General features: G+C 31.7%; 15 protein-coding genes across 24 annotated transcripts; 6 read left to right on the top strand and 9 right to left on the bottom strand.

Moving 5' to 3' along the window:
* Positions 1-838: 838 nt before the first annotated feature.
* On the bottom strand, positions 839-53281 carry LOC115882502 (sex peptide receptor-like). Its single transcript, XM_030900586.1, has 3 exons — positions 53027-53281; positions 6359-7351; positions 839-1293 (listed from the first exon to the last, which is right to left on the bottom strand). The coding sequence occupies exons 1-3, from the start codon at positions 53058-53060 to the stop codon at positions 1094-1096; spliced, it is 1227 nt and encodes a 408-aa protein (XP_030756446.1). The 5' UTR covers positions 53061-53281; the 3' UTR covers positions 839-1093.
* Positions 53282-61392: 8111 nt separating this feature from the next.
* LOC115882384 (lactosylceramide 1,3-N-acetyl-beta-D-glucosaminyltransferase A-like) lies at positions 61393-75343 on the bottom strand. Its single transcript, XM_030900434.1, has 2 exons — positions 75185-75343; positions 61393-63705 (listed from the first exon to the last, which is right to left on the bottom strand). Exon 2 carries the CDS (start codon positions 63691-63693, stop codon positions 62680-62682), a length of 1014 nt encoding a protein of 337 aa, XP_030756294.1. The 5' UTR covers positions 63694-63705; positions 75185-75343; the 3' UTR covers positions 61393-62679.
* A 7312-nt stretch (positions 75344-82655) lies between these two features.
* Positions 82656-143884, top strand: LOC115882567 (probable G-protein coupled receptor Mth-like 10). Of its 8 annotated transcripts, none has more exons than XM_030900751.1 (8): positions 121317-121932; positions 133901-134074; positions 135757-135835; positions 135974-136152; positions 136340-136508; positions 138149-138373; positions 141112-141235; positions 143085-143222. In XM_030900751.1, exons 1-7 carry the CDS (start codon positions 121371-121373, stop codon positions 141227-141229), a joined length of 1506 nt encoding a protein of 501 aa, XP_030756611.1. In that variant the 5' UTR covers positions 121317-121370; the 3' UTR covers positions 141230-141235; positions 143085-143222. The 8 variants fall into 8 exon arrangements, with proteins under 8 accessions (XP_030756609.1, XP_030756610.1, XP_030756607.1 ...); XM_030900748.1 differs by lacking the exons at positions 121317-121932; positions 141112-141235 and adding exons at positions 124349-124672; positions 126409-126735 and having other exon boundaries at positions 143085-143884; XM_030900749.1 differs by lacking the exons at positions 121317-121932; positions 141112-141235 and adding an exon at positions 82656-83218 and having other exon boundaries at positions 143085-143884.
* A 1936-nt stretch (positions 143885-145820) lies between these two features.
* On the bottom strand, positions 145821-165509 carry LOC115882504 (pre-mRNA-processing-splicing factor 8). The gene is made up of 32 exons (XM_030900588.1): positions 165380-165509; positions 164820-165199; positions 164604-164768; positions 163684-163888; positions 163400-163623; positions 163218-163343; positions 161145-161398; positions 160641-160815; positions 160376-160581; positions 159394-159620; positions 159005-159149; positions 158293-158474; positions 158027-158233; positions 157501-157791; positions 156954-157146; positions 156384-156810; positions 155742-155888; positions 155453-155677; positions 155245-155397; positions 154967-155164; positions 153576-154061; positions 152834-153110; positions 152591-152751; positions 151947-152138; positions 151493-151859; positions 150616-150903; positions 150055-150248; positions 149351-149620; positions 148471-148582; positions 147606-147897; positions 146701-146892; positions 145821-146216 (listed from the first exon to the last, which is right to left on the bottom strand). The coding sequence occupies exons 2-32, from the start codon at positions 165176-165178 to the stop codon at positions 146062-146064; spliced, it is 7095 nt and encodes a 2364-aa protein (XP_030756448.1). The 5' UTR covers positions 165179-165199; positions 165380-165509; the 3' UTR covers positions 145821-146061.
* A 331-nt stretch (positions 165510-165840) lies between these two features.
* LOC115882505 (heat shock protein 27-like) lies at positions 165841-166546 on the bottom strand. The gene has a single exon (XM_030900589.1). It carries the CDS (start codon positions 166422-166424, stop codon positions 165930-165932), a length of 495 nt encoding a protein of 164 aa, XP_030756449.1. The 5' UTR covers positions 166425-166546; the 3' UTR covers positions 165841-165929.
* Positions 166547-170864: 4318 nt separating this feature from the next.
* Positions 170865-171791, top strand: LOC115882527 (protein lethal(2)essential for life-like). The gene has a single exon (XM_030900644.1). It carries the CDS (start codon positions 171013-171015, stop codon positions 171562-171564), a length of 552 nt encoding a protein of 183 aa, XP_030756504.1. The 5' UTR covers positions 170865-171012; the 3' UTR covers positions 171565-171791.
* An 857-nt stretch (positions 171792-172648) lies between these two features.
* Positions 172649-173518, bottom strand: LOC115882528 (protein lethal(2)essential for life-like). Its single transcript, XM_030900645.1, has one exon. It carries the CDS (start codon positions 173378-173380, stop codon positions 172832-172834), a length of 549 nt encoding a protein of 182 aa, XP_030756505.1. The 5' UTR covers positions 173381-173518; the 3' UTR covers positions 172649-172831.
* Positions 173519-174342: 824 nt separating this feature from the next.
* Positions 174343-177568, bottom strand: LOC115882526 (GATA zinc finger domain-containing protein 14-like). The gene has a single exon (XM_030900643.1). The coding sequence runs from the start codon at positions 177441-177443 to the stop codon at positions 174468-174470; it is 2976 nt and encodes a 991-aa protein (XP_030756503.1). The 5' UTR covers positions 177444-177568; the 3' UTR covers positions 174343-174467.
* A 5617-nt stretch (positions 177569-183185) lies between these two features.
* On the top strand, positions 183186-183949 carry LOC115882529 (protein lethal(2)essential for life-like). The gene has a single exon (XM_030900646.1). The coding sequence runs from the start codon at positions 183260-183262 to the stop codon at positions 183800-183802; it is 543 nt and encodes a 180-aa protein (XP_030756506.1). The 5' UTR covers positions 183186-183259; the 3' UTR covers positions 183803-183949.
* A 929-nt stretch (positions 183950-184878) lies between these two features.
* Positions 184879-185688, bottom strand: LOC115882469 (protein lethal(2)essential for life-like). Its single transcript, XM_030900539.1, has one exon. The coding sequence runs from the start codon at positions 185555-185557 to the stop codon at positions 185009-185011; it is 549 nt and encodes a 182-aa protein (XP_030756399.1). The 5' UTR covers positions 185558-185688; the 3' UTR covers positions 184879-185008.
* A 2441-nt stretch (positions 185689-188129) lies between these two features.
* On the top strand, positions 188130-192186 carry LOC115882437. Its single transcript, XM_030900498.1, has 4 exons — positions 188130-188785; positions 191048-191195; positions 191257-191466; positions 191930-192186. The coding sequence occupies exons 1-4, from the start codon at positions 188290-188292 to the stop codon at positions 192159-192161; spliced, it is 1086 nt and encodes a 361-aa protein (XP_030756358.1). The 5' UTR covers positions 188130-188289; the 3' UTR covers positions 192162-192186.
* A 3075-nt stretch (positions 192187-195261) lies between these two features.
* LOC115882314 (protein lethal(2)essential for life-like) lies at positions 195262-196152 on the top strand. The gene has a single exon (XM_030900309.1). It carries the CDS (start codon positions 195358-195360, stop codon positions 195907-195909), a length of 552 nt encoding a protein of 183 aa, XP_030756169.1. The 5' UTR covers positions 195262-195357; the 3' UTR covers positions 195910-196152.
* Positions 196153-198440: 2288 nt separating this feature from the next.
* LOC115882313 (N(G),N(G)-dimethylarginine dimethylaminohydrolase 1) lies at positions 198441-206203 on the bottom strand. Its single transcript, XM_030900308.1, has 5 exons — positions 205763-206203; positions 203663-203765; positions 202688-202785; positions 200346-200570; positions 198441-199571 (listed from the first exon to the last, which is right to left on the bottom strand). Exons 1-5 carry the CDS (start codon positions 206018-206020, stop codon positions 199446-199448), a joined length of 810 nt encoding a protein of 269 aa, XP_030756168.1. The 5' UTR covers positions 206021-206203; the 3' UTR covers positions 198441-199445.
* Positions 206204-208448: 2245 nt separating this feature from the next.
* Positions 208449-215277, bottom strand: LOC115882265 (IWS1-like protein). Of its 2 annotated transcripts, none has more exons than XM_030900206.1 (10): positions 215079-215277; positions 214623-215010; positions 213408-213782; positions 211542-212108; positions 210977-211379; positions 210700-210912; positions 210318-210480; positions 209731-209854; positions 209474-209585; positions 208449-208938 (listed from the first exon to the last, which is right to left on the bottom strand). In XM_030900206.1, exons 1-10 carry the CDS (start codon positions 215092-215094, stop codon positions 208816-208818), a joined length of 2484 nt encoding a protein of 827 aa, XP_030756066.1. In that variant the 5' UTR covers positions 215095-215277; the 3' UTR covers positions 208449-208815. The 2 variants fall into 2 exon arrangements, with proteins under 2 accessions (XP_030756066.1, XP_030756068.1); XM_030900208.1 differs by having other exon boundaries at positions 213435-213782.
* Positions 215278-215600: 323 nt separating this feature from the next.
* On the top strand, positions 215601-221385 carry LOC115882424 (borealin-like). Of its 2 annotated transcripts, none has more exons than XM_030900486.1 (7): positions 215601-215715; positions 215801-215891; positions 215950-216074; positions 216131-216338; positions 220207-220352; positions 220918-220987; positions 221045-221385. In XM_030900486.1, the coding sequence occupies exons 2-7, from the start codon at positions 215801-215803 to the stop codon at positions 221245-221247; spliced, it is 843 nt and encodes a 280-aa protein (XP_030756346.1). In that variant the 5' UTR covers positions 215601-215715; the 3' UTR covers positions 221248-221385. The 2 variants fall into 2 exon arrangements, with proteins under 2 accessions (XP_030756346.1, XP_030756345.1); XM_030900485.1 differs by having other exon boundaries at positions 220168-220352.
* Positions 221386-221639: the final 254 nt, after the last annotated feature.

Here is a 221639-nt window from a genome sequence, read left to right as displayed (position 1 = left end):
ATGGGCACCTGCCCCAGTATCCTTTAGGCAGAAATTTACGCTATCGAAAGATGCGTACAATTTATCTTAGATAGGAATTATCGAAAACAGGAAATTGACATCCTATCCGATAGTCAAGCAGCACTTAACGCGATCAACTCAGTAACCATCAATTCGAAGTTGGTCAAAGAATGCCTAGAGAAGCTCAACAAATAAGGCAAAGAAAATAAAGTCCTCCTACTCTGGGTGCCTGCTCACCAAAGGATAGAAGGCAATGAAAAAGCAAATGATCTAGCTAGAAAAGGAGCGAACACTCCACTAACTGGACCAGAACCGTTCTGTTTTCCAAACGGGAACCAACTGAAAGCGGAACTGAAGAATCTGGAAGACTCCATCCGTAACTTGGAATGGGTGTCCTCCAACGGTCTAAGACACTCGAAAAAGTTCCTCAGAACTTACGACCGAGAAAAATCAAAGGTTTTCCTTGATTTAAGTAAAAACAATCTTCGGATTGTCACGGGGTTTCTAACAGGACACTGTCTCCTCAAAGAACACCTCAGTAGGCTAAAACTGAGAAACAACGGCGAATGCAGATTTTGTGAGGAAAATGGGGAAACACCAGAACACCTTATCACTGAGTGCGCCGAGACGACGACCATTCGTGCCATAAACCTTGGTACGTCTGATGTCGAGGATGCAGAGCTGGCCTCTGTGGAGCCGTCTCAGATACTGGCTTTACTTAAAGCCCTGAGACTGTATGATGAGTTATAACTCATTATAACTCAAGAAAGGGGAACACACAATAGATCTATAAGGTCGCGGTGATTAACTCCCCTACTAAACATTCTACATTCCCCAGTCGTCTTTGACGCCGTTTTCTTTTTATCATACGGTATTTTTGGTATGCCCTAAGTTAACTTAAATTTGTAGTGGGTCCCATTCCCAGAACCAAAAATATAGTACATCAAAATTATATGTGATTCGATATGAAATATTTTTTTTAGTTCTTTAGACTTTTTAATAAAGTTCACAGCACCGAAGTGTTCACATCCGAATAAGTGTTTATAGTGTTCAGTTCGTCATTCTTCTATAAAACACTAACCATCTGTAGCTGCTATACCAGCGAAGTCTTCGTCTCTACAGCGTGTTCCTCCTGCAGGTTCCTGTTGCTGGTACGTTTCATGTAGAACCAGTTGGTGATGGCTTTGATGCGAAACATCTCCTCGAATGTCACTCGGAACTGACGGGACATCGTGCAATACAGGATGAAGTTGATCGATGAATTTATCAAGGCCAAAATGTCCATGATTTCACCTACAAAATTAAGAAAAAAAAATATAAAATTATCTAAAATTAATTTATCTAAATCAATCTTATATAATACTAAATCTAAACTAAATACCGAACCAATGAGCACCTATCACAGCATCCTTCAGGCAGAAATCTACGCTATCAAAAGATGTATACAACTTATCTTAGATGGGAACTATCGAAAACAAGAAACAGCCATGAGATCCGATATCAGCAACATTAAAAACGATCAACTCAGTAGCCATCAATTCGAAGTTGGTGAAAGAATGTCTAGAGAACCTGAAAAAATTAGGCAAAGAAAATAAAGTCCTCCTACTCTGCAGTCCAGCCTACCGAGGGATAGAAGGCAATGAAAAAGCAAACTATCTAGCTAGAAAAGGAGAGAACACTCCACTAAATGGACCATAACCGTTCTGCTTCCCAAGTGTAAACCGCCTTTAAGCGGAACTCAAGAACCTGGAAGACTCCGTCCGTAACCAAGACGGTCTAAGACACTAGAAGAAATTACACAAGACTTGCGACCGAGAAAGATCAAAGATTTTATATGATTTAAGTAAGAATAATCTTCGGACTGTCACGGGGTTATAAACTGCTCAGTTCAGGAAAATAAGAGAATATCAGAACACCCAATCACTGAGTGTCCCGAGACGATAACCATGCACGCCATAAATTTTGGAACAACTGATCGGAGATGGAGAACTATACCAGTATAAATCCTTCTCAGCCACTATATGATGAGTTATAACTCAAGAAAGAGGGATACAATAGATCTATGAGATCGCGGTGATTAACTTCCCCCCTCCAATACAATCTGCCATCTACAAAGATGACGGTCAAAAAATTATAATCACTATTAATTTCTGACTTCTCCCTGTAGCCCTAAGAGCGAACATGGCTACCACCATGATTAGAATCTGCGCACGTTCATGCTCATTCTCTCCACATCTATATCTCTGGCACAATACAAAAATAATTAATGAGAATTTTAATTGTATAAAAATAGGCTTTATGCTACATTTTCATGTTTTATTAAAATAGAAAACGATACATATATGAGCAAGAACAAAAGAATTTCAAAAACTTCCGCATTTTTTACGTGGTTTAAAATTCAATTAAATTCTACGAGTCTCTCGGATAAAAATAAACGAAAATAAAAGTAGGTTCGCATTTTTCTTGTTTTATTATAGCTAATAACTTGTTCTCAGCCGGATTGTGCTTTATTAAATATTTTTATCGGAGAAACGAGATTCTGAAATAAAAACATTATAATTCCGTTCTGTTAATTTACTTATAGGATAAGATTAAAAAAAAAGAAAAACCCCGCAGAAAAGGGTAAAACAAAAGCTTTTTAAATAAAATTAGGTATATTAAAAATTATTCAATATTATTTTTAGAAATTGCAACGTGATTAAAATTAGTAGAAAATTGTTTTCGAATTGAAAAAAGTTATTTTTAACATCAAATTGATAAACAAAAATGGAATGTTACATTGTAAAAACAGTTCTAATTATTCATAAATTAAGGAACTGAAGTGAAAATAGAAACATGTCAGCTCTAACAGCGTTTTATAAATATTATTGATAGTGAAAAATTGGTTTTCTGATTACAGAGGAAGTTGAACACAAATTAATTTTGAATACTAAAATAGGAGAAATTTACAAAACTACCAACTTTAACAAGATACGATAACTTCAATTTAATAGTTTAATATTATCTAGATAGACATGTAAAAGATAGACTAAACAAATAGATTGTGATTTGTTTTGACCTAACATATACAAAGAAAATGTCAACAAATCGTTTCTTTATTTACAAATTGATTTGGACACAGACTTAATAACTTAAAATGTATTTTTCAAAGATTTAACAACGTGTTAAACCCTTGAAGTATGATGCGGTTTGACGCTGCGATGCCTCGATGCTGTTCCTTAATGTGATTCTTTAGTTCGTTTATTTCACCCTCGGTATTTTTTTACTTTATTCGATAGAAAATGACACTCTAAATCGAATGACATATCATATGTCAACTTTTGACATTTTCGCATATTATTATGATTTATTTCAAATTATAACATGCGGTTCATAACGACAATTTAACTCGAAATACCAAGTGTATGGTACCAAATTATTCGTAAAAAAATGGTTTTTCCAAATATACTAATGAGCCACCCTCGTTCCATTTGAAAAAATTGAAATATGATTAAAAAAACGATTTGGGCATCTTTGAACCGGCCAGGACAAGACACTAAAAAAACATTAGACTATCAAATCTATTTTACCAAGGCTCCTTGATTAAAAATTAGTGTTTTTAACACAGCCGTGAAACTCTAGATTGAAATTTAAAATACAATTTTGTTTTAAGCGAAAATGTCAAAAGTTGACATTTGGCACGTCATTCGATTCAGAGTATCATTTTCTATCGATAATATAATAATAAATAAAAAAATACCGAGTGTGCCATTTAAAAATCAAAAGTTGTAGTCATTTCCGGTGAAACAGGAAAACAAATGAATACGTCAATCAATCCTAATTTATGACATATACTAACATACCAAATCTCGTTTTTTCTCTGAAAAAATAAAAAAAGTTATTGGGGTGAGCCACTTTTGAGACGCACCCGGTATATATATTTTTGTATGTTTCTTTCTAATCAAAGACAGCAACATGTCTGTTCTGTTTTCTTTCCATTTAAATTAAATAATATAACAAGAGAATTGTTTTTTTTTTCTTCTCTGTAATATCTTATTGTTTACCGAATATATTTCCCATTTTCCAAATAAATTAAAGCTGAGAAACGCCTTCATTTTTTTACTGCCGAATATCTTGTATTTTATAACAACAGATATTGGGTTCCTGTGTTTACATTATTTTTTTTCAATTTATTTTATGATTTTTCTTGAGTTTATTAAGGGAGTTAAGTACATTTTAATTACATTGTTTTTAATTAAAAATAAATTATTATTCTTTTCTTATTTCTTACTTTTTTTCGTTAAATTTTTTAGTCATATGCAATTAATAAGTAATTAGAAGATAACTGTAATGATATGAAAGAATAAGTTAAATTCAGAATAACAGTGCATATAATTTAGGCAAAGAAACGTTGCTTACCCCAGGCAAAATCATAAAATCTCTCTCATTATAACTCATTACTCATCCGTATTAGTAATATTATAATTCCTCGACCTTTTTTCGATTCTTAGAATCGCCTGAAAACTACTCGTGAGGGCGTGGGGGATTTTTTGGGCATTTCTTGTTGCCTCGTTCAATTTTGTTTCGTTTTGAGCTATTTCCTAAATATGGCGGTATCTGTACCCAAGGCAAAGAACTTTTTTTTCATAAATCTCAGTGAAATAAGTAAACCTAAACGTTTCTGAAATAGCTGTAGTTACGATGATATTTCGTTAATTACATCTCGTTTTATGTTGATACATATTCCACAAAATTAATATTTGAACAGGCGTTTATAATATGTATAGTAGATATTTAAGAACAAAACTTTTCATTTAAACTTAAGAAATATAATTACAATATTTTTATGATTTAATTTTATTATAATGAATTAGTATATAAAATTGTATATATGTTTGTTTACGGGTTAATTGATTAATATAAGAGTAGTATTGCTTGATGAGTAATACTGGTAACATTATCAATATATCGAGCTGATTGGGAAAATTATTAATTGACCCGATGTCAACAAAAGTATGGTCCACGGACATTTTTTTAAAAGCGATGTTCCTTTACTGTTCTTAAGAGAAATCTGTAAACGATACTTTTAGTAGCACCCAGCATGGTTTGATATAAATCTATAATAGACGAACTACTCAGTATGCTATATTATACAGCGTGTCTTTACAATAAGAGTCAGTATTTTTACAGAAAGTATATTGGCACAGAATCACGCATGCAACGTTTTTTTTCGCCAAAAAAATTTAAATATTTATATTTTTTGACATTTCCTTGAAAATTAAAAAATATTTTTAGTGCCACAGATTCATTCTCTCTACTCTGGGTAAGTCAAATAAATATTTTAAGAAATAGTTTAGTATTATTACGATTTAGTTTAGTAAAAAAACAAAATGTCATCAAAATCAATATAGATTTTCCAGCTAATATAATGCAAGGTTGAGAAAAAAAAACATTTAGTGGCATCCTTAAAGTGCTATTGATTTATACCCCTGATGTTTTTCTAAAGAAAAGCCAATGCTAAAATAAACTGATGTTTCGGAAATTATTCTCACATGTCAAGGGAAGTATTTTTACATTAAAATACAAAGTGAAATAAAGATGAGAATATAAAACAACATATATACACATTCGTAAATCTTTAATGATGTTTGTGTTTGTTTACGAACCAGCATTTATGATTTTTTTTGTATGTGTCGTCGTTTGGGAAACGTTTAATATCGTTGTCTATTTTAAAAATCACAGAGAAAATGCTAGTTAAGTTATAGTTTAGTTAGAGATACTTAAAAAAGTGCACTACATCAATAATCATTTTTCGTATTATATTAATGCTTCTGAAATATAGCAAGATATTTTTATAAGACACGCATAATGGATGCTATACTCTATCAAATCTATAATTGTAGAGAGATGAATATAACATGAGACACAGGCGCCAAAGTAAATATTAACAATGTAAATATTATAATAATAAACAATAAAAGAAAAATGAAAAATGTTTTTCTAATCCAATCAAAGGAAAATTCCACTCCTCTAACTTCCAGTGGATGACCAAGCATGTACAATTTTGAGATCAAGACTACTTCTTAGACTGCAAGACCAAGAGAGACCAAGATAAGTTTTGGTCTTGCATTTGATCATCGCTAGAGCTCTCTCACATTGAAACTTCTTCAAAAATGTTTTAGTGCATTGTGGTAAATTTTGATTTGGTTTCGTTTGATTTGGTTAGGTTATTGTTTTTATTTTGCTGTTTTAAATACCAAAAGTTCCAACCTCAACTGTTTTTTTATTTAAAAAAACTTATGAGCTCCAACTATGATAACGTAGATGAAGCAAGCATAAAAAAAATAGTTTATTTAATTTAATCTACTGTCTTACTAACCTAGACTATTATAACATTCCTTCAAGAACACGTCCCCTTTCAATGCACTGATTTGTCCCAGTATTCCTTGAGGAAACTCAGTCACCAAGAACAAGATCAACACAGCCAGTAACATTTTCGTAGTCCTGTCCGACTGATTCTCCTTGTACAACTGAATGGTATGACTTTTCGTATTCTTCTCCATAGCTTCCATGTTACACCCCAACAGCTTCAATCTTCTTCTCCTTGTTTCAATCAGGGCAGATATGATTTTGTATGAAAGTACAGTCAGCAATGCACAAGGAACTAATTTGAGAAGTACACTGTAAACCCAGACGCTTAATTTTAAGGGATCATTAGGAGAAAGAAGATAAATTGTGTAGTTATAAAATTCTGAAGAGTTATATTTGTAACTGTCTTTGTTTTCTATTATAATACCCGTTCTATCACATCGTTGTTCGTAGGTTATGATTTTTAAGAAAGGAATCATCGGGCAGCAAACTAAAGAGCAGGCCAAGTAAGTCAGCATGATACAAATAACAGTTGTAGTTTCATCTGAGCAAATTTTGCTGGCCTGTAACCTTGATACAAACACGTACCTCCATATTGCCAGTAAAATAGTGAGACAGCAAGCTATGAAATGGAGAATCAAAGTAAATGAAGCATGGAACTTGTAATATATAGCCCAAGAATAACTAAAATGAGAATAATACAAGGGATTTGGAGGTAGATTTCGGTGAATAGTAAAAGGAATGTACTCCAACATTACTAGGAGGTCTGCTATGGCTAGACCAGTGAGGATATAGTTGGTAGGTGACCTCATATGTTTGGTTCTCAAGACGCAAATGTTGAAAATATTTGCTAGGGATCCGAAAATACAAACTGTGAGACTGAGGTAGCCGTGGATGTGCTTTTGGTAGTGAGTTCTGAAGTCTTCTAAGTCGCAGTAGCTGTAGTTGGTCATTTCGAATGTGGGTGGTAAGGTGTGGTTCATATCAGTATAATCTTCATAACCTGTGAAAGAAAAAATAATTTAAATAAAATGTTTTGCTCATCACTAACTAGCAAAAAATACAAAGAGTTTTGAAAGTTATTTTAGTTATTATATAAAAACTAGTATTACTATAGATAATGTTAAAAATTAGAAGATAATGTATAGGCTATTGCAGAGTCAGTTTCATTATTGAGTTATCAGATGCAGATGAACTTACATGTTAATTTTTTCAACAAATATGTCTAAAATGGAGATATTGCAACTGACTTCATACACTATTATTTATATCTTAGCGCGTCTCTATATTTACTTATCTCTCTGAGATGTATTCTGTGGTTCTTATTTATTTTCAAATGTGTATATCCAAGGGGCAAGTACTGTAAACAAACTTATGATAATGGCATTTTCTTAAATCGATATCCTGTACGAATATTTAGTAGTGTGTTCGAAATCTATACATATATGTATGTATACAGTGGCGTATCCAGGGGGGGGCAAAGGGGGCAATTGCCCCCTCCAGACACGACACGCGGCTGTCCAGTTTATATTTTGCCACTACAAATTCACAAAAACTATAATGCAATTTACCATTATAGATTTTTATTTTTATTTCTTTTTATATTGTTGTATAGGCGTATAATTATAATAGGGAATACTCCTACATCTCCGTATTCATTATATTCTTAATGTCTTAAACTTTATATCGCACTTTGGTATCGCATGATTCAGGCAACCCGCAAAACGGCCATGTGTGTTGTATTGCATACCCTCGGGAATAAGTGGACCAATTTAATTAGAAAAAACAATGCATTGTGCAACAGAGAGAACAAGACATATTTCAAGAAAAGGACAGCCAGGAAGCTTTGATTGCTTGACAGACGGCAAATTCCAGATCCAGCCGCATCCCGATTGCTTGTAATTTAATAGAATTTAGATACTTAGTTAAAATCGAAAATCGTTTTATCCTTTTTTTTTTGTTAAGATGAAAAGGACGGGGCAAAGTAATTTATTAAACTTTCTTAAAAAAGTAAAGGTACAAGATGAAAGTGATTGCATGCCTACTACATCGTCTGCAGCGAAATATGTACAATATGGAAGTGATCCCATGCCTTCTACATCGTCTGCAGCCAATGCTTCACTGGGCATAAACTTGGGCTTGCAGTTAGGGGAGGAACCATCTACATCTTCAACGGAGTCGGAGCTACGCTCAGAAATACAACATCGGTTTCCTGTTAATGACATTAGCAACATTTTATCAAGTAAATTACAACTATTACAAGATGATCAGTGCATAAAAATCATGGACGAGATATGGGTACCGCCGATAAATTTTGGGTTTCCATCGAAAAAAGAAGGTAAATACACGAGAAAATTTAACAGAAAATATTTATATCAGTATAAGTGGTTAGTATATTCTTTAAAAGAAGATGGAGTTTATTGTAAATTTTGTGCATTTTTTTGTAAAAAACAAGTTGGACATACTAGTGGTCAACAGGTAGGCATGCTTTGTTCTGAGCCTTATCGGAAATGGAAAAAATGTTCTGAAAAGTTAAGTCTTCATGACAAGGCTGAATACCACAAAAAATCGGTTTTAGATTATTTCAATCGAAAACAAATGTTAGAAAATAGGCAAAACTCAGTAGAACAATTAGTGTTTTCTAGTCGCCAAAAACAGGCGCAAGAAAATAGGTTAAAATTATCACCTATTATAAAAACTGTTATATTTTGCGGTCGAAATGGTCTTCCATTAAGAGGGCATCGAGATTCTGGACCATTAGACTTAGATGCATTATCTTCTTGCACGCCTGGTGAAGGTATATTTCGGGCATTGTTAAAATTTCGAATCGAGGCCGGGGATGAGGTATTAAAAAACCACTTGTTAAACTGTGCGAAGAACGCAACGTACTTGAGCAGCCTAATACAAAACGAAATAATAAATGCATGTAATTCTATTGTTCTACAAAAAATATTAGCTGAAGTTAAAACTGCAACATTTTTTTCGATTTTGGCTGATGAGACCACTGATGTGGCCAAAATTGAACAATTTTCTCTTTGCGTTCGTTACGTTAATTATAATAAGACCATTAAAGAGTCGTTTCTACAATTTATTCCAGTAACTTCAACTACCGGGAACAATTTAGCGAACATAATTATCGAAAATTTGACAAAGTGGGGCTTAGATTTAAATAATCTTAAAGGCCAAGGCTATGATGGGGCAGCGGCAATGAGTGGTCAATTTTCCGGGGTACAAGCTATTATTCGAAACCAGTATCCCACAGCTTTGTACGTACATTGTGTGTCACACTCACTTAACCTTGCTATATCTGATGCAAGCTCAGTTCCGGCCGTACGAAACTGCATGGGTGTTATTGAAAACGCGTACAATTTTTTTAATACTCCCAAACGTCAAAATGTTTTAACTATTAAGGTAAATGAGTTGCCGGATAATGAAAAATCAAGACGAGATAGACTGAAACAACTTTGTCCTACTAGATGGGTTCAAAGACAAGACTCCGTAACCATAATGAAAGAGCTTTTGAATCCCGTAGTATTGGCGCTAGAGGAAATAGCAGAGTGGCCAGAAAAAGAAACTTCGAGTGGGGCAAAGTTGTTGTTAAATACTTTAAGTACATCAGAATTTCTCATTGCGCTTTTTGTTACTGAATTTATTTTTGCCTTTACTACTCCTTTATCAAAAAAGCTGCAGTCAGTTAACATTGATTTATGTAAGGCAATATTACTGACCGAAAATTGTTTAAAAGAACTTAAAAATATACGAAACAATAATGTAAATACCAGCTTCGCAGATATTTTTACAGAAGCAAACAGAAACATGAACGAATTGTTTGGACAGGAAATTAAAAAACCCCGACAATAACTAGTAGACAAAAAAACAGGCCGAATATTAAAACTGAAACTGCTCAAGATTATTACAGATTATCAATCTTTATTCCTTTTTTAGATCACGTAGTATTACATTTGGAAGAACGATTTGTTAAACACAAAGACATACTACGGTCATTTAGCTCTCTTATTCCTTCCTTAAATAAAAAACCCGATTATGAAGTATCAAATCTAAAATATATGCTAGATTTTTTATAAAAACGACTTAGAAAACTCTTCATTTTCTGTATTTTCGGCTGAATTTAAGCTCTGGCATAGAATATTTGAAGACTATGCACCAGAAGACTACCCAAGTTCCGCAATTGATGCCCTGGTAATATGTGATCAAGAACTATTTCCTAACATATTTATTTTACTAAAAAAATTTTGCACTTTACCCGTTAGTACGGCAACACCTGAAAGGAAATTTTCAACCCTAAAATTGTTAAAGTCCTACCTACGTAACACTGTAAGTGAGGACAGACTAAATGGCTTGTCCCTTTTGTATATGTATCCAGAAATATCTGTTAGTACAGAAGAGGTACTTAATGAAATGCAGGCAAACCAGAAAGCTGGATATTGTTATTTAATTTTATTTGTATATGTGCTTTTTCTTTATTCACTTGGCCTTTTGTTTATTTCTTTAATTTTCGGTTAATTTTTGTGTTAATGATTATTTTTTGTTGTTTTGTGATGTAATGTTACTTATTAAACCATTTTCCTAAGAAAAATATATTTTTTATTTATTTATACCTACTATTTACCATAGTACCCAGCTGTAATTAGGTAGGTACTTACTTGTTAATGTAAAAAAAATATATATTTAGGTATAATATTAAAAATTTATTGCCCCCCCCAGGCATGAATCCTGGATACGCCACTGTATGTATACACACATTCAAGCTTTTATTATCAACGAGCAACGTCATTTGCCTTGTAGAGAAAATAAATAATAAAAAATCTATATACGAGCGAGTCGTTCACCGCTTAAAATAATTAAACAACTATTCACGACCTGGAAATTTATCTTTTAACAGTTCAAAAGAAAATTGTTATCTACGCTAGGCTTAAAGCGCGTGCTCACAAATCGGTTTTAGTTGATCAACTTAAGTTGATCAACTTATTAAAGACGATGATCGTTAAAAGTATCTACAGAAGTGTCTAGTCCTAGCAGTCAACTATTAAGCTTGACCAATCAGGTTGGTTAGCGTGGTTATTTGGAGTGTGTTAATTCATTTGCGTTTGTCAAAAACTCTAACGTGATTGGTTGGGCTTAACAGTTGCCTGCTAGGGCTAGACACAAGTAGCATGGTACAAAGAATACAAGGTATGATATTGCGCAGGTTGGTCGCTACGTCACAGGTGATAACAGGCGCTATTGGTCAGCACGCTCCGCGCGCCAGTTCAAATCGTCAAGATATTGTTATAAACCTGTTTTTTTGTTTATATACCGTCATTGAATTATCGCTAAGCAAGTTACTGTGGAGCAGTGCGTAAGGAGTTGGGCTAGGAAGCGAGAGACCGGAGTTCGAATCTCGGCCGGGACATAACTTTTTATTTATTTTTTTAAATACTGTTGTATTCTATAGTTTATTTTTGTAGTATAAAAAAAGAACTATTTATTCTGTTATTTTTTCATCTCCGGTATTAATATAAATTGACTGTTGGTACAATACCTCATTTAATATAAAATAATATTCTACTTTTTGAAATGTATCAGGCCCTAATTGTACCTAAAAGTAATATATTTTTAATGATATACCATATTGTAAACTATTTAATATTTCAGTCACTTAAAAAGTTAATTTGCATTGAATAATTGCCTACCATTAAAGGAAATTTGAGCTATATAATCCTTGATGGGCATATTCTGGGTATGCAAATACTTTCTCTAAATTTTGGGTTTCGTTCAACCGATTTATTCTCAAAACCTGAAACATCTACATATAAAAAGAAGCAGAGGTCACTAATTATAATAAACTTCACCCTTGGAATTACTTCCACTAATTATAATAAACTTCACCCTTGGAATTACTTCTATCACAATTACAATACATTTATCTGAATTGGCATTTTCTACTTTTCGATGGGAAACAATAAAATTCCCAACATTTTTTAAATGATGTAACAATTCCTCTTGTGGTTACTTTTCCATATATTATATCCTCATCTCTGTCCTTATGTGAAATCAGAGGCAATTAACATGAAAATTATTTACCATAAACATCGCAAACTAAAAACCTAATAAACAATTTTATAGGTACCGAATATAGAAATAAATTTAGTATTCTTACCTATTATGGCCCAAAGTCCAAATCCATGTTAATAGATAATTATTATTTTTAAATATATTTTTTTGGAACTGCTGGTTTTAGTAATTATTAAATTAAACGAACTTTTGTCTTAAAAATAAACAATTCTTAACCATAACCCCAAAAAATGCAGATCTCCTGTCAACTTTCTTTAATTTTTATTTATTCATTTTCCTAGTGACGTCACAGGTGGTATGCGCGAACTGAACGAAATTGGAGCCGCTATCGATCATACCTTGTATTCTTTGTACCATGACAAGTAGTATCTACTTTGATGGTTCAATTTTTCAAAATTACTTATAACAAGGTATGATATTGCGCAGGTTGGTCACTACGTCACAGGTGATAAAAGGCACCATTGGTCGGCAAGCTCTGCGCGCCAATTTCAAATTGTCAAACAGATTGTGTCATCCGTGAAATTTAATTGTGTCAAAATGTGAAAATAATTTTTCAAATGTCAAGCTCGATGATTTGACATAACTTTTGGGGTTATGTCCTAATTCTTCCCTCTTTTGGGTCTTTTTTTGTTAGTGGCAATTGAACAATATGGATATTTTTTTGTATGGCGTATGACGTCACAGGTGGTATGCGCAAACTGAACGAAATTGGACCCGCTATCGATCATACCTTGTTTTCTTTATACCATGCTTATAACAACCTTTTTTTCATTTTTTGCCGTTGCTTAGGTTTTCATTTACTAAGAAGTCGTTTTAATAAAAAATATCGAAATTTATTGAGCGCATCGAAGTATAAGAAACCGGAAATGACAGAACAGATTTAAGAAATTCTCTGGAGTTTAGAAGGAAACTTAAAGAAAAAGTCTAAATAGAAATTCAGAAAATAATATATTTTTTCTTCGATATTGATATCCGTAACCATGGTTACATACAAGTGCCTTCCAAGTTACAAAAAGTTAATTTACAGAGTGGTCCAGTACATTATAGATAGAATTTAATAGACAGAAAAAAAATATTTTGAAAAAAAATACCCATATAGTATTTTATAAACTCAGTAAAATAAATTAACGGCAGATAGGCTCTAAAATTCACAGGAATATCTCAAAAATATATTTCGATATGTCAAAAATAAGGAATAAACAAACAGTCTCTGAAAGATTGTAATGTAGGTAATTCTAGATATATCGGTTGAAGTTTTTGTGTATAAATGTGTATAAATGTTCTATTTAAGATTTACTTTTTTAAAATTTATTGTACCTACAATGACAGTGAATTATAATGAAAAGTAACAGTCTCTTAGTGAGACATAAACAACATTCCAAAAAATCCGCCTACATATTTTTCCACGCACTTTAAAAATCTAAAACGTTTTTCAGGAGAGGCTTTTAAAAATAATGGGCGAAATCGCCACATTGTCAGCTTAAAATCATTAATTTCACTTAGTTTCCTAGTTTTTTACTTCTTTTGTCGTAGAAAATTTAAAAGACTTTCCACTATCTGGAAAACTTTTAACTTAATGTTATTCTAGTTTTTTTCTCTTTAAATTCAATGTATTAAATTATTTTTATTTACAACTACATAAGTAATATTGATATTGCTGGCTTTTTTAAAAATTTTGAAAATTTCACATTAGCTTCCTTCATTTTTCCATAATTCATTTTTTTCACCAATTTTCTTCACTCGTTACCTACACTCACCTTCACAGCCACCCCATTCAGGGTTCTAAAATAAACAAGTATAGTTACCCCTTTATAAAACAATTCAACCCAGTTATCTCTTGATAATTTAGCCCGATGAAAAATAAGCTTGTGTCAACACTCTCTGTATCTGTCAACACTCTCTGTATCTGTACCAAACGCGGTTAAGAAAATCACTATAATAATCTTGATACTGTTCCAACCAGAGGTTCCAACCTTGACGTTGGAACAGTATCAAGTCCAGCACACAACAGTCCTCTGGTTGTGTGTTAGGAAGTAAATTTTCATGCATATTTTCATTTGGTTTGTACCTTCTGAATAACTGTCTATCAGTAAAAAATCTAGCTCATGAGCTGGCAACTCAGAATTAGAATTTAGAGTTAGTAACTCGTATTTTCATTGGAGGACACTGTCATATTTATTTCAAACCAATAATCAACCAGAATATACGTATAATTTAATAAAATTACTGTAAATCACTATAAATAATCAACAAAACATTTAAACTAAAACAGACCACAGACCACACAAATTGTTGGTTAGTAGTAGTCAGAGATATAGGAGTAGTAATATTTTAGTTTAATGGCCACAGCTGCCAGGGCTATCCGGCCGGTTGATATAATTATCGTTTTTTAATTAAAATTAAAAAAACATAAAATTATAAAGCTCGAAAAGTATACGGTTTTATATTAACTCTATTTTTTGAAGTTTATGAAAAGCATTCATAAAAAAATATATATCCTTCAAATCTTTCAATTTGATAGCTGTTAGTAAGAAGTTTCACTTCAAATATGCGCACATAGTGCACACACTAGTTTTTTTTATAATTTTTTATAATTCAGGCAAAAAAATGTTAAAAAAGTCTTCGTTGTTGTCTCTTTCTGACAACATTTTCGTTTTCTCTATTACACAAATTCAAAGAAACAACCGAAAAATTCACAATTAAGAAATAATTAATAATTGAGAATATATATAATATAAACGAGACATTACCGTTTTCAGATGCATTAACACTACAGATACCAAGCAATCGAAAAAAACGGTGTCAAAGACGGCTGGGGAAGGGCAATCGATGTTAATTTTGGCAAGTTCAGACCTTAGACGTCATGAATTTGCCCGTATAATATATTTAAATATACTTGTGTGATCTAGAAAGGTCCTACCCTTTTTTAATCTTTCTATAATTAGTGATACGTGTAGAGATTGACCTCGCCAAAATTATTATCAACTGTCATTCCCAGCCGTCTCCGACGCCGTTGTTTTCGATCATACGGTACTCCAATTGTATTTTTTTTTTAATAATCGCACGACAAAATAAAAATTACAAATTTGGGCATTTTTACTACATTATTTTCGTTATTATTGCTAAAATGCCAAATACACCTATGAATATTATTATCGACATTCCAAGACGTTGTCTAATAAAGCTCCCTTTATTAAAAAGTAACTTTGGTATCTATATTTCCAGCAAAAAACTCCAAGTCTATAACTTTCGCCCCAAAAGTTTCACGACGAAATAATAATCCTACAATTTCTTCCAAAAGGAAACTCCCGGATGGAAAACTCTGAACTAAAATTACAATTGAACGTTATCGGGCACTCGTCAGCCGCTGAAAAACTTCTGTTTCAGTATTCAGAGACTCCTCTCTTCGTTATTTTTTATTTGCTTTTCATTAGTTCTAGTTATTAACTTCAACGGTGAATTTGTTAGAGTATCTAATTGGTTCGGTGTCTCATTTTAAAAGATCTAGAATAGTTTCATTTAAAGATAACAATGTAATAATTAAGAAAAAAAATCAGATATTAAGCCTAAAAAAGGTTAATTAAGTTTGGCATTATACAAACCCATTTGATGTTAATAAATAAAATGGCCTTATACAAGGTGTCCCAAAAATAAGTGCAGATATTTTATATATATTATATATAAAACCATATGTGTTGACTGTTCTTTATGTCGTCCACTATCGTATGTTTAACTTCCATAATCTCTCTTATGCGTTCATTAGTTATTCGCTCGAGTCTTGATTTGCCTGCTGATCTTCTCCAAAAATCCATCTCTGTAGCTTCCAGCATTCGTTTTGTTGTTTCTTTACTTGGCCACACTTCACAGCTGTACGTGGTTATACTCTTGATGATGGTATTATATATTAGAGTTTTGTTCTTGTTTATGCTTCTGTCCCACAGTATCCCATTCAATACCGTGATAGCATTCCTTCCAAGCTGGTTTTGTTCTTTAATTGCTGTATCCAACAGTCCATCATTTGTGATTTGCATACCCAAATATTTGTATTTTGTGCAGCACTTAATTCTCTTCCCTTCTTCTAGTATTAGATCTTGTTCTCCTCCGATACACATATATTCTGTTTTGTTAGTATCAATACTAACAAAACAGAACGAGATAAATCTCGAGTCCCAATTTCTGATATTCTTCTATAAGCTTACGTGTCATATAATTTATGTCATCGTAATCTTGTGCTATGATCACCTGATCGTCCGCGAAGCAAAGTGTGTAGAGCATGTTATCCCCTATGGGTACTCCCATATTTCTACATTTTTGCTTCCAACCTTTGAGAACTTGTTCGAGATATATCTTGAACAGTGTTGGTGAAATACAGCACCCTTGTTTCAAAGTTCAAAGCAACCCTTGTTGCAGATATTTTAACTGGTAGTATATTTCGGCTCCAGAAACACGCCACAGAAACCACAAAAGATTGTAAGTAAAGATTTCAGTTAACGTCTCCTTTTCGCTGCCAGGGCTATTCTGGACAGGGCCTACTTTATTTACGCCGAATCCGAACCGCGGTCCTCGGCCATATCATGGTCAATGGCCTACCGACTTGGCAAGTGTCTAAATCGACTCTTACTCACGAGATATCCGATCTCATCCGGCCTCGAACCGGCGTGAATGAGCAGTGTGTGTCAATAGATTTTACACTTTTAGCTTTTTTTGAACAACAGCACGATACAGAGTTTCGAACCAGTCACCCGTCCATCCACTAATATCGCCTTACGTCGCTTAACTTCGGTGTTCTAATGGGAACCGGTGTTTGGACGTAGCTGAGCCGTTACCCTTTAAAAATTGTTTAAAATTTTTCATTTTTCTTGACATTTCCCGGAAAATTTTAAAAAACCTTTTAGTGCCACTTGTTTATTCACTTGAGATTTCTCTACGGTGTTTCTAAAATATACAAATAATATCATAATCTATACTGATTATTTTTCCTAACTTTATCTCACCCTGTGTATTCGATAAAAAATGTATATAGGGATAGTAGTATATAGGGTAAAACTAGTGTAAGAATAAATGCTATTCAAAAAATTAAACAATAAAATTAGAGATTTCCTGTTAAACACAGATAAATTCATTGGCATAAATTTTACAAGAAAATGTATAAGCGTTCTTCCTTGTCTCGTTCTCGAATTTTCCATTTTTCCAGAGCTATAAATTGGGAAATGGGTCTGGGAGCGTTCCAGTAAAAACATTGACCGAGTGACTCGAGGGGAAAACAATGGAAATTTGCCGACATCTTTACAGCTGCTGCAGATTTCGTTTGCCATGTCACTGATTCGATCCGTCCTTAGATCATCCATTATTCCTAGAAACTGCAACGCCATAAGATTTGTATAGTATCTACGTTGTCTAGTATATAGTTTTTTTAATTTTTTTATTCGAAAATTATCTATAGATTCTAATATACAGGGTGCTACAATTTCGGGGTACGATCATTGGTATCTCAATAACCGTAATAGATACGAACATGGTTAAATTGGGGCAAAGTTGCGCCTTGGGATGTTCACCAAGATACCATCAAAAAACTTTTAAAAATTTCAAGGATTGCTGAGTTATTTGGAAAAAACGGAAAAAAAATATTTTTTTTGAAAATAAATTTTATTTTTTCCGTGATTACTTTTGAGAATATCAAAAAACTAATTGCACTTTCTCATAGCCACTTTATCAGGGCTATCTGATTAGAGAATTTTCAAATCAAATATAAAAGTTGATATATTTATAATAACTACGATTAATATTATGCATATTATTAGATCGTACATTGAGATTTCAAATTCACAAAAAAGTTAAAAATAATATCTTTTAAATTGCTGACCTGGATGTTATTTATTTGAATCATACAATTGACTCAATTTTCCTTATTCAATGTTAATTAACGCTCATCAATATTGTTGCGATGAATATAATCAGGTTAAATAATTTAAAAATCCAGAGTTTCGGACTTGAAATTATTTTAAATAATAATTAAACAGTTTTGTTGTTGTCAAATTATCCAAAACAAAAAATATATAAAGTGTCGCATATCGTTGTACTCATGAGACTGAGTTCTTTCAAAATCTCAAATAAAAAATGCAGGTTCCTGTTTAAAAAAATTAAGTTGGCCTATGTATCTCACAAGTTATCAGCTAATTTGAAAATCTAAAAATACTATCTAATAGCCCTGATAAAGTGGCTATAAGAATGTGCAATTAGTTTTTTGATTTTCTAAAAAGTAACGACAGCAAAAAATAAAATTTATTTTGAAAAAAATCGGTTTTTCTCAAAAAACTCAGCAATCCTTGAAATTTTTGAAACTTGTTTGATAGCATGTTGGCGAATATCACAAGGTCCCAATTTAACCATCTTCGTATCTATTACGGTTTCCGAGATACCAATGCTCGTACCTCCAATTTGTAGCGCCCTGTATACCTAAATTCTTTTTTTTATGTCTAAAACAAAACTATACATTTGTAATCATTTGGGAAATGTTCTAGGTACAGTCGTGCTGTAGCACAGTACAGTAGTGATCTCCATAAAGTAACGATCTCCGTACCCTTAACAATCTATAACCGATTGGTCATCATAAAACTGGACCTAACCAACCCAACCCTAAGACTGTATCATGAGTTATAACTCATATCAAGAAAGGTGGGCACAATAGATCTATAAGAATTATTTTAGACTAAATTAATCCTATGTACTGCAAAAAAATGATTTTCTATTGCACATAGACTTCGAAAAGCAACAAAAAAAATTGATATTCCAAAAACGTAACAGGTTTGTAAAAAAAGGCACGAAAATTTGTATTATTACGTTACGTGCCCGGATTCTTTAAAATGTATCGAAAATTTATGGGAAAAACATTTTGTACTAAATATAAATCTATGTGATATATGTGTTATTTTAAAAACAAGGAAAATAACCAACTCTAATATTATTTACTAAACCATTAAATAATATACTGAGTGACAAAAGAAGTAGAACACCAAATTTTTGCTGGCTGCCTTAAGTGCCTTATCTGCCTTGAATAAAAAGTAATTAAATTTTCAGGCTTATCATATAGCCTGTATGAATCAGTACCAGATTAACCGTTTACAATGGCCGCCAAGCTCACCCAATCTGTCTCATATTGAACATGTCTGTCACATGATAACATGGTGATCGAAGTTATCGAGGTCAGAACTCCCCCTGCAGACTTTGCATGAAGTTGAAGTCTGGCTGAGAAATCTCTCGTCTCAAAGGTTGTGTTAGAAATCGGAGGTCAGATTAGGGCTGAAACCTAATCGATTGCTAAGTCATAAACTGCCTTCATGTACACAAAGAATGATTAAAATCTTAAGAATATAATATGCAGGGTGAGTTTTCCACGATGTTCTCTATGGGTATCTCGGAAACTACTGGAGATAGAGAGTCGGTTAAATGGGGAAAGAATTGCCGGTTTTGTGATGTCAAAAATATGTGCCTTTCAGATTTTTTAAAAAGTTCATGGCTTGCTAGATATATCGAAAATAAGTTCTGTTGTTACAGAACTACCGGTCGACTTAATTAAACTTCTCCCGTACCACCTCTTCGAGTGCCTCTCTTAATTCATAGTTCTTTTTTAAACCTTGTTATTACAGTTGGGGGTTCGAACCGTTGGTGTTACAACAGCAAAATAAAACACTAAATCACCACAATACACCAAATAAATTTTACTTAGTATCATCAGCAAATGATAAAACTGTATCTAAATTTAACTTTTCTAACATGTCTTGAAAACCGTTCTCTAAAAAACGTTAGTAACGTTCACCGGTCTACATATCCTGAGACTGTATGGCCAAGAAAAGTTAAACCAATAATCCTACAAGCTTTTCTTCATTTGGAAAATTGATATTTACAATTTTTGTTTATTTTAATTTTGTTTGGATGTGACAGTTTCACATTTCTGAGAGCAACGACACCGACGAACTTGTTTCCATGGCTAAGTGAAATTGTTTAAAAATGATAAAAATTCTCTCTAACTACTATATTACTCGGCTATAACTCAGTAATTTTTCTAAAAAAAATCATATAGCTTATATCGCTGAAAAGCTTAAAAAATAGCATTTTTTATGAAGTCATGACCAACTATGGTTTCCATTTAAAAAAACATATGTTTGTGTCATAAGTCAAAAAAGACAGGCTTTAGAAAAAAAACGAAGAACACAATCTCATTAAGGATGCGATTATCTGCAACTTTTATCTGAAAACTTTTTCTTTAAAATAGATTATAATGGAATTAGGGACAATTTTTAAAACAGTTGAAATTTGTTTTTTTCGAAATATCTATTAAGCCATGAACTTTTACAAAACTCTGAAAGGCGCATATTTATGTCCCCACAAAACTGCAATTATTTTCCCATTTAACCGACTCTCTATCTCCAGTAGTTTCCGAGATACCCACAGAGAACATCGTAGAAAACTCACCCGGTATATAGGTCTTCTCCTTTTTTTGTCACTCAGTATATATCCTTCTTCATAAATAATATACTTAGAAAATCACTGTAAAACACTTAATTTTCCTCAATCTATTAAGAGATAGACCATTTATTCGAGAAATACTATTAATATTAAACCGCTTGCCTAAGAAAATCTAAACATAAATCAGAAAGTCCGACAGCTACACAGGGCTCTATTTAACTTTCCAAAGTAAATTAAGGATAAACGAAGTTTTAGGGTCTCATATTCCCAGGCTTCGACCAAAAACAGTCAACGCCTAAATCTCCGGGGACACAAAAAGTGTCAATATTCCTTCCTTTCATCTAATTCCTTCTCTATTTGAAGTTCGGAGAAGGTTTCCAAGCCAGACTAATACTAATTTACGTTTATTTTTTCTCTGTTTTCGAATAAAGTGCGGATTGTGTTAGAGTTGAAAAGGATATAATATTGTGCTATAAAAAAGATAGTCGGTGCCCATATACAGAGTGTTCCATAAGTTAAATATCGTCCTTGTTGAAGATATGAAAAAAAGTTCTATATAAATGTGGTATGGTTTATAAGGGGTGCATATATTTTCTTTATACCAAAATATAGTTTTGATACATAAAAATTTATATACCAAAAATAGTAATTAAATAATAAATTTTCACTTGTGGAAGCAGTGAATAAAGAAAATGGAACAATATGATAAGCCCATGTAAAGGTATGTTTTGCCTTTTAAATTTATTTTGATATAATTCAAATAATTATTAATTATTATTAATATTCAAATATTCTTTTGATATAATTTTCAATTCAATTAAAAATTCATTCAAATTTCTTAAATTGATTACCAACCGAATGAACAAATTCAGAACAGTGAACTACTTCAATCATTTTGTGTCGCCTTATACAGGGTGGCGCCTCTCATACGCCGCGGAAGCTCTAAGTAGAACGGTAGTTTCTATCGAAATGAAATTTTGGCAGCATCTGTAGGTTAACTGAAAGCATTTTATAAACATATATAGAATTATACAGAGTTTCCCCAAAAAAAGTTACACATCAAAGTTGTGTTTTTTCTAATGGACCACCCTATATATTAATTGATTTTCTGGTTCTAGGAAAAAAATAAAGGTGAGTTTTATTAAAGAAGTATATACCTAAAATCTAAGGATTTTGACATATTTCACATTTTGTGAAAATCAAGAGTAAATTTTAAATTTCGATAACAGCTACCTAAATTTTAGTTGACCTTGTATAGCCTGATATTTAATTACAGTAACCATTATATTTTTTGTAACCTTGAAATTTGATCCGAAAAGTTATAGAGGCTGAGGCAAAATTAATATGGGACTCACTTTTAAATCACTTTTAAAAGCAAGTTACTCCTTTATTTTAAATGGAACACCCACACATATGGTTGCCTACCCCTCTGACAAAGATTTTCCTAGATATTTTAATTTTTATTAATTTGCGTCAGTAGATCTTTATTATTTGAAAAAATCTAGGGTGGCTGTGTTATATTTTTTGTTAATTTAACAAAAATTAAAGATTGTAGAGTAAAATACTCAACGGTAATAAAAAGATACACGTTTAAAACATAGTTTAATCATTACAAAATTAAAACTAGATATAAACCTATAATTATGTGACAAAAATTAGCTAGATGAAATCAAATGCTCAAAATGCTTCCTTTCCTGTCAACTGCACACAATGATTTTATGCAGTTTTATGAGTTCTACCTCGAAAAGCAGCTACAATAATTCCTCTCTTGTTGTCAACAATAGTTGGCCGAGTTTTTTAAACACTATCTTTTATCATATCGCCGTCAAAAAAACAGACTAGATAAAATCAGGAGCATTTAAGTATTCTATTAATTGGTGAATGCACCCTGCATTCACCAACTAATAGGATCATATCAATTCTCGCTGATGTAGGATAAGTTTGCATTTTCGGCAAATTTCTGAGATTTTTTTTTGTTTTAACTGATACAAAATGATAACTAGTTGTTAAAGTTGGACTAATTAGATAGCTATGTTGAAGTAACGTCAGACATATCACAGACCCACCACTAGATTTTATCAAAAAATAATAAAAATCTATTCAGATCAAATCAAAAAATACAAAAGTAAATGAAAATACCTAGAAAAATCTTTGTTTGAGTGGTAGGCAACCTTAATATTATTTTGAAGAGACATGAATTCTCCATTGAATATCGGAATAATATACTGGGTGTTCCATTTAAAATAAAAGAGTAACATTCTTTTAAAAGTGACCAATGTTCAATATTAATTTTGTCTCACCCTGTATAACTTTTTGGATCAAGTTTTAATTTGATTTAATGTACAATAGTATAATCATTATACAATATTCATCTACGATCTTCGTTTAATATTTTTTTAATAAATAAGCACTTTTTCTGTTTACACCTGTTTTGAATATCTTGGGTTCTTTTCTTTTTGTTCAATAAGTTTTATCTCTTTTTATTATTTGTCTGTTTCTATTAAGTTTAATCACAAGAAATCAGTTAATTTGTTTTACTGAATTATTCATTGCATCAAAAAGAAAACAGAAATAACTTACAAGCAAATCCTAGAAAAGGACATGAAGTTTGTTTTCTGATTTTCCTCCCACTCTTACTTGATACAAAATATATTTATGCAAAATCCCCGATCATTGCTACATACAAAAATTTTTCTCGGGGAGAACTTTTTAAATAAATACCTACTTCGAACGTTTTAAAAATGGTCTAGCGTGCGACGAATTTTTATTCCGGAATATACTAAAGACAAGAATGACGTCGTACAGTTTGCATATGTATAGCGACTCATTTCACAACTCAGGCAAAACGAGGTGTTTTGAAAAACGTTTTTATTCATATTTTGGTAGCGTAGGAAGTGTTATTTTTGTAAGAATATAAGTAAAGAATAAAGAGGTTGAAAAACTAGAGATATTTATTTTTTTATTTTGGTTTACGGTTTCTTTAGCTTTTCTCATAATATAGGTAACAAATTGTGGTGGTTAAAAATTGAAAAAAAAAATATATTCTAAGTTAACGTCTCCTTTTTGCTACTAAGGCTAATCTAGACAGGGTCTACTTTGTTTACGAGGATTCCGAACCACGATCCTCGGCCGTATCATTGTCAATAAACTAGAGCAACGTACAGCAAGGCAAAACCTCTGTAAGGTACAGAGACTGGCATGTATCTGCATCACAAGTGCCATGAGAACATGTCCAACAGCAGCAATGGAGGTCATTCTAGACCTAAAACCACTGCACATTGCCGTCTGTAGTTATGCCAATTCGACAATGATTAGAATGGTCATTGACGGAAACAGTACTGGGAGAATTTTCAGGTCAGAGGCTTGGAATACCCTCAAAAAGAAAATCCCGCTATCGAAAACAGGAAATTGCCATCGTATCCGATAGTCAAGCAGCACTAAACGCGATCAACTCAGTAACAATCAATTTGAAGTTGGGCAAAGAATGCCTAGAGAAGCTCAACAAATTAGGCAAAGAAGATAAAGTCCTCCTACTCTGGGTACCTGCTCACCAAGGTATAGAAGGCAATAAAAAAGCAAATGATCTAGATAGGAAAGGAGCGAGTACTCCACTAACTGGACCAGAACCGTCCTGTTTTCCAAACGGGAACCAACTGAAAGCGGAACTGAAGAATCTGGAAGACTCCGTAACTTGGAATGGGTGTCCTCCAACGGTCTAAGACACTCGAAAATGTTCCTCAGAACTTACGACCGAGAAAAATCAATAGTTTTCCTTGATTTAAGTAAAAACAATCTTCGGATTGTCACGGGGTTTCTAACAGGACACTGTCTCCTCAACGAACACCTCAGTAGGCTGAAGCTGAGAAACAACGGCGAATGCAGATTCTGTGGGGAAAATGGGGAAACACCAGAACACCTTATCACTGAGTGCGCCAAGACGACGACCATTCGTGCCATGAACATTGGTACGGACGATGTCGAGGATGGATAGCTGGCCTCTGTGGAGCCGTCTCAGATACTGGCTTTTGTTAAAGCCCTGAGACTGTATGATGTTATAACTCATTATAACTCAAGAAAGGGGAACACACAATAGATCTGTAAGGTCGCGGTGATTAAGTCCCCTCCTAAACATTCTACATTCATTCATTCTACATTGATCATTGTGAATGGCCTACCGACTTGACAATTTTTAATTGGGTTAAGTGGAAGCAGCTTCACCGGACGCTGCGCGCTGTTCGGTATGAGCTGAACTTCGCCCTTGTTCTACTTTTGAAATATTATGGAAAATTGTAATTTTGTTTATTTAGAACAATAAAGTCATTACTATTATTATTAATTGTCTACATCTACTCTTACTTGTTCAATGTATTAGTTATATGTCATGTTATGATTTAATAGACAATTACATCTTTAATTTAAAAATGTAGGGCTTTTTTCTCATATTTAGTTAAATTGGTTTATGTTGTTTGATGTAAATTTTAAGTTACCCACATATTTTTCTCTTCGCTTGTGTTCATGTTTATTTTCCTCATGGCTGATTGAAAATCATTGAAATTGATTGAAAACTATTCCTTGCTTTCTAATTGATGAACTAGCACCATCACTGAACACAAATTAGTTGGTACCGAAAGTACCGAAAAAAAAACGGGAAATCCCGGTTCCTAAGAGGCGCAGTACCGAAATTCCCTGTTCCGAAAAACAGCTCCGGTTCCGCAAACCCTAATGTCAACCGCTGTCCTGCGCGGTGATGTAAAATCTAAAAAAAAAATCCTCCAATTTAGAGTGAAAAATAATTATTATACTGATTACTTAATTCATTTCTTATGCTATTTATATTTTATTATTTTGCTAATGTTTGCCTGCCCTGTTGCGATTTGCACTGCACGTTACAGAATTACAACGGGTTGGTTAACTTATAGAATATTTACTATGTTAAACATCGATTTTTCTAAAAATATCGAGTAATAACCCACATGTGTTGAAACGTGTGGTACCAACTTTAAAACTCATCCAATATACACTCACCGGCACGAAAAACGGGCACCTTAAAATTTTCATGTATTTTAAAGTTTTATATATTGTATTCTAGTATGCCGATTTTGATGATTTTTTAGGAAATATTTAGTGCCTCTTTCTAAATTAAAAATGAAGTTTTCTTCTGTCAATTATACGAGGGAAAACAAAATATTAATATTTTGTTTTTGTGAATTTTTGTGACTTTGAAACACTCGAAAAAGTTAGCAATGCAAGGAATTTTAAAATCATTTTATCATCTAGGTACATCTTTTCTCGATAGTTTGTTTTTTGATTCATCTCAATATCTTTATTTTTGTTGGAGATATTGGCTTTTAAATAAGAACATAGTGGAGCGGCGAGGATAGCGGCGAGCAAGCAGCGCTACATCGCGTCCAAAACAATCCTCTGAAGACAAGTACTTGCAAACATAGTAAAGCGATCTGCTCGAGCGGTTAGATCGAGCGGCGAAGTCGGTTCAAATAATTTTGTTTTCGTCGCTCTGTCGCGCTGTAGAAAATGATATATTCTCAAAAATTAATAGATTTAGTATTTGTAATTTGAGATTTGTAAGAGATTTTATGCAATCAGAAAGATAGTAATCACCATAACCGGTACATTTTAGATAAGTTATGAGATGAAGTGGCAACAAATTTTCGTAAAGGTTATAAAACTTGCCATACTTTCTTGGGTTTTTGAAAATTTCATCTAACCAAATGTTTGCGACATTACTGCCTAGAATTTTAGCCACTGTTAACATTTTAAATTATCAATAAGTAAATGAAAATAATAAATTTGCACAAGTATCTCGCTATTCCTAGCCGCTCTACTATGTTTCAGCACCTCGAGGCTAGCTCGACGCTGTATCGCGCTGCTTGCTCGCCGCTATCCTCTTCGCTCTACTATGTTTTTAGCTTAATGCCGCGACCGCACATGCGGCATTTAGCGAACTACGAGCGCTCGTCAACTACCGAGCGTTCGTGGTCGGACTTCGCCTTTGCATCCACACATGCGGGCTCTGATAGCAACAACATAGGGCGCTCGTTCTCGTCGCCGATCGAGTCGCCGAACTCCGACTTCTCCATCCACACACATAGGAAATCGGCGAAGCCCTGATCGGAGATCCCCAAATGCCGCATGTGCGGTTCCGCCGCATGTCCGGACAGTAACGATCTACAACAATTATGGCAGTGATTTTGGGTCCTCAGCAACACAGTTATAAAATAATATTTACACTGTTTTTCTAATATCACTATCATTGAAAAGTCATGTAATTATTGTTTATTGACGTTTACTCTAACAGAGATAGTTTTAAGTAATGAAGTATATCGGCAATAGCTGCTTTAATTGATCATGGTAGAGATCAACTTTTGGACTTAAAACCATATCTGCTAGAGTAATTGTACAACAGATAATAATATGATTATCATAAACACTATTTTTATAGGTCTGTTGACTAGGACCAAAAGCAAAGGCATGGTTTTAATGTAAAAAATACGAAAAAATGTTAGTGTCGTCTTCAAAAGCGATTATCTCCATAAGAAATACATCTATTGAGAATTGAGATGGATCAAAAAACAATCTATCGAGAAAAGGTTCACCTAGATCATAAAATAATATCTACATTCCTTGCTTTGTTAACTTACTCCACAGGGTGTTTTACTGCTAAACTTTCACCAAAATATCAACTTTTGTTTTCCCTCGTATAATTGACAGATGGGAACTTTCATTTTTAATTTAGAAAGACATACTAAATAGTCAAATAATTTAGCTACAAATTTCTTAAAAAATCGTACAAATCAGTCCACTAGAACACAATATATAAAACTTTAAAATACATGAAAATTTTAAGATGCCCGTTTTACGTGCCGGTGAGTGTATTTCAAGATAGTAACAAAGTATTGCAACGACACGCAATATCTAATCTAATAAAAAATCTTTCAATCCTATTAACTAAACGGCTCTCAATTAGTTAATTAACTTTTTTCGTTGTTGACGCTAATTGGAAGAAAAAGGGTAATTTTTAAACGCCTTGTTTTTTGGCACTGTTTTTCATTATAATAGTGTCGCTAGGAGCGTCTGTAATTATTTAATTACATGGCCCAGGTAATGTTATTTATTAAATCATTTGGATGGTGATTAATTTTGGCTATTTTTGGACTAATTTGAATGTTTTCTACGTAAAATATTTTAATTTATTATTTTTTTTATTTATTTTTTGCTTATCTTCTAGGATTGATAATGTTACTTTTTCGTCGGTTTCGTGTGGATAGAAAGTCTAATTTATTTAAACACAATTTATTTTGCACTAAGTAACAAAACAATAACGATAAAACGACTTAAAGAACTATGTACAACTTATTTACTATGATCTCACTATCTATCTAAAAGGAATTTATTTTGAATTTAGCACGGTAACTGTACGCGTCCGATTGTTTCTGTCCCTCCCTTGCACAGGCCTCGGGTTATATACCCACAGCTAAACAGTTCTCGAATAGTCCATTAAATCATTAGGTGCATAGAGAAGGTTTAGAATGTTCTCGTATGTACGCCTCCAACTCGATTGTTCTCGAACGTTCTATGAATCGTTAAGCCTAGTTCATGCACTTGCGAATTGCGATTTACGAATCGCGAAATGCGTTAGTAGTCATTGGGGCACTTGAGCTAGACAGACAGCCAGATATCCGATATGGATAAATAGGAGTGTGACGTAAATCAGGTAAGAACAGTTAAAATACACTATTGAACAAGAATGAACAGGTTTGGACCAATTTGAATCGCTTTTGAACTGCTTTGAACCGCTTTTTAGCTTAAAACAACAGACCTGTTCATTTTTTGTTCAAACCTGTTTATTACTATTTTAAAGTGGTTTAAAGTGGTCCAAATCTGTTCATTATTGTTCATTAGTGTATTTTAACTGTTCTTACCTGATTTACATCACACTCCTATTTATCCATATCGGATATCTGGCTGTCTGTCTGGCTCAAGTGCCCCAATGACTACTTGCGTTCTATTTTCGTTCTGATTGGTCACCTTCAAGGAAGACCTTGAAAGTGACCAATTGCAAGGCAAAAAGAACGCATTTCGCAATTCGTAAATCGCATTTCGCAAATGCTTGAACTGGGCTTTACGGTGTCTTCTTTAATGCGATTTCAGGTCATATGGCGGCCGGACATATTAGTTAGGTTAGGCCGAGTCCACACAGGTCCCCAACAATAACTTACAGAACATTTCGGTCAGATGTATTACTGATTACTTATTACTTACTTAATTATCAATTTTATCCAGAACTGTAAATGTTTGTTTTATTATTTTCATATGTAATGAGAATCTGCTTTACCAACGACGAACCAAATGCATATTTGAGGTGAAATCGCATTGTTTTACCTGGTAGGGTCCCAGAAATATTCACTTGTACCCTTATTTCACTACTCCCACCCCAAAATAGTTTTAACATATTATATTTTACAGCGTGCGGTCGATATAAAAGCGTTAACCATCATTAAAACTTAAATATCTCCAAATCTATTTTAAAATAGATGGTAACGCCATCATAAAAATCATTTTCAAGCTGTTCCTTCTCACCCGAAATTACAATTAAATCTCGAACAAATATTTTCATTGAATGGACCCGGTGCTAAAAATAGATTTGAAGTTCACATCGCGCGGAATTCGACGAGTTTAAGTGTTTGTGTTGTTTCGGGGTGACATACTTTCTCTAAACACTCTCTAAACTTTCTAAATAATGGACTGTACTTGTGATTACTAAGTATTTAAAGGTTTGTTTACGGGAAATTTCCTAATGTCAACAGAGTACAGAGTTTAATTCAACAGTTATAGAGCATTTGAATGAATGCACCTGGTAAACCAATCGCTTTAGAGTTTGTCAACAAAAAACTAGGGAGTAGGAACTTTTGACGTTGTAGATTGTATAGAGGAAGTTAGGTTAGGTTAGTTTTATGTAAAACTGACTAGATATTTTTACACAAATGAAGAAGGAAATTAAAAATAAAGGATTATACTATATCCTTATAGTAGCACATTTTTAGAGACAACGTCTTTATTTTTAAGATTTTGATGGACAAACAACAACAAAATATTCCTTATGTTTGGACTAAATTTTCTCAAAAATAAAGACAGTTTAAAATTCCGTTACAATACGGAAATATATTGAAGTTTTGTGATTACAGTAATATATAACTTATGGTTTTGTAATAAAAAGCTCGCTATTTTATTACAAATGTTGAAGCTCCGCAAACCTTAATCAAAGCATGTATGTTTGCAATTTTGGCTGTGGCTTAAAGGTTCGTATTCATTATCCGAACGAACGAACGAACGAACGAACGAATGAAAGTGCAGTATATTTAGACGGGGACCGAACGCATGCGGCCGTTCGTTCGTTCGTTCGCTCGACCATCCGTTTCGAGTCGGTACATCAAAGGCGTTCGCCAACAAATGCCTCCGGTCTTCTCGTGCGGTCCTATCGTGCGGTCCCCGTCCATACCGCTAGCGAACATTCGTTCGTTCGTTCGTTCGTTCGTGCGGATAATGAATACGCACCTTAATACGACAAGCTCGAGCTAAGCCTTAGGCAGATTTCTGAAATATAATATACAGGGTGGTTTGAACTGTATTCCGGAAACTTCGGCAGCACATTCCTAAAATGCTTAGTTTCGGAGATACATGGTGTAGAAATTTCATTTTTATTTCGATTTTTTTCGAATAATTTCTGAAGTAACGTAAATATTTGGATGAAAATTGGTGTCTGGAAGTTCTTTGACATGAGAAATTTGATTTTAATGTCAATATGACTCCTACTAGTAGAGGGCGCCACCTACATATTTTTTAACTGGTTTGAAGAGTAATAACTTTTCGTCCGTACCTGTATAAAACTACTGAGTAAGAAAATATACATTTACGATGTTTTTTACGTGAAAAAGGTCTCTTGGTAAAAATCGCTATGAGTAATGGTTTTTGAGATATTTGGAATAGAAATTATCAATACCTGTCATCATTGACATAATTAAACATGTTGACTAAATACCTAGTTATTAGACTGAAATCATAAATTTGATATATTTTTGTGCCAAAAGTTCAACAGAAACTGTTTAATCACCATTTTTTGCAGAAAAATTTATGATTAATTTAAAAAAATAAAAATTTCCAAAATTTATTATTTCAGTGAAATATCTATCTACTCAACGTGTGTATTTTTCTTCAATAATGACATGTATTGACTATTTCCATTCTAAATATTTTAAGAACGGTTGCTCATATCGATTTTTACAAAGAGATATTTTTTACGTAAAAAATCATAGAGATGTATATTTTTTCGCTCGGTAGTTTTATACAGGTACGAACAAAAATTTATTACGCTTCAAAGCATTTAAAACACGTGTAGATGGCGCCCTCTACTAGTAGGAGTCATATTGACATCAAAATCAAATTTCTCATGTCAAAAAACTCCCAGACACCAATTTTCATCCAAATATTGACGTTACTTCAGAAATTATTTATAAAAAATCGAAATAAAAATAAAACTTCTACACCCTGTATCTCTGAAACTAAGCATTTTAGGGCATACATTTATACGAACTTTTTTACTTATTTTTATCTGCAGAATATGCTGCCGAAGTTTCCGGAATACAGTTCGGACCACCCTGTATATTTCCTTCGGCCACACACCCACTTTACCCGACCCCTAAGAGCGACCCGAAAGACTCTTAATCACCGTGACCTTATAAATCTAGCATGCCCCCCTTTCTTGAAATGGACCATGGACCATGAAACTGACACCAACTACGTGTAAAGTAGCCTTTACTTCGTAAAAATAAAAATTTACAAATTAAAAATCGTGTTAATGAACTTAATTTTACAAAAAAAGACAATTCCTAATTGGTTTTAACGTATTTAACTCGATACGTACGATTTTGACAAGTTTCTGATGATTTTATTAAAGTTTTAAACAAGGTTGGACAAGTTTGACCCAACTGAGTTATAGTATTAGTTTTAGTTGAACGAAGTTGTTAATATATATGGGCTGGAATATGTAATTATTTTAGGTAAACAAAACAAGAGGCAACATTCTAGATGTTATATAGGACATGAAATGGACTTTGATGTCTCAATACAGTCAAGCTAAACAACGAATCAATATTATGTTTATAATATTAATTAAACTACTAAGATGGATTAGATGGATTATGCTTAAGAGTCTATTACGCTGTACTTTCGGGTCGCTCTCAGGGATCGATCCTGATATTTAGTCCAAACATAAGGAATATTTTGTTGATGTTTGACCATCAAAATCTTAAAAATAAAGAAGTTGTCTAAAATTGGTGTAAAAATATCTAGTCACTTTTACATAAAACGTTAAATGTCGAACACTTACTTTGCTACTTTTTCGAACTAGTAAAATTGATTCTTAAGTATGAAAATTTGATTATCATTAAAATTAAAAAAAAACTCTGTTTTGTTATTTGTATGTACCGATAACTAAAGAATGTAAAGAATAATAACACCAGAACCTAAATTATTACTATTTGACACCAAAGCGAGTGCCTTGCCAGAGGATTAATATAACTCACAAAATTTGTTTGTAGGTGGAACCAGGTGTCGACTAAATTGGGGAAGTTACAAAATTTTATTTAGTACGTACTGTATAGTACATTATACTATTTAGTATAATGTTGCTAAATGTATTAGCTATAATGTATGACCGAAAAAAACGGCGTCAAAGACGGCTGGTGAATGACAATGGATGATAATTTTAGCGGGATCAATCTCAAGACGTCATTTACTAAAAATTGTTATAAATATTGTCAAAAATTAACACTATGTCTTATAATTATAGAAAGATTAACAAAGTATTTCCAGACACACAAATATATTGGTAAAAATTTTTTTTTTACGATTTTTAAGCTGCATCATTTAAAATCCATTTTTACTCAATACAAAAATAAATTACAACCTTCTTAAGGCTAACTGGCAGTAAGGATCCTACCGGGGTATATTGTACCATTCTCAATTCCGAAAATCAGCTTCGGTTTGGGAAACCCTAGTTAGTTATGTACGTCTTATTATTACGTCGAATAGTTTAAATATTTTATAAACAGTTCAGTTATTAATCATAATGTAAAATTTTAATAAAAGTACCTAGTTTGTATTTTGAAATATACTTTCATAAAAGTCTACTATTCTTAATCATTTTGTATTAAAATTTATCATTTTGTTATGAAATAAATCAGATTCACTTGCAAGGACACTGTAATAAATCATACGAGAAGGAAAATTCTTTATAGAAGAAACTAGACTTCAAAGTCCCATTCATTCTAAAATAACAGTCTTTTTGGGTTATTAAACAGGAAGAGGGCGATATTTTAAAAGAAGGGAGTTTAATATTTACGCCCATTCTTCCACCAATTTTAGTTCTCAAATAACAACTTTCAGAAGTTTTATGGCAAAAGTTGTGTGTTGTTCTGATTCTGATAGAAAGTCATTTGGTAAAGTGGAATTTAGAATTATAAACTGCCATGTAATGAATTTGTAATAAGTTTATTAATGAAGATCATGTTTATGATTAGTATAAAATGATTATAGTATTTCATTAAATTGTTAAGATTTTTTGCCATACTTTGTTTACTTCAAGATTTATTTTTTTTATTGATATATGTATGTGTGACACAGATATTGCAAAACCCCAGTAAATGTGAATATATTTTATTAATATCTCAGGAAGCATAAGGGATAAATATAAATAATAATAATCCATGACATTTTCAAACAAATTTATTAAATGGAATTCCCTTAACAATTCAATAGTGAGTTTCACCACATGTAATTTTTGACATTCTGTAACTCTCCGTGGCATGCTGTAAACCAAGTGACCGATTTCTTGCTCTGGTAGCATCTCCCAGGCTAATCTTACTTCGTGATGACGAAGTAAGATTAGCACTGACTTGTGCATCCACTATACGATTTGGCTTGGTAAATAAACTTGCCAAACCAAACCCAACCGACCTCAGACTTCTACCTTTCACATCTCAGGCATGTTCAAATCTGGTGACCTTGCAGGCCACGGAAGAAGGGTTACAACAGCTTGTCAAAAGAAGTTGCTAGTAAATGCAGATGTAAGTGGTCTTGTTGGAAAATAGAATGTTGCAATTGCTGAAGGTATGCCACCGCGACATGTTGTTACACGTTATTAATGTAGAATTGAACGTTCATGTTTCTGTCCAAAAAAAACTAGAGACGATCTGCTGCTAACGATTTGGTGTTGTACAACTTGTATCACGATAAATCGTATATTGTGTAGCTCTCTATGTCCATTATATAGTGTACAAGATATGTTAAATTTTTCAATAAAAATAAAAAAAAATACAGATGAAACAGGTCAGTATTTTTATAAACATGTTTCTTTATGAAGTAATATAATTACAGTTGAGGGTTGGAATCTTTGGTGTTACACAGCAAAATAAAAAACACTAAATCACCACAATACACCAAAACACTTTTACTTTTACACTGGACGCGCGTTTCGCTAACCATGTTAGCATCATCAGCAAATGATTATAAACTGAACTGGCTAACTTATATATTCAGTTTATAATCATTTGCTGATGATGCTAACATGGTTAGCGAAACGCGCGTCCAGTGTAAAAGTAAAAGTGTTTTGGTGAATTGTGGTGATTTAGTGTTTTTTATTTTGAAGTAATATACTGTTTGATACTATATAAAGCAGTCTACCTTAACAGACAGGGCTCCATAAACCCTGTATATACATACATATAAAATCATAGAATGTCTGCTCTTGACGTTTAATTAAAGAATCAATTAACAGGGTAACTATTTATGTAGCTTAGACTAAAGTTATACCTAAGAGTTTGATGTCAAGCGACTTGAATGTCTTTGACTATTTTTTATGAATTATTAATATTTAGGAATATTTTACTTACAAACTAATTACCTGTAATTAATAATGAACATCAAAAGAGATATCCTTAAATAAATTAATATAAAAAAGTTCGTAGAATATTCTGATAATTAGATATAAGAAAATTTTATTTATTAAAATTTTATAGAAGTCAAATTTTCTTATAAATTAAGAATAAATTGTTAAGTGTCTTGTACATACAGGGGTAGCCTAGTGTTTATACTCTGATCAAAAGTTTAGAATAAAAATTGAAATGGAAAAGGTAATATAAAGTTTTCTGTGATATGTTACTCTGTATATAATTATAGTAGAAAGTCTAAAGTCATTATGATATTGCTGTTTTATTTTTATCTCTGTGGTTTTGTGTCCATGGAAGCGGTAACATACTCATGTTGACTATTAACCTAATTTTTTTAGATAGCGCGAGACAAAAAAAACAGCGACTGGAAGAATGAACATAATATAATTAAAGTACACAAGGACAGCTGTGTTGGTTTTTGCTATTCCCTTTAGGATGTTCCGCCTGTTCCAGGAATACCATTTTTACCATAATATTTCATTTAAATGAGGAGAATCTTTTGATGGACATCCAAGGGTTGGATTTAATTTATCATTTATATTTTATACTCATCTTATTTAAATTACGTACAACTAGGTACAACACTCAAATTGGCAGATTTTTTTAATGTATAGTGCTTTTATTTTATCTTGTCCCACTTTTGACTGACCCCCTTTGTCTGAACCCCTTTGACTGACCCCCTAGTGTCCCCTTTCTTGAGTTATAACTCACAATACAGTCTCAGCGCTTTGACAAACCACTATCTGAGACGGTTTTACAGAGGTTAGTTCTCCATTTCCGATATCAGCCCTACCAAAGGCGCACTCAGTAATGAGGTGTTCTGGTGTTTCCTCATTTTCTCCACAGAATCTGCATTTGCCGTTGATAAGATTGTTCTTACTTACATTAAGGAAAACCTTTGATTTTTCTCGGTTGTAAGTCCTGAAAAATTTCTTTGAGTGTCTTAGACCTTTGTAGAATTCCAATTATAGGTTACAGATGGAGATTTCCCGTTTCTTGAGTTCTGGTTTAAGTTGGTTTGGAGTGTTCGCTCCTTTTCTAACTAGATTGTTTGCTTTCTTATTACCTTCTATCCATACATACATACATACATACAGCCATTACTCGCTGACGAGTATTCGACACACATAAAGAAAATGGTCACGCAAGGCGTTTTCTTTCATGAGCTTTTCTGTGACTGAAAAGCCCGATACGTGATGTTATCTGTCTACCGCACTCCGGACATTCAAAAATCTCATTGCTTTGTTGCCTCTCTACTTTTTCTCTACTTTTTTACCTTCTATCCCTTGCTGGGCTGGCAACCAAACTAAGAGGACATTGTTTCTTTGCCTAATTTGTGCAGCTTCTCTACGCATTATTTGACCAAGTTCGGAGATGAAACTTTAATGAAAAAAATATTAGGCTTTTTTTGAAATCGAAAATAAATGTGATAAAAGTTTTATAAAATCGGGCCCATATTAAATCAGTTTAAACAAATTTCACCATTTTCAGCCTAAGCTGTCACCTGTCAATCGGGATCGATTGATGGAGTAAAGCAACAACATTCGCGAGTGAATGAAGCTTTGTCATTTGGAGATAAATATTAATTAGGACGGAATTATCTGATAACGGAAATTTATTCGCACGATAGATTTGTTTTGCAAACTTGCAGTCGATGGGAAATTTGATTTTTTTTCGTATTTGTTTTGCTCTCGTTTATTAAGAGGCGGAAATATGTTATTATGATTAGTATCTTGTTAATAAATAATTGACTTATCGGTTTTCCATGTTGTTATTGAAATCTTGGGGTAAAAAATTATATCCAGCTAGCAGAATTGCCGTTTTCATACCACTCACTCTGCCTCTGGGACCCTATCCGTAGGGATGGTACAATTGCATTGTAAAAGTGTTTAAAACCATTTGGTGGCTTTCAGGAAACGGATGACTTCCGTTATGCTCTTCCTGGCAAGATGTTCAAGATCTACGAATCTGTAATCTCCGAGGAAACGATTCCGCATCCCATACAAAGCAACCGGAAAGTGGCATAAGAAATGTTAGGACCATTTCCCCTTCTTGCCGGCTGTTCTCCTGGCTGTTCTGCAGGTTCTTAAAGCTTTCGTAAGCGGAAGGTGGAGGTAAATATCTTTTTTGGTATCGAGGGGAGTAAAATCTTCTTCTGATATATGTAAAGGCACGATCCTTGCCTTGTAAGTTCACTGCTGCCAAAGCAAAGCTATGTTTTATCTACTTGCTTCGTAGGCAATTTCGTAGGCGTATTTACTTGTCGTGTTTTTTTTTACTATTTTGGAGCACATGGCTGTAATAGCTATGAGTGATTATTGCAGAATGTGTCTGCTCGCTCGGCCATTCGAAGGCCTTCTTAATGGCAAGTATCTCTGCTTGGAAAAGACTTGATCTGTCCGGAAGCCAATAAGGCCTTGCAATGTCAAGACCCTCCGAGAAAATTACCGTACCTACGTCTGAATCCCATGTTAAATCCATCAGTAAATAAAAAAAATTATGTTGGTGTTTTTTTGTCGGTGAGTCTGTTATAGTACAAATGGTCGTAAAATATTTCAGTTTAAATAAAACGTTAGTTAATCTTCAACTAATTATTCCATTTGACTTCTAGTTTTATTGGCATAATCTTAAATCTAATCTCTAACAAATTTACTGCCATCTGTAAATGTAAATCTTCTATCACTTCGTTGTCTTGCAATCAATATTTATTCGAGTTAGTAAACAGTGTCCCCAGAAATATGCAAATGAAACGTTTAATGCTTCCTAATTCCCATATTATTGCCTTGGCAGCCAATTACGATGGAGATTGTACAAAGCTATTGTAACACTGATAACAACTTCAACCTGATTAACATAAGCTAAGAAGATACAGGATGTTTTTTTAAGTAAATCAAAATGATTTAATAGTAATTACTTACAGACTTAGGGTGACTGTAACGACGTCCCATGCGTACAATTTATCTTAGATAGGAACTATCGAAAACAGGAAATTGCCATCCTATCCGATAGTCAAGCAGCACTTAACGCGATCAACTCAGTAACCATCAATTGGAAGTTGGTCAAAGAATGCCTAGAGAAGCTCAACAAATTAGGCAAAGAAAATAAAGTCCTCCTACTCTGGGTGCCTGCTCACCAAGGGATAGAAGGCAATGAAAAAGCAAATGATCTAGCTAGAAAAGAAGCGAACACTCCACTAACTGGACCAGAACCGTTCTGTTCTCCAAACGGGAACCAACTGAAAGCGGAACTGAAGAATCTGGAAGACTCCATCCGTAACTTGGAATGGAAATCTTGCAATGGTCTAAGACACTCGAAAAAGTTTCTCAGAACTTATGACCGAGAAAAATCAAAGGTTTTCCTTGATTTAAGAAAAAACAATCTTCGGATTGTCACGGGGTTTCTAACAGGACACTGGCTCCTCAACGAACACCTCAGTAGGCTGAAACTGAGAAACAACGGCGAATGCAGATTTTGTGGGGAAAATGGGGAAACACCAGAACACCTTATCACTGAGTGCGCCGAGACGACGACCATTCGTGCCATGAACCTTGGTACGTCTGATGTCGAGGATGGAGAGCTGGCCTCTGTGGAGCCGTCTCAGATACTGGCTTTTCTTAAAGCCCTGAGACTGTATGATGAGTTATAACTCGTTATAACTCAAGAAAGGGGAACACACAATAGATCTATAAGGTCGCGGTGATTAACTCCCCTCCTAAACATTCTACATTCTACAACGACGTCCCGTAATTCTGCTGTTAAAACATAACAGCTGGTTTTTATATATGCTACGGCTAAATTGGATACTTGACTACTTTGTAAACTAGCCAGCTATTTTGCAAAAAGGGCTGCTATTTTGTGGGTTCGGTGTTAGTTTTTGGCGGTGGTGTCTTTTCTTTGCCAAAATAGCTGGCTAATTTGAAAACTAGCTAAGTATTCATTTTAACCGTAACATAAGTATATAAAAACCAATTGTTATGTTTTAACAGCAGGATTACGGGACGTCGTTCAGCCACCCTTAACAGGAAAATATATAGGTATATTTAAGAAAACTAATACACAGCTCGAAATCTCTACTACCAGTTATTAACAGAATTAAATTAGAAAAGTGTACATACATAATTATGGAAGAGATTCAATCATATTTAAATATAGATGCCACTTTATCGAAAGAAGAAAACATTCGATCAATCTGCACTACTAGATTATCTAAATATGTAAAGGAGTAATAGATTATAATAATTAGAAATGGTTGAATAAGCCTTAAATGATGATGATGATGATGAATGACTTACATAAGAATTTATCAAACTTATAGTTCCCTAGGTAGTTCTGTTATAACTCCCTGTATAGAAGTTTATTATCCACAACATCTCATTATAGTTATTTTTATTTCCATTAAAAAATCTCATACCATGTGCAAAAAAAGTATTTTCTTTCCAGTGGCTGCGGGTAGCTAAATACTTGGGGGTGCAAAACTAACCAAAACAAAAAAAATTGTCAACCAAACAAAAAGAAACTTTTTTTGGGTTATCAAATCGTCAATATAACTTAAATTTGATCATAATACATCCCCTCAATAGCATAAAAAACAAGCAGCCAACCAAATGTCAAACTTTGATAGAATTTTAGCTACAACATTCGTAAATATTGAAATAGAGACAATTGCATGAAAAAGTAAACTTATATGGGCGTATTATACGTCATATTTAAGAGTGTTATTATTTTCCCTTTTTTTATTAATCGATATGAACATATAGACATAAACAAATAAGTGTTTTGAGATTAACATTGAAGCTGATAAAAAGAGGTTATTATTGTCAACCGAATTACAATATATACGTCATAAATATCTACGTTAGTACATTTATTTAAATTCCAAACATATATTTACGGTCAACTGGATACTGTCACATAAATATACCTATATATATTTGATATCAATTAAACTTTAAATTTTTAGTTACGTAATCGAGGGCGCGATTTTTAAATTCATTGTTGCCAACCATGGACATATTGGGCGCTGGGCTGACCAACTGGAATTTAATGCGCTGGTGCTAATTGGTTTTGCGCTGGGAATTCAGGTGGTACCTCTGCTGTAAAATGTACCAAGTTGCCGTATTTATTTATTTATTTCCTGACATTGTCATTTGTTTCGACACTTTTTTTTTGTATTATGCGTTTTTAGTTTAAATAAATAGTCTTGTGATACTTTTAGCTTAAAAATGTTTACTAACAGACCTTGCAGTCAAACATTGTTCTTTTTAAAACCTTTCTTTTAGTGCAAAGTGTACAAGATGGCTTAATAGTCGTAAAAAACTCATCGCAACTTTATTAGAATATTTTGAACGGGAAAGCGGTAGTAATGGCACTTTATGCCCCTTAAGTGCTGTTAAGAAGGTGAGTTTTGTTGATGTAAATAGTAACTGTTAGATTCCTAAAATATTCTGATTAAAAATATATAAAAGTGGGCAATCAAACACTGTGCCGGTCAAGCTTAATCACGTGTATTATGTATATGTTACGGTTAAGGTCCGATGTCCGGTTAATGTCGACATTACCCGGTTAATCTGGAGAATAACACACAACAAAACAACCAAAAACAAACCTAACCCAAACATTAACATGTTAATGTCGACATTAACCGGACATCGGACTTTATTCGTAACATATATACATTGAATTGCCAGTGTATGTTTAGATGCAATAGATAATTTGATTGATATGTTATGATAAAAACAATGATAGAATGGATGTTGATTATCAAAATTATAAAATAATTTGACCGGTCTAAATATCTCTTGCTAATTTTTTATCGGTAAATTACCTGGCTTAATTAAAACAAAACAATAATGTCTGGATTCTGTATAAACATTTATAATTGAATGAATATGATTCTGTGCACGTAAAACCGAAACACATGTACACGAAACAATGAGTACATCTATTCAAATTTATTAAAATATAGTTCTGTGCTCGCACCAGTAAATTATCCAGCAATATATTCAGTTTTTATTGCTAGCATCCGGCCAAAATTTATTACAACAGGGGTTATTCATATATTTTTAATTTTCCTATTGTTTTCCAAAAACATAGAGAGAGACCTCGACTTACCATACAGATTTTCGTATGTATACAGGGTGGTTCAATAATATTGAACCTCGAATAAAGGAGTTTCTTTTTTTTGTTAAATACCGGCGAAAGTATTTTGTGGATTTTTTTCGCGTTAATCTAAACAAATGAAACAAAATCCAGTTAATTACACTAGTTATAACTCAAGAAGAGCTGGACCGATTTTAATGATCTCTGATTTATAGGCTTTCTCTCCTGTCCCGAATAGCAGAATAACTATTAAAATATCGGAATAATTTTTAAATAAATTAGGTTTGGAACATCTTAGGCCATCTTCCGCAATTATTGATAACTCGCGTTATGTACGCTTATAGCTTATTGGTAATAATTATTGATGTTCACTGCAAATCAGTCACATGCTAGACATTATACAGTGTGTTTCAGAAAACTTGTGCCATCTCTCGTGAGGAGATTTCTCACTCATTTATTTTTTATATAAAGATAGGTCCGACTCTGCTTTGTTTTATTGCTAGAGGTTTTCAAAGTTTTATTTTGTTTTCTATTTATTATAATTTTCTTCCAAGTACTTTTAGCGATTCGAATGAACTTTTGAGGGTAAAAGTTACTATAATAATATTTTAATTATGAAAAAGTCGACAAATTCACCAGGGACGTGCTGGAGTTTCGCTAGAATATTGTTCTAATAAAGACATGGGCAACACTGAGTTTCTTTTCTCTTGTTAGCAAAATTGTGTAGGCCATTTGATGCTGTTTAATTAAAAGTTGTCTATTGATATTTTGTCGATTTCGGTCTTCTTGATGACATAACCGCAATTTTATTAATTTGCCTTAATCCAAGTCTATTAGCAACCTTTAAAAAAATTTAATCTCATTAACTGGTCAAAGTGTTAAATAACTAATCCATCGAATCCTCATAAAAAAATATGAAATAAAAATTCCTATAAACATGGTACAGGATGTTAAAACTTTTAAAAATAGGGCTGTAGATAGCACTACTAACGGTTGACCCGGCCTAGGTCAACCAGGTGGGCTAGACGATCCTCTGAGAGTAGGTCTTAGCGGAGCAGAAGCACGGAGATACCTCCGACTGCTCCACGAAGGACTTACTCCAGAGGAAGCAAAAGCGAAAACACTCCTCCGAAAAGGGGAGAGTAAAGAAATCAAGAAACAACCTGACTCATCTCCATCAAAGGGCAAGAGACGGAGCGAGAACCTCTCACCTCTTCTCCGGCAGGGAGAGAAAAAAGCCAGGATGGAAAGCCGTCCAACACCGGGAGGCAAACAGGGACGTATCACCAGCTTTGCCGCTATTGCTGGACAAGTGAAAATGGCGGTGCTGCCAAAAGATTTCCCAGAGGTTGCTCTGACCACCGACCAGCAAAGGTCTCTAGAAGAGGTTATACTGGACGAAAGAGGGGCGATCGGATCGCAACACAACGATCTACAAAATGTGGGTCAGCTGCGTTTTGCGGGGATACACTTTCGGGTGGGCATGAACCTCATAGATTGTGTATCTCAAGAATTGGCGAATTGGTTGGTGGAAATCGCACCTAAGCTTAAAAATTGGCAAGGGCCGGAACTGGTTGCAGTGAAGGGAGAAAACATCTCTAAAGGGACGGCCATAACGGTCTTTCTGCCTAGGAGCAAGGGGAAAGACACCACCTACCTGCTGAGCCTTATCCAAGGTCAGAACTTCAATGTAAGGACATCGAGTTGGCGAGTCATCAACTCGATGGAGGAAGGTCACGGTCCTCACAATTGGAATTGACCTCAAATCCAAGAAGGCAGTAGAGAAAAAGGGACATATCCTTTATTATAGATACGGGACAACACCGGTATCAGGTCTAAGGAGAGACCAAGTTAAAGAAGTGGAGAAAATGGAGACAGATCCTCCAGCCTCCACCTCACGGGTTCCTCAGCCGGAGGCAAGCTCCTCGACTGTGGAGGGCGACACGGAGGGCCAAACTCCAACCGTTATATATACAATAACTCTATCCTCGGAGGAAGAACTGTTGTCACAGGAGGATGGGAAATACCCTGTCCCCTCTACAACAGAGGTATGATGGGTTATAGATTGTGTGATGACTCAAGAAAGGGGGGCACAATAGATCTTTAAGGTCGCAGTGATTAACACCCCCCCCCCTTACTCATTCTACATTCTAGCACTACTGAACATTAGTGTTATAAAATTTAATAATATTTAATAATAAATTAGAATAAAAATAATTCATTAATTTTATTTTTATTTTAATTGTGATCAATAAAAAACTCATGGAGATCGAAATCGACAAAATATCAAGATACAATTTTTCATCGGCATTAAACGGCCTACACAATTTTGCTAACAAAAGAAAAAGGACATTGGCGCACATGCTATTTTTCAGAAAAATATTCCACATAACGTCCCTGGCAAATCCGCCTTTTTTAGCATTAAAATATCTCGCATTTATAGAAACTTTTACCTTCAAAATTTCATTCGAATCACTAAAAGCACTTGGAAGAAAATTCGAAAAATATTAAATCGAGAAAAAAAAATTGAAAACTTAAACCACCTGTAGCTACGAAACAAAGCAGAATCGGACCTATGTTGATATGGAAAATAAATTTTATTTTTACAAGAGGAATCTCCCCACGAGAGAAGACACATGTTTTTTGAGACACCCATATTGAATAAGAATTCAACAAAAAGTGGGAAAATAACATATTCAAATTGGCAACCATATTGAAATATATAGAAAATAGCTGAATCGAAAAGCAACAAAAATGTCGGAAAAAATTGACAACTGTTAAATGTCTTGGTCTCAATAATTCCAGATTATTTAGTTAATAATATTATTTCCATACTCAGAACGTTTTTTTAAAAAAAAGGTTTTAGAAAAACCTAGAAATAGTTTTTTTTTGTTGCCCTATATAGTACAGGTTTTTACTGAAAAAAATATATGTATTTTATTTAATATTCCTACCAGTAAATATGTCAACGACGATCATATTTGTATCGCTCGGACATGCGATTCAATAAATTTGTTTTAATTTATATGGTAAATGGGCATAAATAAAAAATAACGTGCACAGTAATAACGTGTTTATATGCATGGTGTCGGCCTTGACCCCGACCAGCTACAACTTAAATTAAAATTATGATACCTGCATAAATAATTTAATTGTTTAAAAGCTTTGGCGCACGAAGTTTTCGAAAAAAAAAGGAATGTTTGTATTGGCATTGATATGGACTTGTTCGCTGTTTGTAAACGAAACGAATGAAAGCATTAAAATGATCAATTATGGAGAGACTTATAATATTTGCAAATATGTACGATAAAGTGCATTAAAAATAGCATATCAAGAAGGATAGGAATATTTCGGCCGAAAAATAAATACTCCCAACCAATGGGCACTTAATCCAGCATCCTTCAGGTAGAGATCTATGCTATCACACATTTTGACTCGAAATACTAAGTATACAGGGTGCTACAAATTCGAGGTACGAGCATTGGTATCTCCGTAACGGTAATAGATACGAACATAGTTCACCAAGATGCCATCAAAAAAGTTTTAAAAATTTCGAGGATTGCTGAGTTTTTTTGGAAAAAACAGATTTTTTTCAATAAATTTTATTTTTTCCTGTCGTTAGTTTTTAGAAAATCAAAAAACTCATTACACATTCTCATAGCCACTTTATTAGGGCTATCTCCATGGAATTCGATATTTAAAAAATTGCAATACATTAACGTACATTTGCTCACAAAATTTAATTTCAATATAAACTGTTGTTCTCCTTGAAGCCTCCGCGTCGTATGAGAGGCGCCACCCTGTATCAGTAGATAAGAATCTCTAAATATTTAAATAAAAAAAAGTGTGGTCGATCTTTGTTAATTAATTTTTTTAATAAATAATTAGTGTCATTCTGTTTACATTGTGTTTCTTTTTACACCTCGTTTGGTACAGTGAGGTTTTTCTATTTTTATTATTTTTCTGACATTATTGCCATATCTTCAACGACATTTTCTAAACGTGGCACCACTGTATTAATTCTTACCCTATGATCAAAAGCTTTCCAAGCGCATAGGTAATCCATGTTTTAATACTTACGGAAGTCGATTTCCATTTATAAAATCGATAATATTAAAATATGCTTTACTGCATCTCTCGAAGCCTCCATTTAATATAAAACGATTTATTAAAGTACTTAGATCGCTGAAACGGATGTTAAAGTTCTTTGCATAGCTGACCTCAAAACTAATGTCACCATCAATATTATTCTTCTACTCAATGCAAATGAGATTTTTTAAAAGCTTTTAAAGCTTTTTATAGAATGGAAACTATGCTTAATAATTGAAAAAATAATATTAAATTAGAATTATTACTGTATTCTCTCATTGTTTCATTATACTTAAATTTAAATTAAAATAAATTTAAAATTTAAATGTGTTTCCACTATATTTAATGGGAATTTATAGAACTCTCCATTTATCTAAAATTATATTAATAATAATGTTTTAAATGGTTTTACAGGGGCATTTGTAGATATTTTGGATTGGTATTATTTCTTCAAAAAATTACATTTCAAACCCAAAACAAAATTATATTTTGGCGAAAGTTTAAAACACCCTGTGGAATTTAAAAACCACTGTCATAGTGGGTAATAATTCGACTTCCACAATGTCTAGGGTTCGTCTCTATGATCACCTCTCTCGAATTGGTGATGGGAACGATCACAATTCGCCTATAAAAGGTTTTTAAACCACCCCCTCGCAAAAAAAAGTGAGTTTTACAGTCATTTTAGGAATGAAAAACATGCCTTTGCTTTTTGTCCTCATTAACAAACTTGAAATAGTGTTTCTCATTGGTAATGTCACTGTCATTGTAAAGTCGTATTATTATTATTTGTTGGCAATTACTCTATCCGAAATAGTTTAATGGAGTACTTTTAAGATGAACGAAGCTTGTAAAGAAGACATAAATTTCTAAAAAATTAAAAGAACTTGGCAGATGTATGTAGTATATATTGTGTATGTAATGACAACATATACATAGATATATCAGCATCTCAGCAGAAAAAATACATTTTTACTTTGATTTTTTATTAGTTCTGATGACAGGTTATATGAACCTTTCTTGAAGCTGTAAAAAACTGTTTACTTTAATTTCTACTGAAGTAAAAGCCAAACGTATTTCTTTTAAGCTTTAATATTTCGAGTATATCCAGCTGGAATGAAGTGCTGAGATATCTTTTAACTATAGTCCATTACTATCCTTCAAAATCCACTTTATGAAAAAAAAATATCTTTGAACAATATCTTTCATTTCTACCTAACTTCATTTTTTTCAACATACGGCTTTTTATAACTGAAGATTTCGCTTTAGTTGTTTTATACAAAAATTTAGCAAACCAATATACAGGGTGGTCCGAACTGTATTCCGGAAATTTCGGCAGCACATTCTGCAAATAACAATAAGTAAAAAAGTTCATATAAATGATAGTCCCAAAATGCTTAATTTCGGAAATAGAGGGTGTAGAAGTTTCTTTTTTATTTGGATTTTTTCCAATAAATTTATGAAGTAACGTCAATATCTGGATGAAAATTGGTGTCTGGGAGTTTTTTTTTCCTGAGAAATATGATTTTGATGTCAATATGACTCATTTTAGTAGCGGGCGCCACCTACATGTGTTTTAGCTGTTTTGAAGAGTATTAACTTTTCGTCCGTACCCGTATAAAACTACTGAGTGAAAAAATGTACATTTCCGCGATTTTTTACGTAAAAACGTCTTTTGGTAAAAAAACGCCACGAGCAACCATAGGTGCACCCCCGAGAGAACCACCCTGTATTTCTCCTCTATTTTATTCATTTTTCACTCAATTTTCAAAAGTCTTGATCAGCAAATTCGTACAATTCTTTTGCCTCACTTGACAAAAAATTTGCAGATATTTTCTTTTGGAACTCCTTCGATATGTAAGGGTGTTTAATTTAGATAATGCCCCATATTTTAGAATTTCTATTTGTATAACAAAACAGCAAATTTCAAAAATATGAATTTTGCGTTGTAGAATTTTGAGAAATGATTCTTTTACATATAAACAAAGGGGCGAAACAATGAAGTATAGCACTTTTTGAACATTTATTTATATAAACTTTTTTATATTTATCCGAAATAATAAAAAAAAAATATTCACAGAAAATACAAAGTAACTTTGAAAAAAATTACAAAACCTCTGACGAGGGGTAGGGGACTCAAAACCTCACAATCTTTTCAAATAAAGATTGATTAAATAAAGATTGTAATGTTCTGATCTCCTACCCCTCGTTAGAGATTTAGCCATTGAGATGTACTCACATTGGGTTGGAGAACGTTTAGTTTTTAAAAAAAAACTCTTTCGAAAATATGTCAAAGTACAGAAACATAACACTTGTTAAGCTTCACGTACATGAAATTAAATTCATTGAAAGAAATTATTAAATTGCTGAACTAAAAATATTATTTTTATAATTAAACATAAATTAAAAAAAACAAGAGAATATCCCTTGCAAAGCTTCATGTATACCAAATTAAATTTATTATTAAATTCGCTTTGAATCTACTGTATAAAATATTATGTTTTTCGCGTATTAGGTTAAACAAAAGAGAAATTTGACAGGGTTCTAAACAAAACCCACAAATTAAATCCAACTCAGCTTACCGTAAACAAATCATTTTAATTTTGGTTTAATATTTCATTATCCCTATTTTATTTTTGGGAGAAGTTGTAAACAGATATAGATAGGTATGTTGTAGGAGTTTGTATATAGGGCACGTGTACCAGTGGCGGATCCACAGAGGGGGTTTCGGGGGCTAGTCCCCCTTTGGTTCAGCCAAGTAATGCGATGTTATTAATCTCTTTAGTCACAAACGACTCCGGAGTATGTACTTAAATTTAAAAAAAAATTGTGTCTAGGTTCAAAAACATTTTACGAGAGAAAAGATCACAAAACATACAATTTGGTATTAACAGAGATATTTTTTCGAATAAAATTTTTGAATTTTAAAGAGCTTTTACAGGAGATTTTTTAGTTTTTTTCTACTGGCGCTCTCTTTTCTGTTAATAAAATGTATTTTATTAGTTTTTTTTGAGTACCTTAGTTAAGTTATTTATTGTAAGTCTGTGATAAATGTACGGTGTTTTTAGTTAATAAAGGGTTTAAAAAAAACCATCGATGTTTTGCTAACGGAATATCGATGTTTCAGAAACATCGCTGTACCGTTTACATCCCTACTTCTGTAGTCAAAGATATATTTTGAATATGTTACTAAATCTTCCCTATCATCAAATTTCTCTATATTATCCCATCTAATGCCTTTGAATTCTCTCTGAACACACACATATTTCGAATATCAAAGTGTTATCTTATCGTTTTAGCGCTCTCCCACATTCTGTAGGGATATCATTTACATTTCACCAAAATTTATTTATGTTCTCGTATTTAACACTAATAACAATTAATTAAGCTTAAATTTTCACATATTCTAAATATCATCCAAAATAGTGTCTAATATCAAATGGTTTGTGTTGTTTATGTATAGAGTAATTCTTTAATACCTACTTGAAATGTATACATTTAGAGAAAATAATTTATTTATATAATAAAAAACAGAACAAATGCGAGCCGGACTCGCCCACCGAGAGACCCATATAAAGACTATATTTTCATAATGCAATTACAAATGTATAGTTTTCAGATTTTTCCTAAAGGCTTCTGTGCGTAACTAGGCAACACGCCACCCCACGCCATCCCACGCTATCACACGTATGTCGTCTATCCCAGATCTTATCTGTACACTCTTTTCCACGTCGCAACACGTGGGCTCACGTGGGCTCACGTGGGCCCACGTGGGATAGCGTGGCGTGTGGCCTAATGGGGTGCCGGCTTAAGGGTTCTGCTTTTTCCTTTTGAGCTACGGAACCCTAAAAAGACTATTTCTATATATTGTTGATATTCTTGCAATATTAAAGAACCACGCTGTATATTGAACTGCATACAAACTCCATAGCGAAACAAAATAAAAGAGAAATATTATACCTGGAAAATATAGTATTCTTCGGTCATATTTTTTAGTTATGGTACATAAAAAAGAACTCTGACTTTATAAATATTTTATTTGGCTGTAATTTGTTATTATTTGATTTATAGGAGCTGTCAAAAGGCGGACGACCAACACATGAAATATTAATGGAAAATATGAGTTAGAAAGATTACTGGGACTTTAAGTGTTTTTTTTTCGTATAAATATCAATATGTCGCAATCTTTTATAAATTTTTAAAAAATCTACTTTACTTTAAGAGATATATATTTTTTAATGCAAATAGCAACTAATATCGATTTAATTTTTACCTACATAAAAAAATATTTAAACAAAAAAATAGGAATTTATTATTACTTTATAACATGATCTAATTTATTTAAAAATTTATAAAATAACTAGTTTGAATTTTTTAATCTAAAAAGAATGAGCTTGAAGTTTATAATGCCATTAAAAAGACTTTAGAAACTCGCGAAAGTTTTAAGCTATGGCAATGTATGCCACTTTTATATTTTGTAGTTTAAAGAAGTTTTGTAGTTTAAAGAAGAACAGTTACTTATACCCCTTATACATATACACCTATCTAGGTTCCTTGAGTTATACCGGATGCGTCTCAAAGGTGGCTCACCACTATAGCTTTTTTTTATTTTTTCGGATAAAAAAAGGAGATTTGGTATGTATATGATCTTGATATTCATTTGTTTTTGGTCACTTCCTGTTTCACCAGAAATGACTACAACTTTTGATTTTTAAATGGCACCCTCGGTATATTTCTATGTTATTCGATAGAAGATGACACATTGAATAGAATGACACACATTTTTGTCATATACTAACATACCAAATCTCGTTTTTTTATCTGAAAAAGTAAAAAAGTTATAAAGGTGAGCCACTTTTGAACACCTTATATTATGATTCTTTTTTCAGATAGAGAATTAAACAATTATTTTTTTTGAATATAGGTAATGTATTTCAAAATTTTTAACGGTTTTACAGATATTCGCGGTTTTATATTTCATATAACATTTTCCAAAGCAAATTTTTATCAAAGCGACTAATGATTTTTCTCTCGTATTTTACCGTTGAAAAAGCCATATGAAATAATACTGTGTGTATCAGCGAAACCATTTAAAATTTTGGAATACTTTAAATACAAAAAATGTTCCTCCCAATACAAAAAATGTTTTAACTCCCCATCTAATATAAAAATAATACACAGGGTGTTCTGTTGAAAAAAAAACAAAGAGAAATTATTTTATATTTTGAAAGTTTGGCATAGAATTTTAAACACCCCGTACGATTTAAGATTACCATATTTATAGCAAAGTAAGTATAGACCATCTAAAGTAAATACCTATCATAGTTTTGATCTCAGGACAGATCTTGTATTTGTAATAATTTTTAAAGAAGGTTGAAAAATATATTATATTTTATTTATTTATTAATATTTCTGAAATTACCGAAATATATTTACTAATATCTTAGGATTATATAAAGTGATCTAAAAAGAAATCAAAAATACAATAATCTACACGGTGTTCTATTTAAAAACATCATCCCAATCCACTAACACTTTTTTAAGCCACCCTATAGAAGTTAAAATATTTTCCTAAAATACATTCTCGTACATACTTTAGGTTTGCACTTAAACAAAATTCCCATTTTTTTATTCTAGGAGCTACAGATACCCGATTGCCCTTTCTAATTGTCTGAAGGTTTAATATATCAAGTTGTCAAAAACTGTCTTTTTTTTCAAATAATATTATGTTTTGATATACAATGTATTTCCAAAAAATATGTATTTCTATCAACCCTTAAAACCTTCTACAAATTTCTAGACCATCCTGTATTTAATCACCTAAAAATAAATAAATACCACAAAAAAATCAATATTGTTTTTCCGTTAAATTCCATCGAATATAAATTATATTTTCGGTTGATTTTAATGAAACCATGCTTAAGAGTTATTGGATTCCCTTTACTCTATCGAGGCAAGCCAATATTTGATCTTTGGAGAGCACCTCCTAAAGGTGAAGTGTAATAGGACTCTTAATTTGATTTGTCAAAAGGAACGAGAAGAGATATGATAGACCATTAAAATCTTGTTTCTTTTTCTCCATGTTATTCCATATTTTTTATATAAAACTAAGACATAATGATGTAAAGATGTATGAAATACTTGTTTATCGCAGAAACACACGAAATAATGAATGACCTCTTTGTATACAGAAATAAATCAGTATATAAAAGAAAATATTAATAAAAGTCATTATTACAGTTGAGGGTTGGAACCTTTGGTGTTGCAACAGTAAAATAAAACACTAATCCATGGCAATACACCAAAACACTTTTGCACTGGACGCGCGTTTTGCTTACCATGTTAGCATCATGATGATTTGATAATCAGTGCAAAAGTAAAGTGTTTTGGTGTATTGTGGTGAACTATTGTTTTACTTTGCTCCAGAAATTATTATATTTTAGTTAAAGAAATACAAAAAATGGTATATTTAAATAATTAAATTGATTATTGTATCAAAATGTTGATTTTATACATCAATATTAATTTCTTGAAAAATATGAGATAACACAACGTCAGAAATCATCTTATCCGATAGTCAAGAACCATCTTATCCGATAGTCAAGAACGATCAACTCAGTACCCACAAACAATTCGAAATTAGTCAAAAAATATCTAGAAAAGCTCAACAAATTAGGCAAAGAAAATAAAATCCTTCTACTCTGGATACCATGTTTATCACCAAGGATTAGAAGGTAATGACAAAGCAAATGGTCTAGCTAGACAAGGAGCTAGAACACTAGCAGATTGAGATGGCCCATTCTACGCCAGGAGGAGCAAGGAGCAGGAGCAGGAGCAGGAGCAGGAGCAGGAGTAAATCAGTTAAGAACGGTTAAAATAGGCTAATAAACAAGTTTGAACCGCTTTGAACCGCTTTTGAACTGCTTTGAACCGCTTTTTAGCTTAAAACAACAGGCCTGTTCATTTTTTGTTCAAACCCGTTTATTTCTGTTTAAAGCGGTTCAAACCTGTTTATTCTTGTTTATTAGCCTATTTTAACCGTTCTTAGCTGATTTACTCCTGCTCCTGCTCCTTGCTCCTCCTCCTCCTGGCGTAGAATCGGCCATCTCCATCTACTAACACTCCACTAACTCGATAAGAATGGTTCTGCTTCCCAAGTGGAAACCAATTTAAAACAGAACTCAAAAACCTGAAGATTCCATCCGTAACCTGGAATGGGCATCCTCCAACGGTGTAAGACACTCGAATCTTAACGGGATCAACGTCCCCTCAGTGAACACCTCAGTAGATTGAATCTAAGATTGAAGCTAAGAAGCAATGGCAAATGCAGATTCTGTAGGGAAAATAGAGAAACACCCGAACACCTCATCACCAAGTGCGCCAAAATGACAACCATTCATGTCATAAACTTTGGTAGGACTTCTCAGGCCGTCTCAGATACTGGCTTTTGACAAAGCCCTGAGACTGTATGATGAGTTATAACTTAAGAAAGGGGGACACAATAATTTATAAGGTCCCGGTGATCAACTTCCCCCTCCCAAACAATCTACGGTGAAACCTTACGAGTCCTACATTTAAAGTTTTCACTACCTTCTCTTTGACATAAACAAAAAATTTTAAACTGTGCCTAAACGATTAATTTGTTTTGTCATCAAGAAGATGTGATGAAAATGATATAAACGTATTGTAATAAGTATTTAAAATTCAATAATTAATTGTCAATCGATAATTAATATTTATTTTTTTATCAAAAGGTATTACAAAAAAAACTCAGAGAGAGAGATTAAAAGGATATATTAGTTTCTCGGACTTTTAAATTTTATATGATTAATTAGATGTTATGATTTTTTTTCTCGCATTATGATACCCATCTAGCATAAAAAATTTGCTTATAACTCAAAAAGTATAGATATTTTCTTCGGACTTACCAGAAGTTCTGTAACCAAACCTGTCTGTTACCATCGATGACGCGCCATCGAGAATCAAAGAAAACAAGGTAAAGTCTATGAAACAACCGACTCGGCTCTGAAAGCTAAGGAAAACTTTTTCCGGAGCGCGGCGGGAAACTTCGACAGTTTTCCGACTCGTGGTATAAGGGAAAATCCGCTCTCTGGCTGAATCCCCGTCGTTTGACGATGTTCGCTCGGGGCAGCGAGTTGAACTACGTTTGCGGGCGACGAACCTCGTGCTGGGTTTCCGCGAAAAACAAAGATACGCACGCATGGCACTGTTATGTAGCGTTGTTGTAGACTCTGTAGAGTCAATAAGATGTATTCTACCATATTGTAGATTGTAGATTTTATGGGAGGGGGAAATTAATCACCGCGACCATATAACTTTCTCGAGTTGCAGTCTCTTGATCAATTAATCTCAGGGCGTTGAAAAAAAAAACAATATCTGAGAATGTTTTACAGAGGTTTTATAGTTTCAGCTTGAGAAGTCCTACCAAAGTTTATCACACGAATGGTTATCATTTTGGCGCACTCATTGATGAGGTATTCTGGTGGTTCGCCATTTTCCCCACAGAATCTGCATTCGCCGTTCATTGAGAAGTCAATGTCCTGTTAAAAAACCCGTGACAATCCGAAGATTGTTCTTACTTAAATCAAGGAAAATCATCTCGGTTGTAAGTTCTGATAAATTTCTTCGAGTGTCTTAGACCTTTGGAGGATTCCCATTCCAGGTTACCAAAGGAGTCTTCCAGGTTCTTGAGTTCCGCTTTAAGTTGGTTTGCAGTTGAGAAGCAAAACAGTTCTGCTCCAGTTAGTTCAGTGTTCTCTTCTTTTCTAGCTTGATCGTTTGCTTTTTCATTATCTTCTATCCCTTCGTGGGCTGGCCCCCAGAGTAGGAGTATTTTCTTTGCCTAATTTGTTTAATATCTATTCTACTAAGTTATAGGCAAAACAGATTCATTACACAGCAATGAATATGTTTAAGGAATCAAAATCTCCTGTATACCGGATGTTTAAAAAAAAGTACGAAAATTTTTCATGAGTTACTACTTGGTTAAATGAAAACGTTGAGTCAAATATCAACTATAAAGGAAATAATGTAGTCCAAAGGAAGCGCTCTTTTATTTTAATATATAGTACAAATACAAAGAGTGTTCCAAATTGCAAAATTTTCAAAAAAAACTATGTAGCTCAGAAAAGAAGAGGGCTACGAAATTTTTATTTGTAGCATCTTTCGGTTGATAAAAAAGTGGGGCAGGTTTGTGCAAACCGGATCCTTCTATCTTCACTAATAACGGAGATATAGTATGATTTTAATCAAAATAGGACACCCTGTACACAACCGGCCTAAAATCACTCCACAAGTGACAGTTACCCACGACAATATCTACTGAATAAGTTAACTTTTTTATAAAATATAACAATCTACACTTTCTTTCAAACAAGAAATTAGCCGTTACTTAAACAAGAGTTCACATTTATTTTAAAACATTCTGTAGAAACATAAATTAGTGTACAAATTTTGTTTTTATTATCTACTTCATAGCGACGAAATCACAAATTTTCAAGTTTTAATTTTCTTTCAAATCGCATTTTATTATACACTGTACAGGGTGTTCCAAATTCATTGGACTCTCAAAAACTAGAAGAGATTACCTTATAGAAGCTCTTCTACCTTATAGAAGAAAAAATCCAGAGTTGTATTTAAAAAAAGAAACTTGAAGATGGCAGCTGAAAGGCAAAACGTCGGTTTGAAAATCTGGTAACACCTTGTTGTAAAACAAGAAAAAAGTAGCAATGAGAATGTGAAATTTATTTTCTTAGATCTATTCTAATAAAGTCACAAAAAAAATAAAAGTGTAATCGCGAATATTAGGAATTTTTAAACTTTTAAGGCATTTTGATAAGCATCAAATAGCTTCTAATATCCGAGATCCCAATAACGTGTTAGTTAGTTGTGTTTAGTTAACGTTTAACCCAGTTTGGGACACCCTGTACATTAAATTAAATAAAAAATTAAATAATTTAAAAAATTATCCACTTTACCAAAACGAAACAAAATAACAAAACTTGTTGCGCACAATTTGGCAATTTTGATGCAAGTTTAAATGATGAAATAAATATTCGGCAGGTCTGATGCAGCAGGAAAACAACATACAAATTACTATTTAACTAGAACCATCAAAAACAGATGTCTACCAGTGGCGGACCTTCAATAAGTGCACCGTGTGCACGTAAACCCTTAAGTTTACTGCCTCTTCTTGAGAAAAATATTTGAAGGCACCAAATAGGAGTAATTATGAATAGAATAATTATGATTTTCAACATTGCCGAAAGAGTTAACATGATTAAATAGCATTTTGCTGTAAATAGTCTCCGCGCTGTCGGATATGTATGAGTCATATTTTTGTTGTTTTTTACTCTGTGCCCTGTGTCCCATGAATGCTGACAAATCTTAGATTTGTGAAAGTCGCCTTTTCTTAAATAATCTTTATGTTCTTTAAAGGGTCTAGATGTTTTACCAGTATAAAATTTGTCTCATTCATATGGTATTTGGTTAGGTTGGTTACGAACAAAAAATGTAACATACACATTTTTTGTTTGTTGTCTAGTGTTCATTAGTTTAGTGTGTGTTTTGGTTTGGAAGTTGTTTGTGTTAAAATGGATCTAAGTGTATTTTCTGTTTTGAAAGATGTTCGTATGTTATATTGTTTTCTTATTCTTCTTATTTTTTGCGAAATACCTCGTATGTATGGAATTGTAAGTTGTATATATTGTATATTGTTATCATTGCGTGTATTCTGTCTATGATTTGGGGTTTGCATTTCGTTTAATATTAGTGATTATTGTTAGTGGATAGTCGTTTTTTATTAATGTATTTTTTATGTGGTTTACAACCTTAGGATCTTTTAATTTGCAGCCATAAGATTGACGATTTAATAACCCAAAAAAATATTTATAGCCATGGTTACGAGACAATTTGTTTTCTCAAAATGTCACCGCTCGCCGCCACTGCTGTCTAGTGTTTAAATCCAACAAATTCGATATTTTCCACAAAAAAAAGCAAAAAGAGGCCACAAAATATATTTCAAATTGAACATCTATCAAGAACAAACCACGAGCATTGATTGAAATAACCAAATATGCTACGTTCTACCTGAATTCAAATATCTAAAATATTTTAGTATCATAACTTTCCTGGCCATTTTCAATGAAAAATTCCTCTAAAAATAATTATTTATATTATATTTCCCATATAAATGTAAAACCATAAAATTCATTTATAGCACAAATTACTTCTAAATTGTCACAAGTAATATAATTGATTACTCAGTTAAATGGTATTATTGTTGATTTTTATTACACAAGCAAATGTAATTAAATTTCCTTTGGGGCGATGATTTATCAAAACACCCTCTGAAATTTTCGGCAGGCCTAAATTTATTGTTTTAATTTTCTTTGAACTGTTTTTTATTGCTCAAAAACATCCAATAAGTATTTTTTAATTATTGTTTTTACGTTGTTTATTACTAAAAAGTAATTTCAAATGATAAAAATATAATAAATAATTATGGATAATGTATAGTTTATTATATATTTTTAAAAAATAACCTTCACCATTTTATCAAGAAAACAATAGTTTTAAAAATAATGAACATCATGTGAACATCATTACAGTATGTTTTTGTATATAATAAAGAGAAATTTTAAAACAAATAATTGTAAAACAATAAAATATTATTTAACATACTTAATGCCTGATTTACTTATAAGACAAAAATTGAAATTATATTACCTTCCTCATTCTGTCAATAATGCAAAAAAATATAATTTGATGATTTTTGGAAATTCATCAAATGTATGATGTATTACATGTATATGTATAAAGACCTATACCTAAGTTTAGCAGTTTTTGAAATATTTTCTATTTTATATCAAAAATTTCATTTGTATAGAGCAAAAAATAATTCTCCTTGCCTCTTTACAAAAAATAAACCCAGAAATTACATTTTTTATAGCGTTTAAAATTATTTCCTCTGTACAAACAGACTTTACCTTTATGAACTTGTTTAAAATATTTTATCTATATTATTTTAATATCTAACTTTCAAAAACAAACTCAAAATTAATTACACCATATCTAAAACAAGTTTTTTGAAAGTACGATGGCATTTTTCTTTAATTTCAGTAAACAGCTTAAAGAATCATTAAATTTATTCACATTCAAGGAAAAACTAATTAGTACATTAATATACAGATTATATTTTAGTATAAAAAGAGAAAAAATTATATTCTTTGTTAGACGATAGATATACTTCAAACAAAAAGCTCTTTAAAATGAAAATTTTCAGTGTTTTAATTTTCGTTGCATTGGCAGCCTTGGCAGTGGCAGGTAAATCCCATACTGTTTTTTAAAATCATATTTTACCAAATGTTTTTAATCAAATGAATATTGCTCATATCATATTGTTACTCAAATACTATCTCATTTTTTGGCAAAAGCGTATAGAATTTGATAGATTATTTATTTTATTAATTATTTATGCTGCAACAGAAATTTCGAAATAATGTAGGATAAATTAAAACATATTAAAAATAAAAGAGGCTAAATATTATTACCTCTGTTTCATAAAATTTTGTATTTAATTAAGAATTACCTATTATTACAATATTTCAATTAAATTTAATTTATCTTTCGAAAATTCTAGAACTTATTTTATAAATTATACGTATTTAGAAATAATGTGGAGAAATATTAAAATCATTTAAAAATATTTTTTTGCTGTTTGTTTGTACTTATATCAATTTATTTATTATTTTCAGCACCCCAGTATTATGGCGGGTAAGTACCTGTATACAGGGTGTTTCAAACATGTGCCATCTGTCGTGGGGAGATAGATTCCTCTCGTAAAAATAAGATTTATTTCTTATATTAATATACCATTATTATTATACATACCAAAGTATCATTATTTTTTGAGAGAATTTACTGTAGATAGCACTGTACATCAGTGTTATAAATTTTTTAAAAATTTAGTAATAAATTATATTAAATAAATATTCTATTAATTTTATTTTAATTTTATTAATTGTCATTAATAAAATTGCGTTTATCAAAGATTATATATCAGAAAAAATATCAAGATTCAACTTATAATCGGCCGACACACTTTTACTAATAAGAGAAAAAGTCAGTGACGCACGTGTTTTTTTAGAAAAATATTCCAGTGATAACCCATATGCTCATCCCTAGTGAATCTTTCGACACTATTTTTAGCATTAAAATATATGTAGCACTCATAGTAACCAAAGTTCATTCGAATCACTAAAAGAACTTGGAAGAAAATTATGATAAATCGAAAAATAAAATAATAAAGACTTTAACCTCCTGTCCTATTTTCATGTGAGGAATCTCCCCACGAGATATGGCACATGTTTTTTGAAATACCCTGTATAAATAATGTAGATTTTACAAAATTTATTTCTATACAGAATGTTCCCCGATCATATTTAAAAGAGGTGTTTTTAATCATTAACTTTTTAAGTAAAATGCATTCTTCATAAAAGTTTTGGGTTGTTCATATTTTCAATTTTCTCTAAACCTGCATAGAAAAGAATAAACAAAATTAATCATTTCAGAACAAGTAATTTTCTTTAACAATACATTTTTCTAAAAATGATAATAATATAAAAAAATATCCTCTTGTAAAGACAATCCGGGAACATACTGTATAATTTTTTTATATTTAACTAAAGAAAATGTATCTTACCCAAAAAACATATTTGATCTGAATTAAAATGGACTAGAAGTAAATAATTTAAAATCTAAATAAATAAAACAAAAATCAGGTTGGTTACACATGTTACACAATTTACAACTCAAGATCGTCTGAAATGATTTTAATGATCTCTGATTTGTTGGATTCGTCTCCGATAAAATATTTGAAAAATTGACGGAAAAAAATGACTCAAAAAAATAATTTTTAAATAAATTATGTTCGGAACAACCAAACAAAAACATTGAGACCAAATGACAACTCTCAAATCGATTGGATCATTCCAGATTCGGTCGGAAATTAGCCAGACCTGCTAGTCTATTAATAAAAAACAAACACAAATATATTTTTTAATATTTACTAAGAGCAATAATTTATTCAAAATAATATTTCTTAGATCCAGTGCAGGAGCTAATGCCTACTCAGGAAGTCTTGGCGGACATCTAGTAGTTCCAGGGGGACTTGTGCCAGGATTGTAAGTAAAGTACACATCTTTTAGTAAAACATCATTTGTACACCAAAACACTCTACTTTGAACTTTATATCAATGTTGCAGAAATCTGCAAAGCTCAAAGTTACCTAAGTGTTAACTGCATATAACACTGCATTTTGGTAAAGTATAGTCTCCCCATCGAAGAAGAAAGTATATGACAGTGAGACTTCCACCGCATATTTTTCAGATTTCGGTCTGTCGTCAGATTCAGGTCTGTCGTTAATTCAGGCGAATTTTTTCGTCTCTGCTCTGATTCTCTGAATTTCTCCACCATTCTACGGGGTGCGTCTCGAAAGTGGCTCACCCCTGACTTTTTTATTTTATGAGATAAAAAAACGAGATTTGACGTGTTAGTATATGACATAAATTAGTATTGATTGACGTATTTAATTGTTTTTCGTCACTTGCTGGTTCACCGGAAATGTGACTACAACTTTTAAATTTTAAATGGCACCCTTAAGATATTTTTGCTTTATTTAATAGAAAATGACACACTTAATAGAATGACATATCATATGTCAACATTTGACATTTTCGCTTAAAGAATCGTATTTTAAATTTCAATCTAGAGTACCATGGCTGTGTTAAAAATACTAATTTTTAATCATGGAGCTTTGGAAAAATTTGATACCACAAACTTTTATATTTCGGTAAAATTCTCGTAATGAACCGCATGTTACAATTTCAAATAAATCATATGCGAAAATGTTAAAAGCTGACTACAACTATATGATGACATATGATATGTCATTTTTACTTTTCTATCGAGGGTGTCATTTAAAAATCAAAAGTTGTTGTCATTTCCAGTGAAACAGAAAGTGACCAAAAACAATTGAATACGTCAATCAATCTTAATTTATGTCATATTCTAATATACAAAATATATATCTATATATATATATTATATATATATATATAAATATCGTTTTTTTATCTGATATAATAAAAAGTTATAGGAGTGAGCCACTTTTGAGATGCACCCGGTATAGAGATTTGTTGGCTACTCACTGTTTTGTGGCCATTTTTGTGACTACAGAAAGGTTCATTGATGAGCTTTGTTTGGCCAATTCATCTGTCTTTTCGTTACCCTCCTGTATCTGTTATTTTTAATTGATATTTATCAACCATCTTATTTATCTTAACAAAATTACCTATTGAAATATTTTAAAAATTATATTAGAACCATATTTCACAACACAATTATGTAATTATTTCAATAAGCCTATTAAGGGATAAATAAATGGTTATTTGGCATATAGTATGTCGAAATATCTATAATTCAAGTAGGTACTTACAAAGATTATATTATTTGATTTTTTTTATTAATTTCAGTGGAGAATCAAGATCATACGCCAATGCCGGTTCAAACTCATTTGGAGGACTTCCTTTTGGTAATTCTTTAATTATATTTAATATACCACACGATCGAGAAAAAAAACGGCGTCAAAAACGGCTGGGGCATGACAATCGAGGATAATTAGTGTTAATAATCTTTGACAAGATTATCGCGTTTGCAGATTGACCTGGCCAAAATTATTATCGTTCCCCAGCCCTCTTTGACGCTGTTTTTTTTTCGATCATGGTATAACACATTTTAATGTTATCATAACTTATTTATAATATTTTATATTTATTTTAGGAGGAGTTTCAGGTGCATCTGCTGGGGCCCAATCAGGCAGCTATTTAGGTTGAAAATGCCTGTAATTACATAAGATTGTATAATAAACAACTGTAACATAAAAATGCTTCTTTTATTTATATGGTGTGTTCAACAATCATTCAAATCTACGTCATCAATATTATGGAGAAGTCATAAAAAGATTAGATGCAATCTTTAAAAAAATAAAATCACCAGTAATAACAAAATACATTTTATTAAAGCTAATAAATCTTATTAGTACTATTTTACTGTAGATAATAATAACTATATTTACAGAACTTAAAATACATACAATATAAATCATAGCTAACTGAGAAATAATTTATTAATATATTAAATAAAAAATAATTTAAAACTAATTTAATATTTACAAAATAAATAAATAAAACTAAATTAATTTTAAGGTATAACACTCATCTTACTGATAGAAGCCCCTGTTAAAATTTATTTATCATATTTTATTTATTATTAATCACAGTTAGTTTTAAAACAACCCTTGACTAAATGAAAAAGAAGTAAAATTATGCCATGGAGTTTTTATTTACTTTAATATGAGATTCTCCCAATATATTTGGGCAAAAAATTATAAAATTCTAATATAATAATACAAATATATACAAAAAAAAATATTTTAATAATTGTTATGTGTGTGCTTATTTTGTAATTTGTGTCATTTTCAGTCGATTTTAGTACAAAAGAGTTTTAGTTAATTACAATATTATAATCTCTGCATAATTCAGCAACATGTCACTGTTCAATATTGTTTTTATCACAACCATGAAAGTGCAATCTTACAGAAATAATTTGACGAAAGTCAATAGAAATCTACCAACCAGAATAGAAAGATCAAGAAATTTAATATTTTCCATTATGATCAATACCTTAACATAATCATGTTTATAATCATCTATCTTAGTTGGAACTATAAAGAAAATCAAGATCACCAGAATACGCCTGATGCTATTTAAATGATCTAATTAAGTTTTAAAATCTATTAGAGCTTAAAATTGAGCTTCAATGTCCCTTCGCTGGATTTTTCTTAACTGAATCGCAAAGTTTTCTCATTTTACTTTAGCCCTACTAAATTAAACTATTATAAAATCATAGTTCAAAGTAAAACTGTTAATAATTTTCTTTTTTAGTTCTGGGATCCTCCTAGCAACGAGTCCATACCTGTTCCCAACACATCTTTCAAGTAAAAATACCTACCTAATACTTTCTTAGCGTTATTGTTTGGTTTACTACTTTGGAAAATGACAAGACAGAACACATCAGAAAATTCTCAATGATTGGATGCAATGGTTCCAGATCATTTTCTAAGAAAGATATCATCTGAGGCACATTAACAAATAAGTCATCATCAACTTTGAGAACATATTTTGCGTTTTTGCAATGACACTTTGCGTATTTCAGGCACATTATTGTTTTGTAAGTGAGGTTCCTATAGGTATCCAACGAATTTCCTTGGGCTATATCCTTAAGTAGTTTGGATTGAGCTACATCGACAGGATCATTCAGCACAAACAAAATTATTACATCATCACATTTTAGACTATCCCATGTCTTCTCTGATGACATTTCTCTTTCCAATGTTGCCTGGACTGGACGGAACCAAGATCAAAAGAAGCAGTTTTTTTATCTGAACATATCTGATCGTTTAAAATAAAAAATTAATCTATGTAATTTTAAATAATCTCAACTAAAGCTCAAAATTGAGCTTCAAGTGTTCTTTTACTGGACTTTTCTTCACTACATCCCAAAGTTTTCTCATTTTACTTTCAGCCATACTAAACCAACCGATAATAAAATCATAGTTCAAAGTAGAATTGTCAATAAGTTTGCTTATTCTTCCCGAATCCAAAACATAGCTTCCAATACTCACTCGTTTCAGTTCTGGGATCCTCCTAGCAACCAATCCATACGTGAAAACATCTTCCAAATAAAAATACCGAACTTTCTGAGCAATTTGGTAAAACTTAGGAACTACATCTCTGGAGAATAATGCTACCCAGCCTGCACAATACACTGGGTAGTATGTATCAGGAAACTCCTCATAAGTAGCCATATATTTTCCCAAATAAGGATCATTTCTATCTCTAACTACCTTGGAAGAGGACAAGACAGAACACATAAGAAAATTCTCCGGATGCAATGGTTCCAGATCATTTTCTAAAAAAGATATCATCTGAGGCACATTAACAAACACGTCATCATCAACTTTGAGAACATATTTTGCGTTTTTGCAATGATACGTTGCGTATTTCAGGCACATTATGGTTTTGTAAGTGAGGTTCCTATAGGTATCCATCAAACTTCCTTGTACTATATCTTCAAATTCTTCATTTTCAATCAGTAGTTTGGATTGAACAGATTCATCACCAGGGTCATTCAGCACAAACATAACTTTTACATCGTCTCGTTTTAGACTACCCCATGTCTCCCTGATGACATTTCTCTTTCCGATGTTGCCTGGAGCTGATGGAACCAAGATCAGAAGAAGCAGTTCTTTATCTGAACATGTTTGGTTGTTTAAAATGTTGAACTTGAAACCAGTGAGGTTGTTAAGTTGACTGTAGTCCTGTTCTGATAGTACTAGCTGCTCTTGTGTGCTGACTAAAGTTTTTCGTATGACCAGGTTGTCTTTGTATATGAATAGAAGAATAAAAAATTGAGCTGTAATGCAGATGAGGAACAGCTGATGCCTTGTTTGCATGTTTATTTCTTCCTGAAATTAAAATAAATAAGTGTTATTAGAAATTTATTTTAAGGGATTAATATAAATCAAACGCTGGCATGTTTAACAGTAATTTTCAGAAATAATGCTTAGCGTTTAACGATAAAACGTCACATATCATGAGTACCTTTTGACACAGCATAGTTTTTTTTTGGAAAATTGCGATGTTAATAAAATATTTTAGCATTTTAAGGAGGACAATAATTAAATAAGATAAACAAAATGTGTTTTGCAAATAAAGTATATGTAAAGTGTCCAGACATCCGTCATAACGGACAGTCCGTCATTCAACATTGTCCATTCAAATGACCGTCAATTGAATTCGATCAAATGAAGATTAAGTTATCTTAGAAAAAATTAGCGAGTGGAAGCAAAATTATACTAAAATATATATAAAATGGGTGGTTTGGTTTGGTTGGAACAACACATTTTTCTTTGGAATTTATTTCCTACTTTATCATACAAAAAATTGTTCCATTTCGTGTTGCTTCTTACAGAAAGGGTATATTTACAGTGTTCAATAAGTTGTGGACAGGTACAGAAAAGACACAATTATCTCTACAGTTTTTAAAATGTTTGGTAATTAAAAAATGCTTACGAAGAGATCTGGAGAATAGTTTCAAAAATTCTAGTTCATAGTTTCTACTGTATTTTTATATTTTTTATTTCTTTTAACCAAAAAAATTTGGTAAATACATGTTTTAAGCTTAGCTCATATAAATGTTTTTTGAAATTCAATCAGAATAAACTAAGAAAGTGCGTAACGCACTTTTTTGTTCTGAACCATTCTTGTCTGATAAAAATTTTGTCAAAAATTAAATGGTGGGGGAGCAAAAAAGGTTAAACATCTTTACGTTCAAACGTCGATACCTCTGGGTTTGGGATGAACCTTAGACTAAAACTTCTAGACGGAGCAAGTCATTCATAAATCTACTACAACCATGTTCCACTTAGCCTGCTTAGAATGGAATCACGGAGGTTAAAATATCAATGAAAAGCCTTGAGTGGGGATAAGAACTTGGGACAGCAAATTTGGCGCGGCGATACTGGCCGGACTAATCCAATGGCGTACTGGTTTTCGCAATTTCCGGAATATGAATTTAATTAAATTAATATAAAATTAAAATCGTTCTTTAAAAACCCGTGTTAGCTAGTATAAATCTCAAAATCTTATTTTTATTTTGATTTCCATTTATACAAGACGCCTTAAATTTAATAGCATAGCATTTTAAAATGTCTTTATTTTATTAATTACCGATTTAACATAACATTTTTTTTTCAAATTACTACCATATTAGTTATAATTTTCAAGCTATGTATAAAACTCCGATTTATATATCAATTTAATTTTTATGTATATTTACTAACAGGTGCATTTTTTATTTAATGCTTTATAAAATATTTGTTCATTATTTTATAATCCTAAAACTTTGAAACCAAATTAAAAATAAATTTAAATATCTTTTATGCATGATTTAAATCATGTTCAGTGAATCTTGATTAGCACATACCTTGTGTTTTTCACAAGTGGTTCGCTCCTATAACTTTTTGATTTTTTCCAAATAAAAAAATGAAATTTTGTATGTTACTAAATGACATAAATCGGGATTGATTGTTTTCAATTACTTGTTTCACCGGAAATGATTTAAACTTTTGAATTTTAAATGGTGCTCTAGGAAATTTTTTTCACTTTATTTGATAAAAAATTACATCATGACCATAGCATTCTAGAGTGAAATTTAAAAAATACCAATAAAAAACAACTACAATATAAACAAGCAGGTTTAACTTTGACAATTAATGACAATCGACAGTAATTTTACAATAAGTTTTTACAAATTAGTTGAAGGGTTGTTTTTTACCCTAACTTTAAAACACCCTGTGCAATAATTTCAAGAGCAAATTTTCCTAAAACATTATTTTTTAGTGAGAACCCCCATCCTGAATATCATCAGTCATGTTAACACACGCCTTGGTTAATTTTTAAGAGCAAAATGAACTGGCCACAAACATTTTGCAATGTTTTCGATTATTATCGTTTCTTTTTAATGTTATTCTTCATTCATCTACCCGAAGCCCCATCTCGGGATATTAAAATATAACATCACATTTAAATTGTTGGTGGCAATTTCATTTCGCTCTTAAAAATGAACCAAGGCATGTGTGCATGAGTTAAAAACAAAATGCTCAGGAGACATGGTTCTGATCGAAAAATACTGTTTTACGAAAAGTCACTCACTAAATTATTGCACAGGATGTTTTAAAGTTAGCGTAAAAAACAGCCGTACAATTAACCCTGTATAATAAACCAAATACTGAAGTTTATAAAAAACTGAATTTATTAATTAAAGTTGATATATAAAGTTTGCCAAAAAAATCATTAAAATAGGGCTAAAAGTAAAAGAAATATCACATTAAACTTGACGAAAAAATTATCCGTTGGGTTTTTACTACATCTGAGTGTATATTAAAAATATATTTAAAAAATACATAAACAGACACATACATAAAATATAAAATATAGGAATTATTAATATATTCGACTATAAAATGGGTATTTACTTTGTAGGAGCGAAAAAAAACGGGAATCCATGACACTTATCATTAATTGTTTTTGATCAGAAATTTTGAAGGCAACACTGGCGCCTTTTTTTGCGATCATACGATTTTTACGGGAGCATTGCATTAGACAACATAACAAAGAACAAAATGTAGGTATTTCCAATTTACAGATGGTTTACACTGGGCCTACCTAAAGTACCTTTTTTTTGTCTAGGTAAATATTTTTCTTTGTTGTGGTTTATGATTATGATGCAATCTTCCTATGAAACTTCTCATGTAAATAACCATCAACTATAAAATTATTTATATTTTATATAGTATGTAATTACTAAGTTCCAATGTGGTTAAATAATAATTTCTTTAATTCATCAATCTTGATTTAAAATGAAATGTAACGCTACTGTTTCGAAAGAATCACGTATTTTATGGTAGGTCAGTACTTGCCTGTGAAATGACACATCAGGATTTTTCGAACTATTTTTCTTGCAAACTTGGCACATATCAACCATGATTATACAATATTTATAATTTTTATATCGAATGTCACTTTTTAAAATAATAAATTCACTACTTTTCAGTCAGAAAACACAAAAACACCTACAACGAAATAATCGCAAACACACGTGCCGCCAGTTTACTACGTCCAGATAAGAATTCCAATGTTGCCACGTTGACTGAACTATTTTCTGCTGATTAGATTAAATTATTTATTTTTCTATTTTTATTTAAGAGAACTGTTGTTTTACTTGCTTTAATCACTTAGTAAATGCTTATTATATACCATATAATAATTTTTAAACGTAGCATAATAAATTATATTTTATTAAATAACTTAAAGATAAGTATGTATAATGAATATTCCCTGTTATAACGATAAACTGCATGATATGGCACAATTGTCCCGCAAGACCATTAGACCGTATCTCATCGAAGGAGCCAAACAATGGATCGGCTCGCGCTCTCTATTGTCTTACTCTAAGGGATGAACTGATTTTAATCTAAATTGGTGCCGAAAAAAGCGCTTTTTGCTGTACTGGTGGAGTTATTAGCTCTATTATAATTACTTTGTTAATAGTCACTAGAGGGCGCTCTTTTTTAGCTCTCCAAATGCTGATTTTGTCAAAAAGTCAAATGGTATGCTACGATTTTTATATCACATCAGATTAAAAAAGAGGGAGATATACAATTAACAATTTTATCTAAACGTTATATAAACAATATAATGCCGAAGGCCGATAATACATTTTTTTAAAATAACAATTGAAGTGGGTAAATAAAAAAAATAAAAAAGTACCCTTATCTTTTTATGTTAAGTGCTCTTACGCATTACGCATTCAAAAAGTTTATTATATAAAACAAAATTATTGTAACAAATAGATTAATTATTATTTTATAAAAGAAATATTTTTAATAAAAGTATAAAATATATCTTTATTTATTTTAGTCGTTTTGAAGTTTGTTGGTGAAGCAAAATGTTAAATATTTTCAGAGATTAAATAAATAAAAAATAAATACAAAGATGATCATTTTTATTAAAATTTAACAAACTGACAAATTGCATCGACGCATCATAGTCATTCTGGGTGCATGGACGCATCAAATTGACGCATCGGCTCATAGTGAGTATGGGGCTTCAACTACGAAATTTATTTTAACATGTTAGTTCTATTCTTTTAAATTGTGAAAAAAATAAATCGAAAATAATGTTTAAAATTTATTTTAAAATTGATTTCTTTTAATTAGAGATAATTAATAATTTTATTGTTTTTGACTTACAGAATTTTAACGAAATCACTGTCTGTCACTTTAATGTTCTTCGAAACTGTTCGATGTGTACTAAAAATATTTTTTTTTATATTAGATTAGATAAGTTGAATCAATATATTTTTATCTGGCATATTACTAAGAACCGTTGTAGATTTAATGGACGGTAAATTATTTTTTTTCGATCAATTATGTCTTTCGCAAAGCCTATATAATAATAAAAATAAATGTAGAATTTTTGCCAAATTAGTCATTATTATCGATATTACTAATCAACCATCGATTTAAATGAATGTAAATGAATATAATATATGTATCTTTTTTTATATATGAAATAGAACACCTTATCACTGAGTGCGCCGAGACGACGACCATTCGTGCCATGAACCTTGGTACGTCTGATGTCGAGGACGGAGAGCTGGCCTCTGTGGAGCCGTCTCAGATACTGGCTTTTCTTAAAGCCCTGAGACTGTATGATGAGTTATAACTCGTTATAACTCAAGAAAGGCGAACACACAATAGATCTATAAGGTCGCGGTGATTAATTCCCCTCCTAAACATTCTACATTCTACATATATGTATATGAAATGATCTGTTTTTGTTATAAGTTTTATATGTATTGCTACATTACTAACAGACGCCTAAGCAATATAATTATATTATATTATTTATATTTCGTTGGATTAAAAATTAAAAAAGGGCGGCGCACCTCATTCGCCTCGGTTGATTATATGAAAACGGAAAGATGTAAAAACAAAATATTTTATGGGTATATGTGGGGAGGCAATGTGCACAATTTAAAATTATTTTGAAATATACAGGGTGTCTCAGAACTAAGATTCATATCAAAGTTATATTTTTTCTTATGGAACCCACGGTATTTTATTTCATTTTTGGATTCTTGCGCCCAAAAAAAGGCATTTATTATAAGGGTTAAATATGTTTAAAATCCTTGGTTTTTGAGATATTTAAAGATATTTAAATATGCACCCTACAAAAGAATTGATTATTAACACCCTGTACATTACTTTTCAGAATTAATTCTTGTGCTGAGTTAAAGATAATGAAATAAACTTTACTGAAAAATGTTATTGTTACCTTAAATTTATACAGGGGTACCGAAAATTGGTGATCTATTTTAAGGATTTATTTTACATAAAAACTTTGTTATTTCAAATGCAATACCCTGTATTTTCTTAAATAAATCGAAGCAGATTCAAATGCTCTTTCAAACTATATTAGGGTTTCCTATACCTATCTATCTCAGATTTTGAATAAAAAGCGATTGTTAAATAAAATGGCAATCAAGATGGCTGGTATCGCCATGGCAATTTTCTAGTGACAGTTAGTAACTATTTTCAAAATCGAAATTAGTTTATAGACTTTATTTAAATTTATACCAGTTTACTTTTATTTAATTTACCTACAATAGCTTAATAAATAATATTTATTAATATGTATTTATTATTCTATCAAGAAAAACGAAGAAGTAGTTCTTTATTTTCTTTTACGATAACTTGTAGATATATGGATTTTCTATAAAAGAGCCAATTACGGCAAATCCAATTTCTTCACTTCCAACTAAGCTTCCAACGGCAGGTTTCTGCCTAATAGGTTTTTTTATAAACTACACTACCAGCTCTGCGAAACAGGAAATAGGACAAGTTGTTTTTCAAAGGAACACTTACCAGGAAGATTCCTATTTGGATATCTTTGAGCATAAGCTCTTGAAGCCAAGAAATAATTTTCCTCACAAAATAAAATGACTAGTAACATATCCATTCGTTCCGCCAGCACATATGGCTTTATTTTTCTTCATAAGATAAAGAATACTTACTTATTAAACTATTATGGGTAAATTTTAGTAAACTGTTTAAATAATAATGTCCATAAACTAATGTCGATTTTGAAGATAGTTACTGTCACTAGAAAATTGCCATGACGATACCAGCCATCCTGATTGTCATTTTATTTAAAAATCGCTTTTTATTCAAAATCTGAGATAGATAGGTATAGGAAACCCTAATATAGTTTGTAAGAGCATTTGAATCTGCTTCGATTTATTTAAAAAAATTCAGGGTGTTGTATTTGAAATAACAAAGTTTTCATGTAAAATAAAATAAATCCTAAAAATAGATCACCAATTTTTTTGTACCCCTGTATAAATTTAAGGAAGCAATGACATTTTTCAGTAAAGTTTATTCCTTTGCCTTTAAACTCAGCACAATAATTAATTCTGAAAAGTAATGTACAGGGTGTTAATAATCAATTCATTTGTAGCGTGCATATTTAAATATCTTTAAATATCTCAAAAACCAAAGGGTTTAAACATATTAAACCCTTGTAATAAATGCCTTTTTTTGGGCCCAAGAATCCAAAAATTAAATAAAATATCGGGTGTTCCATAAGAAAAAATATAACTTTGGTATGAATCTTAGTTCTGAGACAACCTGTATGTTTCAAAATAATTTTAAATTGTGCACATTTCCTCCCCACATATACCCATAAAATATTTTGTTTCTACATCTTTCCGTTTTCGTATAATCAACCGTGGCGAACGAGGTGCGCCACCCTGTATATGTTAAAGCACTAAGGTTCGACTGAATTCGGATTGTCACGGGGTTTTTTAACAATACATTGTCTCCTCAACGAACACCTCAGTAGATTGAAGCTGAGAAACAACGGCGAATGCAGATTCTGTGGGGAACATGAGGAAACATCTGATCACTGAGTGCGCTGAGACGACAAACGTTCATGCCATGAAGTTTGGTACGCCTGATATCGGAGATGGAGAACTAACCTCTGTAAAACCGTCTCAGATACTGGCTTTTGTCAAAGCCCTGAAACTGTATAATGAGTTATAACACATTATAACTCAAGATAGACACAATAGATCTGTAGAGTTGCAATGATTAACCCCCCACCCATACATTCTGTGGAGTGCTACAAGTCTAATAAGTCCCAGTCAGCCTACAACAATAGTTATGCCTAAATATAAACTAAATAAATTTTATTATTTTACAAATAGGTTAAATAAAGTTATTTTTATCAACATTATTTATAAATGACTGTAAATTTGTCATACTGGTGTATATCAAATCAAATTGTAAACTTTGGGTCGTATATTAATTTAATAATACTAGGAGGGGTCGCCTTATCATGGTACATTTAGAAAATAAACAGGTAATAAGAAATGTTTGTTGTTCGCAATATCTAATCTGTGGTTAAAAATAAATTTTGAAATCTGTGATTTAGAAAAAAAAGTTTACTTTAACTTGCCACAGTACCTCTCTATATAAAATATATACGCGAACATTAATGTATATTAATACAGAGTGAGTCTTAAATAAGTGCACATATTTTCAGTGCCGGTATATCTCGAAAAAGGAACATAGTATTTTCTTTTTACAGTATTTCAAATAAGTCCGATATAGCTGAGTAATTTTACCTTAAAAATTATTTTTTTATGTATCTCCTGATATTTGTTTAGCGGTGTGTCAAATTCAAATGTCGACAATCCCAAACTAATTTCTCTGATTGTTACCAAGATATTCAATAAAAATGAGATCCCCTAGTAGGGATTGTAGATAGTTGAATTAAAATAATATATTTTTTTCAAACGTCACAAAAGTATTATGTATTAATTAATTATATTAAAGCACTTTTACGCCTAAGCAGCAAAGAATATACCAAGAAACTAAGCAGACCTCGGCACGAAAGTACGAAAATATATTATTAACGACATATTGTGACATAAAGTGACAAATTCACGAATGTAATCATTGTTTCTCGATATATAATTTCTTAAAACACTAAATCACCACAATACACCAAAACTCTTTTACTTTTACACTGGACGCGAGTTTCACTAGCCATGTTAGAATCATCAGCAGATGATTAAAACTAATTTTTACGATGTGATGTGTAAAAAAGCCATTTTAACACCTAGGTATAAAAGTAGTAAAGCACTTTTACGCCTAAGCAGCCAAGAATAAGAATATACCAAGAAACTAGGCAGAACAAATATAACCATAGATGATTAAAACTGATTAATCCACAAGTTATATCGACTGACTTTCTTAGTACTATTTCAGGTTATATTAATAAAAATACTGTAATAAATAAAATCAATAAAAATAATATACCACGAAAAAACTGGATATCTAAAGGAATTATAATTTCGATCAGAAAAAAGGAACAACTTTACAAAAAATTTGAAAGAAATCCTGAGCTTTTCTAAGATGAGTATAACACATATAAAAATAAATTAGGAAAAGTAATAAAACAAGCTAAGATAGAATATTTTCAGTCATTAATAAATAAAAATAAAACTAGTGCCAAAAATTTATGGAATACCGTAAAGTCAATAACCGAAGCTAAAAAGAAATCACATATTTTTGAAATTAGAAATAAATTTGGTAAACTAATGAATAATAGCAAAGACATAGCAAATAGTTTTAATCAATATTTCTCCACCATAGGTACAGAATTATCGGGAAAAATTTCTAAATCTGAGCTTCCTATTATTGAACATTTATCAAAATCGCATACCTTCTTTTTAAATCCAACTAATAAATTGGAGATTGGACAAATTGTTAAAACCTTTAAAACAGAAAAGGCACCAGGGTATGATCATATCACATGTAAAACTCTTTAAAATCCATGATACACCTCATTTCGGAGCCTTTTGCGCATGTGGTTAATTGTTGTTTTTCAAGTGGGATTACTCCTCAAGAGTTTAAATTGGCACTGATAACACCAATATATAAGAGCGGGGATAAATACCAATTAGAAAATTATCGTCCCATATCTTTAATAACTGTGTTCACTAAAATATGTGAAAAGATCATTAAGGATAGATTGGTAAAATATTTGGAGAAATTTAATATAATAAGCAATAGACAATTTGGATTCCAAAATAACAAAAGCACACAGGATGCAATACATTGTCTAACAAAACAGATATACCAGTCAGTTGATGAAAGGAAACCTGCACTTAGTGTTTTCCTGGATTTGTCGAAGGCTTTTGACACAGTAAACCATTCGCTGCTTTTAGAAACTTTGGAAAGAATCGGGATTAGAGGTATTCCACTAAATTTATTTAAGAGCTACCTTGATAAGCGAACTCAAATAGTTCAGATTGGTGATTGAAGCAGTGAACAATTACCGGTAACCTGTGGTGTTGATGGTAGTGTCATAAGTTTTGCAGACGATACTGCGGTTTTCTTTTCTGATACGGACTGGAACAAACTACATAAAAAGGCAGAAACTGAATTGAAAAAAATTGTTAACTGGTTAACCAATAAAAAGCTCACAATTAACTATGAAAAGACTAAATTTTTGTCATTCTGTTCATACAGTAAACGTCTGCCAAATTTCAGGACACTTACAATGACGTACAATAATGTTATTATCAATATCCAGTCAGCACCAAAAATTAAATATCTGGGCATAGTAATAGATGAGCATTTGAAGTGGAATTATCATATAGAAACCATAGCTAATACAATAAGATCCATGTTTTATAAATTCAAAATTTCAACATTTAAAAATAATTTATTATTCGTTGATTGAAGCTCGATTACATTATGGTATAATTGGATGGGGTGGGGTGACTGATGTATTCATAAGAAAACTACAAATTGCCCAAAAAAGAATATTAAAAATAATTTATAGGAAACCTATTAGATTCTCTACTGATATGTTGTTCAATGAACTAAAAATATTGGATATTCGACAGATATATTTCTATAACCTTATGACCTTATTGTTTCATAATAAAGATCTCATCAATAATTTAGAACATAATCATAATACGCGATTTAAAGCATATTTTTCAATAAAAACAACTAGATCAAATAAGACGATTGGTCAAAGGAGTTCTTGGTATCTTCTGTCGAGAGCATATAATTTTTTACCCAAGGATTTAAAAAATATTCTAATAACTTCGAATTCCAGAGCTCTATTCAAAAAGCATCTAAAATTGTTTCTGCTAGAATCCAATAGAGAAACAATTGATAGACTCGTGAATGTTCATAACTAAATGTTTGGTCTGGTTCATTGTTTATTGTGTTACTGTGTTGATTTGAAAAAATGTATAGAAATATTTTGTAAAGTATATATTATAGGGTTTTTTTATATAAAATTATTATTAGGGTTTGAGTATAATAATAGGCTATTTTAATAGGCTGTTTTGTTGTCTATAGTAAATGTTTTAGTGATTAGGATATTTGAATATGATTATTATATAAATTAATTTAATATTTAGAATTGTTGAAACATATGTGAATGATGTAGACCATCTGTACACAACTTTTGCTCCTGCAGATGATTTTACGATTGTTACTGTAAAGTGTTTTTTTCTTTGGAACAATAAATATTATTATTATTATTATTAAAACTAAATTTAATCATCTGCTGATGATTCTAACATGGTAGCGAAACGAGCGTTCCGTGTAAATGTGTTTAGTGTTTTGGTGTATTGTGGTGATTTAGTGTTTTATTTTGCTGTTGTAACACAAAAGGTTCTAACCCCCAACTGTAATAATACAGTTTCTTACAAGGAATTATTTTTAATTCTTTTTTGTTATTTGCAACATTTGGGGAAATTGATTACAGTTGGGGGTTGGAATCCTTTGGTGTTACAACAACAAAATAAAACAGCTAAAGTATTTTGGTGAAATTTTATTTTGCTGTTTGAAATGATTTGTGTAGTTTGATAAAAAATAGCATGTTCTATTCGGAGTAAAAACTTTTTTTGCCTCGCCTGTAATGTTAAACGTACAGCCTCGCCACGGAAAGTATTATTTTTACTCATAATAAAACAATATACTATTGTTGCCCCCATAGTTAAATGTCAGAAAATGACATTTGTAAACTCAAAATATACCTAAATTTTAATTATTTTTCCCTAGAAAGTGGGTTTTTGAATAGTTGAAATGATCATAGTGCTCAAAAAAATCAGTTTAATAAAAATAGATCAGAAACAGTTTGCAAATTTTAAAACAGAGAACTTCTATATCTATAGGAACATTGCAAGTTAACCAAAAGCTTGTAAAAATGACTATTACATCTACAATTTCAGGATGTGATTATTTTAACTATTTTTATTAATCAGTAATATAAAATAATAATGGTACTTACATAAAATATCTTCAATAATTTGGAAAAAAAATATAACTTTAACTTCAAAAATGAAAGCTGTATTTTATCGAAAACTTCTGATGAGTTTGAACTCAGTACTAATAATGTATAAATGTCTGAAACAAAAGGATCCTTGATGTGAGTATAAGCGGTGGTATAAGTTAGATAGTACTGATAATGTACATATCTGAAAAAAAAAGAACCGTACAGAGAATAGGCTGATATCAAGATACGTTTGTTATCATTAATGAAAAATGACGCGTGCTAAAAATTTACACTATTCTTGTTTAACATCAGATAAGAGTTTTTAATATAATTTTATTGTATCATATTTCATTCATGTTCCTCATAATTTACTAATTTATTTTTGTGAATTAACTCAATGGCTTTTAATTTCTGCATGAAAATCGGTCCTGATAAATTCTGGTTAATTATTATGTAAAATTACCTCTTGAATCGAAATAGGAACTCCTCACCCATCATTTTGGGGTGAGACACCTCTACCTATTTTTACTGCTTTTCGATAGTTTTGGTGGAATAAAAAGAATTATTTTGACTTCTATATTGATATTTCTGGCGTACTAGAGATAATAAGTATTCTAAAAACATGAAGTACTGTAGGAAGGCGGTAAGCTTTTTTAGGGGGTGTAGTCCGGCTCAAATTGTAATAAGACCAGTAAATGTGATGGTAATAAAGTTATTTGCACATAAAGCAACATTTGCAATATAGAAAATACAGGGTGTCTCAGATTTTAATCGGGAAAATTTAATAGACGATAGAACTTAACGTGTTAAAGTTACTGAAAAAAGAAAAAAAAATTAAGATATTTGAAAAACTATTTAATCAATTTTGATATAACTTGACCCGTTTATAATACTTACTATGGGACTTAATTTGTGTGTGTGATGTAATTAGATTTAAGTTTAATGGCCAGGGGCGGCCTGTTAAATTATTGTCACTGTTAAATTATTTTAAAGAAAAAAATAGGCACACCACTGCTTTTTTAGAAGTTTAATATTATTTTTGGATTTAGTAATTAAAAATATTATTTTTTTGTCTCTTGACTCTTTTGTCTATCTTGCTTACTTCTTGCGAAAAAAATTAAATTCATTTATTCACTCTACCCTGGACAATAAATTAAATAATAATGGTTAGGTTATAGACAAAAAAGTCAGGAGACAAAAAATAATATAATAAATCCAAAAATAATATTAAACTTCTAAAAAAGCAGTGGCGTGCCTATCTCTTCCTTTAAAATAATTTAACAGTGATGCCCCACCGCCGCCCCTGACCATTAAACTTAAATCTAATTACATCAAATTAAGTCCCATAGTAAGTATTATAAACGGGCCAAGTTATATCAAAATCGATTAAATACTGTTTTTTCTTTTTTAAGTAACTTTAACACCCTGTATCTCAAAAAGGAAGCTTTAAATCTTACAAGTTGATATGAACTTTTTGTTTTATTTTTGCAAGTTCTATCGTCTATTAAATTTTCCCGATTAAAATCTGAGACACCCTGTATATAGAGACAGACATAAATTTGTATAACAAAGTTTGTAAGAAAGGTTTACTCTCGGTCAGGATCTTTTGGTCCTGATGGAAAATATCTACTTGCCGCCTTTGCACATCAGACTAGGATTGGTCAAACATTTCTTGAAAAGACAGGTAACACATTTCAATTTTTGAATACCAAATTTGAGACTTTTATACAAGATTTCGTACTTATGTAGAAATATAATAATGACAGTCATCTGCGTGTCTAGTGGGGGTAATGGCGGAACCCCATTAGCCAACACGGTACGCCACGCCACGCCATGCTACCCCACGTCATGAAGATCTCTGCGTATGTTTTTCCATTTAATTACATGTATTGCGTACATGCCATCCCACGTGTGTCATCTGTCCCAGATCTCATGTGTACACTCTTTCCCACGTCGCAACACGTGGACCCACGTGGACCCACGTGGGTTAGCGTGGCGTGGCGTGGCGTGGCGTGTGGCCTAATATGGTCCCGGCTTAAGACCGTCAGCCAGAGAAAAATGCACAACGCGCGGAAAATCCATTGTCTGACTGACGGCTTTTCCTCCAATGGGCAATCAGCTGACGAATATTTTCACATTTCTAGTTATTACCTAAAACTATATTTATTCATTTAACTGGGTTTTTACAATTAAATTAATTTTTTTTTTAAATTACTGTTGTATCATTGACAATAATAAAAATTGTTTGAAACCATAAGAAACACATGTTTGATTTAAAAATAAAAAAAATGGCGCTGGGAGGCACGTATAGCCGCCCATACTTGATAATTTTTTTAACTCAAAAACTGCGACTTTGACTGATTTTGATGTTATTACAAATTTTGTTGCAAATATTATTCCTAATCTTAAATTGAAAACCGCGTTTCGCTAGCTACTGTAATTTTGGAGTTACGATTTTTTAAAATTTTTAACCCCCTCCCATACCCTCTTGCCAACCCCCCACACCCACCAAAAACTAATGGCCAGATTCTCGGGTGCCACAGTATTTTTGTGCCAAATTTGGTTAAAATCGGTTTAGCGGTTTTTGAGTTATCGTGTTACAGACGCCGGACAGACGGACAGACAGACAGACAGACACCATGAAAATATTTTGTATTTAGGTCATTTATGACCCAAATAACTCGTTTTGAGTAAAATTAAAAAATATTTTTTTGCCGATCTTAATAGCCTACCGTACCTATTGGTATGGTCGGCTAAAAACTAAAAACATGTTTTTTTCAACCCTGTTTTTAATAGATTATATTATAAACCTGGTTCTATATTAATACTACTAACTTTCTATTAACTATTTTCAGGAAAAATGGTTATCTGCTAATTAACAGTGCCAATCAATGTAATAATCGTTTTTCTAGAAAAATTCTACGTCAAACTTAAGTTGCGACATACTGCCGTATAGATTTATATCACTCCGTTTTTCCAATTTTATTACTTATGTCATAATTTTGATATTGATTTTTTTCAATCAACGATATTATTTCTCAAAAAAATACTAGATAATAATATATTTAAAATATATTTTAACACAAGTGATCACTAAAAAAATAAAAACTCCAGGTCATAGAATTTTGAATCATACTGTATTTTCTTGATTTTATACGTTGCTAGAGGCATCTAGCCGAAGCTAGTTGAACGACGAGAAGTTAATTATAGATAATACGCGATCAATTATATTAGCTTCAGAAAAACGCCGCTAGATGGCACTAAATAATATAATAAAAACAGATTTTTTAAAAGCAATCTAAAAAAAACATATTTTCAAACCTGTAACATATTTTTGAGAGTATGCAATTTGTTTTGCTATTTTAATTTTTATCCATATTATTAATACAGCGTTTAATATATATTTTAATTTTCTGCCTAAATACAAAAAATAATAAAGCGTTGTATTTTCAGAGCGGATATGAACTTCCGTGTTATAAACTTCTTAAAAATATAATATACCCTATATTTATTTTTCTAAACAAGGTAAAAAATGCATTATTTAACATAGGCAGCCGGATTAAATCAACACAATTTAATATTTCTTTCGATGTTTTGGTTATTGGCTATTCCAAGCTAGTTGAAAGAGCTGTGAGTGAAATTATTGCAGAAATGCATCAAAAACATAAATAACTCTGATTGACAGCGTGTTATCTAAAAGCTGCACAAATTAATTTCCAGTGCAGTTTATTAAGATAGGACGACGGAAAACAAAATTATAATGGTTAAATTAAATTAAATTATTTATAAATAAAAGATACAATTTTAAACTAATCAAAAGATAAATAATGCATTTTTGCCGTATTTATGAGAAAAGTAGTATAGGGTAAATTATATTTTAAGAAGCTCAGAACAAGACAAATAAAATAACAATAACAATATACAGGGTGCCCCATTTAATAAAAAAAACCATCAAAGTTTTAGTGATAGTGTGAAAATGACAGATTCCAGTGAAAAAATAGTTAATCCCCTGGATTCTACGTGAAAACCTCTACGGAACTCAGTTTTCTCCTTTTCAATAAGCTATAGGGTAATCGAGAAACGAGGGGAGGAAAAAAAATTCCGAATTCACCCTGTATTTCAAGAACTAAGAGGGCTAGGACAAATCTGTGTGTAGTATCTTTAGTTTTATAGAGAAATATTTAGGAAAAATGTAAAACACAAGAAAATAGGAAACCCTGTACATACACTAATAAAAGTAAACATTTTCTGAAACATGCCAATCATTTCATGATGATAATAAATCCTGTTTGTTTGAAAATAGCGGTCAGGAAACGTTAACATTCAAACATATCAATCTCTTTTTAAATATTCTTATAGTTCATGTGGTTATTACGTTCTCAAAATAAGTGGCAATTTAGGTTTTCAATAAAATATTTCAGTTTCCAATAAAAAAACGTTTTGACTGGTTTCTGGTAAAATAAAAATCAACATCTTTTTACGAACGCTTTGGCTAACTAAAACTATTTATAGTATATTTATAGGATCTCAGTAAAATAAATAAACGGATATTTAACAGTGGAAGTGGGTTATTTCAAAGGAAAACCTAATTGTTGTTTATTTTCTCTCGAATTTCAACAAAAATATGAGTAACTTCCAGACTAATATTGCAGGATATTAAATACTATATTATTTCTTCTCTGGCGAAATGTTAACAGCAGTTTTATTAACTATATTGATACCAAATAAACTTTTAAATACGTCATCGAGGGCGCGATTTTTAAATTCATTGTTGCCAACCATGAATTGGGCGCCCGGCTGACTAACTGAAATTTAAATTTCCAGCTAGGGATTCAGGTGGTAGCGTCTACTGTCAAGTTGCCACAGTTATTTATTTATTTCCTGACATTGTCATTCGGTTTGACACTTTAGTTTTGTATTACGAGTTTTTGGTTTAAATAAATAGTGTTGTGATACTTTAAGCTTAAAAATATTTACTAGAAGACCTTGCAGTAAAACATTGTTCTTTTTAGAACCTCTCTTATGTTAAGTTTTAGTTTAAGTGTAAGATACCTTAATAGCCGTAAAAAACTCATCGTAACTTTATTAGAATATTTTGAACGGGAAAACGGCAGTAATGGTCCTTTATGTCCCTTAAGAGCTGTTAAAAAGGTGAGTTTTATGGATAAGTTGCGTAACTGTTTATATATTTATAGTTAATTTATTTTTGTTTAGTAAAATATTTTGATTAAAAGAAATCATGTAAAAGTGGGCAACGTTGTGCTGATCAAACTTAATCACGTAACTAAAAGTTTATTTGTTATGAACTATATTTTGAGTTAATACAGCAAATTTACCAGATGCACAGAATGTCTAAACCTGTGTTGCGGTTTCATAGAAAAGAATTCTAGGTTTTTCGCTACTAGAAGAAAATCTACAAAATAAAAAAGTTATTTCTTCTAAACACCACTGCTAGTAAAACAAGTTTACCTAATTAACAAAAATGCTTAACGTTTCAGAAGGTATATTTCCTCTCGTCGTCAAATTCAAACAAACCTAAAAAGCAAAGGAAAAGCTATTTAAAATATCAAAACACAACCATTCAAAAACACTGTGGTTTCTAGCAAATACGTCTATTATAAACCGTTAACTTTTGGTTAAAATGGCATTATATAAAGTCAAACTTCAAATATATATATAATTGATAACTTACTTCGGGTCGAGGGGTGTCTCGTGTTGGAATTACATCTACATTTTCTTAGCAGTCGCTGGATGTCATTGTCATCAGTCTACTATAAATATATGTTAGACGTAGGCAGTCTTGATGGCAGTCATTGGCAGTCGCTTAGCAGTAAAATTATATTTTGGCAGTACATGTACTTTTTTTACTCAGGTGAGACACCACTCGCATCGAGTTTTTCTATTACCTATTACCTATTCTGAACCATCCTAGAACTGTAATACGCATACGCAGAAGGAAATATGCAGCATTTTTTTTTCATCTGTGCATGCACTCTATGTTCTAAGACGTTTTAGAATCGGTAATAGGAAAAACCCGACTAAGATTACTACCTGACAACAATTAATAGGGTAAAACTTGGGTAAAACCAAAAAGCTTAAACTTTCTGTAAATGATTTTGTTTCATTTTTGTTTCTTCAGTACTTTCGGGACTGGATAACATTAATTAAAAAATTATTTTTTGTTACATGCGGAAGTCCATTGATAGTCTCAAGCGGTCGAAATTAAACTCTTCTAAGTAGTTAGTGATACAATCTCTTATTCTTATTTCTAAAGTTCTTTTCAAGTTCCTATAATGTTTATTAGCAATTATGGAAGTTGAAATATGTTATTTTATTATTTTGTATAACGTTACAAAATGTATTATTTATATTTTATAGGCATTTGCATTATTAACACGTTCATTGCCAAGAGTTAACTCGTTGTTGGTTATCTATCTCCAGACGCCAACACGAGTTATCCCGTTCTTCACAAACTATTCTTTAGCGCACAACACGAGTAAATTCGTGGCCTTTGCGTTGAAATTTGTGGTGCTGAACGCTTACAATAGACTAATAAAATACATAGGCAAAATAGTGTTTTTTGGGAAACAAATTACATGTAAAAAGGAATATTAAAAATGCTGATTGCAGTCAACGTATTAATTGAAAATATAAGACTTTTTTCAAATTTAGTTAAGTTGGTTTATGTTGTTTGATGTAAGTTTTAAGTTACCTATGTTTTTTCTTCCCTTGTGTTCATTTCTGTTCATGTTAATTTTATGACTAATTACTTAATAATTTGGTATTATTTTCATCTAAAACTCAATTTTTTGTCAATTTTAATTTTGAAAACCAACCCTTGCTTGCTGATTGACGAACTGCACTATCATCTAACAAAAATTTGCTGGTACCAAAAGTACCAAAAGAATCAGGAAATCCCGGTTCCATAAAGGCCTGTACCGGAATTCCCGGTTCGGAACAACAGCTCCGGTTCCGGAAACCCTCGTTCTAATCTACTGTGTCCTGTATCCCATGAGAGCTGATACTCAGCTGTGTTTTACTCGAGCGTCGTGAGGTTAGGTTATATCATGTATACTGTCCAGGTGATATTTTTTGCAACTTTGTAACTCTCCTATCATCGACTTTCATTCACCAGCCGGCTTTGACGCCTTTTTTTCGACGATACGGTACCATGTGAGGTTTTGAGTTTCTTTCATAACATATTCTTAATTATTTAAAATGATAATTGCAGTTAATTTTAAATAGTACTCTTTGTACTTTAATTTCCATAATTTAGGCAATCTCCTAACGCCCTTCTAATAAAACTATTAGAAATGTTTTTTTTGTAATTCAATTAAAAACACTGTAATTTTTCGTGAGTGTGAATATTAATTAGGTAAATTTATCACGCAAGTAATGCCGCAAAGAGGTAATGCAACACGCTTTATATTTAGAACTTAACGAAATTTTATAACTATCGTCCATTCTTGCGTTGTGCGTTCTCGGGAAAACTTCGATTTTTTCAGCCTATCCCCTAAAAACATTCATTTGATTAAACTATGCAGGCGAAAATACCACATTTTGTGCTTTTCCTGTTCGTGAAAAACTTAGTTTTCCTTGCTACCAGCGCGGAATTCGCGAAAAACATCAGTGACAGCATCCTCGACATAAAAAATGCGGCGGATTTGGATTTGTTAAGTGACTTTTGTCGATACAAAACATGTTTAAGAAGATGCTGTAATGCTTTCCAGTCAATATCTAACAACACATGCCAAGAAGCACCTGAGTCTGATATAAGAAACAGTTTGAAATTGCAATTTAATGTAAATTCAAGCGAGTTTACTGTTATAAATTCCAATAAGGTATATTGCAAAGATGGATATTCCTCGATCCCTTTTAATTCTGATGAAATTGAGCTGGAAGAGAACAGGATATACGCCAGTGAGTTTGAGAAATGGATGGACTATAAGGATTTTTGTATTGAACATGATGGTGAAAGTGTTGGGGATAGTTATTCGTTGGTGATTCTAGGATGTTTTGAACCGGAGAGTCAATATAAAGGTTATCTGGGTATGTATATATAGTAGTTTAGTAAATATAATTGTAGGTATTAGTGTATATGTTGCGTACCATGCATTGCGTTGTGGGGGTTCTCGTACTTAACCTTCACACAGTCTATAATTTTCCCACGTTTTACAATTTCTGATATTTTCCAGATATATACTGGTTAAATTTAGAGATCATTCTGTCTATTAAACTAAAAATTAAACAAAAAATACCAAGTTGTGATACTTCTGTCTGTTGCAAACTTAGTTTTTCTTACAACAAAATCAGTGATAGCATCCTCGACATAAAAAATCACGCGGATTTGGTCTTGTCCCTTTAAGCACAGAATATCTAGCTACGCAAGCTAGATATTCATGCTTTAACTGACTTTTGTCAACACAAAATATGCTTCAGACGATGCTGTAATGCTTTCCAGTCAGTCTCTAACACCACATGTTAAGAAGCGCCTGGATCTGATATAAGGAACAGATTAGAGTTGGAATTTAGAGTGAATACAAGCGAGTTTACTATTATAAATTCAAATATATTCTTCTACAAAGATACGCTTTTAGTCCATTTTAGTCCTAGTAATATTGAGCTGGAAGGAAACGGAATATTACGTCAATGAGTTTCCGCAATGGCTCAACTTTACGGATGTTTGTATTGAACATGAGGTTGGACACCAAGTGTTGGTGAGGGTTTTTCGTTGGTGATTATAGGTTGTGGGGTGTTTTGAACAGGAGGGTTACGATCAGGCTTATAGTTTTATATGTAGTATATATATAGTTTTAGTAAATATAATGAATGTATGTATTACCGCATACAGGGTCCGGCAATAGTGCGTCGGGCATCTGTAGCTCCTAGAATACAAAACAGGTATTTTGTTTAAGAACAAATCTAAAGTATGTACTAGGATGTATTTCAAGAAAATATTAACGAACATATTTTAACATCTACAGGGTGGTTCAAAAAAGTGTGAGTAGATTTGGATTTACACCCTGTATATTATTGCATTTTTGGTTTTCTTTCAGACCCCTTTAGATATTCCGAAGATATGAGTAAATATATTTCTTAATATTAAAATCAAAAACAAAAAAAGAGAATAAAGAATAATAAAGAATTTTTTCCATCTATTAAAAAAATAATTTACAGGGTGTTGTTACACAAACCAAAAACGAAGAATAATTGTTTTATATTTTAGAAAGTTTGGCGTAGAATTTTGAACATCCTGTATGATTTAAGATTACGATATTTATAGGAAAGTTAAGTACAGACCATCTAAAGTAAATACCTAATATAGTTTTGATTTCAGGACTGTTCTTGTATTTTTAATTTTTTTTTTTCAAAAAAGATGAAAAAAAATATGATTTTTATTGTTATCGAAACATATTTACTCGTATCTTAGAATTATGTAAAGTGATCTAAAAGGAAGTCAATAATGCAATTATACACAGGGTGTGTTCCATTTAAACAAATCAGCCCGATCCACTCAGACTTTTTTGAGCCACCCTGTAGAAGTTAAAATACGGTCGTGAAATACATCCTAGTAACTGCATACTTTAGGTTTGCACCTAAACAAAATTCCCAAGTTTTTTATTCTAGGAGCTACAGATGCTCGACGTACTATTGCCGGACCCATAAGTTATCTGCCAAAGATTGTATTTTTGCGTTTCTTTTTCAGATTTTTTTCCATTTTTAAATTTGGTGATCTTTCTATCTTTTACACTAAAATGTTATTAAATATGCCTTTAGTGCTACCTCTGTCATTAGCAAACTTAGTTTTTCTTACAACAGAAATAGTAGTCACAAAAAACATCAGCAACCTCAGCATAAAAAATCAGGCAGATTTGGACTAATTCTGCTCTTTAAGTGACTTTTTTTCCTGAAGCTCTTTCACTAACGGTTTTGAGTTACAGCTGGCAGCCTCTATTATTGAACCACCCTGTATATATGCTCGTTCGTGCTAGTGAACGAGCATATCAAATCTAACCAAAACCAAACACCAAATAACCAAATCTACTCTAACCAAATCTACTCAAACCAAATCAATAACAATCAAACCAAATCTACTAGTAACTAATGTACACATTTCTGTCATAAATCATTTCTAAAATATTTTTTTATAGATTTCATCAGACTACACTCATCGAACCTAGAAGGTTTGTGCTGTTATTTAAACATCTTCTTTAACTTTATAATAAACTAAATTTTTAAACAAGAGTCATGTTTCTACCGCAACTTAAATATTTACATAATTGAATCTGAGGTAATCACAGGTTTCCAAAAATATAGTCTGTTTGTTAAATACCTTCGTTAAGGTATGGACGAGAAATTAATTAAACAACAGATATTACTGAATTAGATAATTTTAGGTCGTAAAATATACGATCAGTCTATTTTTAAGTTTTCTGGATGAAACAGTTTCCATGTTGTCTCAAATCGGATAATTTAATTATTATTTTAATTATTATAATTTATCAAATTAATATACCAGATATTTTAGGAAAAAAAAACATTTAAGTTGTCAAATAATTTTCAGAAGACTTCTTGAATAGCTTTCTATTCATTTCCTACATTGAATAAAACAACTAAAAAAAAAGTTGTTTGAAAATTTACTTGACACATTGACAGCGTGTGAAGTTGAAGTTAAATGATATGATCGTAAATCGTTTTTTGGTTTTTGATATAAGTTGTCAAAAAAATATATTAATTATTAACTTAAATATTGTTAAAAAAAATATGTATTTCTATTAAAAATGGATATATAAGTTATATATTATATATAAGATACTAAGTGAAATTGGCGCATCTTAATTATTTTTGACAAGTAAAAGTAATAATAATATACAGGATGTTCCAGAAATAAGTGCAAGTATTTTAAGGGGTAGTAGATCTCGATAAAAGAACCATATTTTCTCTTTATCGTTTTTCAAATAAGTCCAAAATAGCGGAGTTATTTTCCTTTCAAAATTTCCAACAAAAATTATTTTTTGCTAAAATTTTAAGATCCACTGGATCTTTTCAGGATTTTCTTTCTTGTAAATTTAATCTAATACCTATGTTGCCATATTATCAAGAAATTATGTTTTTTAACTAAAAACTAAAAAAAATTCCAAAAAATGTTCCAAAAAATCTCGAATCTTCAATTTTTTTTCGCAAAAAAAACTCATAAGCGTATTTCTGTGGTTGAACTATACTACCAGTTAAAATACTTGCGCTTATTTCTGGGACACACTGTATAATTAGTTAAAATTATGAATTATGTTGATTAGCTATTACTAGTAACGTATTAACCGGGTGTTTCTCAAAGGTGGTGCTTTAGTAGGTATATGAAATAAATCAGAATTGATTGGGCGTATTCAATTATTTTCGTTCACTTCCTATTTCACCGGAAATGACTAAGACTTTTAATTTTTAAATGACACCCACGGTATTTTACTTTATTCGATAGAAAATGACACTCTGAATAGAATGACATATATCATATGTCAACTTTTGACATTCTCGCTTAAAAAATCGTATTTTAAATTTCAATAGAGAGTGCCATGTGTTTCATGCCTTGTCCTAGCCGGTTAAAAGATGCCCAAATCGAATTTTTAATCATAACTCAAATTTTTCAGATAAATCGAAAGTGGATCATTAACATATTTGGAAAAAGCATTTTTTTACAAATAACTTGGTATTTCGACTCGAATTGTCTTTACATTTATGTGCCGTGGCACTCTGAATTGAAATTTAAAATTCTATTTTTTTTTACTTAAAAATGTCAAAAGTTGATATTGTATGTTATTCAGAATGTCATTTTCTACCAAATGAAGTAAAAAAATACCGAGGGTGTCATTTAAAAATCAAAAGTAGAAGTCAATGGTTGAAGTCATTTCCGGTGAAACAAGAAGTGACCGAAAACAATTGAATACGTCAGTCAATCCTAATTATTTATCTCATATACTCATAGCAAATGTCATTTTTTATCTAAAAAAAAGTCATAGGGGTAAGACATTTCATTTTGAAAAAGACCCGGTATAGTTACTTATCAGTGAAAAGTTATCCCCCTATTTCTCTCGATTTTTACCGCACGATCTACCGCACGCTGTACAACAAATTTTAGTTTTTTTTTCAGAATTCGCAATAATATCACTGTTAATTTAAGTTGTGACACAATATCCATAAAGATTTTCTATATTTAAACATAACCAGTTGTGGAATAAATAAAAATAACATAAAATAGTCACACAAAAGCCCAACATTAACGCTAAATTTCAAAACAAATTCAAATGTGTCAGCTGAAACGTCAAACAAAACTGTCAAACATGGAGGTTGGTAATGTTCCTTAATATTTTTTGAACTATAACAAGCGGTTCATAATGACAATTTTACTTAAAATACCAAGTGTGTGGTACCAAATTATTCGTAAAAAAATGCTTTTTCTAAATATGCTAATGAGCCACCCTTGTTCCATTTGAAAAAATTGAGATATGATTAAAAATACGATTTGGGCATCTTATAACGGGCCCGGACAAAACACGAAAATCATTAGAAGCTCAAATCTATTTTTCCAAGGCTCCTTGGTTAAAAATTAGTGTTTGTAACACATCCATGGCCCTCTAGATTGAAATTTAAAATACGTCTTTTCTTTAAGCTAAAATGTCAAAAGTTGACATATGATATGTCATTCTTTTCAGAGTGTCATTTTCTATCGAATAAAGTTAAAATATACCGGGGGTGCCATTTAAAAATCAAAAGTTGTAGCCATTTCCGGTGAAACAGGAAGTGACAGAAAACAATTGAATATGTCAATCAATTCTAATTTATGTCATATACTAAAATCCCAAATCTCGTTTTTTTATCTGAGAAAATAAAAAAGTTACAGGGGTGAGCCACTTTTGAGACGCACCCGGTATAACAAATAATATTTAAAAAAAAACGCTTACAAATACAGATGAAATGATGATAGAACTTATTTTGCTTATTAACGAAGGATTAAAATGAAAAACATTAAACTAGCTAGTTTATTAAAATTAAGGTTAAGTATACTTTTTCAGCTAATGTATATATTTATAAGATTTTGTATGGAGATAAATCAGATAAACCGCTAGAACATATCTCATAAGGCTCATATTGACAAAGCTAAAATAGTAGGAGAGCCCAAGTGGGGATTTTGTGATTAACTCAAGCGCACCAGAATAACATAACGGGAGAAACATTGCACCCTGTTCTGTTAAGTGTAGTAACATGAACCTTTTATACAGCGAGCGGCTTGCGTGTAGAGCCGGCGATCAGAGTAGTAAAAAAAGTTATGGTAAGAAAAAGTCGAGCATGTCAGATTAAGGTAAGGTGACATGCAGAAAAATAGCGCCTAAATAATCTGACGATTTAAGATTGATATAAGAAAATGGGAGAGTCACAAAGTTGCAAGAAAACGTCACCTGTATATTCTTACGTGGATATTTTTTTATTTCGAAGAAAATCATTCCAGAATGACGGGAATAACATAATCTGCGGATTAGTAGCTAAAATCATCCATTGGGGCCTGCAAACTATGTATTCCTGTAAAATATCCAGACCAGATTTTTGGGCTCATCCAAATCGTCAATCCTTTGAATAGAAGCTTTTTTAAGGTTCAGCAGGTTAACATTCCTTTTGAATATCTGACGCGCTCGAACAATATTTTTCCTTTCTCATCTTCTACCCCTTACCCCCACCCTGCAATCCAACAAATTAATATTCGTCTATTGTCGGAAACACGTGGGCCGCATGCACTATTAATTAGTGATGGGATAACTCGAGCGAAAATTCGCTCGAGTACTCGCTTATTGAAATAACCGACATCGCTCGATTATGAACGAGCGATACAAGTGACGAGTACCAAGCGACGAACGCAAGCGATCCTAAAATGAAATAAATTGAAATCCGATTTTAATGTGACATACTCGATAAAAAGCCGAGCGAATTTTTTAAATACATTGCAGGTAGCAAATTTATACGACGCCCTATATATATTTATCCGTTGCGTATATATATTTATCCGTATCTGAAGGGCAAAATTTTACGACCTATATCGAAAATGCTTTGAAATAAACTAAATCAAGCGATCAAGCGAATCGCTCGCCGCTTGCTCATCACTGCGCACGCAACTTACTGATTGGCGCTTGGCGTTAACGAGTACTTACAATAAGCGACGGGTGAAAAACCGTATTTTTAAATAGGAGTGATATTTCGCTCGAGCGATCACTCGGTTACCTTTATTCAGAAGCAGGATCATTTCTTTATTCATTTTTAGGATCATCAGAATTAGAATTATGAGAGTTAGTAACTCGCATTTTCATTGGAGGACACTGTCATATTTATTTCAAACTGTTCCAAACCAATAATCAACAAGAATATTCGTATAATTTAATAAAATTACGGTAGACCACTGTAAATACGAAGTTAGGTTAGTAGCTTAGTAGTAGTATATTGATTTAATGGCCACAGCTGCTAATGGGCTATCCAGCCGACGAGGTTATGTTCAAAACTTTTTTTCTTCTTAAATAAATTTAAGCGTTAATATCATTAGGCATTTTCATAAAAGTGTGTATTTTGGGTGGTATTCCACAAAATTTGCAGGCTATTGAGGAAACAGAAAATGTACAGAAAGAAATTGAAAATAATATTTATTTTAAAACAGCATTATATAGGGTGGTGACAATTTCGATGCTTAACACTGGCATCTCAGAAACTACGATAGATACGAATTCGGTTAAATGGGACAAACGTTGCGTAATTAGAAGTTTGACAAATACCCATGAAGAAAACCTTAAGAAAACCCCGGTATCTTGATTAGTTTCGGAATTATGTCAAAAAAATGAAAATAATGCGTTTATTTTAAATGACAATATCTTCAGAACTATTGTACCGTATGATCGAGAAAAAACGGCGTCAGCGATGGCTATGAAATGAAGATCGCTGTCATTTTATATGGAAATTTATATTGGAAATGTCATCGATCGTCATTTCCCAGCCAACTGGACGCCATTTTTTTTCGATCATACGGTATTTATTGCAACGCAAGTTGGTAGTTTTATATTTTTGACCTCTGCCAATTAAATGCCGTTTTCAAAAAATTTCTAAGCCTTCTAGATTTCGCACAATAACAGTCAAGTGTTTTCTTATGGCCGCCAGTTTGAATTTTTATACTATTAGATAGAGCAAAAAATAATCTATTCGTTGGTATCTAACTTTTATTCATTATTATGTAAATTCACTAAAAAAAATAGATTTTTTAAAAATTCGCTTAAAAGATCCAGTCTGCCTTGGAAATCCAATTGACAATTTATATGACAGCAAGTTAATTTTTGTTTACTCTATTAAATGTCAAATCTGGACACAAACATTTATAGTAGATAGTGTAAAGTGTATAAAGATAGTATAAAGTGTAATAGTCAACAATATGTTCACAAGTAAGGAAACACGAGATACGTATGATGTTTACTTAGAAAGTAATAAAAATTCCGATTAAGAATCTTGCGCAAGTTATAGAACATTGTATCCTGAAAGGACACAGCCTCATCGTACTATTTTCGCAAGGATTTCAAGAAATTTAGCAGTTGCTGGTAGCTTTAAAAAACAAGAGGGCAATATTTTAAAAGGCATAATGATATTAATGTGCCAGCTCAGATTGAAATAAATCCGGAAACTTCTAGCCGTAAAATAAGTCGCTAGTAAAAAAATGATTCTTATGTAAGGAAAATTATAAAAAAAACACAAATATCACAACTTTTTACAACAATTTAAATGTGTACCAAGTTTATATTTTTTTATATGCTGGTGATCACGAGAGAAGTTTACAATTTTGCAAATGGTTTCGGGAAAGTGTTCAAGAGAGCCCTTTTTTTCTAGAAAAATATTATGGAGGCATGAATCTTTATTTAAAGATTCTGGTACATTTAACAGAAAAAAAAACATTATTATGCAAAAGAAAATCCTTATTTAATTAGAGAAACCAGACTACAAATAAGATATTCTTTCAACGTCTGGGCTGGCATTCTTGACAATAAAATTTTAGATTCTGTATGGACCTGTGTTGAACACTATACAATTTTTGTGCACCCAGATTTGACACTTAATAGAATAAACAAAAAATAACTAGCTGACATATAAAGTGTCAAATGGATTTCCAAGGCATACTTGATGTTAGGCGAGTTTTAAAAAAAAAATTTTTAATGAATTTACACAATAATTAATAAAACTACCTCCGTATAGACTTTTTTTCGCTGTAGCTACTAGTATAAAAATTCAAAATGGCGGCCATAAGAAAACAAAAACTTGACTGTTGTTGTGCGAAATCTAGAAGGCTAGAAATTTTCTGAAAACGCCATTTAATTGGTCGAGGTCAAAAATATAAAACTACCAATTTACGTTGCAATAGGCACAATAGTTCTGAAGATATTGTCATTTAAAATAAACGTACTATTTTCATTTTTTTTGACATAAATCCGAAACCAATCAAGATACTGGGGTTTTCTTCATAGGTGTTTGTCAAACTTCTAATTACGCAACTTTTGTCCCATTTAACCGAATTCGTATTTGAGATTCTGAGATGCCAATGTTGAGCATCGAAATTGTCACCACCCTGTATATCACTTTTTCAAACATGTCCTCCAAATCTTTCAATTTAATATCCGTTAGTAAGAAGTTTCACTTCAAATATGCGCACAGAGTGCACACACTGTATTTTTTTAGTAGGTAGGTATCTAATTTTCACTGACGCTCGAGTAAATCCCCATTTAACATCCCGGGCTCCCCTACTATTGCATACACATTTTAAAGTATAGTGATAAATATTTAATTTTGTATGAAATATACTCTCCAGGTGTATATAGATAATATTACGTTGTCTTTTCAACCGATAAATGCTAAAACCAATTATATAATGCTTTTTAAAGTCGTCCCTGTCCATACACACATCCCGTTATGACTGTTAATAATTCCTATAAACAAACAATAACCCACGAAAATATAATACGTGGATATTTTTAACCATTTGTTCAGTTTTCTCATATCTTCTCGAGCGGTTATTCTCGGATTTTTATATTTTCGAACTCATCTGCAAATATTCAATCAAACAGCATGATCGTTTCAGTGTTCGTTCTGTGGATTTTGTTAAAAACCAGTGCTTGCGTCCCATTGGATATCGAATCTTCTCAAGATTTACAAAAACACAGTGTTTTAGACTCGTTTTGTGATACCACCATGTGTCTGAGAAGGTGTTGTGCAGAAAATGAAGCTCTCTATAAAGATACTTGTCGAAACAAGTCATCAACAGATACTCTTAAAAATATAGAAGATATTTTTCATATAAGTCTCGAATTTTTCAGTGTTATTAACTCGAATAATATTTTTTGTGAAAGTAATTCCCATCCTTTACTGTTTCATATCGAAAATGTTGAGCTTATTCGAAACATAATATATATTAAGGACGTTGAAAGTTGGAAGAACTATAAAGAGTTTTGTGTAGAAGAATCAAGAAGTGTTGATTCTAGCAATGTGTCTTTTGTTGTTCTTGGTTGTTTCGAAGATGAAGCTGTAACTAAGCTGGTAGATAAAACTGTGAGTAAGTATTTACAAAGATTTTTGTTCTAATTTTGAGGGTTCCGTACCTCAAAAGGAAAAAACGGAACACTTGCAGCGCTTTCAGATGGAGCGGACCGTCCGCGACTTCGAGCAAGTACCATGAGTTGAACAATTTCACATGGGTCGCGTATGCTCGTCGACGGCTATAAAATTGTTCCATTATTTTTCATGTCTTTTTTTCTCGAAACCTACCCAAGCTGCACAAGTATCTATTTTTGAAGCCCCCCTTTCTAAGATTCACAATAATCTTACTCTAATTCAAGTTCTAGCAAAATGTATTTCCAAATTTGTGCACTGTTCATAAAAACAATTTTAAAATAAAAAAGAAATAACTGAAAATAAACATAGAAAATCACAAGCAATCCAAAAAAATTTCAATCGCATTCAAATATGTCACGTAAAATGTTAGACATAACTGTCAAAATATTACTATGACTCCTTCCTATAACTCCGTCTTTTTAGTCAATGATAACTAATTCACAAGTCATATTTTTCTTTCTTTTATATTGCATAACGTTCTTCACAAAGTTATCTAATTGTATTTATATTACCGTTTTTAAGTCTAATTTCTATTTTAACGGGCATTTAACCAATTTTTCATAATCTGTAATACTCTTAAAATATATTCTAAAGTTAGCTTGTACTCAACAGCTGTATTTGTTAATTTATGTGTACTTAAAACTGGTTTCATGTAAATATACAGGGTGGGCTAGTTCCTTTTATTGTAAATTTGTGACAGTTGCTAAAATCTTTCTTAAGAAGAAAATGGGTGTCGACATAAGACCCAAAATTATTACACAGAAAATTGATTTTTAAATAAATTATGTTTAGAACTCCGCCATCTTCCGAAATTGACATCTCACGTCACGCACGTCTTATTCGAAACAATTGATGTCCACTGCAAATCAGTGACCTACTAGACTTTATAAAATAGAAATTCAACGAAAAAGGAAAAATTTCAAACGAAAGTGGGAAAATAAATAAATAAATTCAAATCTAGAAAGACATGGAAATATATATACAAAATACTTGAATCTAAATGTAAACAAAAATATAAAGAACAAATGACAATAACTGTAAAATCGACTGGTCTCAATCAGTCCAGATCATTCGGTCAATCAGTCATCCGTACCACATAAGATTGGCAAGAAACTACCCTTCACTCTAATGCGGTACGAAATTAACTGGATCAACTTAGTAGTTTTATAAATGACAAAATGGATGATTTTCTGACACTTGACATTCGATAAAAAATACATCTAGTTATATTCCAGCCTTATTTACTACACTCGCCGGCAAAAAAAACCGGCCACTAAAAACTAGTCCCAATTTCAAAGTTGGATTTCTCGCAAACCAGTCATTAGATTTTGATGATTTTTTTTTAAATTGTAAAATAATTCCTTCTTAACAGATGCCACGTCAGAAATTTTTATTCCGAATTTATTTTGAGCATATACAGGGCACAACAATAAGACGAAGTTTTTTGCCCGAACTTTGTAACACCCTGTAGGGTGCAGCAGCTGTAGTAGCTATTGCTAAATCAAATCACATTGTAGCCTCATCTTTTGTGAGCATTTTATTTTTTTAATCACAGGAGATATGCTGTTTTAAAACGAAAACCTCTCGGAAAAATGCTTCTCAGGCAGAAAAATTTATGTGTAAATAATCAAGGCGACAAAGGCGAAAACGGATATATGACTATTTGCAATATAACAACAACGGTTGTCAAATTAAAAAATGCCATTATCTGTGATGGATGTTGCTCGTATTGTGGCTTTAATTGATGATGGTCGAAGTCAACGTTATGTGTTCGATACCTAAAAATACCGGATAAAAAAAATGCACATCGATATATTGAGGGTATTCTACAGAACGTTGTTATTCCCTATTCTCATTTTATCGGAGACGGGTTCGTATTAATGCAAGATAATGCGCGACCATGACCACACATGGCATTAGTAGTTAACGAATATTTGGACGAAGTGGGTATTAAACGAATGGTTTGGCCAGCTTGCAGCCCTGATTTCAACTCCATTAAACATGTGTGGGATCAACTTCAAAGGCGCAATCGTCGTCGACCTGTTTTATCCGACAGCCTTCAAGATCTGCAAATTGCACTTCAAGAAATATTTGATGCCATTCCACAAGAATTTGTAACAAACCTGATTGATTCAATGCCACGTCGACTAAAGACAGCGATCTTGAAGCGAGGAGGCCACACTAGATATTAGTCCCTTAAAATTTCTTTACCTTTTTCTTTTAAATTTTCATGTTTTAGTTAGTTTTCAGATTAAACTTACCTACGTTTTGATGTTTGATTTGATTTTCGAGGCGTTTGTGATTTTTTTTCCATTAAGAAGGAATTAATTTACAAAAAAAACATCAAAATCTAATGAGTGGTTCGCGAGAAATCCAACTTTGAAATTGGACTAGTTTTTAGTGGCCGGTTTTTTTTGCCGGTGAGTGTATATAAAGAATCCAGAAATAAAAAAACCCATATTCTGTTTATTTAACAATAAATATATGGCAAATCTGGAAAATAATCAAGCCATAAAAACGTTGAGTAGTAATTAACGGGAACATTTGCTCCCAAAGCGTTTATAAACAAATCTTAAATCTGTCAATATATCTGAACAATTTGTTTTATAGTTTTGTACAGACATGAGATGTTCAATTTAAATGATATTTGTGTTTAAAGAAAACATAATATTCAAGTTGTTTAGATTTCTTTTGTTATGTTGATATAATTTGGTGTTGTTATGTATTTATATTATATACGATGTATTTCTAAAAATTACTAAAGCCGGGATCCCATTAGACCACTCGCCACGCCACGCCACGCTATCCCACGCCAGCTCACGTGAGCCCACGTGTTGCGGCGTGGGAAAAAGTGTACACATGAGATCTGGGACAGACGAATCGCCCATCACACGTGGCGATAGTGTGGGATGGCGTGGGGTGGCGTGCGCCCTAGTGTGTACGCAACACATATACATAATTAAATGGAAAAACATTCGCAGTGATCTTCATGACGTAGGGTTGGGTTGATTGGATTGGTCCAAGTCCCTATAATTATTATTACAAAAATAAAGATGTCTAATATTGATAGTAACAATTTATAACAAAATCGTTGCATAGGTGCTTCAATAGAAGCTAAATAAAATAAACTCGGTTGGTTTTACATGAGATCTCACAACTTTTTATAGTGGAAGAATTGCGTTCGGAGACTTAGCATTTTTTTACATTCTATGTTTTTAATGGAATCTTTATTTCTATAATAAAGCCCCATACTCACACTTCGCTCCTTCGTCCCTTCCTCGCCTTACTTCCTCGCGTTACTTCCTCGCGTTCCTTCGTCCCTTCGCTTCCTTCCTTCGTCCATTCGATGCTTGGAAACTAGTCAATTATGCAACAACACACAAAATATTTTTAATATAGCAGCTACATGTTTAATACGAAATATCTAGTAACCTCTACAATTTTTAAAAAATCGGAAAGGCACATAATTTTTATTTTATAAAACTGCAATTCTTTGTCGTGTCAAAAATAAAAATTGAATTTTAATAATATATATTTTTTAATAAATCCGAATATTTCAGTATCATGTACAAGGTATATCAGTATGAATGTACAAGGCGAGTCAACAATGGAGTAAAGTTTATTATGTAATTTATATCGAAACCATGAAATATGACATACTAATTAAACGTTAAATATGGACATGCATTTTTTCACAAATATGAAGACTTGTTTTTTTCTTCTATTTTTTAGACTATTGTGTGTGAATTATTTTTATATCGACTGGCGATTGCTAGATGTACAGGATGTCCCATTTTTGTATGTTTTATGGGGTTTCTGGTTTATGAGTAGAGATATAAAGATGCTGTTTTCACATCATTGTTCTACTTATTATGAAACTAAATATGCTACACACATATTTATCCTAGCCTTCTTAGTTCAAAGTTATTTCTTATTTCTTTCTTTTACTTTTTATTTTTTAATTAGTAGAAATTTTTGCATTTTTCGATAATCTTTGTATCTCGATTATCTTATAACTAAAGGTAAAAAGGGTCAATGATGGGCGGTGGGTAAGTACCCAATTTGTAGATAAATAAAATCTGGGTATATATGTATAGGCCTGTAGATTTAGATGAACATCCTAATTTTAATAAAAGGAGTTTCCGACGACCGCATAGTAAATGCCCGGTATAATACCGGAAATAGAAATATACCAATATATAATATCTACAATATATATAAGAAATATTGTAGATATACTCGTATTTCTGATATTACTGGTATTATACCGGGTATTTACTATGCGGTCGTTGAAATACCTTTATAAAATTAGACTGTTCATCTAAATGTACAGGTATATACCGGATACCCTGATTTTGTTTTGTTCTACCCATTGAGTACTTACCCACCGCCCGTGTCTCGTTTTATAGGTAGAATGGCAGTGACGAAAGTGGTTCTTCGTTGGGAGCTGTCTATTTCGAAAAATGACTCAAACTAATGTTCTTTTTTTTAAACAAGACACTCTATAATATATTATTTTTTATTTTATTTGCCTTGTTATGAGCTTTCGAAAATTATAATATACTCTATATTTATTTATTTAGGTACTGCTAAACTGCTATACGGCTCTTATTTTATTTAACTTAATTTTACCAGATAATTTTGCTTTGCATCGTGATATTTTGATAAACTACACGGAAACTGAACTTGTGCTGCTTTTAAATAACATGCCAATAACCAACATTTTACGTCGAATAAATTAGTTGATTGTTTTGATTTACCTAATTTAAACCGGCCAACTATGTAATAAAGTTAAATAATGCATTTTTACCCCGTTTATGAAAATAAGTATTTTAGAAAGCTCGTAACAAGGAAAATAAAATAATATACAAAATATCGTATTTAAAAAAAAATATAAGTTTTAGTCAATTTAAAAAAGACAGATTACGTCACTGCATTCTACGTGAAAAACTGTACGGGAGACCGTTTTCACCTTTTCGATAAGTTATGATACAAAGGGGATCGAAAAATGCAATAATTTCAGATTCGCCATGTATTTTAGGAAGTAAGAGAGCTAGGACATATCTGTATGTAGCATCTTTAGTTTCATAAAAAAGTAACAGCGTAATGTGAAAACCGCATCTTTGTATCTCTCATAAACGAGAAACGACTCATAAACGAGAAACCCTGCAAAACACACGAAAATGGGACACCCTGTACAGACGTACTGCCAGATCAAGAAATCAACTACGAATGAAACCCTAGATGGATTTATATATTTTATATATTTTAATATTTTTTTGTGTTCGTGATAATTCCTTTGCTACTTCGTCTAAAAACCGACAGTACGGGGAAGGAGCGTTTCGAGGAAGTAAACGGACGAAGGAGCGTTTTGACGAAGAAACGAAGGAACACACAGTCGCATAAAATCGACATTTCCCATAGTAAATATAAGATTTTTGGACGAAGGGACGCGACGAAGGAAGGAAGTGAAGTAGCGAAGTGTGAGTATGGGGCTTAACTATAACGACTTGGCGCTCACACAGCACCATAATAATAGAATAATGTGATATTTCGATTATTAAGTAAATCTAAACAGTGCACTTAAGGATAAATTATTTTAAATAGTAGGACATTTTACCGCGTAATTGCCAAGTTAGTATAACTATTTTAAAAATTAAAATGTCTAATATTGATAAGGTCACTATAAATGTTGATAGGTAATTGATTAGATAACAGTTTATAACAAAATTCTTGAATAGGTGCTACCATAGACACTAAATAAAATAACTGACTTAGTTTTACATGAATCTCACAACTTTCTGTAGTAGAACAACTGCGTTGGGAGACTTGGAATTTTTTTACACATTATGTTTTCGATAGGATAACCATTTAACTAAAACAATGAAACCGTATAAAGCCTATTTTACTCTTTTCTATAGAAAAAGCTTCAATTCTATTCATTTATCTGAACTCGTATCAGCAAAACCATCCTGTATATAAAAAAGCAATTTCCTAGATGGTCTTCTTGTCAAACTAATCAAGAAAACCTTTATAGCTCGAGCTTTATTGCTCTGGAGAAAGTTATTAGGTTGATTTTCAAATAACATCAATCGGCTATATCGTCTTTCTTATCCAGAATACGACATACTCTCGACATGAGAACTCCAGAAATGTTTATAAGCACTAAACAAGGCATAGTTTTTGCTATCATTGTCATATTTTTTATCAATTTTGCTTACACATATGATGATGAGTTGCTAGACCTGAAAAATTGTAGTGAAAACTTTTGCTATCGAAAATGTTGCGCTCCAAACGAAATTATAATCGGAACCAAATGTGTTGATGCTTCAAACAATTCGTATTTCGATATTCTAAAGTCCTACTTAAAAAAATCAAGTATCTTGGTTAGTTCGGGTGTTTTCTGTATTAAGGAAAACTATCGACCGGTTGAAAGAGTGTATGGAGATTTCCAGATACTGGAAAACGGTATTTTCGTGCCGGATATACACAAATTCGTTTCGGTTGAAGATTTTTGCCTGGAAGTATTCGTGGATTCAGAGAATTCTTCGAGTTATCTGCTTCATTCGTTGGTATGTTTGCTGGAAGACTCCAGGTTTAGTGATTGGGAACATGGATTTTTTGGTAAGTTGGTTAAGTAGAATTATTTATGTATCAAGGGAAAATAAAAACACTAAATCACCACAATACACCAAAACACTTTTACTTTTACACTGGACGCGCAGCAGCACTTTACATCAGCAGATGATTATAAACTAGTTTGAGTTTATAATCATCTGCTGATGATGCTAACATGGTTAGCGAAACGCGCGTCCAGTGTAAAAGTAAAAGTGTTTTGGTGTATTGTGGTGATTTAGTGTTTTTATTTTGCTGTGTAACACCAAAGGTTCCAACCCTCAACTGTAATCAAGGGAAATTAAGGGTTGTTAATTAACGAGGGCAAAGTAATCTTCCGGTATATTTGTATTAACGCTGCTGGTAGGAACTTTGTTTGTTGCCAGCTTACTATTGTATTAAATGACCTGTTTATAAATTGACGATTGTTGTCAATTGAGTTCAGTTTTTTATCAGAAAAATGCCTTTCGCACGAATTCGGCACACGTTTGGGTATGTTTTTATTAAAATGGAGGAAATATTGAAAAAAGCTGAAGAAGCACGACAAGCGTTACTTTCATCTAAAAGTGGGTCCATTTACCAACAGGAATATAAAAAATACCGTCAGTGGCTGGGACAGAAAAGTATTGTTGGATAGGAGGAGATGTCGATAAAACTGTTCTCTTGTAAATTAATTATTTTATATGTGACATTAATGATGTAGATAAATGATTAGAAGAGATAGATGAGTGTCGATTTTCATTTTTTATTTTTACTCAATATCTCGATTGTATTTCACGGTCATTTCCGGTGAACCAGAAAGTGACCGAAACCAAAGAATATTATAGTTAAATTATCTTTGCCGAAACTAATTGAATACGTCAATCAATCCTGATCTATCTCATATACTAATATACCAAATCTCGTTTTTTTACAGAAAACATAAAAAAGTCATAAGGATGAGCCACTTTTGAAAATCACCCAGTATATCCGTCAATTTTAGCAAATTTCTTTCAACTCTGCCTTTGTTTAAATAACAATTCCAGACAAAAATACTGAAAAATCATTCATTAAAGTGAGAAGTGTGTTTACCAAACGGTTCAAGTTCCCAATGCTACTAAGAACATGGCGTTCGCATCTTTTGTTATTCTTAAATTTTATTATGCTATTAAACAATTACAACTACAGTAATTATTCAAAGTTTTATGTCATTTGACGACTGGCTATCCTCTAGTAAATCCGTAAAACATAATAGATCATTAAGATCAATTTAATTTTTGTATTTTCGATTTTTCCGAAAACAGAAATCAAAATGAATATTTCTTTAATTTTCATTTTAACGTGTTATTTCAAAATATGTTTTGGACAAAATAATATCGAAAACAAGCGTTTAACATTCAGAAAATGTTGTTCTCACAGCCAAGTAATTGTTAAGACAGAATGTGCAAATTCCATACACTCTAACATAACAGATTTTTGGAAAACTCTGATTGGAAGAAATAGTGAGCTTATTGAAAATTCGAGGAAAACTTTTTGTGAAAAGCTTAGGCGTCCAGTCGAACGAAATACTTCGGAGTTTTATATACAGGGTGATGGAATATATGTGATAGATTTGGCTAAAAAATTCGCGGCGGAAGATTTTTGTTTGGAGCTGTTTTTTGATAAAGTGTCTGGTAATTATACGCTGCACGTGTTGGTTTGTTTGATAGAAGATAGTGCTCTTACAAATTGGCAGGAAGGATTTATTGGTAAGTTGATAATAATTGTAAAAATAATGTTTATTATGCAACTTTGAAACTAAAAATTACTATATTTCTAGTATTTTCATTGTATATATAGTTAGTTTTCATACTAGCCAGCTATTTTGCAAACAAACAGCACAACCACCACCGCAAACTAACACCTAACCAACAAAATAACAGCGCTTTTTGCAAAATAGCTGGCTAGTTTGAAAACTAGCCAAGTATCCATTTTAGCCGTAGCATCTATACTAATATATAAAATCCTTAAGTGACTGACATACTGATTAATCACGATCCTGCTCAAACCACTCAACGCAAGAAGCTCAATTTTGGCATACATGTTGATTCTAGGGTGTAGAGGTTCGATAAGAAGGGATTTTTCGAAATTCCAGTTCCAAGGGGTGAAACCACAAAATATTACAATATTTTTTATTTAAAAAACGGTCAAGTTCCCGAAAAAACGCTTAAACACGTATATTTTATTTTGTTTTTTACATATTTTAAGATTTTTTAAAAATGTATACAGGGTGTTTCGAAAAATCTGGTCATTGATTAATCACGATGCTGCTTAAAGCGCTTGACGTAAAAAGCTGATTTTTGGAAAACACATTGACTGAGGGGTTTCTCGAATCTCAAATTCCAAGAGGGTGAAAACGCCCCTCAAATATTACAATATTTGTTATTTAAAAAATGGTTAGTCTTTCGGGAAAACGCTTGGACAAGCATAATTTATTTTGTTTTTTTACATATTTTGAATTTTTTTAAAAAATCATACAGGGTGTTCCAAAAAGTTGGGTAATTTCTTAACCACGATTCTGCTTAAACTGCTTGACGTAAAAAGCTTATTTTTGGCAAACGGATTTTTCGAAAGCCAAATTCCAACGAGATGAAACTACCCCTCAAATATTACCAAGTTATAACATCGCCCTTTTGTTTTTTCTCATGCTGACATAAATGTGAGAAAATGTTATCCAGTTTGTATGTTTATGGAAATTCTTACAAATGATTTTTTCGACGCGAACGAAGTCGCTGGTACACGCTAGTATATTATAAAATCGAAGTTTGTCTAGAGAACTGACTAGATTTTTTTCGCATATGGTTTATTTGAAATTGTAACATGCGGTTCATAACGACAATCTGACTGAAATACCAAGTGTCTGGTACCAAATTATTCGTAAAAAAATGCTTTTTCCAAATATGCTAATGAGCTATCCTTGTTCCAGTTGAAAAAATTGAGATATCATTAAAAATACTATTTGGGCATCTTTTAATCGACCAAGACAAGATACGGAAAACATAAAACGATCAAATCTATTTTCCAATGCTCCTTGATTAAAAATTAGTGTTTTTAATACAGCCATTCTAGATTGAAATTTAAAATACGCCTGGACGGCACATTGAGCAGTTTTTGTAAATGTTTTGAATAAATAATGCAACTTGAAATTTACGTTTCACTCCACCTCATGCCAAAACTGCACATTTCCGGACATGGGTTCCTATACTCAAATCATTTGTTTTGATGCCCTTCAGTTTGTCGCACTAATTGTGAGACACCCTGTATACCCGGTATGTACTGGTATAATCCTGGTATTATACCGGGTATATAATATGCGACCGTCAGGGAATCCTCTTATAAAATTAAGATATTCAAATAAATTGCTCCCTCCGTCGGCGTTGTGCTCTTGTGTTTGTGATAGAATTTATATTGGCTTTTGTGCATTCTTTAACTAACTGGTGTCTTTCTGACATTTTAGATCTTTCTTCAATGTGGAATTTAACAACAAATTGTTGAGTACATTTAAATTGACAAACTATACTCGATTATATAGCGGGTATAATATACACATTTTTTTAAACAAAATGTTTATAAAACATAACAACCCTGCCTTGAAGTATCTTTTTTATTTATAGAATACATTATAAAATTCTGGATAAACGTTTTCAATAATAAATTAGATTAATTAGATGTTAAAGTAATTAAAAAACTTGCGACACGTTATTTTACTGAACGTATAATAAAGCAACAGCGTACCACACAGAGACAATTAACACACCCTTGTTTTTCCCAGAGATAGAAGCCCATTTTCATCCTTCTGACCCTTAGATACAAGGCCTAATAAATATAATTACATACACAACGACATTTCTATACATACACCCCTCCTACTTTTATATAAAATTACTGATACCCTTGATAAAATTTTTCTAGAAAAAAATTATATCCACAAAGAAAACAGATCGAAAGGGCCACACATACTTAGTTTAGTATTTAAAATGTGGTTTGTTAGGTTTACAGTGATAGTACTAGTGGTGAAATATAATGTTATTGTGCTGTCAAATAGTGAAAAAGTGACATTGTCAGAAAATCAAAACTTAACTAACCCTCAAAACTACACTCTTCGTAAATGTCATGGTGAATTCTCGAAGGAAAATGCTACGTCAAAAAATATCTTAGAAGAATTTGTTAATAATCATACATATGGAAATAACTTGAAAGTTATTCAGTGGATTTATTTAAATGGTACTTATTGCGAGGAAGGGTTAGATCCATTACCATCGCTCGACTTCACGATCAACGAAACGGTATTGACCAATGAATTTGATAGTTTCACTATGAAATTCTTCTGTGTGGATAATATTAATGATACGCTTCTTGCTCTGGTGTGTACCACAGGGGATCGACTGCCATTAGAGAATAAACTTTCTGCAACATCCGGTATGTAGACCAAGTGTACACACATACAGGGTGGCCCAATGTTCCTAATTTTACTTTTAAAAAAATATATATTCAAAATATTCATATTTTCATAAGTATACCGATTGAAATGTATTTTTACACTAAAATAAATGGAACGATCAACATAAGTGATGACCAAGACTTCGCTGGTCTTGATCTTGCTGCAAGACTGTTGCACGTCTTGCATTTTTTAATAGATTTTTACTAGAGGCACTTTCTACATAGAAAGTATTTAAATAAATAGTAATTTTAGTAATTTAATGCAAATAAAACTTGAAAAAACAAAAATAAATTATTAGAATATTTGAGTGACGAATTTTTAATATATATTTATATACAGGGTGGTCCGAATTGTATTCCGAAAACTTTGGCAGCAAAATCTGCAGGTAAAAATAAGTAAAAAAGTTTGTATATATAAATGTGTGTCCTAAAATGCTTAGTTTCGGAGATACAGGGTGTAGAAGTTTCATTTTTATTTCGATTTTTTCCAAATAATTTCTGAGGTAACGTCAATATTTGGATGAAAATTGGTGTCTGGGAGTTTTTTGACATGATAAATGTGATTATTATGTCAATATGACTCCTATTTGTATTGAAGAGTAATCAATTTTCGTCTCTACCTGTATATAACTACGAGTAAAAAAATATACATTTCCGTGAGACTTTTTTTGTAAAAAATATCTCTTGGTAAAAAAGTATCGCTACGAGCAACATTTCTCAAGATATTTAGAATGGAAATAGTCATTACATGTCATTATTGACAAAAAATAAACACGTTGTTTAAATTTTTCAAAATTTTATTTTTTTCAAATTAATCATAATTTTTTCTGCGAGAAAATTATGATAAAACAGTTTCTGTTCAACTTTTGGCACAAAAACATTTCAAATTTATGATTTCAGTCTTATTTATTTATAGTCAATATTTGTCAACATGTTTAATTTATGTCAATGATAACAAGTATTGATAATTTCGATTCCAAATATCTCGAGAACCATAACTCGTAGCGATTTTTACCAAGAGACCTTTTTTACGTAAAAAATGTCGTAAATTTATATTTTTTTTCCTCAGTAGTTTTATACAGGTACAGACGAAAAGTTATTACTCTTCAAAACAATTATAGCACATGTGGGTGGCGCCCCCTACAAGTAGGAGTCATATTGACATTACATTACACATCTTCACATACACATTAAATTTTTCATATCAAAAAGCTCCCAGACACTAATCTTCGTCGAAATATTGACGGTACCTACCTCATAAAATATTTGGAAAAAATAGAAATAAAAATGAAACTTCTACACCCTGTATCTCTGTAACTAAGCATTTTAGGACATACATTTATACGAACTTTTTTACTTATTTTTATCTGCAGAATATGCTGCCGGAGTTTCCGGAATACAGTTCGGACCACCCTGTATATTTTTCGATATATTTTATTGAATGAGCATTTATTTCTTTAAAATTTTATGCAATAGTCGCGGAAATACTATTTAGAATAAATTAAAATAATAATTTTGCACAAATAAGTAATCTTCTAAGCGTAAAAGATGCAAGAGTTTTGCATGGATTGCGATTGGATTATAGTCTTGCGGGCGTCTTGCTAGTAGTCGGTTTTGGTATTCGTCTTGCAGACCAAATAAGGTACGGACAAAAAGTTATTACTCTTCAAAACAGTTAAGAAACATGTAGTTGGCGCCAAATCACGACTTTACTTGTATAGTCCGAACCAAGACATTTTATGTCATGAATTTAGACGAACTTTTTTACTTATTTTTATCTACAGAATATTCTGTTAAAGTTTCCAGATTACTATTTGGACCACCCTGTATTATAAACAAAAAATAAAAGAACAAGTAAAGGTTGTTTTTATTAAGGTATAATACGTAATTGGTCTCCTAAGAGTAAACAGACTTTAATAAAAACGAATTGTTCTATTATATGTCATATAAAACCATCCTTCAGTAAAGTTATCAAGTCAATTTGTTTGCTTATAGCCTTCATCAAGTCCAAAGAATTTCTCATTTTTCTGGGGTAAAAAAGGGAAAAAACGATATAGAGACAATCAGCAAATTGTCGGAAAGAGTTGCCACACCTTTACAAGCAACACGCATTTAATTATTACCTTTTAGTATCTCTGAGGAGCCTTTTGTTACCGCCTTTCTGTCTTAATTGACTTATAGAACTCTTTTTTAGACAAAACTTTTGCCAAGAACTGGGAAAATCATGGGAAAATATGATAAAAAAGGTCACATAAAAGAAATGTTCTGTTTGTATTATCATGTCTACGTGAAGTGAATGTTTTTGTTTTAAATCTTTAAGTTTTGTTTTTAACTTTTTGAATTCACTGCAATATCCCAGTAAACGCATATTCAGTTTTTTTTTACATAACTGGTTCGTTAAAGCCTCCTGTATAATATTTGATAAATTATTTTAAAAATATAAGTAATTTCCCAAGACATTCTATATCTGTGGTAATTTAATTTTCCTTTTAACAGAGCATCCACCATTTCGTCAAGATTGTAAGTTTAATAATTTAATGAAAATTTAATCAATTTTTAAATTAAATAAATAAAATAATTAAAAAAAATTAAATTAATAAAAAAAATATTAAAAAAAAAAATAAAATAATTAATTTAAATTTTTTAATATAAATAAATTAAATAATTTAAAAAAAGAAATAAATTTAAAATGTGTGTAATTTTATTTTTTTATATATTATTGTTTTGTAGTTTTTCTTTACAAATAATATTTTTTTAAATATCTTTATTTTCTCCAAAAAAAATCCTATATGGGTAACCAGTTGTCAGCAGTTAGATTTACAGATAGACAAATTTGCCTAACGAAGAAAAAATGCTTTATTTTGCAATCATTTTAAAAAATATTGAGAAATTATCATTTATTTAAGTCTATATTATTTTTATCACGTAATTACTTTCTCTGTATGGTAATCTATCTATTTTTTTAGTAGTATCACAGATATAACATAGTTTAAAATATTCAGGTAGTTTACTATGTTATCTGTAGTAACATCCTTGTAGTATTTAATTTTTTATTAATTTTTATTTAGAGGCATTTTTTTTCCTTCGCCATATTGTCCAGAAACATATATTTAATTTAATTTTTAAGTTTAATTCTTAATATGTGCAATTTTCTAACAATTTATAAACGAAGCTTTTATGCATTTTTTATACAGTGTATTTAAATATATTAACCAAATACTATAGAAAGAAGATTATTTTAAGATTCTCAGGAATTCTCAGGATTCTCAGGAAAAACAATTCAAATATATCGAATTCCCTGCTTTAAGGTAAAGTGGATTATTTTTTTTTAAATGCTTAATTTTTACTTATATGTAAATTATTATTTATTTATGTAATTTATTATTGTATTTGTTTTTTTTTATTTTATGTAATATTAATTTATTAGAGTATTAAGGCGCGGATTTAACTTTTATTTTTTACTCTAATGGATTTAACAGACGTTTGATACCGCAAAAAAAAGTATGGTACTCTTAAGAAAAAATTTCGCTCTATATTTTAATAAGAAATAAACGCAAACATATGTTCCTGACTTTTGTTATTTCCATATTGTAAACAGACGAATCTAATAATAAACCATACTTCTATAATTGGAAAAGACAAATATACATAAGATATACACAATTCTTTGATCTATCTGTTGGCGGTGTATGAATGAGGTAATATATTCTTTATTGTACTATTTTGTCTATTAAATATGGTAGAAACTTAGAACAAAATTATGTTTAGTGAAAGAGATTTTCTACGAACAAGAGTGAAAGTTAGAAAATAATGGTGGTGAAATGTTCCGATCTTAACTAACGGGGTGAAATGTTCCGATCTTAACTTAGCGATACATTACCAGAAGGTCAGGCATTTATACATATTAATTCTTATATAGGTAGTTATTTTTAAATATTAAAATGAACAGTTACGTGAGACATTTTGAGACAGATAGTGTTGCAACTAGTATAGTAAAAAGCACTGATGAATGGAATAAAACTGTACGCAAAATGTAAATTCCGATTTCAAGTTAATTCACCAAAACATACGTAGTGTCGAAAAGAATTTAGATGAGTTTAATGTATTTTTACATAGTTTAAGTTGTGAATTTGATTGTATTGTATTAACTGAAACTCGCCAATTGAGAAATACTAATTTGTATAATATGGGTGAATACGTTATAGTTTATAATGAAGGTAATATTAACCAGAATGATGGAACTGTTTTATATTTGAAAAAATCCTTGAATTTTGAACACAAAATAGTACATTTTGGACCTATCAGGGTAATAGAAGCATTAATATTACGTGATTCTAAAAGAATATTGTTAACGTGCATCTACAGATTACCATCTACATGCACAAGAACCTTTATTGATGATTTGGATAGTTATTTGAAAGCTTGTTCGAGAGACTATAGTTTACATATAATTGTGGGGGATGTAAACATTAATATATTAAAAAACGACATTGATACAGACTCGTATTTAAATGTATTGCACGAACACAGTTTTACTTCAGCAATTAATGTACAAACTAGGAAAAGTTACACCGGCAGTTTCAGCTGTCTAGACCATATATTTTTTAGAATAGCGAGTAAAGATAGAGATCATGTTGACTGTATACCAGTAGTTTTTGAAACATCTCTCACAGATCATTACACAACTATGGCGCAATATATTTTTCGAGGAATAGAAAGAGAACAACCTAGAAATAATAGAAAGATATATGTTAATAAACAAAATATTATTCATGATATTACAACTCAAAATTGGGAAAGTATATATAATGAACCGAATCCAGATATGGCGGCTAGTATATTGGTAAGTAATATTAAAAACATAATAGAAAATAATACTAATACTGTTTTTACAAAACAAAAATCGATTAAGAAAACCCCGTGGATCACTTTGGGTTTAATAAAGTCTATAAAGACGAAAAATTTTTTGTTTCAAAAAATGAAGACAAATCCCTCTATCGAAAACATAGAAAACTTTAAGGCACATAGAAATTTATTAAATGCATTAGTCAAAACTGCCAAAAAAGTATACTATAACAACTACATTAGTAATAATTCCAAAAATAGGGAGAGTCTTTGGAGTTACGTCAAAAACATAACTGGGAAAACGAAAAAATCCAAAATAGAAAAGGTAGAAAATAGTATTAAAGAGGTAGTAAGCAATAAAAAACAAATAGCTGATGCTTTTGCTGATCATTTTGAATCTGTGGGCGAAAATCTTGCCAAAAAAATAAAAAAGTGTAATAATGACACCTATACAACAAATCAAAAATCATTAAGCAGCTCCATATTTTTTACCCCTACTGATGAATCGGAAATAGATAGGATAATATCGAATATGAAAAGTAAAAAATCTCCGGGATATGATAAAGTTACCATTGATATACTACAATTAATTTCGCCATATATAATAGTCCCTCTAAAACACATTTTGAATAGTTGTATAGAAAAAGGAGTATTTCCCAAAATTTTTAAGGTGGCTGTTATAAACCCAATATACAAAAGCAATAGTCATACAGATGTATCCAATTACAGACCCATATCTTTACTGTCGATATTTTCAAAAATTTTTGAAAAGGTCCTAAAAGTGGGAATCAACAGTTTCTTTGAAAATAACAATATCATATCTCCAAATCGATATGGATTTCAGGAGGGGAAATCAACCCAAGATGCAATTTTACATTTAACCGATGAAATATATAAATCATTGGATTCTAGCACACCAGCCCTTGTAGTATTTTTGGACCTCAAGAAGGCTTTTGATACGGTGGACCATAAAGAGCTACTGAAAACTTTGGAACGTGTTGGTTTTCGAGAGAAACATTTAAGTCTAATGGAGAGTTTTCTAGCCTACAGAAAACAAATAGTGAAAATAGAAAATTAATTTAGTAAACCTAGCAGTTAAATATGGGTCCCACAGGGTACTGTTTTATGGCCTATTTTATCCAATATTTATATAAACAACTTATTTCATTTATCTTCTGATGGGAACATAATTGGGTTTGCCGACGATACTGCCATATTTTATAGCGACAAAAATTGGGATAATCTAGAAACAAAGTAGAAAAATGACCTACCACGCATTATTCATTTTCTAAGCAAAAAACGAATGACAGTAATTTTGACAAAACCTGCTTTTATACCATTCGGCATTTATAAAGACAGTCTTCCACTTTTTGAAAATTTAGAGGTAAAAACACATGTCAATGTGTGAATTACACGATAAGAAGAGCAGTGAAAGTTAAGTATCTGGGTATTTTTATCGACAGTCACTTACGTTGGGATCATCAAATTACTTATATATGCTAAAAAATAAGAAATTTATTAGCCATTTTAAACACCTAAGAAATATTCTAAACATGAAAGATCTCCAGATATTGTACCATGCCTTGGTTGAATCGCATTTGACATATGGAATAGTGGCTTGGGGTGGAGCCAGTAACACACACATACATAGACTACAGGTTCTACAAAAATGGATCTTAAAAATAATTCATGCTAGAGTGAGAACGTACCCAACAGAGACACTATTCAGGGAATCCAGTGTTCTGGACATTAAACAGCTCTTCTGTCGTGATTTACTTATCACACAGTACACTCATATAGCAAGATTATCTCAAAGGAATCATCCCTATGAGACGCAATAAAAAAAATGTCCAGTTGCCTAAACCAGTAAGAACACATACACAACATAGCTTCTATTACCTTGGACCAAAATTATATAATATGATACCATTGGAGCTTAGAACTACATCGTCTATATATGTTTTTAAAAAACAAATCCGTTTGTGGGTAATTATGAAGGGCAGATCGTTTGCTGATACTGTTCTCAATTCAAGGATTTATACAGTGAGATGAAATACTAAGTAATTCTTTTCTTTTTGCTTTAGTTGGGTTAGGTTGTATCAAGGGTCTGATTATTCCTTGTTAATATTGTTTATACTCTGTTTATGTTTTTAATTTAGATAATATTTATACGAACAAGTCTTTGACTTTATAACGTATACTATTTATTTATTTATATGTATTTATATGTATTTATGAATAAATTATTATTATATTATTATTATTATAATACATATTAACATATGTTAACGAAACAAAAATATAATTAACAAAACAAAAATAACATATTATCATTTTCTACACAGTGCGAATGGTTTTTGAAATATGACCATTTTTAGATTAAATTTTCGGTATATTTAAAGCTCCCATAAAATCAAAATTATAAAATAACAAATTACTTATGTTATAGTATTTTTCTTTTCAAAACTATGTGTGCTAGAGTTTCTTAAATTGCCTGCTATAGGTACAGGGTGAGTCTTAAATAAGAGCAATTATTTCCGGCTGGTAGATCTCGAGTCCAAAAAGATAAATCCAAAATAACTGAGTTATTTTACTTTGAAATTTAAAAAAACATATATTTTTTGCTTAAATTTTCAGAACCACTAGATCTTTTCTACGTTTTCTTTCTTGTAAATTTAATCTACTACCTACCTGTCATATTATCAGAAATTATGTTTTTTAACTAAAGTCAATTAATTGCAAATTTTAAAAAAAATCGCGAAAAATTCCTCATATGTATATAAACGTGTTTCTAGCGCCGAAATATACTACCCATAAATATATTTGCACTCTTTAAGACGTAATTTAAGACGTAATATTACTCTAGATTAATAACTAGACAACAATCTATTACAAACAATATTATTAAGAAAATTAATGTAATTTCAAAACATAAAAAAGTTTTAACAAATACTGTACTACATGCGTCTAATGATAAGAAAATGTTCTTTGTTAATTGGTTGTAAATCATTTACTTGTTATTTATAATTATTTATCTAATCTACTGATAATCAAATGATTACATGGGTTCAACCCTTGTTCAACGAAATAATTAAAAAAAGGCATTATCTTAAGAGATAAAGGTGAATGTTATTAAAAACTGATCACCCCGTATACAGGGTGTCCCAATATTCCGTGGACATAGAACTATACTACGTATTTTTGGAATTAAAATAAGTTCATTGTACACAATTTACCTCTATACAAAAGTGCTTCGTTTGTCCGTTAGAAGGAATCAAAATTTAAAAAAATATACACTTTTACATATATTTTAGGTGCCCGGTGGCGTAGAGGTACTTTATTTATTACATTTTTTGTCTCTTGTTAAAAAACGCCACCGCGCATACCTTTTGAGGAAAAAAAATATTTTTCAGAATTTGACGTCCAAAAATGTTTTTTGTCACACCAAGCTATGGAGGCAGGTAAAATCTATTGTGCTTAATTAACCCAGTTGGCGAAAATATGTAATTTTAGGTTAGTACCACAAATTATATTTAACCATGAACTTCATAAAAAGCTTAAAAAATAATAAATTTGAAATTAATTAACGTTCGAGTTTATTTTTTATTGATTGTCCTCTAACGGGCAAACGAAGCACTTTTTTATAACTAGTGTATTATAACTAGTATTATAACTAGTATTATCAATAGTGTAAATCAAAAACAATAATGGGCCCAATACTGAGCCCTGAGGGACACCAGAGGATATACAGAGATTTTCAGAGAATTCATTATTTATAGTAACTCTCTGGCTTCGATCTTCCAAGTAGGATTTCAAAAAATTCGCCGAAACATTGTCAAAGCCAATATATTTACATTTTTCAACCAACAACGCATGATTCACGGTGTCAAAAGCCTTGCTGAAGTCCAATAGCACAAGAACAGTTGCTAAACCGTTATCACATGCTCGAAAAACATCATCAGATAATGCCAATAACAAAGTTCTGTACTTTGACGTTTTCTAAACCCCGATTGTTCTTTCGGTAGCAAGTTTGCATCATTTAAATAATTTATTATTTGGCTATACACAATCTTTTCCAAGATTTTCGATAAGATTGGCAATAAACTAATTGGTCGCAAGTCATCATATCTTGATGGGTTTGCAGTTTTTGGTAGAGGTAAATTACGTACAATTAACTTATTTTGATTCAAAAAATATGTAGGTACTTGTTTTATGTCCACGGAATATTGGAACTCCCTGTATATTTTGTAGGCCCGCTTTGTAAAAATAAATGCTATAAAAATGTTTTTCTCAAAAACTATGCGATGTGGCGTGTTTTACAAGAGACAAAAAATGTAGTAAATACTAGAAGAACCGTTTTACGAAAAAAAAATCGGTCGCGCGTCGGTTGAGTTCGAAAATATTTATACTAAAATTTATTTAATGGTGGGGGTAGTTTTCGCCCTTCCCCTACCTTTCCTTGATTTTTGTGAAAGTCAATTTGTCAATTCAAATCGGAATAACGGTTCTTAAAATATCTGTAAAAATTTGTTTATTTTTTAAAGTTTGATGCCCTCTAACAGACAAACGAAGCACTTTGGTATAAAGGTAAATTGTGTCTAATGAACTTATTTTGATGTCAAAAATACCATGGAATATTGGAACACCCTGTATATTCTGATAATTCATATTGTTGTAAAATTGTGGTTACTCATATTCTTTCTGAGTTCAATGTATGGTTGATATGCACTTATCAATGGCATGCAGTTTATTCTTAAAGTGTACATCAATTATGATTAATCATAAAGAACAAAAATGACAATTGAACACTTATTATAAATTATTTATATAAAGTTGTAATGGTTTTATATTTTAATTCATTTTTCAAGTTTATTATATCAAAATTTTTATCTGTACATACCATCTAATCATGCTATTATATTTAAAAATACGAAGTATTTCCCTAATATTACCTTATTATTCCCCTAATTATTCCCTTATTATTTCCCTAATACTTATTAATAGTGGAACTTTTACCTCGGAATTCAATTACTGTCAATGTATTAATGTGAAACCTTCTGTATTGTGTTTTATAAATAAAATACTAAAATATTTACCCATTTTTTTTCGTTGCTTTTAATTTTTTATTTTAGTAATTTTAGTGAATTCTTAATTATTTCCTTCTTAATATTTTTATTTCTTTAATTCTTTTTCTAAGTAAATTTATTGAAATAAATAAATCTAATGCATAAACTATACCTATTCTGCTTATATTCTAATCATTGAAATTTTGATTGAAATCGAATTATACAGGGTGGCGCGTCATATACGACGCGGTTTTTGCAAGGAGAACAAAAGTTTATATTGAAGTGAAATTTTCTGAGGTTATGTAAGTTAATTTAAAGTATTTTCTAAATTTATGTAGAATTCTACAGGGTGTCCCCAAAAAAAATTACACATCAAAGTTATGTTTTTTGTAATGGAACACCCTATATATTAATTGATTTTTGGATTCTAGTAAAAAAATAAAGGTTTGTTTCATTAGAAAAGTATATGACTGAAATGTATAGTTTTTGTGTATAATATAATAATTAGCGAGCACCTTAAAACTTTGATGTATTTTAAAGGTTAATATATTTTATTCTAATGGGCCGATTTTGATGATTCTTTAAGCAGTGTGTTGCCAAATTATTTGACTTCTTAGTATATTTTTCTAAATTAAAAATGAAACACCACATCTGTTAATTATACAAGGGAAAACAAAATGTTGATATTTTTGATGAAAGTTTGAAACACCCTGTGAAATATGTTAAAACAGCAAGAAATTTAAAAATTATTTTATCATCTAGATATATCCTTTCTCGATGGTTTGTTTTTTGGTTGATCTCATTAGCTTTATTTTTGTTGGAAATATTCGGTTTTAAAGAAGGCATTAACATTTTTCGTAATTTTTACATTAAGACCATGCCTTTGCTTTTGGGCCTAGTTAACACATCTAGTAAGTTCTGGTCCCGAAGCAGACCTTCTTGGCATAAGATTTGCTTCCTTTAATCTTTTTCTTGTAGTCCGTTAATTAATATGTACGGTTCTTAGTGCAATTCATTATCAATTTGAAAACTGGCAAACGGCGGTTTCTTAGCGATAAACTTACAATAAGTCGATCGTCTCGATTAGAAGTTCTCATACGAAGGTTCCTGGACGTCTATATGGACGTCCTCATGGACGTGGTCATAATTCAAAGACCATTTAATATACTCTATGGTATTAAGGTAGATTTGGAACCAGAATTTTATAGCAAATTCACTAAACTCGAATAAATAAATGATATATATTTGACTCACCCTGTATATCTATAAAAATATTTTTGAAATATGAACTACCATTAAACATATATTTTGTAAAAGGTTTGGAGTGAAAATCTCAAATAGGAATCCTGATACAGAGCTTTTCCGAAAAACGGAACCATTTTGTATGCATGCATTTGTATATGTGTGTGTTTATTTAAATACTAAAGTGAAAGCAACGAATTTAAATAGGTAAACTTTGTAATGTATCTTATTAACGATACAATGCAAAAAGTTTTATAAAAATTCGTTCACAGTAAATGAATTCCGAGGTTTGCATCTCATAAGGGCTTAAAGCACTCCACTATAATAACAATACCGAGATTTTTATGATATTTTTATTTTAGTTTAATAGAAAATTGAACTAATTCCGGGAAATCAAAAATTCAAAAACAGCTTATATCAAAAAAAGTTATTCCCCACAAAATATTGATAAATTTTGCCAAGTGTTATTATGAAAGATCAATAAAAAAACTGTGGAATTTAATTCTCCAAATGGGAGTCCAATAATTTGCGATATTGCATTGAAATTAATACGACAGTAGAGTGTTTTTCAATAGCACTTAATTAATAAAAAAAAGATAACAGTGACAACAATTTTGTTGTACAACTACATTTTGTGGAAAAATTGTATTTTTATGCCCTTTGTCGTTACATATTATCCTTTTTTATAGCATATACAAAAATATTATTTGCAGATGTTTAGATTCTGTATAAAAAGTTCTAATACAATCATACTTTGTATAATATAACACTTTTTATTTTATATATCAATTCGTATATTTCAGATTAAAACAAATAAAGTTTTTGAACTTCGAAAAAGATAGGTATTCCAAATATTTCTTCAATGAAACATCCTACAATTTAAATACAAGTTTTTTATTTCTAATTTTTACTTAACTTATTATTTGGTCCAGATTTTAAAAAAGCATGTATTTCGCATTTTGCATTCTTAATATTTCTTTAGGACTCTTAAAAATCATTCTAATGACGCTTCCACCCGGCTAAAAGATCGCACAATACGTAATATTCTTCAAAAACTATTTAACTTTCTTTATTTATCTTCGATAAAATGAAAAATAAACGCAGCGCTCTCACTCGCCTACACATTTTCTCCCATTTCTATTTCACTCAAGTCCCTGGGGACAGACTAGACACTCTGTATCGATGAAAAAAACTAACAATGAACCAACATTCCCGAGCCTTCAGTCATTTCGCGCCATGTCTCTGACGAAAAGCGATCTTATCACCGCAGTCTGTATCCTTATCTTCGTTCTAAATCGCTTCACAATCACAGTTTCAATCGATCCTCACACCGAGCATCACCGTGATCACGGTGAACATCCCGAAATAACTGTAGTGACAAAATGTTGTCCATTAAACCAAGAACTCTTCAACAAGACTTGTCGAGGGACCGATCAAGGGTTTCAGCTGGAAATAAATCCAGAATTAGAACGCGAGTTTGTTGTAGGATATATTAACTGTTCGTGGAACAAAGTACCAGTACTGATCAGTGCTCAGAACGATGAAGAAGGTGCTTCGTTCAATATCCTGAAGACGGGTCAGTTGGAAGTTTTGAAGGGAAACGTTACGCTGACATTCAATGTTATGGATTATTGTGTAGATCGAATTGATGGCGAATTGCAAGCTGTTTTGTGTATTACAAATGATTTACCACCTTCATCGACTTATACTGGTAAAGTAGTACTAGTAATTGATTTATTTTTGATATTTTTACAATATGGAAAATATATATATCAACTTTTTTCAATGTCAACATTTTTACTCCAAGGGTTTTGATGAAGCAAAAAATATTATTTCAATTTCTTTTCCAGATAAAATTCTTCCTTTATTGTTTCAAAGAAACTTTTATAAAATACTATTTGATTGTATAATAAAACACTTTCTATATTCAACTATCAAATGTTTATTAGAGAATGAAAACAAGTAAAGCTTTTGAAGTACTAAAAAGATATTTCAAACATCGTTGAAGTATTACAAAAAAAGAAGAAAATACAAAATTGTAGACTTTTTCATTGAAAATTCTAACACCAGACGCATAAGTTATCCAGTTTTTGTTGATAAAATACTTAATTTTATTCAAAAATAATTATATGGATGTCTAAAAAATTTGATAATAGTTAGTTACTTGACCACTTAAAGTTTTTTTAATTTCATTTATTTTAAAGAAAAATATTTCTTTCAATTTTTCCATAAATAACTTTTTAAATTGTTATAATCATTTCTTAGAACTTTTAAGATTTTTCAAATATCACTTACTTAAAATCAAGAAATATGGGGAACCCCAATATTAATGGAGGATAATGTTACATTGAAATTATTTAGTATCTTTATTTATTTTTGATAAAAAAATAAGCACGCAAATCTGAAAGCTTTACATTCACTAAAGAGTTATTCAAATTGTGCCTACCATAAATATATTCCATTATATTTTCATAAAGATATTCGCTTCATTCCAGATATTATGTAAAAAAAAACATTATACAAAATGTATAGTGAATTGTATTTTTATCATAAATATTTGAATTATTTCTAAAAAAGATTATATCAAATACAATAGAGATTTATAGATGATAGATATGTTTTGAAAGGTATTTATAAAAAAATATTATTGAGCTAATACTACATTAAAGCCTTATTAAAGGCTGCTTCTCCGTAACAAAAAAACTTAAGATACCTACCTATACTCACAACAGGTTTTTTTGTCACCAAAGATCTTCGTTAATAAAATACATATAAAAACTAAAAAACTTCTGGGGTACATCCAAAATGAATGACCCAAAGTGAAATCATCCAGTGTAACCAAACCGTTAATTTACAGTTAATCACCGCGACCTTATATAGATCTATTGTGTTCTCTTTTCTCGAGGACACATGTGACTTCTCTTTTAAATATAAAAATATGATAATTTTACAATCTTGGCTTGTGACTATCAATAAAATAAGAGATTTATCAATTATATACGTCTTAATTACGGATTAGTATGTATCAAAAATCAAATATTTCCAAAATGTCGCTGTATGTGATTTATATAGGATTAAAATATTCATATGGTAAAACATTAACAACTAACTAAACCAGAAAGATTTATTTGATAATTCTTTTACATTAATTAATTTTATATCAATAAATAATTAAGTTTTTGTTAAAAATCATTTTTTTTTTCTAAATTGGAAATAGCTCTAAAAAATAGGAAAAATACACTTTGACTTTGGATAAACTATACCCAAAAAACTGACCTATTTAATAATAAACCTATATTTAGATGAAGGAAGCCAGTTTTCGGAAACTACTTGTTTGTGTTTTATTTTTGGCAAGATTATTGACACAAGTCATAAAATTTGTCGGTAAATTGTGTAATTTATAACTTGACACTTGGTAAAGAAAAATAAATCTTGGATGTAACAAAAGTAACATTATGTTCAGAAACAATGATTATGCAATTTTTAAATCAATATTCATCGATTATCATTTTAAAGGCGACTATAATGGCGTTTTTATAATCGTATGGTATTCAGATTAAAAAAAAATTCAAATAAATCATCAACAGCTGTCATTGTCAAGTGTTTCAGCAGTAAACATAGAAATTTAGATATTATGTTGGTAATGATATTTCAGCACCTACTACGACACTCAATTTATCACTCTGAGCCTTGTTACATAAAATTACATACCAAACCAAAACAAGTCACTCTGAGTCTTGTTACATAAAATAATTGTACAGGGTGTGGCATAAAATCCGCACCAAATAAAACAATTTAATAAATAATCGTTTAACACTGATGTTTACATTATAAATTTTATTATTAACAAACATTTACATGCCTTTAGAAGAAATATCCTGTTATACCGCTATGGTATGGCTGTCATTCGTTCGTTTATTGATTTTTCAACATATTTTTCATATCTACATTTAGTTGAGTTATGTAAAATGGTTCTGCTTATTCCTAACAAGTTACTGGAAGGAATTATGGAAAAATACTGCATGATCGAAAAACATGGCGTCACAGACGGCCCGAGAATGACAATCGATGATGATTTTTGCGAGGTCAATCTCTAGACGTCATTTACTAAAAATTGACATAAAACTTGTCAAAAATTAACACTGATTATAGAAAGATTAAAAAAGGATAGAACGTTTCCAGATACAGAAATCTATTTCCGAAAAATTATTTTTTTTATTAATTTTAAACTACACCGTTTAAAAATCATTTTTATTCAATAGATGGCATTATACTCCTTTAATTTGTTTATGAAAGATTCTGGTTTACGAGATACGTATAGTGTGCATTCTTATATAAGACACCCTGTATAAAATAAATATTACAAAGGAAAAAAGGGAAAAACCATCATTTTGATTGAAAATAAGATTAACTAGAAAACGTGATTATTTTAGTCATTTAATTTATTTTCATATTACTAGTCCTAGATAATAATATGTTAGTTTGTTATGTTTCATTTACATGATAATTTGATATTTTTTTCAACGTATTTTTTTTAAACTTGACAGTGATGAATTTCATTAACAGCGGAAATCCATGATAAATAAACTTAATATTTTAATGTATAACGGGTAACGCTCTAGCAATAAACAATAAATTACAATTATCAAAGTGATTGTACATTTTTGAACTACAATTCTATCTATATTAAAAATGTGTAAAAAAATGTTTTGTGTAAAAAAATAATTTTTATACACAAAATTCGAAAGATATGGTAAACGGTCGATCATAGGCAAAGAATATTATACAGGGTGAATTCTATAACTTGAAATAAACGTAAATCAAATCGAAATCATATATATCAAAATGTCAAGTCTCGCAACGCACAGTATACGTCGATCCGTTCTGCAGCTACGGGGCATCCGTAAGGGGGAAAACGAAATTCTCTGTTAACGGACATTTCATGGGCGTGCCAGAAATATTTTAGATAACATTAATTATTTATACAAAAATACCAAATCAGTTTTATTTTTTCAACGTTTTTCCACGTAAATAAGATATAATCTATAAAAAATTAAGAAGAAAAACAATAAAAATAAATAAAATCACGCAACTATTTTATCGATAACGACTGTACTGTTATCCAAGCTCGGTCTACTAGCGTTTTAATCGATCTTCCTCGTAAAAAATAGACGATGCGTCCAGCCAATAGAAATTCGACAAATTTGCAAGTAGCTAATGAAATGAGAGAGGATTCTCTGTCGCGTTTTCATAGGTTATCGTAGGAAACGAAGTCAGTTATTTTAGTTAGTATCTATGGAAGCACATATTCAACAACTTTGTTATAAATTGTTATCTAATCAATTATCCATCAACATTTATAATGACCATCTCAATGTTAGACATCTTTATTTCTATAATAATGATAATGACTTGGCAATTGCACGGTAACATATTCTACTAATTAAAATACTTTCTTCTGAACTGCGCTGTTTAGATTTACTTAGTAATCGAAATAGTAGCACTAGAAATAATATTATTCTGTTATATAATTATGGTAATTATTAATTAACATACAATGGTATCGTACTGGACGCTTGACATAATGATAATAATGATTTTTTTTCTTCCTCTATAGGCTAAACTATATAAAAAAAATGTCTATACCTATGTGGCGGATTCATATATCCAAAAAAATCTTTTATGGGTATTTCGCCACTTCACTGCAAGAAAATCTACAAAATAAAGTAATTATTTTTTGTAAACACTTCTGCGTTAAACTAATGTTCATTAATAAAAACACTGTAAATATCACAAATTAAATAATTTTTATATAAAAAACTCTATAGCCAACTAAAATTCAAAATTTGAAGTCTGTGAGACTTCTTGCTTTACCAACAACGAAGTTACAAGGGGTCAAAATTGACGTGAGTTATACTGACAAATATATATGTTTTTTTTTGCAAATTTAACATGGAAATGTTCATTAGTAAAAATACTGTAAATATCACAAATTAAATAATTTTTAATAGAATTAACTCCAGCATAAGTGGTAAACGTCACAATTTTTACAATTTATAATTTTACTAAAGCCCAGTCAATGAATACCGTTTATACCCACAAAATATCAAACGATAATATTTTTTAGGAGGAAATGTGACTTAAAGCATAAATATGACTAATTTATAAACAAACTGGTATGTGTATATATAAATCTATACGCTAAAATTTAAAATCATTTTTATCTTATCTTGGAAACGCCTTGAATCATCTTCAAACATCCAAGATAATTAGTTGAAAGTAAACTTTTTAAACGTACAATGGCAATGGTGTTACCACCACATTTGCCACCTTGGTTCTTCATAATAATTAACCTAATATTAACCGTGTCGTCTCTGGAGAACTGTGACGTGAAAATTGACATTAGTTCTGGTACGATCAGTGAAAATGGTGAAAATCGTGACATAGTTTATGATGGTACGACTTTTAAATATGGCCAGGATTACTTCATTAACGAAACCGGTACATTTGGATGCGCTTGTCATGTTCTATCCTGCGTCCACGAATGTTGTGATTCTGGACAAGTCGTAGACGTGTCATCGGGTTCAATCCAGTGTGTCACAGCGAAAACATCTACCACTAAAGCCAAACTGTTCCATATTATTCAAGTGCCAGATAGACCAGTTTGCGAGAAACAAACTATAGTGCTGAACTTCACTAAAGAAGAATTTACGTCGATGATCAGTGACAAGGATCACATTGAGATAGATTCGTACTCCATTCACTATGACAGTTACTGTATCACCACGGAGGAGGATACTATTGTTTTGGTTGCCTGTATCTCATCGACCGGCTCAATTGATAAGACTATACATTGTCTAGGTCAGTAATTATTTACTGTTTGTATGTAGAATAGATTGAGACTAAAGCTAAACCACCGAATATTAAAATTAAACTGTGGCTAAACAGCCTACATATAACGTTTTACCTTATGTTACCCTTGACAGTCAGTTAAACCCGAACACCGTCTAGAGAACTGACGGCAGTGTTCTAGGCATGTTCTAGGCTGCCTTAGCCCTGCCTATACATAACATTTTACCTGTCAGTTAATCAGCGGCAGCGTTGCCAGATGTCCCGCCTTGGGGGGGGACAGACACGCTTTTTTGGTAAATTGTCCCGCTCTTTCACTATCTATCCATAACAAGTTTTTTTAAATATCCATAATATTATTACTATATGCAACTAGAGAGAAATACCTGGTGTTTTTCAAAAGTGGCTCAATCCTATAACTTTTTTATTTTTTTCATATAGAAAAACAGATATTGGTGTGATATATATGACATAAATCAGGATTGGTTGGCGTATTCAATTAGTTTCAGTCACTTCCTGTTTCAACGGAAATTACTACAACTTTTGATTTTTAACGGGGACATTTGGTATTTTTTTACTTTCAACTTTTGTCATTTGCGTTTAAAAAAATAGCATTTTAAATTTCAATCTGGTGTGCCATGGCTGTATTAGAGCCACTAATTTTTAATCAAAGAAGCTAAAAAAATAGATTTGATCGTCTAATGTTTTTCGTGACTTTTCCTGGCCGGTTATATAAGAGATTTTTAAGCAAAACTATTTTTTTTTCAAATGGAACGAAGATGGCTCATTAACATATTAGAAAATAATTTGTTACGAATAATTTGGTACTACACAATCAAAGTCGTTTTGAACACAGCCATCGCACTCTAGATTAAAATTTTAAATACTATTTTTTTAAGCGAAAATGTCAAGAGGTGACAATTGAGATGTCATTCTATTCAAAATGTCATTTTCTAAAAAAAAATCCGATAGCACCATTTCATTATTTCCGGGGAAACAGGAAGTATCCAAAAATAATGGAATACGTCAATCACTCCTGATTTGTGTCATATACTACCATGTATGTACCATATACATACCAAATCTCGTTTTTTTTTGTCTGAAAAAATAAAAAAGTTATAGAGGTCAGACTCTTTTGAAAAACACCCGGTATACTATATTTTAATTGTTAGTTTTAACACCGTTTTAGTCATCTGCTGTTGATGCTAACATAGTTAACAAAACGCGCGTCCAGTGTTTAAAAAAGCTAAACTTATGTATATGACATTCTACACAAAATATACTTAGAATTTAATGTAGAATTAAAAAAAAATAAAAATATAGGGGATGTTCTATTTAAACTAGGAAATTTGACAACCACTTCCGGTTAAACCGAAAATATCAGAAAGTGGAAAATATTCTATAAAAAAAGAATACCTGGTTTTAACCTTGTATACTGAAAAATCGTGTATAACTGGTCAGTTTTATTAAAACATCTAACCAATAACAAATCATAGAAAACAATTTTAATTGTACACAATTATGGTCATATCATATAAGAGAAAAAATGTAAATTGATATGTTAACTCCCCCCCATGAATCACAGGAAGGTGAGATGGGATACCTATAGTAGGGGAGCCCAAGATGCTAAATGGGGATTTACTACTTGAACGTCATGAGGACCTAATGTATTATGAAAAGTAAATGCTAAAAAGAAAAAAAGTTATTTTACGTAGGTGTGCGCTTTTACTAGTGGGAAAGAGGGTGTACAGGTTTTTAAAAATGTAAAAGAAAGTCACAAAGAAATACTTGGGCGTTGCAGATATTAATGGTGCAGATTGCATGCGCCCTAAGTGTTTCTGATAACGGAGGGATATTAATCTGCCGATTTGCATGATGTACGAAGGGGTATAAAATTAGAAAATAAAAAAATATTCGAGCGCGTCAGATATTTATAAAGTATGTTAAATGGACTCTAAAGATGCTCCTATTCAAAAGACTGACAATTTAGACGCAACTAAAACTCTTGGAAGATTTTTTAGAAATTTATAGTTCTCAACACCACATATTGAATGATTTCCTTCAAAATAAAAAAATAACTACGCTCGAGAAGGTCCTGGTGGCGTTTTTTTCAACTTTGTGACTCTCCCATTTCCTTGTGTCACGCTTAAATAAATCGTCAGTTTGTTTAAATGCACACTTTTCTTCATGTAATTAACTCAGCTTGCCTTAATCTGACGCGCTTGAGTTTTTCTAAAGGCCAATTTTTTTACTATTCCGAACGGCTCTGCACGCCCCACCCTGTATAAAAGTTCATGTGTGGCGGGGGTACTTAACAGGGTGCATTAAGTAAATCCCAAAATCCTCGCTTGGGCTCCCCTACTATTGAATTAAAACAGCAACAGGTTTGTTTTATAAACACATATAAGTGAAGAGAAGTCGCTATTCGTTTTATCACAGATAACATCATACTACCTAGTAGTACTAGTCGATACAAAATCAGAATGTATCAACCATAAACGTTTTTTTTTTCACAACATATCTAGTGGCAGTTGTTTAGTGTTTGCTCCACGAATAAGTGCACCAAAAATGAGATTCTTAGTGTTTTATCTATCAGTGTTCGTGGTTGTGTGCGCTGAAAATGACGAAGATATCAAATTGTGCCAATATGAAAATAATTTAAATTTAACAAAATACACAAGTAATAGTACAAAAGTGTGCGGTAATTCCGTTAACCCTGTCAGGAAGTGTTGCAAACCAGGATTTTTCTTAGGTTATATTTACATATAGTTCATTCAAAACTGATTGAAATTGATTGATAAATATATATATGTTACGGGTAATACCCGAATTTATTAATTATTTAATTCGCGAATTATCGTTAAATCACGAATTATCTAAATTCAATGGATAAAACCCGAATATGTGTTAACAGCAACGCACGAATCTATTTAGTAAAAATTATTTTTTCTCAAATTTTAAACTACTCCATTTTAATCATACCACTACTAAAATCATTTTTACTTTATAAACAGGTAAATAAATTACAATCTTCTTAAGGCCAACTGGCAGTAAGCGCCATTAAAAAATATAGAACAGTACGGGTCAAGTAAATTACGTCTAGGGTTTAACCTCGCCAAAATTGTCATCGATTGTCATTCCACAGCCGTCTTTGACGCCATTTTTTTCAGTCATATAGTAGAAAGCTTAAACAGGCTAAAGATGCGTTTTAATAAAGACATTTTTAAAATCCCAGTTACAAAAAGTGATAAAATCAGCTATTTAAACTGTGATGATTATGTGAAGAGCATAATTGAGTGTGTTAAGCAGGCAAAAAATACAGCCTCTAAAAAATATGTTATGTAATTCAAGCCTATCCTGTTTTAATAAGCAGTATGTGGTTGAAGTAGGTACGCATCTGCCTCATTTCGCGTTTTTTTAAGACTGGAAAAAAATTGGTTGACTGGCAAAGATTTGTTAGTTGAAGTTTACAAAATGATTAATGGTAAAATTTATGTAATAAAATTGCATCTCATTACCTGCACACGCCTATGAATGTGATATTAATTGTTCGCTTAACATATTATCTGGCTAATTCGCCAAATAGCCAAGTGTTAGGAGATATAACCAATCATATTGTATAATTCGCGTTCTAACCGGATAATTTGCTGACATTTTGATATCATTTTAAAAATATATTTGTTTCTTTAAGCAGTAACCGACTGTGTTGGTTAATTCACGTTTAAACTGGATAATTCGCGAATTAACTAATTTCACGTATTACCCGTAACATATATAGTTCATAGCGAAATGGTTGAAATCACACAGAACCTAGGGAGCGATAAACAATGATTGAAATAGTTGGCTCCAAAAACACAAAATGATTTATTTTATGACGATATATAAATTCATTTTCCATAATAATGTGAGACAAGATGAATTTAATTATTGAATAAGTGTATTAAAAAATACAGGTTAGGTTACTCGTAATAAATTTTGATAACAAAATGCGTATTAAGGTATCATAAACTATAGTTTTATTCCAAAAAAATGTTTGTTTGAAGATATCCAATAAAGACAATAAAATACATTTGAAATTGGTAGGTAATAAGTAATTCTACATATTTTTATAAAGTTAAAAGAAAAAATTTAGAGGAAAATAACCAAATATGGAATAGTATCCCTAATATGGAATACCGCCATTTCTCGAAAACGAGTACACCTAATCGCAAAAGACAGTAATTTTTAATCTCTTTCCATCATTATACTCACGTGCAGGTTTTGCCTTGTCATTCAAACGGATCTTTTGGTGAGAGTGTTTTCTTTCAGCGCTATGAGACAAGTTTTTAAGGTACCTATTCAGAAAGTGGGTATTTCTTGGTGGTTCAACCATTTCAGTATAATAAACTATATCTAATTAAAACTTATTTTAAAAATTATTTGATCATTTGCGGTATTTTCGATGCAATTTTTACTTTTCAATCATATTTTTGCTCTGATTCGTATTAGCTCCGCGTCGTCAATGTTTAAAATCCAACAAAACTGAACCTTTTACTGTTCAAATTTACCATAGAACGGAATTTGTGAGGAATGTATCAAATATCAGTGACTTTGTGGTTGGAATATTAGCCTGTCCATACTATAAACTGGATTCAACGCCTTCGGATGAGTTTTACATCCAGGAAACCGGAGATTTGTATCTACCGAACGCCAAACTAGGGATCTACGTTGACAATGAACGTTATTGCGTAGACGACAGAGATGGATATAGATATATGGGCTTCCTGTGCATAGGAAAAGACCAGCTACAGACCAACAGAAAAGTTAATGCAATCGGTATGTTTCTCAGAGAAATAAGTAAACATAGATAAGCTAATTTAAAATTATTGTCGATACAACTATCACAGAGTGGCAATTCCTCAATAACTGCACATGTGAACCCCCAAATTCAATGCCTCTTTTTGATGCCTCTTAAAGATTAGAGTCCCCATTCTTATGGGGACCATACAATCTACAATAGGTGTATTGATGAAAAAAGCAACGGCATGATTTAATGCTAACATTGCTCTAAATCGTTAGTGTCTTGTTCAAAAATGAATATCTCCAATAAAAATAAAGCTATTCGGATGAACAAAAAAAACAAACTATCGACAAAACTATCGAAACAAGACAAAACAAACACACACTAATTAACACGATAGATCAAAGATTATTATAAAAGATCCTTTGATCTATTGTGACCCTTTTTCTGAAGTTATAACTCATCATACAGTCTCAGGGCTTTGACAAAAAGTATCTGAGATGGCTTTAGAGAGGTTCTCAAACTCCGATATCAGTCGTAAGTTGTAGCAAAGTTCATGGCAGGAATGGTTGTTGTCACACTCAGTGATGGTGTTTTGGTGTTTCCCCATTTTTCCCCACAGAATCTGCATTCACCATTGTTTCTTTGCTTCAGTCTACTGAGGTGTTAACTGAGGAGACAGTGTCCTGTTAAAAACCCTTTGACAATCCGAAGATTGTTCTTACTGAAATGAAGGAAATTCCTTGATTTTCCTCTGTCGTAAGTCCTGAGAAATTTCTTCCAGTGTCTTAGACCGTTGGAGGATTCCCATTCCAGGTTACAGATGGAGTCTTCCAAGTTCTTGAGTACCGCTTTAAGTTGGTTTCCACTTGGAAAGCAGAACGGTTCTGGTCCATTGAGTGTTCGCTCATTTTCTAGCTAGATGGATTTATAGCAATTTTAGCATTAATAGCACTTACTTTTAGCCCTGATCAACACACTTATGAAATAGTGTTTATTGATTTTCTAATGTCACTGTGTTATTAAAAAGTATTATTATTGTGTCTTGAGGAAGAGATGGTTTTAAGTTGTATCCACTATTGTTGCTTTAATTGAACATGGCAGAGATACTAGAGGTAATATAGAGAAGCATTTCTCCTGCGTAACTGGCAGCAAACAATAATAATATGAATTTTCCTTAAGATTGATATTAGAAAAACAATGAACTCTATTTCAAAAGTGTGTTGGTGAGGACCAAAAGCAAAGGCATACTTTAATGCAAAAATTGCTGTAAATCGTTACTGTCTTCTTCAAAAGCGAATATCTCCATTAAAAATACAGATACTGATTTGAACCAAAAAAACAAACTAACTAGAAAAACTGCACCTTAATGATAAAGTGGTTTTTAAATTCCTTACTTTATTAAAACTAATGTTTCAAACATTGGCTAAAATAACAATATTTTGTTTTCCCTCGTATAATAGGCAGATGGGGATTTTAATTTTTAATCTAAAAAGAAGCTAAAAATTCAAATAATTTAGCTACAATTATCAAAATTAGCCCACTACAACAAAATATATTGTTTGATAACTCTAAAATACGCGAATATTTTAAGATGTCCGTTATGTCCAAATATAGTAAAAATTACATTTATGTCTAATAAAATTTATTGTGACATAAAATATTTCTTTTAAACAACCTTTTAAAAAAGTATATTTTTTAAAATCACTGGAAACTAAATGTTTAAAATAACAAGAACCTTATTTTAGAACACGGTAAATCCCAACATAATAATATAAAATCATTTTTATAACACCTATAACAACCTGTCCATGAAACAACTACTTAAAATGCAGCTATTTAATATTAATATCACGCTAACAGGTTTTATTCAAAAAAGCAATACAATTTAGTTAAACCCCTGGGTACCTATTCTTGACCACTCGCATCTTCAAATATCGCTCTATCGCATCTCCGAGAAAGCCATACAAAGAACTTGCGAATGATGTCAAGAATAGCACTACTGGCATTGATGTTTTACAGCGTTTTTAAAAAGACAAGTTTTTCCCTTTAATTTTCTACTGCAAATTTTAGAATAAATAACACCGACAAAAAAAACGGTCACTAAAAACTAGCCCCAATTTCAAAGTTGGATTTCTCGCGAACCAGTCATTAGATTTTGATGATTTTTTTTTAAATTGTAAATTAATTCCTTCTTAGCGGATGCTACATCAGAAATGTTTATTCCGAATTTATTTTGAGCATATACAGGGTACAACAATAAGACGAAGTTTTTTGCCCGAACTTTGTAACACCCTGTAGGGTGCAGCAGGTGTAGTGGCTATTGCTAAATCAAATCACATTGTAGCCTCATCATTTGTGAGCATTTTGTTTTTTTAACTACGACATTATCTCTGTTTGTATTGGAGATACGCTGCTTTAAAACGAACGTCTCGGAAAAATTCTTCGCAGGCAAAACCGCGATTCATCCGTTAAAAGGACTTTAGTCCATTGCTCAATATCCCAATTCACATGTAAACGCGTGCTCGACGATGTCTTGGAAGTAGCTGGAGTCCAGATTAGCCTTAGCAGCAAAAAAGAGACGTTAACTCTTTTGAAAAAAAATGTTTATATCATAACAACCCTATTAAAAGTTCAGTTATTAAACAGGGTGGTCTGGAAACTCATGGCGTAAATTTCTACAAACCCTGTAAAAATGCTGTAGATTAATTCTGTTTGTCTTTGCAACCAGTATATTTCCAAATCTACTTGATGACTTAAGAAAAAATATACACTTAAAAGAAAATTTTCAAAACAACGGTTACTTCTTAGAAGACTTGCCATAATCACTTAGTAAAAGGGTCTTAAATGTATATCCCTTTCTTTTTAGAGGTCGTTTGTATTTAGAAAACAGCGTGAATGGGTCATTATGTAATTTATATTACGACGTTTTAACGGTGCCGATATAAACATCTAATTGTTTATCCTCTAATAAAAATCGTTGTGCATGATGTGCATCTATACAGGATGATTGAATAATAGAGGACGTTGGCTGTAGTTCGGGAACTTGTTAGTTAAATCCCATCAAAAACATAGAATGTAAAAAATTAAAAATCTCGTGACGTAGTTGTTCCACTACAAAATATTTGTGAAAGGACATAGTAGAGGATCCGGCTGCAGGATTATTACGTTCATCATATTTTTAATGAAAACCTAATTTTTACGTATATTTATGAATTAAGGGAATACACTTTTAATGGGAATATTAATTTTAAACCGCTAAGATGTATTTCAGGAAAATAATTTAACTTCTACAGGGTGGCTCAAAAAAGTGTGACTGGATCGGGAGGATTTTTTTTAATAAAACACCCTGTAATTATTATTATTATTATTTGGGCGTAATAATCCTGCAGCCGGATCGTAGACTAATATGTAAAACCAAGTCAGTTGTATTATTTAGTGTCTATGGAAGTACCTTTTGAACAAAATAAAAGTTAGTACTGTACAGTATCCAATTTTTTTTCTTTGTTCCAAATATTAATCATTTTAAAAGATAACTCTCTGGAACAGTAACATAGCGTTTAGTTATAATAAGTTTTAGTGGTTGTTATTTTTTGTTGTGGTTTCCTTTAGATTGATGTGTCATATCTGTATAAACGTTGTATATCAGAATTTGCTTCGAAAATTAATATTATTTCTTAGTTTTGCTACAACGTCCATCACAATGACAAGTCTTGTGAAATTCTCCTGTGTCGTTTTTCTACTGGGTGTTCTTTCGAAATCGGTCGAATTAAATAATAACTCTAGTCTAAACTCCTGTGATAATAAAGTGTGCATTAGAAAGTGTTGCAAAGAATTTGAAGCCATTACTCTGTACGATACAGGAAAATCTACCTGCCAACCATTTAACCAAACCCATCCTTACCTGAACTACGAAAACGTACACCCTGTATATCAGCAGCGATGCGGCAAAGACGAATATTCGATATATATCAATCACACCGATACGGGATTTTTATCAGAAAATGGGTCAATATTAGTACCATCTCTTGGACTAGGTGATTTGGTTGTTCCTGCTGACAAATACTGCTTTGATCACTTCGATGGAGCTGCTGGGGTTTTTCTGTGTTTCAGTTCTGAAACAGTTGAAAACGAACAAAATCACGTGACCTTTGGTAACAAATATTTGTATTTTTATACAGGGTGTTGCCTGCTAATATTTAAGGACCTGCTAATATTTAAGGGGGTGATTTTTGGATCTATTCTAAGAAAAAAAAAATCATATGAATGTATGTCCTAAACATCTTAACTTTTGTTAAAACATCTTAAGTACCTATTTTTAGATTTTCAAATTAGCTGATAATTTGTGAGATACAGAGGCCAACTTAATTTTTTTAAATACGGACCTGCATTTTTTTATTTCAGATTTTGAAAGAACTCAGTCTCCTGAGTACAATGATATGCCACACTTTATACTTTTTTTTGGTTTGGGTACCTTAACAGCAACAAAAATTCTGTTACGATCTAATAATTTGCATAATATTAATCGTAGTTATTATGAATAAATTAACTTTTACAAACTAGTTTCTAATGCTTTACATAGTCTACATGTTCGAAAGGGTTGCCACCCTCCCTATTGCACAAATTTATTTTTCTTTCAATTTTATTTATAGCTTTTGAATAGATCTTCTTATATATTCGAATGCATTTTGTACTCTTTATTATAACAGCCGAGATGTGTTGATTTCACTTTTTTGTAAAATTTGGACCTGTCGAATTACTTGACGTCATCAGACGGTCCAGGTACCTCGCTAGCCATTATACTTCTCTACCATTTCGAAGCCATCCGGCAGGGCCGTATCTGGGGGGGTGTTTTGGGGGTTCAAACCCCCCCCGAAATTATGGCCGAAAATTTTTAGAAAGTAATGATCATTAAGTAAGTAAGTAAGTAAGAACGAAACAAAAAAGAAGAAGATGGATGAATATCAATGACTAAAGAATACCAGAACATGTAACGCCCATATACGGGCTGCAGCAGAATTTGTGACCTTAGACGCCAACTTTTTAGACATCATCAGCTGGTCATCAGCGAACATTTTAGCGATTTTTAATAGTTGTAGTAATTAGTTGTAGTAAATGGTTGTGTGTAGTGAACTTTGTATAAACTTTATTACAATGGTAATTTGTTCAGCTTTCAAGTGTAAAAGGCGCAATGATAAGAAAGAGCCAGAAGTTACGTTTTATAGGAAATAAACAGTACCCTACACCTTTTAGCGTTTTTTATTGAATTCGATAATTATTTTTCTGATATTATATGTACTTGATATGTACTATACGTCGATACTAGTTATGTGCCTTTTGTCAATATTTTAATACGTTTTTTTCATAATTAATTAGTATATGATACCACCCGATACACCATTAGGCGTAGTGAAAACATATAATATCAAAAATATAAATATCCTTTCAAGCGGCAATGTTAAGTAAAATATGTGCCACGGCACTGTTTGCAAGAATGGTCACAGTTTGGTCTCGGGTGCTATTTGTCCTTGTATTCTTTAGTCATTGATGTTATACATTATACACCCTAACCTCACTTTTCCACTTTGAAAGCAAATGTCATTTTCGATTTTCGACTTTCAACATTCAAGTGTTTAAAACAGCAAAAGTTTGAGGGAGATTTTGAATGTTGTGTGTTTTGCTGGTCATTAACGTGATAAACGTTTGTTATTGTTCTGCTATTAAACAAATAATTCTTGGACTATGACACTTTAGCGGCAGAACTAGACTTGTGGCGGCAAAAATGGAAGCAACTACCTGCAGTCGACCGACCTAAAAACGCCATCGAAACGATAATCGGAGTGTAACCAGTGTATATTTCCAAATATATACATTTTATTAATGATCCTAGCAACTCTACCAGTGTCAACAGCTACACCAGAAAGGTCTTTTTCAACCCTAATGCCGCAGCCGCACATGCGGTATTCGGCGATCTCGGATCGGGGCTTCGCCGATTTCCTATGTGTGTGAATGAGGAAGTCGGACTTCGGCGACTCGATCGGCGGCGAGAACTAGCGCTCGTCTCTATGTTGTTGCTATCAGAGCCCGCATGTGTGGATGGAAAGGCGAAGTCCGATCACTAGCGTTCGGTAGTTGACGAACGCTCGGAGTTGGCTAAATGCCGCATGTGCGGTTGCGGCATAGGGCGATTGAAGGACTTCCTACGTAACTCTACAGGTCAGGAGCGATTGACAGGACTTGCTCTATTAAGCGTACATAGAGAAATAAATATCGATATCGAAGAGGTAGTCAATCGTTTTTCCAGTTTATCCTTTAAGATTAATAATTTTTACCTGTTACTTTTTTAAAATTTTATTTTCAATTAAGATTTGAGTGTAGCCCAAAGCGATTTTTTATTATGTTTTTTTCCTAGCAGCTTTTGTACCCCCCCCCCTCCAAGCCAAACCCCCCCCCGAAATTTTGGTCTAGATACGGCCCTGCCATCCGGGGAAATGATTTGATTGTTCATATTACATTTTATTCATATTATTTTTTATTATTTTATTGTATTTGATTTTTCCGTATTCAACCCACGTCACTGTTAAGTTTGAAAGCTTATCAATATTGTAACGATGAATATATTAAATATTAAAAAAAACAACAGAGCCGGACTTGAAATTAGTTTAAATAAATTGTGTCCAAATTTCCAAAACAAAAATAAAATATTAAGTGTGGTACATCATTGTATTCAGGAAAGCGAGTTCTTTCAAAATCTGAAATAAAAAAATGCAGGTCCGTATTTAAAAAAATTAAGTTGGCCTCTGTATCTCACAAATTATCAGCTAATTTGAAAATCTAAAAATACTATCAGATAGCCCTAATAAAGTGGCTGGAATGTGCAATTAGTTTTTTGATTTTCTAAAAAGTATCGACAGGAAAAAATAAAATTGATTTTCAAAAATATCCGTTTCTTCCAAAAAACTCAGCAATCCTTGAAATTTTTAAAACTTTTTTGATGGCATCATGGTGAACATCCCAAAGTGGCAACTTTGCCCCGATTTAACTATGTTCGTATCTATTACGGTTACCGAGTTACCAATGCTCCTACCTCGAATATGTAGCACCCTGTATATTATATTTATACTCAACATAGTTCCAATGAATAAAATATTTAAATATTCGTATTACTCATTTGTATTAACATTATTTTGTCTTTTCCAGGTATGATAATATCTATGCCCTTTCTGCTGATGACCTTCCTGGTATATCTGGTGCTTCCCGAAAAAAATGTCCATCAAGTAGCCTTGATGTTCTATGTCCTCCATCTTCTATTAGCTTACGTCTGTTTGGTCACTATCAATTTGTCACCTCATTTAGATTTCTGTCATGCTGCAGGTGAGTACAAATTTTCTACACATGTTAAGTGTTTTTTTCTCTTTAGAAATATTCTAAAACAGATATTAATATTTTTTCCTTGTATTTCATAAATATTCCTAAACGTGCCTATTTTATTTATACAGAGCAATCAACAATGATTGAAATAGTTGACTATTGATTTTGCTCGTTTGGTTGGCAATAAATTTAAAAAATTTGAATATTTATCAGCTGCGCAATAATCACTAGCGTAAAAACAAACCAAAAATTAAATAATATGATTTTTTGACGATATTTAAATTCGTAATGTGAGATTAATCAAAACAAAATGAGAAATAAATGGATTTAATCTCTGAAGGTTTTCTAATTTAAGTATTGAATAAGTATATTAAAATATATGGGTTATGTTACGTGCTCGTAACAAATTTTCATAATATAACTGATATTAAGGTATCATAAACTAGTTTTATTCGAAAAAATGTTCGTTAGAAGGCACTCAATATAATAAAATACATTTGAAATTAAGAGTAAGAAGCTCTACATATTTTTTATAAATTCAAAATGCATCTTCGTTTGTTGCTTCTTGGCTAACAGTATTTTGAAATCGTCCAACTATATACAGTACGTCTGTCCGTTGGGACCTCTGTCCGTTCTGTAGCTACGGGGTATACGTGAAAGGGGAAACGATATTCTCTCGATGTTTTTCGTAAAAAATTAAACGACGCGTCCCATCAATAAAAATTCGACAAATTTGCAAGTAGCCAATAAAATCAGTGGGCGGAGCGATTTGCGGTGACGTACTCGTCAAGCCGACGTATAAAATATATTGCTGCTTATTTAAAGGTTTTTTGTTCGCATTCCTTTCATAGACACAGATCCAACAGACGTACTTTAAACTTATATTGAAAAATAATATATTTTTTTACATTGAACAATATATCGATGTCTCAAATAACAAACTTAAAACGTCAATTTTCCAAAAGATAATAATAATAATAGCTCCCGTATATAACGTTTAACGCCTTGGGAGTAAGCAAGGTACAGCTTGCCATGCTAGAGCCGTTCGGTATACAAGGAAGGTAATGTGGCCAGCATTACGCTTCAACCGCCTATTATTACCTCAGGATTGTGAATCCCAAGTACTCATTTAAGAGCTTACTTCGGGTTTCTCTTATTACCGATTCTGAACCGTCCTAGAACTGTGATGCGTATGCGCAGAAGGAAATATGAAGACATTATTTCATTTGCGCATGCGCTGCAGAGTTCTAGGTCGGTTCAGAATCGGTAATAGCAAGAACCCGAACAAAGCTAAGGCTGAGTCGACCTAGGTACCTAAACTATTTTTATTTTATTAAAAATAGTCGGCTGATGAAATGCCGGGTGTAGGATTCGAACCCACTACCTTTGGATTGGTAGACGAGAGCTGTACCTCTACGCCGCGCGCCGCGCCACCGGGCACCTTAGAAGAAGATAAAAAGTAAAAAAAAATGACATCAATGAATTGAGACAATTTGCTAAAAATGTTATCAATAATTTGTTTTAGCCTGAGTACCAATAACTAATCCTAAAATTTTCTCATACAGTATTGCCAACTATTGTCATTCTTGATCGTTCCGTAGATGATTGTAAATTAGTTATTTTAATAAATATCTACAAAAACCTACGAAAAACTGATATATTTTTATTTTTTTCTACTTTTTTAGCCTATATGACGCTCTTCTTTTTTGTGGTATCTTTCTTTTGGATGAATGTAATATGCTTCGACATTTGGTATACTTTTAGGTAAGATTTTAGACAAAAAGGTATAATCACTTCATCAAAATTTGTAATAAAATCACTGAAAATTTATAAACGTTATATACCTGTCAAATTTATCATCAGCATTTTTTGTTGTTTAACTATTTTTTCGGCATTTTTTAGTGGTGGTCGTGGATACGGAAGCAAAAAGTCCTCAGAAAAACGCAAACTTATTTTGTACACCCTGTACGCCGAAGGACTGCCCTTACTCCATTTATTGGTGGTCTACCTCATGGACAGATATATGGACACAGATTCCATACATAAACCGAACATAGGAGTAACAAAATGTTTCCTAGCCGGTAAAACAATATAAGAAATATATATAGTCTGTCCTGGAAAGAATATATGACACTGACAGTTGCCTCATCATTTTTTGTTGTCGATATTCTTTTGCCGGCAGACTATATCTCGTAGAGGCTTTCATTTATTCATATTATTTGTGTATTGTACTGACATTTTATGTAATGTAATACATTTTTTTAACAGACGGATTTCCTAATCTGTGGTACTTCTATGGTGAGGCTAGTATTTCCGTCATAGCCAACATAGTATTTTTCATTTTTACCGCCCTGAAGATACGGCAAGTGAAAAAAGAAACGTCCATGCTAAAACAAAACGAGAGCAAGAGGCACACGTTTGAAAAAGAGCAACAAAGGTAAAAATTTGTTTTCTATAGGTATATTTTATTTCTTTAGTGAAGTAATGTTGAATGCTTTTTTGTCAGTTATGTGATATGGATGACCAATTTATCTGGAATGATTGAGAGAGACTAATCTATTTTTTTTTCTCCATATTTTTATTTACATTTCAATTCAAATATTTTTTATATGTTATACAAGGTCTTGCACCTGGTGTATACCCAATGGATAAATACAGGATATATTGAATTATAGCAGCATAGTAAATACCCGGTAGCATATTCGTATCGGACGTAGCTTATTGCCAAATATACTATAAGAATATATTGCTAGTAAGAACAAAGGTAAGGAACAGAAATTGAAGCCAAATTTTTGAGATGGAGCTATACAAAATCCTATTTCTTTTCTTTGGCTTCACTTTCCACTCGTTGTGTAAATGCGATACTAGCAATATATTCTTATAATATATTTGCTTAAGCCTTGGCTTCCTACAAAGCGGCAACGTTAAAGAGCGGCCGTACTTCAACGTATGAGGCGCTCTAAACCGCGAGCTACACCGCTAAAAAACGTGTTTGTACTTACAAATCGGTGTATGTTCCTCCCAAGCCCCGTCCAGATTAGCCCTGGCAGCAAAAAGGTTAACTTTTTTCCTCCAAACCGTTCGTCTCGAAAAAAACCGCAGCGTATTTTATGAAGCGGCCGCTCTGTATGGTGGGCTATTGCAAGCACGTTTTTTACGGTGGGCAATATTTGATTCGAACCATAGAGAAAACTAAAATAAATATTATATGATAAACAATATTATAGAATTGTAACACTATTTATTTAATTTATATTTCTCTATGATTTGAACTGATTCCAAGCGAACAGCGGCAGTATTTTAATGCACCGTCTTTAATGTTACTTTACAATAATATTCACCATTAAAGCGGCCGTACTACTCGTTGGCAAAAATAGCCGCCAAATTGCGACTTTTACAGCACCGTTATGTAGAAAACAAGGCTTAAGAGATTTTTCATACTAGTTGTTTTTTGGAATTGCTTCGAGCTGCATAGGATTTCGTGGCGATGCAGAGCGCCGTCTTCGTTTCACGAGCGGTCCATCCCTACGGTGTCGTTATTTTATATCTGTTATTTTTTAGAAGTAGCAACAGTTGCGTTATGTAATTTCTAAATAACTGTTACAAAATAACAGATAGTTAAATAACAACCCATCTCTACCAGAAATATACCAATATATACTGGGGATATATCTACAATATTCCTCATTGGGTATATACTTTCTGTGTGTACACCAGGTATATACCCAAATTGTATTTACCGTTGGGTATTTACCCACTGCCCATTAAGGTGAATATGCCAGTAGTCGGACATACACCGGTAGTCGGACAAAATGTATTTATTGGGAAATAAGTTAAAAATATGGCTTCGTATTACTTCAAATAATTAAAAACCCAAACAAAAGAGTTATCACTTAAAAAAATAATTAATCATTGGCAGGTTTATGAAAAAAACTGTTATATTGAACATGAAGCCCAATAAGCATACTATCTATTTCATAAAATTTCGTTTTGTCCGACCAGTGGCATATTCACCCTACTGTATGTTACTAATATTTGACTCTAAATTATTACTAACACAATTTATTTATTTCGAAGGCCACTAGTAAGTATTTTTTACAGATTCAACTTGTACCTGAAGTTGTTGCTGGCCATGGGCGTCAACTGGAGCATGGAAATAATTTCCTGGCTGGTCAACTGGCTGACCAACGAGCAGTACTCCTACATTTGGTACATCACCGACTTCGTTAACGCCGCCTATGGCGTCATTATTTTCTTCATATTCGTGTTCAAGAAGAAAATGTGGAAATTGCTCCAGAAACGGTATGTAGGGATGAGTTTTTGGCTTGAATGGACGAGGAATTATTGCGGTGTTACATTTGGATGAAGTAAAATGTCCTGAAATCAAGTTTATTTTGTCAAAAATTTGTTTCTCGAGTAACGATATTATGAGTATTTAAAGATAGGTATTTGTAATATTTATATATATATTTTTTTATTTGATGATACCATACGATCGAAAAAAAAACGGCTGGGGAATGACATTCGATGATAATTTTGGCAAGGTCAAGCCCTAGACGACATTTACTTAGCCTGTACTCTTCTTTATTTTTTTGTGGCGCTTACTGCCTGTTGGCCTAAAGATGGTAATTTATTTTTATATTGAGTAAATATGTTTTTTAAATGGTGTAGTTTAATTCGAGACATTTTTTTTTCGAAATAGATTTGTGTTTATGGAAACGTTCTATCCTTTTTTAATCTCTCTATAATTAGTAATTAGTGTTAATTTTTGACAATATTTATGTCAATGTTTAGTAAATGACGTCTAAAGATTGAACTCGCCATAATTATCATCGATTGTCATTTCCCAGCCCACTTTAACGCCGTTTTTTTTTCTCGATCGTACGGTATTTAATAACCATAACAATTAGGATTCTTAACTATCCATATAATGTTTAAATAGTTTTATTCTTAACTGTATTCTTATTAAGTACTTTGAAAATATCATCTTTCAAAAAAAATTGTGGATTTTCTTCCAGTAGCAAAAAAGCAGAATTCTTTTCAAGAAATGAACCCGCCACGATGATATCTTTGATGATATAGACATTATTTGTCCCCTATATATCAAAAATCAAAAGTATCAAAAAAACAAAAACAACTTTATTTTAATTATTATTATTTTTGTTTAGTTAAAACTTGCAAATATGAAAAAATGCTCAAAATTCCAAATGTAATACCTATCTGTAAAAAATGTATTGTATTTTTTTGCTAATTTGCTTAAAACCAAAAAAAAATGTTTTGTATCGTTCTTTTATATATTTTTGTTGAATATTGTCTGGTGAAGGTATATTGATGATTAACAGCGCTTTCAGATGGAGCGGAGCGTCCGCGACGGACCGTCCGTCGTGTTTTTTCAAAATAGCCGTCAGACGGAGCATACGCGGCCATGTGAAATTGTTCATATAAACTCATGGTACTTGCTCGAAGTCGTGGACGCTCCGCTCCATCTGAAAGCGCTGTTATTTGTAAGAGTTGACCTTTTAGGACATGAAAGAAATATATACATTATTAAAGATTTAATCATTTACAATAACATTTCAAAACACACTAAAAGTTTTCAGTTGAAAAAAAAATTGAAAAAAATAAAACCTGTAAAATAAAAAAAAATACACTATGGTAACTTAATATTAAATATTTTGTAATCTAATATTTAATATAATTTGACCACACAATTGTCAAAGTATATTTTTTGAGATGGGCCTTTAAGTGTACTATTAGATCAATTTACATGGTATTTTTGTATTTTCCTTTGAATATAAAAATTAAGGAAGGAGCATATCAAAAACTTCAGGTGGAGTGCAATGGAGGTTTAATATGGCTGGCTTAAATTCCGGTTTATCAGTGTGTTCTAATTTCATTTAAAACGTATACAAATATAATGTAGGGTAGACTCAATAATTTGTTGGTTTTGTTTTACCTCGTCGATAAATGTTATTAATTATTAAAATTGCTAAAAAATATTATTTCTGATAAAAATAGATAAAAAAAAAGTACTAGATACTCTACTGAAACACCTATGTCAAATTGGTAACTTATTTATTTTGGACAAGTAGTAAATAAAAGCGTAATTGCAAGAAAAAATTATATAATCAGTGAATTTCATAATTGATGAAGTTATATAGTTACTTACCAGTTAAAACTTATTCCCTTATCTCGATTTTTGACCGAAATCTACCGCACGCTGCACAACTATTTTAAAATCTTTTTCTGAAATTCGCAATAATGTCACTGTTAATCTAAGTTCCGACACAAAATATTCAGCAAAATAAAAAAAAACACTAAATCACCACAATACACCAAAACACTTTTACAATGGACGCGCGTCTCGCTAACCATGTTAGCTTCATCAGCAGATGATTAAAACTCTTGACTTGAGTCTTAATCATCTGCTGATGATGCTAACATGGTTCAAGAGACGCGCGTCCAGTGTAAAAGTAAAAGTGTTTTGGTGTATTGTGGTGATTTAGTGTTTTATTTTGCTGTGTAACACCAAAGGTTCCAACCCCCAACTGTAATTAACAAAATATTCTTTTAGATTTACTACTCCAAACAAAACCAACTGTAGAATAAATAATAAATAACATAAAATAAGCTCAGAAAAAAAAATCTGCAAAACTTCAAATCAAAAACTAAAACATGGGGACTTATGATGTCAAAATCGATCACTCATGCATGACTACATGGAGAGCATTATATTCTTCCTAAATCTTTTTATTCAAAGGTATTTTCTTACACAAGCATTCCAATGTACTACGGACCTCACCAGAATGACAACTGTAACATAGCGATGCTTTTTATCTGTTTTTATTAACTTATATCCATAAAAATATGCTTTTTTGCTCTTACCTTTTTGTACAAAGACGAAACAATATTTTCTTTTTGTCTGTCTCTCATCTCCTTACGATTTTTGTGCCCACGTTTTTTTAGTTTTTTGGGTCAACTCTTGTCAGTAAGTTCGTAGAAGACCAGTCTGTTCCATGTTTGTGTTGTCCGAATTTTAGATTTACTTGGAAAGATTCGACTGAGACTGTGGGAACTGTCTCCACGTCGGCGTCCGCTAGCTCTAGTAACTTACCTAACAATAAAAATGCCACAGAACTACAAGCTCAATCGAAATGAACAACAGTAAGTGTTCCCCAGCAACGCATCAAATAAGAGATAACGACTAAACGTAAAGTGGGCACCAGAAAGAATCGTGTACCTTAATCGCAGATAATGATAAAATTGATAATTCAGCATGTAAAATGGGTACAAGAACATAAATGGTCGAAACTGTTATTCATAAGTAACAGTTAAAACTGTTATTCCTAAATAACAGTTGGAACTGTTGTTCCTATATGACAGCTGGAGTTGTTATTTATTATTGAAATAACAGGTTTCTCTCTCTATCTCATATGTGTGACTGTTATTTAAAAATAACAACGTGTGTGGTGAACAATCGTACTGGATCATTATAATCTAATCCATAAAATACCTACAATCCTCTGTTATTTTCGTACTTTCGTACCTGTTATTTTTTGTATGTAACAGGTGTGGGAAGCTTGGTAGAATTTTGTGATGCAGCAATCTCAACTACACATAAAAAATATTTTGCGCACTGGTATTTTTATAACAGTTCTATTTTAACAAGTAAACAACTACAACAAAAAAACAAAGTAACAACTGTTGAGAACTGTTATTTTAAAATATAAAATGGTTAAATTACAACGATTCTATTTTAAGAATTTATAAAAATAGTTCAGTGCCTATTTTACCTCTATCATGTAATTCATTTCGAGGTGCCCACTTTACATATTGAATCAAATTTGTGAGATACAGGGTGTCCACTTTACATATAGTCCAGCGATAACCAATGCTCTCTATACATCTAAACTGAACGAAATTTGATGGTATTGGATGCACTTTTTGTAGCTGAGGGTGGTGTTAACATTTTTTTTATTTAGTTTTGGCGTGGGTTGATTATCTCAAACAAAAACTGTCATGGACCAGTTTCACAGTTTGGCTACAGATTAGCACCATAGTCTCAGAATTAAAAACGATGAAATAGTAGTCGCAGACTCAATGTTGATTCTCAGAAAAAAGGTTATCCTATAATATTTAAATTGTTGGTTCAAACCAAAAATATTATAATTGTCTGAGATTAATTTAACAGAACCAGTTTATTACAATATTTACACATTTTATATTTGGGAATCACCGCTGAAGTCAAATTTTTTTAACCAGTTGCATGAGTGTAGGTGGTAAAGTAGGTATTAAAGTTTGCGTGTGTGTGTGTGTTTTTATGTGGCTTACATAATATAGCATAATATGGCATGCATTTCTTGCTTGTGCTTATAAGTTGTTATAAGCATGTTATTTAAACTAGAAATTATATGTAATAACTATTTAGCGGTAATTTATTTTACATTTTGGCAACAATATTATCCTTGTATAATATAAAGAAGGATATTACCTGTAGAAAAAATTAAATTATAAAAGTTAAGGAACCTTTTATAATTTATAACTGTATAATTTTCGATCAAACCAAACCAAGTCTAGATATAAATAACATAAACAATTCAAAAATTAAAATAAACAATTACAAAAAAAATCAAAAAAGAAGAAATCTGTTATCTAGTATATGTACGACAAACAAAAATTGGCATACGTATTCCTTTTTATACACGAATCAGTAGAAAATGCTTGCTAAAATGTGAAATAAGTTACCTACATTTACTTTCATTATACAGGATGGTAAAAAAACCTATTTAAGTCACAAGTTTTAGAGGTATTAGAACGTAATTTGATACACAGCATCAAAACCAAGCCCCACTGGTCATACAAAATTTGAAAAGACTGTATCATCCTGTGTATTGAAAATTTCGAGAAAGAATCATTAGCATGATACTCCTACAAACATTATATTTAACAAAGTCGTTTTTATTTACTTCTGGTGGAGGTTGTAACAACAAAAACTTTTTGATTTCATTTTCAGCTACTACAACCTTATGGGAAAACCGCACCTTGCCAGGGCTGTCACTTCTACCACGGATACTCGCACCAGCCATTACTCTTCAACAAACTACTCATCAGCTGACACCCATCTTACAGACCGAACAACCATCAACGACAGGACCAGTGCAATTAATCGAAATAATAGAAACGAAGAAATACCTCTACATCGATCATAAATGTATTTTTTTCTTTTTTTCTTTGATGATATCAATAAGTATGACGCCAAACGGGTATACAACCAGCAATACACTTCGTCATAACGATTTGAGTTCAGAAACTTTCATTCTAAAATATAGTCCTTAAGTATTTTTCATTTAAAGACTATTTAAGTCTGTCCAATGAGAGAATCCCTGACAGTGACAGTTGTGTATGTCACGTTAATCACAGGCTTTCACAGGCAAATTGTATTTTCTGTCATTTTTTGGATGTCTATCGAAATCTTCCCAAAAGATGATTAAATCAGAGAATTACTTCCAAAGATATTTTGGGAAGAACCGAAATTTACCGATTTCGTTTTTATTTTATCCTAACTCTATTGGAAAAGATATGGTAATACAAGTATCACATCCCATTGCCACTTTTCCTGGTCTAGTTGAGGTTTTCAAGTTTCCCAGCGTATCGTTTGACATGTACGCTTGCGCAGTGAAATTCACTTGCGTTTACTGATACGTAATACGTATCTTGGAGTGCCTTTAAATTATCTTACATCATAATAATGTCTCTGTTTTAAAATATTTTTTTAATACTAAGAACTTTTAAGTTTTAAACTACTTCCTATAATATCATAATTCCCATTAATAACATTCTTCGTCTATCAATATTGATATTTGAACCAGAGAAGAACAATCGCTTGAACTATGCTCAGTCATTGGCATAACTGCAGGGGTGACTGGGGGTCCGGGACCCCCCCTGGTACTGCTGGGCACCCCCCAGAGAAATCCTGAATTATGACTCTTGGCTACATATTAATTTTTATTTGCTTGTGATGCAGTAAAAATGACGTTTTCTAGTTTTGTTTAGTTAATATTATTTTGTTGTGTTCAAAAAATATGTTAATTTTTATTTTTTTTAGAAAATTTGTAGGTATTTAAGTAATCTACGGGAACACGGTTTGATAACCAAGTCTACAAAATTTATTGATAGAGAAATTCATGTAAACGTTTTATTCAAAAAATGTGTATTTTAAAATTATTTTTTCATTTAAAAAAACAAAGCCCTAGGCCCCCTGAGCTCAACCCCAGCCCCCAGGCCCACCCCAGTATAAATTGCTAGTTACGCTAATGCTCAGGGTTCAAAATAAACGAACAAATCGAGCCAAGTATTAAGATTCTGTGTATTGTTCGTATTGTGTATTCGGTGTATTGTTAATTGTATATCTTTTGATGTCACTACTTATCGGATATAATCATAGGATAGAGCGTCATCAAGCAATGTCAAAGTTACTTAAAAATATGTGTACATACGCTGTGAAACAATACTTGAAAACTTTTAAACAATTTAAAAATAACCAGTAACTGTTTTATTCAAAAACCAAGCCAAACCTATATATACAAGACACCCTTTTATAAACAAGTTTGGGTTCCTAATATTCAAATTTGACAGTTTGATGACGTTTCTCCACTTTAATTTAGCTTAACTTTACTTTTATTTTCTTACATTTTTTTATTATTATTTTTAACAAAAATTCTCATATTATTGAGCCAAACGCTTTATTTTTTGGAAGCTTTTACTTAAAAATTATCAAAAACATAAATATAAGCTTTTATATGTTGTAAGTTTAATTTTTTATTACATAAAATAAATGTAATTTCTAGTCAAATTAGTGTATAATTTAATTTTGTACTTTACTTTAATAAGATCATAAGTATAAATATTTTAGTTAGCTGAGTTAATATTGAGTTAAGCTTTTATTAACTATGTAAAGAATAAAAAATAAATATGTATAATCGACGCTTATTTTGATGCCCTTTTCTCAAGAAAAATATTGGCCATATATGTTTATATAAACTATAAAAAACTTTATATACATATTATATAATATAAAGTAATTCCAAGAATTAGGATACCTGTTTTATATATTTTCCTCCCTAAATATTACAAAATAGATTGCCTCGTTCTGACAGATTTGTTTTTAAATAGAAATAAAATGCATATTAGTAACGTAAAATCTAATAGATTTAAGTTTTTTTTAATACTATATAGATATATTCTGATGTAAAATGATATTTAAATATAGTGTAAAATAGTATATTTAATTTTTTTTTCGCTCTAAGCAAACGTTTAGCATCTTTTTTATCACTCTAAATGCACAATATCCGTCTTACCGCATCAATAGTTAATTTAAATTCTTTAGTTTTGATCGTCTGTGAAAATAAGTGTTTAAAATTAATTTTAAATAAGCTTAGAAAGTGAATTTTTCGTCAGTTGCCGCCATTTTTTTTGTGCCATATTTTATATTCTCGGAAAAATGTATATTTAAAAATTCCAGACCACTCATACAGGGTGAGATTCAAATAGGTAGTAGAAAATAGATGTGTTCTCAGAATTTGATCTCAAAAAAAATATTTTTTTCAAATTTTCAAAGTAAAATAACTCAGCTATTTGAACTTATTTAAACAACAGCGAAGAGATAATATATTTATTATATCAATATACCAGCCCTGAAAATATTTGCGCTTATTGAAGACTGACCATGTATAAAAAAAAGCAATCTTTATTCTGTATAGAAATTTTATTTTAATTAACTTAAACAAATTTACCGCAATTTCAAAATAACCTAATTAATATATACAAAACTTTAAAACAATCTAATTTAAAATTAAAAATTATATGAATAAGAACTATTATAGATTTAAAAAAAAAGGGTCAAACTATTTTACTTTTTTTACACATAATAGTCAGGCTCTGACCCCTTAATCCTACATACTATCTACTAAAATAACTGAACATTTTACTTTTTATGCAAAAGAATTTTCTCCATCGGCTCCCGCACCGTCGGCATCCTCCAACGAAGAGAAATTGAGGAAGTGCGCCGGTCTATGCACTTCGTGGTAAAACTCCTTTGGATTGGCCAGCTGAAGTTCATACTTCATGCTAGGATCGTGACGCACGCCTAAAATAGAAGTAAAATACAATCACATAGAAAATAATAAAAAAACAAAAATACAAAAATTAAAAAAATACACATGAAATCACATAGGGTGAAATCAGGTAAATATGGTGATCATACTTAATATTTTAATCTTTTAATAATGATTTTAGCAATATGCTGTTGAATTGGGCGATTAGTTAGCTTGCTTGTAGCAAATACTGTTACCTGCTAGATTTTTTTTGTAATTCAGAAGCGCATTATCCAACTTGATACCTTATCAACCCAGAGTCAATTTAGTACAAGTTGTCTACATACAGATTTGTAGACTTCAGGACCCCTGCGCAACTCATCATCACTAACTTAAAACAGCAAAAAGCCTCTATAGTAAAATTATATAAAAACTTCCGAAAACAATTGTTTTTATAGTTTGGAAACGAGCTACAGATGTAGAAAAAATTCTAACAGAAATGGTATTTCCATACATATATTTACTCTGTAAACTTACCCATAAAGTTGTAATTCCACGGTCCTTGTGAAGGTACCATAAAGAACCCTGTGAACCTATCTGACAGCAACATCTGAACCTTTTCGTAGTGACTTGGTAAGTAACCCTTGGGGTTGTTGCCTTTATCTGTATTTTGTTTACCCCACTCAAAACCGGAAGGTGTCAGTTTGTAAGCAGTCAATGAACAAGAACCTGAAAATATCAAATAGAAACATGAATAACTTAATTACCAAAAATTGAGCATCTACGCACATAAAATTGTAATTCTTTATTTTTTAATCTATTAAAGATCAACTTTTCTCAACTAGTAGCTTTTTAACTAAAATACGTGTTTTTTATATAGTTTTTATACGAGTTTTTTTTGTTCTTACGCTAATCCTATCGGAGTGCGCCAACTGCATTTTAACATCCAAAAAAATAATTATCATTAACTTTAATTATTACTTGTTTTATTCAATAGAAACTTAAACCTTATAAACAATTATAGAAAAGTTTTAAATAATTTTACATATAATCTCTATTAAAAATCAATAGTTCACAATTGTTTTGTTTTGTTTTTATTTATATGTTTTTATCAAGGCTCGTTTAATCCTATCGACTGCGCAAGATATTTTTATTCTTCGAAAATCGTATATTTTATGGATGGTTGTATAGAAACTATATTTGCTACAAGTATTTGTAATATATTTTTGTAATTCAGACGCGCATTATCCAACTTGATACCATATCGACCCAGAGTCAATATGGCACAAGTTGTCTACATACAGATTTGTAGACTTCAGGACCCCTGCGCAGCTCATCATTATCACATCACTGATTAACTTCCCCCGCCCTTACAATCAACAAAGTCGTCGTCGTTCTGCTAACTGTTTAATAATTTAAAATCCTGAATATTGTCAAATTACCTGGGGTAAAGGAACAGGTAATAATAATAGTCTTCTCTCCATCCCAAGCAGGATTATCTGTCATAAACTTAGCGTGGGTGGTAATATCTTGCGGAGAAAGTTGCGGTAGTTCATTGGGCTGGGTATGGATCCAACCTAGCGGCTCCATATCCTTCAAGAAAGGATGATTGGGTGGCGTATTAGGCAAATGGACTGTCTGATGAGTACCCCATTGTGGAGCCAACACCAAGCACCTCAATTCTTTGACCTGGGGGTTATCTGGAGGGCTCACGCCGTACAAAAAGGCGCATATCTGAAAAGAAAAATTATTAACATAAAAAAATATGCATCAGAGACAAATTCTTCTTCTAACTATCAAAAAGACAATTTTCTGTATGTTTTGTGATCCTATCGACTGCGCCAGATAATTTTAATCACCAAAAAATGTATTTAAAATATTTCCAGATCTTTGTGTATTTATTAATACAAACATGCAAATGTTAATAAAAAATATTTTTTAAACTCCTATAAAAATGTGTATATTCAAAAATAACAAACGCAAAACCTTTTAAAACCTTTGTATATTTTTTAACCCAAGCGGGTAATTCATAATAAAAATAATTTTCCAAATTACTATGATAAAAAAATGTAAAAATATGCAATCCTACCGACTGCACCAAATAGATTTAACTATAAAACATTGAAAAATGTATATTTAAAAATGGTGTAAAACCCTTTTTAAATATTTGATTATTTTGTAACCCAAATCTTTAAACCTTAATAAAAGTTGTAGTGAGCTTCCAATAATAAAAATAATTGTAGAAATATGATTAATCTAGTAATTAAATTAATCTGAATTTAGAAAAAAATAATAATTATTTCTTACCTGAGCTCGTAGATCTGATATTGTGACGAATTTCTTGAGAACGTTCTTTGGAAGAATGTAAGTGTAGCCTGTCTCCTTGATGTCATCTGAACTGACGTATATATGGTTTGTACTGAAAAAAAAACATAAATATGAGTAAAAACCTCCTCTTTTTAACTTAGATAAATATTACAAATTACAATTCCTGAGTGATTATAAGGTAATTCAGAAGCGCATTATCCAACTTGATACCATATCAACCCAGAGTCAATATGACACAAGTTTTCTACATACATTATTGTAGACTTCAGGACCCCTGCGCAGCTCATCATTAATAACAACAAAAACCGCCATGAAAAAACTAAAGGCCTGTCTACACATAACATTTTGCCTGTCAGTCAAAACGTATCAAGTAAAAACTTGTGTGAAGACGAAAAAAGAACGTTTTACTTGAATTGAACTAAGACGGAAGGCCGTCTAGAGGATCTACGGGATTTACAAAAAATAATACTGGATATATTACAGCATCTATAATAAGCGACCTTTAAAAATCTAATATTTTTGCATAGTTTCCCAAAAAAAAAGTTTCCAAATTCGTCTAGAGATGATTTTAAACTTACTTACTAAATTAAAAATTACTTAAATTTAAACCATAATTTAAAAGTAAAAATACATATTTTTTTTTTGGTTTCAACTTCATCAAACACAATGCTATAATTGAGAAAAACGCAGATATAACTTCCAGTGTATATGCTAGTTTAGCTATATATCTTAGTTATTATGCTAGCGGAAAACAGTCTGTAGAACTGCAGCCATTTTTTAGACAGTCTTCCGTGTTAACTTACAAGCAACTCTGACATCTAAATCGTTATGTCTAGACGGAGCTTAAGTTTTTACTTACCGAAGATGTAAATTCGTAGCCGATATAGCACGAACTCTCCATTCTGTCTTTGAACTGAAGGTTTGCGTCTCATAATTGCTGGTAGTACTAGTGATGATTTCGTCACCGTGCTTATTGACAGTTCTGGTAGTGGTAGCTGTCAACTGAGACTGTTCTTTGGTCTGTTTCTCGATTTCGGCGATTTGCTGTCTCTGTGCCGAGGGTGCGCTGATCTCCATACCCAGGATGATGTCCCGAATTTCGGATTGGGTGAGCGAAGCCACATTAACGCTGAAAATTAATGAAAGAAGCTAAATCACACAAGTGTCAGTACAGTATTTGTTACTACTAATACAATTATACAGGGTATACCAATATTCCGTGGACACAGAACTACTATATATTTTTGAAATCAAAATAAGTTCATTGGACACAATTTACCTCTAAACAAAAGTGCTTCGTTTGTCCGTTAGAGGGCATCAAACTTAAAAAAAAAAAATAAACTATTGCTAAAATTCTTTTTATTGCTAATTTTTTTTGTACATACTATAAGTTCAGAAGCGCATTATCCAATTTGATACCTCATCGACCCAGAGCCAACTCAGCACAAATTGTCTACATACAGATTTGTAGACTTCAGGACCCCTGCGCAGCTCATCATTTCAAAAACCCCATCGATTTAAAGTAAAGAAAACAATGCGACACACTGTATAATGATCACTTACTTGTTCTTCTTTCCGTAATCGGCCAAAATAAGATCCTTAAGCTGCACCTCCACCTTGATCCATTCATCATCAGAAAGAGTAGGCCAAATATGATGCGCTTCAGTAATGGTGGTCTTATCAGGTTTCAAAATAACTTTGGTCCGCTCTGTATTCACGTGGAGCGCTCTCAAAATCAGAATCAGTCTCGAAAAAGCCTATAAACAAGAAAATTTAAACACCATCTGTCAATGTCAAGAAATTCAGCAACAGATATACTGGAACTGAAATTTTGTAACATTATTATGACGTCATTTAAAAATAATGTTTAATTTTTGCCTACGGTGTGTGGCTACTTCGTTGTATTTGGGAGGACTCAAGCTTTTAAAAAGGAAAATAAAAATTCAGGTCCGTATTTAAAAAAAATAAAGTTGATGATTGATTCATACTCTCAATAGCATATACGTTATTATATATTATTTATATACATTATATCAGTGGCAGCTGAAGCACCCTTCTTCAGAACCCAGTAGCCACCACTGCATTATACTACTCGAAAAAGTATATTTTAGAAAGGTAACTTACGGTATACGACGATATAGTCTTCAACCAATCATCATAGAGATTGAACAAGACCATCTGAGGTTCCGTGGCCTTCAGAATCAAATCGCCGAATTTTTCTATCTTCAGGCAGGCCTGGAAAGGCAGCTGTAATTCGGAGCCTTTGATGACGATATTGGGGAAGTCCAGAAGATGGACTTCCAAAGGATCCAACATGCCTTTTCTTGTCACAATAATTTGTTTTGGTTGTTCTTCTACTGGTAGAGATCGGATGAGAGCAGCGACTTCTTCAGCTGTTTTCCATTTGGCCAACTAAATAAAAAAATTATTTCAATTTTTTTTTGTTTTTATTTTTCAATTGTTTATTTTATATTTGGTTTGTTTTTATTTCTTTTCTGTTTTTTTTTGTTAATTTACGTAACCCCTCATAATCGTTCTTAGTATTTCAAGAGAATATTAAGAAAAAAACAACAAAAAGTATTTTATAAAAATAACGTAAGCTTAAAATGTGTAAAAATATTAATCATTAAAATGTACAAAAATAATATTGATCTGAGTACTAATATTTGATTCTTAATTATGATTTTGTTCCCTACATTTTCAGCGTTTCATTAATAATTTAAAAAGGGTAATAACTGGACTATATACAGTGTTGTCCTTAATATCTCAAGGAAATTTAAAAACAAAGCAGAAAGTGTAAGAAGCCCTCTTGTATGTATAAAAAAATAACGCAAGTTAAAAAATGTACCAAAATAATAGGCAATTATCAAAGCGCAAAGATTTGGCAACAAGGAACGCTTACTTCTACCGATTCCAGCGATTCTCAAAATTTTATTATTAATTTAAAAAATGTTTTGTATTGTTTTTGTTTTTTCTCAATTTTTCTTTTTTTTTAACTTACCTGACCCAAACGTTTCTGTCCGGCCCACACAGACGTATGAATGATCTTCAAGAACAGTTGACCCGTCCTAGGGTTGAAAATAAAAATAGCCCCATTAATGGGTTTGGTAGTCAGATTACCCTCAAACGTCTTGTGAATGGTCACCCTGTATACGTTGGTATCGTCAACGAACCAAATAATTTGATTGGAGAATAATTCACCGTAATTCTGACTGGATAAGTAAGGTTCAGTAGGTTCACTCGAATATAATTGTAGGGCTTTGCGTATACGTTCCCTTAAGACATAGAGGGCAGGATTGGCTTTCATTATTTTAGCCATGGCTTGCTGGATGAGTGGTTTGCAACCGGGGAACCAATTACCATAGGCGCTGGAATTAGAAAACATTTTTTTTTGTAAAAATTAGGATAATTTTGGATAAAGTGAAGTCAGTTTCTAAACTAAGTCTGTTTCTTACCTGTGGAGGTTATAAGCAAGATCGATAGCAATCAAGACGCCAGTAGGTGAAGGATATATTGACATGTTATCTGTGGTATAGTCCAAGAATTTGGCTCTAGCGTAACGTTCGATGTCATGGGAATCGTAATCTCCCCATCTGAGTTGTACGTCTATCCAATATTTTTGAGTGGTTGTATTGTCCATAGTATCTCTAAGAAATTTAAGAAGAATATATAATAAAACCACTGACCAATGAGAAAGTTTCTATAAAAAACAACATAATTTAAAAAATTGTACATGTATATCTAAATTAAGACACTTGGCAACAGGCTCAATCACTCAATTACTTCTAGTAATTCCAGCGGTTCTCAACATTTGATTCTGTTATTCATACTATCTCATAAAATTACAAAAAAAAGAACAATCAAAACTTTTCTACAAAACAAAAAAACGTAAACTTAAAAAATGTACTAAAGTAAAAGATTTTTAGTTTTCAGCAACATTTTTTACGTGTAATTGTATGTTATTATAAAAAGTAATCAATCTTTTTTGGAAAATTCAAAGCTCAGTTTTTTAAAACAAAACCTTTTATAAAAAACCTAACTTATATAAAATGTAATGCAATTTAAAAAAACAAATATATGTAATGAATTAAAATCTTACTTTGTGTCAGCTAATAAAGATGGTCTCGAAACGTTCCACTTATAAGCAGAAAACAACAGTATATCAGCGCACGAAGAATTCATCTTGTACGACTTTCTAGGATGGATAGTTTCTTTCTGGACAGTCTCTATTTCCAGAGCGTCCAATTCTTGATCAAAAACCTATAAAAAAATGTTTTACATAGCAAAAAAAAATAATAAATTTTTTTTTAATCAATAAAATCCCTTATAAAATAAATCTTACTTGACAAAGATCCATAACGATAGACTCGTGAACCTTTTGCCACAAGTGAGCTCTGAAAATCTGGATCAGGGATATCTTCAATGTTGGAATTTTGCCGTGCATGAAAATGCCAGTTAAATCAAGTTGGACCTGGAAACCGACGTAGACGTTGGCTCTGTTGATGGTGGGCGACCACCACAAAGTGAAACGTCGATTAGGGATTTGATTCAAACCAGAACGTTGGGCGTTGGTTAGTTTTTTGTATTTCATTGATTCCTCGAATCCTGAGGCTTTTTCCCTGAAAAAATATAACGAAAAAATTGTTAAAAGAAAGTTTCAAATTAATCAAAATAATACACAGATACAGTGTGTTCTTTAAACAACTGCAAAATGTTCAAAAGTAAGTTATATCTAGAAACAAAAACATATTTTCAAATTATAATTTTTAAAATAAATTGAAAATAAGAGTCATTTAATTTTCATAATTTATTCTTTATAAAATGAAAATTACTGTGAACTTATAAACCCTTAAATGCAAATAATGTAGGAGGTGGCAACATTGCAATGTACACAGTCAGATAATGTAGGAGGTGGCAGCATTGCATACACTGTCAAGACATTTCAGGAAGAGCAAACCAGTAGCACTGAATTTTTTTCAACAATTTTTCTTGCTTAAAAACCCCATGGACCCACGAGCTACCAGTTAAAATATTTTCAATTATTTAAAGACACACTGTATATGATGCAGAGTTTATCAACTTACCAGAAAAGACCTTCCCAAGTAGGAAAATACGTTCCTTTGAACAGAGTATGTTCCAAAATACCTTCAACTCCACCCAAAGCCTGTATCATGTCAGTCCTGTAATTATTCAAGTTCCAAAGTTTGCCGTCGTGTCGCTGGTGAGTCCACCAGAACGGATTCTGTTTCAAAACCTGGTACTGCTTAAACTCGGTCCTTATTCTCCAACCTTTGTCGTACGCCAAAGTATGCCTGTCTTTCTGGAACAAAGTGTTTATCCTGGGTATTCCCCTGTCCCAAGAATCTTCAAGGTCTTCCAAGGTTAATCGTCGGTTTTGAGCGTTGGCTTCTTGACGTTTTAGGGCGTACTCGGCCCAAACTCTTTGGGAATCGATAAATTCCGATTCCCACGGCTGGATGTATCGATAGAGATTAGGAATGAGCTGGTCTTCGTCGTGGCTCATACCAGACCGGAAATGAGTGATGCCTACGTCAGTTTGTTTGGACCACCTAGAGAATATAGTCGCTTTAAATTAGAGATGGGCAAAAAATCATATTAGATTTTTGATATTTTCAGAGTGAAATAAAAGTTTACTCTTTTTTATGTGTCAGGAAAAATTTCAGGTCCGTACACAGACAGAAGATGACTTATGAAATTAATTTATTTCAAGAATGACAGAACATATTTCAATATGAGTGGAGTTCCGAAACAGTGAATGACGCACGGACGCATCTGCGTATGAAATCGACCTTAGATTTATCAAACTTGTCAAACTCTCGTCAAATTAAAGGTATTATTTGTGTCAAATTATGTAAAATAACCAGAGTTGTAGAAAATGATAAATATTTGCGATATTGCTTTTGCAATTTGGTTTGTGTCATTACATGTGATTTGTATCTTTTAACGTTAAATGGAGGAAAATTTTGTTTTATTAGTAAACTAAAGCTCTGCGCGCACTGCATCGGATCGGACCGACCAGCAAAAGCGACTGCGACCATCGTACATATAGACGGCGCCGGCGTCCACTAGAACATTTCGGCCTGTAGAGGCCAGATTCCTACCTCTGCCTATCTACGATAGTCGAGTCACCGCCTTCGCCGTTTTTCGCCGGACTGGTACCGATTCAGTGCGCGCGCACCTTAAAGGTGATAAATTGGTCTCCGTTGCGAAAAACCCAGAAGTCTTGTTTGAAGAAATTAACATGCATCAGAGACAGAGACATTATTTATAATTATATCAGTTTTGTTTAACAAAATGTTTCTCTTATTATTATTTTTTAATAACTAAAAAAAAGATAAGGAAGTAAGAAACAAAGAAACAAAGAAAGACAATAAACTAAGGAACAAAAAAATGAATAAACTAAGAAATGAAAAAAACTAAAAAAAACTAACAAATAAAGATATTATTTTTTTACCTTAAATCTGATTGTGGAATCAATACGTGACCCATGGATAACATTCCTAAGCCTCCCAATTCTTTGGGCGTGTAAAATACAACCGGGGGGAAACGACTGGGCATTTTCGAGTTCAAACCTATCTTGATACGAGTCTGAATTTTATTTTCGCACTTTACAAGCAAATCAAGCAGCTCTTGAGTGTTTACAACAGCCTCTCTGTAAAGAAAACAAAAAAAAACATTGTATAGTAAATTATATAAAAATAGAACAAAGTTATATTTGATAATTTTTAATACCTGAAATATGTCATCAGACCAATCAGAGCTGTGTTCCATTTATTGACGATTTTTGTGAACGTGGTTGAACCTGAGGCCATCAAAATTTGTCTCACCCTGTTGTGGAATCTGCTCATTGATTCGTCATCGACCCTCAAGAAGCACTGTGCAGTCCTGTAAGAAATAAATAAAATAAAAAATTTAAAAAGTTTAAAAAATAAAAAAATACCTCTCTTTGCTTCCTTCGTGTTGCAAATTCCACACACCATCCCTATGAGTAAATTCATCATGCTGCGTACGACATTTCGGTAATATTCTGCATTCAAACCCGCACATATTGAACAGCAAATTCGGATTATCCTTCGAATAAACGCTGACAAAACTATTCTCCCATTGTATGGTAGTCACCGATCGTGGAAGTCGATTTTTTATGTCCCAAAACACAGCTCGACCCCTGTACAAAAGGTTTAATTGTAAAACCAGGTAATTTTTGGGGGGAATTCTGGAGAATTACTTACAGATTGACGTCGTGTTTCATCAGTCTCATCCTGGCGTCTCTTGGCCAGCATTTTTTGTTGTTGTAACCGACAATGTTCTCGTTGTTTGGATCTGGATGTTCTGTTAAGTATCTTTGGATCAGATCCTTTGCTTCTTCAGCACTGAATCTATAAAAATACGTCTTATACGTTTCTTAAATACTTCATTAACTTCATAATGAATTTAATTAATAAATAAGATCTGTTGCAATCAAAGACACTTAACTACAGAGAGCACATCACTCCATTCTTAAAATACCGTTTGTTTACAATCATACATACTTTAACATTTTTAAGTTAAAAATAAGAGATGGGAGCATAAATATGACAACTCTGTTGATTTTCGTTGGCATTTCTATCTATTCAGTGGCTTGCTGTTTTTTATCCACAATAGTAAACATTTTGATTTATAATATATAATGCAATGTAATATAATAATTTCTGATATACCTACACATATATTTACTACGCCGTGTCTATAGGTACCCAAAAAACTATTAATAACAATAATGTTGAAAACGATGTTTGATCGGGATAAAATGTAAATAGTTTAGCATCCTTTAAGTTACAATGTCTTTGATTACAATAATGTAACAACCTGTTAACTCTGACACAGCATTTTACCTGAAAAACATATGAATCCTATCCACGTATCTGCAGTACAGTCTGATAGGATGACAGCTCTCCGTCTGCACATCCTGGAACGTCAAAAAATCGTTCGGCATCTGAGGCGGCCCTGCCATTTCACTGGCTCTTTGCAAACCCAAAATCAGCAAGTCCAAAACCAATCCATAGTATTGTGTGATGAATGAAGCAAACTGCAGGCCCCTGATAATGCCGTAACTGTTAGTGTGGTTCATGTCTTTGTAGTTGATGACTACGTTATTCTTGGCTGTCATGTAGTCGGCGATGTTGTGATCGACTATCAGACGCAGCAGTCGATTAAGTAGGGTTAGGTCGATTTTTTCATAGAGTTTTTCGAATTTCGATTCGAGCAGTACGTTACATTCGCCTTCGTTAACGTCCCAGACGTCCTGTAGATTATTTATACCTAGAAAGTACAAAAAAATACTAGATACTAAAATAAAAAACCTTAAAAACGGAAAATAACGTTTTAGTCAGCTGCAATGGTACAAAAATATAGAAATAACTTGTTGAAATCAATAAGGCAGTAAATAAAATAAAACTATTTACCTTGGCACCATTTATAAACCAGTAGAGGTGGTGGTTCTGTATCTGATGGTTTAATCCATGGGGGAAATAGTCGTCTTTTGTCTGCCTCATACCAAAGATACTGATCTAAATATGCATCAGTGATTTTTTCTAAAGGTTCAACGTCATAAACAGGTATCAGATGACTGTACAAATCCATAAATTCAATACCAACCTAAAAATTGTTATAAATCTTCTTTAAAAATAAATAACCAAAACTGATTTCTGGTTGAGTGGCTTATCACGTTATTACAATAAGCCCTTCAATTCAAACATATAAGGTCTAAATATATCACAATACAAATAATATAATTTTTCTTTTAAAACGTGCCTCAAAATTTAGTTAGCTGTGGCCCTGTATATTAAAAAAATATATCCTATTATTAACCTCATATTCAGTTAAAAGACTTTAAAATAGAAAAAATAGAGAATCCAGAAAAAAAATTAAATAAAGCTTTTTGGAAATATTTGGAAATATGAGTACACAATTTAAAGAAAAAAAAATGTTTGCCAATAGATATCAACTTACTTCTTTAAAAGCCCTCTGTGTCAACAAATGACGTTTAATCCTTGACAGCGCCTCGTGGGGATTGTCATAAGCTTGTTCAATCAGACCCAGTTCTTCTCTCTGACTCTGATTCAGTCTGGATTTGACGCTGTAAGCTTCTTTCAGTCTTTCCAAGGCTAGAATCAGCAATTTCGTGTCGTGCTTGTATGATAACGGCGGAAAAGGTATAGGCGCAAAACGTCTGGATTCGAGCCAATGGACTGTGGTGGTGTAGATTGCCACAGCTTCTTCTGGAGAAATATACGGACCGTCCTGTAAGAAAAGGAAGGTAATAAAACGTAGTGATATAGAAAACTGAACAAGTGCGAGTCGGACTCGTTAAAAATAAAAATCTGTTTAAACTTTGCCAATGAAGCCCTTTCATACAATACCCCACATGACATGATTAACCGCGCAAATCCTTGCATAAAGTAAAAAAAAAATAAGTAAAAAAGTAGAAGGTAATGAAATGTATAGCAATTATAGATTAAAACACTGTCATACAAACCTTCAAATAATTGTGCTGCCTCTCCTGTTCGGCCTTGAGATACAATCTCGTGAGTCTACCCAAATTTTTCTTGCAAACCGTTTTGTCCACTGTGGCACCTCTGCGTATTCTTTCCCTGTTGTAATGGGCTGTATTCGTCCACCAATCGGCTTTCATTTTGACGTATCTCAGGATCATGTTTTCGATGGGAATTGGCAAACCAGGAACCTAGATAAAAATAACCAAAAAAATTAAAATTTATAAAAAGTAAACAATTTAAAAAGTACCTTCCAAGGTATGTTGGCTTTCCAGCATCTCCAGGCTTCTGAGAGATGTTGCAGTATGGTTCTGGCTTTATTTTGTTTAATGCCTTCGGGCATCATGTCTACGATGTCGTGCATAACTGACGCACGCAATTCAAGATCAAAGTGTGATTCGACTCTTTGCTTGGTCACAGTTTTGGCCACACCTATAATTTAATAAAATAAAAAATGAATCCAATGATGAACAATGTTTCAGCTGGAATGATAAAATCGTGACAACAAAATACCGTGTAATCGAAAAAAAAACGGCGCTAAAGAGGGCTGGAGGGCAATCGATAATAATCTTGGTGAGGTCAATTTCCAGGTCGTTTACCAAAAATTGACATAAAACTTGACAAAAATCGACAGTAATTATAGAAAAATTAAAAAAGGATAGAACGTTTCCAGACACACAAATCTATTTCCAAAAAATTATTATTTTCTCGAAAGTTAAACTACACTATTTAAAAATCATTTTTTCTCAATATAAAAATAAATTAGATCCTCCTTACGGCCAACTGGCAGTAAGCGATAATAAAAATAAAGAGTACCGGCCGAGTAATGACGTCCAGAGCTTGACCTCGCCAAAATTATCATCGGCTGTCATTCCCTAACTGTCTGACGCCATTTTTTTTCAATCATACGCTATAAGGATTAACAATTATAAATAATATATTGAAAAAAAGACATAATTTACCTTTTGAGTGACGTCCTTCGAACTGACGGGATAGGAGATTACCCAGCCATCTTTCAAGCAGTGGTGTAATGCCTCTCATGAAGAATAACCATACTCTCCAACCTGGTGCCCAAAAACCACAGCCTGGACCCTTACCAACTGGGCCCTAAAATAATATATTTAGAAAATTACCAAAATCGTGGATAATCCTTTTCTACCGTAAAATATATGTCAAAAAGATAATATATATGTATGTATATACATATAAAAAAAATCTGAAAAAGGCTCTGGCCTTGGATTGCTTAAAATATACGTAAAAAACGAAAAAAACACCTAACAATTACGGATAAAAATACTAACTAATTGTAATAAAAATGTTATATGTACCTATATTATAAAACAGAACTTACTGTGTTGAATCTGTAATAGACCAAGTGTTTCAGATCTTTGCACATCCTGATCTGTCTCATCAGTTTGTATTTGTATCTGTACATCCCTGTCAACTGACCAACGTGAGCGAAAATATACTGCAAACCATCAGCCAATTGAAAAGCGTCCACATTGTTCAATCTATATTGAACGTGCGAATCAATGATCAGTTTGGTCAAACGAAGAATCTCTCTGCACAAGTGGAAAGCTACAAATTTAAATAAAAAAACAAGGTAAAATATTAAATACCACTGAATAAAAAGACAAAGAAAGGAACATTTATGTAAGTTTGCAATTCAGAAGCGCATTATCCAACTTGATATCATATTGGCCCAGAATCAATATTCAATATGACACAAATTGTCTACGTACAGATTTGTACACCTCAGGACCTCTGCGCAGCTCATCATCATCAATATAAAGTATATATTTCTGAATGAAAGCTAAAAAATGTAAAGCTCTAATTAGTTAGGTTAGATTATTACATTAGTGTTCTCTGTTTGGCAGATTCTACTCACAGTCCGTAAACTGATTTTTAGCGCAGCTGAAACATGCTGAAAAATACATAAATTTTCAATAAAAGCTGCAAAAACTGAACTTTTAAATTTTACCCCACTAACGCAGTTTAACAGCCACAGGGACTTGCCATGATCAGATAATCACTTTCTTGTTCAAAGTAATAGAGACGAAACAAGTTGCTGATTCCGATTATTTAGTGGTTTTAGTATTTTATTTATATACATACAAAATATATACAGATTATCGCCTATCCCTGCAATGTGTTCGAGACAACTAGATAACCGATCCATGTATATTTCACATAAGTTCGTCTGTTAGGCAGACACTGGCGCAACAGCGCAACTCCAAAATTCCGAATATCGATTAGCCCTTACTCTGAGGATTAGCCAATAGTCGAAAGGGTCTTTGATGATTTCTCTAGAGTTTTAATTAACATAAACTTACCATTTCCGAATCTGGATTTCTTTCTTTCTTTGGTCGTCAGAGTTTTGACAGGTTTCAAGTTGAAATTATAATCTAAATGGAGATAATTCAAATTCTTCCTGTGAATCAACAGATTCAACATGTTATAACCCTGTCTACAAACCTGTAGACCAGCCTCAACCCAATCCAACGTTGTGGTTTGGAAGAATTTCGTTGATTTAAAGGACCTAAAAATAATTTGACGATATTTTTGAAAATAAAAAAATAGGTTTAAAAAATGTATAACCTGAATAAGTAACGTTTCTTTTGTGGTTTGGGAGGTCGGTGTTTTAAAGCATTTAAAACGTAGTATTTTAGTAGTTTTTGGTAGCTGACTCTGACTTTAACTGGCTGACCAGGAGGGCAGTGTTCCATGTACCAACATTTGACAAGTGGTACGTCTATGGCCCTTCTAGTACGACCTAAATATCAAAAAAATGACAAGTGTCAAAAAATAAACCAATAATAATTCGTAAGGGGGCGTACATTAATTACGTAGGAGAATCGGGGTAGAGGGGGGTCAAGTTAGTTGAATCTCACTAATATGTAAAAGCATATATCTCACTAATAAAACATATAAGCATACTAATTTAAAGCAAAACATGTTCCTAGAAAGATCCACGTGAGATTAGGAGAAGGAAGGGGTCAAGACAAATCTCACCTTGCACCAGTGGGGGACAGAGGATCAAAAAATCCTCAAAAACGCCCTCACATAATTAATGGACGACCCTTATAAAATACGAATTCTTACCTGATCTCATATTAAATGGTCTTGGTGCCCACAACAAAGCTATACCGTTAGCTGTATTGTCAGTATACAAAGGCGTTTCTTGCAAAAACGCCTGAATATGCTCTTCCAGTACAAATTCTTCCTCATCGTCAGGCAAAGGTTCCAGACTTTTTACAGCGTGTCTATGAGATATTGGATTGATCAAAGGATCAAAATAAAACGCGGGCAAGTCTGGATCTTCCGTTTTAATGTAGACGACGTTTGGAGCGTGATACCTTAAAATTAAATCACCAAATTACAATATGATCGAAAAAAAAGGCGTCGTCGATGGTTATGAAATGAAAATCACTGACATTTTATATGTAAAATTATATATGGGGAATATCATCGATCGTCATTTCAAAGTCAACTAGACGCCGTTTTTTCGATCATACGGAATAACTCATGAAAAGAAATAATACAGAGCTGTACGTAGGTTATCAGCTTTTTCATTATAAATCTTTCAAATGAAGAACATATCTCCTACAAAAAAATTATTTCACACATTGCTAGTGCTATTGTACTAAAGGTAATATTGTACAAAGCAAAATTAATGTGATTAATTATAATTGTACATAAGCAATTACAATAAAATGACTATTTTATCGCTTTTAACTAGGGGCAGACAAAAATATCGATATTTTTTTAATCATCGATATATATCGCCGATATTATTATGCGCCATTTATCGATATTCAAATTTAAGTATAAGATAATAAACATGCCTATCCTCTACTTTTACTTTTTGATATAAAAATGCACGTAGAAAACGTAAAAATATCATAAAAAAAAGTAAAAAAAGATATGAATTTTCTCGTCATTCCTAACCAATTTCAACACAAAATTCGATACAATAAAATTATACAATATTATCAATAGATTTACAAAATATAACAAAATAAATTAATAAAACAAATTTTTATAACACTTATTAATTACACATCACAAATATCTATGGAACAGATCATTGTAACGTGTATTTTTTTTTCCTTGTGTTTTTCAAAACAAATTAAACATCACAAAGATATTTGCGATATTATTTTTCTTTGGTATCACAAGATCAATGGAATATATTTGTGATGTTTAAGTCGTTTTGATGTCACAAAGATCTATGGAATCCTCACAATCCATTACATTGATACATCTTGGTATTACAATAATGTATGTTGTGACATAAATTGTTACGATACAAAAATTTATATTTAATACCAACATTCCCAGATATATTGTATCTGTGGAAGAGATCTTTGTGATCTTTAATTTATTTTGATGTTACAAAAAATCTATGTAATGTTTGTGACATATAATCTATAAAAAACTGACACTGATACATCTTGATATTACTATAATTTATATTGTAACATAAATGTTTGCAATACAATTTGTTGTGATATCAACAATCCTAGATATATTTTCCCTATTTTGAGATATACAAATATTTCAATAATATTAGGTAATAATATTACAATAATATTAGGTATTAAGCCAGGGTAAATAGTTTTAATAACATAAGAGAGAACTCTCTTTCACGGATAGACTAAAAGGCTTTGTCTAACAACTCTCCATGAACAAAGAATTCGTCGCGATCTCATCAAGACCTTCAAAATCAAAAGTGGCTACTAAGGATGTGTCCTGAACATCTTCCATATCAGTGAAACGTGAACCTTAGAGGACATAAGAATAAATTGGACAAAAAACACTGTAATAAGCTCTTAACGTAAAACTTCATTACAAATAGAGTAGTGTATAGCTGGAACAGGCCAGTATGATCCAGTAAATGCTACAAGTGTCAATATGTTTAAGAATAGACTTGATGTGGAAATGAAGAGCTGGAACAATCTTTTTATTCACTATATGTGATTGTAAACTGTGATGTTAATTTTAATTTAAATTTATAATTTTGTGATTTGAATGTAGATAGTGCAATATTTATTTATTTTTTCAACTGGTACAGAAAAATATGATTATGCAATTCAATAGTCTCATCAGGTTTTACCCGCCTACTGTTGATTTTAGTAAAATGATAAGAAAAATAATAATTTATTAAAAACTTACCAAGAAAGATGTACAAAATGTGGCATATTATTGTACAAATAGGGAAAAGCTATCCTATATTCTGTCCTGATTGGCTGCCGAATGATAATCTTATTTATATCATTAAATTCATTCCAATCTTCATCACTAAAAAAATTATACCACAAAAACATTTTAAACAAAAATAAATAAAATTAACTCACGCTGGGTTCATATCCTTTATAAGTGGTTCAAATTTTGGACCTCCCGGAATAGCCATGTTCAATGCTTTAGCTGTAAAAAAACTTTTTGTATCGAACAAATAGAAATAATTATAATCCACCAAATCAGTGAGAAGCTGATTGGCCAATCTGTACAGCGTTGCCATCATCGGTAAACTTAAGTTCCATTTTCGGTAGGTAGAGCCATTAACATACTTGGTACCGACCTAAAAATAACAGTAAAAAGATATATGAATTGTAGTGAATTATTACCTTAAAATTCTCACTAAAGGTTTGTGATCATAAAACCATTTTGCGATTGCTGAATCTTCCTCAGCATCAAGCTCTATCTGGATAGCTTCTAAAGGTTCAACATCCAAGACGTTGTCAGCATAATCTAATGGAGGTTCTTCATCATCAAAAGGAGGAAAACGCATTCTTTTAAAGTGTCTACGATCCCTTTTTTCTCTTCTCATCATAATCCACATTGTACTAGAAAAAAATATATAAAAAAATGGCCAAAAAATTATCGACAGTATCATAGATAAAGTCTGAATCATATGGTATTTTATTTTATTTTTGATTTATCTCAAATTTGACTTAGGCATTAGCCTTATACCGTATGATCGAAAAAAAACGGCGTCCAGTTGGCTGGGAAATGAACATCAATGACATTTCCCATATAAATTTACATATAAAATGACAGCGATCTTTATTCCATAGCCATCGCTGACGCCGTTTTTTCTCGATCATATGGTATAAACAAGGGCATTAGTTTTTACTTTAAAATAAATTAAAAATTACATAATAAAATTTACAATAGTACACTAATTTTCAGCCATCTAGAATACTAGAATTTTCAGCCAATAAAAAATAAAATTTCATTTGGCACATTCAGGAATGGACAGCGGCTGAGTAGCTGAAAAAGTGACTTCCCTGAACAGTCTCTTCTGAGACACAGCAACGGTCAGCCGCTGAGTAAAATTCTCAGCGGTAAGTAAATATTTAAGCTGGGCAAAGTCAGCAGTGTTTATATCCACTTTTCTATGTTTATATCCTTATCTGTAGTCTGTAGTCAACAGTATGTAGAATAATTTATAATTTTTTTTATATACATATATAATTTATCAATTTTCAACTTCCCTATTTATCAAGATGACATTATGATATTCATATTTGCCCGATACTAAATGTCAACATTACTTACCCCCATTGACCAATATAAACTGGTTCTATAACCCATGGAATCTCATTCACAAAAGTGATAGCTCCTGTAATATGATATAAAACTTTAACATCTCTTATTTGCTCCCAAGGCATAGGCATGTTCTCCAAAAGCTTCATAACTGCATGGGGCATATATTTTAAAGCACTAGAAAAAAATTATTCCAAAACTTTTACTTCTAAATAAAAAAAAACTCACCCCAAGTAAACACGTTTATCATGTCTGTATTTACGACTACTCATATCACCATGATCCCTAATAATCTTCCTAATATGCTCAGGAGGCATGTCTTCCTTCTGTGCCTCAACAAAACCTAACTTACGCTTCTCAGCGAACCGTTTTGACTGTAAATGATGCCATTTTTGGGCTTTTTCTTGAAGTTTGTCTTCGGTCATTACATCAGGTTTTGGATGAGGTGGAGGCATCTGTTGCTGGAGAGCGTGGGCGTGGGCTTGAGCAGCTGCTGCTTGTGCTTGAGCGTGAGCCGCAGCTAACTGCTGCTGAGCCATCATTTGGGCCCATGGATTGGGGCCCAAAAGATACGGTGGCATAGACATTATTTACGATGTTTTATTACTCTAAAAATCAGTATAATAGCGTTTTAATAAGTGTATTAAGCGTCTCATATAGTAAAATCAGTTAAATGTACCGATATATTGACATTATAAATCAAACAAATGTGGTATTAAGGTTATGCCGATAAAATAAAGTTCGAAACGCTTTTGATCGTTCTAGTTAATATTTATTTACCAACGTACCTTTCATATCATGAAGTTATGTTCCAGCACTAGTGTAATAGTATTAAAATACGTTTAATCTATAAACAAAACTGATAATAGCGTGTTGCTTGTTTTACATTTACCAACAATCTGGAAAATACCGGCCATTTTAAAACGTCCTGTAAATGACGTATATCAAATAATTGATTGTATGTCTGGTTACCTATTCAAAAGTATTAAATATTTTTAAAAAAATTTATTCATTTTATCTTTTCTCTATCAATTTGATTTTTTTATAGTATTTAAAATGGTGGCTATGTTAACAAAAATAATAGAATTCGAACTAAATATTTTTCCTTTCTAATTATTTTACTGCTAAAAGAATTTAACTTTATACTTTTGATCGACAAAAAGTTCTAAATAAAAAATATAAAATATATTTTAATAAGAACTATTTATTTTGAATAAATACTAAATTACAAATGGAAATAAACAAATGCTTAAACATACACATATAATCTAGATATTAATACGAAAAATTTAAAACAAAAAAAGTCAAATACATTTCATAAAAAAAAATAATATGACTTTAAGAAGAATCCCCTTGTCCTTCCTTTTGTTCAATTTTCCTGGCAGGTTGTCCCGTTCTTACGACAGGTATTTGGACAAATTCTACCTGGTTAGCCTGAGGCTTCTTTGGAGCGGTAATACTCAGAACACCATCAGAAGACAGCTTGGATATAACTTGGTTAACATCGCAATCTTCAGGTAACAAATACTTCCTTACAAAATGCCTGGATATGAACCCATGTTCATCCTGTTTCTCCTCGTGTTTCCCTTCAACAGTCACCGTTCTGTCTTTGTTAACTTTGACGGTCAATTCTTCTGGCTTGAACTGTTGCACGTCTATAATTGCCTGGAATTTGTCCTTATCGTGCTGGATGGATAGGTTTTTTTCTAGACGATTTTTAAGATCATCTTCGGTTTGTTGTTTGGAGATTAACGCCAAAATATCGATGGGTTGGATTTGATCCAGTAATCTAGGAGCGTAAAAATCTTCAAGAAGATACGGTAACAAACTCATATTGATAGAGACTTTCAAACAAATATCGAACTTGATAGAAGCAAAAACTTTGCGATCACAGTTGAAATTTCGCTCTCAAGTAACTAGACAGCTTGTTGAGAGATAAGTTGACGGTTGCCGAGCAACGCGCTTATTTTATACGCCATAGAAATTGCGGGAAGTTTCTAGAACTTGCGTCGTATCGATTTCGAGCCTAGAGATATTTTAAGTATCGATTCAGTAAAAAATATCGATATCGTTAATTTAAGATGCTTTATGTACATTTTAACGCAATTTTGATTATTAGAAAGACAAAACAGGCCAAGGATTGTTTAAGAGTACAATTTAAAATTTAATTCAAAATTTTATAAAAAAAATTACGTTATTTTTATTCTGATTCTTTGTCAAGATCGCCTTTTCGAATTTTTTGAACAACTGCTTTTTAAAAGTTAAAAAAAAATTACTATTTACTGTTGCAAAATAAAACACTAACTCGCCACAATGCACCAAAACACTTTTACTTTTGAAATGGAGGCGTGTTTTGCAAACTATGTTAGCATTATCAGCAGATAATTAAAACTACTTAGCAGATTATTAAAACTTAGTTTTAATGAGGCTAGCATGGTTAGCGAAAAGCGCATCCAGCGTTAAAAATAAAGTGTTTTGTTGTATTGTGGTGAATTAGTGTTTTATTTTGCTGTTATAACTCCCAAAGGTTCCAATCCCCAACTATAATAATAAAATATTGCTATTTTTGTCGTTTTTATAGTTATCTCAACAGATGTTGAAAAAAACTATAAATTAAAAAACACAGCTTTTAAAAAAGAGATGTTAAATAATAATTAATGATAGGTGTATGTACCCTATTACAATTAAATTCTATTCTCTTTAATTTTTTAGTAGAAATTGAAGAAATTCAGTTCAACATTTCAAGTCTATCGTAAAATATTTCGTCTTTTACATATTAAAAAACATAACATAATAGTATAGTATAACATAGAAAAAGAAAACGATTGCAAAATTATATATTCAGATAATTGTTGCGATTAATTACGACAAAATATATAACGTTTGTTTCTAGAATTTCTACAATGTTTGTAACCGAATACTGTTCGAAATATTCGAGAAGCTCTCGAAAAATCCAAAATATTCTTTACCTCTCAAGATGCGCATTTCGCGCGGTTGAAACAGTTTATACAATGTTGCCAGATTTAGAACGATTTCTTTCTTTCGGTATATTTTATTATTTTTGAAGCAATAGAATATTCTGGCAGTACAGATTTTGTCTTCCCCCTTATAGAATAATCTGAAAAAATCCATAGCCTCTCTTATAGATAACATTTAGTACATTGTAATATATTCTATATTAGCCTTTTTTTGTCTATTATTATCTATATAGAATATTTTAAAAATTCGATTCGACAGAAAACGATAAATAATTGGTACTGCAAAGGTCTTTTTTTGAAGTAACACACTAAAAACAGTAATTTCAAAAATCACTCGGTATAATATTTATCATGAATACTAAATTTTTGCAATGGGAATTTTATGGCAGTACCTATCCACTGGGGAAACAAATGTATAGCATTTTATTTGTGTATTAATATAATTGAATCGCCCTATTTATATCTATAACTTTATCTAACAAGCGCTACTATTGCCCACTAATTATTTATAAAAAGTATGAAGTAATTTTTTTTTCTTAATTTTAATACAAATTAGATTGTTTTTGTGTTAACATTTTTGGTTGTAATTATGATTTTTTCTCTCTTAATTTTAATACGAATTTGATTGTTTTGGATAAACCTTTTTGCTGTGATTCTGTTTTTTTTTTTCATAATTTTACAACGAATTTGATTGCTTTGATGTCGTCATTTTCATTCGTGATTCTCCATATTTGTAATTTGTATTAACAAAATTAACGTTAATTTGAGTGAAATTAATAATTATATTAACATGTAATTATCTGCATCTTGAAGGAGTCAGAAATTGAAAAACATTAACTTATAAAAAATAGAAAATAAAACCAATAGATATAATATAAAAACAACTAAAAAACATCTATAATACAAATAATCTAGAAAACATGTTGATTAAAAAATTAATCCACTTCCATGATAAATTTTTGTTACATTTGGCATCCTAGCTCTCAATAAACCGTCCAATCATCGATCCTAGAACCATCTAGAGAATTCCAAACCAATGCCTTCTATTAAAAGATCAGCCTACGGGCGGACTTTTGTTTACTTCATCAGCTGTACATACTTAGATATTGGGTTAGATTCCGTTTCATATTTTGTCGGTTGATTTTTGGTTTTAACTCTTTGATTTTTGGTATTATTTATTATAGTAGTGCAAAAAACTAATTATTTTGGTGTTGAAGTGACATAAACTACTACCAGATATATGGTCACTCTCGATTTCGTATAAAAAAATAGAAATTTTAAAAATTACACGTTGTGCAAGTGATTTAACCTAAAAGTGCCCATACATTTTTTACTTATCGTGATTTTTGTGTGTGTTTTTTAAGACTCTAACAATTCATCAATAAAGCTTAAGTGGAGTGTGTTATTGGTGCTATGCCTCATCTTTGTTGTTCCTGGTGGAAAGGATAGTTACTAAGGATAGTTATTATACTAGGCAGCCTAAAGTGTCGGAAGAGCAAGAAAAGTGGGTACGAGTTATAAATCAAGAGAATTTTATTGAAAATATCTTTAATAAATTTAAAATAATATTCTCCCATGATGGTATTAATGAAAACTGGACAATTATGTTTATTTTATTCATATTGTGGAATCTCCACTCCAAGTGTTGCTGGTTCAGCTTCGATAGATTCAAACACGTAAGTAGGTATTATGATCTAGGGAAAAATATAAAGAATATATGTATTAGAGATCATGAAAAAGATTATTATTTTGAGTTCAAATTTTAAAAAGATTTTTGTAAAGACAAGACTGATACAGTTTAAAAGAAGAATGTGTTTTTGTTTGATAATATATAATGTATGTTAAGCATAACATATATTTGTTCAGTAATTTTTAATGAATAGTATTGATTATTTATAATACCAAATTAATATCAAATATTTAAGTGATGGCCGAATACAATATGAATAAAATAACAATAAAATTGGTATATTTGCATAATACAAAATTAAGTTTTAAGAATAAAGGTGTTACTAAAAATACTAAGAAATTCATATTTCTTTGTTTTAATTGGTCTAATGTTATTTACATTTTACGTAAGAATTATACCGTATCATCGAAAAAAAATCGGCGTCTAGTTGGCTTGGAAATGAACATCGATGACATTCCCTAAATAACTGTACACATAAAATAATTAACTAGAATTTTACAATCTTGGAAAATTTGATATTCTTGAACCTTGATTCTAAATATTCTAAATTTTTTGATTTTTTTGGAATTTAGGTTCGGGAAAAACGCTGATTGATTTTTCATTTGGTTTTTCATTATTTTTATTTGGTTTTAAAAAAACGGTTCGGCTAACATTATAGCCTCCATCAGTGTTGTGTCATATGAAAAAAATAGTGTCGAATATAATCCAAAAATTGCATATAAAATATTCACACTATACACATAATGTTTACTGCGTACTCCATAGTCAATGTAGATAATTTTAGTGTTAAGAATAATAATTTTAAAAATATGTGGTCATCTTTTGATAAGTTTATATTAGTTTATTAATTGCAGTAAACATTATGAGGTGTGAATTATATTGTATATGTAATTTTTTGGATTATATTCGACACTATTTTTCTCATATGACACAACACTGTGAAGGCTATAGTTAGCCGAAACGTTTTTTTTTAAACCAAATAAAAATAATGAAAACCCAAATGAAAACTTAATCAGCGTTTTTCCCGAACCTAAAAATCCCAAGAAAATGAAAAATTTTAGAATAATTTAACATATAAAATGCCAACGATCTTCATTTCATAGCCATCGCTGACGCCTTTTTTTAGATAATATTGTATTATTTGTAAATATAATTTTTCGAACATTGATACTTGCAAAATATACGTATATAAATTTTGTGAATGCAAATAATAATACATCACTATTAGTAGATATTAAACGTTTTTTGTTAAATTAGATCGATTTTCAAACCCCAAAATTTAAAATATATTTACATTTTACCCATTATCTTATGTACCTATACATTATTTGTACATTGTAAAACATTTGCTGCATTTGTATGGTTCATAGTTTATTTGCCAAAGTATTTATTACTATAAATAGGTATATATGTTGTAGTTATTAACTGTATATTATGTATATTTCATTTAAACTATATCATTTTTAAAATACAAACTAAAAATCTGAGGAATAATTATGTTTTCCATGTATTCTACAACATATTTATTAATCCGTTATATCTAACTAGCGTGACGTCATAAATCTCGTCCGTTGGCTGATCTTTTAATAGAAGGCACTGTCCAAACGAATATAAAACTTGACATTTCGCGTCTTGTTTTTTATTCCTCGATATTTCGTCGAGCGCGCTAAAACCAAAAGTGAGTTAGACTTGTGAATTTTAAACGAAAAACATTTTAATTTTTCTCCAGAAAAAAAGTAGCAGCTAAATCAAGATGAGTTTATTCCTACAACCTTTTTTCTTCAACGATCCAGTTTGTACCGTTGCTGTTAGACCATCCAGGATTCTTGACCAGCATTTCGGGCTCTCCCTCGATCCAGAAGACTTATTGCAGCCTCTGAACCTGAACAACCAACAAATAACTCATACCCCAGCCGGTTACCTACGCAGATGGCGATCCAGGGACTCTTCCAAGGACTCGGGCTCAGTTGTTAAGCTGGAAAAAGACCAATTCCAGGCAAATCTGGACGTGGAACAGTTCAAACCCGAAGAAATTACTGTAAAAGTTACCGGTGAGAATGTCATTACTGTCGAGGGAAAGCATGAAGAGAAACAAGATAATCATGGATACATTTCAAGGCATTTTGTACGAAGGTATGTGGTCCCGAAGAACTATGATATCGGCAGAGTGGAATCCAGGCTGTCTTCAGATGGGGTTCTGAGTATTACAGCTCCTGTTATTGAGAGCAAGGAGATTGAGCATAAGGAAATTCCAGTGTCCCAAACAGGAGAGCCAGCTAAACAGAAGTTGGAAGAGAAAAAATAAAGTATGTTTTTGAAAATAATCAATATTTATCTCTAGAAAATGTTTTTGAAAATAATCAATATTTATCTCTAGAAAATAGTTATAAAATTATATGTAATTTGTTAGTTAGATTGCTAATTTTTTATGTGAAGACTGAGATGTAAGCTACAGTTTTGTTGGTTTGAAAATATCAAAGTACCTATTTCTTTTTGTAATTTATTTTAATAATAAATGTGATATAAATTAAATATGAGTTTGATTTGACAATGCATTTCAGTGTTTTTTTCTTGTACGAAAATAATAAAAAAAATCAGAATTATTTATAGACCATATCTGTTCATAAAATCAGGGGTTCATTTCTTGAAAAAAATCTGTTTTTTGATGTAATTTTAACAGAACGTCAACGGTTTATAATCTATCTGCTAAAAACTAAATTATTCTTGAACAGTTGTATTTAGATATTAAGTAGTTTTTCTTGAGTTTTTTTTTTCTTCTGATGAGGGGATGAAACCTGAAATGATTAAGCATTTTTGTCAGTTAGACAAATTTGTTTTACTAGTAAAAAGCAACTGACAAGCTTCTGGATTCTATGCAGTGCTGTTTACAAAAAATAGCATTTATATTTTGTAGATTTCCTTCCAGCAGTGGTGAAAGCCCAAAATTTTTTTCAAGATAGGTACATATGTTTGATCATATATAACATATTTTATAAGAATATTGTTATAATAGATGGATTGTTTATAGAGTTGCAATAAATCATTATCTGAATGTCTTTAGACAAATTATTAAAACATTAAACATCAGAATTAGGTACTAAAACAATTTTTTATATGGAGAAAGTGTTAATGGAATTGGAAACTTACAAGTTGATATACATTTTGTAAATTAAAATCTTTATTTTTTAAGTATAAATATTTTATTATAAGTATAAATATTATTATTTTGAGTAATTCAGGATGGTAGAAGAAACTACTAGTGTTTATTAGTAATGGTTAAGTTTGGTACTTAAATTATTTCTTCTCAAAAACCAAAGAATTACTTAAATGACAATCTTCTAATCATACTTAGGTCTTCACTCTCACTTTAGTTAAATAAAACAGTTATGTTTTACACATTAAATGTTTTATTTTTTATCAAAAGTACATACAAAAATAACTTACAATCTAATAAAAGCAAACAGGAACAGAATATAAAAGAACTATGCTGAGCAAACACATTAATACTTATTTTAACTTAAATGATATGACTGAATTATTGATAACAAAAAAAATGCAAAAAAGAAAACATTTTACTTATGACCACGTGATTTCTTTGCCTTCTTATCAGCCCTAAACCCCGCATCCAAGTGCTGTAGCCTCTTCACACCTCGTATAGGCTTACCAGTGTGGATGATTGGGATCTCCTTGTAATCCTGCTGAGGCTTTTCTTCTATTTTTGGGGCGCTTATGGACAGTACACCGTCAGAAGAAAGTTTAGACTTCAGTTCCTTCAAATTACTATCCTTAGGAAGGACGTATTTACGCACAAAATGTCTAGAGATGTAGCCATGTTCATCAGGTCGTTCCTCATGTTTTCCCTCGACCAAAATCGTGTTATCGTCGATCAGTTTTACTGTTATTTCTTCAGGTTTGAATTGTTGTACGTCGATGGAAGCCTGGAAATGATCCTTGTCCAGTTCTATGGTGGAATCTTTCTCAATTTCACTCAACTGGCGAGTTTTGTCTTCCAAGTTTTTTAGAACAAAAGAAACGAGTTCGTTTTCTTCTGGATCAACTAAACTGGACCAATGATTGCGTCTAACTAGGGGCCTTTCGAAAAGTAACGGTAGTAACGCCATATTTTGGAAATTAATACAGAAAAAATCGTTTATTTTCACTTCTTTATTGGCTTTCAACCGGCTTTCGACTTCGACGCTGTTCGACGCTTTCTGGCAACTGTCACATTCAAACTGATGACGCGCATGATTATTATTGGTGCTTTTCTGCTTTTATCGGCCAATGGAACATCCTAGAAAATTCGCAGTCTATTTAGCAACGAAAATATTGAGGAGCTGCGTCGAGAACATTCGGCAACTTTCCATACAAGGTAATGTTTTACTGGTTGCCAGCAGATAATCTAGAATTCTGAGTTGTACATGTTTTCTGTTACAAAATATGTTTGTATTTAGATTTCATAACAAATTATGTTTGCTTGTTTTATTTATGCACAAATTCATTTCCTGACCTTCCTCATATCTATTTTTAAGTTGTAAAAACATTTTTCCTTGAATTTATTTGAACTTGATCTATTTATATGAATAATACCACAATAAAACGACAACAAAACTTTAAACAATTTGATTTGTGTGTGAATCTTTGAAGGATAGATATTTAAATCAAACATGCATAAAATATCTTTAAAATTTAAAAAATTTTGAATTTCTATCTAAAATTAGCAGGAATAGTCATTTTATAATTATAAAATTATGTTTATAATTATAAAAATATTTTTAGGTACCTAAATTATAGGTACCTCTATCTGCAAAGATACTATTAGGTACCTATCTGATTTTGACATCAAGTTCAATGACTGTGAGCGTTAAAAAATATAATATTATTCACACAACAGGCTTAGCTTATTATTTACATGTTATACACTTATGATATATACTCGCGTGTCTAAAAATAACTGGGGAATATTATAAAATAAGCTTGGATGATATATCAGCTGATATATAAAATAATGTTGTATTACACAGTTTTCTTTAAAGATAAAATATTAAAATTTCTTTTACCATAAATAGGTAAGTAAAAAGCACTATGGTAAATAAAAGTAATTTATTTGGCCTGATAATATATAAAAAATAAATAAAAAAGAATATTTACATAAGAAACATTGAAACATATTTACAAATTAAGAAAAAGAAATTGTTTCGATAATAATTTTTAGATCACTGGTACATGAACATCCCTAGAAGGTCCAGTAAGATTAATCGGTACATCCCTATACTGCACTTTCTGGTAGTTTTCTTGTCTGGATTCGTTGGTACTTTTGTAGGAGCCTGTGACGTTGCCAGATCCTTCTCTGATTTCTGATTTTTTAGATTCTTCTTTTATTAAGATACCAGATCCATCACATCTTTTTCCCGATGTACCAACAGGAATATTCCTAGTTGCTCCAGTATTATTTTCATATTTTTCGGAAATGTACTGTGATTGAGTGGTTTGGCTTACGTTTACAGGAACATCAACATACTGTTCTTCGACTTTTTTGTAGGAATAAGTTGATTGACCTCCTAAGTTCCTTTTTTCTTCTTCTACATTCTTGTAGGACATGTTAGATTGGTATGAATCTCTTCTAGCTTGAGAAAAACCCAATGGAACATCCCTAGTTACTATTTTTTCTTCAATATTCTTATTGTTGAATTTGGAGTCGTAAGAACTGTTATTTAAGTTGGATGAGTCTCTGGCATACTTTGTTTCTTTTTCAACGTTCTTGTAGGACACATTGGATTGGTAAGAATCTCTTCTAGCTTGAGAAAATCCAAATGGAATATCCCTAGTTACTATTTTTTCTTCAACATTTTTACTGTTCAATTTAGAGTTGTAAGAACTGTTATTCAAGTTGGAAGAGTCTCTGGCATATTTTGTCTCTTCATCAACATTCTTGTAAGAGCTTTGGGATTGATGACTCTTATTCACAGACTCAGAAAGTTGAATTGGGACATCTCTAACGTTCTTCTTTTCCTCCTGAACATTTTTGTAAACATATGAGGAATCTCTGGAGTCGGAGAATGTCACGGGAATATCTCTAACTTGTTTGCGTTCTTCGACATTCTTGTAGTTTGATCTAGAGTCATAAACATTCTGCTTTGATTCTTGAACGTTTTGGTAAGACTGATAAGATTTGTTAACAGTTTCCGAGACATTAATAGGGATATCTTTAACTTGCACTTTTTGTTCTATATACTCTGATCTAGAGTCAGAAAATTCATTCTTCCGGTCATGACCAACATCTTTTTTGTATATTCTTTCTTCGTCGAAGTTCTTAGACACCTTTTGAGTATCATAAGTTTTACTGAATGTCTCAGGAACACTTATGGGGATATCTCTGACATTTCTTCTGTCTTCGTTAACGTTTGTGTATATTTTAGTCGACTCAAATGTATCCGAATAATTTACCGGAATATCTCTAGTCTGTTTTCTTTCATCAACCTGCTTGTAGTCCAGTCTCGTATCACTAAATCCATTAGTTTGTCCAAAAGTGTTCTTGGTGTGCTTGATTTCATGTTCAACATTCTTGTAAGCAGTTTGGGAATCATATGAATCAACTCGGTTGATAGGAACATTTCTTTCTCTTGCCTGTTTTCGCTCTTCGACATGTTTGTGGTCCGTTCTCAAGTCACTTTCTCCAAAAGCGTCTTTGGTGTTCACATTCATTTCACGTTCAACATTCTTGTACGCACTCTGAGAGTCATATGAATCAACACGATTGATAGGAGCATGCCTTGAGTCCTCTTCCACACTTTTATAGACGTTTGTACACTGGTAAGAGGTGTTAAAAGCATCAGAATAACTTCCTGGAGTATCTCTAGTCTGTTTCCTTTCTTCAACGTGTTTGAAATCACTCTTTGAATCAATAAACCCGTTGTTTAAGGCATCTCTGGTGTGTTTGGATTCTTGCTGAACATTTTTGTATGCAACATTTGAATCAAACGAGTCAGCAAGTTTAATAGGAACATCTCTAACATTCCTTCTATCTTCTTCGATATTTTTTTGGAAGTTTTTAGATTCATAAGAGCTGCTAAGTGCGTCAGTGTAACTTACTGGGACATCTCTGGATTGTCTTCTTTCTTCTACATGTTTGTAGTCACTTCGGGAATTGTATTCATTGTTTGAGTTGGATTTATTCTTAGACTGTTCCTCTACGTTCTTGTAAACTGATGTAGATTCGTAGGAGTTGTTAGGTGCCTCGGAAAGACTGATTGGCACGTTTTTGATAAGGCTGTCTTCAGATTCGATGTTTCTGTAAACTGTTTTGGACGCATTTACAGATTCTACGTTCCTGGATTGGTGTTTTTGCTCGAATTCAGAATCATAATTGCTGTTATAAGAGCTTGAAACATTCCTAGTTTCACTGGACTCAAGTTTTTTGTTGAAACACCCAGAAAATCCATCCCTGGATGAAACAGAGCCCGTGGGTGTGGCAGGAACCTCTCTTATCTGGACTCTATCCTCATCAGACTTGTTCTGTCTCTCGGAAAGACTGATTGGTACGTTTCTGATAAGACTGTCTTCAGATTCAATATTGCTGTAAGATGTTTTGGAAGCATTTACAGATTCTATGTTTCTTGATTGGTGTTTTTGCTCAAATTGTGAATCATACTTGCTGTTATATGAACTTGAAGCATTTCTGGTTTCACTAGACTCGAGTTTTTTGTTGAAGGATGCCGAAAATCCATCTCTGGATGAAACAGAGCCCGTAGGTGTGGCAGGAACCTCCCTTATCTGAACTCTATCCTCATCAGGCTTCATGGGAACAGAAAGGACTAAAACACCATCAGAAGACAGCTTGGTTTGCATTTTCTGTGCGTCACAATCGTCAGGGAGTGTGTAGTGTCTGGTAAACTGTCTGGAGATGTATCCTTGTCCAGGTTTCTCTTCGTGCTTGCCTTGGATAGTCACAGTTCTGTCGTTGTTGAGCTTCACTGTGATCTCGTCAGGTTTGTAGTGCCTGACGTTCACACTGGCCTGGAACTTGTCTTTATCCACGGTGATTTCTTTGTGGTGTTCGGTTAATTGGCTCCAAATACTTGAAGATCGGAGGGGTTTGAAGAAGTCTTCATCCTTGGAGATAAGTGAGGGCCAGGAGAAGATAGATTTGTCTGGGTGGATGTCAAAGATGTACGGTAAAAGAGACATTTTTTTGGGTGTAAATATTAATTTCACGCACTACTATATAAAAAAAGTTTCACTATACCGAAAAATAGATTTTTAGGCGAACTATTCGTTTGAATTCAGATGCTAGACTGTGGCTGTGATGTTGCTACGCGTTGGTTTTATATTCTAAAGGAAAATCATCGTCAGTGGAAATGTAGGTAGCGCGTGAATGTATAATTTCCTTAGAGTTGCCAAAATATTATTGGATCTGAATCAGCGGGCTATGTCGACTGTTTATTTCGGAGGTGATTAAGAATTTCTGCGTTGGTGTTGGGTATGACGAGACACAATAACAAAATCGGATTTATTTGGGAAAATGTGCCGTATTTGGCAAAGAAACTGAATATTGCGTATGTCTAGAATTCGAGAATGGGTTTTAAATTAAATAAGTTTTATTATATTGGGAACATATAAGGAAATTATCTAGAAATTTTGAATATATCACAATAGGAGTTTGTCGATTTCAAATATAGTAAAGAGTATTCATATCTCTTAAATCATGTCGTGTGTGTATGATGGCTTTTAGAAAATTTATACAGAGTGGTCTACTTTCTAGTAGGACGACTTTAACAGGCGATTGACGTGTAGATATTCGAAAAACGTCTATCGAACGAGTCAAGAAAAATTTTAAAAACCGATATCCAGAAAATAACACCAAGTACCGTATGATCGAAAAAACGGCGTCATTGACGGCTGGGAATGTCAATCGATTGTAATTTTAGCGAGGTCAATATCTAAACGTCATTTACTAAAAATTAGCATAACATTTGTCAAGAATAATTAACACTAAATATAGGAAGATTAAAAAATGATAGAACGTTTCCAGACTCAAATGTATTTCCAAAAAAATTTTTTTTTTGAATTTTAAACTACATACTATTTAAAAATCATTTTTATTCAATATAAAAATAAATTATTACAACCTTCTTAAGGCCAACTGGCAGTAAGCGTCATTAAAAAATAAAGAAGAGTACGCAAATTAATGACGTCTAGGGCTTGACCTCGCAAAAATTATCATTGATTGTCATTCCCCAGCTATCTTTGACGCCATTTTTTCTTGATATATGGTACAACTTACCATCTATATAGCAACAATCTCGTATTATTTTCAGTATTTTCATATTTTTTTAATTTTTATGAAGAATACATTTTTCTCAAAAAGTTAATATGTAATAGGAAAGTTTTTCCTCTTGTAAAGACAAATCCGGGGGCATACTGTACATCCAGAATTTTATTTTTATGTCTTTTTATATAAACTATTTATATTTTTTGTATCTGTTAGTCATAATCAAAATCAAAAAGAATGATTTCACTTAAATGTCTAATAATAAAGAGGCGTCAGAATTTAAAAGATAAAATAATAAACACATTTGGAAAATCTGTCAAGGAAAAATAACATACCGACATTTCACTGGTGTGACTAGACAATACAGAACTGTTTATTAGCCTACTTCCTTCTTTTGGCATATTATCAAAAACATAAAAGATATTTTTAAAAAGATGAGATTGAGATTGATTTTATTTTCTATACTCTGTTTTAATCTGTTAATGTTTAATTTTATCCAATGACATCTGAATAAATAGACGTCATTGATTTCATTCAGTGCATTTAAAAATAAGTGTTTGGCCTCTTTCAATATAATTCAACCAAACCAAACCATATATGTTATTTATATCTTATGATCGAAAAAAAACCGGCGTCATAAACGGCTAGGGAATGACAATCGATTCAGAAAAACTAGTCAAAAATTAACACTAATAGTTATAGAAAGATTAAAAAAAATAGAACGTTTCCAGACACAAAAATCTATTTCCAAAAAACATGTTTTCTCGAATTTTAAACTACACCATTTAAAAATCATTTTTACTCAATATAAAAATAAATTACAACCTTCTTAAACCCAACTGGCAGTAAGTGCGCTGTTAAAAATTAAAGAGTACGGGCCAATATATTACATCTAGGGCTTGACCTCGCCAAAATTATCATCGATTATCATTTCCCAGCCGTGTTTGACGACGTTTTGTTCAAACGTATGGTATAGTATTCATGATCTATTAATTCTAACCATTTAAATATAGCCTACTAAGTAAAAATAACCGTTTTTTCTGTTTCAGATATTTGATGCAAAAAAAATTAAAACTTTTGACAGAAAAGTGTAAAAAATTTTGTCACTTGTCAAAATCATATACCTTGACACAAAGATAGGTACAAAGACAAAATTATAGGTACTTTTACTGAATATATACCGTATGATCGAAAAAAACGGCGTCCATTCGGCTTGGAAATGACGATCGATAACATTCCCCATATAATTTTACATATAAAATGACTGCGATCTTCATTTCATAGCCATCGCTGACGCCGTTTTTATTCCATCATATTAGGTTTCATTTTTTCCTTACATGACGTCACAAATATGATTTATGCTGGTTACGAGATACGGACAAAAATTCCGTATCTATGTGCTTTATGGTTTAAAGTTTTTTAATCCCTTATTACCTTACTTATTACTAAGTGACGTCACAATTATAATTTATGCTCGCTACAAGGTGTGGGTATGGTATGAATCCGAGTCTCTTGTTTTATATTCTGAAGTTTTTAAAACATAATAAAACTGAAATTTGCGAAAATATTAAGATTTAACTGAAATTATTTGTCATGGATATTATCACCCACCGGGTTACAAATTGTTTTCAAATATTTTCGGGTTTAAAAATCGAATCTGGCTCATATAGACAGAGTGCTGTGCAAAACACAATATAATTTTACCAATATTGTATTGACGTAAAATTAACAATATTGCTAATAAATCTCAAATTAGTACTTTCTTGAACGTTACATTAGCAACGTTTCAAGAATATTGTGAAATCTTCTCACGAGGTTGTGACAAGGTTTCAATAAACTTGCATCAACATTTTTTTCAACCTTGCACTGCAATGTTATTTGGCGGAAGATTAAGCTAACCTGCCACCTTGTATAAACCTCCCTACAATGAAAAAAGCAATAATGTTACATCTTGCTTTGCGAAGTTTTGGCAATGTTCCAGCAATAAATTTTGCTTGTTGGGAAGGCCAAAATTAGTAGGTAACAAATAAATTGGCCGATGTTGGCCTTGTGTTTGGCGCACATGTGTAGACAGTGGAGTCACAGTGGAGTGATAAACTGGTTAATAAATAAGTGATGCTATTTTTAGATTATCTAAATTACTGCACAAACATAACGCACCGGCACAGCACCGGCAGATACATCGTCAAGTCTGGGAGAAAAAAAATAATTTACGAAAATAAAAATTGTTTGTTGTTTTTACGGCACACACGCGTTTTTATTAAAAATATTATTTAAAATTCCAAATTTATGGTAGACGTACACACGCTCAACGGATTTATATAAAATTTATGTGATTATAAATTACATATGATTTTTATTGGAAAAATTATAGATATTTTTGTATTTTCTTCTACTCCTATTATGGAAAATTAAGTGAACCAGATATTTTTATAATATTTGGTACATATAACACATACACTGTGGTACTAATAAAGTAAAAACATTTTAACAGTTAATATACAGGGTGGTCCGAACTGTATTCCGGAAACTTCGGCAGCATATTCTGCAGATAAAAATAAGTAAAAAAGTTCGTATAAATGTATGTCCTAAAATACTTAGTTTCGGAGATACAGGGTGTAGGAGTTTCATTTTTATTTTAATTTTTTCCAAATAATTTCTAAAGTAACGTCATTAATTATTTGGATGAAAAATGGTGTCTATAGGAGTTTTTTGACTCCTACTTGTAGAGGGCGCCACCTGCACATTTTTAACTGGTTTGAAGAGTAATAACTTTTCATCCGTACCTGTATAAAACTACTGAGTAAAAAAATATACATTTACGACTTTTTTTTACATAAAAAAGGTCTCTTGGTAAGAATCGCTGAGAGTAATGGTTCTCGAGATATTTGGAATCGAAATTATCAATACCTGCGTCGTCATTGACATAAATAAAACATGTTGACTAAATAGTTATTAAACTGAAATCATAAATTTGAAATGTTTTTGTGTCAAAAGTTCAACAGAAACTTTTTTATCATCATTTTTTCAAAGAAAAATTTATGATTGATTTAAAAAAATAAAAAGTTCCCAAATTTACTATTTCAGTCAAATAACTTTACTCAACATGTTTATTTTTTGTCAATAATGACATGAATTGACTATTTTCATTCTAAATATCTAGAGATAGGTTGCTCGTAGCCATTTTTACCAAGACATATTTTATCGTAAAAAATCACGGAAATGTATATTTTTTCACCCAGTAGTTTTATACAGGTACGGACGAAAAGTTATTACTCTCAAAAACAGTTAAAACACATGTAGGTGGCGCCCCATACAAATAGTAGTCGTATTGACATCAAAATCAAATTTTCTTCATCTCAATATTGACGTTACTTCAGAAATTATTTGGAAAAAATCGAAATAAAAATGAAATTTCTACACCCTGTATCTCCGAAACTAAGCATTTTAAAACATACATACGAACTTTTTTACTTATTTTTACCTGCAGAATAAGCTGCCGAAGTTTCCGGAATACAGTTCGGACCACACTGTGTATGTTATATGTTTGTACCTGACATTGACTTTTCTGAGATCGCAAAGCATTGATGCGGCCTGCAGAAAACAAAAAAATATAGAAAACCAAAATTGTACACCGGGTATTTCAAATTCGATTCTCAAAACTGGTATCTTGGAAAAAATAAAGATACAGGGTGGCTCAAACTGGGATAAAGTTGTCTGTCGATGAGCCCTTAGGATGAGCCCAATGAAAATCCGTTAATTGATCTATATTTTTTATTTCCGGAAATATGGCGGGAAAAACGAGTTTATTTTGACCATTATCAACTTTATTTTTTTAAAACAGAAAAAATCAGGTTCCTATTAAAAATGATAGTGATTCCAGAAAAAACGAAACGCCGTAAGTGATTTTTCACACCACTAAAAGATGAAATTAAAATAGTTGCTTTGAGAAAGTGTTTATAGATTTTTCTAGCTGTCGAAATTTCGTAAGAAAATGAAAACAAAAACCAGAAATTTCAGTTTTTCAAAGTTCAAATAATTATCATCGACAGACAACCTTGCTCCAATTTGAGCCACTCTGTATCTCTTACCGTTTCCGAATTATACAGGGCGTCCCAATATCCTATGGACATGTAACATATAACTACTAAGGCTACTACCTATATTTCAGAAAGTATGCGTTTTAAAGAGACAAAAAATGTAGTAAATAGTGACTTATTTCGATTCCAAAAATGCGCAGTGGTTCTATGCCCCCGGAATATAGGGGCACCCTGTATATTCCAATGGTGAGAGTCGAATTTGAAACACCTGGTATAGACATATAACAGCGTTTTCAGATGGAGCGGAGCGTCCGCGACCATGTACCATGAGTTTATATGAACGATTTGTAAGCTTTAAGCTTTTAATATCTGCCCAATATGGAATAGGCAGACAGAAATGGTAGACAGAACGAGTAGACAGAATGGGTAGACAGAGATAAAACAAGCATTTGCCAAAAAACGGTACATCCGGTAATTATTGACACAAGCGTCTCTCTCTCTGTGGTATAAATATTTTCGTTTAATACCACACCGCTAGAATAATATTCAGGAACGTACTCAAAACGTTTAAGCCAGACGTTTTATAATCAATTTTTGCACGTCACCACAAGTATAAAAACTCGCTTGAAACCTCCTGCAGATCAGTTCAAATCTAATCGTCTAAAACGTTGTTTTTTTCTCCACAACAAAAAATGTCTCTTCTACCCTATCTCCTAGAAGACTACCCTGTCTACACTCGACCATCCAGGCTTCTAGACCAACAATTCGGCCTGGGTCTAGCTTCAGAAGATTTATTCCAGCCACTTCACCTCAACAGCAGGATTCTTTCAAGAACGCCGGCAGGGTACCTGAGAAACTGGAGATCGCCTGCCGGAGCTCAGGACGAAGGCTCTGTGGTGAGTTTTGACAAGGACAAGTTCCAGGCACGTTTGGACGTGCAACAGTTCAAGCCTGAGGAGGTTACTGTCAAAGTGACAGGAGATAACGTGCTGACAATCGAGGGAAAGCATGAGGAAAAGCCTGACGAGCACGGGTTTATTTCTAGGCATTTCGTGAGGAGGTATGTGCTGCCCAAGAACTATGATATCGAGAAAGTGGAATCGAAATTGTCTTCTGACGGGGTACTGACAATCAGTGCTCCTCAGATACAGGCAGAGGCTGTTGAGCACAAGACTATTCCTGTTAAGCAAACCGGGGAACCTGCTAGAACCCAAGCTGTTGAACAGAAACTGTAAAAAAACTTTTGTTAATGTTTAATGTTTTAAAATATTAGTTTTTTGTGTTATTTTTTCTATTGTATTCTTATAGTTTTTATAAAACTTATATATGAATGTTATGTATGCATTTATTTTTAATAAAGCTCTTTTGAAATAAACTATAAAGGGGATTTAACTTTATATTTTGAATTTTTATATAAAAAAAATAATTCCGGATATATATTTGAAATAAATTATTAATTATTCAAAAATTCTTTTCTGTTTATTTTATTTTTTGTAACAAAGGCAACAAAGGTATATAAAGTTTTATAAGGTAAAAAATAACAGAACGCTATAATTTTTATATAAGTGATTTTTTTATTTATATAGGAATCATTAATTACATATACCAAAGAATTTTATACTAATATTTTTTGAATCAGTTAATTTTACTATTTTTATTTTCACTTAAAGACACTGGAAATGACCAAAATTTATTGAATATATTTAGTAAATTTGGTCTATATGAAGATAATCTACATTATATAAAATGCTAATGTTTATCTGTGTGTCGTCTCTATTGAAGTAACGACTTGCTCTAGAAAGTTGCTTTTTTTACTAAAAGATAGCTAATTGGCTCTTCTAAAAACTGTCGTCACCGGATTTTTTGTTTTTCATTTAATTAAAAAAACTACTTTTATGATGTCGTGGCGGATGCGCCAGGCTTCAACTAGTTAATTAATAATAATATACAGGTTGTTAATTTGTTCATTACTCGCGGCAAGAGCTTTATGGTTGAAATATGGCAACCTCGGGCGCTCGTCGATAGACGACGCGACGCGACGGGACGAGTCGGCAGAAAAATCAATAATGCATGCGTTCTCAATAGGCAGTGTTGCCATTCTGTTCCCCTATAAGTAACTGTCGAGTTAACAACCTGTATACGATCACTATAAGAAGCCTATATAAGCGTTATAAGCTAATTTGAGACCTTTTTATGATTATGCTGTATTTTTAGAATGCGCTATGCAGAAACTACAGATGAAGGAATCTATAGATAAGGGATGCTGTAGATATTCCCGTAGGGATAAAAAAATGAAAGAGCGATATATGTTTACTTATACCTTTATTTATTTATAAGTCTTGAAAATTCAGAAACAATATAATGTATGCATGTAAGTAATATTATATTTAACACCCCATACACAACACTAAATTATTCCAGTGTTCTTTGGTGCAAAACATCTACTTCTTCTTCTCCACTGCCTGAGTTTGTTTGGCAGGTTCCCCAGTCTGCTTGATCGGAACAGTTTTGTGCTCAATCTCCCTGCTCTGAACCACTGGAGCAGTAACACTCAGCACCCCATCAGAAGACAGCTTGGACTCCAACTTCCCCAAGTCACAGTTCTTCGGCAGAACATATCTTCTCACAAAGTGTCTGGAAATAAACCCATGTTCATCTTTTTTTTCTTCGTGCTTTCCTTCGATGGTCAGGACATTATCTCCAGTAATTTTGACAGAAATTTCCTCAGGTTTGAATTGCTGGACATCCAAGTTGGCTTGGAATTGGTCTTTGTCAACTTTAACAACGGATCCACTGTCCTGTTCCGATGCTCCTGACCTCCAGTTCCTCAAATAACCTGCTGGAGTTCTGGTCAGAATACGGTTGTTCCAGTCCACTGGTCTAAACAGGTCTTCAGGCAACAAACTCAACCCAAATTGCTGGTCTAAAATTCTGGATGGTCGGGTCCACAAGGTATCAGGATCTTCGAATAACAATGGAATCAAAGACATAATTACTGACTATTTTCGCTTGAGAAAATATGAGAAAACTCAATTAAACCTCTATTTAACTTTTTGGCGAATGCGCTGGAACCTGTCCGCTTTTATAGTATGGCGGAATGTTCGAGTAGGTTCGCGTTTTAACGTATAGAGTGCGTTTACAGTCGAAGCGTCTGGAAGAATCGATCTGACCTTGAACGCTGTTGCTGGTTGTGTTGTTGTAGGAGAAGGCGGGGTAATTTAGGTCGTTTTCTCAGTCGTACCATTTGATTTAAAGCGGAGTTTGCTTGATATTTCTAAAAAATTATATTTCCTGGAATTATCAGATGATGCTTGCGTAAAGTCTTAAAGCACTCGAACTTTATGAATTTAAATAATATATTTTCAAAAGAAAAGAAAAAAGATTAAAAAATTATTTTTATAAAAAAATAAAAATATTACCAAAAGAAAAAAAAATATTTTACATTATAAAATCTATTATTGGATTACGCTTGGACTATTCTATCTATAATAAACTGTTAATCATAAAGCCCCATTTTATACACGATTGTTGTTTGTATTTGGATAAATAATAGCTATAACTAGCAAATATTGCATATTTTGTTGCTTATCTAATATTAATCTGTGATATTAATAACATAAGTTTCTAAAATCTACAGATGTGTGTGCAATATGTCTTTTTATATCTGTGTATATGCCTTTTATCTGTGGCTTTAATATGCCTTTATCTGTGTCTATTGCTGTCCTCCATTCGCGAATTTCGAGTTCCGGGCTTTACGCCCTGGGGCTACTCGAGAACGGTTCTGAAAGGAGCGGTGCGCGATAGCCTGGTGCCTCCATATGGCGCGGAACAGTTCTGGAGCTTTATGACTCAATTGAATGGAGTGAGAGTATCGCGTTCTTGAACAGTTCAGAGCTGCTCAACTGCGTGAAAAGAGGACAGTCAGTATATGTGTATGCATATTGCACACACACATATGGATTTTAGTAACATATGTTATTAATAAGCAGCAAAATATACAATTTTTGCTAGTTATAGCCATAACATATTGGTTATAGCTTTGGGGTTATAGCTTGTCAAACCAATCGCTAAGTCGAGCATAGCTGTACCAAAACCATCCTTTTCTCGAAGCATCAAAGCAACTTTGTACTTTTGATCCCTCTGTGACTTCGTTATGGATAAAGCAAGAATAATCATTTTTACTAATCAAGACAACACACTGGCTATACCGGGTGCGTCTCAAAAGTGGCTCACTCTTATAACTTGTTTATTTTTGCAGATAAAAAGACGATATTTGGTATGTAAGTATATGACATAAATTAGGATTGATTGACGTATTTAATTGTTTTTGGTTACTTCCTGTTTCGCCGAAAATTACTACAACTTTTGATTTTTAAATGGCACCCCCGGTATTTTTTTCCGGTGAAACAGGAAGTGACCGAAAACAATTGAATACGTCAATCAATCCTAATTTATATAATATACTAACATACCAAATCTCGTTTTTTTTTTAACTGAAAAAATAACAAAGTTACAGGAGTGAGCCACTTTTGAGACGCACCCGGTATATGACTTTCCAGTCGACAAAAAGTTAGGATTAATCGATTTGATATAATCGGATTTTATTTTTATATCAACTTAACATCAATAAATTAAAGTTTATGAATTATTGCTAGCCAACTTCTATAATTTCGTGACTCACTTACCGTCATCAAAGTTCTAGAAGTCCCACAAACTTCAATTTTTGAATTTTAGATATTGTTTAGCCTACAAAGAAAGGAAAAATTCGATTTCATTATTCATTAAATCAAAAGTAATGAGTGCCGTCATTTTGTACATAAAATAATATGGGGCAAGTCACTGATCCTCATTTCCAAACCAACTGGATGGCGTTTTTTCAATTGTACGGAATATAGAATAAAGATATTTTTTTTTTATTTAGGACAATACCGTATGATCGAAAAAAACGCCGTCCAGTTGGCTTGAAATGACGATCGATGACATTCGACATATAATTTTACATATAAAATGACAGCGATCTTCACTTCATCGTATTTTTTTCGATCATATTGTTTATGTTTAAAGAAAAAACTACTGAATACTGAGACGACATTCCTCTTTATGGGATTTATGGTATTGTAATCTAGTAATCTTTTTCTTATAAGACCTATAGGTATTTTGATTTTTTAGTTGTGTTGGAACGATTGTGATAGAAAGATACACAAAACATTAAAAATAATACAACCACAAATCTTGTTTAGTAGGTACATTATCTAATATTCATAAGCAATTTTTCAGCAATCATACTCTATCGTATTCATTAAAAATAAAACAGAACTGTAATAAGTAAGAAAATCATAAATCAATTAACAAATTTCTTAACCGTATACAAATCGTTTCTATAACATTGCATAGTGTCCCAATCGATAAAAACAGAAACGTTTTCTAAACGATTACAAAATTTAAACAAAAATATCTACCCATTCCAGAACGCAGCTGTTCAAAACATTGACCGCGTCCCTAAATCAGGCACTTCCCCTACACCTGACCTAGGGCAATCCGGCGCCTTCGAAAATATTCTAGATGCCGGCTCGCAGGCTTCGACGCGAGTATAAAAGCGCTGGCAACATCGCCACCCGGCATATTTCACAGTTCGCATATTCGATTTTCGCATCAACCGGTGAAAGTGAAGTCTATTCGCTTCTTTTCAAGCGATTTTTTAAGTCAAATTCTCTGAAAAAAAATGTCTCTTCTACCGTTGTTATTCGATGATTTTCCCAACTGTCGTCAAAGAGACTGGATTTCAATATTTTCTCCTGGCGAGTTCATCAGACCCGTGAGTAGCGCTTTGAATCAGCTAGCCCAGCTGGAAAAAGACGATTCTATCACAGTGGATAAGGACAAATTTCTTGCAAACATCGATGTCCAGCAGTTCAAACCTGAGGAAATCACTGTAAAACTCGCTGGTGATAACACTGTAACTGTCGAGGGCAAGCACGAAGAACAGCAGGATGAACATGGATTCATTTCCAGACATTTTGTGAGGAGGTACGTCCTTCCTGAAGGTTGCGATCTCAAGAGGGTTCAGTCTCGCTTGTCTACCGATGGGGTTTTGAGCATTTCCGCTCCCAAATTACCAGAACAAAAACAGTTAGAACATCGGGAAATTCCAATTACTATTACTGGACCTATCAAGAGGGTTGAGCAGGTGAAGCAAAAAGCTGAAACTAAAGAAGCTTAAAAAAGTGTTTTAAGTAAATATTCTTTGCATTATTATGTCTTGAAATATTTCAAATATAAATTAGTTTAAGACTGATGAGTTTAGATGTATGTTTTTTGTTGTACCTACTGTGTTAATTAACTAGCTCTGTAATTGTATTATGTATTTTCAGTTAAATTTGTCGTTAATAAAAGAAGTAATTTAACTCTATATATTTGTTTTTTTTTTAAATATCTATCGTAGAGTGGTAGATATTCTCAATATAATGGACAAGAAAAAAAAAAGAGTAAAAACAAATAATTTCTTTTTTGCTGGTTAAAGCCACATAAAAAACCATAATGATTTTGCTATAGATCGAGGTACCTACAGCTAACTTTTCATAATAGGGTATTCTTGAAGTTATGTTATGTTATACCCAAGTTATACCGCATAATCGAAAAAAAAACGGCGTCCAATTGGCTTGGAAATGACGATCACTTACATTCCCCATATAATTTTACATATAAAATGACAGCGATCTTCATTTCATAGCCTTCGCTGACACCGTTTTTTTTTTCGATCATATACGGTATAATCTATTAAGGTTCTAGGTATTTTGTCAGCGTTATTAATTAAAAATAAAAATAATAAAAATAGCAAATTTAAGAAATTAAGGTGAAATTAAGAAAAAAAACTGTAGATTTCCCTGTTTTTGAATTAAGAAATAATTCTAGAAGATTCTGTTCTATATAACTATTTATTATAAATTCAAAAATTACAAACAAGATCTCTGAACAAGATACTAAATTATTTAAAGGAAGTACATATATAGGTAGATAAAAATTTCTGGCTATTTTAAATAAGTGATTTAAAAAAATAGTTTTCCTGAATTATTGCAATAATTTTATACAGGGTTAGTCTTAATTGAGATGATATTTTTTTAATTTGGTATTTTTCGAAAAAAAATTGTTTTTTTTTAATTTATAGTTAAAAACAATATCTTGATAATATGGCAACATAGGTAGTAAATTTATCCAGAAATCCTCAAAATTTAAGCAAAAAATATATTTTTTTTAATTTTCAAAGTAGGCAGGTAAAATAACTCCGTTAATTTTAGAGATATACTAAAATAAATTTATGTTTTTTTAGATTCAATGCACACCTTCCTTGTATATTAAGGTTACTTCGTTTTCTATGAATTAAAAATTAATATATGAATCTTAAGATACATTTAAAAAAAATAACTATAAGGTATAGGTATTTTCATTTTATTGAATTTTCTGGACAGAATCTCCGACAGAATTAAATTTATAGGGATACCCGATACAGACTATACTATGTCCACTGTTGCCAGATATATACAGTTTATTATCTACAATATATAAAATGCTAATGTTTATCTGTGTCGTCTCTACTGAAGTAACGACTTGCTCTAGAAAGTTGCTTTTTTTACTAAAAGATAGCTAATTTGCTCTTCTAAAAATTGTCGTCGCCGGATTTTTTGTTTTTTATTTAATTAAAAAAAAATAAAAAGTTTTTTTTTCTGATGTCGTGGCGGATGCGCCAGGCTTCAACTAGTTCAGTTTAATTTCCCAAAAATTACCTAAAAAAGTACTCAAAAAATTAGAAGATTTTATTTTCTTCTAGTTAATTCAATAAACAATTAAAAATATCCTAAATTAGAGTGTTGATTATATTAAAAGTTGAGAACAATATAAAAAGTATCAAATAAATATAAGAAGTAAATTAAAATAATAAAATAAGCTGCAAAATAGATGATTTTTGTCTTTATCACCCTGTATCTCAAAAGTTAAGATCTTTAGGACATACATATACATATGAAATTTGTTTCTTAAAATAGGACCAAGAATCACCCCCTTTATTAGAGTGACATTTAAGGAATACATGTATGTTTTTGATAGCTTTCACTCTTTAAAATACTTTTATTTTTTATATACCTACACACAAAATTCAAATATAATAATAATTAACAGCAATTTTATTAACTGCAAAATATACAACTATAAGCTATATCTTTTCTTTTTGCGACAAATCGTGAATTAGGAAAAACTTGGATATTGTGAATATATGAATGACTTGCTCTATCTATTTTTATTGTTAATCTAAGGGAAAAACCTACATGTAAAATCTGGCAACACTGTTTCTGCTGTCCACCCAGAAATTAGAAAACAAAACGTTTATTGATGTTTTTCATATTTTGCAGTGTTTTTTAAATAATTTAGACGCTTTCAGTATTGTGGTGTTGTTTGGTGTTTCGACCGATAGGTTCATTAATGATAAGGTATTTTTAAGCGTAATACAGGTCGAAAAATGTCTCTTTTGCCTCATCTACATAATGATGCACTTTTTGGAAATCATTCACATTCCCTGGGCTGGCATAGCTGGAGTGAAGAAGATCTACATGACTGGCCTTTATTGCTACCAACAAGGTAATTTATTTTTCATATTTACGTAATATAAAGATTCTATAATGACTTTTTTTAAAATTAGGTCAGTAGATCATTTGAGGGACTTGAGAAACCAGCTAGCTCACCTGGACAAAGATACAACGATTACAGTGGATAAACATCATTTCCAAGCAAACATCGATGTACAACAGTTCAAACCTGACGAAATAAGCGTCAGACTAACCAGAGATCACACTATTACAGTTGAAGGCAAGCACGAAGAACAAGAAGATGATCATGGACTGATTTCCAGGTACCTTTTTTTTGAATGACTAAAGAATACATGCAGGCACCAATAACACCAAAAAACCAAATTGTTAATGCTATAAAAAAATGCAGAATTAAATAAAAATTGCAATTTTAAATGTTTGACAATTAATTTTTTTAAGTTATTATTCCACAGGGATTTTATACCTATTTTTTTTAGATGTCTCTGCCTTTTATAATAAAATGGATTATACAATTTTTTAACTTACAAAATTTGTTTATTAATTAAGCATTAAGCTAGTACTTACTGTTAAGAATTATTTGATTTATTTAGTTAAGAATAACCTATATTTATATTTTTGATAAAAGTTTTGCCTAAATGTATGGTGGCTGCTGCTTTTTTCGGTGGTATTATGGCGGTGGTAAGATTTTACTCTAGCGAGGCCTTGTATTCTTTAGTGATTGCTTAGTTATTTTAAGATAGTATACTGAAAATTACCTCTTTAAAGGCACTTTGTGAGGCGTTATGTGCTTCCTCAAGACTGTGACGTTACTAAAATTCAGTCAAGTCTGTCTTCGGATGGAGTTTTGACTATAACAGCTCCTAAAAAACCGGAAGATGGGGACACTGAAGACCAAGAAATACCAGTGATTCATACGGGCAGGCCCATTATTAGGAGAATGCATTTGTGGCCCAGTCGTAGAGGTGATAGAAGAAGAAGACTTAGCGCTTCGAAATAAGTACATATTAAAAATGTGTGTTCTATAAAAAAAAATGCCATACTTGCTTATATCATGTGTTACTATTGAAAAATTGTAATGTATTTAAAAGAATTTTGAATGTAGAATTTTTATTTAACTACAGAGATTGTCTTTACCAGAGGAGAAACTTTTTTATTATTAACTTGTGAGGAAGATGCATTCTTCATAAAAGTTTTTGCTTCTTCTAAAATGTTATCCAGTTTATACTTTTCCAAATTTCCATACCGTTTTAGAGAAAATTAAAAAAAAGCATGTACTAAAAATCAAATCCTGGAACTAAACAAATTTTTTGCTTCTCTAACATATTAAAACAGCAAAAAATAGAACGTTAATATAATCATCTATCAAAGAATAAAACCCTAAAATTATTTTTTTTATTTTAATTTTCTCTAAAACGTATGGCTATTTGGAAAAGTATAAACGGGATTAACCATTTTAGAACAAGCAAACAATTTTTATGAAGAATGCATTTTTCCCAAAAAGTTAATATTAAAAAAATGTTTCCTCTTGTAAAGACAATCCGAGGACATACTGTATATGAAGCACCGATTTTTCTGATGTAATTTTTTTTGGAGGCTAAAATACTAAATATCTCAATAAGTATCTGTTATTCATTATTAGATACTTTAAAAAATACTCTTTTAAAATGTAAAGCATTCCAACGAATTTTTAAGACTTTACATCCTCTGTGATCGAAAAAAAATACGGCATCATAGTGGGCTTTGAAGTGACATTTGATAATTTAATTGACCATATTTAATTTAGAAAGAAGGTAAAAAGTTTACAAATCTATTTTATAAATGAAAATTTCTAATAGATTTGTAAATAATTTTTAAATATTGTTTTATCCCATGTAAATACTAATTTATGATAATTTTTTCTGTCAATTTTTACTAAATTACGTATAAGTTTGGCCTGACAGAAATTATCATGAATTGTCAGTTCAGAAGCTATTATCCATATAGTATACACTATGGATATATTGTACTTGCCTGTTTAAAATATTACTTATAAAAATACGCCAGAAAAATTGTAATGTAGTTTGAAATTCCATTTATCTCAGGCACCCATTTGTTAATATTTTAGGTAATATCGTGTTATCGAAAAAAAAATGGCGTAAAGTTGGCTTCGAAATGACAATCGATGACTAATTTTATATGTAAAATAACCCTAGATCATAAATAAGTATATGTATATGATTTAGGATAACAGCACTCTTCAATTCCCAGCCAACTCCGCCGCCATTTTTTTTGATCGTATGATTATTTAAATACATAATAAAAAAGTTCTTTTTAGATGTAGGTAGATATATATTAAAAAGATAAATCTATTCCGGATTTTTTTTTTAATTTTATTAAAAAGAGTATATATTATTTTTCAAAAATGTATAGGGCACCATAAAAAATTATGCACCTTTGCTATTAATAAAGTATTTTTTCTCAGTAAATATTTTGTTTTTTTTTTTGTTAAAACTCGTACACAAATTTTTCCTAATTTTTAAATTTAGATATCTATGCATAAACATTCAGTATTTTCTGTATAATTTTTGACTATTAATTTTACAGTTACCTATAGTAGTTAATTTAGTAATTTTTATGAAAACCAAACTATAGAAGCAGCATTAAAACTTGAAAATATCTTTTCCAAAAAATATATACATTTTGAAATTATTGTTGAAGAAAATCAGTTTATTTTTAAAGTAAAGTTTCTTTTTTATACACATATTGCTTCCTAGCTGAAATTATTTTATTCTAATCGGATTTGGATATCACAGGTAGGTACACGATCTCGATTTCTGGTTGATTTTATGCATTTTTTTGAGTCGATCGATACATTGTAAACTCGCAAAAAGCATTCATGTGTGAAAAAATCACATACCTACCGGCCAAAAACCATCAGATTCGTTTGGCAAACGTTTAAAGGATTTTAACGGTTTTGTTCAAGGGTAAAAGAAGGTCACAAGGGTGAAATCTTGTAACTATATACCATTGGTATTTTGATCACATATAGGGCGTAGATAGATATAGGTATAGGTATAGTCTGTATTACGAATCAGGGATAATTTCGATAGAAGACATCCAAAAAATTACAGAAACTGCAATGGTTTATTTATTTTTACATAGAAATTCAAACTTGAGTACCTATACCTATATATACGATACCTACTGATTTTATAATGCAATCAGAATATTAAAAATACCGCATGATCGAAAAAAATGGCGTCCGGTTGGCTTGGAGATCGATGACATTCCCTATATAAAATGACAATGATCCTCATTTCATAGCCATCGCTGACGCCGTTTTTTCCATCATATTGTACGTATTACATCACACCTTAAAAAACATATACAATTTTTTAGAATTTTTACTGCCATTTTTAAACTCAAGTAGGAATTAATCTAAGGATTTAATCAATCAATTGCAACAAAATAATATAAATATTTGTTAGGTATAATAAGTTATCAAAGAACATAAATGTTTAGATACGAGAGTTAAATTCTGCAGTTTCAGTTCTGCGATAAGCTAAATTATAGGAGGCGTTTGTGCTAAAAATAGCACGGTGCAACTTGCAGTATAGTCGATTATCCTGTTATAAAATCGCGAATATTTTTCATGGTGCAAAAGCTAGACAAACACCAGAGTTCAAGGCGGTTCAAATCGATCGCCAGATCGCCAGACAGCAATTTCCATTTCGTTTTTAAAACGTTTCTATACGCGAAACATATAGAGACCTCTGGAACGTTCTAGAGAAATCAAATTCGCCGGCCGGTAAAATGGTGTATAGTAGAGGCATTGCACTAGGCAATTTATATACAGAAATAAACTGAAATACTCCAAAAATTACGAAGAAAATACCGAGAAGATTAATATGCAAAGGTAATTTTGTTTATGGATGTGTTTTTTTGTTCTAAAACTTTGTATTTTATGTTATTTAAGTTTATTAATTAGTGTAACAGTTCCGCTACTATACAATTCGATCGCAGCCACACCGCAGCTGTCGATAATTTCTAGAAAGATCTCTGTAATTCTTTCTATCCCTTCCCGTATGTTCCGGACAATTCCGCAACCGTATATAAAGCGAAACCGGCGTTTTTCGCCCGCAGTTGAATTTGAAATTCGATAAGTTAATATTTTCAGCATTTGTATTGAAAACTACACTCAGAACCAAGTAAAAATGTCTCTTCTACCGCTGTTATTCGCCGATCCATTCGACTATCATGTTCCCAGTCGCCCATCGAGGATTTTGGACCAGCATTTCGGATTAGGACTGCATCCAGAGGACCTATTCCAGCCCCTAACCCACAACAACAGGGTTTTGTCCAGGACTCCAGCTGGATACATGCGTCACTGGCGCCCCAATTCCTCCGTACATGATACTGGATCAACCGTTCATTTGGACAAGGATAAATTCCAGGCAAATTTGGATGTGCAGCAGTTCAAGCCTGAAGAGATCACCGTCAAGGTCACTGGGGATAACGTCTTAACCATTGAAGGAAAGCATGAGGAGAAAGAAGACGAGCATGGGTACATTTCCAGGCATTTTGTGAGAAGGTACGTGCTTCCAAAGCATTGCGACATTGGGAAGGTCGAGTCCAAGCTGTCCTCCGATGGAGTGCTGAGCATTACAGCTCCAACTGTGCAGAAAATGGAAATTGAACACAAGACCATTCCTATCACTCATACTGGGGAACCAGCCAAGCAACAGGCTGTGGAACAGAAGAAGTAAAAACTACATTTTTATCAGTAATATTTTTTAATTTGTTTTGTACTGATTTTTCATTCGAATATCATGTTTCCATTGAAAGGCATTTACTATTCATAAGGCTGTTTGTTTGTTATTTTTATTCATAATGTAATCTTAATATTTAATGTTTTTCTTTGTGTGTTAAGCTACCTAGTTGTAGATTCGACTAGTCTAGCTTCATTATAATTAATCGTAAATAAAAATAAATGTGTTCATGAACTGAAATTTTTGTTTTTTTAACTGAAAAAATAAATCTTCCCTCATAAAAATACTTTTAGATCTTGTGTAAAACCAATGGGGAATTAAAAAAAAAACTTGTTTTAATCAAATAGCATTTTATTATACAGGAAATTAAAAATCACAAAATAACAAAAAAGAAAACAGTTTTTATTAAATAAAAAGTCTGAAATATGAAACTATATAAATAAAAAAATAATACTTAATTTGGAATGAAGAATTTTACATCAATACAAAAATATTAAACTGCACGAAATAAATATTTTACATTTGTATATGGATAATAAATAGTTTACAATAACGTTCCTCCTTAAGAGCTGTATGATTGAAAAAAGGCGTCTAGTGGCGTTAGAAACGTTAAAAACCTACCAGACAAATCTATTTACCAATTTTTTGTGTAGAATGATCATTTTTTTTTGATATTTTCCATTTAAATATTTATTTCTGACAAGAGTTTGTCAATTTTTAATACATTAACATAGCATACAAAGTGGCATACAATCGAAAAAAAAAGCGACGTCAGAGTTGACTTGGAAACGAAGATCGCTGTTTAAAGTATAAATGTCATAGATCCTCATTTCCCAGCTAACACCATTTCTTCAATTATATGATATATATATATATATATATATATATATATATATATATATATATATATATATATATATATATATATATATATATATATATATATATATATATATATATATATATATACATATATATAATATAGTAGGTCGACATGACATAAATTATCATTGATTGTTTTATTTCAAAGGTCACTGTGACGCAGTTTTTCTCGATCATACGCCATAATAATTATTTTTTTTGTATATTTTTTAACACATCATATATAATATAATGAGATTCTTTAAAAAAGGATCTGTGTAAAAATATAATACAATCTACAGAGGGAAATCACAATTTACTGATAATTCTAACAGATCTATTTAAACTATAAATTAAAAAGTTATGACCATACGATCGAACGAAAAAACCGCGTCAGTTGGCATGGAAATGAAAAAAAAAACGCTCTCATTTTATATGTAAAATTGTATGGGATCGTCATTTCCAAGCCAAATTGACACCGTTTTTTCCGATCGTATAGTACAGATAGCACCTTGTGCTTATATTACAAATAAAAATAGAATATTTATTTTTGACATTGGAATGAGTTTGTGTATAATATACTTATATCAAATTATTGTCAAAATTAATAAATAATTAATATATAAGATTCGAAAATATTCAGAGTAATAATTTTTATAACATATTATGATCGACAGAAAAACGGCGTCAGAGATGGCTTGGAAATGAAGATCGCTATTATTATGTATGCAAAATTATAAACAGAATATCATTGATCGTCATTTCCAAGACAACTGGACGCCGTTCTTTTTGCGATCATACGGTATTAGTTGTTAATAACACATCTAAAAAAAGTACTCTATGATCAAAATTAAATACAATTAAATGTAACATAAAATACTTTGTTGTTGCAAAATATAGAAATTATAAGAAAAATATATTTAAAAAAATAATTTGTAAAAATTCTTTCACAAAATTGTGTTTTATTAATTATACAATTAAATGTAACATAAAATACTTTGTTGTTGCAAAATATAGAAATTATAAGAAAAATATATTTAAAAAAATAATTTGTAAAAATTCTTTCGCAAAATTGTGTTTTATTAATTATAATTAATATCAATAATAGATTTATTACTTTTTATTCTTGTTCTTTTAATCAGATAAATAAACTTTAGAAAATAAATGCCGGTAAATATTTGAACAATACCATGAGATTAAAAAAACCATGTCACAATAAGCATCAAAATAATATAGTTCGAGTTTTCTATATCATAATTTTTTTGAAAACTATTTTTTTTAACTCATATTTATAATCAGCACGTCATTATCATGAACATCAGTGACATAGACATAATAAAGCTCAAATTAAAATTTCTACGCTTACTATGGTATCATTTTCATAAAATCCCAGGGTATATTCTGTGTTACGAGTATAATTATTGGTCGTATAATATAATCAGTCTGTAATAATATGGGAGATTCATAAACATTTTAAGAATATTCGGGAAAAAAATAAAAACTTGTACTTTTAATTTCCCCAAATTTATGCGTAACAAGGTCTCTAGATGACGTTAAATATATGTATGGTATAGTAACCTCAACCGTAAATATATACACATATATAATATATAATCGGGAATCTACACATATTTTTAATGAGTTCAATATCATTTTGTGTCATTTTCAGTGACAGGACATAACAATACTAATGATAATTGTTCATAACAATAGTTTTTTAAATTTAAAATGTAATAGAAAAAAATTGGTAATTATTGAAAAATGCTTTATATGTGTGTATTTACTTCAAAATTAATAGAATTTATTTTTTTATCTAACTGAATGCAAAAGAAAGACAAAAAGTTTTAAAAAGAAAAAATATTTTCAGGTTTTCTAATAATTACCAAAATTCAAAATTAATATACAATATATACTAGATATCAGTAAAGTATTTTTTAAAAGAAAATTGTATTTTCCTGTCATTTTCTGAGCTTCGCCTTTCAAAATCTTAAATTATATAGCTTGACAGACTATACAGGGTGTCCCGTGAATCTTAAGCAAATTTCTTCTTTTACTCTCTATGTACTGAATATCTAATAAATATTGTATTTGTAGTAATTTGTAGCAATAATACTTGTGTATAATCTCAAAATTCATAATTTCCATATGAATATAAAATGATTAAAAAGTTTTATAATATTTTATGATCAACAAACTTTGAATCAGAAGATTTGATAAGAATTCAACTAAAAAATGACATTAATATAATGACATAAATTTGCAATATCTTTAACTGTAAATATTTAAAAACATTATATATGATAAAAACTTTGTGTCCATATACAGGGAGATCTAGTTTTTTGGTATTGGTAAGAAATGAGATTTTCTAAAAAAATCTATTTTTTTAAATTACCTGAATAAAAATAACAGAAAATCTATTTTATAATTATCTTACAAGTCACAAGAACTCTTGAGTTGTCTGATTTAATTTAATCTACAGGTACTCCTAAAAAAACTGGAGCACCCTGTATATCATATCATGTAGTAATCTTAAACATTGCTTACCAAAATTTTATATATCTATATAAATGAACTGACATTTTTAACATTACATTATTTGTTTGAAGACTTTCTAGGTGGTAGGGTTGATAATATAAGATCTTACATTTTCTTTTGCTATACAGTGTGTTCTTTTAAAGGCTCCGTATATGTTTCGATCTCCTTATCAACAGACAACTGGACGATAAACCGCAAGATAGTTTGGCTAGTTGGGTGACATTGACAGATCTTCTGGGATAGTCGATTTTGTCACCAAATACCTTTAAGAAAAAGAAAATTCCATTAAGATTGTTAAAGCCACTGAATAATAAATAATATCAATCACTAAATAATATCCAACAGTCTAAGACACTCAAAAAAATTTCTCAGGACCTAACACTCTAACACCGATAAAAAAACGAAGATTTTCCTTGATATAAGTAAGAACGGTCATCGGATTGTCACGGGGTTGTTAACAAATCACTGTCTCCTCAATGAACACCTCAGTAGATTAAAGCTAAGAAACAACAGCGAATGCAGATTCTGTAGGGACAATGGGGAAACACCAGAACACCTCATCACAGAGTGCGCCGAGACGACAACCATTTGTGCCATACTCTTTGGTATGACTTGATATCGGAGATGGAGAGCTAACCTCTGTAAAACCGTCTCAGATAATACCATCTCTCTGTAATACCACCTCACGGCTTTTGTCTAAGCCGTGAGACTGTATGATGAGTTATAACTCAAGAAAAGGGCACATCACATAATAGATCTATAAGGTCGCGGTGAAAAACTTCCCCCTAAAACAGATTTTTTCCTTGGCGTTAAAGTCGATCTTGTGGGTGTTTGTTTTAGATAGGACCCTTTAAGTAAAGGAAGCAAACTTTTTTATTATTCACATTTTGACAAAAATGCCTTATTCGTAAACGTTTTTCCTTGGTTTAAAATAGTTAATCCCGTTTATACTTAAGAGAAAATTAAATAAAACATGAAAATATTGTTGAATTTAAAAAAAAATTAACTAGAAAAATTTTCTATTTTATTTTTCTTACCTTAAATGACAAAGGTATTTCTTCTGGCGTCCTATGTACAAGGGTCCCGTTCAAATACAAAACATTGGCCGCCTCATCCTCAGGAAGCGTTAATGTTTGGTAGTTGAAAGTGGCTTCTCTTTCCATACGTTTCAAGACTTCCTGGGCTTCTTTACCTACACCAACGCACAGTAAATCTGGACCACCCATCGTAATATACGATTTCAGGTGTTTGGCTTCAGGAACCTATAGAATATCTACTATTAGTTCCTATCACGGTTGGAAAACATGTGTTTTTATGGATTAAAACAATTTTGTTGTTTTAAACACGGTTTTAACTTCAAAGTCAGGATTATGTTTAAAACACTTGTTTTAAACTACATAGTATAAAATTTAAGTACAGTAGACTCTGATGTCAAAAGTCGACATATGATATGTCATTCGATTCAGAATATCATTTTCTAGCAAATAAAGTAAAAAAATACCGAGGGTGCCATTTAAAAATCAAAAGTTGTAGTCATTTCCGGTGAAACAGGAAGTGACCAAAAACAATTGAATACGTCAATCAATCCTAATTTATGTGGTATATTAATATACCAAATCTCGTTTTTTTATCTGAAAAAATAAAAAAGTAATAGGGGTGAGCCACTTTTGAGACGCACCCGGTATAAACAAGGATAATACATATGAAAAAAATATATAGAAAACCAAATTTAAAAAATACGGATTATCCGAGCTAGGGTATAGGACATATCGTATGAAATTTACTATGGTTTAAACTCCTAAGTCAACGTTATGTTTAAAACTCTTTGTTGAATTGAGTTTGAAACAAATAATTAAAACAAGTATAAAATACCTGTTTTTAAACAAAATGTTTGAAACATAACAACCCTTTCAAACAAAAAATTATAATGTTATTAATTACAAACGTTAATCGAAACCCTAAAAAAAAACAAATAAAAGCACAGAGATATTTTTATGAAATTCCTGTAATGAAAACAATTCTAAAATTAGATGTTTTTAGTCGTGAACCCCGATCCGAGCAAATTTAAAGGTCATTAACAGTGGCGATGATTCAATAATTTTGACCTAATTTTTGTGGAAACTAATTTAACTTTAGCAGGTGTGGAATTTAATGTGTTATATAGCTTAAAATAAAAAATATGTATAAAGTGCCATATTATCAAAAAACAAAAATTACTAAGTACAAAAAAATAAAGATTTTTTAGTTAAACTTATTTGGTTATGTATGTAAATCATTAAAATAGTAAAAAAAAACAGTAGACCACTGTATCTTAATCAAGTATCTATTGTTTATATTATACGTTGATTTATTATCAAAAATATGTAATGTCATTATTACCAATAAAGTGTCCAATGATAGATATCAAAAACGAATCTAAAAAAGTAATGTATTTTAGGTTAACGTCTCTTTTTTGCTGCTAAGGCTAATATGGACGTGGCCTACTTTGTTTACCAGGAATCTGGTCCTCGGCCATTAATTGCCTACCGACTGGGCAACTGCCTAAATCGACTCTTTCTCACGAAATATCCAATCACATCCGGCGTCGAACCGGCGTAAATAAGTGTGTGTCAATAGAATTTACATATCTTGTCATAGAACAGCACACTCGACAGAGTTTCCGCAGACGGTCACCCATCCATCCACTCGCATCGTCTAACGTCGCTTAAAGCCTCGTTCTCAGAACAGCGACACGACAAAAGAACCAATCAGATTTGTACAAAATTCAAACAGCTGTCAATTTAAAATTTAGTACAACTCCCATTGGTCGTTTGAAGTGTCAATCAGTGTAGCTGGCGACACAGTTTGACATTTCAAACAACCAATGGGAGCTGTACTAAATTTAAAATTGACAGCTGTTTGAATTTTGTACAAATCGGAATGGGTCGTGTCGCAGGCGACAGTCGCAGTTCTGAGAACGGGCCTTTAACTGTCTGTCCAGCAAGAGAAGAGACAACTTTGACAGGCCACGTCCGAAAACTGACAGAAAAAAATAATCTAATTTTAAATTAATATAACAGACAATATTGAGATTTTGAAAATATAATAAAAACAAGGCACAAGTTACCCCAGAGGAAGTATATTTTAAAACGTGCATTATTAAATAATATGTTAATGTATGTTAAGTCTTAATTCGTTGTTAAAAAGAAAAACCACTTGAATAAAAACCCTCCAAATCAGCTTCTTGTTGGAGTAATAATGAACTCACTCATGAGTGTTTTAGATAGCAGTGCATAAACTCTTCAAATTCTCTCTAATTTTTTTAAATGAACACCCTTACCTTAATTTTACCCTTCAGATTTTGTCTTAAATTTCTGGTAATTATTTTTTCTTGTTTTACCTTAATGGGAGTGCAAGGGTATTCTGGAAATGCTGCCGCCACTGCCCTCGCTCCAGCCTCATTGGTCCACTGGGACAAACCAACAAAAAATTCCCTACCTAGAAAAAACATGTTTTTCTTTCAAAAAAATCAGGAGACTTGACTAAAAAAAAGGAAAGAGGCTCCAAAAATAATGATTTTTGTTGGTGAATCAAGGGGGGGGGGGATAAAGCCGAGTCTGATTAAATCTCACGTGGGGGAGAGAGGGGATTTCGGCAAACATCGCGTAATTTTTTTTGGGCAAAAAATAGTGAAAAAGTGTGAGAAAATCAGAGTAATTTAAAGTAAAACATGTTCCTAGACTAAAATATATCGAAAGTTGACACAATTTTTCTGTATATTAAAATCCACGAATAGATATTTGGTACTGATATATCGAAAATGTGGTCCCGATTCTTTACTGGTAGAACAATTAGGGCGCGCAGTTTAATTTTCACAAGACACAAGTAACAACGGTTTAGAGTGGCTTAAATCAGAGCGAAGGTGATGGAGCAGATGGTTTTACTGAACATCACATAGATCTGTTAGTACTGTGGTTAGTACCAATTAATAGTCACTCTTGAGAACGTGCACTAGTTTTACATGAACTAAATTAATGTTCCCTATTAATTTTAGAAGTTCCCATTTAAGTATTATTTAATGTTATAACTATTTTTAGATTAGGATCTAAACAATTTCAAATAGAAGTCTTTACTAGTCTTAATAATAATAAAGCAAATTGTGTGTTTTTTTTAAATAAATCCAAAGCATTTAAATTCAAAATACAAATTTTGAAAGATCTCACATGGGATTAGGAATTGAGACAAATCTCACGACACATCTTCAGTGTCAGTGGTGGAGAGGGTGGGGCAAAAACCACAAAAAATAACTTAAGTAATTTATGGATAGAACATAATAAAATGATTATCATGTGAATCCTTTACAGAATGCTCTTACCAGTAAATAAAACATCTCCACCATCAAGTTTAGCATTGGCGTCGGACATTTCTATTATTGGAAGATCCAACTCTTTTTTGAGCACCACCCTAATTGTTTCCACCTAAAATCAACAAACATTTCGAAATGTAATTAAATCTTTATTAAAGCAAATTATACATCATAAATTGTGGAATTGCTTTTCAAATCATCAAAGCAGTAAAAGTTCTAAGAATAAAACTCGTTTAGAAGATGAATGAAACGTCTAGCACAAAAATTTGTTGCTGAGAAAGTTTGAATAAAATTCTGTTTATTTTTAGTAACCTGAATAAAAGAACAATAGAAAATAATGTATTGTGATGCTGAAAATAAATCCTAGAGCATTGCCTAGCTTCTCTCTTCACATAGGACGAAATAATAGGCTTTAAATAGTTTCAATTGGTTACATAAATTCAATGATGTATTATGTAATCAAAGGCACTTAAAAAGATATGTATTTAGATAAATAACTTTTATTCTCCAATGTGAATCATTGAAATATTGTCAAAAAAAAGTTATAAGAATAAACTTCTACAGAAAACCTATACATATTTCAGTATAAACCATAAATAAAATATTTTCTATGCCATATTGGAAACTCTAAACCTAAATACCTACATATATTTATTTGATATGACGAACTATTTTTATTGATATACAATTTTATTCTGTAAGAAGGCAGAAGTGAGCTTGATCGACATGCAGCTTTTTCAAAAAAGATAAAACAGCCTTAACACCAGCATATTTTCTGATATTAGCTGCCTATAGACCAGAAGGCCCGGCCTGCAGTCCCGACCTTCGGATTAAATCTTTGCGTTTGTGGGACAGACCAAGTCTTTGGCAGGCCAAGCCTTTGGAAGACTAAGCCTGTCAAAGGCCAAGTCCGCGGACTATACAATAATATTTGTTGTTGTTGTGCTACGGAGTACAATAATAGTTGTCAAACATTTAATAATTTATCTTAAGTCTATTTAGTAAAAAATTATTATATTAATCATTAACAATGAGTAAAAAATCAACACTTATTTATATACAGTTTGTCCCACAAAGCAAAAAATGTGTTACAAGTTTATTATATCAATCCCGTTCAGTTGTTGTTCATTCTTAAAACATACAGACAAACGCTGAATCTATTAAATATGAGTGATTAAAACTTTTAGAAATTTTAAAAGATCGTCAGGCCAAAACTGCTATAAAAGGTTGAAAGATCTAACTAGCAGACTAAGTCCGCAGTCCGGGTCGCAAGGCCAGATCCAAAGGCTAGGCCTTCTGATGTATGAGGGGCTATTAATTTAAGTTCCTCAGAAAATAAAATAAAGAGAAGAAACATTAGAAGAAACTAGTTCTGCACTAGAGATAAAAAGTCTTTTTTAGAAAATTTTACCACCCGGTATCTTAAAAGTTAAGATGATTAGGATATGGGTACATTCATATGAAGCTTTTTCTTAGAATAAGTCCAAGAATCATCCCCTTAAATATTAGCAGTTAATTAAGGAATACCCTGTAGACTTTATATAATATATATACCTACCATTAGCTGTGCCATTAGAATAAAAGTGATCCATATTTTTAAATGTGAAAAATAATGTTTTATATCAAATTAGCCATAGATCCGGTGTTGACTGTTAACACTTAATTAATAGTTAAAAAACTAATTTAATGACATAAAACCATTATGATAGCCATAATTGGGAATTCTCTATTAATTCTAAATAACTAGTTTTAAATTTTATTGAACATTTCTCTTATTTAATCAATCATTGTATTATAACTTTGTTTATATTTGTAATAAAATTTATAATGTAATAAAATATTTCTAGGAAAGAGGATACACTTGAACTCTTGCTTCAATGCATTTAAATTCTAGTAAATTGAATAAACTTTGCACAAAGCAAAAAACTTATAATATTTTAAAAACTGGTTTAAATGGGTGGTTCATTTTAGTTAACACTATTATAATAATATAGCCTTGTTAAATCTTAAAGTACAGTGATACAATGTTTTTAAACCACTTGATTCTATTCGTGTTTTGCTAACACAAGCTTTTGGGGCATGTCCTTTAATGATTTTGGACTGACCTACCTCTTTCTGACGATGTGCAGCCCCCGGTCTAGTTATAAGTGCGGCCCCATTACAAACAACCGCACAGTCTTCCACAAAAACACATTCGGGCAGGCCTTCGTCTGGTGGTAGTTCGATAACATCCAATCCCAGTTCCCTCAAAAGCCTCACGTAGTTTTCGTGTTCCTTTTTCGCCTCTTCCAAGTCGATTTGGCCCCGCGTCCTCAAAGAAACCGGGATTCTGCTAACCACGGCGTGCGTATAACGAAACGCAGCCATGTTTTGATTTATGATCTGCTATGTTTATGATTTCGGTACGATCATAGGATTTGTTATTCTCTGATCTCTGATCCACAGCTCTGATCATAGACAATACCAGAACAATACCACAGGACAACACGATAGGCAATTCAAAATTCACGATTTCGGTTTGGGCACAGAGCACAGGTCGACTGGACACTGGCCGAATGACATTTTATCTGATTTTATATTTCTCTATGGAATCACCTATATAAGTTCAAGCCATTTAAAAAGAAAGAAGAGAAATTCTAAGTCAAATCTGTGGTTGCCTATTATTTGAGCCAAAATTATAAAAAAGAAGAAGAAAATTACTTCTATTCTGTGGTTACGGTTCGTTTAAGACCTGAAATCCGAAAAAGAAGAAGAATGCAGGTGGCGCCATAGTGGAAAAAGCAATGACTAAAGAATCCAAGGACCAATGACTAAAGAATATAAGGACATGTAACGCCCCTATACGGGCTGCAGCAGAATTTGTGACCTTTTTTTTGTTTTGGTGGCAAACAAATGAGTCATCATTGGGTCACCAGCGACAATTTTAGCGATTTTTAATAGTTTGTGTGTAGTAAACTTTGTATAAACCAGAGATATGGAAGTGGGAGAATGAGCTTCGACGAGTGCGCATCCAAATTTTTGTCGACGGCAAGATGGCAGACATCTTCCAGGTCTCGCTGTCACTTCCCCTCTTTAATTGAAATCTGTTTGTTTTGTTTTGTTTTTCGTTTGTGTTGTTATCTAGTTAAAATTTATTATTATCTCAATTATTCTTAACACTAATTCAAAAAGGCTTGTTGTATATTCATAGTCATTCTAAGAAAGCTAATACGCCGGGAATAATGATTAGTTTTCATGTGTAAGTTTATACAACATAATCGTGTTTACAGATGATTCAAAACTGTTTATTTTTAGTTTTCCTAAAGGCGATTTGTAAAAATCGTGATTGTAATTGCTTCAAACAGCTAGGTTAAGAAAAATATGTGCCACGGCACTGTTTGATGGCATCGTTACAATTTGCACTCGGGTGTTATTTGTCCTTGGATTCTTTAGTCATTGCCAAGGACAAATAACACCCGAGAGCAAATTGTGACGATGACACCAAACAGTGCCGTGGCACATATTTTTCTCAACCTAGCTGTTTGAAGCAATATTTATATTTTTTGATAATTGTTTTGACTACGCCTATGGTGTATCATCCTAAAGCCGGAGTCTCATGCATCCGAAATCCGATGGTACGACATCCGAAATTTGAAGTTATCGTGTGAAATAAAAAAAGCCTGTCACATACATCCGAAAGTTCGTTCCGAAATTTGACAGTTTTAACATTTTTCTGTTGCGCTGAATAGAGATTCATGTCATGTTTTATTGGAGAAACACTTATAAAAATAACTTCCTCGCCAAATATCCCGAAATTGCCCACTTCCCACTAAACTTGTTTTTAAAAACAAATGTTTTCAAAAAAAGTGAGGTTAAAAAACACACGATATCGTACAAAAGTTAAACAAAATTTAACTTTATACGACGTCGGATGATTAGTTAAAATTATCGGATAAAAATTGTTGTCAAAATATTTCGACCAATAGGAGCACCGTCGGATCGTCGTGTCATCGGATTTCGGATGCATGAGACTCCGGCTTAATTAATTACGAAAAAAACGTATTAAAATGTTAACAAAAGGTACAAAACTAGTCCTCGACGTATAGCACATATCAAGTACATATAGATATTAATTGAAATTGAAGAATAATTATCGAATTCAATAAGAAAACGCTAAAAAGTTGGAGTGGAGTGTTTATTTACCTATGAAACGTAACTCCTGGCTCTTTCTTATCGCTGCTGCTTTTACACTTGAAAGCTGAACAACTAATCACCATTATAATAAAGTTTATACAAAGTTTACTACACACAAACTATTAAAAATCGCTAAAATTGTCGCTGGTGACCAAATGATGACTCATTGTTTGCCACCAAAATAAAAAAAAAAGGTCACAAATTCTGCTGCTGCCCGTATAGGGGCGTTACATGTCCTTATATTCTTTAGTCATTGGGAAAAAGTGAAAAAATTTTGAACGAAAGTGCTTCTAAGGTTGCCAAATGAATAACGAAATACTGAAACTAATATTTTTGTAAATCTAAAATGAATTGAACCATTACAAAATCATGATAAATCTAATAAACAATAAACATTTATTACAAACTTTGTTTCAGTAGAAAAAATAACATATTTCCTTTTCGACACAGCATTTTTGCAAATACACATACACAAGAAGAAGTGCTAGCCATACCAAAAGCAAAAGACATATGTCAAAACTATTTTTTTGTTATTAGATAATTATTAGGTTTGTTGCACATTTTCTATCAAAATTCTAAATAAATGTTTTCCATTTATTGTAAACTAACAAAAGCTTTGAAGTTTTTTTAAAATATTTATTATTTTATATATACAATTATTTTATCCGGATTTGTATGAGTTATACATCGATATCAGTTATATTTAACGAAACTACTACAATATAACATTCTACTACAACATTTTAATCAAGGATGTACATAAAATACCACCATAACTCTTTTTTCTCAATATTACAGAGCCTTAATACAGCAATTAATATTCAATAATTATTAAATCAGTCAGATTTAAGTCCACACTTATAGATTCCTTTGAAAGAAATATGAAAATTAAGTCCAAACTTTAAAAATTCATATATATGATGCAGGCCCCTTATTAGATAAGATAAAAATATCTTAATTATATTACTTAGTAATCTATTCCAGAATATTTACAAAGCCATATTTCTTCCTTCTATGGATATTTCTACTGCTCTTCTTGTTTGCTTTAATCTTTTGCTGTCTAAAAAGTTCTTATAATGTTTTTCAAATCTATTCAAGCCTTTCTTGGTTGTCTGCAATATTAAAATAATAAAAATTAGAATAAAAATCACGTTTCAAGCAACACTAATTATAAATATTATTAGTTATATGTGAGAATTATTATTATTATTTATAGTTAAACGTAAACATCCATTTCAATTCAGGTTTCTGAGGTTAAGTATTTTAAATGGTCAAGTTTGCCAATGCGTTTAACATATTTTGTTACTATGAATAATCAATCATAATACAATATTTTATGTTATCCATATTTTTATTTTTCCCCAATTTTATAAAAAATAGTCAAAGTCTAACAATTTAAATTCGAAGTAAAAGAATCTGACGTCTGACGTCAATGAATGACCTGATGAATGAATGACTGCCTGATGACACAAAAATAAATTCTTTCGCTGTTCTAAACCCAGGCTGAACCGAAATGGCAGCGTGCGCAGGGTCATCGCGCATTGAGAGTTTCTCTGCTGTTTGTTGTTTATGCTGTGGCCAGAGGATGTACTCACATACATTTGGACAAGATGTTTAGAAGATTTGATAAATAAATATGGTACTTACACGACTAATATCTGTTTCGGAAGTCCACTTGGGTCTCACTAAATAATCTTTATTTGATGGTATAGGCACTCTTGCTCTGGCTATCCATCCTTTGTCACCTGGTCGAAGAGGTCTGAAATTTTATTTTTGCTTTAGAATTAAACACACTCAATTTTCATGTTTTTATAATGAGCAAGGGGCTTGAGTTATAACACAAAACAAAGTAGTCATACATATTTCTGAAACTAACTAGAAAATAATGCTTTTAAATTTCTTACTTTCCATCTGCATTTAGCGCCTGTGATAATTCTTTTCTATCCTTTTCAGTCTGTTCATCAGATTTCCTCCTTTTAGATCCCATTTGTTCAATGTCTCTCTGCAATCTTTCTTCCTTGCTTAGTGCTAGAAGCAGGCAAAAGACAAAAGTAAATTAATTCCTTCTAAGTACAATTCCTCACAAAACCTTAGCTATACAGAAGCAAGGGTCGGCTGCTTTAAAGTGTGTCCCATTTACTTTGAATTACGTTATGAAAATTACAATCAAGTGTTGCAAAAATTACGAAAATTTATTTTTGTAGAACATTCTAAGAGAACGAACCATAATAAACGAGCAACTGTCGAAAGAAAAATAGGTTGGAAAGTCAATCAGTTACTTTTTTATATTTTATTCTGATTTTTTTTATTTTTTCACATTATGATCAAGAAAACTGAGAATTTTGAGAACATTTAGAGTAAGAGAGAAAAAGTGATTTTTTCTTATTTAGCTTGTACATTTTGCAAGCACTTAACTGTTTGATTTTTAACAAATCTCTAAGCTGTCGTCAGGGACATGAAGTAGATCTACAAAGCATTAAAACAAATTTACCTTTAAAATCTGTGGATAAATTAAAAATTGGTCTAGCCCATTCACTTATTAATCGTCCAGCGCGTTCTTTATTCTCTTTTGTTTCTTTTGGATGTTTATATAAATACATAACAGCTTTCCCAATCCCAGAATGTTTTAAAGTTTGTTGGTCAACTCTTGGAAACTGCAATTTTATAGAAATATGATTATAAGTTATGAATAATAATTCTAATTAAATTTAAAAAATGGAGGAAAATGTTATAATCTTAAGTTAAATTCATATACATATTTGGATTCAAATGATATCCTGTGTACCTAATATATTAGAATAGTGTTCATATTTATAGAACAACGTAACTTATTCAAGTATGTTAATTACTTAAAAAACTATTTGAATACTTACATCTGACAATAATTTTAAAATACTTTCTCTGACTTGTAAAGAGGGCATAGACCTATCTGGCATCGGAGCTAACCAATCAGTTAATACATTTAACACATTATGTTCAATAAAAGCCAGTTGTAAATCATGCTTCTTTAACTGCGACATTACTTTTAATAACATGGCTATTTTCTTTGTTGCTGGTTTGTGTTCTTGATTTAGTCTTCGATCTTCCTATAAGTTTCGTATCAGTCAATTAATTCATATTGAATAAAGCTCATGGACAATAAAAACTTACCTCTGCTGCGTGCCTCATATCAGAAAGTAACTGAGCAATAATATCATCATTATCATTAATTATATCAATATCTTTCCTCTTCCTTCTTTTGGACTGCTCTTCTTTCTTTTTTTGTAACATTAGTTCAAAATCAGAGAGCCCCTCACTGTTTTCTGGTCTACTTCTATCTATACCTTCATCTGAGTCATAATCATCTGGAGGCTGTTGTTGGACAACCTCACTTTCGTTTTCTTCGGTTTCTTGTTCTTGTGAAGGGCCTGGTTGTTCCTCTTCATTATCACTGTCAAGAACTTTCTGAGACTTAGTATTTCGTTGCCCTTCATCTTCAGAATCTGAATCTAAAGCTCTTTTCCTACTTTTTCCAATTTCTAGTTCTTCACCAGATTTTGAACCAGAACGTGACCTAAGCAACAACCGGAGAAATTATACCCCAAATTTATTTGTGCCTTTTAAATTTAATTATAAAAAATAAATAATAATTGATTTGGTTAAACTTCTACTAACAGGAGACTGTATACTGTGCTGTTAAAATTAAAATATTGATCATAATTCAAAAATAAAATACCTTGATCTTGGTGAACCAGATTTGGATCTTGATCGGGACTTTCTAGATCCAGACCTGGATTTTGCTGATCCTGATCTGGATCGTCTCGAACCTGATCTGGATCGTCTGGAACCTGATCTGGATCGTCTGGTACCTGATCTGGATCGTCTGGTACCTGATCTGGATCTTGACTTTCTTGAACCAGACCTTGATCGAGAACCCGACCTTGATTTCCTCGAACCCGATCTCGATCTGGCAGAACCTGATCTTGATCTTCTGGACCCTGATCTTGATCTATTGGAACCCGATCTTGATCTCTTGGATCCTGATCTTGATCTATTGGAACCCGATCTTGATCTCCTGGAACCTGATCTTGACTTTGCAGAACCTGATCGTGATCTCTTGGAACCCGAACGAGATCTTGCAGAACCAGATCTTGATCTCCTTGAACCTGATCTTGATCTCCTTGAACCAGATCCTGATCTTCTTGAACCTGACCTTGACCGTACAGAACCCGATCGTGACCGTTGAGATGCTGAACGTGATCTTCGAGAACCTGATCGAGATTTCCTAGAACCCGACCTTGATCTAAACATTACAATTGTGTTACTTATTTATAATGTATATAAAAATACCTGGACCAGCATAACAACTAATTCTCAGCTAACAGCCGATATTTGATTGTAAAACATGGGCATGTGAAATATATTTTCAAAATTGTGTTTTGATAATTTATTTCCCTTAATTAAAATTTAGATACTTTGTTAACAAATTATTATTACAACATTCTGATTACGACGCAACACAAATTGAAAAAAACGGCGTCCAGTTGACTTGGAAATAAGGATCAATGACGATATATAATTTAACATAGAAAATGACAACAATCTTCAATATCATTATAAATTTATAAAATTTTATCAAAATATTTTTAAAACATTTTATGTGTATGTGCATAATTATTGTTATTTTATTATTTTATATATGTACCTGCATATAATTTGACTGACTAGTATAAACTTTGTACTAGCATATATGTAAATGTAGTAATAATATATGATGAATAAGTCGCTCAGTATGAACAAGGTCTGAACTTTTTTATAGATAAATATTTATAGTTACTTTTAAAAATTAAAAATAGTACCTATTACAAATGTAATCAATTTCATTATCTTTTTAACACTAGTATAAAAAAACGCCACTAAAACTCAAGCTTAAACATTCACTAAATAATATTATGCAGTGCCTATATGAGTATACTTGGCAAACATTTGTTATTGGCATACAGGGTCCGGCGATAGTGCGTCGGGCATCTGTAGCTCCTATAATAAACAAATTTAGTATAAGTTCAAACCTAAAGTATGTAACGTATAGTATGTAATGTACAGTTTTCATTTCAGGACATTTCATATATTTTTAATAATTTTTTTAAAAAAGGACGAAAAAATATATTTTTTTATGTATATCAAACTATCAAAACATATTTAATAATATCTTAGGATTATGTAAAGGAAGCCAAAAATGCAATAATATAGTGTTTTAAATTTAAAAAAAATCATCCCGATCCACTCACACATTTATAAGTTAAAAGATTTTCCTGAAATAAACAAATCCTAATATACATACTTTTGGTTTGCACTTATAGTTGTTTTATTATAAGAGCTACAGATGCCCAATACCGGACCCTGTATAGTTTTCCAATAACAAATGTTTGTCAAGTATACGAGTCGTCAGATATACTTTGACTATACCATAATTTTAAAACTGGTCCAGGTATAATTGTTCTTTCAAAAAAAAAAAATATATATATATATATATATATATATATATATATATATATATATATATATATATATATATATATATATATATATATATATATCAGATCTTGATCTAGATTTTATTGAACCAGATCTTGATCTAGATTTTATTGAACCAGATCTTGATCTAGATCTGTGTGATCCTGAATGGGACCTTGCTGAACCAGACTGTGATCCTCGGGAACCTGATCGCGATTTTCTCGATCCAGACCTTGATTTTCTGGAGCCAGAACGAGATCTAATCTCCGATTTAGATCTCGATCTTGACTTTCTTGACTGTGACCCTAAAGAACCTGACCTAGATCCTGACCTAGATTTCCTTGATCCTGATCTAGATTTCCTTGATCCTGATCTAGATTTCCTAGATCCTGACCTAGACTTTCTCGATCCTGACCTTGATCTCCTTGATCCTGATCTCGATTTCCTTGACCCTGAACGTGACCTATGTAAATTTGATACTAACTTATAATAGTAATAATAAAATGCCTTTATTTTTTTATTCAGCAAAGTTCAGCATAGCTTTGGCTTGAACGAGCACACAAAAATATGAAACTACAGTAATACACCGCTTTATAGAAAATCTTTAATTCCCTCTTTATGGGTTACTTTTCCAAAGAAGCAATAGTTCAGACCATAGAATATATTTTATTTCTGAGAATACATTGGTGTTAAATAAATTATATTAATAAGTAATAATATTTATATTACTTGAAAATAAAGAAATACTTTTAAAATGGAACTTAGTTGTAGGCTAACAATCTATAGTAAAAAAAAATAACATCATCTGGTCTTTCTCTAATTAAAGCATGTAATTTAATTCTTTCTTTTGACAATGATGCTTACAGTTTTTTCCAATAAATTAAAATCACGCGCAACTTTATAGTAGTTCTAGCACTATTCCCAATTTGATTTATAGTTTTACGCTAATTACGCTCACGCTTACTAGTAGACAATACGAATTGGTATCATTAGCATGATACCAATTATGCAGCCTCTTAAACAAAACTAAAAATAATTTGATTCTTATGTAAACAGACTACACAAGGATGAAGGATATACGCCAGGTGGGCGGTAGAATGGCTTATTGCTAATATATCCAGTTTTTCACGTAATACCAAAACCATTACTGTCCATATATCTCAAGAATCAAACAATACAACCAATGTGATATTATACTGCCAATGACCATTCAAATCTAGCCGAACAATATCTGGGAATTTTATACATGATTTTATTTCAATGTGCTCTCTTATGATTTCTGATGTATCGTTTGGAACCTTACCTTGATCTGGATTTTTTAGTAGAATTAGAACGTGATCTACTTTGATGCGAGCCTATAGGAGATCTGGATCGCGAACCGTGTCTTGAACCATCCGATACTAGAGGAGCTGATCCTGACCTTGATCTAGACCGTTTGCCATCTTCCTTATGATTTTCAGCACTGCCGGACCTTGATCTGCTTCTGGATTTTGATTTATTACTGCGATTACTAGTCACACTACCTGCGGATGGACTTCTTGATCGAGAATTGTTGAGCGATTTACCATTAACATTGGGGGAGGCGGAGCGGCTTTTTATAGATTTATTAGACTCGGGCGAAGGCGAACGAGGTCCCTTATTATCATCAAAAACTTCTTTTGGTGATTTAAGTTCATTTAAATCTGTTCCCTCTGTAAAATATGAAGAAAAAGCATTAGTTATAAAGCAACATTTGTTTAGTAATAAATTTATATCTAACCTGTTTCACTTTCCATAACAGCGTAAAATAAATATTACTAGAACGATTCGAAAACACACTTGTCTCAGTTATGAGCAAAGAAATGATATCAATATTTAATTTTTAAGTACCGAATAGAATATGAATTAATGTATATATGCAAAGACAAAATTCGACAAAATTATAATAAAACAATAATGGATGACAACTTGGGATGACAAATGACAATTGGCGATTGTAATACCATAGAATAAATAAGATCGCTGTCAATTATCATACCATAGAATAAATTGGAAAAAATACTAACAATAGGAACGTTTAAACGTATCGATATCTGGCAATATCGATATACGTACACAATATATACAAAATCTCAACAAAATCTACCTTTTTACTCCTGTATCTATGGTCACGACCATAGTTTTGACATTTTATAATGCTGACTCTATGGTCACGACCATAGACAGAATCATCCACAATCATATATATTTTAACTAACGATGGATATGTATATGTCCACAATTTTTTTTATAATCTGTGACTGAATAGTGACGTATTTTCTATGACGTAAAGCGCCGTTTATTTTAACTAGATTAAAAAAAGGAAGAGGATTCTACATTTACATTTTTTAATAACATTAGATAAAATTGGAGCAAAAGTAAGTTTTCTTTTTCAGTTTTTCTACACGATTTTTCAAATTTATACGTGAATAATAATTTACATAACTTGCATAATTATTTTAGATGCCGAGAACCAAGAGGATTCAAAATAAAAAAAATATAGATGCTCCTTATACAAACAAAAAAGATTTGATGTTGTTAATTAAGGATAAAGGTAATAAGTTTTACTTGAATATACATTTTATGATTAAAAATTTAATTGACTGTTTTAGAGGCAGAATATTTAACTTTATTGGACAGGGAAAGGGAAGAACAATTACAATCAATTAGTTTGGATTACATGAATGTGAAAGCAAGTATAAAAGAATCTGTGTTAAATGCAACTGTTAAAGATATTGTAAGTAATATCACATTTCTTTGTGCAACTATTTATTACTGTATTCACATTTTTAGATAAGTGGTGAACTCATAAGTTTTTCCGAAACTACAGTAGCTCTTTCTGATTTAACTAATACATTAGAATCGACAAAAAGCTCCGCGAACCAAACGAGATCAGGTAAAAAGGGAGTGACATCGGAAATTAGGACTCAAAATCGAAGTGCATCAGTAGATCCGAAAAAATCAGTTAAAAGAAGTATATCATTAGGCTGTCGAGATGAGGGTAAGTGGCTCATAAATTGTATAATATAACATATCTGAGAGGGAAGCTTTCTCATCTTTAAAATCAGCTTATTCGTGAATTTAATGTTTTTAACAGTTTTTAACAATTCGTGAATTTAATGTTTTTTTATTCTATTCCTAGGTCAGAATTGTTATTAAAACATGTTTTGTAATTTAATAATAATAGAAAATAAATTATATATTGTTAGTTTTACATGTAGTAATGCTTTTTAATTTACAGATAGTAAATGATTATATTTTTTGTATCATGCTTATTTGCTACAGTATTCAAGTTACTAACACAAATGATTCAGTAGAATTAGGTATATCAGTTTCATACAACACAAAGAAATCAAGCAATATTTGAGATATACTCTATTATAGAAGAGTAATATTTGGATTAAATTCTAACATATCAGAGATAACTACATAATATTAAAGAAAAAACTTTATAAACCATTGAATAAATAAAATAAGAAGTTATATTCTACATATTTTTATACTAACAGAGCTTTGTTTAATCATTCTTTTGGCAGCTCTTGACAAATTTGAATTTTTGCAAAATTCGGATATTGTACATATAGTACACTAGTGATGTAAAAATTCTAAGTAATCGTTACAAAGTAACAGTTACTTTACGAGGACTCGAAGTAACGCTTACTATTTGAATTTAGGACTCGTTACTCGTTACTAAGCTAATTCGTTACTTTTGCGCCGGCAGTAATCGTAATCCCTGGAAATGCACGAACCGAGGACTCGAAACTCAATACTGAAAGGCTTGGACGTAGGTCTAGTTGTTATCAATATGTTTATCTGTGATGTTTATGTTTAAAGTGTTGACTTGACGCCGGCCGGTGTTTTGGATGGCAAATGTGTGATATTTTTATTACAATTATTATGATTGGCTCATGCCGACCCGGCGAGGTCTGTCCCTTTGCCGTTTGTTGTCGCTTTTTATTTATAGAATAGAATTGTTTATTTAGATTAACATGTCTTAGATATTAATTAAAAATGGATTCACGTTATTCACAAAAAATGTTAACATCTGAAAAAGCAGAGCAAATATTTTTTTTTTCAAAAGAGAATAGATATTTCGCCACTTACACTGTAAGAAAATCTACAAAATAAAAATAGTAATTTTTAGTAAACACATGGTAAACACTAGAGATGGGCAAAAGTAACCGGTTTTTTGAATAACCGGTATTTTCCTCTAAAATAACCGGTTATTTAAAGGTAGTTTTTTTTTCACCAATTAACCTAATAACCTTGCATTACCTTCAATAACCTATAGCCGGTTATTTTTAAAAAATCGTACTTGTATAAAACAAGTAACAATTAAATATTAGCTGTTTGAATCGTAAATTTCGAAGATGCGAACAGCACGGATCTCCCCGATATTACGACGATAACGGGAGATCCCGCTCCCAAAACGAAAATATATGACATCAACATGACATCAAACATCAAATGTCAAAATTAAATCAGGCATCAGGCGAGCCCTGATGATAATAATCAAAACAACGGCCGAATGGCCCTGACAGGTCAGGCCGTAAAACAAAGTACCAATGTCATAGACTACTACTAGCCACCAACTAGCCAAGTGATACGAACCTAACTTCAAATAGATTCTCTAAATTCTATATTTAAATTTTAACCGACTTTAACGGATTTTCAACGGTTCTTCAAAAGTTTTCCATGGTTTCGCCCAGTTTCACCCACGTTTCACCGTAAATATATTTTATTTGTAGTTTGAAGTCTCTCTTGAAGCTTAGACTAAAGAATACAAAATTAAAGTTCAAGTAATGAATGAAGATAATCTTTCATTATTTATTCATTCAGTCTCCTTATTTTTCTTTGGTATTCGATTAAAATAACTTGGTTGTAGGTTGTAGAACTTGTGAGTTGTGTAGTTTATTTGAACGTTAAGTAATTACTAGTTTTAATATCATATCCATGTCTACTCAAAAAAGTGAGGTTAGCATTTTTATTTAAATTCATTTTGGACATATACGTACTTACATTGCTACAATATCTATTTAATCATGCGATTTAACTAAGTTTATTATCTAAATTTGAAGTAGACCTATAGAGTGTAGAGGTAAGTAAACCTATAGGAAAACTAAATGTTTAGTTTTGCTAGGTTAGGTTATTTGAATAACCGGTTAATTTGTGTCGGTTAATTTTGTTAAGTTATTATTTTTTAAAGATAATTCCGGTTAACCTATAACCGGTTTTTTACCAATAACCGCCCATCTCTAGTAAACACTGCTAATCCAAAGGACTTTTTTGAAGAGATGAATCTGCCACAGAGGAATATACATTGTTTTAATATTTTTACATTTTAACAAAAATATATACATTTTTTTTTAATTTTCACTCTTTAATGTTGTTTGCCTATTTATTAATGTAATATAAAGAGAGAGAGAGAGAGAGAGAGAGAGAGAATATAAAAAAAAATACTTTATATTTATTATACCAATGACTAAAGAATCCAAGGACAAATAACACCCCAGAGAAAATTGTGACGATGCCATCAAACAGTGCCGTGGCACATATTTTTCTTAACCTAGCTGAAGTAAGGTTTGAAGCAATATTTATATTTTTTGATAATTGTTTTGACTACGTCTATGGTGTATCATCCTAATTAATTACGAAAAAAAGCGTATTAAAATGTTAACAAAAGGTACAAAACTCGTATCGACGTATAGCACATATCAAGTACATATAGATATTAATTGAAATTGAAGAATAATTATCGAATTCAATAAGAAAACGCTAAAAAGTTGGAGTGGACTGTTTATTTACCTATGAAACGTAACTCCTGGCTCTTTCTTATCGCTGCTGCTTTTACACTTGAAAGCTGAACAACTAATCACCATTATAATAAAGTTTATACAAAGTTTACTACACACAAACTATTAAAAATCGCTAAAATTGTCGCTGGTGACCAAATGATGACTCATTGTTTGCCACCAAAACAAAAAAAAAAGGTCACAAATTCTGCCGCAGCCCGTATTATTAGCCCGCGTTAGGGTGCAGCCACACTATCCTAAAAACGGCGTATCGGCGTAACGGCGTAACGACCTTGAATCGATTTCAAGTAATTCTATTGGCTGAAATTTTTGACAGATGAATTTGACAGATAAAATTTCTGACAGATGAATGTTTCAGCCAATGGAATTACTGGAAATCTATTCAAGGTCATTACGCCGTTACGCCGATACGCCGTTTTTAGGATAGTGTGGCTGCACCCTTACATGTCCTTATATTCTTTAGTCATTGTATTATACACATATTTTCTTTGTTTGATTTGTTTTCTTTTATTTTTAATTTTATTAATAGTACATAGTTTTATTAAACATATCATTATAAAAATATTATACATATTATTAAAAACAAATTATTCAGTACTTGAATACCGAGTATTGACATTATCCTATTAAGCCCTTACACTAGAAGAAAGTAGAAACCCCTTATAGGTTAAACCGAGCATGCAACGAAGATCGCCGCGCACAATAAGTAACGAAGTTCCACGTCAAGCCCAAGCCTTCCAACTTGTACACAAAACAACGATTATAAAGTAACGATACTAAGTACCAAAGTAACGAGTAACTAAAGTAACGAGTCCAAAGTAACGAGTCCTATTACCAAAAGTAACTAGTAGTTACGAGTCCATAAAAGTAACTAAAGTTTACATCACTAACGTACACAATATGTGTAAAACATTGGGTACAACTATAACAAAACTTACTCTACTGAATGATTGAACTTGCTATTTACTTGCTTTAACACATACATTTTATCATCGTCATGGTTTTGGGATCACATAGGTTATAGAACAGCTGAAAGTACCAGTAGTACTACTTCAGGTAACACCAGGATGTCAAGATCAAAAACGAGGACTGTAAAACAAGTGTCTCGCTCTGTTTCAAGAAATGCTGGCAAATTGGCTGAATACAAAACACCTGCTAATAAACAACCAATACCTTGTAATTCAGGGACTATTACACCAAAGGTAATTAAGTTAAAACCTCACCCAAGTTGCGCTCAAATTATTATAGTATCACAATGAATCTACTATTTTAACATACAGTCGGTTGCATCGCCAACATGAATATGTATAGGAAATCCCGTGTACATTTGAAATGATGAATAAGTTTTCCCAGTTTTATTTTACAGAAAAATTTATTTGAAACTTTTTAAAGAACTTCTTTAAATGAAACTTCTTCTTTTTGTAGAAGCTTGGAAAACTGTTCATTTTCCAAGCTTCTACAAATGCCTTTTGGAGTTATGAAAGATAAAAAAATAATAAATTAATTATTATAAAAATTAATCAGGTGAAATAACAAACGTGGCATGTTTTCTCTTCTTCTTCAGATTCTATTTTTGAATGCCAAATTGACGTTATTGTTGCCAAAAAGATCATTTTTTGTCAAAGTCATAATAATGCCAACAAACAAAAAGCCACCGATTTTTTGCCATCATACTGTAGTTAAGGGATTTCAACGTTGGTGACGTGCGCACAATTTTGTCGTTTTGTGTAAAAATTTAATTAATCATTGATATCAATTCTATTTTAGTGTAAACCAAATACACCACAAGTATTTCTTCGACGACCAAAAATTGGAGAGGTGGCATGGTCTAATCAAGGTAAAATATTTTTTTATTTTTATCTAAGTATGATTAGAGTTCTATTAATTATTTAAGGTTCGCCCTTACTGATTGGACCAGTCGCACCCGAAAGCACAGCAAATGTTAACATACCTCTTAGTAATGGTAACTTGGTTTCATTATTACCACAAAAAGGAATACGTATGTCACAAATTCCAGACGTTGATGCACAGACGATTCACGAACTTAAAATTCTAAGGGATAATTTAATTAAAGTTTGCAGTCACGTTCAGAAGTAGTATATTCGTCGTCTATCGAACTACTATATTAAATATAATTAATTTTATGTTAAGTTAGTTATATCCATTCTTATAATTAATTGTCGCTGGTATTTTTGTATGTAATATATAAATGTACTAAAAGATGTATTAAATGTATGAATGAGTTTTAATATTCACAAGTATACGGGATCGGCAAGAGAAGATTTTTGTGTCAGTATTTTAATTATTTTATGTGTGGAAGTGAATCACTGTCGGAAAAAGTACAATGAGGTAATGGTTTAGTTTATGCATTTGGGAAAATCCTTGCTCTTCTCTTTGTTCAATACATTTCATTGTATTACTCAGATTCCAGATTCACTAAATTATTCCTACACAGGGAAAATCGGTACCCAAAGCCGATCGTTGCCAAC

The sequence above is a fragment of the Sitophilus oryzae genome, unplaced genomic scaffold (genome assembly GCF_002938485.1).
Source record: "Sitophilus oryzae breed Bouriz unplaced genomic scaffold, Soryzae_2.0 scaffold_177_pilon_pilon, whole genome shotgun sequence".
Lineage (NCBI taxonomy): Eukaryota > Metazoa > Arthropoda > Insecta > Coleoptera > Curculionidae > Sitophilus > Sitophilus oryzae.
The sequence above is the reverse complement of the archived record's forward strand: the minus strand, read 5'-3'. Positions and strand labels throughout refer to the sequence as shown.

Coding starts and splice junctions, on each gene's coding strand:
- LOC115882502 (XM_030900586.1), bottom strand. CDS start 53,060: ATGGTAACAGACAGGTTTGGTTACAGAACTTCTG. Junction 7,352..53,026: donor GTTTGGTTACAGAACTTCTG/GTAAGTCCGAAG, acceptor TTTCTTTCACAG/GTTATGAAGATTATACTGAT. Junction 1,294..6,358: donor GGAATGTTATAATAGTCTAG/GTTAGTAAGACA, acceptor TTAATTTTGTAG/GTGAAATCATGGACATTTTG.
- LOC115882384 (XM_030900434.1), bottom strand. CDS start 63,693: ATGCAAACAAGGCATCAGCTGTTCCTCATCTGCATTACAGCTCAATTT.
- LOC115882567 (XM_030900744.1), top strand. CDS start 121,371: ATGGCAATGGTGTTACCACCACATTTGCCACCTTGGTTCTTCATAATA. Junction 134,075..135,756: donor AGATTTCTGTCATGCTGCAG/GTGAGTACAAAT, acceptor CTACTTTTTTAG/CCTATATGACGCTCTTCTTT. Junction 136,153..136,339: donor AACAAAATGTTTCCTAGCCG/GTAAAACAATAT, acceptor TTTTTTTAACAG/ACGGATTTCCTAATCTGTGG.
- LOC115882504 (XM_030900588.1), bottom strand. CDS start 165,178: ATGTCTATGCCACCGTATCTTTTGGGCCCCAATCCATGGGCCCAAATG. Junction 163,624..163,683: donor TTTATGATCACAAACCTTTA/GTGAGAATTTTA, acceptor TGTTATTTTTAG/GTCGGTACCAAGTATGTTAA. Junction 159,621..160,375: donor GAAATCCAGATTCGGAAATG/GTAAGTTTATGT, acceptor TTAAATTTGTAG/CTTTCCACTTGTGCAGAGAG.
- LOC115882505 (XM_030900589.1), bottom strand. CDS start 166,424: ATGAGTTTGTTACCGTATCTTCTTGAAGATTTTTACGCTCCTAGATTA.
- LOC115882527 (XM_030900644.1), top strand. CDS start 171,013: ATGAGTTTATTCCTACAACCTTTTTTCTTCAACGATCCAGTTTGTACC.
- LOC115882528 (XM_030900645.1), bottom strand. CDS start 173,380: ATGGCGTTACTACCGTTACTTTTCGAAAGGCCCCTAGTTAGACGCAAT.
- LOC115882526 (XM_030900643.1), bottom strand. CDS start 177,443: ATGTCTCTTTTACCGTACATCTTTGACATCCACCCAGACAAATCTATC.
- LOC115882529 (XM_030900646.1), top strand. CDS start 183,260: ATGTCTCTTCTACCCTATCTCCTAGAAGACTACCCTGTCTACACTCGA.
- LOC115882469 (XM_030900539.1), bottom strand. CDS start 185,557: ATGTCTTTGATTCCATTGTTATTCGAAGATCCTGATACCTTGTGGACC.
- LOC115882437 (XM_030900498.1), top strand. CDS start 188,290: ATGTCTCTTCTACCGTTGTTATTCGATGATTTTCCCAACTGTCGTCAA. Junction 188,786..191,047: donor AGCTGAAACTAAAGAAGCTT/AAAAAAGTGTTT, acceptor ATTAATGATAAG/GTATTTTTAAGCGTAATACA. Junction 191,196..191,256: donor CCTTTATTGCTACCAACAAG/GTAATTTATTTT, acceptor TTTTAAAATTAG/GTCAGTAGATCATTTGAGGG.
- LOC115882314 (XM_030900309.1), top strand. CDS start 195,358: ATGTCTCTTCTACCGCTGTTATTCGCCGATCCATTCGACTATCATGTT.
- LOC115882313 (XM_030900308.1), bottom strand. CDS start 206,020: ATGGCTGCGTTTCGTTATACGCACGCCGTGGTTAGCAGAATCCCGGTT. Junction 202,786..203,662: donor TGGAGATGTTTTATTTACTG/GTAAGAGCATTC, acceptor TGTTTTTTCTAG/GTAGGGAATTTTTTGTTGGT. Junction 200,571..202,687: donor ACCCTTGCACTCCCATTAAG/GTAAAACAAGAA, acceptor GATATTCTATAG/GTTCCTGAAGCCAAACACCT.
- LOC115882265 (XM_030900206.1), bottom strand. Junction 212,109..213,407: donor TCAATAAAATCTAGATCAAG/ATCTGATATATA, acceptor TGTAATGTTTAG/ATCAAGGTCGGGTTCTAGGA. Junction 209,586..209,730: donor GCGCTAAATGCAGATGGAAA/GTAAGAAATTTA, acceptor ATAAAATTTCAG/ACCTCTTCGACCAGGTGACA.
- LOC115882424 (XM_030900485.1), top strand. CDS start 215,801: ATGCCGAGAACCAAGAGGATTCAAAATAAAAAAAATATAGATGCTCCT. Junction 215,892..215,949: donor GTTGTTAATTAAGGATAAAG/GTAATAAGTTTT, acceptor TGACTGTTTTAG/AGGCAGAATATTTAACTTTA. Junction 216,339..220,167: donor ATTAGGCTGTCGAGATGAGG/GTAAGTGGCTCA, acceptor GGGATCACATAG/GTTATAGAACAGCTGAAAGT.